General features: G+C 44.2%; 1 protein-coding gene across 2 annotated transcripts; it reads left to right on the top strand.

Moving 5' to 3' along the window:
- The first annotated feature begins 59954 nt into the window (after positions 1–59954).
- On the top strand, positions 59955–263926 carry EGFLAM (EGF like, fibronectin type III and laminin G domains). Of its 2 annotated transcripts, none has more exons than XM_047766743.1 (23): positions 59955–60364; positions 131731–131840; positions 133145–133228; positions 136378–136404; positions 146721–146838; positions 148111–148246; positions 166958–167124; positions 202446–202561; positions 203134–203452; positions 204130–204230; positions 205718–205818; positions 208111–208255; positions 211228–211417; positions 221697–221822; positions 222922–223165; positions 227002–227113; positions 231425–231541; positions 234494–234674; positions 242778–242856; positions 246348–246491; positions 255812–255895; positions 261627–261730; positions 262746–263926. In XM_047766743.1, the coding sequence occupies exons 1-23, from the start codon at positions 60268–60270 to the stop codon at positions 262898–262900; spliced, it is 3057 nt and encodes a 1018-aa protein (XP_047622699.1). In that variant the 5' UTR covers positions 59955–60267; the 3' UTR covers positions 262901–263926. The 2 variants fall into 2 exon arrangements, with proteins under 2 accessions (XP_047622699.1, XP_047622690.1); XM_047766734.1 differs by having other exon boundaries at positions 202443–202561.
- Positions 263927–288358: the final 24432 nt, after the last annotated feature.

Here is a 288358-nt window from a genome sequence, read left to right as displayed (position 1 = left end):
CAAGTCTTTGTGTTTATTATCATGGAAATTGTGATGTAGCGTGGATGCCCATGAAATGTCATCCTAAACAGATGCAAAAGCACATTTTAATTCGTTTATAACTAAGTTAGTGTAAAATGCTTGCCATAATTAATCAGGGTATTTTTCCACTATAGAACATTGCATGCAAGAGGAGTCTTACTTTTTTTAAGTTCAGCCGTTTTGGATTATCTATGTTCAAATAGAAATCTGAAGTCATTTTTTGGTTGGATATAGAAAGATGAAGGTGACCATGTCTGATGCTGTTGTAATTGGACAGCTTGGCCTGAAAAACTGTATTTCATCAGGGACTAGAATTTGGGGGAACCTGGCTTTTTCATAAGCCTCAACCCAGGGAACCCTAAGACAAGGTGATCCAGTATGTCTTCATGGTGACAGAGAGCTGGAAAGGAAAAGAGGGAAAGGGATCCCCACCTGCCACCACAGAAACCTAATCCTGGAAGCTGTGTCCTAGAATTGCCCAGATAAAGTCCTGGTAACAGGTGGAAGACCTGAGGAATGGTGATGTCTGGAGGTTGGGTTTTCAGCCCCCAGATGGAGAATCATTAGCCCTGGTAGCTCTTAACGTGGCTATTTGAAGTTTCCTTCCTTGAGAAAGTTAAGCAAGTTACACACACACTGCACATCAGTCACACCAACAGCGAATCCTTCATTGATTAGAATTCATCTGCAGATGTGATAAATTTCATTTGAGTAATAAAAAAAGAAAAAGAAAAAACAAAAGAATTCATCTGTGTATATTTTTCGCCCCCTGCCAACCAACACACCTTGCTCATATCAGGGTGGTAGATCATAAGAAAGCTGCAGATAGGGGAGTTCCCATTGTGGCCCAGCAGTAACAACCCCGACTAGTATCCATGAGGACGGGGGTTCAACCCCTGCCCTCGCTCAGTGGGTTAAGGATCCAGCGTTGGCATGAGCTATGGTATAGGTTGCAGAAGCGGCTCAGATCCCATGTTGCCGTGGCTATGATGTAGGATGGCAGCTACAGCTCCATCCAATTCGACCCCTAGCCTGGGAACTTCCATATGCCACAGGTGCAGTCCTAAAAAGAAAAAAAAAAGTAGAAAAATAAAACTGCTGATAGGAAGAGTCAGGAGAGCAGACCTACTTTCAGGACACACTCAGGCTCTGTACTTACTCAGCCCCACCCATAGGTCATGCCTAGAGGGTGAGGACGATGTCCCATCACGTCCCATCCCTGGGTAACCTTTCTCGCTCACATCCATACCTTCAAGTCATCATCTCAACATGGGCCACTTGCAATTAATTCCCTTTCCCTACTGCTGCCTCTGTCCTGGGACCCCCCAGGCTCCCCTATCAACATGCCTAAAGCAGACTCATGCATCCTGTTTCTAGACGTGACTTCCTCCCCTTGACGTCTTGATTTCCTTGATCTGCATCACCACTCTCCCTGTGCCCCAAGCCGGAAACTCTTCCACCTTGCCTCGTGCTCCTGTCCCAGCCACTGAGACGTGCCGATACCTCTTACTTCTGTCTTCTTTTTACTGCATCCCATCCTTGCTACCCAATGGCATGGGGCAGGGGATGAGCATGAGTTTCAGAGTCAGACGTGAGTTTAAACCTCCGCTCTGTTGTTTCATATATGTATGACTGTGGGCTTTCCTTTAAATTGTGGACTTTTCCTTAATGTGTTTGAGCCTCATCTGTGAAATGGAAGATTGATGGGATGAGAGAGGCTAAATATCTGGCATGTTGCATGGTCTCAGTGTATGTTCTTTCTCTTTCCTTCTATTCAGGTCTTCTTGTTTCTCACCAGGGCTAACTTAACAGCCTCCTAATTAGCCTTTGCTCCTGTGCTTTTAATCATAAGTATGGATTCCATACTCACGATTTGGAATCGTGGGCCCTAGGCTGATCACTAGGAAGAGAAACATTAAACAATCCCACAGGGCCCTCCTCCTATGAGGTTTTCAGTCCAACAGGGAAAGTTAAATTCTCTCCTCCCAGTCATTCCTTCATATGCTTCTGCCCCATGAATGTTGCAAAAGCACAGATCACACACGTCAAATTCCCTACTCTAGACTCAATGGCTCCCCATTTCCCATCTCATGAGATGTAGATTCTTTTGCCTACAGCCAGGCAATTATTATTATCATTATTATCACTATATATAAATATATAATTAAGAAGGGCCTCACCTCCTCCTGCAGCCTAATTTCCTCACCCCCACGCACCCTCCTTTCTTGTCCAAGCAGACCTACTCACCAGTTGTCTTTTGAAAAATGACTGATTATTGTAATGCTCTTCCTGTTCAGAGAGCCCCATGGCTGTGGGTCTTGGTGAGAGGCAGAACCGTCTTCACACACAAGGGGGAGCAGAGAGTTCTTTTTCCCAATCCATGGATACTGGGAGGTAGGCCAATGACCAAGGCTCAAGCAGTCCAACCCCCACCCCACCCCCCAGGATTCTGAATTCTGATTTGAGGGAGTGACATGGTAACAGATGAAACACTTAAAGGTTTTCCCTGAAAAGATCTTAAGGAAGAGACTGTTTAAAGGGGTAAGGGCAGGGTTGAGGAGGTTAAGAAAACCAACAAGACATGATGAAGTCCTTCAACCCCCAGAAGGATCAAACACCCTTGGGGTGCACTTCTGAAGACAAATCTAGATAAAACCTTATGCCTCCTCCTCACTTAAAAAACATGGCACTTTTCTAATTTTAATCAGCAAAAAATGTGAAGAATCACATAAGAATGTATTCTCAGATTGTCTGACCAGGGAGGGAAGGACATAATTTTAACCTGTGACTTTAATTCATGCATCTGGAAGTGATCCTAGTTGTTAGCTTGGTTAATAGTCCGAAGCTGCTAAATGATAGCAAGATGCGATAAATTTGGAGTTCTTGTTGGGCTCAGTGGGTTGAAAACCCAACACAGTGTCCATGAGGATGCAGGTTCGATCCCTGACCTCATTCATTGGGTTAAGGATCCAGTGTTGCTGCAGGCTGCTTTGTAGATTGCAGATATGGCTCAGATCCTGCTGCCTGGGCTGTGGCATAAGCCTGCAGCAGCAGCTCCAGTTCATCTCCTAGGCTGGGAACTTCTACATGCTGCAGGTGCAGCCCAAAAAATAAAAAATAAAGAAAAATTAAAATTAAAAAAAGGAGTTCCCACTGTGGTGCAATGGGATAGGTGGCATCCTGGGAACGCTGGGATACAGGTTCCATCCCAGGCTGGCACAGTGGGTTGGGGATCTGACATTATCACAGCTGAGGCTTGGATCTGATTTCTGGGCCAGGAATTCCATATACCTTAGGGCAGCCAAAAAAGAAAAAGAACTAAAAATTAAAAAAAAAAACTAAGGAGTTCCCATCATGGCTCAGTGGTTAATGAATCCGACTAACCATGAGGTTGCGGGTTCGATCCCTGGCCTCACTCAGTGGGTTAAGGATCCAGCATTGCTGTGAGTTGTGGTGTCAGTCGCAGACACGGCTCGGATTTGGTGTTGCTGTGGCTCTGGTGTAGGCCGGTGGCTACAGCTCTGATTAGACCCCTAGCCTGGGAACCTCCATATGCCGCACGAGTGTCCCTAGAAAAGAGCAAAAGACACACACAAAAAAAAAAATTTAAGATGAGATAAATTCCTTAGTATAATGTAGAAAAAGACCTGGAGAGATGGGAATGTTTGATCAGAACCCATCCTCTGTGTTTCTGGAGAGGCCCCAGTAACAACGCTCTTTGCCAAGGCCTTTGGAAATAACACAGGAGAGGAGACCTGCCATCTCTTAACAGTGCCTATCGTCTGGGAATGCGAGTGGCAGGGTCTACGATTGAAATGGGTCTCCTGATTTCAGTGGGGTTGGAGAGGCAGTCAGAGAGGGTAGTGGGGGGCGAGGGGGCAGAGGAGAAGCACTTAGCAGACAGAGACAAAGGGGGTGTGTTTACCATGATAAGCACAAGAGTTGACTTGTAATAGGAATGATGGAAGGGGCATTTGGGGCAGAAGTTAATTGCTCCTGAAGTTCCATGCATATATGGATTATCACAGCCCTGCTTGCTTTGCATGACTGAAAATAACTTCAGGGTGAGAGTCTGTGGATTGGCCCCTTCGGGGTAATATAAACATGTGGCCAGGGAGGAGCAGCATGGGAACCCCACTGCCCTCTAAGCTCCCAGCTCCTGTCAGGGAACCAGAGGCCTGAGGTTGGTGGAAGGCAGCACTACTTCGACACAGGCAGATAATTAGACACCAGAGAGGCATCTGGGGCCTCCTGTGCCTGACCACCGCCTGCCCCTCAGCAAAGCCAATGTGTCCCAGTTATTGGGAAAGAACAGCTGGGATAAATGAAGTTGAAGATTTTAACTGGTCATGGGGAAAATACATTTTTTTTTCTTTTTCTCAACTTCATATGTTTGCGTCCAACTAAAATGATCTATTTCATGGCAGAATTGAGACTTCAGACCTATAAACACTGAAGTGATAGTATGTCCTGCTGATTCCGGAATTACCCATTTAGGATGCAGTAATACTCCCCATAAGCAGAGGGGACTTGGGCCTGGGAAGAGTTCACTTCTTTCAGATTCAACCCATTAGTTTTCAAAGAATTATAGCTCCGCAGGTTAAGATCCAGCATTGTCAGTGCTGGGGCTCTGGTTTCAGCTGTGGCGTAGGTTCAATCCCCTGCCCAGGAACTTCCACATGCCACTGTGTGGCCAAAAAAAAAAAAAGAATTATGGTCTAAGAGAACTTAGGCCACAGTCCTAGAGATCTCCTTACTAGTGATGAAAAAGGAATTTCCAGGAGTTCCTGTTGTGGCTCAGCAGTAACGAACCTGACGAGTGTCCATGACGACACAAGTTCGATCCCTGGTCTCATTCAGTGGGTTAAGGATCCAGCATTGCTGTGAGCTGTGGCATAGGTTGCAAACGCGGCTGCTGTGGCTGTGGTGTAGGCCGGCAGCTGCAGCTCTGATTCAACCGCTAGCCTAGGAACTTCCATATGCTGCAGGTGTGGCCCTAAAAAAAAACAAAACAAAAAAGGAATTTTCAAAGACAGTTTACAAGGGACAACCCTGCTGTTGGGCAGAGTAGTGAATGAGATACTCTGCTTGAGTAAGTATTCAGTACCCTGACAACTCGGAAAATGTTGTCCTACTGGAGACCTGGTGGTCAAGCAAAAATCCCTGACTCAGCTAACAACTTGAATTATTTGGATAAACGAAACTGAAGACATCTCTCTTGGGTCCTGATGCCTAATTCAAAAGTTATTAAAAAGTCATCAAATTTAATGACATGACTAATTTCCAGATCTTGTGACCTTGGGTCTGACTCGAGCTAAACCACTGGTGGAAAGTAATGACAGGACAGTACGTGAAGAAGTTGGGTGCCCTGAGGAAGGACTCTGCAATAGCATCTCAAGGATACAGTATATGGTTTTTCCGCTTAGTTTTCCAAAGATGCCTGAAGACCATTTACCAGGGTAACTGGGTCCTGGGGAAAGATCTTATTTTGATGCTGACTCTAAGCTAACAAATTCTTAGAGATTGTGGAGGCCATGTGATGAGTGATATTTTGTCTAAATCCACCTCAAACATAGCTTAGTGGGATCCCGAGCATATCCTAGTTATTTCACCAGCCCCTGGGCGTATAGTTCAAATAAGTATTTGATCAGAAGAATCTCAGTCTGTGGAATAAGATACTTCATGGTAAGAAGGACCCAAAGAAGACCCAAAGAATGCTACCAAAATGACAAAAAAAAAAAAAAGTAATATAACATTCCTGAGTTGGGGGAGGGAGGTATTTATATAAATTAGTGCTACTTGAAAGGTACAGGGGTGATGATTCTCCAAAACAAGGATAGTAATAGTATTTACCTTAAAGGAGTTAATACACATGCATGGAAAATTATAAACACTCAATAAAACTTAGCTGCTACATCCACAATTATTAATAATTATCAATCCTATTTTAACTCCACATGGGGGTGTGCAGAAGACCAAGGATCCTGAAGAATTACTATAGGTTGTAATCAGGTAGTCATAGGACTGGAGGGTGCACATTAGTAGGGATTTTAGAATTTAGGTAAGAGAATGAAAAATAAAATCTCCCTGGGAGTTCCCATTATGGCGCAGCAGAAACGAACCCAACTGGTATCCATGAGGTTTCCAGTTCAATCCCTGGCCTTGCTCAGTGGGTCAGGGATCAGGCGTTGCCATGAGCTGTGGTGTAGGTTGCAGATGTGGCTCAGATCCCCTGTTGCTGTGGCTGTGGTGTAGGCCAGCAGCTGTAGCTCCGATTCGACCCCTAGCCTGGGACTTTCCATGTGCTGTGAGTGTGGCCTTAAAAAGCAAAAGAGAAAGAAAAGAAAAAGAAAAAACAAACTCTCCCCAAGAAAAGAGCTTTCCACCTCAAATTCCCTTGGAGGTTCAATGATCTCCAGGTGACTGCTGAGGATACCAGACCCAGAAGACATGTTCCTCCTTCCATGGATGAAAGCTGCGCATGGAGTATTTCCCTCCGAGAGGAACCCAGAAACAAGATGAGTGACTCCTACATCTTGGCCACTGAGAAAATACTCACAGGGGAAAGGGTAGGAAAGACTGAGCCCAGTCTCACCACAAACCCCAACCCCAGCACAATGCCCTACAATCAGGACGGAACCCCAACTCCCAGCTTCTCCCTGAGGAGGCAAATTGTTTGGACCACACATCTCTGGGGCCCCAACCATAAGGTTGCCACTCAAGAGACAGGCCTGCACATTACCTGGCTCTGAAAGCCAGTGGGCCTGCATTCACAAGTTCCACAGGGCTGTAGCCAATGGAGAAGTGGTTGCTCATGGGCGAGCCCTCCCCACGGCTATCACTCCAGGGCTCATTGCAGGCAAAAACAGCCCAACTCCTGTGGCCTTCCCTGGAAGGCGTGGGACAGCATACTTTACAAACTGCTGTTGCCTGAAGGACTGGCTTCTAATTAGCATGCATCTAGGTGCTAACTATAATCCTCCAGGGAGCCCAAAAGATCCAGCAGACACTTCCCCCATCTTCTCCCTCTGGCTCTCACTCCAACAATATACCTAAGTCACCAGTATTAATTTTTCCTGTCATGAGACCAACAATGTTCTAGAAAAGGCTGTTCCATCCACCTGGGTCCTAGAGAGAAGATGCCATGAAGCAAGGTTGCAAGAGTCTGTGGAGTGTGAGTGAAAAAGAAAACTTTTGTTGCTTGTTACTGCAGCATTACTTAGCCTATGCTGACTGATTCTCCCTCTTTACCAAGTACCCCATCACCCAGAAGCAGTGTGCTCTATGAAGTGGTCGGATGGCTTAGGAAATATGCAGTGACAGTGTCAGCTTGGTGTACTCTCCTCCAGGTGGAGAATACAGTCAAAACCAATGTGGGTATTATGCCATTTTTCCTCCCCATAACATGGTTAGAGAACTGAGGAGCAGATGTAGAACCCAGCTACAAAATTTTGCCCCCCTCTCCAAAGCTCCAGCCCCTGTTGCTGTAGAGGTTTTTACAGGCAGAAGAAGAGTACTTCCCACCTGGGAAGCCCAAAATAGCCACATGGAACTGGAAGCTGAGTCTGCCACCTGGCCATTTTGGGCTCCACACCCCCCTGGATGAACAGACCCTTGGCAGCTTTGGTCTGATTGGGTCCTACCAGGGGGTACTGACTGGACATTAGAAAGTGAAGAAGGGAGAGGGTAAACTTGTTCGGTTTCTAGGTGCTGGAGGTATATTTCCAGCAGATAGTAAGAGACACCTCTAAGCTCTGGTGTCCTTTGACAGGTGTAGCATAGAGGCACGGTCCTGGTCCCTACAATGGAGCTTGGTGCCCTCTCAGTCCCCAAACTAGCCACACAGTGCCCCCTTGGCAAACCAGCTTTGTCACATGGTGCTTCTCAGCTCTGATGTCCCAGCACCAGCTGTAGGGCCCTGTGTTCTGAGACTGTTCCAGGTGGCAGCCCCTCTGCAGTGGTCCTGATCATTGGGAGGCGCCCCAGCAGCACCAGGGTTTGAGCCCTTGGCTGTGGGTGAAACCACCTCCTCTTCTTAGTTTCTGCAGCCATAGGGATGGAAACTTCCTTCAGCTACAATTCCCTGCCTTGTCTGGTCTTTCTGTTTTTGCTCTTCTGGTCTGTTGCGTTTTTGTAAACAATTCCCTGAATTAAATCCTCTAGTTAGAAATGTTTACCTTGGTGTCTGTTTTCCAGATTGGACCTTGAATGATACTCTATCCATTTTAAAAAGCACATCTCCTAAGTCATCTCCTCCCTGAAGTCTTATCTGATCTCCCATCCAGAAGTAGTCTATTATCTATTTGAAATTATTTAATGCTTTTTGAATGTCTTTGGACACTTGTAATTTTCCATCTTGTGTAAAATTCACTTATTTTATCCAGCCCGATTTCAACTGGCTTGTGAACACATTGGGAGCAGTCACAAAATTGCCATTGTTGTTTTGTTTCCTGCACCACTAGCTTAGGACCACGGACTCGGTTGATGGTCTGAGAAAATAACTGTTGATTTGACTTGCTCTTCCAACTGGGATGTTCGGTCATCAAGATTCCATTGCCTTGGCTTTGCTGTCATAGCTGTCCTCAGAGCAGCGATTACATTGGAGGGGTTAAAAAAAAAATAACTGTGTGGGAGTTTCCGTTGTGGCTCAGCGGAAACAAATCTAATATCCATGAGGACGCAGGTTCGATCCTTGGCCTCGCTCAGTGGCTTAAGGATCTGGCTACAGCTCTGATTCGACCCCTAGCCTGGGAACCTCCATATGCTGCAGTGTGGCCCTAAAAAGACAAAAAAAAAAATTAAAATTAAAAAAATAAATAACTGTGGTTAAGTGGCAGAAAAAAATTCTACCCATCATTCCCCAAACTAAAATGAAAGTATTTGTTCACTCTGTGTCCTGCCTCATACTCAGTCATTCACACAGTTAAAGCAGTGCTAGCCGCAACCGTTATCTCATCTCATTTAAGCCTCGCGTTGATGATGAAAAATAGGAATTAAACCCTCACTCACACACACACAGTCCTAAAAGGCAGAGTTTGGGCTCCTACCCAGGCCTTCTTTCTCCCAAGTCCAGAATTCTTCTTTCGCCTTTTGTTTGAAGGTAGGATTCTGGCAAGCCGAGGATTGTATTTCTCGCAGTCTTTTCTCCCTGCTAATAAATGCCGTTAGACCTTCAGAGTTACAAAGGTACAAAATAATGATTATTTGTGATGCCTTTTTCCTATGAAATAAAGGGGGAAATGACCATTTCATTCCCCTGTCTTAGGGAAGGTGGACAGTCATGTTCTCAATTTCACAGTTCATTGCTCGAATACTTATTCGATTAGCACTGGTTTAGAAACTCACGACGGAACCTCCCCATAGCGTGGCAGTGGCTTTTTGATTGCTTTGCAGAATTGCACTGCCTGTCCTCGCACGTCTGCGACCAAGGTTTAGCGAGTTAAAACTGAACTGCTGCAGGCAGAAATTGAATCCCATCCAGGCACGGCTCAAGTTATTACTTTTTCCCAACTCTTTATTATTTGGTTTTCTCATGCGTGCCCCCTTGTTGTCTCAGGGGCTGATGTTCTAGGAGCAAATCTCCTTTCTCAGAGCAACATATGGGTCCTGGTAGAGAGGGAAGGCTCATTCCATCACTAGCCCTCTGTTGGCCCCCAACCCTCTGAAAATATAACCCCAGTAAGAGCATCTTGAGTTGGGCTGGAAAAGACTTGCTCTGTGGCCAGCTGTGTCAAGCGCTACTTGGAAGGGTTCCAGCAATGTCCAGGCTTAAGTGTCATCCCCTACACCTCACCCTTCTCTTACCCTGTAGGCCATGCCTAAATTCCACCACCAAGAAGTCATTTTTCCCTTTCCATCTAATTTTTGGATCCGTGTTCCTGAGAAATTTAACACGTTGACTCTGCTTATCTGATCAGACCCAACCCCTTTATCCGATCTGACACTTTGGGTTCTGGAACCTGAGCCACTTCTCAACCACCAGCCTGATGTGGGCCATGTACTTGGAATACTGCCTGGTGTGTAGCATGTCCTTAAACAAGGGTGGTTAGTACCATCGAGGTTATTCTTACTACTATTATGAGATTTGTTTTGTTGCCCAGAGCAGCAGATCAGGATGGACAATATTTATTGAACACATCCTATCCTAGGTCTTGGTCTAGTCACTGACTTGGCTATTTAATCATTGCCACCACTCTATGAAATAGGTACTAATATTTGCCTCATTTTAAGGATGAGGAAATGGAGACAGAGACTGAATGCGCCTTTCCCGAAGTGAAAGGGCTGGAAGGGGGCAAACCCAAAATTCAACTGCTGGCACACATTAGAGGACAAGAAGTGAAAGGAGAGGTTGCAAGATGATTCTAACAAACACCTGCTTCTAGGAGGGCTGGGCGGTAAAGCCTACTTGAAAAAACTCTTAAAGGGAGTTTGTCTAGAGGAAAGGAAACATGTTTTTTTTGTTTTGTTTTGGTTTTTTGATCTTTTTGCCTTTTCTAGGGTCGCAACCACGGCATATAGAGGTTCCCAGGCTAGGGGTCGAATTGGAGCCGTAGCCACTGGCCTACGCCAGAGCCACAGCAACGCGGGATCCGAGCCGTGTCTGCAACCTACACCACAGCTCACGGCAATGCCAGATCCTTAACCCATTGAGTGAGGCCAAGGATCAAACCTGCAACCTCATGGTTCCTAGTCAGATTCGTTAACCATTGCACCACAACGGGAACACCAAAAGAAACATGTTAAGGCTGGTGTCACTGAAGAATACAATGGGCTTTCTTTCTCACCCAAACTTTCAGAATGGGCACATGATATCTGAAAGGGCCTGGACATAGAGCACGTCAAGGCAGAAGATGCACTGGGAAGACAGTCCTCAGGCTTCCTTTGTTCCTAGCAGACTATGAGGTGGTAACGCCCCAGCAATGTGTGCAGGTTTATGCACAATTTTTGGCTTTGACCTCTATCTCTCCTCCTGCCCTCAGCCTAGACACTGGAAATTAAATGAATCATGTTATGTCTTTGGACCAAATAACTCTGGAGGGCATTGTTCTAGAGGCCCCAGTGGACTATCTCAAGGGGATCTTGACCTTCCCATGCTCCCTGCAGGATATCTGTGGGCACAGGCAGCAGACCTACGTCTCCACTCTGAGAGCTGGGAGGCTCCATGACAGAAAAACAGGAGTGAGGGAAAGGACAGAGATAGGACTGTGCAGACCTAGATCTTGCAAACACAGTTCAGATGTGGTTGAGACGAATGTAGTCATGCCCCCTCCCTCGATTTCCAGCATGGCCAATGCAGGCTTGACTCCCAGACGCTGCCTGCAGGAGTCCAGCCAACCATGGGTCCTGAGTGGGACGGAGCCTGGGCTGCCAACCGGCGACGTGGCTGGTGGAGCGAAATCAGTAACTATCTCTCTGGTGACCCGTCTGGCTGTCGTTTCTCCTTTTGTCCTCTTTCTCTGCTCTCCTGTCCCTCCTCTCCTCTTCTCGTCACCTTCCATCTCAGCTGTCACTTGCCAGTGTCAACTGGGTCGCAGTGAGGGCCCACGTCGCCACGTGGTAACCCACAAAGTTCCAAGAGTACATCTCAAGGCAGGGAAATGGCAACTGTCTAAAATGCACCACAGCATGGAGCTCCCATCGTGGCTCAGTGGTTAATAAGTCCGACTAGGCACCATGAGGTTGCAGGTTCGATCCCTGGCCTTGCTCCGTGGGTTAAGGATCCTAAGGATCCGACATTGCCATGAGCTGTGGTGTAGTTTGCAGATGTGGCTCGGATCCCACATTGCTGTGGCTGTGGTATAGGCCGATTCGACCCCTAGCCTGGGAACCTCCATATGCCGCGGGAGCAGCCCTATAAAAGCCAAAAAGCCAAAAAAAAAAATTACCACAGCATGAAATACGAAAGCACCTGAAATTAGTGAAATGGACTCCAGAAATTTAGTTGTGCTGCTGTTTTGTGCATTTTGTATGTCGAAATAAGTGTATGTCCCTGTTAGCATTAAGTAGTAAGGTAGCATTAAGCAGTGAAGAGACCAAATCCACTCCTCTCCCATCCCCCACTGCCTGCATTTTCCAGGGAAAAATCTCTGTCCCTTTCCTGTCTGGACTTCCAGTCTAGTTTTCCCATCTCCCTCCTGCTCTTATCTGCCCCCTCCCTTCTTTCTTTCCTGTGTTCTTTCCATATCCTCATAGTCTCACTTTGCTGCTCCTCTCCATCTCATCTGTCTTAAAACTGCTAGGTGAGAGTTCCCTGGCGGCCGAGTGGCTTAGGGATCCAGCATTGTCACTGCATGGGTTCAGTCCCTGGCCCAGGAACTTCCACATGCCCCAGGCACGACCAGAAAAAAAAAAAATGCTATGTGATGACAAATGACAGTGACAAAACAAAAATCTGAGTAAAAGTGACTTCCTCCCTTCTCCTAACTCTATTTTTTCCCAGAGAGTTGGAATATGCATGGAAACATTTTTCTTTTCCCACCAGGCTTGTAACATTTTTAGTTAGAAATGGTTCCAGGCTATGGCAAAGCTTTGATAAGCAGAAGCGATTCACTGGGTCCCTCAATTATCTAAACATTTTGCGGTGCCCTATTTTTAGGAGAAAGGTAGATGACAAGAAAGCAAGCATCTCAAATTTTGAAAGGATACTCCTGCATAGTAGCCTATTGCCACAAAAATACTGTATAACAAAGAACTCCAAAGCTCAGTGCCATGGATTATCATTGAATCACTGTGAGCCCGCTGCAGGCTGGCTGATCCAGGCGGGGCTGGGCTGGGCTCCAAGCTGCAGGCTGGTTCTGGTTCTTTTCTGTGCGTGTCTCCTCATCCTTGAATCCGTGGAGTGCTTGGAACAGGTTCTTCTCATGGAAAGGACAGAAGTCCAACTGGCCAAGCACAATTCATGCCTCTGTTTTGCATCATTTCTTCTAACACCCCACTGGGCAAAGAACGTCCCTTGGCCAAGCCCAATGTTAAGGGGTCAGGAAGGGTATTTTGCTTCCTATAGTAGGAACAGCAAAGTCACCTGGTAAAGGGTAGGGATGAAGAAGTGGGGCCATTGAATTCCAGCTACCGCTCCTGGGACTCCTTTAAGCTGTGGCCCTTAAAGCAATGAAGAGCCAGGACTTGGATGAAATCTTCACTTTGATAACTGCTGGGGGTGTAAGGAGCTCTCCCCAGGCAGAGGCAGCGGGATGTGAAGGAAAGGGCACAGGAGCGGCCAACAGCCTTGAGACACCAGTGACCACTCCTCACGTCTCACAAAGGATCACTTTCCAACTCTATCCACCTCCTTTTGTAACCTTCAGGCTGTCACTTGCCTAGTTAGGGCCTCTGGTTTTCATCTCACAGGGGAGAGAGAACAGAACTGCTTGACCTCTGGGTTCCCTTCAGACTTAGAAGGAGTTTACGTTTTTTGACCCCCCCAAAAAAAGTTAAAACCACCTTTATTTCCCTTGCCTCTCTCTCCCAAAACTATATTCAACCCAACTTTCTGCCTCCTCCACTCCTGAAGCCAAGCCAGCTTGGTGTCCTGAAGGGAATCACATAGCAAGTTTGGCCAGCACACCTCAACTTTAATGATGAAAGCTTCCAATCAGCTCTTACTGCTACTGGGCAGTTGTTCTATAATCTCCTCAAAATGCACTTTCCGAACTTCTCTCTCCTCACATTTCCAGTATTGCTTCCTTGCCTCCTGGTCATTGGATGACCTTCCTCTATAACTTCCTAGACAATATAGATGCAATTAAAAACCCCTTCATTTTCCCTCCAGTTTCACCAGTGGACCAACAGGTGTATTCACTTGCCCATGGCCGACAGAAGCAACCACAGCTCAGAGAGTGAAGGTCACGTAACCCGAGGAAGAAATAAACCTTTGTGTTCTGTTTGCCACTGAGATTTTGGAGTTACTTGTTAGTGCAGGAGAACCTAGTGAAAGCTGACTAATACATGCTTCCTTGTACATGATCAGACTAATACCTACAATGAAAGTGACTTTGTCATCGAAAGACCCCATGATCTAGAGTTAAAAGACCTCCATTCAAAATCTAGATCTGACATTGGATTTGTTACCTTAGATTATCCCCATTTTCCAGATGTAGAACTTAAGGCCTTTCTATACTAAGTAATCTGGCCATGATCACAGAACAAACAAGAGTAGACACAGGATGTTTGTTGAAGCCGAAACTATTGAACTTAGCAAGGGTTTCAACCTTACAGTTAGAAAAAGAAGCCCCCAAAATGGGGACTTATAAACTCAAACCCACACACTTTAGAAATTTAATATTTTTAAGATTCATTGTTCATAATTAGCTTACCTAACGCAACAGCATTGTGCATAAATGAGAACCATGTTACCTTTGGTTGTTTCTAGTTTTTACTACGTTTTCTTGCTTTGAGCCACTAGAGGGAGCCCAAGGCCAACAAGCTCTAACTAGCTGCCCGTTTGGTTCTAAGTCATTTTGCACACAATTTGGCCAGATATTTTGGCCCTTTCACGATAGGCCTCACACCTGGCTCACACCACAGGTCCCAAGCTGAAAGAACCGATCAACATCCAGCCATCGGATTCCAGACATCTGGATACCAAAGCCAATACTGGACTATATTTGGTTTTTTTTTTTTTCCCATACATTGGTTAACATTTTTCCAAACCAAATAAATTCACCTTGGAAAACTCAATGTAGAAATTTCAGAGGTCCCCAACCCAGAAATGACATGCCTGTCTCTGGCCAAGATATAGTATTACAAATGTCACCATTTAATGCAATAAAACATATATTATAATGTACTCTTTCAAATTTATTATTAAAAGTCCCACTAGGCTACTCAAGCTTGCCCCATGGGGCAGCTGTGGGCAAAACCTGGGAGCTTATTTGAGATGCAGGATTTCAGGATCTGCTCTGAACCCACTGGATCGGAATCTGTATTTGCAAAAGTTTCCCCAGGTGATTTGAGGAATAACAGTTCCAGATTGTGAAGCACACAAGGACCACTAGCCTATCTGTGGTCTTCCTATAAATTAAAAAAAAAAAACCAAACAAACAAACAAAAAAAAAAGTGCCTCCCTGCAGGCCGATGCACCTGTAAACTTCCGAGCACAGCAGGAATCAGCGCCCACTCGCGTGTGTGACCAGGGGCTCTTGTTCTGGGGTTTAATCTGCACATTACACAGTGACCTTGATGATTGATTTACTGATGGTCATATTCTGTCCTCTCTCTGTTTTCCCTCTTTCCTTCCCACCTCCCCCCCATCCCCATGGTAGAGATCCCAAAGTTCCACCATCATGTACATATATATTTATTTAACCAGAACTCAACAGCTTACCCTGCAAAGGCATCTGTGAAAAGCACTTTCAGTGTTCAGCTCCTTGGAATATTGATGTCACACCCATTAGCCCTGGTAATTAACAGCTGGTTTAAATTCTGAATCCTGGGATAAACACACACCCACTTACCAACTCACACTGCAAAAAGGATGAGAAGAATTGATTATGCATCTATCTCTTCCCTCCCATGTTCGCATCAACCCAACACAATGTGCACATTTCTTTAAATGCTTTGGGATCTTGTTCCACAAATAACAAAATATTCCTGATGGACTCGGCTTGAATTCTCATCCTATCCTTCCTAAGCCTTTTCTGTCTGATGCCCAGCATCTGAGGAATAAGATAAGTTTTCCTGGAAAGCCCTGGCCTGGCTCATTTTCTTCTTGGGTCAGTCCAGGGGCAGTGACCTCCTTGGTTTCAGGTGCCACCAACAGAGCTAAGTATTACCTAAAAGAGGAGTTATGGAAGTTGCCGTAGTGGCTCAGTGGTTAACAAGCCTGACTAGGAACCATGAGGTTGCAGGATCAATCCCTGGCCTTGCTCAGTGGGTTAAAGAGCTGGCATTGCCGTGAGCTATGGTGTAGGTCACAGATGCAGCTCGGATCCCGCGTTGCTGTGGCTCTGGTGTAGGCTGGCGGCTCTGGCACTGATTCGACCCCTAGCCTGGGAACCTCCATATGCCACGGGAGCGGCCCTAGAAATGGCAAAAAGACAAAAAAAAAAAAAAAGAAGAGTTATGGAGGGTAAAATAGGATCCAGAAGAGCACAGGTGAAGAGGCATAGCTAGATGGGGAAGGGGGGGGGGGTGAAGTAAGGAGATAGGAGGAAGAGTGAGGAAAAATGAGAGAAAGTGTGCTGGTGGTACAAGCTAATAGTAATTACAACTAATCATAAGAATAATCGTCCCCATCTCCTGCAGAATTAAAACTAGGACGCATAACCTGTCCTCTTTCGCATTTCCCCAGATTCTTCATTTTTTTCTCCCACGGTGCCCGGGAATTCCAGTATTGCTGTGGCCACGCCCACCTCTCCTGGGTCTGGGAGCCCCGCCAGCAGGCTCTTGCTTCGGGGATTTTGCATTCATCTTATCTGTGTTGAAAAAAAAGCTTCCCCACCTGGCACACTTCCTCCCTTCTAAAGCACGCCCCCCCAAGATCTCGCCTCAGGCCGCCCCTACCGAAAACTTTACACCTCCCCCACCCACCCTTAGTCCTGTCTGATTTTCCTCTTCAGCCTGCTGACATCTTTCATATCTGTTTCTTTCTCGGACTTGCTGGGCCAGAATGGGAATTGCGGGCGAGCGGGGGACTTTGTTGTGCTCGAGATGGAGCCTCCAGCACCGAGGACAGTGGCGGATGCACAGTCGGGGCAGTAAACCTCTGCGCAGGTGAGCAGAGGCCTTCCTGCTGCCCGGCCCTCCTCTAAGGGCGCTCCGCTGACCAACCTGCACAGGTAGGTAGGCTTTGTACTGCAGAGGAAGCCGAGGAACAGAGAGGTGAGGTAACCTGCCCCAAATTTCTTTGTATGGATTCTTCCCTGACTTTCCATTAACCAGTCTTTCTCCAGTAAAGAATAAAGGTAGACAGACTACAGCTCCCTGGCCAAGTCCAGCCCACCACCTGTCTTCATAAAAAAAGTTTTAGCAGAACACAGCGTCTGCCTTCTTTTTGCATATTGTCTGTGGCCACTTTTGTGCTAAAATGGCAGGTGACAGAGGCCATGTGGCCCAAAATACTCTCTGACTCTTTACAGAAAGAGGTTGTGGCCCCTAGTTCTTGAAGGCAACCCATCATGAAAACAAAGCTCACCTCCTGGTCATCTAATTGAACGTGGTGGTTCAATAACTGTGGTGGATGGTGTCTTTTTTAAGGCATTCAAATGAGTTGAGGGAAAAGAACTCCTATCTTGGATTTAATAAATATGCGTCATCATCTCTGTTCTGTTCCTAATTAGCTGTGTGATCTTAAGTCATCATTTCATGTTCCTAGACCAGTTTTCCCACAGGTAACAACAATGCTAATAGTAATAATAACTCTTGCTAAATACCAGGCTCTGTTCTTGGCATTTTACTGTAAAATAATTGTGTTAGATACTCAGAGTTAATTGCTGGACTTTTGCAAATATTCTGACTCCATCATCCCAGACACATGGTAGAAGTGTATTTCCATACCCACTGGGCAATATGTGTGACCATGAACTTGCTTTGGTGAATAAAATGTTAGAGGAAGGAGCACATGCAACTTCTGATCAAAATTTAATAGCCTGTGCGTACATTGCTTCATTCTCGAACCTCATCTTTCTCTTACCATGGTCAACAGAAACCTTTCAAGAAGTGGATACTGGGGAGTTCCCGTTGTGACTCAGTGGAAACGAACCTGACTAGGAACCATGAGGTTGCTGGTTTGGTCCCTGGCCTTGCTCAGTGAGTTAAAGATCCGGCATTGCCGTGAGCTGTGGTGTAGGTCACAGATGCGGCTCGGATCCCTCGTTGCTGTGGCTCTGGCATAGGCCGGCGGCTACAGTTCCAATTAGACCCCTAGCCTGGGAACCTCCATATGACATGGGTGCAGCCCTCAAAAAAGACAAAAGTGGATATTGGGAGTTCCTGTTGTGGCTCAGTGGGGTTAAGAAATGTACTTGTATCCATAAGGATGCAGGTTTGATCCCCAGCCTTGATCAGTGTGTTAAGGATCCAGCATTGCCGTGAGCTGCAGTGCAGCTTGGATATGGCTTGGCTGTAGCTGTGGCTGTGGCTGTGGTGTAGGCTGGTGGCTGCAGCTCTGATTCAGTCTCTAGCCTGGGGACTTCCATATGCCAAAAGTGTGGCCCTAAAAAGAAAAAAAAAAAGTGGATGTTTTTCAGCGGGGCCTCAGAGTGTGGGCAATGCAGAGCAGAACACCGTTTTTTGTTTTGGGGGTTTTTATTAAGCCAGGGAGATATGGGGCTGTTTGTTATTGAAGTACCAGCTAGCCTATCCTAACTCATAATGTAGCCATTAAAGTTCTCATCAAATTCTTGAGTCTTAAAAACAAAACTCCTTCCTCCTCAGGGGTAGGGTCTTTATTGTTTTTGTCATGGGAAGATGGCTTCTCCCTGTGCTGTGGAAAAGAAGTGACAGAGGTGCAGGGGAGGGGGACAAGAGACAGGAAAGGGACAAGTTCTCTTTGAATGAAAACGGTAGAATTCAGATTGCCTTGTTGTTTTTCCAGTTATCGTTTCAGGTGATCTTATGCCCAAATATCTGCTCCTGTGACCACTTAAAAATTCTATCACTGCTCATTCCTTGGGTAAGACAGTACCAGCTCTTATTAGAAGGTACATATGCAAATGCATGCAGGTGCGTTGTTTTAGGAGGGGTAGAGAGCTAAGCTATTAGCAACCACAGTAAAAACAAACAAACAAACAAAAAAAAATGTGCATTAAGTTTTATTCCCTGGAAGGTAAATGAATGATGGCTAAGAGAGATTTTGAAAAGGAGTGCAGATTTTGAAAAGGAGTGCAGAATTTTGAAATGGACATCTCTTGCAAATAGAGAACCCAAAGCAGACAGGGTTCAAGGTCTCTGAGGTTGAGGGTGGACTGAAAGAGAAAGAGGAGGATGTAGAGGGAACAGACAGGAATGCTAAACAAACACAACTTTAAGTGTTAGTCAGACCTAGGACTGGTATGAGTTTGAAGTTTAAGAGAGTTAAAGAGAGGTTGAGCATTTTGTAGTTTTTGTCAATTCAGTTTGAAAGAGTCAACTTAGCACTAAAAAAGGTGGGGGGGGGGATACCGACAGATATTTGACTTGTAAGCATGTTGTATCGTCTCCATATGCCATTTTTTTCCCTTCCCATTTTTTGTGAGAATTCTTTCAGGTTGCATGCTTCAGTTTATAGTGCGGGACATCTGATGGATACAAAGTCCTCTGGCTTATATTGGTAAACTTGGACCACATTTGGGCATTGGGTGGAGTCTTTTTTTTTACAAGTCAGAGGGGTTTTGTACTGCTCTAGAACAGGCAACTCTTTTGAGATGAGCCTAATGTGTAGCTGGCCTTTTGTGTGACCGGCAAAGCCAAAGCCAAATGGCAGCCACATTAAAGGGCCTGGTGTCTAAGCAGCCAATGAGCCACATGACTGTGTGAGCCACTGCCCCAACCCCTGACAACAAGACCAATTTGCATTGGGCCAACCCTGGGCTGGCCCACCATCCTCCTCTGAGAATGTTGGCCACTAGGTCCCGTGTTGCACGACTCCCAAAGGACTATCCACGCTTGTCAAGGGCAGCGTGGGTGCTCTTCAGACACAACACAGTGTGAGTCTTGTACAATGTGGTGACCATCTTTATCCCTAACCTCCTGTGTGCATGTCTCCTCCCAGATGCCGGGGAGATTGGTAAGCTCTGACAAGCCATGGGCCAAGTTTCCAAGGCCACTTCTTCAGGGTCAAGGCAGGAGGGAATGGGGTCTCTCAAGAAGCTACTGGGGTAGGAAAAGATGGAGCATGACCTTGAACTAACGTTGTGCAGAGGAGGCAAAGGTGGGTCTCAGACTAGAATGGGATGAGGGGCTTTGGAAATTGCAGGAGAGCAAAGACGGAGAGGAGGGGACCCTTTTGGGAAAAGTCTCAAGAGCCAAGACACTATATTTCAAGCTACCCAAATGAGCAGTACATATGGTTAACACTTCAGGAATTTAGAGGAATGAGAAGGCTTTGTGGGCTAAATGATGTTATTTCTTCCAGTGTTCTTTAAAAAAATTTTAACTTTGTGTATATATTGCTTTTATAATCAGAGAAAGCAATAGCTATTTCTTTTCAACAAAACTGATGTGTGTTGAAAAAAGAGGTGGCAACATAATACACACTACACACTATTACTTCATTATTAATTATTTACATTGATTTATAATAATGACAGTAATTATTCATACACATGATTATATGGTAATTATAATTTTAAAATGATTATTAAATTAATAATTAAAATAATGTATACTAATTATTGAGAATGCTAAGAATGAATGCGCATTAGCATTAGCTACAGCATGGGATGCATTCATCTTTTTCCAGTGAAGGTATTTCTGGCATCTGCACCATCAGGACATGTGAGCTTCTTGCTTCCAAAAGTTTGTCATGTCATTTTAGCATTCGTGCTTGGTATATCCAACCCCTTAGTCATTATTAGCTGAACTAAAAAGTACAGTTTTGATATCCAGTAAACCTCTGGTTTGAGGCAGGTTACTATGGACATTTGTTTCCCTGACCCACCAGTGTTACTTTGATGTGCTCTCATTTGAGATCCAGAGACCTAAATGCTACCCAGGTTTCTAAGCTGACAACCTTTGCAACATCCAGTATATCTATTTTGACAGGTGAACTTTCAAATTAACAAGATGTCATCTTAGTTGTTTGAACTCATAATATATCTCATAGCAAAAGGAGGAAGCCACATCATGCCTGAAGCCCCGGGAAGGTGGAATTTTTAGCTCACATTATTCTCTAGTAGGAACAGGATTTCTTTATATTATTATACGTATGAAAATATGAGGAAAATCTACATTTCACATCATTTCTTCCTACGTTTTCCCCAACTTCCTTTCTCCTCAGTTTCTAGAATCACATAATTACAGATGCTCTGTAAAGTGCATAGGGATATAGTTTATAGGAAAGATGTCTTATAAATGAAAAAATTAAATGAACAAAATATTTTTGATTCATTCACACTGACAGTGATTTCATGGAGCACCATGAGGCAGGAAAACCGCGCTTAGTTTCCTGATAGTAACTTTCTAAATTTGGAGGTAAAAGGAAATGTGCGTTCATTCAACGTATTCATAGATGAGAAAGTTGATACCTACATAAGTCAAAAGTTTCACTAAAGGTCATGCAGGCAGGGGAAGAGTCAAGCTCAAAACCCTGGTCTCTTAGTTCCAGCTAAGTGCTTCAGTAGATTACATTGCCTTGCTACTCAGCAAGGCTTTGAGTCCATGCCAACTCTCTCTTCCACTAAGATGTACTTCACTGAAACATGAGAATTTGAGGACCACCTTGACATAAACCTTAACAGACATAGGCTTCCAAGCTCTATAAGTTGTATAAAGAGCTTTGGAAAAAGAAATGCCATTCTGCTGGCTAAACCCACATGATGAAAAAAATCAGAAAGAATTATGAAAAAATGAAGACACTGGGTTTTAAGAAACACTGATATCAAAACTTTGACTTATGCTCATGAATGTTTCTAAGCAAATTTTTCACGCTCTCAATTCTACCTCTTCATAGACTGAAATGTTCAAAAGTTGGATTCCATTTCAAAGTTAAAATTCCATTATGGCGAAGTATAAGATCTGAGTTGACTCTTGTTTTAGCATGACCCAAGTTTCTGATCCATGCCAACTTTTTCATTTTTTTCTCTCTTTTTTTTTGTGCATTCATGATGGCTTCTTTTCCCCTTGAAGTTTAACTCCATAAGATATCCTCTATAGCTCTTCTACTTGCCACAGTCTAAAAATTCTCCAATCAAATAGTCCCGCCTAGCACAATACCTCCTCTCAGAAAGCTGAAAACATAGACATGGAGCAAACAAAGTGCAGCTGTGTTGAAGTTGTTTAATAACCCACCAGTGTACAGCCCACCAATGAGAGGGGCAGAGGACAGGGGCGGGGTGGAAAGACAGGCATAGATGTGTAAAGAAAGAGCAACAATTTTTGACTGCAGAAACAAAGTTAAAGAGGTTTTTTTTTTTCTCCTAAAAGATACTTGAGTTAAGAATACAAAGTGTGATCTAATATAAGGCTCCAGCATCCGTACTGTCCCAAAAGAGAAAACTGTCTTATCTGGTAAAGTTAAGCAGATGGATGTCTGTTGCCATGGAGATTTTTAGTTGCATAGGGAGAAGCTTTCTGGGAGTCTCTCTGACATTCTGGGGTGTCCACTCTAGGTGGGTCAGAGTGTCTGTCAGCCATATACGACACAAGGAGTCAATTCCTTTGGCCAGAGAGTCTGAACATCCTTGAAATTGGCTGCACATCATCAGGAAGCTAATTCTTTAGTGGCCAAGAAAAAAAAGGGGGGGGAATCTTGTTTGGGGGCAGGGGAATATGGAGCCAGCTGGTAAAAATGGCCTGAAGCTAAGGAAGAAAGTACTTTACAATAAGCCATTGATGATGAAGAATTTCAGAGATGAAGCGGGGAAGATATTAATGGAAACCATGGATGGGTTGTGAGACAAAGACAAATGAGATTGTATCAAGTGCCCCCAATGTGTAGTGTTCTGGCTTTTCATCCTTCAGCCTCCGTGGAAATGTATGCTTCCCAACTTGCATGTGCAAATCAGTTAAATGTCAGAAAAAGATGTATTCTCTCTCCCGTTGAGTTCTATGGAGCACTAGGTGGAGGGGTGTTTTGATGTCAAACTGTTACCTTTCCTTTGGTAAGATTCACTTGCTGAACAGGACAAAAGCCTTAAAATACTGTTGAATAATGTTTAGAGGGTAAAAAAATGAATTCTTAGAGGTTTTACTAGTCACTTATGTTCTATATTAAGGAAACTTGAATCTTTATTTTGCCTTCATCACTAGAATATCTTTCCACTTTATTTGATGAGCTTTGTCAAGGTAACTCACAGATATTCATAACCCATTTGCTGATTTCATATTTCTGAGCCAGTTTCAATTTTATAGACCAGTTAGTTTTACTTACCATCTGTCTCAGTATAATTCTCATATATTCGAGTGTGTATGTACCCACTGAACCTGCTAAACTGGATTCTTGGGCCCCAACATGGGAGATTCTGATACAGGAGGTGTGGGACCCAGGGAGTGCATTGCGACAAAGGCTCCAGGAGATTCTGATTCTGATGCAGTTGATTCACCAGGATCACTTTGAGAAACTTGCCTGGCCTCATCCCCTTCTAGCTGCTGTCCTATTCTGCATGTCCTGCCCTCCCTCTCTTTCCTGCTGCCAGACAGACTTCTTTAGGATTCACATCTAAGGGAAACCCAAGAGCCCCAAACTTTCTTAAAGTCCATCACATCTGTCATCAGCACCCAACTACTTGCCCAATCATTCCACCTACAACTCTTCCATCCTTTGGAATTAGTCTCTAATTCCACCTGCTCTAGAATGTCCTCCAGAATCAGGCAAAGTGAGAAAGAGATCAGGAATATTTTCTCTTTAGACTAATTATAGACATCTCTTTAGTCCTTTGGTCCCTCAGCTACAAAATGAAAGAGTTGGACAAGATCAGTGCTTCTCACACTTGCTCAGGAGGCACAGCAGCACCCCTGAGTCTTTGTATACTGTAGACTATAGAACTGTTCATTCCAGGAGCAATTTTACTAAAAGAAAACTTGGCAATGCAATATAAAATCACAACCATGACAACACAAGTAGCAGATTATCTTTCCCAAAGACGTCCACACCATTCCCGTATATTTTTCTTATAATGTGACGGATACTTCCTTCACTGAGAGGTGGGCTCTTTTCACTTCCCCTTGAATCTGGGCAGAAATTTGTGGCTTCTCTGATCCACAGAGTTCAGTGGAAATGATACTTTGTGAGCTCAAGTGCATTCAAAAGAAGAATACACTTCTACCTAGCACTCCCTTCGTCAGCGTACTTGCTTGTGACCCAGCCTCCATATGACAGGGAAGATCAGCTATAACATGAGACAATCTTTCTGCCATTAAGGAAGCCGTGTCACCCAGATGTCATGGCTGGATTAAGGGATGGAGAAGTTTTGCTGGACCAGCCTTAGAACAACTTGTTATCATCCATATCTGTGCTGCTGAGCTTTGGAGTTTTCCAATTACATCTCCTTAGAGATTTTCTATGGTGAGCCTGATCATCATAATAAGGAGTCTTGATTTTATTCTAAGTGCACTGGGAAACTGTTGGAGGGTTTTGAGAAAAGGCAGGATATATCTGTTTTAAAGGGATGATTCTGACAGGTTCATGAAGAATGGTTGTGTAGAAAAACATGGAATCAGGGAGGCCTGTAGGAGGTCATTGTAGGAAAAAAATTGTGGTGATGTGGACAAAGGCGGCAACAGTAGTGATAAAGATGAGTGAATGGGAGTTCCCATCGTGGCACGGCGGAAATGAATCCAACTAGGAACCGTGAGGTTGTGGGTTCGACCCCTGGCCTTGCTTGGTGGATTAAGGATCTGGTGTTGCCGTGAGCTGTGGTGTGGGTGCAGACATGGCTCAGATCCCGAGTTGCTATGGCTGTGGCGTAGGCCGGCAGCTGTAGTTCCAACTGGACCCCTAGCCTAGAAATCTCCATGTGCCGCAGGCGCGGCCCTAAAAAAGAAAAAAAAAAGTGAATGGATTTGGGATATGCTTTGAAAGGAGAATTGACAGGATGTCCCAGTGGTTTTGTCATGGGAAGTGGTTAAAAAAATCAAGGTTTTTTGTTTTGTTTTGTTTTTTGCTTTTCAGGGCTGCATGTGCAGCATGCAGAAATTCTGAGGCTAGGGGTCAAATCGGAACTGCAGCTGACGGCCTACACCTCAGCCACAGCAATGCTAGAGCTGACCTATACCACAGCTCATGGTAATGCCGGATCCTTAACCCACTGAGCAAAGCCAGGGATCAAACCCACATCCTCATGGATGCTAGTTGGGTTTATAACCCGCTGAGCCACAATGAGAACTCTCAGGGTTCTTTTAAGCTTTTTGACTTGACTACACTGTTGGAAAATAGAGCCATGGACTGAGACGCTGACATTGGAGGGAAAGGTACCTTTGGGCTAAGGAGATGCAGAAATCAATAGTCCTCTTTTGAGTGACTATTAGTCATCTGTGGAGATAGATCAAGTCCGAAGAAGGAGACGCATGTGGATTTGAGAAGCAAGCTTGAGGCTAGAAATGTAAATAAAGATGTCATCAACACATTGATGTTATTTAAAGCCACAGGGCTGGATGGGATCAGAGAGAGAAGGGCAGTTAGGAAAACCAGGTGGGTAGAGGCAAAGCCCTGGACAGTCTCTGTCTGGAGAACTGTAGAGAAAGGAGATAAAGCTGGCAAAGGAGGCTGAGAAGGAGATGCCATTGACAGAGGAGAACCAGGAGGGGTCAGCACGTTTACGTGTGCTCACAGCATGCCGATGAGCGTAGATGAATAGGCGGAAATGCAGAGGAGGAAAGAAAGAACCACAGAAGCAAGGGCCTTGAGAAGATGAGGGAGGAGAGATTCAGAGAACAAACGAGGGCTGGTCTTTCACAGGAACAGGGAAACCTTTGGGACCGTCCAGATGGGGCCCAGATCATACATGCACAGAGGCTGCAGGCTGGAAGATCTGATGTAGGAAGAGGAGCGTGCTTGGCCTGAGTCCCTTGCTCTAAACCCACTTGTCTGTTTATTTGATCATCCCATGGAAAACCTGTTTGTGAAAGTCAGCTGGTCCGGGAGGGTTGGAAGTTCCATTTGGCGTCACTCAACGTGTTTGACGGCAGAGTTGAAGAGCTCAGAGCAAAGATGACAAACGGTGAGGTAGATAATGCTTATCTTTAGAAATCCTCCCTCCCCCACGTCCTTCACCTGGTCTTCCACCTCCTCAAAGTACCTTAGTAACTTTGTTCCACCTTCTCAAAGTACCTTAGTAACTCAGGTCACAAACAAAGCACCAGATAAACTTTTCTATACCGAGCTGTAAGGGCTTAAGCGTCACCCTCCCCAGGACTCTTTGCCTTTTTAAAGGAAGTACTGGGAAAAGAGAAGACAGTTCCCAATACAAATTCCCAGTGGAGGAAATGCAGGCATGGAGAAGATTTGAGGTTGGGGGTGGGGGGAAGTAGAGACTTTCAACTCTCAAATCCCAGTGGAGACAACAGTCACCAGTCATCAACAATTACAGGACTGAGAAACAAAACATCAACCACATCACTGTATACAAACCTGATTACTGCTCACGGATGCTTTCTGTTTTATCTTTCGAGGTATTTACTGTGACAGACTGTGAAAAATCATGGTGAGGGAAGGCAAAAATGGAAGGAGGAGGAAGGGGAGGAAAAAACATGAGGGAAGGAATGAGAGAGAAGGGAGGAAGGAAAGAAAGTGTGTTGTTTGGTGTAGTTCATGGCTCTGTAATAATATCTCTCTAACAATCCATTTGCATATTTAGCAGAAACTCTAGTTGGGATGTCCAAGCATTGGGATTATAAAATAATCTAGAGCAAAATGGACTTTTTTTTTTTTTGGCCACACCAGCAGCATGCGGAAATTCCTGGGCTAGGGGTCAAACCCATGCCTTAAGAGTCACCCCAGCAACCATAACAACACCACAAGAGAACTCCAAAATGGACTTTTTATTAAAGTTGGTTTGGTGATCACTGTCAGTCACTGCTCTTATCTTTAAGCACAAAGTATAAAATTTCAGTTAAACCATTTATGCATGTGTTATCAGAGTAAAGGAAAGAAATATAGCTTGGCTTTTTCATAATAAGGAGAAAAGCAGAATAAATCTAAAAACAACAACAGTAATGGTAATGGCCTTAGGAGCAGCAGTTCTACTGGGCATCTAGTAAGTGCCCAGCACCGTGTTAGGTAATTGATATATGGTCCCATTTCATTATTCTCTTTTCATCTTGTTGATATTTTAAAAACCCATATGTTCATAAAATAAGTAGCTGTAGAGTTTGCAAACTTTGAAAGATCAGGAGTAAGGGGCCCTAGAAACCTGCAAAGGTCAAGGGAAGGACAGTGACCTTTACAGTAGGATTTGTCAAATTCAAAGAATGTATTCCCTGTGTTGATTTCAGCCTCATCTGTCCCTTCCCCATCCAGGTCAAAGGAAACAATACCTACAGCCTGCCTGTGCTTTTTCATCTCAGGTCTTGATCTCTGACTATTTCCCAGACTCTCCACGGATGACGAGTGCTGTGGAATGAAAACCTACCCTTACTGCAGAAACTTTTCACTCAACACAAACCCACGCCTGGTCCCCTCACATTAGCCAACAGCTGACACTGAGAACTATGCAAGTTTGCGTAGCAGACAGAAGCAGGCAGCATCTGAGTCACACTAAGCTTGCATTTGGATCTCATTTCTGCTATTTATTAGCTGTGTAGCCTTGAGCAAGTTCCTTAGCCTTTCTGATGCCCCATTTCCTCATTACTAGAGTAAGGAAATACTGGCTTTTTTTTTTTTTTTGGCTTTTTAGGGCTGCAGCCACAGCATATGGAAGTCCTCAGGCTAGGGGTTGAATCAGAGCCACCGCCACAGCAATGCGGGATCCGAGCTGTGTCTGCAACCTACCCCACAGCTCATGGCGATGCCGGATCCCTGACTCACTGAGCAAGGCCAGGGATCGAACCTGCATCCTCATGGATATTAGTCAGGTTCACTACCGACACACCACCACAAGAAATCCAACCCTGGCCTTCGTGTAAGGATCAAATCAGAGAGTGTATGAGCATACATAATTTGTAAATGAAAAAGGGATATTGAAGGACATGGGCCAGCAAGGAAAAAAAAGGGGACAGAGGAAGTTCTCATTGTGGCTCAGTGGGTTAAGAACCCAACATAGTCTCCATGAGGATATGGGTTCAATCCCTGGCCTCGCTCAGTGGGTTAAGGATTCAGTGTGGCTGCAAGCTACGGCATAGGTTGCAGATGTGGATTAGATCCAGTGTTGCTGTAGTGTAGGCTGGCAGCTACAGTTCTGATTTGACCTCTAGCCTGGGAACTTCCATGTGCTACAGATGCGGCCGTAAAAAGAAAAGAAAAAAGCCGGTGGGGATGGGGGAGAAGAGAGAGAGGGAGAAAGAAAGAGAAAAAAGAAGAGAGGAGGAGGAGGAGGGAGAGGAAGAGAAGGAAAGAGAAAAGTACTTTGTAGACTGGAAATTATTTTGCACATATGGAAAACATTTGTTTACTGACTATAATGATGAATCAATTTCAATGAAAATAATTGTATTAAATAGCTAGCAGTTCTCTCTCTCTCCTTCATCCCCAGTAGTTTCCAATATCTGCCCCACTAAATCTTTTATAAAGAGATAAAATCTCAGGTTACAGCGTCACCTTCTTGGGGCAATCCTGATGAAGGGAAGAAGAAAACAGTACGAAGGTTTTGGATAATTCAAAAGCTCAACAATCAGCCCCTGAATACTTGAGTGCTGGCTGCTTCTGCAGCTTTGCTTCAGCTAGTGAGAGAGCCAGCCAGTCTGGTGGACACACAACAAGGCATTGTGCACCCCCCCACACACCCTTGCCTGGCCCCAAACACACACATTTGACCTTGACCTAAACTTTGCCAAGTCCAGAACAGTCTGGTCTGCATTGGGTGCAGCATGCTTTGTATGTGCTTATTGTATACACTTCATACATGTTTAAAATGTAAGTCTGCCATGCTTTCTAATGACTGAAGGGAAAATGAGGCTACCTGTCTGCAAACATCACTTACCTCAAGCAGAATTAAGAAAATAGTTCTACTTGGGAGTTCTCATTGTGGCGCAGTGGTTAACGAATCCGACTAGGAACCATGAGGTTGCGGGTTCGGTCCCTGCCCTTGCTCAGTGGGTTAAGGATCTGGCATTGCTGTGAGCTGTGGTGTGGGTTGCAGACACAGCTCGGATCCCTCGTTGCTGTGGCTGTGGCATAGGCCAGTGGCTACAGCCCTGATTCGACCCCTAGCCTGGGAACCTCCACATGCCACAGGAAGCGGCCCTAGAAAAGGCAAAAAGGCAAAAAAAGAAAAAAGAAAATAGTTCCACTTGATTTCCTGAAAAAAATGTCAGTAGAATGATTTTTAGGCTATGAATGTAGTAACCATCAATAGTATCATAATCAAGTGAAATCTAAGATACATTGCATTTATTATAAATCTTTCATTATAAATTAAATATATAATAAACCTAATTGTCAGTATCTCCTATAGATTTAGAAAATAAATCTATAAATTAAGTGTAATCTAGATTTTCTTGGAGTTTGTTTTGCTGTCATGAATTCTGAGTAAAAGTGGGTATTTCAACTCCCATAAGAATCAGTTAAAAAAAAAAAAGTTCTCCAATTTGAAGAAATTTTTTAAAAAAATAAATAACTTTATGTTTAAGAATTACAGAAAAAAAAAAACCTCTCCAGTTTTTGTATTATTCTGCACACTATGGCAATGGAATAAATAATCCTATCAATCAATGCTTGTGCTATGAAGGCTGTGATTTCTTTTACTCTGCAGCAGAAACCACGTGTCGGGGGCTCATTAGTACTGGGCAGATGTCGATACTGTTTCAGAAGAGCACGGGCCTGGAGAACTGAATGCTTTCTGAGAATAAATGGGGTCAGCAGCCACCACATACATTTCCAAATCTTTTGCCTTTCTCCTTAGTCTGGGAATGGAGTGAGGTGGTTTTCCCAGAGGTCACGCTATCGCCTTCCTTATTCCACAAGAGGTAGGAACTCAGCCCTGGGCTGGAAGTGAAGCCAGAGCAGACACTTGAATGGCTCCAAATAGCACATGAGGCTGAGGGCTGGTGCTGTCCAGTGAACTTGGCCCCCATCGTGGGGGGCTCCATCACTGCCTCACTCCCTGTTAATTCTGATTTGTCAGGTTACGGGAGAGGCATCACCTCTGGAAACAGGAAAGGCAAACACTCGGATTGATGTGCAGCAGTCTACCTCTGGTGCACGTGGGAACGGGGATTACTGCTGGGGAGCAGGAAGGGACCGGACTCGGGGTCTACTTGAAATGGAGTGAGTGTATTTACTGTGAAATGAAGTCCCCAGGGTTTTGATGCTGGCTAAATGGAGACTGAAATCCTAACACCCGAGGCAGACACCCCTTCTTGATGTCTTGGCCCTGCTGTATCCACAAATATTTCTGAGATCAGAATCATGCTCTGTCCATGAATTAGCCTATAGAGAATTACGAAACATTCAGAATATAAAAGAGTCAATGACACACACACACACACACACACACACACACACACACACACACATTCTTTCATTGTGAGAATGAGAAGAGAGACCTTCAGATTTGGTCTCCCAAACAGCTCAACACTGGTTCATGCTGTTGGGACCTCACATGTTATTTCTTTGAAACCATCAGGCCTTGCCCATCAGGTCAAACCGCAGGGCATGGCAGGAGCATCAAAGGGAGACCTCGGCCATGCAAAGAGGGGCCAAGGACAACAGTGAACAAGTATGGATCAAAAGGCTGAAACTTCATCCTGGGGTTCAGATTCTAAACACTGGCTTCTTGGCATCTAAATTATCAACATTGGGTAAATTCTTTTTAAAAAATCACTCATATATTGGAGTTCCCGCTGTGACTCAGGGTAACAAACACCACTAGTATCTGTGAGGATGCAAGTTCAATCCCAGGCCCTTGCCCAGTGAGTTAAGGATCCTGCATTGCTGTGCACTGTGGTGTAGGTCACAGATGTGGCTCAGATCTGGTGTTGCTGTGGCAGTGGCGTGGTTGGCAGCTGCAGCTCCGATTCAACCACTAGTCTAGGAACTTCCACATGACATGGGTGTGGCCCTAAAAAAATATGGATGGATAGATATAATTATTTTCCTAAAAAAATCAAAGTATCTAGAAAATAGGCTTGCTGTTTATAGAAGAGTGTTTCCTCTCTGAAGTGTGTGATAAGCACCACTTGAGGACATTCTTCCATTCTCTGCAATCATGAAGTCTCCGATGGCAGAGATGGCATGGTCTTTCCCCCAAAAATTTTCATTTTCCTCCTGGGTACTCAGCTGGGTTGCGTGACTCAGCCTCCTGTGCAGTGAGGTGTGGTCACAAGACTGAGTTCAATAGGACGTGGGCAGAAGTGATGTTTGCTGGCACTAACTACCACCCCAAAACCTGGTCCATAAAACCTTCTTTGCAGGGTCCCTCCCTTCCTGGTCACTGGCTGGAAGCGAAGGAGCCGAGGAAGATGGGGGACTTTAACCTAGAGTCCTTAGACCCCAAAAAGGTCTATGGACAAATTGAGGAGAATTGAGAAGTTGAATTGGGGGGAAAATATGCATCTTTATTTTCTCCAGCTAACTGAAATTTAATATTTTCTTTAACTATGAATGAAGCCATAGTAAAATTAATAGAATCTATGACTTTGTCACCAGTAGAAATGACAGGTATTTTCATATAACATTACAGTGGGTGATGAGATTCCAAAATGCTGTGTGATCATCACCACTGTGACATTATGGCAGTTCTTATTATAACAAATGCATGTATCACCATTTCTCAAATACTCTGATAACTATATTTCAATATTACTGATTTGCAACCTCAAGTCATTCATTGTACGTATTTAAAAATATGATCTTAAAAATATTATTCTGGTAGCCAAGACATGGAAACAACCTGAATGTCCATCAACAGATGAATGGATTAAGAAGATGTTGCATGCATACACAATGGAATACTACTCAGCCATAAAAGAGAATGAGGAGTTCCCGTCATGGCTCAGTGGTTAACGAACCTGACTAGTATCCATGAGGACTTGGGTTCAATCCCTGGCCTTGCTCAGTGTGTTGAGGATCTGGTGTTGCCGTGAGCTGTGGTGTAGGTTGCAGACGTGGCTCAGATCCCACGCTGCTGTGGCTGTGGTGTAGGCTGGCAGCTACAGCTCTGATTGGACCCTTGGCCTGGCAACTTCCTTATGCAACAGGAGACAAAAAATAAAAATAAAAAATACGGCCCAAATTAACCTATCTTTCAGATCAGAAACAGACTCACACACTTAGAGACCAGATTTGTGATTACCAAGGGGGATGGCGGAGAGAGTGGGATGGACTGGGAGTTTGGGGTTAGTAGATGCAAACTATTCCATTTAGAATGGATAAGCAATGAGGTCCTCCTGTATAGCACAGGGAACGATATCCAATCTCTTGTGATAGAACATGATGAAAGATAATATGAGAAAACGAATGTGTAGATATGTATGGCTAGGTCACTTTGCTGTGCAGCAGAAATTGACGCAACACTATAAATCAATTATCTTTTAATAAAAAGGAAAACTTTTTAGATATTATTTTGGGATTGGTCCTTAAGCTTCACCAGACTGCCAAGTGGATCCATGACACAGAAAAGTCCGAGTTCCTGCCTTGGGGGTGGTGGGACCACCAGATAGAAGGATCCTGGGGTCCTGAATGACTGTTTGGAAGAGACCCCTCCTCTCTCCCTCCTCCCTTGCTCATTCTCCCAATTCACATTAACCCATGAGGCGAGAGGGAAATAAACTGTTGTTAATCTACTACTAATTCACTCTCATAGGAAGGTAAGGAAGGAGGAAGTTAACATTTGTGTTGATGTTATTCTGAAACTTGGCTTGCCAAGTCTCACTGGCAGACATCCCACTGCTGATCTTTGACCTCTGACCTTTGCGATGCTCCACGAGAGGCCCTGGGATGAAGCAGAATGAAAGCACCTCACTCCCCAACATCCTCAGACTGAGTTCTTCCTTGGCTGTATCCAAGTTTAGCCTAGGAAGGGGCACAGTGTGGCTGCTGTGGTTGCTCATGAAAGTGGCAGGAAGTAGCATCTGCCTACACACACCACAGCTGTGTGAAAAAAACAGCTGACCAGCTTTTTAACCAGGAGGCTTAATGCAGTGAGTCATGGAGCCCTCCATAGCACTCGGTCATGTTCCTTTCAAAATTGGTATTTCTTTCACTGCAGAAGCCATTACTTTAAAAAAAAAAAAAAGTATTTGTGTTTTAAGTTGGTCTTAAAACCAAAAAATTCTGATGTGGTCATCAAATTTGGTAATTTAATGAGTTAAGAGATTGTGATTATCAGAGGCCAAGCATGTGCTTCTTGTTATGAGTTTAGCTGAAAATGGCTTTTCCTTTCCTTTTCTTTTCCTGATTTAACAGAATGTTTTTCCACGATCTATTTTAATGGGCTCCTAATGATGCTCTGAGTATTTACTTGTACATTGTTGGATAACAATGGGTTTATAAGCTTCATGAGTTTGATGATTAAAGAAATTCAAACCAAAATCACCTCTGTAATATGTGCAATTCTTTTTTAACCTCAATATACTTGTCAGTAGTTAATGCATCAATTATCATTTGGACTTTTAGCCATTTACACAGGCATATGGGCAAACAAAATACGATAACTACATTCCTAGGTTCCCAACAGTTAAGCTTCAAGGAAGTGTTTGACACACTTGGACAATAAATTGAATTTATTGTTGGAGTAGATAATATAATACATACAGTATCCAAAAAACATTAAAGGTCATCTAGTGAAAAAACAAGTCCTTCCCTCTCCCTTGCCTTCTAGTAACCTAGTTTCTCTAAAAACTATCACTATTACCCATTTCTTTATATCTTTTCAAAAGTATTCTATCTATATTTAAATAAACTTGCATAGATTTATTTTTCCACACAAATGTGGTATACTTAAATACTTTCTTGGAATCTTTCCTTTTTAACCTAACAATATCATCTAGAAGAGCTTTCCATATTAATACATGAAGAACTTTTTCCCGTTCTGTATAGTATTCCATTTTAGGGATGTACCATGCTCTGCTTAATGAATTCCTACCAGCAGATGTTTACGTGGTTTTCAGTCTTTTGCTATTATAATATTGCAATGAGTATATTTGCCCAGTCATGACATTTTGCACATATGAGTGCCTGTCTGTTAACCAAATACCAAGGAGTGGAAGATATGAGGATTTTTATTCAGAGAGACACCGTAAAGGACAACGATTTGTCCTTTAAAATCACCAATGTTGGACCCTTCCACTTAGAAGGAATTCTCCCAAAGAATTCCCATGATGTAAGGAGCCAGTAAGGTGCTTGGCCTCTCTGAGTCTAGTGGAATGGCTAAGTAGATACAAGAGCCTAGACCTAACAACGGTCAATGAAAATGAATTTGCAAGACACAGAGATATCTAGGGGCTTGGGGTGGGAGGTAAGAGAGAAGAGAGATGAAGGGGCTAGTGACATGTAGAATTAAGACCTCCTGGCTAAAGATGAAGGAAATGCATGAGTTAGGGAGGGGCAGCTGCCTGGGAAAGATCATGGTGCAGTTGTGGAGAAGAGGTGAGAGAGAGAGAAAGAGAATAAACATGGAGCTTGGGGTTAGAACACCTGGATTTGCATTCTGGTTCAAACACTAGAGCTGTGTGGTCTTGGACAAATTAAGATAGCAATGGCAATACTCTGGAGTTCCCACTGTGGCTCAGTAGCAAGGATCCCAATTAGTATCCATGAGGATGTGGGTTCAATCCCTGACCTTGATCAGTGAGTTAAGGATCCAGCGTTGCCGTGACCTGTGGTATAGGTCACAGATGAGGATCAGATCCCGTGTTGCTGTGGCTGTGGTGTAGGCCAGCAGGTTTAGCTCCAGTTCCACCCCTAGCCTGAGAATTTCCATATGCCATGGGGTGCAGCCCTTTAAAAAAAAAATAGCAATGCTTTCTTCACAAGGTTGCTGTGGGGGATAGAAAAAGAATACAGGTGAAAATGCTTAGAAAACTGTTTGAACTTAGTAAAAATTATGGAATCTGAATGAATCTACGTTTCAATCTGTTTAGGCACAAAGGAATCCTAACTTCAGAAAGTTCACCAGGACATCAACTCCGTATGAGCCAGGACTGCATCTGGCTTGTGCACTGCTGTGTCCCCTATGATGAGAACTGCAGCCGACACTGAATAGGTGCCCAATGACTATGCATTGAATGAACAAAGTTCAGGCCATCTCTACTCCACTGAGGAAGGAAATGAAAATGCAAAGAGAGAGGCTAATTAAGGCTAAAGATAGAGATTTAAGAGTTATACACTTATAATTATTAGCCCTAACCATTCCTTAGGAGGAAAACTTCACCATGTAGATATTTTGTGAAAATCTGTTGATTACATAAATGAATGAAAGAATGAATGAGCTTTTCAGAGTGCTTTCAGAAAATATTTCGTGAAGTGGATGGGTTCCCCAAACCCTAGAGGAAGAAAAAGATTACTTTTATTTGAAATATTTATATTACAGTGACCTGAACTATTGACAAAATTATTCCGTCTTTTACTTTTTTGTATTTTACCTATTTTTTGACCTATGTTTTTGCTTGGGATAAATTAACATATGTGTTTTTGGCTGCACATTTCTAAAGCCCGTTTTATGTATTGATGTAGTGTATGTCTCCACATGGAAATACACAGATAGGGACGAAATTCCTCAAACTTTCTCGTGGATCTTTGCAAATTTAAATGAGGAAGTTGAAGTAGATGATCTTGAATGCCCCTTTTTGGCCTCAAATTGTGGAATTTTGTCAATAAAAGCCCAAGGGGGGGAGCAGATGCTAAAAAAAGAAGGGGGGAATCCCCGTGGGACAGAAGCCACGTTAAACTTGGGAGATGATAATAAACACCTCGCATTTATAGAGTGTTGACTAAGAGCCAGGCCTTACATACCTTGTTTCACTTAATCCTTACAATCCCTATAAAAGAGGTGTTGGAAATTCTGCCCGGTGTCCAAAAGGAGGAGATTGTTCTAAGCACTTACCAAGATTTGAAGCAGCAAAACTGCCAACAATAACAAGCTTTGTAAAATTGCTGCCTCCAGTCAAAGAATTGCTCCCCCCCACGCTCAGCTGAAAGGGCTGTTAAATCTGGGGGTGGTCTCTCCAGCTACAAAGACTCACAGAGATAATGTCATCTTTGACTCTGAAGGACAGGGTTCTGTGTGGTCATGACTTCATGGAGCAGGGGTTTTTTGCTTGCTTTTTCCCTTTCTCTAGAATCAGTTCTTTCCTTTCTTAGTGAGACTCTTTCTCCCTTCTCATTTCTACTTCTGTCATGAACTGGTCTAAGCCTATGTGGCAGCATAGAATTCTCAGGCTTTCTTTTTTTCATAGCAGGTGTATATCAACAGTCAGAGGTAGATGAGGACTGCAGATCTCCAAGCCCATCACCACGCTACATGTAGTAAGAGCAAGGAGGCTCAGACACAATCTGCTTCCACACAAACACTTATGGACAAACAGGCATCAAAGTACCCCACTCAGTGGCTTCTGGTTCTTGCCCTTTGGGGTGCTCCATTTACTCCCTCTTTAAATGGCACATGTGGGGCAAATGCCATAACATCTTAGAGGCACAATTCAGTTAACCTTGCAGTTGCCATTAGGCAACCCGAATCTTCCAAGCAAGCAGAGGTCTGGGGACTATTTTGGAAATCGACCTTAGGAATCATTTTAATGTGTGAATATATATACACTTTTTTTTTTAGGGCCACACCTGCGGCATATGGAAATTCCCTAGTGGAGCCATGAGGCTGCGGGTTTGATCTCTGTCCTTGCTCGGTGGGTTAAGGATCTGGCATTGCTGTGAGCTGTGGTGTGGGTCGCATTGCTGTAGCTGTGGCATAGGTTGGCAGCGTAGCTCCAGTTGGACCCCTAGCCTAGGAATCTCCATATACCGTGGGTGTAGCCCTAAAAAGTCAAAAAAAAAAAAAAAAAGAAATTCCCTAGTGGAATTGCAGCTGCCAGCCTACACCACAGCCGGTCGAGATCTGAACCACATCTTCGATCTGCATCACAGCTTGCAGCAACACTGCATCCTTAACCCACTGAGCAAGGCCAGGGATCAAACCCTTATCCTCATGGAGACAACGTGGAGTTCTTAACCCATGGAGCCACAATGGGAAACCCGAGATTTACATTCTTAAACTCTGTCCAGGAGTTCCCATTGTGGCTCAGTGCATTAAGGACCTGACTTTGTCCCTGTGAGGATGCAGGTTCAATCCCTGACCTTGCTCAGTGGGTTAAGGATCTTATGTTGCTGCAAGCTGTGGAGAAGTTTTCAGATGCAGCTCAGATACAGTGTTGCTGTGGCTGTGGCATAGGCCACACCTGCAGCTCTGATTCAACCCCTGGCCCAGGAATTTCCATATGCCACAGGTATGGCTGTAAAAAGAAAAAACAAAAAAGCAAATAAAAACAAACCCCTGTCCACTCAAGGACAGGCAGTATTTCTACATTATTCTAGTCTAGCAGCTGGCAAACTTGGTGCAAAGGTCAAATCTGGTCTGTGCCTGTTTTCGTAAATAAAGTTTTATTGGTACACAGCCAAGCCAATTCACTGAGTATGTTTATGACTGATTTTGTGCTACAATGGCAGAGTCGAGTGATCGTGACAGAGATTGTCTGCCAGCAAATCCAAAAATATTTTACCATCTGACCCTTGCCAAAATAAATATAGTTTTCTGTTTTCTGACCCCTGCACTAGCAAACTCACTCACACACACACACACACACACACACACACATATATATATATATTTTGTCTTTTTTGCCATTTCTTGGGCTACTCCCATGGCATATGGAAGTTCCCAGGCTAGGGGTTGAATCAGCCGTAGCTGCTGGCCTACGCCAGAGCCACAGCAACGTGGGATCGGAGCCGTGTCTGCAACCTATACCACAGCTCACAGCAATGCTGGATCCCTAACCCACTGAGCAAGGCCAGGGATCGAACCCACAACCTCAACCTCATGGTTCCTAGTCGGCTTTGTTAACCACTGAGCCACGACAAGAACTCCCAAACTCACATATATTAAGCACCACTATATTCAGCAATGGAAACCCACCTTGCTAATTAGGATAACCTCTGGTATGAATTAGAGATAAATATAGCTGAAATGCTTACAGCACTGCCTCTGGAGTGCAGCCTTCTTATTAGATATGAGATGAAACCCTCAAAATGTTATGTTCTACAAGGCAATAGTAGACTCAGAGTATTTATCAAAACTAACACATATTTCTAGAATATTGTCAATTTGGAAATTTCATAAGTTGCAGTCATCACAAAACTTTTTTTATTGCTTCTCAAATCTCATTTCTGTTAATGATTATGATTAAATATACAGATACTCTCTTACTGATAATGTTATGCCCAGAGTTTGAAAAATATGTTATCTGATTGGATCCCAGTACAATAGCTAAGATAGAGAAGGCTTGTTACTACCCCATTTTACAAAATTAAACACCTAAGGTCTGAAAACACATCTACTTTTCTCAGTTACTGAACTTATGGGTGTTAGAGTGAAGCTTGAATCTCAGGTTTTTCATTTTCCAGATCTTATTGTTTTTTCTCGACACCATGGTAACTTCCCAGGAACAACAATCAATTGATCATTTTGGGGGGAGCAAACGGCAGATTCTAACTTCAGCCCATGGAAATATATTCCATCTTCAGAAAAGAAAGTAACATTCTTAGAAACTTCTTGACCACTTTGCAAACTGACTACCTCCTCTCTCCACATTATTTTATTCTTGAAGTTGTAGAGCCACCATTGGGTTGTAGGATGGGTTACGAGGGGTGGGGAGAAATTTCCCAGAAGAATCGAAGGAAGGAAGGTAAATGCTTAAAAATGGATCTGTTTCATCAGCTACATAAAATGAGCCCCTACAGAGTCAAAGAAGTCTTTAAAGGACCACCCTGACTTAGAAGGCTGTAACTGTAGCACAGTGAAACAAGGCTCCAGGGCTATCACAGACTCAGACATGGAAGAGGAAGAAGCTCATTATTGGGTCAGTGGGTTCACCCACCTCGCCCTACAATGCTGGGTTGTTCTCCCAGCTGTGCCGGACTGCATGTTAAATTCATTTATTATTGATTGCCTGGGGGTTATGAGAGTTGGTGTGGCTTCTCTTCAGCTTTTTCTCCATCACTCTTACCTGTGACTCTGACTCTCAGTTCCCCATCATCTATTCCTCCCCATCCTGTGGAATCTTCTTGGTTGGATTTAAGCCCATAAGTGGTGTTGGTGCATTTTGCCTCTTCTGTCTGCAGATTTTGAGTTGGGGATGGGGGCGCCTCTCCTTCAAGACAGTCCCATCATCTACTTGGGCTCCAGTGGGACAGAGGTCATTACCAAAAATTCTGGGGAAGAAGAAAAATTGGCAGGTACTATATTCAGGAATAAGAATGTTAAGATATGAGCCCAAGAAGGAAGCTAGAGGGCATTTTTCCAGACCCTAGTATGATCATTTGCCAGTGTCTTGGATGACAAGTCATAACCATTTGAATTCTAACAGCCAATGAGTCCCATTGGGACTTTCAAAAACAATTTTAAAGCAACAAAACCAGCAGCGTAAAGAGACAAAAAATGAGTTCAGGTGTGAGTCCAACAGTGGATGGTAAAATAGCAGTCATGTTAAGGGAAGTCCCTGTGTGTGTTGAAAAGACTTTTAGTCTTTCAAAGGTAGCTTCTCATTTCCGAACATCTGGGAATCTTCTTTGTGATTCTCCTAGTTGACTTCTGATGATACGTAGAAATAGTGGTACCAATGTTGGAAACAAGACAAGTCTTTCAAAAGTTTGAGTTTGACATTAAATATTTATGACCCAGCCTAAATAGACAAGTGAGAAAAACATGAAATCTTTAATACTGATTATGGGAGAGAAGACCAATTTCTCTCTTAATGATAATTTACTTTTCACCTAATACTAGTTTTAGGACTAGGTAGTGAATCATTCAGGATGGGTTGTTAACCTGTGGTAACACACAACCTCAAAATCTCAGTGGCTTCAGGCAACCAAGGTCTATTTTTCATCCTTGGGATATTACCCATTGTGAGTTTTGACTTCATTCTGGAACTCAGGATTATGTCACGGTCATTCTATGGAATATGACTGATCACTGTGACAGGGAGAACGAGAGCTTCGGAAGGACTTGAACAAGCAATTAAGTGCTTCAGCACCGAGTAACGTTGGCTCACCACTCATCAGCCAGCACTGGTCACGTGCCCCAGTGCTGTCACCCTGGGCCCAGGAAGTGTAATCCTACCAAGTACCTGACAAGCAGCTGAAAATATTTGTAAAATAGCATTGACCCCCACATGTCATTAAGGTTGACAGGGCAAAAGTTGACCTGGAGTATGTTCAAAATCACACATGCCAAATGCTGACTTTTAAAAAGCAGACACTCATTGTAGCAAGAGGCTCTACCCAGTGGTTCTCTGTGCTTGGAGAGGGAACATGGGATCTCCTGGAAAGTTTGAAAAACACTGATGCCTGGGTCCCATTCCAGAGATTCTATTTTAATTAGTTTGAGGTTCAGTTTGGGCGTCAGAATGTTTTAGAACTCCCTGAAGTGACACTAATGTACACCCGGAGTGGAAAGTCACTGATCTAGTCTAAGCATCAGGGTTTTATGGTGATTTTCAACTTCAATATTATCTGTCTGTCTGTGTGGTCTTAAGTCAATTAACTGCTCTGGGGTCTCTGTTTTATTATCTGTGAAGTTAGGGGTGGAATACAATGACTACTACAGATCCGTCCAGCCTTAACAATCTCTCCTAGACCACTGACTTCTATTTAGAAGGAGTTTCAGAGCTGGAGTTAACATGCAAGTGCAGTTCAAATTACTCTGTAAATTCATCTGGTTAAGCTCCTCAAGCTTCAATAATGGAATAAAGACAATGAATGGAATAAGGAGTCTTTAGCAGGTAAGTAGTTGCATATTTCCACCAAACCAGGAAGTCTGGCCAGACTTGGGGATAAAGTCATGTGAAAAGAACAAGATATGAAGTCAACTTGATCTATTGGCTGTATGTGGACTGAGCGTGAACTTCCTGCTCTCAAATGAAAAAATTGTATGACCTAAGGCTATTCAGATAAAAATAAATTTTAAAAAGCCACTTCCCCCCATTCTTCTCGCTGAAAATGAAAAAGTTAGAGGTTTCACAATTTCTTCACCATGTAATCCTATCTTGGTGCTGTCAGTGTCTTAATAGTGTATTGATTGGCTCACATTGCTGCTATCTTTAAAGAAGCATTATTACTCTGTTGGGCCAAACATAAAAAACTACTTTTAAAGACCTTTTCAAGAGTTTTTTTTTGATTTTTCAAAGACTTCTCTTGGGTGTATTGAACTTCTCTGGCAGCAGGAATTAACTCCACAAGGCTCTTTCTCTATTCCTGACACAGTGAATTCATCTCAAGCCAGCAAGTTATCAATGACTCACAGGAGGGAGAAGATAAGGGGGCCTTGGAGGTAAATTGATGTGCTAATTAGTTACGTGGACACCTGTATTTTTAGGCTCTAAGTGCTACCACTGCATTGGAAGCTCATGATAATTATCGATAGCCACCTTAAATTTGTGAAGTTGACTAGTATTAAGGGGTGGAAAGTGAGGAGAAAAGATGGATTAAAATTAAAACTATTAGTGCGTAAAATAGCATTAAACGGTTTTTCAGTTATCGAAATGCCTGGCAAACTGAAATAAGACAAAATCTTCATTTATAGCACTCCTATATTTATTCAATGCCCGCATCTCTCCTCTTCAGCTATTAAAAAAGCATCAGAATAATTTCTATTGAATGCTTAGAACAATATTTGTTGGTAACACACTAAAACGTTATCACTTTGGGTGATGATATTGCCTTTTTTTCTTCCTTTGGGAATCTCCGTGTTTCACTACTTTTCTCTGTTAAGCACAATTTTTTTTTTTTTTTTGGCTTTTTAGAGCTGCACCCGCAGCATATGGAGGTTCCCAGGCTAGGGGTCTAGTCTAATCGGAGCTGTAGCCACTGGCCTACCCCACAGCCACAGCAATGCCAGATCTGAGCCATGTCTGTGACTTACACCACAGCTCACGGCAACGCCGGATCCTTAACCCACTGAGCGAGGCCAGGGATTGAACCCTAAACTTCATGGTTCCCAGTCGGATTTGTTTCCATTATGCAATGACAGGAATTCTGTAATTTTTTTTAAATTTCACTCCACTGTGTTTTGGGGCAAATTACTTAATCATCCTGAGCCTCATTCTGCACCTCAAAATGAAGATAATAATCATATCTACCTTAAAGAGTTATAGGAAGTGTTAGGTTAAATCATATGAAACAGCTGATACTTGATCATCTTTTGACTTATGGACATGGCACACTGAATTGGTTCAGTGTCGTATGAAACTTCAGCATTGCGCCTGACAAATACGAAGCACTCAGGAAATGCTTGCTCTGAAAGAATGTTAAGGAAATATAGCGAGAACAAATTTAAAAATGGGAAGGACATAATATGCAATTTTTTAAAGTTAGATTTCTGGAGCTATAATTTGCATATAGTACACAGTTCCAGAAAAGCTAACAAACATGTACAATGGGGTAACTGTAGTCAAGATACAGAAAAATTCCATCATATCCCCAAAACGCATCCTGCCTCTTGTAGCCAGCCCCTCCCCCCACAGCCTCGGCACCTGCTGATGTTTTTCTCTCTATATAGTTTTGCCTTTTATGTGAGTTTTCCCTCCTTACTTTAACTACATCAATGTGCCATTTGGTCCTTCCTTTGTGGACACTTTCAGAGGCAGAAGGAAAATCCCCTCCCTCTGGCCAGCCACGAATGAAGTTACTTGAGCAAAGCCCCTTTTAATTTGCTCGGGAAGGTGAAGGATGCTGGGGTTTAATTTGCTTGGAAAGGTGAAGGATGCTGGGGTTCAGGGTGGAGGAGGCAGGACAGGCATCTGTTGAGGCTCTACTTCCAGAGAAGTTCATTCCTCATGAAAGGAGGCAAGAACATGCTCAGCCAGCCCATTTTTGGCTCCTTTTCCTGGGATCCAGAGTTTTGACCTCTGATTTTTTTGTTGATTAAAACATGTACACATGCTTGTCAGAGGTCTCAGGACCTAAGGGTCAATTTAAATTCCATATCTCCAAACAGCGTTTAGCCAAGAACCCTCCTCTGTCTGGTTCTACTTTTAGAAAAGTGCCCAACCTGTGGCTGTAGGCGAAGTCCTTCTTTTCTGGATTCTGGGGTACTTTTAGCAGGATCAAGCTCATGGTCATGCTCTTTGAGGTATTTTTTCTTGCCTTCTTAGCATATCTTCATCATGATGTCACTTGGCTGAATATAATTGCCACAGCATCCAACTGACTGATCTTCATCATCTTGAAAATAAAATGTCACCCCCTTGTTATGAGTCTACAGTGGCTCACCAGATGAAAACTGAATTCCTTTGCCTGGCAAGTAAACCCTTCACAATCTGACCCCATCTGGATTTGAACAGCAACATTATTCAGTTTTGATTTTTCGAGGCTTATAGAACACAGTACCTGCCAAATAGAGAACTTTGGACAACTGCAAGCATAGGTCACTTGTTCCCCAGAAAACAAATTACAACAAATAAATTTTAAAATGTTGGTAATGGAGTTCCGTTGTGGCACAGTGGGTTAAGAATCGGACATAGTGTCCGTGAGAATGTGGGTTTGATCCCTGGCCTCACTCAGTGGGTCAAGGATCCAGCATTGCCGCAAGCTGCAACATAGGTCACAGATGCAGCTTGGATCCCATGTTGCCACGGCTGTGGTGTAGCCCTCAGCTGCAGCCCCGATTGATTTGACCCCTGGCTTGGGAACTTCCGTATGACACAGGTGCAGCCATAAAAAGAAAAAATAAGTCCAAATGCAGCACTTTGAGTTACTGTGGAGGTGCGGGTTTGATCCCCAGCCCAGAACAGTGGGTTAAAGGCATTGTTTCAGCTGTGGCTTAGATTCAATCCCTGGCTGGGAAATTTCCATATGCTGGGGGTGCGGCCATTAAAAACAAATGTTGGTATCAAGGCTGCTTCATGCAGTGGAAAAGTTAAGTGCTCAGACTTGAGAGCCACCCCCCTTTCTTTGGATCCTGACTACCTCCTACTAGCTCTGTGACCTTGGGCCAGTTACTTAAACTCTCTGTGCCTCAGCCTCGTCTGTGAAGCTCAAAGGCTTGTGGTGAAGAAAACGGTAGTTCCTTCATCATGTCATGCTCTCCCAGGATTCTCCACCTTTGTACCTGCTGTTTCTGCCTTTTCAAACACACAGGGAGTCTTCTGGGCAGCTTTATTGAATGGAAGTTGTTGGGATCCCATCTCCTCACGGATCTGAACTCTCTCTGAAGTAGGAATTGCAACCAGAACTTAACGGCTCTTTACTGAGCACCAGTATTTACTGAGTTCTTATTACAGGTAAGGCATTATTCACATTTTACATATATTAATTCATGTATGTCCTTAAAAACTCTATGAGTTAGGTACTGTTATTTCCCCTGCTTACAAATTGGGAAACTGAGCGGATGTAATTTGTCAGACTTCACCTAGCTAGGGAGAGGTTGAGATGGATTCAAAGAATTCATGTTTGTGGAGTTCCCCTTATGGCACAGTGGAAACTAATCCGACTAGTGTCCATGGGGATGCAGGTTCGATCCCTGGCCTCGATCAGTGGATTATGGTTCCGGCATTGCTGTGAACTGTGGTGTAGGTCGCAGGCATGGCTTAGATCCTCTGCTGCTGTGGCTGTGGTATAGGCAGGCAGCTGTAGTTTTGATTTGGTCCCTAGCCTGGGAACCTCCATATGCCACAGGTGTGGCCCTAAAAAGCAAAAAAATAAAAAACTAAATAAAAAAGAATCCATGTTTGTAATCATTGTGCTATATTGAGATGTGGATCAACTAACTAAATAAAAATGATAGTTCAGTGCTTCTTAGATAATTGTGCCCAGGAGTCACCTGGGGACCTTGTGAAAATGCAGATTCTGATTCCATAGGTGTGAAGCAGCACCAAGATTCTGCCTTCCCAACAGGGTCCCAGCCAATGCTGCTGGTCCGTGGACCACACTTTGAGAAACAGAACCTAGACTAGTGATTTGAAGATTTTTTTTTTTTTTTTTGGTCTTAGGGCCCTTTTACACCATTAAATATTATTGAAGACACCAGGGAACTTTTGTTTACATGGGTTATACCTTTTAATATTCACTGTAATAAAAATTAAAACTAAGAAATTAAAAAAATATTTTAAAAATATTGAAACATTACACATTAATATAAATGACATTTTAATTAAAAATGACTATTTTTCAAAATAAAAGTTAGCACAACATTTTAAATCAACTATACTTTGCTAAAAAGAATTAAAAATAAATAAAAAATTTGAAAAATCAGTGAGAAGAATGGCCTTGTTGCACATTTCTGCAAATCTCTTTAACATCCAATTTAATAGAAGAGGGTTGCATGCTCACATCTGCTTCTGAGTTCAGTCTGTGGTGTTATAATGTGACATGCAGCCTCTGAAAAACCCCACCATACTCTCATGAGAGAATTCAAATCAAAAAAGGCAAATGGTGAGTTCCCATTGCAGTTCAGTGGGTTAAGAACCTGACTAGTATCCATGAGGATGCAGATTCGATCCCTTTCTTCACTCAGTGGGTTAAGGATTTTGCATTGCCAAAAGTTGTGGCATAGGTCACAGATGAGGATTGGATCCAGCATTGCTGTGACTGTGGTGTAGGCCTGCAGTTGCGCCTCCCATTCGACCCCTAGCCTGGGAACCTCCACATGCCACAGGTGGGGTCATAAATAGGAAAAAAAAACTACCAAAAACACAAAAAACCCTGTTGCTCTAAACAACTCTTAAGAATACTAGAAAACTCTGAAAATCATTACATTCATTGTGGAATTGGGCTTTTCGTAAAATTTCTGATTTCTAGAATTCTGTGAGGATACTCTTTCTGAATCTAAAAAGTTCCAAGTTTATAGCAGGTCTTCTCAGGTGAGTATTTGAGTAGGCTCCTGGGTTCTTTGGTCTGAGTTCCCCTTTGAGCTCTGAAATGTTTCCTTAGCTCATGCACCTCTCCACTGCATCTGGATCAACCTGACTCCTCCAACTGTATGTCAAAGGACTTATGCTCATTGGCAAATTTGTTCACCATCAGGTCATGGCTCGGGAAGTGGGATCCTGCAAGTTCGAGCCTGCATACTCTCCCTGGAAGAATAGCTCCTCCAGCCTTTATGCTCTCAATTTAGAGAATCATAGAATCTTAGCATGAGCAGGGATCTTCAAGGTCATCTAGACCTTTGTCACTCAAGAGTCAAGGCACAGGTACCAACCTGAGAACTTGTTAGAAATGCAGAATCTCAGGAGCCATTCAGATCTACTGAATCAGAATCTTCCTTCTAACAAGATCCCAAGAGATAAGCATGCATCTTTTTTTAAATTACTCAAAGAATTTATTACATTTATAGTTGTACAATGATTATCACAATCCAATTTCATATCATTTCCATCCCACACCCCCAGGTCTGACAAGTGCTGCTTCAGGCCAGCCCCTCATCAGATGAAGAAATCCTATCTGCAGCATCTCCCCCCGCCCCCCGCCACCAGCTGCCCTCCAGTGCTCATAAGTTTTCACCGTCAGCCTTTGGGACACAGATCGATGATCCTAAATCAATGATTCCCAGCTTTGATCGCACATTAAAATCACTTGGGGAGCTTTTAAAAATCCCAGAGTTGAGGCTTCACCCCTGACGAATAAAAATTGAACCATTGGTATTTTATGACATTCTTTGCCATATTCTAATGTGTAACAAAGTATGGACCACTGGTCAAGAGCTATGCATTTGCATCTTAGGCCATTTAGTTCATTCCTTGCTTTGATTGTCCGTGAAAATGCAAATATCCCCTCAGAAAGGAAAAACTTTATTAATATCTCACTTACACCTTGCCTGGAAATATTTTTTTAAAATCGGTATAATAATTTATGGCAAACTCTTTAATATCATACACTAGGAGGCTTGACAATTCACACAGCCACTCTCCTTTGGCCAGCTCACTTCCAGTCCATCCTCTTGCTTTCACTTTCGTGGTCCTCTGGGGTAAGGGATGAACAGGAAGGCAAGAAGCTCTATAGCTGCCAGGCTAGTGGGCTCCATAGCTGCGCATGGGGTTCCCAGTCTCGTCCTTGGCCTGATATGTCTAAGAGAAATTTTGCTAATGTCATACTCTTGCTGGCCTCAAAAGTGGCTGCTTATTTTTCTCCACTCAATACCCCTCTTGATTAATAAACCCTTTTGCTTGTGATGTGATAGTTTAAAAAACTGACATCTGTAAAATTTTTTTTTGCAAGATTTAAGGAGAATGATTTTGCTGACATCAGCTTTTAAACTATCTAGTTTTATTTTGATAGTAGTGCTTTAGGCTAATTGTTGCTTGGAAATATATAAACTATGTTAAGAGTAATTCTAAACAGACTAAATATGTGATCAAATCAAAGATTTGAGGAGTACGGAGAGAGTGTTAACTTAAAAGGAAATTCAAAATGCTACCCATAGTCATATTAATTTACTATAAATAAAAATATAACATAAAATAGAGTTCCCATTGTGGCACAGCAGAAACAAATCCGATTAGGAATCTTGAGGTTTAGGGTTCAATCCCTTGCCTCGCTCAGTGGGTTAAGGATCTGGCATTGCCGTGAGCTGTAGTGTAGGTTGCAGACGTGACTCAGAGCCTGCATTACTGTGGCTGTGGCGTAGGCCGGCAGCTGTAGCTCCGATCTGACCCCTAACCTGGGAACCTCCATATGCCGCAGGTATAGCCCTAAAAAGTAAATAAATAAATAAATACATACATACATAAAATATATATATAGTATAAAATAAACTCAATAATAAATTTGGAAGCTCTCACATTCTGAGTATCAGTCACATATGAGAATCAAATTTTGGAAATGTGCAGCTTACAAACTTTCCTTTATACATATTTATTTTTAAAACTAATATTATATTATAGTTGAATTAATTGGATATTTGAGGATAAAATACCATTACATCTTCTCCCTCCCATCCCCTGCTTACCTAACCTTCAAATCTGGCTAAACGTCTTCAAGTGTTGTTTAGTCATGAATCTGATCCAATAGACAGATGTATAGATGTATTAGGGTTTTCAAAAGTTGATTCCCATTTCTTTAAACATCCCAGCCAGGAGTCTTTGAGATAACTTGTTATTAAGTTCACTCTGTAGACTAAGCAAGTATTGTAGGAAGAGGGGATTGTGTTTGGGGTGCCTGAAAGATAAGAGAATTTTAGAACATTTCTGCTGTCCATTAAGGAACAAGTGGTTTTGCTTCCCATGAAAATGTGAGTGAGGAAGATGAATATTTCAAGAAGGATATTTTTTCTAAGCATAATTCTTTTCTTCTAATATTATAATACTTGCATTTAGAAATTTTAAATGGAATCTCAATTTTGATACATATGTTCTACTTTTTCACTGTAGAAAACGCTATATTTTTATATTTGAACACATATAAACTGAAATTGAAGCTAACACTTTAGCTTAATTATCTACTCTATTCTCCATTAAAACATTTGGGAAAATCTCCCTGTAGTGACTACTTTCTAAATTTTTTTTTTAATCGTGAAAAAAAATTCCAATCATCCCCTCAAACAAATCTTTTTTTTCTTCTTTTTCTTTATAGGGCCACACTTGTGGCATATAGAAGTTCTCAGGCTAGGGGTTGAATCAGAGCTAGAGCTGCCAGCCTACACCTACACCACAGCCACAGCAACACAGGATCTGAGCCATATCTGCAACCTACGCCACAACTCATGGCAAGTCCAGATCCTTAACCCACTGAACCCAGGTTCTGAACCTGCATCCTCATGGATACTCATCGGGTTCTTTACCTGCTGAGCCACAGTGGGAACTCCCCGCCCCAATGAATATTTTACATGTATTCAGATTTCTTAAACCTGAGTGCACCTATAAAGAGCTACCTATTTGAACTGGCAATTTTGTTTATCTTCTTGACTTGTTAAAATGTTGGAATTTGAAATGGTGTTATCTAACCTGTGAGCAAATTTTGTGGACGTTTGGAACATAGGTGAGAATGTTCTTCCTGTTCTCCGTACTTTCCACTTCTCTTCATTTCTCCCAATTTGTTTCCTTGACTTCAGGGTTTCTGCTTTATCCTAATTTCCTTCCACAATTTCTCTACTGATTGAGAAAGCCCAGGTGTGCACCTGCGTAGGTGGGGATCCACAGGGACACTTTCTTACATATTCAGAACAAGGTCATTCTATTGCTATAGTCTGCTGGTCACCCCTGGTGAAAGTGAATAGCTCATATTGTGTGTTGTTATTATTTTTGTTTCAACTAAACTTCTGATCATAATAGAGCCTGAGACCAAAGAGCAGTTAAAGCCCTCCCTTCTCTTCACCACACAAATGCTTTCTGGACTGCCTTCTTCAGGCATATCAGCATCTTCATATTCTCTGCTTCTTGGGTTTTTCCACCATCTGGACTCAGCAACCACTCTGTATCTATTCCTTTGGCTCAGATACCAGAGTCACAGTAGCATTTCCCAGGATAAACCGCTGGGATCTGGACATCATTGAGGAGGATGTGCCTGGGGCCACCATGTCCAAACATGGATGCAAGAATGTCTGAGCTGGGAAGGATCTTGTACTCCATCCAGTTCAGCCCAGGAAACAAAAGTCAGGCAGCCACTGTGACTCATCCAGGGACATATAATAAGTAATAAACAGAGAAGGAAACAGGGAACATGGAAAGCACACATACTGGATCAATTAAGAGGTGCTAAAGCTAAAAGAAAATATGAATGGGCTGGATGTTCCCAGGAGCAGTGAGAATTGGTGTCCTACCAGTTGTAGGTGTAAACTGCGTGTATCTTTATTTATTTTGATGGCTCAGTATTTTGATTCTTTCCAGGAAGAATCCCTAAGGAGTATATCATTATCTTCTGGGAGATATCTTTCATTGTCCCCAAATTCAAACCTTGATTTTCCATTGTTTCCAGTTTACATTGAAAGTGTCTGGAGCAAAGCTTTATCTTTGGCCTCAAGTCTTCTTTGCCATCCCAGCAATAATCCACTAGTGCTTCTGGACTTTAACTCCAGAGAGGATTTAGCCTGTCTCCGTGATAAACACGAGAGGGATGGAATGGAATAAGGCCAATATTCAGTGAATGTCAAGGGTAGAGTATGGCCAGTGCCCTGGGTTACCCCATCTGATGGGCACAGCCTTTAAAGTAGGTGGTCATCCCATCATACAGGGAGGAAGCCTAGGCCAATGTCTCCCTCATCCTTCACTGTTGATCTTTCTTTATATTGACAATTAACTTCAAAACCTGGATCTAGGCCATCCCCTCTCACCTTTGGGCATTTCCTTTGAAGCTATACTATTCCTCCTTCTTCCCATCATAACTGTCGTCCTTATAGACCACACAACTTCTTCTGCTTCAACTTTTCCTTCTCACACCTCGCCTCCCTGGGGCTGAGTATAAACCCAGTCTCCCCTTGCTCAGCTATTTTCACCTCCTTGACACCTCCCACTTAGTGACATTAGACGATACCTTCAAATCTCCCAGTCCCTGCCTCCTTAACTTCCACTAAGAAACACCCAAATACAAATATAATCATACTCAGATGGAGGAACTGGCTGTTTGCTTCTTTTCACAGGTTTTCTCTTGGCATCAGAAAGTCGGTATGTATTTGCACTGTCATGAAATAACCTGGAAACTGAGCCAGCATTCCTCTGCCTCCTCCGCCCACCTCCCCAGGATGGTCTCCCCTGCCCCTCCCTTCTCACACCTCCCCATTTCCTCTGTCTGGGTGGACTGGATGTGGCCAGCTTGGAAACTGTGAGTCTGCTTCCTACAGCCTTGTCAGTGCACACGTGCATGTGTGCATGCATGCGTGTGTGTGTGTGTGTGTGTGTGTGTGTGTGTTAAATGTTGCATTTTATGTTGTCTGCTTTTTCATTTGTTTCTTTCTTTCTTTCTTTCTTTTTTTGGTAGAGGGGAAAGGCAAGAGATCAATGCTTTCCAACTTCAAAGTTTTTCTAAGAAAAAACCTCTTACAAGTGTTCTTGTTGTTTTTAAGTAATGACATCTGTTTGTCCTAGGGACAGTAAAGAGGTCTTTCCATGGAAGCTGAGACCATAAGCTGTAGGACAAGGGCAGACCACATCTCATCAACACCTTCATTTGATAGAGAAGGAAAAAGGATCTAAAGCTGTCCATTGAATCACTCAAGTCCCCTTGACTGTTTGAAACAGGGCTAGAGCCAGAGGGCAGGGCTCCTGACTGCTAACCCACTGAGATTTTCTTGAGATCATGGTCATTGCACAAGCAAGCCCTGCATTTTTTTAATATATCTTTTTAAAAATTTTAATTTGTTTGGTGTATAGTTGACTTACAATGTATTAATTTCAGGTGTACAGCAAAGTGAATCAGTCATATATATAAATATATCCATTCTCTTTGCCCATATAGGTTATCATGAACTATTGAGTAGATTTTCCTGTGCTGTACAGCAGGGTCTCATCAATCTTCTCCTTTTGAAGGTGCAAGTTGGCTCTCGAAATGGACACCTGTTAATATGCTGAGCAGTAGCCTGTGGCCACTATAGGGCACCTGCATTTTTGTTGTGTTGTGTGTGTTCACAGGTTTCTGGCAACCACACAGCCCTGGAAATCCCCTCCATCTTCAGGGTCTCCCTGCATTTCCAGGAAAATGGTAGCTCTGGCTCCCTTTCTTACATTAAATCTGGCAGCACCAGACAGAACCACATCATCTGTGAGATCTGCTGTTCCTGCCCCCCTCCCCTTTGTGAATGCCTGTCTCAAACTTCTTTTCTTCTTCTAAGATGTCTTGGACTTGCATCTCTTTTCTTGGTTTCTTAGTCCCTGGCATGCCTCCTGTCCCACCAAGTACTCTACCCAGGTTGCCCCATCGTCTTTAAAATGCCCTCATACTTTCTTTTTAGTCCAAATAAAGACATTCCCATGATTAAAAATATAAGCAGCAGGAGTTCCTGTCATGGTGCAGCGGAAACAAATCCGACTAGGAACCATGAGGTTGCGGGTTTGATCCCTGGCCTCTCTCAGTGGGTTAAGGATCCGGCGTTGCCTTGAGCTGGGGTGTAGGTGGCAGACATGGATCGGATCTGGAGTTGCTGTGGCTGTGGCTGTGGTGTAGGCCAGCAGCTGTAGCTCTGATCAGACCCCTAGCCTGGGAACCTCCACATGCATTAGGTGCAGCCCTAAAAATTAAAAAAAAAAATAAAAATAAAATAAAAAATATATAAGCAGTGAAAATACTAATAATGCTAACGTCCCCCCCATTCATCCAGACCTCCCAGTCCCCTTTCCACATTGAATTAACACCTGCACTCTGTTCTGCATCTTGCTTGGTCCACTTTGTTCCTTTTAGGCACATAAAGCCCTGATTGTTTTATTTGTTTGTTTATTTATTTATTTACTTATTTTTGTGGCGTATGGAAGTTCCCAGGCCAGAGGTCAAATGGGAGCTGCAGCTCCCCTGCTGGCCTACACCACAGCCATGGCAATACCAGTTTTGAGCTGCATCTGCAACTACACTGCAGCTTGTGGCGACACTGGATCCTTAACTGACTGAGTGAGGTGAGGGATGGAACCTGCATCCTCACAGACACTATGTTGGGTTTTTAACCTGCTGAGCCACCATGGAAACTCCCGATTGTTTTGTTTTGTTTTGTTTTTAGATGGCTATAGTGCTCCATTATATTCCATAAAGTATTTTACCAGTTTTTCCTCTAGTAATGGATATGTTTATTGCTTCCGGGGTTTTGCTATTACAAACAATCCATTTTCCACATTCTGAACCTTATTGCCACCAATTCTCCCTTTCCAAATCACTATCAAACTTGTATATTCTATCTGGTGTAGACGCCAGAACTGATATCCTAGGTGTCAGCTAAATTAGCTAATAAATCAGTATGTACAAAACAGGCACAGTATTAGTGAGCTCTTCCTTCCTCTGCAAGAAGAATACATCCATTTTAAAAGGGACCAGTTGGGTAAAATTCTTAAAACATCTCTCTTCCACTTCTCTCCAATGCTCTTTGGATTAGAAGGGATGTACGTTACAAACACAAGTCATGCCTTTAACCCATAGGAGTATTTCAAATAGTAGAAATTTCAAGGAAACCAAGAAACCAGTAAGTGAGACACTTGGGGTGAGGGTGGGGGCGGGGCGGGGGGAATGGGTTTTGTTTATGCTCCAAAACGTGTAATGCAGGTTGGCTCTCTGCCCAGCTTATTCCAGGTGAGAAGTACAGTTGCAGTTTTAGCCTTGAACATCAGCTTGGCTGATGCTTGCCGAGGAAAAGACACAGTACAGGGGCTCCATCCTGGAAGCCATAACTCTTCCCTGTGGAGATGCAGCAGCCCAGATCTAAATCAGGAGAGAGCATCTAGCCAAAAAGGCTGTGAGCACTAGCCTACAACATACGCAAAAACCTACTGCAGAGCTAAATGTGGAAGGTAAGCAATGAAGCTTTGAGAAGAGAACATGGGCTAGTATCTTTGTGATCTTGGGGTGAGTACAGATTTCTTAAATAAGACATAAAAAGTTAACCATTAATGAAAAAAATCCATCAATTGTACTAGGGATTTTGTTCATTAAAAGTCATCATCAAGGAGTTCCTGTCATGGCGCAGGGGAAACAAATCCGACTAGGAACCCTGAGGTTGCAGGTTTGATCCCTGGCCTTGCTCAGTGGATTTGGGATCCAGCCTCGTGGTGGACCGTGGTGTAGGTTGCAGACGTGGCTCGGATCCTGCATTGCTGTGGCTGTAGTATACGCTGGCAGCTGTAGCTCCAATTTGACCCCTAGCCTGGGAACTTCCATATGTTGTGAATGTGGCCCTAAAAAAAAAAAAAGAAAGAAAGAAAGTCATCGTTAAGAGAGTTAAAAGACGGAGTAAGAAAAATATTTTAAATATAAATATCCAACTACAACAAAAGGACTCCTAGGACATATCCAGAATATATAAAGAACTTCTACAAATCAACAAGAAATAGTTAGACAATCCAGTAGTAAAATGGGCAAAACACATGGACAGGCCCTTTGCAAAATAGGATATATATAATTGCTAATAAACAAGTGAAAGGTATTGACTTTATAGTTTTCTCAAGGAAACACAAATTAAAATCATAGTGTGATATTATTGCATACTCATCAAAATGACTAAAATGGAAAAGACAAACAATGTCAAGTGTTGGTGAGATTATGGAATGGCTAGACCTCTCATATGCTGTCAGTGGGAGTATAAACTGATATAGCTGCTTTGGAAAACTGCTTGACATCATCTTCTGAATCTAATGCCTACCACATCAGTAATTCTGCCCACAGGGATACATAGTAGTATACATGCTTGTATTTACCAAAGAAACATATTAGAATGATCACATAAGCATTTTAGGTTGTAGCTCTAAATCAGAATCAACCCAAATATCTATCAGTAAGAGAATATAAACAAATTATAATATACATGTGTATATAAATAAATAATACATACATAAATAAAATGGAATGCTATTATATACCAATGAAAAGGAATAACCATGCAACTTGGATAAAAATCTTGAACATAACATTGAGTAAAAAAGGCTAGACATCATAGAAATCACAGAAACTGAATTAAGAAAATATGAAAAAGTAGTGTATGTAAAATGAAAACCTAAGTTGATGTTCCTAGAACTTTTGCTTTTTATTGTACTTGGAATTGTAAATCAAAGAGCAAAATTAAAGATGGTTTACAAAATATTTTTTGAAAGGTTAGATATAAATGATTACACTACTGGATTAAATTACTGGATTCTGTTTATATAAGGTTCAAAACCAGGGAAAATTAATCTAGATGTTAGAAATCAGGAAATGTTTTCCCATTTGGTTGTGGGGTAGATTATGATTACTAATGCTTTTAGGATCTGGCCTTGTTCTGTTTCATGATTTGGGGACATATTCCATGGGTGTATTCATTTTGTGACAATCCATTGCATTATTTTCTTAGGTTTTTTGCATTTTTATACTACATTAAAAAGTTGACATTTCAATATAAGGATGAAGAATTATCAGATTGCCCAACTTAACTATAATACTCCATACTCCAGTCTTTTTTTTTTTTTTTGGCCATGCTTGTGGCATATGGAAGTTTCCAGGACAGGGATGGAACCTGAGCCACAGCAGTGACAATACTAAATCCTTAACTGCTAGGCCAACAGCGAACTCCTTCCCAGACTTTTTGTTGTTGTTGGTCTTTTTGTCTTTTTAGGGCCACACCTGCAGCACATGGAGGTTCCCAAGCTAGGGGTCCAATCGGAACTGTAGCCTCCAGCCTATGCCACAGCCAAGGCAATGGGGGATCCCAGCCATATCTTCGACCTACACTGCAGCTCATGGCAATGCTGGATCCCTAACCCACTGAGTTAGGGATTGAGCCTGTGTCCTCATGGATGCTAGTTGGGTTCCCTAACTGCTGAGCCACGACGAGAACTCCCCAGACATTTTTAACTGATTCTGCTAGAAGTGTATGCAAAAGGAATGACAGATTTGGAAATACCAGATGATACACCCGGGTAATTCCAGTTCCGTCCCTGGTGAATCCTATTATGTGTATAAACATGATTTAAGCACTCATGATGCTAATGGCTGTATGTTAGAGTAGCTGATTACACAGTTTATCAATTATAATATAGGGCCTTCCTCTCCTGACACACCAACAGAATACTGCTTGAACTCTGATCTGGTGTTTCCTTTGTTCTGCTTTGTAAAACAGTTGGCTGTGCAACTGTCTTCTCTCAACAAAATTGTGGTCTTCTTGAGTGCACAGACAGTGTTGTCTTTTCTCTCCTATTGTTGTTCTATTCTCAGCACAGAGCCTTGCACATAATGAGATTGCATCTCAATTAATGTTTGTTTCGCATTGAAGATGGAGAGTTTTTACATTTTTGCTGATCCAATTTTAATTAAAAGCGAATGGGAGGTTTGAACTCTCCTTATTCTTCTTCAAAAATATATACACCTAGGGGGGAAGCATGAGGAGGGATTACTGGGGGTGCTGGTCATGTTCTAATTCTTGGTCTGTGTGGTAATTATACACGAGTGCTCTCTTTGCTATAACTCATCGAATGGCACGCTTATTTGTGTATATTTCTTTATATGCTGTCTATTAAAATATATAATATATATGTATATAATATATAGTTCTAGTTTGATAAGACACTGCTGGTGAGGGTTTATGGAAATAGGTTCACATATTTCTTGTGGGAGGATTGCACACAGGCATTGTACAATCTCCTTGGGAGAAAATTTGGCCAAACTATCAAAAGGAAAAGGTGTTACCCTTTGGTTGAGCAGTGGCTAGGCTAGAAATATACCCTATAGTCTATTCTAACATCTGCAAACTGGTATACATTCAAGATTATTCACTGCAATGATGTTTATAATAATAAAATTGGAAACAACAGAAGGAAGAGCAAATAGATTGTTGCACATCATACAACAGAATTTTATTCAGCAGTTAGTAATAGGGAGGCAGATCTGTACCTGCTGATTTGAAAGGATCCTCAGGTTCCAAAGCCTGCACAAGATGCTGTTTGTGTTAAGTATATGTATATATATTTGTTTGTATGTTCACAGAATAGCTCTAGAAGGATACACAAGAAAATAATAATAGCCATTGTTTCTGAGACAGAAAGGGGTGAAAGGAAACTTAATTCTTTCACTATACACTCTGCTTGATGCACATTTCAAATTTTATATGTACATATAACTTACTCAAAAATTAATTAAACCCAAAGCTGCTTCTTTGCTGCTCTTTTCCCGCTCTAATTTAGGGACTTCCTAAATATTCTATAATTGGTAAATTTGCCTTTACTTTCTTCTAACAGCCTCCAAATCCACCCCGTGGAGGCAAGGTCATACTCTTCTTCCCTGATATTGAGCAAAGCAGGCAGGTCACTCTTATGCTGGTGACCTTATTAATTGAGTTTAGATCTCAAGTGACTTCGAACAGATTTTTTTTTAAATGAAACAATCAAAGCCTCTTTGCCCTCTTTAGTTCCCCTCCTCCCCAAAGGCAGGAAGACAGTGAAAGACAAGTGTTCCGTTTGTCTTTAATCAGATTTACAAGTGCAATCAGATTTACAAGTGCCCTAAACTGGTTGTCAAACTGGAAGAAGAGAGAACCTTGGGGGATGTGATCTGACTAGTGAAGGAAGGGAATAAACAAGGAATAAGTCCTGTCTAACGTGTGCCCTAGATTTGTAACAAGCAGAGGGCAAGAAGTAAGGTTTTATCTCAATGGCCTGAGGATCAAGAGTGCTTGGAGGCACTCAAAAGTAAAACATAACAATTTAATCAAAGGTAATCCTTGCAAAGGAGAAACAAAAGGCCTCTGAAGAAACTAAGCAGCTTCCAAAACGCCCATGGCCCTCTGCAGAGGGTGGGAGGCGGGGTGGGGGCCAGGGCTGAGGAGGTGGTATGGACACATGTTGAGAATATCAGCAAGAAGCCTGAATCTCAGGCTTGCAAAATTCACAATGAACAATTTGTACAGGTTTTTGAAAAGGCACATTCAGAGCAAAAATGGCCTGGATTGGATGGTGCTGTTTTATTAGATAACAAAGAGAATGCAAACCCTGGAATTTAGCAATGATTTCATCCAGCCCCTTCATGGTGCCAAGATACACTATAGGCAGAGCCTTGTATTAAACACGCAGATCTCATGATTCTTGGTGCACTGCTCTAATCTGCTCTCCACCTGTCTTTTTTAAAGTCTGGACTCTGGAATCAGACCACCTGGATTCAGTGGAAGCTTTGTCTCTCAGGAGCTGCATGATTTGGAGCAGGTTACTTAACTTTTACCCACTTCAGTTTCCTCATCTGTTATATGGGGATAATAACAATAACTACCTCGTATGGTTGCTATTGGGATTATATAGTACTTCAAAGAGGGTCTGGTACATGGCAGGAGCTATATAAATGGGAGCCATAACATTAATGTTTATTACTTCTGATTTCTACATCAGGGAGAATCTTTTTTTTTTTTTTTGTCTTTTTGCCATTTCTTGGGCCGCTACCTCGGCATATGGAGGTTCCCACGATAGGGGTCGAATCAGAGCTGTAGCCACGGGCCTACACCAGGGCCACAGCAACATGGGATCCGAGTGCGTCTGCGACCTACACCACAGCTCATGGCAACGCCGGATCCATAACCCACTGAGCAAGGGCAGGGATCGAACCCACAACCTCATGGTTCCTAGTTCGATTCGTTAACCACTGCGCCACGACGGGAACTCCAGGGAGAATCATTTTTAAGTGGGAAAGAGCAGAACCAACCTGGGAAGTATCTTTATGGTAGCAATTGCTTGGCTCCAGGTGCCACTTTAGGTCGGCTATAAGAAATGTCTTTCTCATAAAAAGAGCTATCCGACAAGTTTGGCCTGGTGGTGATGTAGATGTTCCTTGTCACGGGTGGAATTCGGGCCAGGGATGATGAAGGGCAGATTCCTGCGTGGAATGGTGGCAGGGCCTAGATGATGCTAGGGGTCTAGGATTCTGCTACCCTTGAAACTTAGCAGCCTTGAGGGCAGTCACGTTATTGGCTCCCAGACATGAGTTTGTCATCGCTTTGGAAGTGAAAAAGCACGGTCTGTACAACTTTTCCCCTCCAGCTCCATGTAAAAGGACTAGCCCTGGTGTCACATCTAAGACTTCCAAAGACTTCAGTGGGAGTGGATTCTGAATTTCTTTAAGGACAGATGCACATCTGAGAACGCCAACACATAAGGGAGCGCATTTTCAGCTCTGCTAACAAACCAGATCTGGCTCACCACAAACCCTCAAGCCAGGGGATACTTCCTTCCTAAAGGAGGAGCAGAAATCTTATGGGGGGTGGGGAGTGGAGGGAGATACTCGAGTCAACATCGTTTCCTACAGCGCTCTCAAACCCAGGATAACAATGGAGGGCCCAGGACGCCGGGAGCCTCCGCTGCGCGCTAAGGTGAGGACGGGGCGGGGCGGGCGCGAAGTTCCCTCCGTGAGCGGCCGCGGCTCCCTCTGCGGGGTACTTCCTAGGGCCTTTGATCTTTCCCCAGCAATTGGCGAGGGCTGCGTTTTCCTCCAGGTTTTTTCCCTCTTGGTTTATTTATTCTGCGTTCTCTTCTCTCTGGCTTGAAGACCAGCACGCCAATGTGCAACCGGACTTGAGTCCCGGGGTCTCCTCTCTCGCAGCGCCACCTGGAAACCCGACAACAGGCACGTTTTATTGAGTCCTCGGCAGCAAATCCAGAGAAGGGGCCTTTTCCGGGCCAGGAAGCCGATCTGGCCACAGGGATCAATGGCCAGGGCACCTTGTTGGTCTCCAGCCCCAACCCCGTCGGCGTGCGCCCCTTCCCAGCAGGGTCTTCCAGGTCAGCCCGGGGGCTCGAGTTTGCTTCTTCACCCGACGCCAGGTTAACCTGGAGCTTCGTCTCCTCCCTGGAGGGTCTCAAGTTGCTTTCCTGCGTCGGAAGGGCACCCCACTCTCCCGCGCCAGGCCCTAATCTCCTTTGGGCGTTTCCAACAGAGTGGCAGACTTCAGCTCTCAATCTGCGCGCCTTAAATCCCATTTATCTTCTTAGCGCCTAGGTCCCGGCCGGCCCCGCCCCCTCTTCCTCCTGCCCTCCTCCACTAGCAAATCGTAGACCCTTCCCCCTCGCCCTGTTATTCCCCTTCCTCCAAATGCAGTGGTCTGGCTGGGAGCAACCTTTGGAGGTGTTGGGGAAAGTACTCAAGGACGGTGGTAGCGACCTAGAGGGGCGCGGCCAGAGGAGAGTATAGAAGGGGAGGAGGCGGCGCCGCAAGATTTGCGGATCAGGACCAAGACAGAGGGTCCTGGACTCGCAGTCACCTCAATCCTGCCCTGCATCCCTAGTGGTTGAAGTTGGCCCCTCCTAGCGCCCCAATCTAGGTCACCAGCGGGGGAGGGCTGCGCTGGGGGTCACTAGAGAGGTGATGGGCGGGCTCTCTGCCCCAGGGGTAGGCGAAGAGTAAATTGCCTCAGGGCCTGCCCCTCTCACTTCCACTCGATTGTAATTCCATCCCCGGGCCGGTCTAGCCTCCCTCCCTCCCTCGGCCAGCAGGTCCCTCCCCGTCGGCTTCTTCCGCCGCCCCTGCCCCTCCCGCCGGAGAAGCCCGGCCGCTCGCAGCCGGCTTCACTCCCGCACGCTGACCTCCTCCCTCCTTGTTCTCCTCCAACGTTCCTGGTCCAGCTCCCTCAGTCTTTCGCCTTCTACGAGAGTCAGAGGATCCGCAGTGGCCGCTCCCCCCACGTCTCCCAGGAGACGCCCTTTCCCTGTGCGCCCCGGACTTGGTGAAACTTTGCCGGCGCCCGTGGTGAAATGGATTTAATCCCAGGCGTCTTGCTCCAGCTCTTGCTCCTGGTTTCCAGCCTCGGACCCGGCGTGGTGCCGCTCAAAGCAGCTCTCAGAAAACCAGGTAATGCGCGCAGTGCTTCGGGGGACACCAAGCTCGGAGCTCCTAGGTCCCGGTCCATAGCGAGAACGCAGAGCGGCAACTCACCGCTTAACTGGGTTCGTCTCTGCCCAGAGCTGGGAAAAGAGGCGAACCTCGCCTCCCCTCCCAAGCCCAGGCGGTTCCAGGGATATTTGTTTGTTTAAGGAATGATCTATTTTCCAGACACCGTAGAGGTGGAGGGCTCCGTGTTTGACCACAGAGAGCTGGGAGTGGGGGCAGCGATCATGCTGTCTCAATTACAGAGGATTGCAACTGTGCAGGAAAAGTCAAACAGCTCCTCCTGTGTTTCTAAACAGCTTATTGAATTCATATTGTCCAGAGCCTAGTCGTTTCCTGTTAACTGTCTTGAAGATTTGCCTGGTGTACCCTATGCCCATCTCTGGTCCTTCCCACGCACTTTGTAGGAATGTGGCCTCTGCCGTTGGGACCCTCTTCCACTCTAGGGTCGGTTTCTCAAAAAGGAGCGCCCGGGGGCGTTAATTTTTTATCGTGTTTTGGGCTCCAGTCTTTGCTCTGCGATTTAAACAAAGATGTATGGCGTTGTAGGCTATAACAATGGACTGGAGAGAACTTGAAACACAGTAACTTGAATTTCCTCTAGTTACACAGGTGAAAAGTCTTGGTGTGTTTTTGTCGACTTTGGTTTGGCCTGTGTTGTGAGATTGTTGAAAGCAGAACATTCTAAGCAAGAAAAGTTCTAAACATTTGTTTCTCAAATCATGATTTTTATTCTTCTTTGCTGAGACTATATTTAGAATTCAGAAAAATCTGTTTTTTCTTAGTTTACTTTGTAAGCAGGGTTGTCTTATGGGATTAATTATATTTTAAGAACAATGGAAAACAATATAACTTTATTTGAATGCAGTGTGCAAAACTTTGCAGAAAGCGCAGTTTGTCTTCACAAATAATGTTTCTCTAACAGAGACAAACCGGAGGGAATTTATCAGAGGGCAAAGAGAATAATCTTGGCAGGTTCCCATATAGCTGCTTAAATATCTTCACTGCTCAAGGATCTCTCCCTTTGGAAATATGACTTGTTGCCTCTCAGCTCTGGAAGACACCCTTTACCCTTCAAGTTGTATCTGTTATCACCTGTGCCTTACTACCTGCCTTCAGATTTATAGTCATTATCATAATCTGAAGCACACCTAAATTATGAGCTGTTGTATTTCCACTGTTTATTCATTTTGAAGAAAATAGCAGCAGTCCAAAGTGATATTTTATTGCTTCTTTTCCTACATGCACACAGACACACATGTTCAAGGATTTCAGTGAAGGACTTCTTTCTAACTCTCCTCCTTAAAATAACCACACAGTGATCAGTTGCATTCTGTGGGTTTATTCGCATAAAACCAGCTAATCATAATTTTTAAGCCATGCATAGTAATATCTATAGTTCTTAAGCACCATCAGTGTATGTAATGTTCTTTTAAGGATAGATTTCAATTCATGCAAGCAGAGTTGTTTTTTTTTTTGTAAGTATTTCACAAAAGCTTGCTGTATAAAACTCATGCTCATATGGTTCACCATATTTCCTTTCTTATTTTTTGTAGTTCTTCTCCTAAAAATATTTCCTACCTGGTTCATCCAGGGTCTTATTCAGTTCTTCATGCTATGAATATGTAATGTTGGCCTCATTGGTTTTATTTGAAGCATAGATAGAGTTTTCATAGTGGGAACTCTACCTTTTAAATATTTTGGCACATTAAATATCAAATCTGAGGTAGAAGGAGTGTTTGGACTAGGTTCAGCCTAGAAGAGTTTCTCATTACTTTATAATATAATTTTATCCAGACACCAGCTTTCGTGTTGGAAAGCCGCTCAGATTAAAATGACAGCTACTTCATAAACTTCAGGGGGAAAATTTCCTCCTGGGCTCATTTACATCCCTTGGAAAGACTAGTTTTTGATCCGGAAAATTGGTCCAGATTAAAAACGGAATGTGCCCCACTTGGCTCTGATGTGAACAGCCACCAGCTAATTTATAATCTTCCCCAGACACCAGCAAATCCTGCTAGTATCCAGATGGGAGTTTCTTTGTACCTTGTTTCCTCAATAGAAATAGGTTTGTGTGCAGTGCTTTGAAGGTAGCATGGCTACCACCTAAGGCATACTGAAACAGTCCTGTTTTATTTGGATGACCCTGTCTTTCTCCTCACACTCCTAAGCCTACCTTTGACAAATACAGCTTTGTTGGAGAAGCCTTGATTCAAAATCCACCTGAAAATTCCCCATCCTCACCTCTGTGAGAAAAAAAAACAAGTAGCAGCTTCAACTACTGGTCTCATTTGCCTCCACTGTAGGCAGCCTTTCCTTCCACCCCAAAAGAACTACTCCTCTGTCACTGAGCATTAATATAGAAAACTGCATTTGCTGAGACTCATAAGAAATGATAGTTTTCAAGTTAAGTCAAATTAATAATAGTCGTTTAGGAGTTCCTGTTGTGGTGCAGAGGAAGTGAATCTGACTAGGACCCATGAGATTGCAGGTTCGATCCCTGGCCTCACTCAGTGGGTTAAGGATCCGGTGTTGCCGTCACCTGTGGTGTAGGTTGCAGACACCCCTCGGATCTGGCGTTGCTGTGGCTCTGGCGTAGGCCGGTGGCGACAGCTCCGATTCAACCCCTATCCTGGGAACCTCCATATGCCGCGGGTATGGCCCTAAAAAGACAAAAGACCAAAATAAATAAAAAGTCATTTAAATGTATTTCACAAAACAGAAATAGGCTTATAGACACACAAAACAAATTTATGTTTACCAACGGGGGAAAAGGGGGAGGGAGGGATAAATTAGGAGTTTAGGATTAATAGATACACACTACTATACATAAAGCAGATAAACAGCAAGGACCTTTTGTATAGCACAGGAACTATAATTAATACCTTGTAATAATGAATAATGCAAAAGAATCTGAAAAAGAATATATCTGAATCATTCTGCTGTACACCTGAAACTAACACAGCATTGTAAATCAACTTTAAGTTAAAAAAATAAACCAGTAATAATGAACACGAGTTAAGTACTTGCTACCCTGTTCTAAGAACTCGACACATACTGATTCAATCAACCTAACAGGTCTGTGAGATGGGTGCTGCTACTAGTGTGAGGCTGGAGAGGAACTTGTGTCTTAGAGAAGTTAAATATCTCTCCCAGGGTCACACAACTAAGTAATGGGGGGAATGGGAATGTGGGCTCTGATATCCAGGACCAGGAAGGAGTCCACGGCAGCCCAGTTCCAGAGGTGTTCAGCCCTTCAGGGAGGGCATCTTTCTCCTGCATGAACGAGGGAGCTCCCACAGGGCTCCCAAATTCAAGTCACAGACCTGGCAGGAAGGGAAACACCAGAGTTTTATAGCCAGGCTGAGTGTGACCAAGTTAGCCTCAAAAGCTGAGCTGGGTCGAGGACCCAGATCCTCCTGAGTGATCTCCAGCACTTCTCTTACCCAGAGTCTCACCAGGACATGCAGGCAGGACTGTTGTTGTTCTGATGTGGGGCAGGAGGAAGGGAAAAGGAAATCTGCTTATGTGGAGCCACGTGTACTCCCCTAGGCAGGTTGGGAACACCTGGTGCTCGCTTAACTCTCTGGCTCAGAGAGAGGGGCTGGAAGGGAGCTGGAGGGCTCTGCCTTTCCAGCTGCCTGAGGTCCCAGAATCAGTGGTACAAGGTCAGCCCTGGAGGGGCAAGGTTAGCCTTTGAGGGGAGAGGCAAGTCTCTTATCTTTGCCTTTCCACTTTTCCCTCCACATTTCCCTACCTGAAAAGGTGGATCAAATCGAAGCTCTAGGGCAATTCAGAAAGAAAAGACAAAAGCCTGGAGGAGCAGAGCAGAGTTAGCTCAGGGGCAACGTGCCTTGTTCATTGATGCTGGCCAAGACCTGCGTCTCCAGGTGGTTTCTTTCTTTTCTTTTTTCTTTTTGCATTTTAGTGGTGCACCTGCGGCATATGGAGGTTCCCAGGCTAGGGGTCTAATCAGAGTTTCAGCTGCCGGCCTACACTACAGCCACAGCAACTTGGGATCCTTAACCCACTGACCGAGGCCAGGGATTGAACCCTCGACCTCATGGTTCCTAGTTGGATTCGCTTCCTCTGTGCCACTACAGGTGCTCCTCCAGCTGGTTTCTGCTGCTACTAGTGTGAGGCTGAATGGCTAATATCCAGGGGTCATCTGGTTCAGTAACCTCCCCACCTCAGCATCAGGAATAACCTGATATTCACAAGAGACTGGTTATGCCCTTGCTGCAAGCTCTTATCCAAATCCTTTTCCCAAAGCATGTAATTTGGGGTGCTCAGATCTTACGGATGCCGCCCAACTCCCTTTCCAACCAACCCTGCTCCTCCACGAGGCTGATCCAGATTATCATGCTTGAAAACTGGACCACACAAACACCATGGGGGGGGGGTGGCCTGCCTCTCTATCTGTCTATCATCTCTGTGTCATCCATCTGTCTGTCTGTCTATCTATCTCCCCTCCACCTAGCTCCTAGTATCCCATGCAGTTCAGGCACTATAACAGATATATTTCCACCTGATCCTTCCGTCCATCAGCCTTCCTACCTTCCCATTTGTTTCTATGTCACACATAATCCCTATAAACAAGCCCCTGCTTCTTTCTCTTTCCTTTGATTCTCCATGAATTAAAGGGACAGAGAAGTCACAGTGAAGAGTAAATATGCATAATTCTTTCTCATGAAAGAGTGACTTGACCAGAAAGGAACTGAGTGGTGCTTTTTGTTTTTGCTTTTTGTTTCTTATCCTGAGCCCAGGGCTTTAAGAACCTTATAATTCTTTTGGGAGTAGTTGTCTACCTGTTCATGGGTTACTGTAGCTCAGAAGTGGTCCAGTGACCCAGAGATGGATTTCTGGAAAACAGGGACACAGGTGTCTGAGGCAGAGGTGGGATCTCAGCTCCTGCAAGGCTATCCTGGGAAGACCCTGCTTCACCTATTCAGCAAGCAGGACTGTGGTTTCTCCCAATGGACTAAATGAGTGATGTGATATCCTGATTGCAGTAGAGAATCATTTGAGCTGGTCAAGACCCCTGCCACTTGTCACAGCCTGACAAGCTGCAGGTATTTGACATGCACCTGCTTTTTCAGGGCTAGAAGAAAGGAAAAGGTGAGATGCTTCAGAGTTTAAATGGCAGTTCGTAGGGAAAACCCCCCAAACTCACTTTGATTCCATTTGGTGTGGACTGCCGCTTTGAAGAAGGACCCCAGAGTGTGGCTTCAGCCTCCTGAAATGAACTGGAAGACTTTTGCCTCCTTGAGGAACCCCTGATTTCATGGGATGGCGTGGCTGGGCTTGGGGAGCAGGAAGAGAAAGTCAAATCAAAGTGATGCCAGCAGAGGGCGCACTTTCCAGAGCTGACCCAGGCAAGTCGTTCCTGAACTTCCGTGTGAATAAGAATTCTTGGAGTGCCTCCCAGACATCTGGTTTTTTAACCAGAACCTCGGGTCACTTGGTTCGTGTGGTTCACAGTCCACACTGAGGGACAGGACAGAAGAGAACTTGGGCTCCTCCCACTGCCTCCCTTCCCACAGTACCTCCACCGCAGGCACTCGCCAGTACCTAAGGTCTCCACTTCACAACACGCATCTGTATTTTAACCAGAACAACCTAGGGCTCAGACTTTCTGCAGGGTTTTTGAAGCTAGGAGTTGGGACTTGAGGGGTTCTGGAAGCCCCTGAAGGACACAGGAGGGACACCCTGCAGTGGAATCAACAAGAAGCCAGGCGGGACTGTATGTGACCAGCCCCTCAGTCCCATCTCTCCCAGATTCACTCCCCCCCCACCCCACGCAGATTCCTCCTTCAGCCTGGTTTCTCCTGGCTGAGCAGGAAGGCTTGGGTGAAAGTAGTCTGTTCTTCCACAAATTTGGGTTCAAGTTCTGACATTGTTTTCTTTTATTTTTTTTTTTGCTTTTATAATTTTTTTAAAATTTTTTATTACTCAAATGAATTTAATGACATTGTTTTCTTAATTAGTTACATGGTGACATGGGGCTAGTTATATTAGCTCTCTAAGCCTGGGCTTCCTTGTCTGTAAAAATAAGATAAGGAAAAAACCTACCATTTAAGGATTAAATGAGGTAATGCATTTACCAAAACATTAAAAAGGATTAGAAACCTGAAGCTTGAAGGCAATGTTTATGAAATTGGGATGATTTAATCTGGATTGGGGGGGATATGTCTGTTTCTAGGTATCAGAATAATTAACACAGGCACCTATGATTGATAACACGATTTAATTTGTCCTGAGTTGTGCAATTTTTTAGATATATTGACAAATCAGAAAGACTCTGCGGTCAACCACATGCCTTGATTTGGGGTTTGGAAATGTGGCCGTGAGGTTTGTGGTCTTGCTTGAGTGGATTCTTCTGAGAAACAGTAACCCCAAGGGTGATGGACAATTTTTGTCTGGAAATTGTCATGTGGAGGGTTTTGCAGCGTGTGATGGGGAGAGCAGCTGTTCCTGAAAGAGAATTATCCAGACTGACCTGTGACTGGGTGTCCTTGAAAATCTCAGTGAAGCTAAGAAATGGTCAGGTTTTGCTCATTGATTAGATTTGGAGCAATTTATAAGCCACTGCTTATGAAAGAGAAGGATAGAGACGAGGCTCCAGTGGGTTCTTCCTTTTTCTACTAATGATTCTGGCATTTCCACAGCTGTAAAAAAAGAAAAGAAAAGAAAACCCCACTTACCCAAGATAACCCCACCAGCTTATTTTAAGAATCAAAGGAAATAAAGCAGACTAGTGCTTTGAAAGAACTGAAGTGCTACACAACGATAGGATATTATTATCTACCAGTAATCACAGTAATTATTATTACCTTGACCAGCCAAGGATATACTTTCTGCAGCTTTGGTCTCTTTTTCAGTCTCTTCCTCCCCATTCCCCTAAAGACATTTGAAGATTTTTCTTTGTCTGACTCTGCAAATCCTGAGCAAAATCTTAACACTTGTGTTTGCTGACAGGGCACCCAGAACCCCGAATCAAATTTAATGCAATGTTAATGCTATTTATTTTTCTTGGTGCAACAAGTTTATATGAACCAGTTAATGGTTTACATTTTGCAAAAGGAGTTGTATCAGCAGGCAGTTTTCTGTAACATCTGGGCAGTTGGAAACATAATACTTAAATACAACCTGAGTTTAAAGCCTTCCTTGGACAGATGGCTAATTTTATTGATCTAATCTTACACTTACGAATAAGTCCCATGATCCTTTGCTGGTAATTCTTAGAGTGAGCAGAGACATAAATAAACTGCATGATGGCTGTGAATTAGATGCCTGTTTGTAATTTATTTTTTATTTTTTTGTCTTTTGTCTTTTTAGGGCTGCACCCGCTGCATATGGAGGTTCCCAGGCTAGGGGTCAAATTGGAGCTGTAGCCGCCAGCCTACACCACAGCCACAGCCATGCCAGATCTGAGCCATGTCTTCAACCTATACCACAGCTCAAGGCAACGCTGGATCCTTAACCCACTGAGTGGGGCCAGGGATCGAACCTAAAACCACATGGTTCTTAGTCGGATTCATTTCTGCTGCACCATGACGGGAACTCCGAATTTATTTTTTAAATACTTCAGTATAAACAGTCATGGTGTGAATTACTTTAATCTCTAGCCTATGGGTGCTTAAGTAACATTTGATGTAATCCAGGATAGAAGGTACCACTCCAGCATTAGAGTTTACATTTATTTTAATTGATTGTTGACTGTGCATACCAGTGGTTACATATTTTGAACTTCACCTCTGTACTGGCCAGGAATCCACACTCCAGGGCTGATTGGTTACCACTTGAAGAACTTTCCTACAAAGTCCACTCTCAAAGGTGGGTGGGAAAATACTTCAAATGATGTTAACAAAAATCCAGGCTAGAGGGTTTGTTAATTGGCACAAATTGTGTTAGAAATAATGTCTTCATTGGTGAAATAAAGGATTGGCTAGAAAGACTGTCCCTCTATTTTTCCATGGACAAAGAGTAACAATCCAGCAAGCCCGAGAGTGGAACTGCTTTGGTGCTAGGCTGCAACTGAGCTCCATTCAATCCTGAATCTTTCTCACTGAACAGTAGACTCATTTGCCTGGTGCCCTTCGATGATTTGCTTATCCTGCCTGATGTATCTGCCTCGGCAAGTTGCTTGCTGCTGTAACAAACAACTCCACATCTCAGTAGCTTGACATAAAAGTCATTTACACCAAGTCCAAAGTGAATGTTCCTCGTTGGGCAGTTCTCCTGGGTTGTCCTCCTCTGAATGGTGACTGGAAAACCTGAGTCATTCTATTTTTAATAACTCTCTCTTTAAAATGGATCATAGAAGGTAAAGAAAAAGGAGACTTGTGTGGGAGATGTTTATGTACCAGGCCAGAATATGGTCACAGCCCCCTCCCCACCCCCAGCTGTAAGGAGCCTGGGAAATGTAAGTCAGCTGACACCCAGGACGACAATGACCAGAGGTGGTGGTGGATTGTCTCTGATGTAGTGCTTTGGAAATCCTAAAAGGACAAACAAGAATGTTAAAAGAATAAGTTATTTGAGAATTTTTGTGACTTCGTACATATATGGCAGAATTTGGCCTAGAATTTGCTTTCCTTGTAGTGTATAACCTGGTTGAAAAGCAAGATAGGAGTTTCTACTGTGGTTCAGAGGATTAAGAACCCGACATGGTGTCCTTTGATCCCTGGCCTCGCTCAGTAGGTTAAGGATCTGGTGTTGCCATGAGCTGTGCTGTAGGTTGCAGACATAGCTCCAGATTCTGCATTGCTGTGGCTGTGGCATAGGGCCGAAGCTGCAGCTCTGATTCAGCCCCTAGCCCGGGGACTTCCATAGGCAGCCCTAAAAAGAAAAAAAAAAAAAAAAGGAAAAAAAAAGCTGAAAGAAAAGGAAAGGATAGGTACTACTTATATTACTTGTTGGAGACTACCACGATTTAATAAAAGAATCTAAAAGCCAAGTGGTCAAATTGACTTGTATCAGTTTGCAATAATGTCCAAAATTTGGTGTATGTTCTACATGACTATATGCTATTTGTAGCTACATATTTCCTACATTTTACAAAAAAGTAAAATTAACCCATTTAAAAAGTAAAGTAACTATCCAGTGGGTTAAATAGAGTGAGTTTCTAAGGCACATCGACTAGAACTCCAGTTTTTGCCACAGTTTTCTCGAAGCTCCTTCTATTTGTGTCCCATAACAAAAAGGACTATTCATGGTAGAATAATTTATTCAGTGAGAGATGCATCTTAAAATATAAAAATCATTTTTTAGACACCGCAGCCTGCTTTGATGGGGATGAAGATGGTGTGGACTGAGCCCCCCAAAATAAATTGATACATTGTGTTGAACCACTGCACTTTTCAGAGCACTTTCATAGAAATGCTCTCGCGTGATCCTGTACCCCTTCCTCCACTGGGAAGTCAAGAGCAAATGACTTAGCAAAGGAGAAACAGGCTCAGCGAGGACATGAATCCAGGTCGATAACCTCTAGCTCCTGATGCTTCCCATCAATCCAAGGGGTGTTCCTGCAGCTAATGGCCAAGAGCGTGGTTGTTGTGACGTGCCAGAGTCCAGCTCTGCAGCCAGGAAGGGACCTCGCCCCTTTTACTTGCAGAGGCTCCATGTATATCTGGGAGCCTCTGCAGAATGAACTGGTAGTGTGCTCAGTCATGCTTCAGACTGGTTGATGTGTCTTTTGCAAAATATGCGATGACCGAGGGGCTGTTTGCAAAGGGGAAAGAAGCAGCTGTAGTGGCTGGAGGAGTGCTCCAGAATCCTCATGTGTCTCCTATGAAGATCCTTTCGGGGTCTTAGGGACACCCAGGAAACAGCCTGGCTTTGTACTTCCTCCACTGTTCCTCCAAGCTTTCCATTCCTCCACTCTTTAGACATCTTCTTTAGGGAGGTGATATTTGCTAGACCTCCACTGCAGCATTTTCCAAGATTTATCATTCAAGTCTCAAGGTTTTCTGTCTTAAACATCTCTGTGATGCTCTAAGGGTTCCTAGTGGGTGTAGTTCAACAAGCAAACTATTAGGTTAGAAAAAGAAGCCTTCTTTTGACAGCTGTTTTAAAGTAATTGGTAGGCTTTGACCACAACCTGCACACATAATGCACATCCCTGTAGCTTGGAGGAATTGTAACAGGAAGCCAATCAAACAGACTTGGGTTTGAGTCCTAGCTTTAAAAGTTATGACTCCTGATCCCCAATAGAGTACTTAATCTCTTTATGCCTTAGATTTCTATCTGAAATTTAGGACTCATAATACCTACCATGTTGGTTTTATCTGATAAGTCAGTGAAATAGTATAATGACTGGAAGTGCACTAGGGAGATACTCATACATTTGGTACATAATGGGCACTCCAAAGTTGGTCCATTTTAATTAGGTTCATTATAGTCCATGGAGTTTACATAGTAGGAGAGATGGTAGTTTTTCCATATTTACTATAACCCCAAATATTACCAACATTGACCCAAAGTATAATTGAGCTTAGGCTCCCATGAGAATGGAATTGAAAGGAATTTCATTTCTTTAATTTCATATTCTAGACTCTTGGAGTTTGTATCATCAGATGATGATGACTTTTGATGTCTAGATCAGTCATAAAGTTCATGTTATTGATGACAGATCAGGAGTCAGCTTAGAGTTTAATAAAAAAAAAAGAGCTAATATTCATTTTGGGCTTTGAATAAAACCAAGAAGAAAGAATCAAGATCCTGTATGAAGATTATATATAGCTGCAGTAGTAGTGATAGATTTTCATGTATCATCTGTATGGCTCCATACCCAAAGAGAGGTTCTTTGCAGTTAGAGCATTAAGAAAAATTTCCTTAGCTCCGTTCCTCACTGTGGCGTTAAGAGAATAAATATAAAAGATGCTATTTCTATGATAGCTGCTCTCTCCCCATTTTTGAATCAACCATCCTCTCTGCCAGAATAATCCTTCTAAAATGCAGTTCTAATCCTGTCCCTTTTGTGTTTCATATTCTTTTCTGACTCCCTACTGCCTTCCTAACTCAAAAGCTGAGCATCCGAGGTCTATCACAGTATGGTCCCCCCCCTTACTTTTCCTGTCTTCTCACTGAATAGATCATCAGTATTCTAGTGAAGCGTAGACTTCCTCTTTGTTTTCCTGATGCTGAACATGTCCACATGTTGATCTCCCACCCCCTGGAATATCCTTCCCTCTTCTCTGCCCAAAGAAATGCAATGACCATTCCAAGCATGGCTTGGTGGCCCCTCTTCTGTGAGGTCTCCAGGTATCCTCCCAGCCAGAAGCCATTTCTGGCTTGTTTTATGTTTGGGGTGTACCTGGCCCAGGTCCTCTCTTAGATCTGTAGCTTTGGCAAGGAAAGCACTATGTCACCTCTGTGTCCCCCCCCCCCATCGCCTGGTGGAGTGTCTTGCTTGCAGTTTGGCCTTTCCCAGACAGCCATGCAGTGGAAAACGATGGACTCGATCTGGGCAAATACATTTGAACACAGTGTGATTAATTTGATTGGGCTCCCAGCTCCCAAATTCATTCCGTTCCTCCATCACAATACAGAAAAGGTGTCACCTCTCTGTGCCAACATTTTTTTCTCAACCTGAGCAGACATTTGAAAACCCACACTGCCGTATGATTTAGAGAAGGAAATAGCCCAGGAGTCAATCTGCAGCCCTATGTAATTTAAGTCCTACCTCCATGCTGCCAGAGGCTATTGGAGTTGTGGATTTTTAAGGAGCATCTGATTGAGTCCATACTGGGAAATACGCCATTTTTGATCCCGGGGGCAGAGGTAGAGTTTGAAGTAACCTGGGGGTCTGGCTCAGACCTGCCTTTTTGTCATGTTTTGGGAGGATAAGAAGTAAAGGCCACAATGCTGTTTACTCATACATCCAAAGATAGTGGGGGAGGTGGCGTTAAAACAGTCCAGTGCTCAGTCCCCCTCCTTCTTCCATCTGTCTCTGAAACCAAAGGAACATGAGACTTGTGTGGGAATGGCATTGGCAGTGTGATCGAAAGGTCAGGTTGCAGGAGAAGGGATAAAACCCGTCCATCTCTCGTAATGAGATCTGACTGCCAGGTCGGGAGGAAAAACAGTCCTCAAGTTCTTCAACAGTCTCTTCAGTTTTATTGTGCTGACCCTGGCTTGCTTACGGAGATCGATTCTGTCATCCCTGGAAACTAAAGCAGCCAAAAGCTAGAGTGTTTGCAAAGGTTTTTCTGGTCTTTGTTTTCTAAGGACTATCACGCTTTATATATATATAATATATTATGTATAATATATAAATATATAAATAATATATATGAATGTATATGTAAATGCAGCTGGAAAATAAGCCACATTGTAGTAGCAATTAAAAATGAACAAAGTAGGAGTTCCTGTCATGGCTCAGTGGTTAACGAATCCGACTAGGGACCATGAGGTTGCAGGTTCAATCCCTGGCCTTGCTCAGTGACTTAAGGATCCAGCGTTGCCATGAGCTGTGGTGTAGGTCTCAGACTCGGCTCGGATCTGGCGTTGCTGTGGCTGTGGTGTAGGCTGGAGGCTACAGCTCTGATATGACCCCTAGCCTGGGAATCTCCACATGCCGCTGGTGCGGCCCTAAAAAGACAGAAAGACCAAAAAAAAAAAAAAATGAGCAAAGTAGGTGCTCCTGCTGTGCCACAATGGGATTGGTGGTGTCTCTGGAGCGCTGGGATGCAGGTTCGATCCCTGGCACAGCACAGTGCATTAAGGATCTGCCATTGCTGCAGCTGTAGTGATGTAGGTCAAAACTTTGGCTTGGATCTGATCCCTAGCTGGGCAACTCCATATGCCAGGGAGGATGGCCAAAAAGAAAAAAAAAAAGAACAAAGTAAATGAGGGAGTTCCCTTGTAGCTCTGTGGGTTAAGGATCCAGTGTTGTCACTGCTGTGACCTGGATCATTACTGTGATGTGGGTTTGATCCCTGGCCTGGGAGCTTCCATGTGCCGTGGGCACGGCCAAAACAAACAAACAAAAAAAATGAGCAAAGTAAATGACATGATGCTAAAGTATTTAAGGGGAAGTGTCCTGATGTCTGACATTTACTTTGAAATACATCAAAAATCAGATTCACTGATGGAGAGAGGGGTTGGGTGTTGATTCCTGTGCGATGAAGCAGGTGTAATAAAATGTTCCTGGTAGCATCCGTGTGGTGATTATACACATGTTCATCTAAAACTCTTGCACTTTTCTATGCTGTTTGGTTATTTTCATAATAAACTGACAGAAAGGGGTGAAATAAGTATTAAGGAAACAAAAGAAATGGCTACGTTGTTTATCCCACAAAGAGTGAGGATCTAGCGTATTCTGCTCTGCCCCCAGATTGCGGTGGGTTTTCTACTCTCGTCCTGCTCCTCCCTCCATATTTACCCGCTGCCCTGCTCCTTGCTCCCTGGGGCTGGCCTGGCTGTGTCACCCAGACAGCATCGCCCTTTGGCTTTTCTGGGGTTCAGCTGATGGGAGGCATGAGAAGGGGATCAGAGAAGAGCAGGGGAGAGACTCTGTTGTACTTTATCCCTGGTTCCTCCCTGCTTTGGTCCTGCTCTTCCGGCAGCAGCTGCGTGTCTCTAAAACCACATGGCCCTCCACGGCTTCCAGCTCCAGCTGGCTCCGTATTTTTCTCCACTTGCATCTTCTGCCCTGGTGCTGGTCTCTGGGTGCATCCCTACCCCTAATTGTTCCTCAAAGCTGTTCACACTCCTGTAAATAGTCTTTTTTTTTTTTTTTAAACCTAGGATTGCCACATTTTTTTTTTAATTTATTAAAGTGTCGTTGATTTACAGTGTTGTGCCAATTTCTGCTGGACAGCAAAGTGACCTAGTTGTACATATAAAATATGGAACGCTTCACAAATTTGCACATCAGGCCATGCTGATCTTCTTCTCTGTATCGTTCCAAAGTTAGTACATGTGGTGCCAAATTGAGCGCTGTAGGTAGGCTTTTCATTACAATATTTTAAAATTAAGTAAATTCTTCTTCCTGCGGGGACCCTAATTGCTACCCTTGGTACCACTGCTTTGTGATAAATGCTCTGTTTTTACTATTTTCCTCCTTAGGTGTAACCATGAGGTTTTGATTAGTGTTTAGCTTGCATTCAGAACCCTCTGAGGATCAGGTCTGATTTAGCCTAAGGATGCCTGCTGTAAATCACAGAGGAGCTATTAGAGCAATAGAAACCTTGATCTTTTGAGAATGGGCCCAGATCTGCTGGCTTCTTGGCTAAGAGCACATTGAGCTTGACCTATCCATTGCTGTGTGGTGTTGAGAAATGATTGCAGTCATTCCAGGACTCTTAATAGAAATTCTAGGAACTCAGAAGTTTCTGGAACACATATGAAATGAATGGAAGATAATTCTTCATCTCTTGAGAGAGTCACCGTGAACCCTAACTTACCTCTTGTAACTCCAGGGAATTTGACCTCAAGGGACCACATCAAACTAGGGCTTTCTCCCACTTCCGTTAGGTTTGTGGCTGGTTTTGATGCCAGTGGTATTTTTTCAACTCTGTTCTGATTTCTTCGCTATAAATATCTTGTATCCAGTATTCTCCTGATCTGTAGAGTTGAAAATGCTTAGTATTCAAACTTTAAAGAATTCATTAGGTTACATCCATGGCCATTACTTGGATTGCCCAGTAACAGACCATAGGATAAGGATTTGATTTTTCTTCTTTTTTTTAAATTACTCAATGAATTTATTACATTTGTAGTTGTACAATCATCATCACAATCCAATTTTATAGGATTTCCATCCCACAACCCCAGTGCATCCCCCAACCCCCCAAACTGTCTCCTTTGGAGACCATAAGTTTTTCAAAGTCTGTGAGTCAGTATCTGTTGTGCAGAGAAGTTCAGTCTGTCCTTTTTTTCAGATCCCACATGTCAGTGAAAGCATTTGATGTTGGTGTCTCATTGTATAACTGACTTCACTTAGCATGATAATTTCTAGGTCCATCCATGTTGCTAATCATGCCGGTATTTCGTTCCTTTTTATGGCTGAGTAATAGTCCATTGTGTATATGTACCACATCTTCTTGATCCACGCCTCTGTCGATGGACATTTAGGTTGTTTCCATGTCTTGGCTATTGATAATAGTGCTGCAATGAACATTGGAGTACATGTGTCTTTGCAAGTCATGGTTTTCTCTGGATAGATGCCCAGGAGTGGGATTGAAGGATTTGATTTAAAGTGGTTTATTTGAGGAGTTCCCGTCGTGGCGCAGTGGTTAACGAATCCAACTAGAAACCATGAGGTTGCGGGTTCGATCCCTGCCCTTGCTCAGTGGGTTAACGATCTGGCGTTGCCTTGAGATGTGGTGTAGACTGCAGACGCAGCTCGGATCCCGCATTGCTGTGGCTGTGGCGTAGGCTGGCAGCTACAGCTCCGATTAGACCCCTAGCCTGGGAACCTCCATATGCTGTGGGAGCGGCCCAAGAAATGACAAAAAGACAAAAAAAAATAAATAAATAAAAAAATAAAGTGGTTTATTTGAAAAGTAAAACAAAGCCAAGCAAAACAGAACAACATGGATAAGTGAGACAGGGAGTCCACTGAGAAGACAGATAGTGAAGGTTTTCTCATCAGACAGGTTACTCTGTGGATGATGAGAGCTTAGACTCATGGAAGAGTCTAACTTTAGGAAATGATGTGGAACACGTGGCTCAGGGTTATCCTATTTAAGGGCCAGAGAACTGGGGTGTTTACATCAATTCTGTCCTTCTCCAGGGGAGGGCGGCTTCCAGGGTGGGTCTTAATCCCCTAGCACCTCCTGCCTGTCAGGCTTATGGGCAGAGCAGTTTTCTCTGTCTTCTGAGAAACCTCTTAAGCCAAGAGTTGTAGAGGTTAGTAGCTGGAAGTGGGCTGGCCAACATTGAAGGGTGAAGCCTGAGGGATTATGGTGGCTACTAACAGTTCTTCGCACCCATAACTGACTACTTTTATTTGGAAATGCAAGACTGAATGTCACTTACCATTTTGATGGACAACTTCCCTCCCCCCAAGGAGTTTATATATCATGAAAAGAAGGAATGTTTAAAAACACCAAGGAAGCCTCTTTCTTAGTCTCAACCTATATCAAGATTTTTGGGGGTGGGGCGGGACTTTTTCTATTGCAGTACAAAATAAAGACTTTTGATTGAACCAGTTCTCCAGTTGGAGATATTCAGGAAGGGTGACTGCTTGGGTTTTATTTATTTATTTATTTTTAAATTTTTTTTTATTTTTTTTGTCTTTTTTTGCTATTTCTTTGGGCCGCTCCCTTGGCATATGGAGGTTCCCAGGCTAGGGGTTGAATCGGAGCTGTAGCCACTGGCCTACGCCAGAGCCACAGCAACGCAGGATCCGAGCCACATCTGCAACCTACACCACAGCTCACGGCAACGCCGGATCGTTAACTCACTGAGCAAGGGCAGGGACCGAACCCGCAACCTCGTGGTTCCTAGTCGGATTCGTTAACCAGTGCACCACGATGGGAACTCCTGCTTGGGTTTTAGATTCAAGACCACCATCAGCACTGACCCTCTCAACCCCACTCCCCCCAAAAGCTTTATTTGTTAGTGCTAATTAGAAGGCCAATAGAAATTGCAGTCTTCATGGCTTAAGGTTATGCTTTGTTGTTTAGAACTTGAGTTCAGGCTGTTGATTATTACAACAGGGAAGAACCCACTTTTACATGTAAAGGCATGACCTCACAAAGCAGTAATGAGAGCTAACATTTACATAGTGCTTTGCTATGTGCCAGGCACTGGTAGTAACTGCACAGCCTCCTAAGGCTGGCATCACAGAATCCTAGAATTTTAGCACTAGAAGGGACCTGAGGGGTAACTGTGTAACCCTGTACAGTCTAGAGAAGTTAAGTCACTTACCTAAGGTCATGCATCTAATTAGTTAGGAGGATCAACATTAAGACCCAAGTCTTCTGACCACCCAACCTAGTGCTCTGTCAGCTAGACCCACCACCTCTGTGATCCTAGGGGAAAGTAGAGACTCATATTCTGTTTTCATTGACCATCTCCTTTTGAATTTGGTCTTGCTTATGTGTTTAGAGGTAATGAACCCTCAGCTCAGGGTCCTGTGACAGTGCCATGCCTGGAGAAACAAATGACCTGTGCAAAGGCAGCCCAAGCTACCATCTCTGCTCCTCATGGTTTGCTCCAAAATACAGGGTCTGTGAGAAGCACCATCTTTTAAGCCACAGAGATCCACAGGTAGACAGACGGGGGTGGGGGGGTATCAGGGCAGAGAAAAGAGTACATTTGTAGAGCATCAGAATTCCCTTCTGAAATGATCTCCACAGCATTAAATGAATCCTTCCAGGAGGCACCCTTGAAGGGGAAATTGAGGGGAAATTTGTGTCATAAGACTGTGTCAGTGGCTTAGTTAATCACTTGGCTTGCTTCTCTTTGTTGGGGATAACCTTGAGAAATTAATCCACTATGGCAGAGTTCCAGAACATTTAAAAAAAAAAAACCCACAATTATACTCATACCTTGTAGAGTAGTGCCTTGTACAGAATTGATCCTTTAGAGCAGAGGTTAGCAATCTTTTTCTAAAAAGGGCCAGATGGTAAATGTTCTTATTTTGTTTTTTTTTATTGGGTCTATATTGCAACTATTCAGCTCTGCCATGGCAAAGCAAAAATAGCCATAGGCAATATGTAAGTAGGCAATGTTTCGATAGGACGGTGTTTCAATAAAACTTTATTACAAAACAGGCTGAGGGCCACATTTTGCTGGAACCCTAGTCAGCCTAAGCTTTCAGATAATATACTTCAGCAGGCCTGCTGCTTTCTTTTGTTTGCTCCCTCTGTGGTGTCTGTATTCATTATTTACATAATTGATATCCTTTTTTTCCTGTTGAAAGTTTGTCTTGTCCTGGCAAATAGCTTGACCAGTTCCCAAGTTCCAACAAGGAATTTTAGAGCAAGTCCAGGGGAGTTAGGCTTAGATAAATGTCAAGTTATCACTCAAGGTCTCCACTTGATGTAGATAGTGGGCCATATATGACTATGTCTAAAATACACACACATAGAAAGCATTATAGACCTGACCATATCCTAGAAGCCCCATTCTGCTCATATTTTAATATAATGACAGTAGAGGGTTCCCCCTTTGGCTCAGCAGGTTAAGAATCCGATTAGTATCCTCAAGGATGCAGATTTGATCCCTGGCCTCACTCAGTGGGTTAAGGATCCAGTGTTTCTGTGGCTGTGGTGTAGGCTAGCAGCTGCAATTCAACCCCTAGTCTGGGAACTTTCATATGCCACAGGCATGGCCCTAAAAAGCAAAGCTAAATAAATAAATAAAGTAGGGAGTTCCCATCGTGGCACAGTGGTTAACAAATCCGACTAGGAACCATGAGGTTGCGGGTTCAATTCCTGGCCTTGCTCAGTGGGTTAAGGATCCAGCGTTTCCGTGAGCTGTGGTGTAGGTTGCAGACGCAGCTCGGATCCTGCATAGCTGTGGCTGTGGTGTAGGCTGGCAGCTACAGCTCCGATTAGACCCCTAGCCTGGGAACCTCCATAGGTTGTGGGAGCGGCCCAAGAAATGGCAAAAAGACAAAAAAATAAATAAATAAATTAAGTAATGACAATGGGTCTGTTTTAAAGGAAAAATAAGACTCAGTTGTCATCAAGACTGTCGTATCATTGCAGTAGAAACTCTCCTCTCCACTTTAATTTGGATTGGTCAGTTAATTAAAAGAGTCAGTTAAGGGGACAATTTAAGTATAGATACATTTTATTTTCAGTTGAGAGATAGCAGTGGAGGGTTTATTTGACAATGCTGGGATGTAGGTGTAATGCTTCTTTTTTTAATCCTGGGCCCACTGATGGGAATTCTTTTTTTGTTGTTGTTTTTTAAATATAACATCTTTTTATTATCAGAGACAGTATCTACAGTGATAAATAATAAAATAAAGAAAATTAACATTTATTTGAATCTAGAAAAAAAAAATGGTTGTCTGATTACATATAGTATATGGATGTCTTCCAAACAAGTTGAAGACATCCATATACTATGGGGAAATTCTTGATCATCCTTCAAGTATAAATGCCCTGCCACAGGAGGGTGTTATCTGAGTGCAGAAACCTCCCAGAATTTTCAGAGTTGCTGCAGTTGTTGCTTAGAAAACCCCTTTATTGAGTCAACCTAGTCAAGTTATTTTTATAGAAACAACTTTTTCTTGTGTTTGTATTTCATTCTTTACAGAATGAAAGATCGTGTCATTAAAATAACAACTGGGAACAACACAGCTGACCCTTGGTAAGCAAACCATCAACTGTGAGGGGAATGGATGACCAAGGGCCATACAGAGAGAGGAGCCTGCTGACCCAAGCCTTGCAGGGACACTGGTAGCGGTCACCTTGAGTACACTTTAGAAGGAATGGAGGATGGTGTTAATACAGGAAATAAGTAGACTTTCTTTTTCTCCCAGTGCTTTAAAAACTTGTTTTATTTGGGTTTGTTACAAGTTTCCTGCCCTCTTTTTCAGACTCCTGTTTTGCACAGGTGATTTCTTCACAGTAGACCATACACGGGCTTCTGCCAAACCCTGATGAAATTGTCCACTAATTTTGCCTTGGTGGAGTTCAAATGGATGAAATGCCTTCCAGTTGTCCATGAACCTGTGTCTTCTGTAATGACATCTGTACATTAAAAAAAAAAAAAAAGATTAGTAAACTATGTCAGAATTTTTAAAAACTTAAATGTTCATCCAGTTTTGCTGCATGCCAACTATTCTTTCAAGTGCTTAGAAATAATATACTTTTATTCCTTTTAACATCCCTTAGATGTAGGTCTTATCCTGGGACCATTTTGCAGATGAAGAGACTGAGGCAGAAAGTTGAGTGGCAGAGCTGGGCTTTGAGCAAGGCAGGCTGGGCTTTCTTCTTAGCCATTTCTTTCTGTCTCTCCAGGGCTGAGGTTGACCTGCAAAGATGGGTTGACCCCAGTGAGTACTCTGACACCGAAATCTTTTACATCTTACAGTTCACTCCAGTAAGCACCCCCCAGGCGGTATCATGAGGTCTCCGCCTGGGGGGTGTACAGCAAGTACAACTTCCCAAGTCTCCAGTTCCTCAAGGAAGACATGCTTGTCTTGGTGGCCGTGGTAGACTTCTAGTCCAAAGGAGATCTTTCCAGGGCATGAGCAGCCTGGAAGAGGTGTTGATCAAACCTCTTTAATCCTCAGCTATGGACCCTGAAACACCAGCATACTTAGCTTTTATAGATATGAAATTGCCATTAGAAAGCAGTATCACTGCACTGAGTATCTGAGTTCAGGGTACTTTGCTATAGCGCCAGCTTGCTACACTTTCCCCAAATTATAAAATTATGAGCAGACGTCACTCCTGAATAGTGACTTGGTGCCTATGAAATGATGACAGCACACGAATATGCTCAGACAGTTGTGTCTGAACTAAACACCCTGGGAAGGAGTAGAGCCCAGCAGGCCTGGCCAGAGCCTACCACAGAGATCCAGCAAAGTAAGGCCTCCGCCAATGTATTAAGTGGTTTTTGCTGCCTTCAGACAAGAATTATGTATGGAGACAACAATAGAAATATAGGAGACTGAGATTGTGAGGTTGATAGTTCTTATGTATCTGATGCTTCAGAGTCTGACGTATCAGACAAAACTCTTGTCTATATCTATTGCTATTATATCTGTATCTATATCTATATATAGTCTATATCTAATTGCATTGCTATCGGTGACAGATTTTGGAATCAGAGCTGTTTTACAGTCCTGCCTCTTAGACTTTGGGTCCAGTTCCTTAATTTTTTGGAACTTCTTTTTGTTTTTTTCCCACATATGAAATGAGGATAAATCCTTTCTTTTTGGAGTTTCATGCATTAAATCCTATAATGTCTATGATGTGCCTAGCACAGAGCCTAGTTTGCATTCGGTTCAATGATTCTATTTATGCGGAGAGTCACGGGAGCGGCAGGACCTGACCCACATCTTCCGACTCTTACTTAGATCGGTCGCCTTTGCCCTTTATCACACATTCTCTGGAGGCAGGTACGTGTCTCTTTAACAAACTGTAAGGCAAAGGAACCATCTAGTCAGAATGGACACCTAACTGATCAGAAGAAAATGGATCAGTGCTCTCAGTTAAGTCACAGAAGTGAGTATCATTCGTGCCCTGAGTAGGGCAGGGGTGGGAGTAGGGCAGAAAGCAATGACAAATAGACATGCTTTTGCTAATCACTTATTTATGATTTCGTATTCATTATTTATTCAGCAATTATTTATTTAGCAAGGACCATATACCAGGTATTGTGCTACCTGCTGGGAATAAAAGTGAATAAGAAATATAATCATTTCTCTAAAACTCATTAATGCTCTGCAAAATTCCAAAGGTATAATGATTCTTGTTGGAAATAGAAATTACTTAGTTTGTAATTTAACTATATTAGATTTAAATCATCTGATCACAGATTACAGAACTAATTATAAAGCTGAAAGGTACATTATGAACTGCGTTTTCAGTGTAATTTCTTAATATAGACCTTTATTAATGTATTTTTATATAAATGGAAATTCAGTGCATGGGTTAGATGGTCTGCAGATTTAAAAAGAAGCTTTTAAAGATAAAAAGCCTTAAATATACGGTGAGGCTGTTTTATTGTATTACTCCATTTTCTTGACATCTTCTAGCACTTTTAATATAATTAGTTAAATAGCTGTAACTTCTGGGGTTATGAAAGATTAGAAAATGAAAAAAACATATTGCTGGGAATGAAAGCACCTCCACTTTGATATTATTTATTATTCATAGTATTATTTTCATCTTCTGGTCAAAGAGAAAGCCCTCATTTTGCAATGGTATTTTAACTAGAGAAACTAAATAATTTCATAAAATTTAATAATTGCAAAGAGTCTGAGGGAGCAGTCCACATCTAAGGTTGAGAGTGGGGTTTTGAGTTCCTGAGATGTTGGTCCACAAGTTGAGGAAATATAGGGCTCCCATCATTTCTTAGAAGTGGTATTTGTTTCATTACATAATGAAGCTTAGGACAGCCTACAATGTAATTTTTCTTGTGGTAAAACGCTCTCAGACTGGAAGAAGGAAAAAGATGCCAAGTGTTTGCTTTATTTTCCTTACAAGTTATATAACTCAGTTGTCTAGACAATATCAAATTAACCGCATTGTTGAGCAACCCTTCCTCTGGTTTTGTAGACCAGATATGTGTCATTTCTTCAACATTGTCCCAGTTTGGGGGTTGGAAGAGTACTGGCTTATAAGGCAAGGACCTTAATACAGGGTATTCCATCATTTTATGTGATAATTGATTCCGTTATCACCACACATTTTTATGAGGAAAATACTAGGGAAACCCTGTGGCTGATCCCGTTATTAACCCCCAATTCCTTTCCTCGTTTGGGAGGGGGCATAGAAAGTCCTCTTTTGATGGTATGAGGTAGAACATCCTTAAACTCATGTCTTATATCAAACCAGCCTCTTTAAGATAGACTCGTCCTTTAGACTTGCCTTTTTCTTTCAAGATATCATGTTCCTTCCAGTTTTCCAAGCTTGAATCCATAGAGTCATCTTTAAGTCCTTTTCTCCCCTACTTGCTGATTCTTCATCCTTGGAAATTCCTCTTTTATTTCCCTCTCTCCCACATTCCAGTTTCTAGATCTTATCTCAAACTCTTTTTACTCGAGGTTTGCAATAAACCCCTAGCTAACTTGCTTTCTGTCATTCTGCTTAATTCCCCTTTGAATCAGTCAGGGTCAGCTAGGTTATGCTACAGTAACAATCAGAAAAATCTCCGTGGCCTTAAGCCACAAAATTTACCTTTGGTTTATGTTACGTGCTCATCATAGATGCTAGGGGTTGATTTTCACAGCATCTTTAGTCAGTGACCCAAGCTCCACTCTTCAGAATTTCATCAGTTTTCCAAGAAGGGGGTGCTGGATGGTCTCACACTGACAATTAAGTGTTCTGTCACAGAAGTGAGACACTAACTTCTACTCACAGTCATGCAGAAATGTGGGGTCCTTTTTGTGTGCTTGCAACAAGTGGAGAAATGGACATTGGGGAGCATGAGGAGGCTACGGTGTTCTATCCCAGAGTGAAGGCCAGAATCCTCCGTTAAAGACCAGGTTCTCCAACGAAGGCCACTGGAGTCTCCTCAAACCTCTCCTTTACTTAAAATCTTTATTGGTTCCCCCCCATCTCTAACATGTATTGAATAAACAGTATTTCTTAAGCCCTTGCTATGTCAGGTAACCTGCTACATTTTTTAATCCATTATCTTAGCTGTCTCTCCCAACAACTCTTCAAGGTAGGCGTTATTATCCCCAGATGACACATGAAGAAATGGAGGCTTAAAGAATGTCCCAGTTTGGGTTTCTCCAAAATCAGACCATGTGGCAAGGACTTGGATACTGGGAAGCCCAGTGGGGGGGGGGGTGATAACAGCAAAACAGGAGTGTCATGGGACAGTGGGATTATAGGATAATGAGTGGGTTCCCACAGTGGGGGCAGCCGCAGATCCTCTGAGATACTGCAGAACAGAGCTCTCCACTGTGGGCCAAGGGACTAGGCTTGTTTCCCACTAACTCCTATCTGCCATTGTTTGAGAGTTGCTCTTGAGATGGTAAGTTCCCTGGCGCCTTTGCCCTGCCCTGCCCTGCCCACAGCCAACCACATGGGCCCTCCTGCAGAGGCAAGCCAGCTGTCAGTCTTCTGGAACAGTGTTGATTACCTGAGGGAATATCACCATTGGCAGCTTCTGCTACAGAGAGATGGAATTACTTGCCTGAGGAATACAGTGAATAAGATTTAAACCCAAATGCTCTTGTTCCTGAACCTACTGTCCGCATCGACCTCTCGGTACTTACTAACCAGCCCTGGAGATGGGTCTGGGCTCCACACAACACGAATCACCGGCCATTCTTCAAACCATCTTGTCCTTTTTCTTTCTAGTCCTGTGTTTGTACCATTTCTTCTGCTAGGAGTTCTCTTTGCTCTGTGCTTCCTGTTTAACTGTTACCCCTGTTCTCTGTTTAACTCATTCAGTGCCTTCTCCATGAACCCTTATTTGATTATCCAAAGTTCTCCCTCTCATCTCTCAACCCTACCATAATCAGTAGGGTTACACTCTTTTAGCCCCTTCCTGTCCTCTCTTGCATGGCCAAGATGCATGGACAGGTCTTTCTCTGGATTAGACTATAGGCTCATGAGGCTGTGAAAATTTTTTTTGCCACATCTGCTGCATTCGTAAGTTCCCAGGCCAGGGATGGAAGCTGCTCCATAGCAGTGACAACCCTGGATCCTTAACCCACTGAGCCATCAGGAAACTCTGATATTTTATTCAGTCTCTTCAAATGCTGGGTGGAATAAGGCAGATAATATGACCGTACAGTAATATGACAGTACACGTGCACACATCCATATGCACATTCATTTCACTTCAGTTCAGTTTGACTGGCTTTGCCAAACACCACACTGAAATCTGAATTTTGGGGGGAGGTGGTTTTCTGCTTTTCTGCTTAATGTGCCACCATGAGCATCTCTACTCACCTGATGTCTGACGTCTGTGTTGCCACTTGCAGTGTCCCCTCCTGAGAAGTTCAGGAAGAGGAGTTGCCTGATGAAGGCAGGGCAGTTTCCAGCAGCCTATGGCAGGGTCCCCGGAGCTGTCATGTCTGGGAGATGCATACCTGTCCTTATTCCCATTTGGAATGGCAGTGGAATGAAGATGTTTTGTCTATTCAGGTGACACGGCCAGGAGCATGCAGTTGACCTTCAAGGGACACACCGTATCACCACAAACCATATGCCAAGGGCTCCTCATGATTAGGCAGCCACCAAAAGCTTCAGTTTTGTGTGACTCAGAACTAGGAAGAGGAGGCGACTCAAGTATCTTCACCGTCACTCTTTGTGGTGTGGCCTGAAGGAGGAAATTCCCTGGTGGCCTCGTGGTTAGGACTCAGAGCTCTCACTGCTGGGGCTTGGATTCAATCCCCAATCTGGGATCTGAGATCCCACATGGAGCTGTTGCATGTTGAGGCCAGAAAACAAACAAAAAAGCAAACAAACCCCAAAAGCAAAAAAAACCAAGGAGACACCTTCGTGTTACTGAAGACTGGCTTTCAGGTTTCCATGGCAGCCCAGGGCTCTATGACCGGAAGTAACAGCAGAGTCAATGGCCTTGGTCTCATGCACAGGGTCCCTGTCCTTGGTTGTACATCGTGAGGTTTCCTCACATGGCAACCCCAACCCCTCCATTTAGTTTGGTTTTTGGTCTTTTGTTTGTTTGTTTTTTGTCATTTTAGGGCCACACCTGCGGCATGTGGAGGTTCCCAGGCTAAGGGTCTAATCGGAGCTGTAGCTGCGGGCCTACACCAGAGCCACAGCAATGCCAGATCTGAGCCGAGTCTGCGACCTACACCACAGCTCACAGCAACGCCAGATCCTTAACCCTCTGAACGAGGCCAGGGACTGAACCCGCAACCTCATGGTTCCTAGTCGGATTTGTTAACTACTGTGCCACAATGGGAACTCCTGCCATTTAGTTTTGAAATGCTAAGCCCAAAGAGAAACTTTGGCAACTGGTGGAAATTCATTCTAAACAAAGATGGGTGACCTTGCCCATCTTTTTTAACTCCCCACAAGTGTAGAAACAGATTATCTTCTTAGTCAAATCCTTTTTGAAAAAATTATATCTAATAACTCACCTTAACAGTTTCCTGCACAACAAATTCTTAAGTTAGTTACATGATGCACCAAAAAAAAAAAAAGAAGGCACTTTCTTTTATCCGTTTTAAATGGGTTGCCTTTCGATTTCATTGACTGCTCCTTTATTCTTAAAGGGCTATGGCTTTGAAGAATGGCTTTGTCATATTTCATGTAACTATCTCCATGGCCTAAATAAAAGTATAAGAAAAACATTGAAAAAAAAAGAAAAATCAGTTTCTTAGTTGTGAATTTCTCTTGCAAGAGCAGATAACCTAAAAGTTTGCTTTTATCTTTCTGATTCAGAAATCTGTCGCACTTATAAGTCACTCATGTCCTCTTATTTGCTGATGGACACTCACTAGGTACCCCGAGTCAAAGAGTTAATGATTATCCCTATATCAAAATCATATAAAGATTACAGGTACGCAGAGGGGCCAGTGCTCACAGGTACATGTATAGGCAATTCGAGTCTGCTTTGCAAAGGTATGTGTTGCTATTAGGAGAATTTTCTATGTACATGTATAAGTACACTGGCCGGGGCTGGGAGGGCTGGCAGTGATTAATCAAGGAGAACTTTCTGGAGGAGTCGAGGTCTCTGTCAGTGTTAGCAGAAACGGACATAATTCTATAGTGGGTCATATAAGCATTTATTATTATTATTATATATTATTATATTATTGGTGAAATACTTGATATTTCTATGGAGAACCATTAACAATTGTAAAAAAAAAAAAAATCAATTCTTGCTCTCTATCTATTCCTTTCTCCATGAGGTTTGTCCTTGTGAAATACTGCTCTGTCCTGTTTTCTTTGTTTTTAGGTGGCAGCTTTTATTTCTGCCTTTAAGGCTCTGATTCCATATGTTTTTCATTTCTACTCAGAGGAGTTTGAACTGCTCCTCCCTGAGAACTTCTAGTCTAATTAAACTTTAAAATTTTTTATTTATTTTTATTTATTTATTTTTTTGTCTTTTGTCTTTTTAGGGCCACACCCATGGCATATGGAGGTTCCCAGGCTAGGGGTCTAATCAGAACTACAGCTGCTGGCCTATGCCACAGCCACAGCAATGCCAGATCCTTAACCCATTGAGTGAGGCCAGGGATCGAACCCACAACCTCATGGTTCCTAGTTGGATTCATTTCCACTGTGTCATGACAGGAACTCCTTTATTTTTGACCTTTTAGTTTGTTTAGTGTTCCAAAGTATGAAGACCCTTTGCTTTCTAATCTGGGCTGTGTTGCTGTTGTCCTCATATGTGCTGTGGTGGGAAGAATATGAGATCTGGAAACAGAAGACCTGGGTTTGACCTGGGTTTGAGTCTCAGTCTCTGCTGTGTGACTTTAGACAAGGCCTTCAACCTCTCTGAACTTCTGTCTCCTTGTTCACAAAATAAATATGGAGAACAATACATATTGCCCCCAGAATAACAGTAAGGATTAAGTTTAGTCATATGTCTGATATAAATTTTAAATGTATTAAATGATTAGTGCTGTAATTGTACGGGACTTGGCTGCCAAGAATTTCCTCCTTAGTGTCTTCTTCCATTCCTGAAACACTTTAATTGTAAACAGTTATCCACACTGTAAGCGTATTTTTCCTTAGCAGTTACCCTTTACCAGTCCCCAAAGGTGGAAACTTTTATGTGTGGTTCCTCAAGATATTAATGGTGGAGTTATAGGTTTTATGGGTTTATTTCCTATTATCAGTGCATTATATCAGAATTGCACAATGGAGTTCCCGTTGGGTTCTAGTGAGGACCCGGCTAGTTTCCATGAGGATTCAGGTTCCATCCCTGGCCTCGCTCAGTGGCGCAGTGGGTTAAGGAGCTGCCTTACCATGAGCTGCCATGTAGGTCACAGACAAGGCTCAGATCCTGAGTTGCTGTGGCTGTGGCGTAGTCTGCCTGCTGCAGCTCCGATTTGACCCCTAGCCTGGGAACATCCCTAATCCAAAGGTGTGGCCCTAAAAAGAAAAAAAAAAAAAAGAAAGAATTGTACAAGAAGTCAGCGTTATTCTTGAAAGTCTTTATTATTATTATTATCATTCATCAAATAGAGTATATGTGCTTTGACGTCTACACATGTGACTCTCCTTTAGGGAGCTATTTGCAGGAAAAGTATTTCTCTTCAAACATTCTGTGGGGTTGATACTCACCCTGGGAGATGCCAGGGAAAGTAGATTCCAGAATCCCATCTCAAGCTCACTCCAGGTGCTCACTCATTAAGCACCCTTTATATTGATGTTTCTTTCTTTTCGTTTTCTTTATTATGCCATCTGTCAGCTATTACTGGATAGCAAACCACTCCAAAACTCAGTGATTTATGAGCTATCATTTATTCTCACTCCTATCTCTGCAGGTTGGCTGCACCCAGCTGGGCAGTGCTCTTTCAAGGTACAGGTTCTTCTGGGCTTGACTTCTTGTAGCAGGTTAGGCTCAGGTCTGCCCCACATACGTCTTATTTCTATTCTGAGAACCCAGACTGAAGGGACTGTCATGGCAGTGACAGAGGCACGAGAGGCAAACCCAAATGCACAGAACATACCAAACGTCTTATGGCATCATGCCTGCTAACATCTCATTGGTCAAAATAAGTAACATTGCTAAGCTTAAAGACAAGAAGTGGGGAAATAGATATACCCTGATGGCCATGAAGCCAAAGCAAAGCACATGGCCATGCCCAGTTCAAAGGGACAAGGATGTATACTCTTTCCATGCTGGAGTGCGGGGAGGATAAATGTTTTTTGTGAATAATTTAATTGTTCTAGTTCCATGTGTGTAAGTTGAATTCCTATAAATAAAACGCATATGTAAAGGGCTTTATTTTATTCTTTTTATGGCTGAGTAGTATTCCATTGTATATGTACCACATCTTATTAATCCATTCATCTGTTGATAGACATTTAGGTTGTTTCCATGTCTTGGCTATTGTGAATAGTGCTGCAGTGAATATAGGGATGCATGTATCTTTTTCAATGAAAGCTTTGTCTGGGTATGTGCCCAGGAATGGGATTGCTGGATCGTATGGCTACTCTATATTTAGTTTTCTGAGGTACCTCCATGCTGTTTTTCATAGTGGTTGTACCAACTTATGTTCCCACCAACAGTGCAGGGGGGTTCCCTTTTCTCCATACCCTCTCCAGCATTTGTTATTTGTAGACTTACTAATGATGGCCATTCTGACTGGTGAGGAGAGGTGGTACCTCACTGTAGTTTTGATTTGCATTTCTCTGATAATTAGTGATATTGAACATTTTTTCATGTGCCTATTGGCCATCCTTATGTCTTCTTTGGAGAAATGTCTATTTAGGTCTAATGCCCAATTTTCAATTGGGTTGGGTTTTTTTTTTGTTTGTTTTGTTTTTTTGCTGTGGATTCGTATGGGTTGTTTGTATATTTTGGAGATTGCACTAAGTGGAGTGAGTCAGAAAGAGAAAGACAAATACCATATGATATCACTTATATCTGGAATCTAATGTACGACACAAATGAACCTATGTGTAGAAAAGAAACAAACTCATGGACATGGAGAACAGACTTGTGGTTGCCAAGGGGGAGGGGGAGGGAGTGGGATGGACTGGGAGTTTAGAGTTAATGGATGCAAACTATTGCATTTGGAGTAGATAAGCAATGAGATCCACTGTGTAGCACAGGGAACTATATCCAGTCACTTGTGATGGAACATGATGGAGGATAATGTGAAAAAAAAAATGTATCTGTGTATAACTGGGTTACTTTGCTGTACAGCAGAAATTGACAGAACATTGTAAATCAACTATAATAAAAATGAAAAAAAGGAAACATAATGAGATTATATGGCTGGCAGGCACCTTACAGGGAAGTTAGTAAATATCTAGTCAATAAATGAATAAATATTTGTTGAGTGAATGAATTTAAAAAATGCACATGTATATTGAGACTCTACAGTATAAATATAGAAGGTCTAATGTCCCTTTACAGTGGCCAGCCTGATGCATAGAAGATGGTTTCCCATTTCCACTGTTAAAAAATATAAGAAAGGCTGCAGGTTTTACAGGTCTGTCTTGGGTCTAGCTATAATTCTACCATTCCAATCCCTTTCAAGGAAGTATATCTACCTTGACATGTTAAAAATCAAATCATTCTTAAACTTTCATATTTTAGGTATGATTCATCATTAATTGCTCTCAGTAAAGCTCATATTGATGGCAGCATACCATGACTAAGAACCAAGCTAGGAGTTCCCATTGTGGCTCAGGGGGTTAAGAACCTGATGTAGTTTCCATGAGGATGTGGATTTGATCCCTGGCCTCACCCAGTGGGTTAAGGATCCAGCGTTACCGCCAGCTGCGGTGTAGGTCACCGATGTGGCTCAGAACCAGTGTTGCTGTGGCTCTGGTGTAGGCCTTCAGCTATAGCTCCGATTCGACCCCTAGCCTGGGAACTTTATGCTGCAAGTACAGTCGTTAAAAACAAAACAAAACAAAGCAAACGAACAAACAAAACCCCACAGCTAGATTCCACTAACCATTAACCATGATACCTGGATAGCTGATTACAGAATGAGGCCCATGGAACATTGTAGGGATCTGGGCTCTTTTGATAAACTTTTTATTAGTTTGTGCTTGAAAAGAAAAGCATGTTTGTGGTAATAATTGAAACAGAGAGAGGATCATGTTTGATCTTTGAATAAATAGGTATTTTAATATAACGTATTTGAAAAAAATATGTCTAATGGGAGTTCCCATTGTGGCTCAGTGGTAATGAACCTGACCAATATCCATGAGGACATGGGTTCAACCCCTGGCCTTGCTCAGTGGGTTAAGGATATGGAGTTGCCATGAGCTGTGGTGTAGGTCACAGACAAGGCTCGGATCTGGCATTGCTGGCTGTAGCATAGGCCGGCAGCTGCATCTCCAGTTGGTGTGGCCCTAAATAGACAAAAAAAAAAAAAGTCTGATGAATAAGGTACCGATGGACAAACTATCAAATAGGTTTGACCAAATATGTCATCCTTTCTCTTCTTCCATTTGCGTGTTAGAAGAGTTCCAATATTTCACATGGAAAAAGTTAGAAAAGAATCCATGGCAAATATGAATTTAGTTGATTTTTTAAAACTTTAGTCTGAAACTGAGAGGTGGATCCCGATTTGAACTGTATAACTGATAGAACTGTATTCCTTTCTCCTACCCAAAGTGCACCTAGGCAATAAATACGATTATGGTGATAGTTATCATACAACTAGTAAAAGCTCCCTTCTGAATTTCTAGTAGGAAAAAATGCCTATGTAAAGGAGAATGTATTCCATTGCCAAGCTAACCTCCTTTTTCAGTTGATAGTGGGTTGAAACACCATAGTTTTATACTTCACCATTGTGAAGGCCAGGATCACAGTATAGGTAGTACAATTAGTAATTCCGAAATAGAGAGGAATACTTGGTGTGTATTTGGGGTTAATGCAGTTTAAATCAGAAGCAAGCCCATGAATAATTGTTAAGACACTTTAGGGAGTTTACCATTTCTACTTCTAGTTATACCCGACACTCCTGGCCATGAAATTCTTTCTTTCTTTCTTTTAGGGTCCCAGTTGCGGCATATGGAAGTTCCCAGGCTAGGGGTCAAATCAGAGCTGCAGCTGCCAGCCTGTGCCACAGCCATAGCAATGCCAGATCTGAGCCTTGTCTGTGACCTATACTGCACCTTTTGGCAATGCCATTGAGCAGGGCCAGGGATCGAACCCATATCCTCATGGTTTGTTTCTGTTGAGCCACACCAGGAACTCCTGGACATGCAATCATTTAAAAGTGATGGGTGGGTAAGAAAATAGTGTCTGTAGGGTGTTGATAGAATCGGGTTAAAGCGAAGAATGGTCTCCATCCAGTTCCTTTTTAGGAGAAGCCAAGGCAGAAAGATAAAAAGAAAATCTCTCAATTCTTAATTGCTTTAACTATTCTAAACCAAGCTAAAGAATTGTCCTACAGGAGGCAGGTTTTAATTTTGGATGATGGCGGTGATGATGGCGATGAGAGAATCAACTTACCGAAAATGTACCCTCGTAAATTAAATAGTTCCAATACAGGTCAGTTTAACTTCAGTTTAACTCTAAAGGCCATTTCATCTAGATTTAGCAGCCTCACAGTGTACTGGGCTGCATCTTACTTAAAGAGAGTGGCATCTTTCTTACAAAAGAATTCCAGTTAATAAATGTCAAAGGAATGAGAGAAATAGAAAATCATTATTAGTCAAATACTGCAGTAATAATGAATCCAGGTAGGCTCCATCAATAGACTCTTCAAAAGTTTGAAGAGAAGCAGGATAACTCCTAATAACAAAGTATCTCCCTCCTTAAAGATATTGATTAATTGCAAAAGGAAAATAGTAACTTTACAGTGGAAAAAGTTGGCACCATACCCAAATGAACAAGATTAATTAACATCACATATCGACATAAGACATATCGACATTCTCTACCTCTCGATAGGAGGCATTAAGAAAAGACTTGCTTCTGTGCAATTCTTGCCCAAAGTGTATAACTTCAGTCTGACCATGAAAAAACATCACAAAGCCAAACTGAGGGATATTCTACAGAAGCTGACCAATATTCTTCAAATGTGTCAAAGTCACAGCAGACAAGGAAAGATTTAGGAATTGTTGCCGGTTTGGAGGAGAATAAGGAGATAGGACAACTTAACACAATATTGGATTGGATCCTAAAACAGAAAAGGACATGTGTGGACAAAAGGGCAAAGTTTGAATAAAGGCTACAGTTTAGTTATTGAACTGACATTAATTTCCTGGATTGTACCCCTTGTGCTAAGGTTATAGAAGATGTTGATATTAGGAGAAGCTTGGTGAAGGGTTTTCAGGAACTCTGTACTATTTAGCAAATTTTCTGTAACTCTAAAATTAAATAAATACAATGTTTAGAACAATAAAGATAATGCCATATGTTCAGTTAACAGTCTAAGGATCTTTTTTTTTTGTGGTGGGGGGGGAGTGCCCACCTGTGGCATATGGAAGTTCCTAGGCTAGGTATTGAATGGGAGCTGCAGCTGCTGACTTACACCACAGCCACAGCCACTCCAGATCTGAGCCACATCTGTGACCTATACCACAGATCCCTGTAATGCCAGATCCTTAACCCACTGAGCAAGGCCAGGGATTGAACCTGAATTGTCATGGATACTAGTCAGGTTCATTACTGCTGACCCACAATGGGAATTCCGAGTCTGGGGTTCTTGTTGTATTATTAAAGAGTTATCCTTTTACCAAGGAAAGACCTTCATCGTCTATTATTTACTTGTTCAGAAACAGAAATTCCAAGGATTTTTAAAATATCTCGTCTCTTGGCAATGAACTTCAAATTACCCAATTTTGTTTTAGCATTAAATCATCAGGTAATTTATTCCTTTTGACTTTGCCCTGTGAATTTTGGACTCTTTTTCAAAACTTGGCTATATGAACTGTAAATCACATCAGAAATGGAAGGAAGCCTTTTAAGGAACACTTCTGTCCTACCCCAAATTTTCTTGGGTCTCTGAGGTCTCTCCTGCCTTAATAGTCATTCCCTGGGGTTTAAAGTCACTTCTCAAGCAAAAGAGCCAGTGAGAACCATTCATTAGTAAGTGAGATTAGTACTCCAGGGCTGTGTGTATTGTTCCTGGGCACCAGGAGGTGTTCCAATAACTTCTGGGCACTGGAAGCCTCAGACCAAAGAGTCAGAGCTCTATCTGGGCACCCCCCTGCCCCGGGTGTCAGGTAGAGAGAAGCAGCCAAGGAGGAGACAGCCTGCAGGTGATATCCACTCTCCATCAGTGTCCAAAGGCAATGTTTGTTCAGTGATTTCAGTCTGGATCCAGTGCCATTCAGCCTAAATCCCCACTGCATGTAAATGACACCGCTGGAAGAATGGTCTCAAGAAAACTTAAGTCATTGAGGGCTTATGAAGATTCAGGCAGAAAACATCTCCAGTCTTGATAAGGTAGATTATAGAGGAGGTGTTTTTGCTGAGAGAAGGAGCCAGGCGATTTTCTAACATGCTTTACCTAAGAATCTTCTCTGGTGGTGCGTCTGTCTTTGATGTTTTCTTCGTTCAGACATCGGCATTATTTAAAGGCTTCGGTTTTAACTGACTGTGGCTCCAGCTGTATCTGGACACTGTCTGAGTTATCTTTGGAGATAACTTCCCAGCTACTCTCTTCCAGGGCTCTCTGATTAGGAGAGATGTAAAACATCTCAGCTCTTTTAAAAAGAAGCCCTCCTCCAACACTGTTAGTAGAAATGTAAATTGACAAAGACACTATGGAAAACAGTATGGAGGTTCCTTAAAAACTTAAAATAGAGTTACCATATGATCCAGCCTTCCTACTCCTGGGCATATATCTGGATAAAATTATTATTTAAAAAGATATATGCACCTCTTATGTTTAGAGCAGCACTATTCACAATAACCAAGACAACAAAACAATCTGTAGCCATCTACAGATGAATGGATAAAGAAGATGTGGTACATATATACAATGGAATACTACTCAGCCGTAAAGAGAATAACATAATGTCATTTGTAGCAACACGGATGGACCTAGAAGTTATTGTCCTAAGTGCAATAAGTCAGAAAGAGAAAGACAAATACAATGTAATATCACTTATATGTGGAATCTAAAGTATGACACAGATGAACTTATCTACAAAACAGAAACAGACTCATAGATGTAGAGAACAGGCTTGTGATTGCCAAGGGGGAGGGATAATGGGGGAGGGATGGGTTGGGAGTATGGGATTAGCAGATGCAAACTACTATATACAGAATGGATAAACAACAATATAGCACAAGGTACTGTATTCAATATCCTGTAATAAATCATAATGGAAAAGAATATGGAAATGAATATGTGTACACACATATATGACTGAATCACTTTGCCGTACAACAGAGATTAACACAACATTGTAAATCAATTATACTTCAAAAAAATAAATTAAAAAAAATCCATATCAGCTCCTTGTATTTCTCTGTTGCTCCTTTGTAAGGCAGCACCCTATAGATAACTCACTTTCTCAATCCTAGTGAGTCCACACCTTCCCAAGACCCTGGCTTTGGATGATTTCTGGGGCTATCAAACACTTACAGAAGCTCTTGTGTTGGGTTTTAAGTACTTTAAGACATTAGGTACTCCACTATATAGCTATTTGAATGCCTGTGAATATGAAAGTTAATATTTCTATTATTCAAATTATAAATATGAAACCTACATGTATTTTTACCAAATATTAATCAAAATTATTAAATGTTTATTATAGATTAAACATTGTTTTCAGTACCTCACACTAGCTAATTTAACCCTTATACAAGCCTGGATAGAGGTACAATATTTATCCCCATTTGATAGTTGAGAAAACGGAGGCACAGACAGGAAATTGCCCTTAGTCATTATAGCTGGTGAATGATTGAGGCAGGTTGTGCATCCAGGCCCGCACGGCCCAGGGGTTGTGTTCTGGGTCACGACAGTGGACTGCCCCTGAGGGGCTCTGGCTTGTGTTCAGCAACACAAAAGATGAGTGCAAGCCAGACTGTGGTTCTTCAAATGCCCATTACCATGAAAAAAAAAATAATAACCCACAGAAAACTCACAACTTTTTCTATAGTGTTCCCTTGTCTACTTGTTTTTCTTGATATATAAAGCATCCGTGTACTATGTGTCTTACATAAAGAAGCTTACCTAAACCCCAGTGAGTTGGAACAGAATTCCAGATACCATGGCAAGACATGTGTGTGAAGCTTAGCTATGGCCAGTTCTCCTAACCAGGTGATAGACAGGATTCACTTGACATGTATTTATTGAACATATGTTATGTGCTGGGTACTGTTTGAGGTGCAGGAGATGCCTTAAAGAACAAATGAAGACACTGACCTCTGCTGTCATGGAGCTTCTATTCTAGAGGGAAGAGAGAGACAATAAGTAAATACATAGATGGATACTAGCAGTGCCATAGAAAAACTAGAGATACTGCAGAGCCAGGAGGATATGAGGGACTAGGCAGGAACAAATAGGAGCTGTGATCTTAAATAGGGTGGTCAGGTTGGTCTCACGGAAAAGATCAAAAGACTCCAAGGAGGCCAGGGAGTTAGCAAGATAAAGAACAGCCAGTAAAAATGTCCTAAGATGGGAGTGTGCCCAACAGCTCCCAGGAGCATTGGGGAGGCCAGAGCAGCTGGAGCTGAGTGCTGAGAGGTAGGAGGACATGGCTATAGTCAGGGGTCAGATCAGGCAAGAGCTCCAGTGTCAACATGCTGCGTAAATGAGGAGCTACTACAGGGTTTTGGACAGAGGGAAAACCTGGTTGGATTCTCTTTGTAAAATAACACTCTGGCTGCTGTGTGGAGACTAGATATGTGACAGTTAAACTAGCAACAGGGAAACCTGTTAGGAGGCCATTGCAGTAATCCAGGAGGGAGAAGGTGGTGACTCAGCCTGGGGTGTGGCAGCAGAGGTGGTGAGGAGTGCTGGAGTTGGGGCTTTAGTTTGAAGATAAAGCCAAGAGGATTTTCTGATGCATGGGATGTGGGTGTGAGTAAAAAAGAGGAGGCAAGAATGATGCCAAGATTTTTAGCCTGAGCAACTGGAAGGAAAGACTTCACATCAATTTGGATGAAGAAGACTATGGGTGGAGCGGGTTTGATGGTGGTTGGCAGACAAGGAGTTCTCTTTTGGGTGTGTTACGTTCCACATGCTTGATAGACATCCACGTGCCAGGAAAGCAGTTGAATGTGAGTCTGGAATTCAGAGGAGAGGTTGAGGGCCAAACAGTGGTATTTAAAGCCAAGTGTGGAAGAGATCAGCAAGAAATGGAATGCAGGTACTAAAACATGAAGAAATCAGAGAAATAAGGAGGACCCAACAGAAGATGCTGAGAGGGAGTGAGGTGAAACCAAGAGGAAGCTAGGAAAGGGTGGTGGCCTGGAGGCCAAGTGAGTGAAGTGTGTCAGGAGGACAAGAGATCAGCTGGCAAACTCTGCTGAAGGTCAGATGAGGTGGGACAGGGAACTGACCATTGGCCTTGGCAGAGATTGAGGACACTGGTGACTTTGAAGAAAGGCACTTCAGTGGCAGGGTAAGGGGAAGTCCTGACTGAGGTGGGCTTAAGGGGAGTGAGTATGGACCGCTCTTTTGGGGGAATGGTGTTAGCAAGGAAGGAAAAATGGATGATAGTTACCAGAAAAAATTGAGTCAGGAGAATTTTTTTTAAGATGGGAGAAATAACAGTAAGTTTAATTGGCTTATAGCTCAAATCCTTTAAATAGCATTATGACATCTAGAGTTCACATATATTACTGCTGGTGTCATGTGGGGATTGGAATTGGGGGAGGATGGAACAAGATGGAAATGATAATGGGAAGGGAGAGAGCGAGCTGAGGATTGACACTTGCTAAATTCTGTGAGTTTGGGGAGAACTGGTTTCCAGCAGTGTCTATGTCAACCCAGTGTCTTCTGCTGGGCAAGTTGTCCGGTCCCTGGTGTGCAGTTGATGTCAGTCTTCCCAGACTCTCCTGACAGTCCCAATGGTGCAGCTTAATCCTGTAATAGAGAGAGAGCACTCTCAACTAGATGTATAGACTTCAAAAGATATACCTGAATTCCAAAGCCAGGATTCCTCTTAGATGGTAGTGATGGACCTGGCATAGACTAGGGAGTCAGGCAAGCTAACATTCCAGTCTCAGCTGGACCCTCCCCTGCTGTGTGTACTTGGACACAGCTCTGCACCTTCATTTTCTTTTCTGTATTATGGGAAGAATAGTAATGACCACCTTATAAGTTGATTAAAAAAATTTAACGAAAGAATAAATATGCCTGGGAATTCCTGTCATGGCGCAGTGGTTAACGAATCCGACTAGGAACCATGAGGTTGTGGGTTCAATCCCTGGCCTTGCTCAGTGGGTTAAGGATCCGGCATTGCCGTGAGCTGTGGTGTAGGTTGCAGACGCAGCTCGGATCCTGCATTGTTGTGGCTCTGGCGTAGGCTGGCAGCTACAGCTCTGATTCGACCTCTAGCCTGGGAACCTCCTTATGCTGTGGAAAGCGGCCCTAGAAAAGGAAAAAAAAAAGACAAAGACTAAGTATGACCATAAATGTTGGCACACAAAAAAGAGCCAATAAATTAATTTCCTGCTCCCTTCTAAAATATGAATTAATTATATTTCCATTCCTTAGGTTCATTTTCTCCCAGCAATTCAGAGGTACTTCTTCACTCAGACTCTTGAAATTTCAGACTCTATTTCTTTAAGAGATTTGCTTTTGGATTGTCTGAGAATCAAAAAAAAAAAGCCTTCTCTCTCTGTCTCTATGTTCAAATAACTAAAATGGACTGTATGGATTTTTCAAAAGCTTTGCTCACACCTGGTAAGAGACAAAGCCTCAGTTATTTCCACTCCAGGGTAATTTTCTGATCAGGAAAATTATGCCTAAAGAGAGAATTCATGAGTAATCTCTACTCTTGCTATCCCCTAGCTGTCCTCATGCCCCAGTAGCCCACATTCAACGGTGAGCTCTCTGTAGACTCTTAGAATCCCAAGGTTTGGCAGGAATCATCTCAGAAGCACAGTTGTTCATGAGGAAAGATCAGGGGAGGGTTTTCATTCCCATTTCATAGAGGAAGTAAGAAGAACACTAGCAAGTTGTGGATTTGCAGAAAACATACCCGTTGTCCTTGAGATTTACCCAGAACACTTCTGGGATATCTTTAAAAGACTTCTTAAAGAGAAAAACACTTCCCACATCTAATTGCCCTTCTCAGTCTGCTGTCGTATTCTCATTAATCTTCAGTCAGTGAGCAGGTAAGGGGAGGAGGCAGCTGAGCAGTGGCCTGAAGAGTGCTAGGGAAGTAAAAATTTCACTGGAAATATAAGACGAAGGCAATTGTAGTTATCAGAACAGCTCTCACAGAGAGAACTTTATAATTGGGAAGCTTCATTTTGATAAAGACACTTTGGGATGGGGTGGATGGGGAAAACCCTCAAGGAGAATTCTTACCAACAAAAGAATTCTTGAAATACCCTTTAAGGAGAAGGGTTCATTTATCCACAGGGCTTCTAAGTTTTGCTGACTGAGCTATGCAAGTTTGGGGCCAGAGCTTAATTGCTGGGAAGACAGCTGAAGCCAAAGCCTATGGATCACTCACTCCTCTTCATCCCTCCTCCCCAACCCCTCAGGCAGTGAACAGCTTGTCCTAAATAAGTGTTGATCATAAACGTAAAGTTTGAGCTTCTGCTCAAATGTTGGGAGCAATGAGTAGAGGTTAAACACACAACACAGCTACTTTTACTCCTACTCAAAGGCCTACTAAGATGATTGCAAAAGGATTTAAAGGCTCATCAGAACTGGAATAGGGACAACATTCACAAAATTCTTGAAGCTGAAACATATATAGAAGAGTAATAAATGACTTAGTAGACTTAAGAAACTCGAATCCTAGTAAGGAAAGTAGAAAACCTACCAAATTTACAACTTGAAATCTCCTGAATTCTCAGAGGTTGGTAGCACCAGGTACTCCTGAAAGTGGGAGGTAAAGAGGAAGCTAAAATAAAGAAGACTGACTGGAAGTGTGATTAAGAAGTAGTTGGAGTCCCAGATCTCTTTTTAATACCTGCACCTGGCAATTCCAACCTCTTTCCTTCCCAGAAGACTTGTAAAGCAAAAGTTCTGTGGACTGGGGCCACTCATCACACTTGAGATGGGCACCATATACAAAAGTGTATGTACAGGACGCTGAGACCTCATAGTCTTCTTCCTTATGCAGCTCCCATATTTTTGGCAGACAGACTTCCTCCTTTAGGTAGAATATTGGAGGATCCTTCTCTGGGATTTAACTAGACTAAAAGGAAGGAATTAATGAAAACTCTTGAAACAGCCATAGTAAAGTTCATAGTCAAAAAGTCGCACTAACACACAAAGTTTACTATGAGCTTTGAATTTCTGAACATTTAAATATGGGCAGATAATCAGGGCTTCCCAGGCATCTAAAAAATGCCTCTATCATGGAAGATAGAAACAAAAATTACAAAAACAGAAATAAGCAACTTGGAAGAAATAGAGATTGTGAGAAGACAATGTAAAAGATACTCATCGAAGAATTATTCACCCAGATCCCTAAAGAGATAAGATGTTGCAGCCATGAAACATGAGCAGGATAGTACATATAAAAGGAAATAATAAGGAGAGGGCAAAAAGAGCTCTGGGATGTTAATAATATGATAGCAGAAATCAGAAATTCACTATAAGGCGGATTAAAAAGAGAAATCTTTTGGAAAGTAACAGAGATGGCAAAAAGGAAGCAAAAAAAAAAAAAAAATAGTGCCCTGTCCAGGACATCAAATATACAAATAGCAGGCATTCTACAAAGGAAGGACGGGGGTGGGGGGGGGGGAACAGCAAAAAACCAGAGGAGATGTTACAAATGAAGTAGTTTAGAAATATTTCCCAGAACTGAAGGACATGAATTTATAGATCAAAAAGGCCTATATACACAATGGATGGAAATAGACCCAAACCAGGGAGTGACGAGAAAATGATACAAAAAATTCCAGGGCAGAAAAACAAAAGCACAGAAAAATTCAAGGCTTAGAATAGATTGGGACTTCAGCAATACTGACAGCAAGAAGACTGTGGAGCAATTACTTCACAAACTTCTGAAGGAAAATGATTTCTAACTCAGAATTCCATACCCAGCTAAATGATAAATACTTACTAGATGAAGAGGACAACCAGTCCAAACTAGAACAGGTCAGGAGGCTCTGGATAATATTTCTTCAGCAAAATAAAATTGATAAAGTATCCGACATGTCTTACTGTCTTGAGATTTAAAAGACTGTTGTTTGGAGCTCCCACTGGTACAACGGGATTGGTGGTGATTTGGGAGTGCTGAGATGCAGGTTCAATCCCTGGCCCAGCAGAGTATGTTAAGGATCTGGTGTTACCGCAGCTTCATATTAGGTCTTGACTGTGGCTCAGATCTGATACCTGGTCTAGGAGCTGCATGTGCCATGGGGTGGCCAAAAAATGAAAATAAATAAAATAGGAGTTCCCATTGTGGTGCGCAGAAACGAATCTGACTAGGAACTATGAGGTTGTGGGTTCGATCCCTGGCCTCGCTTAGTGGGTTAAGGATCTGGCATTGCCATGAGATGTGGTGTAGGTTGCAGATGTGGCTTGGATCTGGCGTGGCTGTGGTGTAGGCTGGTGGCTACAGCTCAGATTTGACCCCTAGCCTGGGAACCTCCATATGCTGCGGGTGTGGCCCTCAAAAGCAAAAAAGAAAAGAAAAGAAAAGACTGTTGAGTTAAGTACTAACAAACAAACAAACAAACAAAACAACCTACTAACAGTAAAAATTGTGCATTTCTCCAGAGAATCCAAATGAGGGATATTGAAACACTAGGTTTTCTTATATAAGACTTTCACACTGTGACCCTAGAAAGGTTTCCTTCACCAAGGCAGTGAGGAAAACATTCATTAGGTGAGCCCTGGCATCCTTGAAGGGCTCTTATGTGTAAGCCAGAAATGACAGTGGGAACTGCTGCCATCAAACCAGGCCCTTGAATTCAGGGATGATGGGATTTCAGGGCTACAGGAGCCAAGAAGCAGTACTTAGTCACAGAGACTTGATGGGCGAGATTATCATAACTGACAGCAAGCCGAGCAGTCGTCAGAACTGTCTTCCTACTTGCAGAGATCTTGGTGTTGGCTAGTTCATCATGGCCATAGATGGGAGCCTACTAAATTATTAACTTGATTTGTTAAAGTCTAGGTTTCATGAACAGACATCTTATTCGAATCACCACAATTTTTTTTTTTTTTTTGAAAAATAGTCTTGCTTAGAAGGGGCACCAAATTATTATTCAATCCACAAGTCTAAGTTCAACATTCAGTCACTTGGTAGTATCTGTTCTAAGACAAAGGGACCCAGCAAAGCATACATTTTAGGCCCAGTGGCTGCTTGGTTTAGGCTGACATTCTGGTTGTTTGTGGCTTGGCTTCTGGGCTCACAGGGAAACTATAGCTCCTCCCCAACATTGGCTATTAAGTTCATTGTTTTATATTTAGGGTCACTTCACTGAATTACAGTTGGTGCTATTGTTGCTGTTCTGTAATTTATATTCTTTTTGCTTTCATGTAACTCTAATTTTATTTATTCTGTTTATATATGCACTGAAGTTATGCTGCTGAGCATATCACATTTCTCAGACTAGTGGGAAAAGTCACCTTGTGCTGGTCAGTTGACATTGGCAACCCCCAATGAACCATGCCTCCCTGTGAATATTCATGCACTTCTACTGCCCTCTCCTAGAACCTAGGCTGGCCCTATGATTTGCTTTGACCAGCAAAATGCAGAGAAGTGATGCAGAACCAAAGTTCAGCCAAGAAGTCCTGAAAGCACCTGCTTTTTTGCACTTTGGGGAAACTCAGCTGCATGTAGGAAGTCTCACTGCACCAAGAGCACCATGTAGTAGGGAAGCCCAGTGAAAGTACCACATGAGGGGCTGCGTGTAGGGGAATCAATAAGCCCAGCTGGCAGTGAAAACCAAGAACCAAGACCATCGGTTGCCAAACCCAGCTGAGCTCCCATCCAACAGCAAGACCAGTGAGCCACCATGCGAGTGAGCCAACTTGGCTTCGAGGCCAGGCCAGTTGACACTGGGATGAAGACAAGCATGTCTTAGAGAACCATGAATGAATAACTAGTAAGCTTATTTTAAGCCATCGAGTTTGGAGGTCGCTATTCAGTAACAGATAGCTATATTACTGCTTTTTTTTTTTTGTCTTTTTGCTATTTCTTGGGCCGCTCCCGCGACATATGGAGGTTCCCAGGCTAGGGGTCCAATCGGAGCTGTAGCCACCGGCCTACACCAGAGCCACAGCAACTCGGGATCCGAGCCGCATCTGCAACCTACACCACAGCTCACGGCAACGCCGTATCGTTAACCCACTGAGCAAGGGCAGGGACCGAACCCGCAACCTCATGGTTCCTAGTCGGATTCGTTAACCACTGCGCCACGATGGGAACTCCCTTTTGTTTGTTTTGTCTGTTTTACTTGGCGCCTGATGTAGCCTGTGGATCTGTGTTTTTCTCAAGTAGCTATGAAAAAAAATTGCTAGCTGTAGTTCTTTTTGTTGCTCTTTACATATAATTCTCTTGGCAAAGATCTTTTGTCCAACTAAAGAAAGATCTCCTACTGCTTATATATTCAAGAGAACATATGCCTAAGAGTCTATGAATTCACTAGTCAGAATTTTCTAGTATTTCGGACCGCCAGAGACACACTGCCCTCTGGCTTTATAGCCCAGTCTGGCCTCAAGGCTGGACATGGCCTCCCTTGACTTGGACTGCTCTCTTGACATTTCTCTGGTCTGCTCATACTCTTGGTTCTGTTTGCTCTCAGCTTCTGGGGAAGGTCTACTTCTTCCATCCCCCCAGTTTTGTGTGGGAAAGAATAGTTTTCCAGAAAAAAAAATGTTAGAAAGATGTCTTCTTAGGAATAAACGGATTTCTTCCTCCATGTTCTTTTTAAAGTAGTCCCTTTGAAAAACCTCTCCCTTCTCACAACTGCTAAATAAAAGACAGAAGGGTAGCTTTTATTATATAAAAGTGGCACAACCAACACACTCTTTTGAACATTTGAAAATCACCTGGCCACATGCCAGCCCCTTTTATTCCATCCTCCTCACCACCATTGTGGCCCCTGTCAGCACCCTCACAACTCTCTCTTTTCTCTCGGTAAAGGCTTGACTGGTGCCTTCTGCTCCTAAGACCCTCCACGTGCTGAGAGCTGAGTTGGTCCAAGAGAAAGGAAGCTTGGCAACTGGGTGTGTGGAAAGAGCCCTAGTTTGGGAACCAGATAGATCTGCATCAGGATCCTCACTCTGGCATTTCTCTAGTTGTGTGACCTTAAGGAGGTTACCCAAACTCTCTGGAGTTTCCTTATCTCAAAAGTATCCAATTTTGTTGTTGTTGTTTCTTTTTGCTTTTTAGGGCTGCACCCGCAGTACCTGGAGGTTCCCAGGCCAGGGGTCAAATCAGAGCTGCAGCCACGAGCCTACGCCAGAGCCACAGCAACCCCAGATCTGAGCCATATCTGCGACCTACACCACAGCTCATGGCAACACCAGGTCCCCAACCCACTGAACGAAGCCAGGGATTGAACTCACATCCTCATGGATCCTAGTCAGATTTGTTGACCACTGAGCCATGAAGGGAACTCCAAAACTATCCTATTTAGTGCTTACTTTATAGAGCTTCTCTGAGGTTTAAAAGTAAATTGTGTTAGGAACCCAGAGTGGATGGTTGGTGAAAGGTGGTGATAATGAAGATGGTGGTGATGATTGGCTCTAGAGAAAGAAGTAAGGGCCAGAGAGCTCTTAAATGCTTCTTTCTAGCAGAGGATCAAAGAGGACTGGAGAAGAAGAAAGGATCTGGAAGGAAGAACCAAGATGTGCTGTGGTTTGCATCTCACCCACAGGTCTGCTGTATCTTGTTAAGCAGGTTGGTCAGTGCATGGCCTACTGTACAGTGACTACCTGGGGATCCAAATGCCGTGGTGGCAGCTGGGTGAGATTAAGAACAGTGGTGTGCTGGGGCCAGCTCCTGCCAGCTCCTCAGAGCCAAGTGCTAAATTTTCAGGAATTTTGCCAGCTGTCAAGCACAGCTATTATATCCAATTTAAATTAAATGAACTTAACAATCAAACCTTCAGAACTTATCTCTGTCTCATTATATATGGCACTTTGGATTGTCTCTGTTCTTGAGATTATTTCTATTGAGTACTGGTACTGTGGAAATACTGCATAATGATGTGCTCCTGCAACATCTCTTTCCAAGTCCATGTTTGACAACATTTCATTGGCGACTTAGATTTGGCCACGGTGTGAGTATTTACACTACGGTAGTTGGCAAGCGCTACAAATGAAGGCATTTTTAAAAAAGCTTTAGACAACGTTAAGGTAAGAAATAGGAGTAAAAGCCTTTCATTCTTCTGGAGACCACAGTGTGTTGATTATCCTTAAGCCAGTCACTAACACTAGTTAAAAGAAAAGAAAGGAAGAAGAAGAAAAGAAGGAAGGAAGGGGAAAGAAAGAAAGAAACACAGGGGTGAAAAGCGAGATTTTGCTCCATCCCCAGGAGCCTGAAGTGTAGATTGCTCTGCCCTCTGGCCACCTGACAAGCCCAATGTACCCTGTCCACTGACAAGCCCACCACCACCGATGGGTATATTCAGCAGCGGTGGAGGAACCACTCGGGAAATGTCATTGAAGCCTTGAGTGGAGCACACTGTGTTTGAACCACAGCTGAACCTGCCTGGTGGGTGGCCTGGGGGTGCTCTTTCTCAGCTTTGATCCTCGCTGGCACTTGGTTAATCCTTCTCACTCCTCTGATACAACATGTAAAGGCAATGGACTATCCACTGCAGGACAGAAAATTCATTTCTTTGGGGGCAGCGAAAGTCCAACTTGCCTCTCACCACAATGCATGATGATAAGCTAACACTACACAATGACACCAGGGGCCACCACCACAGCACCAGGCATGGGCTGTGATAGAGCAATGGCTTAAATAAGCCATGATGGGTAATACCAAGTTGATGATACAATTCTGAATCTCAAGGGTCACCAATTGCTTGAGGAATACACAAAGCACAGACACGTGGTGGTACTGCTTCCCAGAACAAAAGAGGGTGATACTTTTCAAGGCCTTAAACAGATCTGGATGACCTTTCACCTATGCTTTTCCAGTTCATAGTTCTCCAGATTCTCTCACAAGCTAATCTTCCCTTCTCTCCACTTATTTAAACCATTGATCTGCTCTGAGGTTGCTTTCTTTAGATTAGCGAAGTGGTTAAGAGCTATGGGCTCTGGGATCAGGCAGAATTTGCCGTCACATACCAGCTGCCCAACTTTGTATCACATTTTCCTCACATGTGAAATGGGGATGATAACACCCACGGCGTGAGATTATTGTGAGGATTTAATTAGGCATATGTATTAGCTCACTGAGTTAAATCACTCAGACCCTGTGTGACACACAGAGCTCAGAAAGTGTCCACTTTATTTTCCTTTGAAGCCATTCCACCCTCCACCGCTGTAAAATTTTAACCTTCCTGACTGCCTCCTTCATACCTTTTGCACCTTCTCTAGGAATCTCTTTGTTTGAATGTTATAACGTAACCACTGAGAAGAGATTAAAAAAAAAAAAGAGGTATCAATTTTTTCCTAATGCCTTAGCATACATATTCAGGCTATTATCATCTCCCTTTCTGGTCTAAATTGGCAGACAGTTTTCAAAGGTAGCACAAGGTTGCAAATGTAGTGACTGACATTGATCTTCCTTAAGGTTTTAATCTCATAGGCATTTTATCTGACATGCCACTATTGCAGCCAGTTTGGCCAGTAACCTCTCCAGCTCACAAAGAGCTGCTCACAGGTGAAAACTGCTGAAGAATGGTCTCAGGAGGCCTCGTGATGGTGCCAGCCCTGGGACACTGCTTCCAGAGGTGCCCAGATGTAGGGATAAGCATCTCCCCTTTGTTCAGTCTCCTTCTCCACCCCCCACCCTCACTCTGCCTGCCCCTTGCCTTTCTCCCGCCTACTTAGAACCATGCAGTGTGGGTGATGGGGAGATGGGAAGGTCACTAATGGCATTGTGTAGGCAGCAGCCAACTGTCCCTTTTTGTTTTCGTATTTTCTGTTTTAATGGAAGCAAGAATGGAAATCAAGACATTTATGAAACATTGTAAAGTGCTTACACTTTTCCTCCCTACCAAGGTCTTGATCAACTCATGAACTTGGAGCAACATTGGCAAGCCTAGAATTGCAAATGCTGAGAAAGGAAAGCAAAAAAGACAGACAAATGGAAGGAAGCAATGACTCTTAAAGGTCTTGGACAATTCACACCCTGAGCAACTGAGAGTGTAGTTTTTTACCTAAGGGAAAGGGGACCACAGAGGGAAAAAGAGAAAAGCATGGGAGCTGTATGTAGTGGTTATTTAAGGCAGCATTGTGTCCAGTGGCCAGGAATAGGGATTTAGGGGTTGGGGGGAGAGGGATACCAGAGTCAGAATGCTCAAGTTCACATATGAGCTCCTTTCTTGCTAGTCTTGTAACCACAGTCACTTAACATACTCAAAGCCTTAGTTTTCTCATCTGTAAAATTGTATCCCTCAGGTTGTTGCAATGAGAAATGCAGTAATCACTGTATAGTTTACAAGAGCTGTCTTTGGAGCCAGTCTGTCTTGGTTCAAACCTTGGCTCCATCATATATTCTCCATCTGTGTGGTTTTGGAGAAGTGGCTTGATCTCTCTGTCTCAGGTTCTTATCTGTAAAATAGGGATCCCAATAAACTTGATGATAGGATATTTGGGGCCAGAGTGTATCTGGCATCTAATGTGTGTGAGATGTTCTTCCGCTGCCTTTAGCTGTACCTGCTTCAGCCTTGATTTTGTAATGCACCCAGTATGGCACCTGACACAGTCCACACTCAGTTATTACCATCAGTTAATTAAGATGCTTATTTTTCTCTCATAAAAGTATACATGGTCTTTAGAGAAAATATAAATATGTGGGAAAGTAGAAAACATTAATCACTTTCAGGCAACTTCAGTGAACTTCAGATGATTTTTTTTCCTCAGGGTTTTCTTTTGCATGACTTAGTGTGTGCATTCATTTCAAGGACTGCCTTGTTTACATAACATCGTAACAGAAGTATTTCCTCCTATTATTATAAATGTCATTTTTATTTACTTTTTTTACAGTTGCACTAGTGGCCTATGGAAGTTCCCGGGCTGGGGGTCATGTCAGAACTGCAGCTGCAACCTATGCCACAGCTTGCAGCAGCGCCAGATCCTTAACCCACTGAGCAAGGCCAGGGGTCGAACCCACATCCTCTCAGAGACAATGTTGGGTTCTTAACCTGCTGAGCCAAAATGGGAGCTCAAAACATCATTTTTTTTTTTGTCTTTTTGCCATTTCTTTGGCCGCTTCCGTGGCATATGGAGGTTCCCAAGGCTAGGGGTCCAATCGGAGCTGTAGCTGCCAGCCTACGCCAGAGCCACAGCAACGCAGGATCCGAGCTGCATCTGTGACCTACACCACAGCTCACAGCAACACCGGATCATCAACCCACTGAGCAAGGGCAGGGATCAAACCTGCAACCCCGTGATTCCTAGTCGGATTCGTTAACCACTGTGCCATGACGGGAACTCCCTAAATATCATTTTTATGTTAGACCATCAGTTATATATGTTACTATAATTAAATTTTTGGGTTTTTTTTTTTTTTTTTTGCCTTTCGTCTTTTTAGGGCCGCACCTGTGTCATATGGAAGTTTCCAGGCTAGGGGTCAAATTGGAGCCACAGCTGCCAGCCTATACTACAGACACAGCAACACCAGATCCAAGCTGTGTCTGCGACCTACACCACAACTCACAGCAACGTGGGATCCTTTAACCCACCGAGCGAGGCCAGGGATGGAACCCATATCCTCATGGATGCTAGTTGGGTTCATTAACAACTGAGCCACAACGGGAACTTCTGAGATTATTTTTTTATGATAGACTACAAGAAGTATAAATACTAGGTTACATTTGTATGTATTTAAGAATCCTCAGACATTGTCCAATGACTTTCTAAAAGCATTATACCGAGTAAACTACAGTCAAAATGTACAAAAATACATCTTTGTAGAACTGGGTTTTACCATTTAGAAAAATTAGTTTCAATTTATAGGTGAGCCACTTACAGTGGCCCTCAGTATTGCTGTAAGTTTTACTTTTGCAACTACTCATGTGTTTTGAATATTTTTCTGTATGTATGTTTTCAAAGTTTATCTTTTTTTCAGCAACTTATCTGTTCATGCTTTTTGTCCATTTTTCTCTATGAACCATAAAATGTTGCCACTGTGTTTTGTATGAGTTTTTTATATATTAAGTAATATTAATCTTTTTTTCTGTCTGTAAATATTTGTCCCCAGGCTGTATTGTAACTTTAGTTGTTGTTCTAACAGAAAAATTGTTTTAAAATATTTGTTGTAGGGAGTTCCTGTTGTGACTCAGAGGTTTATGAACCCAACTAGTATCCATGAGGATATGAGTTCAATCCCTGGCCTTGCTCAGTGGGTTAAGGATCTGGTGTTGCTGTGGCTGTGGTGCAGGCCAGCAGCTGTAGCTTCGATTTGACCCCTAGCCTGGGAACTTCCATATGCCACAAATGTGGCCCTAAAAAAAAAAAAAAAAAACAGTTACATAGCCTGTTTATTTTGAGTATGATTTCTTCTAAATAAATAAATATGCTTGGGTAGATGGGGGTGAATGGGGATAATCTTGTTTTATGGCTTTACAAATGTAAATTTCTCTAATTCTTTAGTCCATCTCAAGTTATGTTAGTGTGTAGTATGAATTAAGGCTAGAAATTGATTTTCTCTTCTAATTTGCCAACCAACTGTACTCATGTCATCCTTTGAATAATTCTTTCATTTCCCATTGATCCAAGATTCCTTTCTTATCATAAATTAAGTTTTTATACATTCCAGGGCTATCTGTTCTGTTCTATTGATCTGCCTGTCCGTTTCTATGCCAATACCATGGTCTTTTAATTATGTTTGAAGGGTATTTTAAGTCCACTATTTTAAGAGAGAACCCTGCAGAGCCAGAACAATTATGTAAATGTGAGGATACGGGCAATAGATACTTATAATGCCTAATAGCTTTGTTTTTCTTGCTGTCTTTGGGCTCTGAACAGGTCACAGAGTAATTGGTATTTGTTGAAAGGAGATACTCAGGGATGCAGATGTCACTAGAAGGCCTCCAGGCACTAGCTCCCCTGCACAGGGCCTAGGTGGGTACCCTTGTCATTTGCCTCTCTGACTCTGCTTTTTCTCTGTTCCATATAAATCCCCACTCCTCCACCACAGGATAGCATCTTTCTTCACCTCTTGATACAATGCTGTTGTTCATCTGTGAAGGTGACTTGTTGAACTCAGGTGGGGCCATGTGACTGGCTCCAGTCAATGAAAGTAGTGACCTGGATCACCACTGAGAAGAAGCTCATGAGTCAGAATATGGTTCACCAGCTCCAGATAAAGTTACTCCAATAGCCTGGGCCCCACAGTAGGGACAGTGTGATTTTGCAGGATGAGTGATAATTATATGCTTGTTGTTGTAAGCCAGTATATTTTGGGGTTTGTTTATTATAGCAGCATGACCTAGCCCATCCTGATTAGTTGCAGGAATCAAAGTAGTTAACAAATGGTATGACACGAGCATGGGCTAATCAAAACAAATACCAGCCAGGGCATGTGGAGGTTCATGCAGCAGGATTGTTAGCCTTGTACTTTATTCAAGTCTTATTGTTCCATCTCTTTAAGGTGACTTTGCATATCTCAAGCTCATTTACTGGGTATTGATTTTCCAACTTAGATTTTATTGTCCTTAGTGATTCCAGCACCGCTTCTCTGTTACCTATGACATGATTTGCTAGACTAGACAATAGACAGCTCTTCATATTTTATTGTTTCAGTTATGTTTTTCTTTTCTCCCCATTCAGATCATAAGTCCTAATAAGCATGGTCAATGTTTATGTCACTTTTGTCCCTTCATAGGCTGTAGTGCCAAATTGGACCTACCTTCCTTCATTCCATGAATATGTGTTCTGTGCATGTTATGTTTCCAAAGTCTATGTGTGACATGCTCCTGTTCGACTTTCTTAATTAATCATGCAACCTTATTGCCCCTCACTAAACAGACCTGCACAGATGGTCTGAAACTAGAAGCCTTAGAGGGGAAGGAGAACATTGACATCATCTGCAACAAGAGGGACTCCTGTAAAATACAGTGATTGAAAGGCTTGGTGTCTGTCTAGCTGACCTGGGTTCCTAGCTGCCACTTGCAGGGTGTGTGACTGGGGCAAGTTATCTTATCTCTCTCATTCTCAGTTTCCTCATCCATGAAAGAGGATTCTTTTTGCAGATTAGATGAGAAAATATGTACAAATTGCTTAAGTGCAGAATCTAGTCCTTAAAGCAGTTACTGTATTTTTGTTTTTATTACTAGTATAGCCCAGATGTCTTTGTTCCCCCCTCCCTGTTCCTTGGTTGGTCTATCAAATTTGGCACCAGGCTCCACGTGTTTCTTATTCCCCAAGGCTCTGGAGTTGTCCTTGGCTCTGTCTGTCTCCATCACCTTGGAATAGCTACTTAGCCTCTCTCATTCTCAAATTCCTCGCCCCCCAAACTAGACAGTAGTCATGCCTCCTGGAGCCATAGAGTTGTTATGAGGATTAATGACTTAATACATCCAAAGCTTATAGAACTGTACCTGACATATATGAGGTGATCAACAAAATTCCACTGTTGTTATTCTCCACTTCCACATTTTTGTCAGTTTAGAATTTTTTTTAATTTTAATTTTTATTTATTTATTTATTTATTTATTTTTGGCTGCTCTCGTGGCATATGGAAGTTCCTGGACTGGGGATCAAACCTACACCTCAACAGCGACCTGGGCTGCTGCAGAGACAATGCCAGATCCTTAACCCACTGCACCACAAGGGAACTCCATGTTCAGCATATTCATTGGTGATTCGGCATCCCCTCCATCTTGCAGTCTTTTTTTTTTGTGTGTGTGTGTGTGTGTGTGTGTGTGTGTGTGTGTGTGTGTGTGTGTGTGTGTGCGTGTGCGTCTTTTTGCCTTTTCTAGGGCCACTTCCCAGGCTAGGGGTCTAATCGGAGCTGTAGCTGCCAGCCTACGCCAGAGCCACAGCAACGCCAGATCTGAGCCACATCTGCAACCTGCACCACAGCTCATGGCAACACTGGATCCTCAACCCACTGAGCAAGGGCAGGGATCGAACCCGCAACCTCATGGTTCCTAGTTGGATTCGTTAACCACTGAGCCACAACGGGAACTCCATCTTGCAGTCTTAATTCCTTACACTCTCTTGCCTTCCAAACCCCACATCCTGCAACATGACCCTCATTTCCTCATGAAGCTCCTTGAGACTTGAAGTCCAGTTCAGCTGCTCCCATTATTTTTCTTTCGGGGAATAACCTTGCCAGATCAGTTTGCCTCCCAACCCCAAATCTGGGGAAATACATTTTTCCCATTTTCTTAGATTACCTTTTAAGTAGCTGCTAGGAAAGGGTGGAGGGTCAGGGCAGACTTGCTGCTTTGGCCCAAAGGCAAAATAAGCAGGATATGATTTTTGCCAGCAGTTACTGCCCATGCAGTAAATCTCAGTTTGTTCCTATCAACATTCCAATGGTTCTTCCATCACGAAATCCGGAAAGTAATTGGAACGTCTGTTTAGGAATCAGAGAGGCCTGAGGTCAAATCCTGGCTTACTCCATTTTCTATGATCTTGACTATGTCAAATAATTGTCTGTCCTCAGTTTCCTCATTCAGAAATAGTGTAATGACATCCACTTTGCAGAGCTGTTGAAAGAATTAAAAAGAGTGACTTACATAATGTTGGGCCAATTGTTTGCAGCCAAGAGTTGCAGAGATCTAGAATCCAGTTTGGGATTGCCTTGTTAATTCAGGAGGGGTTGAAGATGCAACTGCCTGGGGGCAGAAATTCCATCCTCTTTCCAGGCCTTGTGCCTGACTTGGGGGCAGGGTCTGTGTGTGCTAAAAGGGGGAATCTTTTTCCTCATTTCTTAAACATGTTCTATAGGTTTGGAAGTGGTGAAAAGGACTCTTTGTCTTTAATTTTGGTTAGTTTGATTAATAGGTGTCTCAGTGTATTCCTCCTTGGGTTTGTTTTATATGGTACTCGTTGTGCTTCCTGGATATGAGTGAGTGGTTCCTTTCCTATGTTAGGGAAGTTTTCGGCTATTATCTCTTGGAATATTTTTTCTGTCTCCTTCTCTCTCTCTTCTCCTTCTGGCACCCCTATAATATGGATATTGGTGCATTTAATGTTGTCCCAGAGTTCTCTGAGACTCTCTTCATTTCCTTTCAATGTTTTTTCTCTTTTCTGTTCTGCATCCATAATTTCCACTAATCTGTCTTCCACCTTGCTTATTCGTTCTTCTGCCTCCTGTATTCTGCTGTTAGCTGCTTCTAGTGAGTTTTTTATTTCAGTTATTGTATTTTGCATCTCTTCTTGTTTAAATTTTATATCTTGTATCTCTTTGGTCAGTGTTTCCTGTAAGTTATCCATCTTTCCCTCCGGTTTACTTCCGATGTCTTGCATCATCCTCAGCATCAACAATCTAAAGTCTTTTTCCTGGAGGCTAAGAATCTCTTCACCACTTAGCTGATTTTCTGGGGTTTTTCCTTTCTCCCTCATCTGAGTTATATTTCTCTGTCTCTTCCTTTTTATAGGTTTTTGGTGTGGTGACCTTTTTATAGATAATAGAGTTGTAGCCTCTCTTACTTCTGGTGTCTGCCCCCCTTGTGGCTGAAGTCAGTATGGGGGCTTGCTGTAGGCTTCCTGATGCAAGAGACTGATGCCTGCCCACTGGTAGGTGGAGCCAATTCTAATCCCTCTGGTGGGTGGGGCTTAGTCTGTGGATGGGGTTGGAGGCAGCTGTGTGCCTGAGGGGTCTTTAGGGCGCGCCCGTTTACTGAGGGGTGGGGCTGTGATCCCTCCTGTATTGTTGTTTGCCCTGGGGCTTCTCAGCCTGACTACTGGGTGAGGCTGGATTTTCCCAAAATAGCCCCCTCCAGAGAAAGGCAGCTGCTGAATATTCCCCAGAGCTTTGCTTTCCATGTCCTTCCCTCACAACAAGCCACATTCACCCCCTATTTTCCCAGGATGTCCTCCAAGAGCTGCAGTCAGGTTTAACCCAATTCCTGTGGAGACTTTGCTTTGCCCTGGGACCCAGTGGACGTGAAAGTCCGGGCGCACCTTTTAAGAATGGGATCTCCTTTTCCCCCAGTCCTGTGGAGCTCCTGCGCACAAGCCCTGCTGGCCTTTAATGCCAGATGCTTCAGGGGCTCTTTCTCCCAGTGCTGGATCCCCGCAAGTGAGGTTTTGATGTGGGGCTTAGAACTCTCACTCTTGTAGATGAGTCTCTGTGAGCCAGTTAGTTTTCAATCTGTGGACTTCCCACCTGGGAGGTATGGGGTTGTTTATATGGCGAAATCGCCCTCCTACCTCTTGATGTGGCCTCTTCTTTATCTTCTGGAATAGGGTATCTTTTTTAAGGTTTCTGGTCCATTTGGGTGGAGATTGCTCAGTCTTTAGTTGTGAATTTTGTTGTTTCTAGGAGAGAAGTTGAGCTCCAGTCCTTCTATTCCACCATCTTAATCCTGTCTCCTGAAAAGGACTCTTTACAAAATGCGGATGAGTGCCAGCTTGGAGATGGTGGTCAGGAAATGGTAGCCGTTGTCATCCTTAGCAAATTCATACGCCAAAACTATGAACCTAGTGAATTTAAGTTTTCTAGTATTTGGGGAAAAGGGAAGTGATTGGTTTCATTTCCATTTTAAAGGACTGTTAATCTCCATTCCCTGAAGGACCAGATGTTTTAAGCCTTTTGTGATCACGTACAAGCTAATGCAGTGTATGATCCTTAAGCTTCAAGCTCTGCAAACCCAAGAGCCACAGTTGAATTTTTGGCAAGATGCTTCTTGCTGCCACCCTGAAAATTGCAGAGGCCAGATTCTGATCAAACACTAGGTATAGCCTGGGCACCCTGACTGGGTGTGCTGTGCTGCTATATGGTGCAGGACCCCTGCTGGAGGAGGAAACAGGAGAGAAACCCCATCCTTGAAATGAGAAAGAGCCAATGCTGTTCTCACCAGCGTCACTACGGCTGCACGGATGCTGCCAATGGGCAGGGATGGGTGATACCAGCTTTCTGTTGCTGATTTTCAGGGCTTGGCACAGTTGTGCTCCGGGAGGGAGACAGCTTTGCCTGGGAAGGGGCCCCTGCCGGAAAGAAAACGTCTTCTTTCTGGGATTATAGTGAAAAAAAGGAAGGATCTACGTTTTTCTATAGTATTTTATTTTTGGATTCACTTTAGATTTATAGAAGAGTTGTGGTGATGTATGGAGTTTCCATATGTCTTTCACTCAGCTTCCCTGAATGTGAACGTGTTACACGGCTGTGGCACATTTATCAAAGCTAAGATGTTAACACGGTTTCAATGCTATTAGTGAATGAGGAGTCCTTTTTCAAATTCGATCAGCTTTTCACTAATGCCTTTTTCTGTAGCCTGGGATCTAATCCAATGTACCACACTGCATTTTGTGGTCCAGTCTCCTTGGTCTCACCTAATCTGTGACTGATTCTCTATCTTTCTTTGTTTTTAATGACCTTTATGCTTTTGAGGAAGGTTGGTGTATTATTTGGTTGAGTGTCATTTGATTTGGGTTTGTCTTGTATTTTCTAATGATCAGACTAGGGCTGTGCATTTGGGGTAGGAATACCAGAGATATGAGTCATCCTTCATATTCCATCCCATCTGGATGAATGATGCCAACGTGGTTTCTCACTGGTGGTGGTAAGCTTGATCACGTTAACCACATGTTGCCTGCCAGGTCTGTCTCCACAGTAAAGCTACCATTTCTTCCTTTTCATATTCTGTTTATTAGACTTGAATCACTAACTCCAGTCCACACTAAAGGGAGGGGGGGAGAGGTAATTTCCACCTCCTGGAGGTTAAAGAATTTGTGGACACATGTTAAAACCACCACAGTAATTAGTAGTAGGTTTTTGGGTTTTTGTTTTTTTTCTGTCTTTTTGCCTTTCCTAGGGCCGCTCCCGTAGCATATGGAGGTTCCCAGGCTAGGGGTTGAATCAGGGTTGCAGCTGCCGGCCTACACCAGAGCCACAGCAACACAGGATCCGAGTCATGTCTGCAACCTATACCACAGCTCACAGCAACGCCGGATCCTTAACCCACTGAGTGAGGCCAGGGATTGAACCTGTAAGCCCATGGTTCCTAGTTGGATTCATTAACCACTGTGCCATGACAGGAACTCCAGTAATTAGTAGATGGTTTTTTGTTTGTTTGTTTGTTTGTTTTTGTCTTTTTGCTATTTCTTGGGCCGCTCCCGTGGCATATGGAGGTTCCCAGGCTAGGGGTCGAATCAGAGCTGTAGCCACCGGCCTACACCAGAGCCACAGCAATGCGGGATCCGAGCTGTGTCTGCAACCTACACCACAGCTCACAGCAACGCCAGATCGTTAACCCACTGAGCAAGGGCAGGGATCAAACCCGCAACCTCATGGTTCCTAGTCGGATTCGTTAACCACTGCGCCACAACGGGAACTCCAAGTAGATGTTTTTGATGAGATATTTGAGGCTCTGTAAATATTCTCTTTATCAAAGTTTCACCCACTAAAATTTGCTTTCATGGATTTTGCCTGCAGCAGTGATCACTGTAGAGATCTAATGGTGATTCTTTCTTTTCTTATGAGGACCCTTGCCATAGTTACAGTAACCCCAAGAATCCATTCATCTAGCAGTGGGGCCCGGGGGATTACAGGGAGGGCTGCCCTCTGTGAGCACAGGTCATTTTCTCTAAGGTCATCTCAGAGAACCTTAGCCTTTGCAAGGACCTCTGCATGGTTGTGACTTCAGCCCTATGAAGTGGGAAGAATTAATGATAGGAACACATATCACCCTGACCCTTTTCCCATGCCCCTTCCATGCCCTCTTTGGAAAGATGACCCTGTTTCCTGCAGCAGATCTCTCTGCATAGGGGTCTCTGGAATGAAGCTTTCTCTTGAGCCCTCTCACTGGGAATGACCTATAGGTCTCAGCAGGTCTCTGACTTGGAGCAAATAGCCTCTGGTGCCAACCAAGACAGTGGCGAGGAAGTGACTCACTCTCGTCCCCCACGGGTTCTTCTTTCTAGCGATCATTGATATACCTGGGGCACCCAGGAGAGCAAATTCAGGTTTGTGGCTAATTTGGGATGTTAGTAGTTTGATAGAAGGCAGAACCAAGGTCACGGCAGTAGCTCTAGAAGGAAGATGTGGATTTATTTGGCGAGTCATTTAGTTAATCAAGTAGCAAATATTTATGAAGTGCCTGTTACATTCTAGAGACTATTATAAATACGAAGAATAAAGAATGATCACAGTCCCGCCCTCACAGAGCTTACATTCTGTGGGCTATTGGAAGTAGCAGGTGGGTGCGTTGTATTTGGAACATAAGAGAGAAGGAAGAGTTGAAGATGCGCCCAGATTGTTAGACCCTGTGAAACATGAGAGAGGAGATTTAGAGACTGAAGGTGATTTGGGTCTGGTACATTTGGAGTTTGGGGTGTTTATGAGCCATCAAGGCTGAGATACCCAGTTAAATATGCAGAGCTTACTTGAAAAGAGACCTCAGGGAGTTCTGTTGTGGCTCGGAGGGTTATGAAACCAACTAGTATCTGTGAGCATGTAGGTTTGATCCCTGGCCTTGCTCAGTGGGTTAAGGATCTGACACCAGAGCTGCGGTGTAGGTCACAGACATGGCTCAGATCTTGCATTGCTTGCGGCTGTGGCGTAGGCTGGCGGCTATAGCTCCGATTCAACCCCTAGGCTGGGAATTTCCATAAACCATGGGAGTAGCCCTAAAAAAAGACCAAAACAAAGGGAAAGAGACATCGGGCACGTACCTGGGGACACTGTGGGGATGGATGAGTCCACCTGGAGAAATGGGACTCCCAGAGGAGCTCAGCCAGGGCCAACTGTACATCAGCACCACCTGAAGGGTGTCTTCACCCTCCATGCGTCAGTGTCCTTGACCCAGGCTTTGAAATACCCCTTAGGGGCACCCCCCCTAAATTCCCACATTGAGATGTCCTCTAAGGGGCATGTGACCATGTGGAAGCCAACAAAAAGTGTTGAGAGTTACTGATACAAGCTGAGAGGAGGCCAGGGTTCAACTGAAAGCCAGTGCAGCTTCGTGAAAGTCAGAGACATGTGCCAGGTTCTTCAAAGCTGCTGGTTGGGGACTGAACACATCAAAATCTTAGTGTCAGTCTTCACTAGCTCTGTGATCTCACTTAGCTTCTCTGAGTGTTGATTTCCCCATCATTAAAATGAAAGGGTAGGCCACTCCAGTGGGTCTCACACTGTGTTAGGGACCAGCCACATCAGCACCTCCAGGGAACATGTTGGAAATGCAATTTCTTGGAATCCACCCCTCACCTGCTGAAGCAGAAACTCCAGGTGGGGCCTTTTGGGTGATTCGGATGCTCCCAGACATTAGAGAACCGCTGGATTTGAGAAATTTGGAGCTCCTTTCTTTTCTTCCTTGCTTCCTTCCTTCCTTTCTCTTTCTTTCTTTTGTCCTTTTAGGTCTGCACCTGCAGCATTTGGAGGTTCCCAGGCTAGGGGTCCAAATGGAGCTGTAGCCGCTGGCCTACACCAGAGCCACAGACGCGTCTGTGACCTACACCACAGCTCACAGCAATACTGGATCCTTAACCCACTGAGCGAGGCCAGGGATCGAACCTGCATCCTTATGGATGCTAGTCAGATTCGTTTCCACTGCCACAGTGGAAACTCCTGGAGCTCCTTTCTAGTTTAGACCTCTGCTCCATGTTCTTGTCCGGATGCTTTTGTCAAGTTTCACAGTCTAATCTTCTTTGTCCTCCCCTGTGTTAAATGATCTAAAGCATTTAATCATTGTTAATAATGAATCATTGTGAAAGGATTTAAGTGATTTCTGCTTAGGAGGAGGACATGCGTGTGTGTGTGTGTGTATATGTGCCTGTGTGTACAGGCATGTGCACGTGTGTGTGTGTGTGGCAACAGGAGGTTGGCGAATGGAGACTCACAGCCTTCCTGAGCGCTTTCTTGGATGACGTGGTTGGAAGGGAGATCTCACTAGTGACAGCAAAGGGTTACAGTGGATGATCCTGTACACAATAATCATGCAAAAGCTGTTTTTTGCCTTAACCCTCGCTAACACACCTGGAATTAGGGTAGAATTGTACCTACACATCTGTTGTCTAATTGTTACTCTAGAAGGTTGTCAACACTCTGATGCCACCTCCCTCTCCAGCATCCTTCTCCGTTTCTGGCATCTGTGCTCTGTTCAGCTGGCTGACTGATTCTTTTTTTTTTTTAATTAATTAATTTTATTACATTTGTAGGTATACACCAATCATCACAAACAAATTTTATAGCATTTCCATCCCAAACCTCAGTGCATCCCCCCACCTCCCAACCTGTCTCCTTTGGAAACCATAAGTTTTTCAAAGTCTGTGAGTCAGTATCTGTTCTGCAAAGAAGTTCATTGTGTCCTTTTTTTTAAAGTCCACATGTAAGTGATAGCATGAGATGTTGGTGTCTCATTGTCTGACTGACCTCACTTGGCTGACGGATTCTTAACAGGAACTGTGGTTAGAGGCTCTCAGTCTAGAATTCCCTCTGCTGGAAGTCCCCAGCTGGGCTGGAAGGAGTCCTTTGCAAGATCTCTCTCAGCCCAGCTGCACCCCACTTATGAAGCAGTGAGATGTTCCCGCCCCCAGGGCTAGTGCATCCAGCACAAAAGTTCAAATGGACACATACCTACCACCTGTAAAAACTTACAGTTTGTTCATTAAACACACTCTGAGATACATTGTTATCTCTCTGCCCTGGCAAATATACTTTCATAATGGCCTGGAAGACTAGGTTCAAACTGAGATTGCTCAGACACCTTGAATTTGTACTTTGAAAGGGGCGGTATGGACAGAACTGGTCCCCGAGCCCTGGTCTGCTGCTCCTGTTCTTAGTCCCTCTCTCAAGGGTGCTCTGTGCACACACATGGGCGGCCCAGACACCAACCCCAGCTCTGTCCTCTGCCCGTCCTGGCCAACAGCGACCTATTGGTCGCCCCCTCTCTGAGGGTGCATGCATCATCAGCACGGGCCACCCTGAGGACAGACCCAGGGGAGAGACCACTGAGGACCAGGCAACAGGCTCAGGACTATCCACCAGGCAGGGAATCCAGGGTCTTGGGTGCTTAGGGAGTGGTCTGTGATTGGAGGGGCCCCAGGCTCTTATAGGCACATCCTCATGGACTGGGACAGTACTCTATAGCCACGAGGCATGGTGTGGCCAAAAGAGGATGTAACCCAAGTCTTCTAAAACAGGGCCCATGTTGGTCTGGGTCTAATTGTGCCAGGAACTGCTCCCAGTGATTCTCTTTCCTCTTACCTTTAGCGCTCTGTGGATGCTCCTCCTTGTGATACTAGGAGAGCATCATAGAATGTCAGAGTAGGAAGGACATTAGAAATTAGCTAGTCCAGGAGTTCCCTTTGTGACTCAGTGGGTTATGAACCTAACTGATGTCCATGAGGATGCGGGTTCAATCCCTGCCCTTGCTCAGTGGGTTAAGGATCTGGTGTTGCTGTGAGCTGTTGTGTGGGTCATAGACGTGTCTTGCATTCTGAGTTGCTGTGGCTGTGGCCTCGGCTGGCAGCTACAGCTCTGATTGGACCCCTAGCCTGGGAACTTCCACATGTCACAGGTGCAGCCCTAAAAACTAAAAAAAAAAAAAAAAAGAAGAAGAAGAAGAAGAAGAAGAAGTCAGGTAACCCAGCCCATTGGTCAGGAAATGAGTCATTCGAGGTGCTCTGCAAGGGTGGGTTCCGTTCTGGACTTATACTCTGCAGGGGCTGCTTACATTCTGAAATTACACACTGGAATGGGGGATTTCGGAGGAAAGCATGATTGGGATGTGAACCATGAGCCCCTCAACAAAGATAAGCGAGAGGGCTCTGAAAAACACTTTATGCTGCTCCTCAGTGTCTGAGAATTTTTTGAATCCCCAGGTAACTAGAACAAACACTGTTCTGTGTCTTAAACCCACATTTTTACTGTCGCCTTGAAGGCGTCACCTTGAAAGCAGCTCTAGTGGCAGATTCTGATTATATATTCATAGTGCTGCTTTAGTAATAATAGTTGGAGCAAGCTTCAAAAAGATGGAAATGGGTTTTTTTCCTACTCAGACTTTCCTGATTATTTTTAGTTAGTCTGGGCATTTTCCATTTCATCAGTGAAGGTAACTTGGTTCCTTCTGTGAAAATCAAATAACTAAAAAGCTAGCAATGTATTTCTGTCACAGATGATATTTTTGTTTGCATTTTGGAGTGTTTTTATGAATTGGATTACCAAACTAATTGAATCAGAGATGAATTTTGCTCAGGAAGTCGAAGTATTTTATGAAATGAAGTTACCATAAGAAATTGACCTAATCATTCAGAAGTTTCTAATGCAGCAACTTAACACAGTTTTGAAAGCTCGCCAAAGAAATCCCAAGCATACAGCTCCCTTATGACAAAGAAATACACTTTTTATTTATTTATCTCTTAGGAAATGTAGCTTTTGGCTTACAAGAACACAGCTTTAGGACTTGCTGTATCAATGCATCATACTAGTTTTAAAGGCTCCAGTTCTTTAAAACCAGTTTGCTGTTGCATAATATATTTTCCAACATTGTAACCATTGTTGGTTAAATATGAGTGTTATTTTTGTATTTAACAGCTTGAATTTTGTTTAGTCCACATATAAGGGGCATATACTTACTTTTTTTTTTAATATCGAGGAAGCACCAGTATGTTTTTATATCACAATAGATAAAATCTCAGAAGACCTCAGTGGTATAACCATTATTAAAACTGTTTTGTTTCCTTAAGAGTTTTTTGAGCCAGTAGCTTGGGCTTGACTTGCCCTGTCCAAAGATTGGACTTTCTCCTGATGACTCAGAAGTTGTAGGGATGTGAGGAAAGTCTCTTTAGTATCACTCCTAATCTTTCACTCCTCTAGCTGGAAGAGATTTAGAGAAATTCTTTGGCTCACTTGAGTTTGGACCACGCTCTACTGTCCCCTTATCTCTAAAGCCAATACCGGGCCAAGCCAATACCGGGCTGGGTTCTCAGGTGTTTCTGGGTCTGTCACCACCTGCCTGGAATCTGTCTCCAGCCCAGAGGGGGCTCTACTGGGTGCTTTGCTCCTGCCTTCAGCCACCGCCACCCCCCTGCTCATGTATAGTCCAGTAATCATACAATCTCTGTATAAATATTGCGTTTCCTCTGTGAATACAGCTTCAGGCAGCCCCCGTCTGCAGACCTGCCCTTCCTTCAAGGACAATTCAAAAAAACACACATAGAGAAAAACGCTGTGCTCACAATGCAAATGTGTCTTCAGACAAGGCTCTGATGCTTCCTTCCAACCAGATGGGCTTTCGTCCACCCCCTCCTTCTCATAAGTTTTAGAGTCACCGATCCTGTGGCCTTTGACTGCTTTGCAGAAAAAAAAATCCATTTAGTTTATTAACACACACTCTTCAGAAGAGGGTGCAGACTGTGGGAGCTATGGGAGGGAAACTGTATTCCTTAGGGTCTAGAAAGATCAGAGAAACCTGGGTGGGGGGAAATTTTAACAAATGGAAAATAAGTTCCATTACAGGCACAGCTCTGAAAAATTGGTGGTGGGAATTCCCGTTGTGGTTCAGCAGTAACGAATCTGACTAGTATCCATGAGGATGAGGGTTTGATCCCTGGCCTTGCTCAGTGGGTTAAAGATCTGGTGTTGGAGTTCCCGTTGTGGCTTAGTGGAGATGAATCTGACATCCATGAGGATGCAGGTTCAATCCCTGGCCTCACTTAGCAGGTTAAGGATCCAGTGTTGCCATGAGCTGTGGTGTAGGTGGCAGACGTGGCTTGGATCTGGCATTGCTATGGCTGTGGCGTAGGCCGGCAGCTGTAGCTCCGATTCGGCCCCTAGCCTGGAAACTTCCATATGCCATGGGTGCAGCCCTAAAAAGACCAAATAAATAAATAAATTGGTGATGCTGCTCCAGGCTGCTGGATTGAGGAAGATTCTGAGGCCTCCATGATTAGGAGGATTGGACACTCTGTGATCAATTTAATGCCGAGGTTGACTTCTAGGTTTCTGGTGGTCATGGTGGATGGGGATGCTGTTTACCAGGACGGGGAGTCCTGGAGGGGCTCAGGTTAAAGAGAAAGATGAGGAATTCAGTTTTGACGTGTTGAATTCGAGAGGCCCATGTGACATCTGGGTCCGGTTGGCAGTTGGGTACATAGACCTGCACTCTGGAAGAGGGGGCTGGGCTGGGAAATGGACTTGTTGCGGGGGGGGGGGGGGGTACATGCGGTAGTGACTGGAGAGGATGAGAACTCCCAGGAAGAGAGTATGGTGGAGCTAAGAAGAGGAGGTTGGGCAGAACCCCTGAGAACACAAATTTAATCTTTGTTACTCACTGTCTCTGTCTCCTGCCCCATGGATATGATCTTATCAATAGACACTAGACCTCAGTTTCTTCATCTGTTAAATGAGAATAACGTCTTCTACCTCTAATGCATAGTGTGATGAAGATCAATTGATTTCTGGTGAAACATGGTGGATTGAACAAACGTATTTACTACTCATTTTTCTGAAGCCCCAGGAAAATACTTGTAAATTGGGACAAAGAGTTTTGACCAGTAGGACAAAAGGAAACAGATGGAAGATGGCAGTGATGAAGTTTTGTGAAATGATGGAAGTGGTGAAACTGAAATGCCTGTGGACAAGTGGCAATGAATTTATTTTTATTTACTTACTTATTTGATGCCTGCACCCACAGCATATGGAAGTTCCCAGGCCAGGGACTGAATCCAAGCCACAGCTGCATGGCAACTGCGGCAATGCCAAATCCTTTAGCTATATATGCTCTATATAGCATCATACATTAGGTGTTAAATTTTTTTTTCTTCTTTTTTTGTCTGTGCCCTTGGCATGAAAAAGTTCCTGGGCCAGGGATTGAACCTCCACCACAGCAGTTACCCAAGCCACAGCAGTGACGCCGGATCCTTAACCCGATGCACCACTGGGAACTCCTGTGTGTTAGTTATTTTGAGAAAGGAGAAAAAAAATCTTCCAATCAGTATTCAGGAACATGAGAGTGGGTACAGTGAAGGCAGCCTGCTTGGAGCACTGGGCTTCCCCACCAGCTCTAGTTTAGAATCTTCATGGTCATGAGCCCATCTCTCCTCCCCTGCACATTGTTTTTGTTTTTTAGGGCTGCACCTGCAGCATATGAAAGTTCCCAGGCTAGAAGTCAAATCAGAGCTGCAGCTGCTGGCCTACACCACACCCACAGCAATGCCAGGTCCAAGCTGTGTCTTCAGCCTATACTACAGCTCTCAGCAATGCCGGATCTTTGATCCACTGAGCGGGGCCAGGGATCAAATCTGCATCCTCACGGATGCTAGTTGGGTTCGTACCACTGAGCCACAACGGTAGCACATTGTGAGATCTGGCTGGACATAACTGTGACACATAATTTAGGATCAGAACTGCCCTAGAAAACCCAGAACATAGAGAACGAAAAATTGGGGGACATCCCGTTATAGATTATGGCCAGCCACAAAAGCAGGGTGGAGCAAGACAGTGCCTGTTCTGTGACCTTTACAATATCAGGACCCCCATGAACTCTTCATTTGCGGATGATTGACAAGTCTGTGTGGCATTGTTTACTGCAGCAATAGCCTCCTTCCTGGACATCTTCGTTTTGCTATGATAGTTGACTTCTGATACGTATACTGTTTTACACAGGTACATTACCTTTGGCTAAGAGCTAATAAATCTTCGTTATGAAACAACTTTTGGCCTTGCGGTTAAATGGAGAGAGAGACGGCAAACCTGAGACAATGCAGCCTGCCCTCACCTGACTGACCCATGCATTTTGAAGATTTCCTTCAGTTACAAGGGGAGCCTCGTCATACCAGCACCCATACACCACTTGGTCTTTGAATATCAAAATACATTGCAGAGTAATTTTTTCAAATCATGGAAAACAATATAATAACATTCTGCAAAGCTTACCAAAGAGAATAAAACAGGGAGAAAATCATCCTTAATCTCAGCTACCCTAACATAACAACTAGCCTTTTACTCTCGCCTTCCAGTTATTTTACAAATAAGTATTTCGTATGATTCTAATAACAGTATTGATGGCAGTTGGGTAAACTTTTTATGTAACCCCACATCATAATTGTTGTACAGAGTGATATAAACCTAATTATTATTATTATTATTTGGGGAGGGGGCTGTGCCTGCAGCATGTGGATCAAACAGGCAAGGGATCAAACCTGTGCCAGAGCAGAGACCCCGGCCACTTCAGTGACAATGCGATCCTTAACCCACTGTGCCACAAGAGAACTCCAAACCCCATTTTTTAAATAAACTTTTAAGTTTGTTTGTGTTTTTGTTTTTGTTTTGTCTTTTTGTCTTTTTTCTAGGGCCGCACCCACGGCATATGGAGGTTTCCAGGCTAGGGGTCGAATCAAAGCTGTAGCCACCGGCCTACACCACAGCCACAGCAACGCCAGATCCGAGGGGCGTCTGCAACCTACACCACAGATCACGGCAACGCTGGATCCTTAACCCGCTGAGTGAGGCCAGGGATTGAACCCACAACCTCATGGTTCCTAGTTGGATTTGGTAACCACTGAACCACGATGTGAACTCCTTTTTTTTCTTTTTAAATTACTCAATTTTATTGCATTTATAGTTGTACAGTGATGATCATCACAACCCGATTTTATAGCATTTCCATCCCAAACCCCCAGCCCATCTCCCCACCCCCCAACCTGCCTCATTTGGAAAACATAAATTTTTCACTCTGTGAGTCAGTATCTGTTCTGCAAAGAAGTTCATTGTGTCCTTTTTTTTAGATTCCACATGTAAGTGATAGCATGTGATGTTGGTGTCTCATTGTATGACTGACTTCACTTAGCATGATCATTTCTAGGTCCATCCATGTTGCTAAAAATGCCGGTATTTCGTTCCTTTTTATGTGTGAGTAATAGTCCATTATGTATATGTACCACATCTTCTTGATCTACTCCTCTGTTGATGGACATGCAGGTTGTTTCCATGTCTTAGCTATTATATAAAGTGCTGCAATGAACAATGGAGTGCATCTATCTTTTCAAGTCATGGTTTTCTGTGGATAGATGCCCAGGAGTGGGATTGCTGGATCAAATGGTAATTCTATTTTTAGTTTTCTGAGGAATCTCCATACTGTTTTCCATAGTGGTTGCACCAAATTACATTCCCGCCAACAATGTAACAGGGTTCTCTTTTCTCCATACCCTCTCCAGCATTTATTGTTTGCAGACTTTTTGATGAGGGCCATTCTGTGAGGTGGTACCTCATAGTTGTTTTGATTTGCATTTCTCTAATAATGAGTGATGTTGAACATCTTTTCATGTGTTTTTTGGCCATCCGTATGTCTTCTTTGGAGAATTGTCTGTTTAGATCTTCTGCCCATTTTTTGACGGGGTTGTTTGTTTTTTTTGGTATTGAGCTGCAGAAGGTGTTTATAAATTTTGGAGATTACTCCCTTGTCAGTCACTTCGTTTGCATATATTTTCTGCTATTCTGTGGGTTGTCTTTTCATTTTGTTTAGGGTTTCCTTTGCTCTGCAGAAACTTAATTAGGAATAAACTTTTAATTTTGAAATTAGTTTCAATTTATAGAGTTGCAAAGATAATAGAATTCTTGAATACCTCTCACCCAGTTTCTCCTCATGTTAACATCTTATATAACCATGATACATTTGTCAAATCTAAAAAAAATTTAGCTAGTGCTAGTACTAAGTAGTAGAAGTATGATATGATCCAATAAATTATGGGCTGTTTGGATTTTACTTGTTTTCCCACTAATGTCCTTTTCCTGTTCCAGATCCCAAGACACCACAATGTGTTTAGTCAAGTCTCATTTTTAATGTGTGTATACCGGTCCATGCCAGTAATGTGCTGTTATTGACCTAGTCCACTGTTTCTAAATATTTATATTGTCTATGACTTTTCCATGTCACAAGTGATTCTCTCTCTGAAGAACATCTTCATGTGAACAGGCTTCTCTTCTTTAAGACTTTTTTCCTCATGACAGACTGTAATCCCACATCTGAGAGTCCAGGAGAAGGAACGTGCTTGTGACTCTGGATATTGCTGCTCTTTGCCAAATTGTCTTCCAAAATGCCTGTGCTCATTTATACTGCCATAAGTAATTTTTTGAAAGTAGCATATTTATGTACCCCTGTCAGCATTAGTTATACTATCACTTAAATATTTTGGCTAATTTAATTGGTGAAAATGAGATCTCAATTTGAAGAATTTGTATTTATTTGATAACTAGCAAATATGAATATTTTGCCATGTGTGTTTACCAGCTATACTTTCTCTTTTGTGAGTTGTCTGTTTGTATTTTATTTATTAGGGTCTGAATATATTTTTTCTCAATATGTATGAGTTTTATAATAAAGTTACCCCTTGGCCGGTCACTTTGCTGCAAATTATTTCCCCTTTGATCTGTCATTTTGATTTTTTTTCTTTTGTAGTTTTTGAGGAGCATCATGAAGGTTTTATGATGTAGAATCTATCACTTCTCTTTTGATTTCTTTTCTCTACCTCTTTTAGGCTGAGAAAGGTTTATCTTCAAAAAAATCAGATTTTAAAATTCAGTTCATTTCCAGAGTTTGATTTTCCATCTTTAACCATTTGACTCATCTGGGATAGTTTTGGTATTTGGCCCAAATGTCTGACCTGGCCACCTCTCCCTCACCAGCTGCAAATGACCACACCTCCTACATCAGCAGCAGGAGCAGCTGCCTCAGTGGCCCTAGATGAGTAGATGGCACACAGCCCCTTCCCTGTGCTGCCAAAGGCAGAATCCTTGGGGCTTTCCTTCCTCTCATTCACCACCCACATCCACTCAGCCATGGTGCCCTAGTGTTCTATTATGTGGTCCTTCCCCAGACTATGAGGAAGCAAGTGTACCATTTCCTCTGCTTGGGTTGCTTCTCCAGCCCCATTTTACCTCTTTCCTACTAGTCTGTCAGGTGGAGTCAGGGTGTGTCCTTGCCACCAGAGTGTTCCATACTTCTTAAGCTCATTACACCCAGGTGTAATTTCCTGCTCACCTGTTTGCAGTCCCTGTCTCTCTGCATTATTAATGTAGTTTCACCAACTAAGCCAGGGTCTGATAAACATAGGAGCTCAATAAATATTTGTTAGGGCTGTGAAAGATTGAATAAATGAATTAATATAGACATGAAATAGAAGTCACACCCAGCTGTGTCCCAGCAGGAGTTGATTTGAATACCTTCCTAGAGAATATGAACGTTAAAGGCCATAGTTTATTGGAATTCAGGCTTTTTATGGTACCAGGATATCATGGATACTGTGGATTGATTTGTTCACCAACATTCAGTCATGCAAAGACTGGAGAAATAAAAACAACTCCCCAGTTGCCTTGCAGGCAGTCTTCTGGAGGTAATTAGTTTCCAACAATTAGATGCACCCTTGGGACTTATGGAAGCCAGGAGCGGGATGAAGGCCACTTTCTGGCTGCCCTGTCTCCTGCTATCAAAGCAAGAGATATAAAAAGGCCATCAAAACATGAGAACTCATCATTCCAAGTGGTTCACTGTCACTTTTGTGTGTGTCTGGAGGCAGTTGTGGTGGCAGTAATGGCAGGATTGAGTGTGAAGGCAGAGACTTCTTAGTTTTGAATCACCACTATAGCTAGTTAGCTAGTTATCATCTGTCTACCTATTATCTCTTGCCCTCATCTCTTTATGTATCTATAAAATAGAGTAATGGAGACTCCTGAATTCCATTCCTCTGGTCTTTCCACCAATTTCGGAACCACCTTTCTGCTTAAAATACCTAGACTGTTTTCTGTACTGAACCACAGCAGATACACGCGGTAGGACTAGTCCCAGTCATTGACCCAAGTTGCTTGCCTTGATCAGTAGTATTTTTCCCAAAATAAAGAGAGTGTTGCTCTTCCTAAAATGAGATTGTGCCTACTGGTTATTCTACGATTCTGTGAGGGTTCTGTAAGTCATTTCCACTATCTTCCTCCCATTCCCCGCTTCCTTAGTGAGTTTGTTAACACAGGCCTCTACTCAGCATTTAAGCTGGTCAGTAATAAATAATCGTACAGTTGGACCCAAAGGTAAAACTTCACAGGAAAAAATATATGTAAATGATTCATATCTTTAACATATTAAGAGATTTTTTAAATCAGTGAGAAAAAAATTAACCCATATGAAAAATGTCCAAAACACATGAATGGAGGAAGACATATAGCCAAAGAAGATATGAAACTATTCATCTTTTTTTTTCTTATCAATTTAGCAAAAAATTTAAAAGAATACTCAGATCTGATAAAGATGTATTCCTATACCGGGCACTCTTTTCTTTGTTGTTGTTGTTGTTGTTGTTGTTGTTGTTGTTGTTGTTGCTATTTCTTGGGCTGCTCCCGCGGCATATGGAGGTTCCCAGGCTAGGGGTCCAAACGGAGCTGTAGCCACCGGCCTACGCCAGAGCCACAACAACGCGGGATCCGAGCCGCGTCTGCAACCTACACCACAGCTCACGGCAACGCCAGATCGTTAACCCACTGAGCAAGGGCAGGGACCGAACCCGCAACCTCATGGTTCCTAGTTGGATTCGTTAATCACTGCGCCACGACGGGAACTCCGCGGGCATTCTTATATACCTCTGTAAGCTTCTAAGTTGATTCATTCTCTAGATGTAAGTTTGGTTACACTTATAAAGCACTTTAAAATATTCATTTTCTTGGATCAGTTGTTTTCAGCTGGAGTCAGTTTTGGCCCCAGGGGACATGTGTCAGTGTCTAAAGATGGTTTTGTTTTTCACAACTAAGGTTGGGGGGTGATACTAGCATCTAGTGGGTAGAGATCAGGGATGCTTTTTAACACCTTTTGTTTTGGGTGGGGGGAGGGCTGCACCAGAAGCATATGGAGGTTCCCAGGCTAGAGGTCTAATCGGAGCTACAGCTGCTGGCCTATGCCTCAGCCACAGCCATGCCAGATCCTTAACCCACTGAGTGAGGCCAGGGATTGAACCCCCAACCTCATGGTTCCTAGTCGGATTTATTTCCGCTGTGCCACGACGGGAACTCCTGCTTCTTAACATCTTACAGTGCACAGGAGAGCCTGCACAAAAGCTATACAGCCCCAAACATCAGTAGTGGGAGTTGAGAAATTCTGTCTTAGAACATATTAGTAGGTGGAAAATCAAAATAGTCTTCCATTTGTTAGACTATGTGCTCTGAAGAGGACAAACCTAGTTTCTGCCTTCCTGAAGAATTATTTAAAATAACACAATATCGGAGTTCCCGTTGTGGCGCAGTGATTAACGAATCCGACTAGGAACCATGAGGTTGCGGGTTCGGTCCCTGCCCTTGCTCAGTGGGTTAATGATCTGGCGTTGCCGTGAGCTGTGGTGTAGGTTGCAGACGCGGCTCAGATCCTGCGTTGCTGTGGCTCTGGCGTAGGCCGGTGGCTACAGCTCCAGTTTGACCCCTAGCCTGGGAACCTCCATATGCCGCGGGAGCGGCCCAAAGAAATAGCAAAAAGACAAAAAAAAAAACAAACAAAAAAAACCACAATATCGGAAATAAATTGTGTCCAACAGTAGTGAAATGTGATACACTGTAAATTTTAGTCCATGCATTATGTGAAAGAGCTAACAGACATTAAAAATAATTTTTTTTTTGCCTTCTGTCATTTTTTAGGGCCACACCCACGGCATATGGAGTTTCCCAGGCTAGGGGTCAAATCGGCGCTGTAGCCGTGAGCCTACACCACAGCCACAGCAGCGTGGGATCGGAGCCACATCTGCGACCTACACCACAGCTCACGGCAACGCCGGATCCTTAACCCACTGAGCAAGGCTAGGGATCGAACCCGCATCCTCATAGGTACTAGTTGGGTTCTTTAACTGATGAACCACGGCAAGAACTCCAAAAATAATTGTTTCCATCAGTAAATGCATACTGTCAATTTATGTATGTATAATATATGTTAAGTGGAAAAAGATTTAGAATCATGTTTATAAATGTATATATATTTATTATATATATTAACACAATAAATAAAAATTAAAGTGACATATGCATTATATAAATAAAAATATGTACATATGTGAGTATATATATCTTTCAAAAATTTGCATGTAACCAAAAGGAGGTATACTCTATTAAAATGTTGCCAGGACTTATTTCTGAATGATGGAAATTTTCATGTGAACTTTTTCAATTTTGAAATCTGAGTATGTTGTTTTTATAAAGATATAGTTTATTATTTATAACCATAAAATTATTAAAGGTAATGATAGAGCAAAACCTTAGAGATTCCCTAACCCCATTTTACACCAAACCACACTTTTGAAACATTCTGTAATAAGAATATACAAGCCATATAAACACTTATGTCTGTATAACATATCTATAAAACATATGTATATATATATGTTACTGAGTTTAAAAAATAAAATCACTATCTTGCTTTGATATGTTCCAAGCTCCTAGAGTCAAGCCTGGGTGTTTGGTCTCTGCTACTTTGAACCTCCCTTTGCTGGACCTTGAGGTTTTAGGGGTTATGGAAGGGACTGTGGGCCATAGCTGGGCTGATTTCCCTCCCACTGCTGGTTGGGAGGTGATAGCAGAGGTCTCGTGAGGTCAGCTGATGCAGATGTGGCAAACTGGAGAGAGGTCTGCAGTTTTGGCCTGAACATCATCTCTAAGTATGCTCTCCGTCTGTAAGTGCACTCTCTTCTATCTTTCGGAAGTATACTCTAGGGGATGCATGGAGCTTCTAACACCATCTCTTTTGTTTTGGAGCAGGCAAGGTGGGGCCACCTCTCGATATCATACTGGATGCATTGAACTGCACAGCTTTCAGCATCCAGTGGAAAATGCCAAGACATGCTGGGAGCTCCATCATGGGCTATACTGTGAGTACCTGGGCACAGGGGTTTCAGTGGGTGTGTTGGGGTAACCATAACTCCTTTCCTTTTTTTTTGGGGGGGGGGTCTTTTTTAGGGCCACACCCGTGGCATATGGAAAATTCCCAGAATAGGGGTTGAATCAGAGCTGTAGCTGCCAGCCTACGCCACAGCAACTCCAGATCCGACCTACGTCTGCAACCTACGCCACAGCTCACAGCCATGCCAGATCCTTAACCCATGAGTGAGGCCAGGGGGCAAACCTGCATCTTCATTGGTACTAGTCGGGTTCCTTAATGCTGAGCCATGATGGGAACTCCTTCCTTGCCATATTTGCTCCTTCTGTATATGGCTTCCTGACATCACCCCTCCCATGTTAGGCTGTGAAGTGAGAGATGTTTCCCTTTTAAGGGCATTTGTAAGGGCCCCAAAAGGCAGTTGGCTCTATTGTTCAGGGATGGGAAAATATAAACTAAATAGAAGACATGCTTCCTGCTTTCCAATTGCCTGTAGTCACATTTGGAGACCAAAGCAGAAACATGGGAAATAGCAGGGAGCTACTGTGGAATGTTGTCAATAAGGACAAAACATTGTCGCATCTGAGTGAGAGTAGACAGGCAAAGTGGGCGAGGGAACAGAGAAGTCATTCCTACCTGTCAGAGGTTACACATCAGCCTGATTTCCGTTCACTGAAATGTTGTCTTTGAAGAGTGTTTTTAAAAATAAGCCACCTTTTTAAAAAGAAAGAAAAAAACACGTGAGTTCCCCCTGTGGCGCAACAGAATTGAATCTCTGGAGTGCTAGGACACAGGTTCAATCCCTGGCCTGGCACAGTGGGTTAAGAATCCTGTGTTGCTGCCACTGTGGCATAGGTAGCAACTGCAGCTTGCATCTCATCCCTGGCCTGGGAACTCCATGTGCCATGGGGCGGGCAGGAAAAAAAAAAAAAAAAAAAGAGTCAACTCTTACAATTTAAGAGACTTGTGGTAAATATTTGGGAATATCCAGAGAGGGCAAGCCCACCTTTCTCTGGGGCCCCAAGCCCACTCGAGCTGAGCTGTCTGCCAGGATGTAAACCCCTCATAACACCTCAGACCCATCACTCCTTCCCGTCTCACCTTCACCAAGGGAGAGCAGCTGTTTATCATGGCCCTTGTCCTGTTGTCATATTGAAGTAGAGAAATGTTTTTCTGGACTCAGGTACAATCAACTGTGGGAAACTGAAAGATTACCTAAGAAAGCTGTGGTTTGGGGAAAAATACTAGGATGGGGTCCCGCCCTCTCCGTCACACTTTACTCTGCATCTTTCCCAGGTCTTTTACTCTGAGGTCAGTGAAGAGAAAGCCCTGCAGGAGTGGTCCCACACTGTGCCACTGAGCCTGGATGCCCCGACCACTGTGAGTACCTCCATCCTGGTGGCACCCCCAAAAGCGCACCCCCAGCTGGCATGTCCCTGATATTCAGAAGGATTTCTGATTTGGTGTATATATGCGCCGCTGTATGTATAACCATAATAACAACCACTGGCGTTTGTATAGTCCTTTGGAATTTAGAACATCTTTCGTGTCTGTAACCCCATCTCATGCATCCATATCCCCAGAAAGACAGCCGGGTGAGGAAAAGACTAATGGCATAAGCGCTTCCATCCTGGTCTAGCCAACCCCTTTTATCCTGCAGAGAAACAGCCATCTTACAGCTGTTTTTCTCCCCTTTTTTCCTCCATAAAATTCAATTCTGATTTTTTTTGAAATCCCAATAAAGCTTTATAATTAAATATGACACATTCGTATCTTCTCAACTGCCTGGAGACACAATGCAAAAGAAAATGATGCAATTTGAAATGTATATTCAACCGATGCAAGTTGTTTATTTTTCTTCTGCAGCCGGCATCCTGTCCTTCCACTAACCAAGTGTGGGCTCTTCATCTATTTCTTTTCTGTTTCCTGTCAAGTTCTCTTGGGGTGAATTTCTCTGCCTTAGGCATGTTCTTCTTTCTTTTCTTTCACTTGCCTCCTCCTTCCCCACTCTCCTACAATTCTTCTACAGGCTAGAGCCTTTTTAATTGCTCTGCAAGGAGTCGACACCAGTGCCCCGAGTACCCTAGCCGTAACGGTAGTGGTGGTGGAGTTGGTGTTTGTAGCTCCCATTTAGTAATTGCCTGCTGGGCTGGTGCACCTAGAAACTTGCTTGTCATCTGTGATGAGTACCTGTCACTTATTAAGAGTCTATTACCTGCCAGGCACTGTCCCTCATGCTTTATATATGTTTTTCCATTTAATCTTCACAACTATCCTGTGACCTCATTTAACTGACAAGGATGCTGAGACTCAGGGAGGTGAAGTAACAGTTGACTGTAAACCCAGGACAGACTGGATTCTGCACTCTGCTCTGGCTATTTTTACCAAAGCTCTCATGACTCGAAAAGAAGAGCTGCACATCCTCAGCTTGTCTGTATTTTGAACGCCACACATGTATTCTCAGCCTTTTGCTTAAGCACCCCTCATGTGCCTCAGTGGTCCTCAGTCCCAGCCTCTATGCTTTTACTCTATCCAAAGAGGGGGACATTGGCTTGGCCCCATGACGCCATTCCTGGTAGAGGTTCCATCTCCGCTTGACATCACTGGAACTTTCCACTAGCCCCTGGACCTCACCAAGGGGCTGGCACCATCCCCAGCAGTGTCCCTCAGCTGCCCAGCCTCCTGTCCTGCAGGGAGTGTGGGTCACAGCTCACACTAGAGCAGCCTTGGCAGAAAGGGCACAGTGCTGGTGACAGGGGTCGTGGAATCCGCACAGCGCCTTTGAGATCAAGGTCCTGCCCCGTCACATGACCAGGGGCCTGACACGCTGACATCTCTGGGAAGGGCCAGAACAGTGCAAACAGAAAGCAGAGGCCCAGGCTGGGCAGCCCCCATGGGCTTCCAGACCACCTTCCTCCACTTACAGGTTGGGTAACTTTGGCCAAAGCTACTTAAACTGCCAAAGCTTCAACTTTCTCCCATGTAAGGGGTATGATAATTATGGTCTTGTGAGCCGCACATAAAATTATTCATGTAGGAAGTTCCCATTAAGGCTCAGCGATCACAAATCTCACTTGTATCCGTGGGGATGCATGTTCAATCCCTGGCCTTGCTCAGTGGGTTAAGGATCCAGTGTTGCTGTGAGCTGTGTTGTAGGTTGTAGATGTGGCTCAGAGCCTGCACTGCTATAGCTGTGGTGTAGGCTGGAAGCTATAGCTCTGATTTGACCCCTGGCCTGGGAACCTCCATGTGCCACAGGTATGGCCCTAAAAAAAAAAAAAAAAAAATTGTACACATAAAAAAGCATTTGGTAAAATGTAAAGAAGCTGTGTATATGTTAGGTGTTACTCCTCGAAGATCAGTGCCTTTATGTTAAATATATTCTCTCCATTAATTACACCAAGCTACTAGAATATGCTACCAAATTATGCCATCATTTGATTACCTCGCTGATTTCAACAAACCTTCGTAGTTGCTGCTGTCTGCTCAGCACAAGATAACCCATGGTCGCTGTTCCTGGGCAACTTTTGGTCTTCCTGGGCAAACTGTGTTCACACTGATAAAACAGTTAGAGACCAAATGCCAATTACAGGCCACTTCATAGACAGACTAAGGTTTTTGAAGATGGGGAGACTGGTGTAGGAATGAGTGGGCAAGGGGTAAAATTTGAGGCTGAGAGTTGAAGCAGGGGCAGTTTCTGAAAAGGCAGAGAGGGAGGGGAATTCTTTTGACCCAAAGGAATGAATGTGCGCACGCGCTTGTGTGTGTGTGTGTGTGTGTACATGCGCGTGTACATGTGTGTTTGGGCGGGGGTGGGAGGAGGTGCAGAACACACAGGGGAGAGAGCAAATGATGACTAGACATAAAGGCGGTGAGCCACAAAGAGGGGAGGGGAGGGATCTGGTGTAGCAGAGTAGGCTCTGCATTCAGACGACTCACGTTCTATTCCTAGATGACAACCACCCAGTTGGGGAACCTTACTGGGTCTCAGGTCCTGTATTGAAAAAACAGATTTGAATAGACCCTATGGGAGGAGCATACCTGTGGTTCCCAGCCTGTGTGCCACGGTGCTCTAGGCTCTGCAGGAAACTCTCAGGGGCCTCGTGGAATATTTGAACTTTTCATGGGAAACAGCAACCTCTGTGTCAAATCTTGGGCATAGAGCTATTGAATAAATGGAACTAGGTGTTTCTTTTGGATGAGAGGTTCCACAAAGGTATTACTGAGATGCTAATGGTGCTGTGAACGGAGAAAATTTGGGGATCTCTGTGCCTTATCACATCATCCTATAGCATAAGGATGCTGTGGGTGTTAGACAAGGTTTGGGGGGGGCGGTGGTAGAGCCCCCAGCACCATACCTGGCCCACAGTAAGAGCTGAGCGAGCGCTCAAGAGGATTCACGTTGCCAAGGTGTGTGTCTGCTGCCTTAGGCTGTACCTGGCGGAAGGGCACCTACTCTGCGGGTTCATTTTCGTTTCTGCAAGCTTCCCTTTCATTTTCATACTGTTTTGTTTTTTTCTCCTCTCCAGGGACGATTGGATCATCAGGTGATTTTTGTAAGTATGCTTTAGAAAAGTGCACCCCTTGCCCCAGCCCAGGACTCAGGAGGTCTCTTTTCATCAAAATGTTGATTTTCCTGCCTCCCGCTCATACTGACTAAAGCCCACGGAGCTGGCTTGGTTCTGATCGAAGCAGGGATGGTGGACCATACCAGGTGAATTTTTAATCATTGAGAAGGAAACTGCTTTTATCTCACTTGGCAGAGTAAGGTGAAGAACACTATTTTTAAAGGTTGAAGTCATTGAAGCTCTGTTCCAAGCCCAGGTGGAAAAGATTGAAAAGGAGAGAAAATATTTATACTAGCGAGCACTACTGTGGGGGGAGCTCCCCCACTCCCCCCCCCCTTTTCTTTTTTCTTTCCTCACTTTTTTTTTTTGAAACAATTCCAGACCTTCTTAGTGAGGCAGGACCAGGTTACCTAAGCTGGTTGATTGACTTTCTGGATTGAATGCCAACCAGAGATTGGGTTGACACATGGCTCATCTGAGTCCAGCGAAGAAATGGCCAAAATAACCTGGCAGATTATGTGGAATGTTCTGATGTAGTCTTTGATAATCTGCCGATAGAAAGGCTTCTGATTGGGTTTGCGTTTGACACTTAGCCTTTGCTTAGAAGAACAACCTGCAGGTTTCATCGTGGGAAAATCAATAATAAAACATATCAGGACTGTTTGGTACATTTTTAGAGTTAGAAATAGAAATGGATATTTATTTTATTTTTTTAGGTCATCATTTCCTTTTAATTGAATGGTAGTGGAATGAGGAATAGTTTCCATTGGAATTAGCAAGATTTTCCTAGATTTTATGAAAAAATAGGAAGTAATGCTTTAATGTAATGTAAAATCTTTACAGAAATGTGATGAATTTTTTTTTTTTGTCTTTTTGCTATTTCTTGGGCCGCTCCTGCGGCATATGGAGGTTCCCAGGCTAGGGGTCGAATCGGAGCCGTAGCCACCGGCCTACGCCAGAGCCACAGCAACGCGGGATCCGAGCCGCATCTGCAACCTACACCACAGCTCACGACAACGCCGGATCGTTAACCCACTGAGCAAGGGCAGGGACGGAACCCGCAACCTCATGGTTCCTAGTGGGATTCGTTAACCACTGCGCCACGATGGGGACTCCTTTTTTTTTAATTTTTTTTTTAATTTTATTTTCCTACTGTACAGCAAGGGGATCAAGTTAAGAAATGGATATTTAAACTGGTGGTCTCCACACTTTTGGATCAGGCATATCCTTGGTGAAGAAATGTTTGAACATGTACCAGTATATGTATATTTATGTATTTATTAATTTTACATATGCTGCTCTACTAATACATTATGCACATTAGAAAATCCCACAGAATTTTAAAGGCGGAGGAAACATAGAAACAGAAAGTTCTTCTGTTTTCTTCTGACATCCAATAGATTGTCTGGGCCATCTAGCCCCACCACCCTGCTTTGGAGGCCACTGGTCTGGCTGACCCAGAAGAGTGATTCTTTTTGACTCTTATCCAAGGTCAGAGAGAGAAAACAGCCAGGAATTGTGAGGTTTGCATCTAGTCCCAGTTCTGTCCCTAGAGCAAGAGGAACCTGTTTGGCCAAGTCACTGAACTCCTGTGAGGCACTTTTTGACTATAAAATGAAGGGGCTGATTGTAATGGTTCTCAACTGGTGCTCCCCTTGTTCCCTATGGGCATATGCAGATATGTGTGGGTATTTGAGTGAACAAGCTTCAGGGATACTGACTCTCCTGCAATATGCAAGGTAGACCCATACGAGGAAGATTTGTCCAGCCCCAAAGCCAATGCTCCCCCTCTTGCAAAACCCCGGATGATATTCTCTAACTTTCCATGACCACTCAGGGAATGGAAATGCCTCCAACGCCTCCCTCCACTCTGGCCTGCATGGCCTTCCTTAGGACCTTTGGGAGAAGTCTGTTTGGAAGATGTTCCTTTTCTGTTTCCCTGTGCCTTCTATCTAACAATGCTAAACATTCCCAACTTTGACTAAGGCAACTAAGACCCAGCCTTGACTTGTAGCATCAACTGTGAAGTTGAATCCAAGGTTACTAGCTACCAGTGAAGGGTATTTTAGAAGAATTACAGAATTTCTACATTGAAACTTTGGCCCAGAGAAGTTTAAATGGCATCCCCAAGACCACACACCTACTGGGCTCCAGAGTGTGGTTCTGCACAGCTACTATGGCTCCTAGTCCAGTGCTCTCTCCCCCTTCATGCCTCCCCTCAGCTCTGCTCACTGAATTCTAACCCCAGCCCACCTCACCCCTGCCCCAACCCCATATAGGAGCTGAATGTCAAGACTAGTGAACAAGACACCGTCCAGCTTCATTTCTGGAAACAATGGCCGACCTGGGTTTCCAGCAGTAGGAATAAAGTAAGGTGTAGAAGCGGGTAAAGGTGAGGTCTGATTCAAAGTCAGAGATTTAAGTTCAGAACCTTACAACACGGTTTCATCATCACAAGGTGAACAGGGATTCAGTTAAGAATAGCCCCGTCTTTGCAGAGGCTCCTCAGCTATCCAGGTTGTTTTAGTGCATCAGGTCAAGTACTAATTAGGATGAAAGTTTAGAAGTCCCCAAACTCAAAGTAACAGTGATCCTAATAAGATATGCATTCATGTTTCCCCCATGTAACCATGTAGATATAACCACTTTAAGGTGCTTTTGGTGGCTTCCCTGTGCCAGGATTCTTCCATTGTTCTGCCAGCCCTTTTGGCCTGCCTCACCAGGGTCCCAAATAGCTCACTGCCACATCCACATTCTAGCCAATAGATGAGGAAAAGAGGAAAGCGAACACATCACTTACTATTAAGGGATAGTTCAGAAATTTCCCTCAGCATTTTTGCTTGCATCCTGTTGGACGGAATGTAGTCACATGGACCCACACAGATGCAAGGCATTCTGGGAAATGTAGTCTTTGAGTGGCCATGGGCCAACTGAAATATACAGGGACCTATTAGAAGAAAGGAGAGAATGGCTGCTAGAGGACCAAGAATCATTCTTATCACAGACCATGAATGGAGGGAATGTGTCTGTAGACACAGAAGAGGCAGTTGGACATCTGAAAAACAAGGTGCCAGCCTGAGACTTAGATGTGCTCTGTCTGGGAATCAGGCAATTGAATGCATGTTGTGCATTTCATGAGGGAAACCAGACCCACTGTTGCTCCTGAGAGTAGTAGTTCTATAAACTCTTTGGGTCCAGTTTCATCGTCCGTAAAATGGGGACAAGACTGACTTCTCAGGGCTGTTGCGAGAATTAAATGTGGCATGGGTGTGCAAGGGTTTTATAAATTCCAAAGTAGAGTGTAAATGCAAAGTATTGTTTGGTGATACAATCATAAGATGAAAGTTTGGTGTTTCTGGTGGTCTGTGAGGGAGGCAAGCGTCCTGGGGAATAGCTCACTTGGTTGTAAAGTGGTTTGAGCTTTCTTCTCGGGCTCAATGAACTAACTAGCTAGCCTTCCTTTTTTCTTCTATAGATATGAATTCTCTGATCATATAACAGCCACCGGTCTTGTTAAAAGACAAAGAAGGCAACTTTTGGGAGGGGTTTTGTATTTCGGAAAGGGATAGATAAATACAAAGTAGGGTTATTTTGCAGCAATGCACCTAGGTTTGCTCTCCCCACCAAAAAAAAAAAAAAAAATTATGGGAGGGGCCAAAGAAGACTGGAATTCACTTGGGCCTCTACTCCAAGAAAGCAATTTCTCTTACTTTGCTTATCACCATCTTGTGCAGAAAGACATCCAAGAGAGATATGTATTTTGGCTTGTTTTCAGACTTCCACAAGGCAACAAAACACTTTGTTTTTCTACTTTGAAAAGCCTGTATTTAGCACTTTATCTAGTTTGATGCAAGGCTGAAGTAGTGGCCATCAGACATTTAAGGACAGAAATACAAAAATTTGTGGAATTGTGCAGCATTTTACTAAAGAATTTGAGGGTTCTCACAAGTCACACTATTCTGAGGGATTTCATTTGGGAGGCGTGATGTCAGAGGAAAAAGTGACAGTTAGATCATTGAATCCAGCCCCTCTTTTTTTTCCCTCTTTTCTTTTTATGGCTGCACCTATGACCTAGGGATGTTCCCAGGCTAGGGGTCCAATTGGAACTGCAGCTTCCAGCCTACACCACGGCCACAGCCACACTGGATCTATCCCAGCCGCATCTGTAACCTATGCCACAGCTTGTGGCAACACTCTCTCCATTACCCACTGAGCCAGGCCAGGGATTGAACCCGCATCCTTATGGAGACTATGTCAGGTTCTTAACCTGCTGAGCCACACAGGGAGCTCCCCAATCCCTCTCTTTATGACCCCATTTGCTCAGTCCCCTTGACTCCCTTATGCTAACCTACCAGCCCCTCAGCTCAGGAGAAGAAGAAATAGTTAGCTTCCCAGAGGGTGACCCTCTACCCCTTGGAATATCCCTGGGCTAAAGTGATCTTCCATATGTAACAAAAAGTTTAGTTATTTTTTAATCTACCTCAAGAACTTCATTGATCACTTTTAAGTTTCTGATATATAAATTTCGATATTTTATAGATAAAATAATCCAGTCTTCAGTGTTCAGGATAAGTATTTCTTGTTGACTTAAATATTACTTAATTTTTTCATATATGTATTATTCATTTAGTCCCTGGGAATTCCTATTGTGGCTCAGCAGTAACGATCCCAACTAGTATCCATGAGGACCCGGGTTCGATCGCTGGCCTCACTCAGTGGGTTAAGGATCCGGTGTTGCTGTGAGTGGTGGTATAGATTTCAGATGCGGCTTGGATGTGGCATTGATTTAGCCCCTGGCCTGGGAACTTCCATATGCCATAGTTGCAACCCTAAAAAAAAAAAAAGAAAGAAAAAGAAAGAACTTGGTCCCTGGAGTCTATCCCACCTTGCCACTTAACACGTAAATTACCTTGAGCAAATCATTAACTTCAGAGGTTGAATTTTCTCCTCTGTAAGCACAAATAAAAGTGATACCTACCTCATAGGACTGAGGAAGAATTAAATCAGGGCTGTATGTTCCTGGAACAGAGGAAACAATAAATGGTTATTAATGGTAGTTGTATTCGGTATTGACTTATAGCTAATATCTGCAATAATCCATGAAACCACATCACCACCGCCATACTTTATGCTGCTTAATGACTTCACAAGAGGAAAGAATCCTAAAGCAAAGGCCTGTGAGAGCATTGGATGGATTCGAAAGTGTTTTTCTGCTGCCACCAGAAAAGCCTGGGAGTGGCAGTTGGGAGAGGGGTAATACACCCGCTACTTCCAGCCTCTTAACCACCCAACTTGACATGAAACCAGGGGACAGATGGTAGACCTAGGATGCACAGATGCAGAGAATTAGACCGGGGTAAGGGGCAAGGGTCAGGGAGCTGTGAAAGCAGGTCCATCTGTTCAGCCAAGACCCCTTGTGCAGTTACATGTAGGATGGAACCAGGGGAGAGAGGAAGGAAGGAAAGCTAGGAGACAGACACCTTCTTGGAGGCTGGAGAAATAGCTCAGGCAAGGAGTCAAGGGAAGTGGAAGAAGGGGCAGGTCTGAAGAAGATGTGGAAGTGGCTGAGGGGGAGGTGGGGAAGAGGAAATCAGCCTTGTTTATGGGATGATGAACTCCACATCTGGGACAGAGATACAGATGCTGTTCATCAAGTAGGAGGGGTCAGGAGGAGAAGCTGGTTCATGATGAGGCTCTCTGTTTATATCAGACATCTTGGCTTGATTTCTTTCTTTCATTCGTTCCCTGGTTCATCTAATCATTCATCCAAAAGCATTGTGTGAGCATTTGCTACATGTCTGATAATGCTATGCTAAGCTTCTGGATGCCAGAGGAATAAGAACTTGCTTCCTGTTCTCGAGTGGGTGGGAAGAAGGTGACCAATAAACAGACAATTACAGTAAAAGGTGAGTGTTGCTGTGATCGAGGGACACCAAGGAAGCATCGAGGCGGGCGCCTAACCAGAGTGGGGGCTGCAGGTCAGAGGCATGATGTAATGTCTCAGCTGAACTGAGTCATGAAGGATGAGCAGGGTGATCCAGGCAGGAGTGGGGAGAAGGGCATTTCATGTAGAGGGGGCAGCAGGTTCAAAGGCCCAGAGGCAAGGAATTGAATGGCATAAATTTGAGCCCTGCCAAGTCCTTAAGTATGACTGGAATGTAGATTGCAGGAAAGGGAGGTGGCACGAGACGATGCTGGAAGGATAAACAGGGGGACGCAAAGATGCTATTGTAAGGGGCAAGGGACACGATCAGATTTGGGGTTTTCCAAGATAACTCAGCAGTGGAGTCCAGATTGGACGTGTAGGAGGTATTGGTGGCCAGGAGAGTCAGAGCCGTTGTTATTATGAGGACTTCGACTTGAATGGCTGTGAGGATAAAAATGACATAAACAGATTCAAGTGTTATGAAAGAGTATTGATGGAATGATGGTTAGGGAAGAGGGGTGAACACAAAGAGGAAAAAGCCCAGAATTTCTGGTTTGGGTGATGAGAGAGAACACACAAGGTGAAGCACTTTTTTGGTTCTGTTTTTGGTAGTTGAAGGAGGCATGATTAGTTGAGTTTTGGTTATGCCGAACTCGAGGTGCATGGTAGTTGTTGGGTAGAGAAGTTCAAGAAGCAGCCACAAACCCATGTCTGGAGATGAAGAGACAGGTTAGAGCTGGAGATGGTGGGAGCTGTCACATGAAGATGCCAGAAGCTAAGAGAATAGTCGACGAACCCACCTAGTCAAGGCTACAGAGTAAGGGAAGATGGTGAGGGGTGAACTTCTGGGACAGACCAACACCTAAGGAGCCAGCAGAGAATGGGGAGTGGGTGGAGGATTGGGGGAAGGAACAATAAGAGAAATAGAAAGGGACCAAGGAGGAGCAGTCTCCGTTTCTAAGGGAACCAAGAGATTTAAGAAGCAAGGGGGGAGGGATAAATTAGGACTTTGGGGTTAACATATACATGCTACTATATATAACATCGATAACCAACAAGGACCTACTGTATACACAGGGAGCTCTACTCAATATTTTATTTTATTTTATTTTTGTCTTTTTGCTATTTCTTGGGCTGCTCCCGCGGCATATGGAGGTTCCCAGGCTAGGGGTCCAATCGGAGCTGTAGCCACTGGCCTACGCCAGAGCCACCGCAACGTGGGATCCGAGCCGCGTCTGCAACCTACACCACAGCTCACAGCAACGTGGCATCGTTAACCCACTGAGCAAGGGCAGGGACCGAACCCGCAACCTCATGGTTCCTAGTCGGATTCGTTAACCACTGTGCCACAAAGGGAACTCCTACTCAATATTTTATAATAACCTCTAAGAAGGAAAAAAAGAAAAACTCTGAAAGGAATCTGTACATGTTACTGAATTGCTGTGTGGTACACCTGAAACTAACACAACATTGTCAATCAACTGTACATCAGTTTAAAAACAAAAAGAGGAAGAAGTAAGAGTGAGCAACAGGATGGAAAGCTGCAAACAGTCAAGTAAAGATGGAGCTATTTCCATTGGGTTGACTGCAGCGTGATTGTGATGACTTTCATAAGAACATCTCAATTGTGGGTAGTGAGGAGAGGCTGCAGGAGCAGGCAGAGTGAATAGGAGCAAAGGAAGTGGAGACGACGTCTTCCAGAAGGGGGTCTCTGTGCTGTGGAGGCAGGGGCGCATGCGCAGTGGGGGCATTATTGATTGTTTTTTAAGCTGAGGGTGACTTGAGCACAGGAAAGACTTACAGAAGAATCAGGTAGATAAGGATGAGGATGGAGGACAGGAGAAAGAGAGAGGATGGGGAACAGATGGCATTCAGAGGCCAGGAGGGGAGCCATGCTCTAAACCAGTGGTTCACAAACCTGGCTGCCCACATCAGCATCCCCTGGAGAGCTTTAGACAAACTGAGGTGTGGACCCTTCCCCCCAGAGATGCTGATGTAAGTGGTCTGGGGTGGAGTCTGGGCGTTGGTATTATTGTCAATCTTCAGAGGATTCTAATACGCTTTCATTGTTACAGTATTCGATAATTATTGCTTGAATCCTTTTAAAAGGTTTTGTTGACCAGTGGATTAGTTCTCCTCAGCAACAGAGCATGTTTAATCATTTGCTGAGGATGTTGTGAAGAAATGCAAGACAGGAGCCCTGCTCTCAAGTGGCTTGCAATCCCATAGGAGAAATAGAAATAATTTGTAATATATGTCAGTGCTAAATTAGTTGTGCAATACCTGCTAGGGAAAGATCAGGTCCAGTGTCACAGGGAAGATTTGGGCCTCAGAGAGGAGGTGAAACCTAAATAAGCAGGGACAAGGAGGGCTTTCACATACCTAAGGCAATACTCATTACAACCCTGTTTCTCAAGGACATCCTTGGTATCAGCTACTTTATGTACACTATCCCAAATATTATAATGATGCCAGATAGTTCTATATCATCCCCATTTTATAGACAAAGAAAAACTGAGGCTCAGGCAATTTAATACCGGGGCTGCAAGTGGCCAAGTCAGGATTCAAGCCCAGGACTGATTTTTTTTTTTTTTAATGTTTGAAGTATAGTTGATTTACAATGTTGTGTTAGTTTCTGCTGTATAGCAAAGTAATTCAGTTACACATATACACATATCCATTCCCATATGAGTTATCCTAGGGTAGAGTTCCTAGTGCTATACGGCAGGTCCCTGTTGACTTTCCATTCTATATACCATTGTGTGCAAATGCCATCCCAATCCTTCTCTCCCCCAACCTGCTCTTCCCCTTTTATAACCATAGGTTTGTTTTCAAAATCTGTGAGTTTGCTTCTGTTTTGTAAATAAGTTTATTTGTATCATTTTTTAAGATGCCTCATATAAGTATTATCATATGGTCTTTGTCTTTCTCTATCTGACTTCACTTAGTATGATAATTTCTAGGTCCATCCATGTTGCTACAAATGGCATTGTTTCATTCCTTTTTATGGCTGACTAATACTCCATTGTATATAAAGCCCAGAACTGATTGATTCCAAAGACGGTATCCTTTCCACCACAGTGTCCTGGGAGTGATGAGACCTAGGCTCCCACTTACTATTTAACACTGTAGCCTCAAGATGGAGCAGTCCTCTTCAGCTGGGGCTTTCTGGTCGGGACCTTTATGCAGGTGAAGTTCACACACACACATCCATCATCAGTCCTATGGTTCCAGCAGCAGCAACACTTGGGAACTTCTTAGGACTGGAAATTATCAGGCCCCTTCCCAGATTTACTGAATCAGAAACGTTGGGGGCCAGGCTCAGCAGTTTGTTTCAGGAAGCCTTCCTGGTGATTCTGATAAAATTTAAAATTTGGAAATCAGGAGTTCCCATGGTGGCTTAGCAGAAACGAATCTGACTAGCGTCCATGAGGATGCAAGTTCCATCCCTGGCCTCACTCAGTGGGTTAAGGATCTGGCATTACCAAGAGCTGTGGTGTAGGTTGCAGACGAGGCTCGGATCTGACATGGCTGCGGTGCAGGCCAGTGGCTGCAGCTCCGATTCTTCCCCTAGCCTGGGAACCTCCACGTGCTGCAGATTCGGCCCTAAAAAGACAAAATGAATGAATGAATGAATGAATGAATGAATAAAATAAAATTTGGAAATCAGGATTTCCCATGGTGGCTTTGCAGAAACGAATCTGACTGGCGTCCGTGAGGATGCAAGTTCCATCCCTGGCCTTGTTCAGTGGGTAAAGGGATCTGGTGTTGCTGTGAACTGTGGTGTAGGTTGCAGATGAGGCTCGTATCTGACATGGCTGTGGCTATGGCTGTGGCGCAGGCCAGCAGCTATAGCTCCAATTCGACCTGCAGCCTGGGAACCTCCATATGCCACAGGTGCAGCCTGAAAAAGACCATAAATAAATAAATAAATGTTGGAAATCAAAGTTTGAGTCTCTATGGATATAAATCAAGACCTCAGTTTGCTGTTGTGGTTAGTCCCCAAGGATCTTGATGTGTAAATGGAAAGAAAGAGCTGGAGGAGTTCAGCCCTAGAAAAGATTGTCAGCTGAATTTCAGCAGCCTGGTACTCTGATCAAAGAACTCAGATGTTAAGAGCAACATCTGATATGGTGAATGAGTCCCAATTTTAGGGCAGTGTATCGATTACAATGAAGGGGTAAGTCTCTAGTCTTGGGAAATATGTCCTGGTGCTTTCCTCTTTGCAAATTAAAAAATGTGATCAATCCTAGAAGAAGCAAGACAATCTCCTAAGCAATTCTGCAGGGGCCTCGAGATGCAACCCTCATGTAAATTGTCTGGTTTGCCTCAAAAGCACTTCTGACTCTTGACACATTTCCTGTTTGGTCCTGGACAGGAGGAAGTGATTGGAAATTTGAAACCAGGCACTGAATACCGAGTGAGTGTGGCAGCTTTCAGCCAGATGGGCAAAGGGCGGCTTAGCTTGCCTCAGCGTGTTACCACTTTGCCCCAAGGTAAAATGCGTTTAACTCATTAGTACTAGGAAAGTGATGGGTGTTATTCATTCTTTCCTTTATTCCACATATATCATTGAGGACCTGCTAGGTACCAGGCACTGTGCTAGGCTCTGGGAGTTCAATAGTGAACCCAAACAAGCAGTCTCTGCCCTCTCAGAACGTAGCGGGGTGAGTCAAGACATTATCTAATTCATGTGCAGCCACAGATAGTGATAAGCGCTTCCTGTGTTGCTGTACGATTTTGCCTGTAAGATCAGATGTAGGAATGTGGTAAAGATTCTCTGAGGAGATGTCTGGGTGGAGAGCTGATGAGTAAGTGGGCAATAAGAAGGTGAGGAAGGGGAGTGGGAGAAGAGATTGTATAGGCAGCCGGGGGGATCCGACAAAGGCTCATTGAGGTGGCGGCTGCCATGGACACTGGGGACAGAGGTGTCTGGAAGACATCATTGCTCACAGGAGCTCATTGTGGAGGGAGAGGCAAGTGGTAGGCAAGCAGCTGCAGTGCACCTGAGGTCTGCCTGGCTGGCTCTGGTGCACTCAGAGGGATCGCTCCCTCCATCCCAAGACTCAGGGAGGGTTTCAGGAAGAATTGTATCTTTGGCTTGGAGTTTGAAAACTGCGTTAGGATTTTGCTAGGAAGAAAAGGCAGGGAAAAAATGCTTCTGGCCAAAGCAATAATGTAAAGACAGGTTGGAAGATGTGAGAGTCTGGGTATGAAATAATGACAGTAGTTCCCTTCAGATGGGGTCATCTTACATCTTTACACAGATATCCTGCCATTGTCTGTACTCTGATGATGGGAGGAGGTGGGGAGACAAACACACACACGCGAGAATTGAAAGCTAAGCGACAGTAAGGCTAAGCGTTTAATTTGCCTTGTAGGTAAATATCAATTCCAACATGCAAACAGAGATGAAAGGTTGTTAGGAAGTGGGACGTGATTGAACGTTTTAAAGGGTACACATCAGTGTGCATCCCAGGGTCAGTGATCCGGATATAAATTCTTTGGGTTTCCAGCCAAGGGTGCTTGGGGAGGGAGAGAAGCCCAGCTCTCATTGACTCAAACCTTACATGAATCCAGTTGTGATTATTTGTGCGTGTTTATTTTGTTCAGGTTTTGAGACTGTTCTGCACAGAAATGTTTAGGCTATAGAAAGAACACTTGTTTATATATTTTATACACACACACACACACACACACACACACATATAAAACCTCTCCAGCAGCAAAGACCAGAGCCAACTGTAGTTATTTGCTATCCTGCCTAGATTCCTGCCTGCCACCAGCAGCACCCCAGCAGCCGCATGTCACTGTTGTTTCTGATTCCGAGGTGGCCCTATCTTGGAAACCTGGAGAAAGTGAAGGAAGCTCCCCTATTCAGTACTATTCTGTGGAATTCATCAGGTAAGTTTGTGGGTCACATTCTAAAGCCAACAGTATTGACCTCAGGTATTCAAGCATGAAAGAAGTCTCTACTGCGTGCGTATTTAGGAGATGGCAAAGGCTTGGAGACCTGTGTTTGTATTCTGCCTTGGGCCAGCACCTGTCCCCACTCCCCTTTGGTGGTGGGTCATCTGGTAAACCTGTCCATCCTCATCTTACCTTTTCCCCATTTCCTTGTCACAGTCAGACTTTCCTAGGCTCTGAAAACTCCCAAGGCACTGCTGCGCACAAGCCTGCCTGCCTTTCAAACTTGAAACTTGCTTCCCTGGCTTTGAAACATTATATTCGAAGTAAATATTTGATGGTGACTTTTCTCAAGGGAGGGGAAAAAAAATACTTTAAAAACCAGTATGATTCACTGTTTCTTTTGCGTCCATACTGCCGCCGGGCAGTTGTCTTGGTTGGATTTCAGCTTTTTTCTCTCCTCTACTCCTCCAGTTCTTGTTTCCAGCTTATCAGAGGGTAGGAGAGTGATTAGTTCTTAGAAGTTCTTCTAAGAATTTACAGATGTAAAAACATGGATTCTTAAAAAAAAAAAAGGGTTTCTCAATGCCGCTGTGTAACTTTAAGCAAAAACAAAAACCAACCAACCAAACAAAAAAACCCAACCACCTGAACAATAAGCAAAAGTAATTCCCAATCTAGGACCTTTCCTGTGAACTCTAGTTGCAGCTGAATTTTGAATTGAAGCACCTAGCTGATGAAAACAATGTTTGTGGAGTTAGTGTTCTCTACATTAAAGGCGGTAGGGTTTGTCTGAGGCCAATCGCCTCATGGATTCATAAAGAGACTTGTTCAGCATCTCATTCCTGAGGCTCTCTGAAGCTGGGACGAAGGGTTCTGCCAAGATTTGATTAGCTCTGCTTCTGTTTCTTGACTTCCTAGCCTATTCCTTGGTCGTAGAAAGCAGATATTTGTTTCTTCAGAGAAGTACTGCACTGAGTCTCTTTAATGCTTGCTTACAGAGCTTGTTTCAGGCAGGACTTTATTGAATTGCAAGTGGCAGATGCTTAAAGGAAGATAAGGCCATGATATATTTGCCCTCATGACTGGAAACTCCAGTGGCAAATCGAAATTCAAGGAAGACTAGCTCTGAGTCACATCCACAGTCTGTCTCCAGCCCTCTCTCTGTTATTCTCCCTTTTTACTGGCTTCATTTTCAAGCATGTTTTGTGTGTGGTGGCAATATGGCCACCAGGCACTGACGGCTTGGTATCTATGCTTAGCTTCCCAACAGAAAGAGGGGCTTTTTCTCAGCGGACCCATTAGAATCTCAGTATTCATTCTCATAGGCCAGGCTTCATTCTCTGAGCGAATCACGGTGGCCAAGGAGAAGAGTACACTGATTGGCCAGGCACTTGTCATATTCTAAGCTCTGGAACTAAGGATGGCTGCATCAGACCTTGAAGAACACAGATTGAGGGTTCAAGAGGGCTGGTTCCTCAAAGGAAAGTTGTGGTGACATTAATGGAAGAGAGAGGCACAGATTGTGGGAAAATTAAAAAAGAAATGAATAAAAGATGCCCACTGCAAAGCACCAGACCAGTGCTCTTCATTGAAGATAATCTACAGTCTAACTGTTGGAGAGATTTGGTAGGCAACGCCTGGGACGTGTCTGGAGTAGAAAAGATTCTAAGCCTGGTTCTAAGAGTAATTAAACATAGAACAATGGAAAGTCCTAAAACTTCAGCTTTTTCATTTGTTAAACTTGGAGTGAAATTTAACATTTCTCATTGACTTGTCTAACACCAGCAAAGCAAAGCATGATACTTTAAAATTGTGAAAAATGTTCAGTTTTTCATAGTAGCCTAGCAGATCATTTGTATAACCCCAACAATGATGATGGTTATCATTTACTATTTTGTACTAAAATATGTAGTTTTATTTTATTTATTTATTTATTTTTGTTTTTTATTTTTGCTTTTTAGGGCCACGTCTGTGGCATATGGAAGTTCCCAGGCTAGGGGTCGAACTGGAGCTACAGCTGCTGGCCTATACCACAGCCACAGCCATGCCAGATCCAAGCCATGTCTGTGACCTACACCACAGCTCATGGCATTGCTGGATCCTTTAACCCCCTGAGCAAGGCCAGGGATCAAACCCCCATCCTCATGAATACTACTCGGATTTGTTTCTGCTGTGCCACAATGGGAACTCCCAAAATATGTATTTTTAAAACTTAAGTCTGGAATATTGGTAGAAGGTGGAAATTGCAGTTTCTTAACCTTTGTGCACCACTGAAAGTAGATGAAAGGGATCTGTTGGATTTAAAACTAGAAGAACTAGAAGGGAGAGCCTGCTGTCTCTTTTACTGCCAGAAGGGAGCGCTGTACAAGTTACTTTCCATCCTCAAGACTCAGTGCCTCTCATAGTTTGAGGTTCCCCAAAGAAGAGCATTTTACAAGGACTTGGGTGCAAGTAGTTTATTTTATTTGCAAGCAAGAATGAGAAAGAAAGGAGAGGAAAGAAAGACAGATGACTGTGTGCTACTCATGGCATCTCTACAGGCAATGGCACTTCCGTGGGTGCTTGATTGCATGGAGATCTCTCTGGAGCACGCAGAATTCCTCTCGAGTTTGCCTATCAAAAAGACACAGCCATTTATTTACACACTGACTTCTGTCCTCTTTTTGTTGTTTGATGGTTCCCCCAGGGGTATGACAGCAGGTCCTAGGATGGACGGAGTGAGGTAAGCACAGCGTGTGCTTGAGGTTCAAGGCTGGCCTTGCAAGGCAAGGTGGGCTCATGTGAAACTCCACATCACAGCTGCTGCTGAAATCAGAAATGGGACAAGGCGCCCAGAGGCATTGACTGCAATGTCCTTATCTGCCAAATACGGGTGATAACTTCTGCCAACCTAAGAGTGCATTGGTAGGAGGATCAAGTGAAATCACAAGTGAGAGAGCTTTGTAGATATCAAAAAAACTATACTAGTTAAAGGTGCACGTGTGTGTTTTTATATATATATATGTGTGTGTGTGTGTGTGTGTATATATATATATATATATATATATATATATATATATACATTTACTAATTATAATCCAACAAAAAGGAGTTTCTGTTGTGGCTCAGTGAGTTAAGGATCTGATGTAGTTTCTCTGAGGATGTGGGTTCAATCCCTGGCCTTGATCAGTGCGTTATGGATCTGGCATTGCCTCAGGCTGTAGCATAGGTCACAGATACAGCTTGGTTCCTATGTTGCTGTGGCTGTGGCATAGGCTGGCAGCTGCAGCTGCAATTCAACCCCTAGCCCAGGAAATTCCATGTGCCCCAGGTGTGGCCATAAAAAGGGAAAAAAAAATTAGAATTCTTCTCCAACAAAAATACATCTTAACATTCAGAACTACCTCTAACATTTGAGGGGCTCAGGCCCCAAATTCTTGTGTATAAACATTTGGCAGATACCATTCTAACAAAAGTGTATACCATTCTTACAAACAGTTAAGTATTTTAAAAATCTGTTTATCTTAACAAATATACTTTTACAATGTCCTAGAAAACTAGCTTCAAATTTAGAACTCTTGGATCTCTCAGTGTTCCAAATGGAACATGGTAGAATGGGGAAAACCAGCTCCTGGTTCCAGCCCTTGTACTAGGAATTCTGCTTCTGTTATCACTTCCAGAATATGTACCCTTGGTCAAGTTAGTTTATCTCAGGACTCCCATTTCCTCATGTAGAATATCAAGCTCATGCCACCCTCACTGCAGACTTGTTGCTCATAGTTCTTCATAAAGTGTTTATACATAGTAGACATTCAGTATCTGTTTGTTTCTTTCCCCCCATAGCACTGTTTCCCTTTTACAAAGAAAGAAATTGAGGTCAATGGCTTCAGTTTCTTTGCCAAGGTAAAATGATACATTAGGGACAGAAATAAACTTAGAACTGAAGTCTCCTGACTTCCAGCCCAGAGCTTTTTCCAAAACTCCACCTCCCCTTCATGCCTGTGGTCCACCTTCAGAGATAGAAGCATGGACTCAGCCTGCCCAGAGACCTGCTGGCCGAGGAAATGGGTAGCCTCACTTTAGGCTGCTGGTGGCTGTTATTCTAAAAAGAGAGCTCTCCTAGCTTGTCATGGCATTTCATGGCTGGCTGCAAAAATAAATCCCCACAGGTATTTGTAAACATCTCAGAGTCTACCCCATTTCAGTTGAGAGCCCAAGGGTGTGTGTTTAGAGAGAACTTTCCTGGGCTCTAAATCAGAAACTGCAGTTAGTGTGAAAAACTTTGAGGGGGTCGTCAGTTATCTATTTTTCCCAGAGAGGTCTGTTTAATGTTTAACTCTTTGCCCAGATACCTCCTGTGGACAGAAACACCTGTGACAGGTCTCTGTGTGAACCCAAAGTTTCTCTTTAGATCCAAGAGGCAGGCCAAGGCTAGGAAATTATAGAAATCAGTGATGATCCCCAGATTTCACCCATCATACTGGGAAGTTCTTGCCTGAGTTCCATCACTGGGAGATGAGATTCCAGTTCTCTGTCTTGGTGGGCACTTATACGTCGGTTGCTCTTCTTGGTCAATGAGGATTATGATAGCAAAGACATTGTTAGGAAGTAGTCTAAAAACACTTGTATGGACATATTTAACTGGCTAATAAGAGATTAACCTGAAAAATTATACTAGACCTGGGTATGGGGTACTGACTGCTTATTTGCTAGTTTTTTTTTTTTTGGCTTTTTTCGTTTTTTAGTTTTTTTTTTTTTTTTTTTTTTTTTTTTGTCTATTTGCTGTTTCTTGGGCCGCTCCTGTGGCATATGGAGGTTCCCAGGCTAGGGGTCGAATCGGAGCTGTAGCCACCGGCCTACGCCAGAGCCACAGCAATGCAGGATCCGAGCCGCATCTGCAGCCTACACCACAGCTCATGGCAACGCCGGATAGTTAACCCACTGAGCAAGGGCAGGGACCAAACCCGCAACCTCATGGTTCCTAGTCGGATTCATTAACCACTGCACCACGACGGGAACTCCTTATTTGCTAGTTTTTATTATATTTCAGGTGCACATTCCATGTGTTTCTTTTATTTCATTTTATTTATTTATTTTGTCTTTATGCCATTTCTTGGGCCTCTCCCTCAGCATATGGAGGTTCCCAGACTAGGGGTCCAGTCAGAGCTGTAGCTTCCAGCCTACACCAGAGCCACAGCAATGCGGGATCCGAGCCACATCTGCAACCTACACCACAGCTCACGGCAAGGTCGGATCCTTAACCCACTGAGCTAGGCCAGGGATCGAACCTGCAACCTCTTGGTTCCTAGTCGGATTCATTAACCACTGAGCTACGACGGGAACTCCCATTCCACGTGTTTATGATGCTCTCATGGGTTCATGGGCTTAGAACCAAGCAAATTTTTGTTCCTCATCCAGCTTCTACCAGCCATACACAAGGATACCCGTGGGGTGAGCACCTTGAGGGGGTGTTCTTGGTGATTGCATCAGAGGGGTGGCTTGGTCTCTGGCTCAGCCAGGATGAGGCTTTTTGATGACAGTAATCTTCATAATCGCTCCCAAAGTTAGCCTGGGGGCTATTCATCCGCTTCCTTATTTACAATAGACTTTAAATTTTTAATCAGCATAGAAAAGGCTTGAAGAGGCAAATTCTAAGCCTGCAGGCTGTAACATATTTTGCAATGTTTTTGAAACTTTTTCCTCCTGCTTTTCTAAAACAGAAAAACCATGCGTTTGAGGTGAAGAATATTTTATTTCTAAAGTGATATGGAACATGTCTTTGTGGGCAGCAATCTTAGTGTTCATTAAAATAAGAACCAAGCATAAATATAGCTACCTATGTTTTGAAATATTTCGGTTATAAATATCTAAGACACATTCCTCCTTCTGCCTAAGAATTTCCCCAGGGTAAGTGCTTTTCTCATAAGTGAAAAATATATACTTTGGTGACAGTGAAAACCCAAAGGCCTGGAAAAATATCCTTTACCTCTGATGTTCCATTTGAGGTGCCATGTTCCATATATGTTATCTCGCAGCTTGGTTGAAGGTGAAATAGCTTTCATTTAACTTGCCTAGAGTTTTTTTTTTTTTTCTTGGTTTTTTTCTTGTTTTTTTTTTGTTTGTTTGTTTTTTGGCCCCCTCAGGTCATATGAAAGTTCCCAGGCTAGGGGTCAAATCAGAGCTACAGCTGCCACAGCCACAGCAATGCAGGATCCAAGCCACATTTGCAACCTACACCACAGCTCACGGCAACAGTGGATCCCTAGCTCACTGAGTGGGGTCAGGCATAGAACCTGCATCCTCATGGATACTAGTCGGATTTATTTCCTCTGTGCTACAACAGGAACTCCTGCCTATGGTTTTTTTTGAAAGTGTAACCTGATTGGTTAAAATTGCTTCAGAGCTTTGCATTGTTGGAAAGGGCAGATTAAAGCTTTCGCTGGTTATTTTCAGTAAAAAGTGCATCACTGGCCCATTTTTGGGCACATGTGGAAGTTCAGACTATTTCTGTGTATGTTTTAGGGTCAAGAAATGTTGATCTCTCTATCTCGGCCTGAGACATTATACCAATAAATGGAAAAGAGCAATGCTTCCTCTCTTTTCCCTTTCACACCTCTCTGCCTAAATAATTCCTTGGTCCTCTGCAGATGCCTTCTGTAATAAGACTTGCAAAATTCCTCTTCACGCAGAGCTGCTTTTAAGCTGATTGCAGTGTCTACATATCAGTTTTACTTGAGAATCTCAAGGTCATGCACACCTGGATGGGCTTTTAAAATTATTTTACAAATTGGTATTTTTGTCAAAAGGCGTCTGTCTTCCCATCCCATCATAAACTTCCTCAGTCTACAAATAACGAATGCATTTAATTAGTTTCCTCCTAGGAAGTGACCCTGCAAATGCTGTTACTGAAATGCAGATCAAGTCTGGGATTCAAAGAGGAAGCTGAATGGATTATGGATTTTCCTTGAATAGTTTTAAGGGATGATGTGATTTGACAGGGTCACAGGCTGTGAAAGTTAAAGTTTTTCATTCAAGATCGAGGCTTACAGTCCAATGAATGGTATCATCTCTCGGGTTTAAGTTTGTCCAAATGTGGAATCGGAAGACACAGCTCTGAGCTGACTAATCCGGGGGACAAGTGGCTTGATTCCAGTTCTAAGCTCCCTTATGTATGAAATAAAGCTGTACGGTTTGACCTCTAAAATCTGGTGACTGATTTTCTGCTCTCATGACAAAGGTGAGGCAGTATGCATGCTTTACTTCCCAGGCTGTGGACCTAGCTCCCTGGTCCAACCCTTGCCTCCACCACTCTTAAACAGTCTTAGTTGATTCTCTGTGCCTTAGACGGAAGAATGGCAATAACAATTTACTTACCTCGTAGAGTTATTATGAGATTGAACAAGTTTATGCACATGAAATGTACAGAACAGTGCCTGGCACACAGTAGGTTCTCAAGCAATGCAGCTATTCCTGTTAAGGCTTTTGTGATGAGTCTTTTGTGCTTTCCTTTAGAGCCATGTTCTTTCTTGGCTAGAGGTCTGTTCTCTGCCAGGTTAATTCTACTTCTTTACCTAGCTAAGTCTTGTTCACCTTTCAGGACCCCTGCTTAAGTGCCACTTCCTCCAGGAAGCCTTCTCTGAACCCATGCCCCCTCCTCAGACTAAGTTAGGTATACCTGCAATATTTACTTGCAGCACTTGGCACACTTGTAGTTAATCACTTGTTCAAGTTCTGTCTTCGTTACCAGGACATGAGGGCAGTGTCTTGACCTGTTCCCTCTGTGGAATATGTGTAAATACCATGTGTCAAATGGGTGCTGGTGGATACGTGCACACAGGCAGTCAGGGGATGGAATCTAGAGAAAAACAATAGCTCCTTGCACCTTGCACGAGATCCTTAACCTAAGCTTATTTCCCTTGGCTATAAAGTAGGGATGATAATAGTGGTTGCCTTGGGAAGGTTGTAAACATAAATAGATGTCTGTACAGTACTCAGAAGAGTAGCCTATGGAGGATTTTGTTTTGTTTTGTTTTTGGTTGCACCTGCAGCATGTGGAAGTTCCTGAGCCAGAGATCCAACCTCAGCCACAGCTATGACCTATACAGCAGCTGCAGCAATGTCTTAACCTATTGTGCCAGGCTGGGGATTAAACCCACACCTCTGCAGCAACCTGAGTCACTGTAGTTAGATCCTTAACCCTGTGTGCCATATCAGAAACTCTGGAATTTTTTTTTTTTTTTTTTTTGGCTTTTTAGGGCCACACTTGCAGCATATGGCAGTTCCCAGGCTAGGGGTTGAATCAGACCTGCAGCTGCTGGCCACACCCACACCCACACAGGATCCGAGCTGTATCTGCAACCTACACAACAGCTCACAGCAATGCCGGATCCTTAACCCACTGAGCGAGGCCAGGGATCCAACCCGAGTCCTTGTGGATACTAGTCAGGTTTGTTATCGCTGAGCCAGATGGAAACCCCGAAGATTTTTTTTTTTAATGTCTATTCTTTCCCTTACCCTGAGCTACATGGCAATGTATTGCCTTATTAGTCACAGGAGAGTCAATGAATCCTTTACCACTAATCTCCGGGGCCACAGCAGTAACCACCATCCTTCCTTACCAACTGCAGAATTAAAAGCCAGGCAAAACCCAATATAGATCTGCATGCATGTTCCTTTTCCCTACTGCAACCCAAAGTTATTTATTGCCTTTATTTCCTCATCATAAAAGGGATATTGCTATGAGGTAAAGCTCCAAATAACACCTCATGTATAAGACGAACTTGAAAGCTCCCATTGTGATTTTATTTCATATTGATAACTTGTGTTTTGGAGCTCTCCATAACATGCAAGTGAATTGCCAAATGTTTTCATAGCAATTTACTAGAATTTATAGTAATAATCAGGCAAATGGATGCCCTGTTTAACAGTGATGTAGCCCTGTGTTGGTTTTCCTGCCCTCCAAAGTATAGAGCTTAATATAAAGAACTATATACAATTAATTAATTTGGAGGGCGAACCTTTCTTTTCGAGAAAATCTTTAGGAAGTTGTGCTGTTTAAGAATGTGCCTTCTGAGAGTTCTGGTTGTGGTGCAGCAGAAATGAACCTGCTAACAACCGTGAGGATTTGGGTTTGATCCTTGACCTTGCTCAGTGGGTTGGGGATCCAGTGTTGCTGTGAGCTGTGGTATAGGTCACAGACCAGGCTCAGGTCCTGTGTTGCTGTGATTGTGGGATTGTGGTGTAGGCTGGCAGCTACAGCTCTGATTCGACCCCTAGCCTGGGAACGTCGATATGCTGCAGATGTGGCCCTAAAAAAAAAAAAAAAAATGGTAAAAGAAAAATGTGCCTTCCTTGCCACCAACAATAGAAGTAGAAAACAGTATGAGTGGGCTTGTTGGATGTCAGCTGACATTTCATGTTAATGAGTGAAAAATTCCTTTTTGTCACCTTCAGTTTCTAAATTAAGAATCTCAGAACCACCTTCTGGACTGGTGCCTCCTCCCAGAAGTTCTGGTAGCCATCTCGTTCCTCCACTCAGGCATAAATGGAAGGGCGATTCTGATTGTTTTTGTAGAAGTTTGACCTACAGTTCTACAAATTGATCCCTTACAGCTTCCATCCCTCCTACTGTGAGCTTTCCTGATATAATCCCTGGTCAGATTGATGGGAGCTGACACAAATTGAATTCTTGTTTACCGGCGTTGGGAGCCATTTGTAAGCGGTAAATGAAAGTGTGCTCTCCAGTTACCCCGCCAGGGACAAATTGCCAGCTGAGTTTATCATTACCCCATTATATCCATCTGTTTGTCATTTGGTTCGGTCAAATGAATTCATAAAGAAAGAAGGCTGAGAGCTGAAGGTCAAATAATAGGTCTTTTTTTTTTTTTTTTTTAACTGTGACTGCTTAGTGGTGTTGGACTTTCCTCTGCAATTCATTCCAGTGTAGAGCAAATCTTGCATAAAAGCGAGTCTGTAACATGGAGAGAGACTTGGAGGCTTTTCCGAGCCTGAAGTTTTCTTTTACTCTTGTTGCGATCACCCCGGATAATCTGTGGAATCACATGTCTTTCCTACTTAAGCCACAGTCTGCAGATCCCCTGGGGGTTCATGGATAGAAGCCAAAGGGTCCCTGAACTTTGGTTGGACAAAAATTACATTCTTAGTTGTATACACTGAAATTGAAGGTTTTCTTCAAATATGAATGTAATCAAATAACCACAGTGGCATTAGCAATTCCTGTGACTTGGTCTCCGATAGAATCATAGATATGTGTTTATCCCATTATAGTTATCACCTATACCTCAAGATACCATTTATGCTTATCACTACTATGAAATGATTGTAGCTATTAAATCCATTGCAAGATATGGTTACTTAATGTGTTAGTGACAAAGTATATATATATCATAATGTTTTATTGTTTTGGAGACAGTATTCAGTGTAACTCGTTTCCTTTGTTGACCTATGCATTTTATATTAGGCATTTAAAAATATTAATCTGAGAAGGGATTCAGGCTTCTACAGAATGTCAGAGTGGCAAAACAAGATTCAAGACGGTTGTCTGAGACGAGGAGTAGCAGACTTTTTCTACAGGGTCAGGTGGTAAATATTTTGTGCTTTGCCAGCCACATGGTCTCTGTATTTAACTATTGAACTCTGCCACTGTAGCAGGAAAGCTGCCATAGGCAGTACCTAAACAAAAGGGTGTAGTTGTGTTCCAATAAAACTTTATTTACAAAAACGAGCAGACAGCTGAAATTTGCCACCTCTTGGTGTAGGGCATTGTGTTATTCCTAATCAAATTCTGAAGATAGTTCAACTGAGCTCAATTCACCCTTTATTAGATACTTACTACGTGCATACATTCATCCAAATGTGTACATATTGAGTATCTTCCATGTGCAAAGCATGTGCAAGAGATTTGGGAGCAAATTGGCTATTGCCCCTGCTTGGGTAGTCCAGTGGAGAAGGCGGACAAGCAGAGAGTCCAAAGCAGTGAGTGTTGCAGGCAGGGGTGGGGACCAGGGGCCTTGAGGAACAGATCCTTGACATCTGATCCAGTTTTGAAGGAGTCTGGAAAGGCTTCTTGCAGGAGCTAAAGAGGACACATCAAGATAACCAGGCAGAAGGGAAGAGAGGAAGCAGCATGAAAAGGCTTAGGCCAGAAGAAGCTACTTGAGCAGTGGCTTGGAGGTTTAAAAAAAGAAAAAAAAAAGTTCCTGGAATTGCTTAGAAGCCTGGAGCTTTGTGTGGCTGGAGATAAGGCTGGGTAGGAATGCAAAGGTTGGGCAGGAAAGGTATTATAAGGGCGCTCAGGTTTGTTCTGAAGGGAATAGGGCGCTAGGGGAATTGTCTAGCAGGAAAGGGACTGATAGTATCTGCCTTTTGAAAGACTGTGCAGCCATTCCAAGGACCACAGAGATAAATAAGACAATCAGCATGTTAATGAGCTCACAGCCTAGTAGGGAAGGCAGAAATACAAACTTACATTAAAACGTGATATATCCAGTGAAATAGTAGAATCAGACTTAAGGGATGGGGGAGTCCAGAGAAGAGTCAATTTTGTCTCTGAAAGGATGCTTAGAAGGAATAATATAAAGGGGAATATTGAAGGAAGGTGCTTCCAAATAACTCAGGATCCTTCAGAAGCCATTAAGGCATGGAATGGTCCCATATTGAGGGAAGGAGAACAGGCATACCTCTGGTTGTGCTGCAATTAGGCTTTTGGTGCACTTGGTCTCAGCCCCATAAAGTGGCCGCCACTGTCAAAGCCATCCTGGATGTTCTGTGGATCCCCTAGAGGGCTGTTTCTGCTCCAACAAATCCCACTCTTAACAGTATTTTCTCAGCAGAATTTAACCATTCCTAGCCCAGTTTCCTAGTTAATGTCTATAACATGCTTGAACTTCACTCCTCACCTCAGCTTGAACTTTCCACAAAAGAAAGTCTCAACCTGTGGGTTGTGACACATTAGAAGGCATTGAAATTCAGCTGAGAGGGTCCTGACCAATAGCTTTTCAAAAACAAAATGGAACAGGAATTCCTGTTGTGGTGCAATGAAAATCAATCCGACTAGTAACCATGAGGATATGGGTTCGATCCCTGGCCTCGCTCAGTGGGTTAAGGATCCAGTGTTGCTGTGAGCTGTGGTGTAGATCACAGATGCGGCTCAGATCTGGTGTTGCTGTGGCTGTGGTGTAGGCTGGCAGCTGCAGTTCTGATTTGACCCCTAGCCTGGGAACTTCCATATGCCGCAGGTATGGCCCTAAAAAGAAGAAAAAAAAATCAAAATAGAGCAGAAAAGAAAAATATCAGAGGTTATCACACATAACATAAATAAGAATTATTTTGTGAAACTTGTTTCAATTCCTGGGTGGGTGGAGTGTTTAAGGCTTATGATACTGTGTCACCTGCAAACAGAGACAATTTAACTTCCTCCTTTCCAATTTGGATGGGCTTTTATTTATTTTTCTTGTGTGATTGCCTTGGCTAGGACTTCTAGTACTACTTTGTATAGAAGGTGGTCAGAGAGGGTACCTGTGTTCACCCTTTTTCCTGCCCTTAGGGGGGAAAAAAAAACAAAAAAAAAAACCTATTGAGTATGTTAGCTGTGGGCTTGCCATCTACGGCCTTTATTATTTTGAGGTAAATTCCTTCTATACCTAATTTGCTGAGAATTTTTATCATGAAGGGATGCAGAATTTTGTCAAATGTTTTTTCTTCATTTATTAAGATACCCTTCTATTTTTTATCCTTCATTCTGTTAATGTGGTGTATTAGATTTATTGCTTTGCTTATGTTGAACCATTCTTGCATCCAGGGATAAAATCTACTTGATCATGTGAGATTATTTTAATGTGCTGCTGAATTTGGTTTGCTAGTATTTTTCTATTTCTGTAAAAAGTAACATTAGAATTTTAATAGGGATTGCATTGAATATATACATTGCTTTGGGTAATGTAGACATTTTAGTCATACCTGTAATATAGCAGTTGCAATTTCTACCTACGGTTTTTCAAGCTAAAAATTTAAAGTTACATGCCAAGTTATCTGACTGCAAAATCCTTAGAGAATTTTATCTTCTTCTTTTCACTCTTTTACAGTTGTGTTGCTTTCACTTAGTTCAAAGGCAATTCTGCTTTAGTAGTTTAGCTTAACTAAGTCTTTCAAAACTATTTAACATAGCTATCACTTAATATTTTTTACTCATATTCACTAGTTTATATAACATTGCATTAAATAACATAATTATAACAAACACAAAAGTTATAAATAAACTTGGAAATAACCACAACCACAACTAACTTTTATTTATTTATTTATTTTTTAGGGCCGCACCTGTGTCATATGGAAGTTCCCAGGCTAGGGGTCGAATAGGAACTGCAGCCACTGGCCTACACCACAGCCACAGCAATGCCAGATCCTAGCTGGGTTTGCAACCTACACCACAGCTCACAACAGTGCCGGATAGTTAACCCACTGAGGGAGGCCAGGTGTCAAACTAGCATCCTTATGTATACTAGTTGTCTTCGTTACTGCTGAGACACAACAGGAACTCCCTAAACACAACTAACTCTTGATAAGCCAGGTATTGAAATTAGTAGGAACAAATGAAGATGATTAGTTAGTCTGACAAATTGGTAAAGTAGAGGTTGATAAGGAAAGCTTTGACTATATGTGATATGCAGAGAAGTGGGATATATCCATTGATGTACTTATGGCTAATGTTTTTATATGTTTTACCCATATTTTATGTAGATTAATTGATCACTCATATTAGGAACCCATTTATCTACTCTCTTTGGATATCTCACACTATATTTTACATGTAGTTGCTGCTAAATTTATTCGTATCGTGGGAGTTCCCATCGTGGCGTAGTGGTTAACGAATCTGACTAGGAACCATGAGGTTGTGGGTTCCATCCCTGGCCTTGCTCAGTGGGTTAAGGATCTGGCGTTGCCGTGAGCTGTGGTGTAGGTCACAGACGCAGCTCGGATCCCACATTACTATGGCTCTGGTGTAGGCTGGCATCTACAGCTCCATTTAGACCCCTAGCCTGGGAACCTCCATATGCTGTGGGAACAGCCCTAGAAAAGGCAAAAAGACAAAAAAAAAAAAATTACTCATTGTACATAGAGATAATGCTGCACCCATCTCCACTCAGAGATGCTCTATTCCTTTTCAGTGATCAAAATCCCAATATATTAGAAACCTAACTTAGTTCTTCCTGGTCTCATATACTTTCCCCAGAATACCAGTTCACACTGACCCATTCAAATACAGCTCTTGAAATATGTGGCTTTGCACTGACTTCCTACTGGTCCTTAGACGTATTATCTGCCAATTAGGTTATAAACTCCCTGAGAATGGAACTGTGCTTATAGTTCCTTGGAGCCTCCTAGAATATAACTTCTGTGATGGATGCATGGTTGATAATCATTAATCACTTGCCAACTGAGTAGTCCAAGGCAGCCACCTGCTGGGTTTGATGGTACCAGGAAAAATGATTGTCCACTAAGGGTAGAGTTGGCAATAGACAAAGTGGTTGAAATGCCACATGAAAGGGAATAAAATAGAAAAATGTACCACCCAATGGTTTTATAACTTTGGATAAATTATTTTTCCTCAGTATCCACATGTCTAGAATGAGACAGTGGACTAGACAGTAAGTCAAAAATTTTGGGATCATGCTTTTATCTTTGAGAACCTGATAAGAAGCTGAGGACAGTTTACTTTGGAAAATAAAATGATGTTCACACATAAAATCTTGCATGTAATTTCTGAGTGCCTTTAGACACTTGGACCAAATGATCTGTAAGTTTCCTGATAACCAGACTGGATGCTAACATTGCCAATGGTAGTGCTTTTTCCCACCAAAATGAACCAGGGAGTGAGTGTTGATCACTCGAATCAGCTAACTGGGTTTCGAATGGCCACTGCAGACTCAGTTGTATCTGTCCCATCTGAACTGACCCACCCAACCACCTTCCAGAGGGGGTCCTACTGAGATACAAGATGCCCTGCAGGTGGCTGCCCATCTTAACCATCTTTCTTCCTCCCCCCCCCCCCCCCGCCCCGCCATTTCTTCCCCCTCCGAGCCTTTTCCTTATTGTGGAAATTGGCAGTCTGGTGTTGCTATGGTGATCTGACTGGTAACTTTATAGTTCAGATAAAATGCTTTTCTTTGGTGGAAAAAGATAAAGCTATTGTTTGAGGGTGATCTAAGACAATACTTTTGCCTGATTCTCTCTCTCTCTCAACCTCACCTTTGCACTCTGGTACCCCAAGAGACATTTAAATGCAAAACCTATGACAAAATGAGAGGCAGAATGTTAAAGGTTTTGAACTGGTTTTCAATCTTCATGAGCTTTCCTCTCTCACCATATGCAATGAAATTGAATGTTAATGATGTCAGTCTCTTATTCACTGAAAATATAGTTTTCTTTCTTGCATTAAATGAACAAATGCAAGGTAATCTTTTTGGTAGGAGGGGGAAGCTATAATTTTTATGCGAAGATTGTTGCAGATGTTGGCAGGTAGCCCTGGGTAGACAATGGCACATTCTGAGAGCAGTTACAGGTCCTTTCCTCTATAAATGCCACATGGGAATTAGCAAAGGATGATAGGAGAGTTTTATCTAAAGATCACATCTTTTCTGGCTTTACTGTAGGTATCCTCTGCAGCTTTCCTCTGTGAAGTGCTTTTTGTTCTAATTTGAGTTTGCAAATGTGTTTCCTTCCACTCACGGAGGTTTTCTCTTTGATGACAGAGTTAGTTTACATGACAAGTCCATCTTTAGGGAAAAGATACCCAGAAAGAGAAATGAGCCTCCCTTCCTCCAGGGGACATGCCCTATGACCTCTCCTTCTGCAAACACATGAATTCTTGTGAGATATGGGCCCCATAAACTCCTCATCAGCATGGTGAGCCACAGAAGCATCTTTTACTTAGGCTTAGGGACTTAGGGACTCCATCTGGCTTTCAACAATTCTTGCTAATGAAAAACTAGGAGAGCACAAATTAGAGAAATCCATGTACAATCCAGCCATCATCTCCTTTTAGCAAAGAGAGTCTTTATTTCCTTGTCTATTAAGTTGTTCATAAAGGACAAACACCCATCTTTTTTGCTTCTTTAAATATCTGTGAGCAGGTGTTTAACAATAGAAAAACCGAGAGGTTCACTGAAGAGCAAACTAAAAGATGGAGAATAACCCCCCCCATGAGCACCTCAAATTTTCATTTGACATCAAGGATCTTCTTTTTTTTTTCCCCCCGCTGAACAGCAGGGGGACCAAGTTACACTTACATGTATACATTTTTTTTTCTACCCATTGTTCTGTTGCAATATAATATATAGACATAGTTCTCAATGCTACACAGCAGGCTCTCATTGTAAATCCATTCCAAGAGCAATAGTTTGCAAAGGATCTTCTTAATTTAACCTTCCCCGACCAACCCAAGTTGGTCTCACCATTTATCAGCTGTGGGACCTCAGGCAAGTTACTTATACATTCTGTGCCTTAATTTCCTATTCAAAGAAAGAAGGGTTTTTCATATTAGTATCTACTGTTTAGGGTAATTGTGAGAAGTAAATGAGTTAAAGTTTTAGAACAATGCTTGATACTTCACAAGGACTTGACAAATGATAGCTATTATTGCTTGTTAACATAGAAGCTCCACTCCAGTTATGCCTTTTGCACTGTGCACCCCTCTTCCCCACCATGCACAAATATTCCCAAATTTCATTTAGTAATTCTTCTTCTTCTTTTTTTTTTTTTTTTTGGCCACACCCATGCATGCAGAAATTCCTAGGCCAGGGATCAAACCTGTGTCACAGCAGTGACCCAAGCAATAGCAGTGGTAATACCAAATCCTTAACCAATGGGCCACCAAGGAACTCCCATTTTGCAGTTCTTATTATCTGGAAAGCTTACCTTTTTCCCTCCAACCAGGAAGTCCACACAGAACAGCACTATCCAATAGAAGATGCAAGCCTATAAGAAAATTTAAATTATGGTTTCTTTTGGCTGCACCCAGGGCATCAGGCCAGAGATCGAACTCTCACCACAGCAGTGACAATATTGGATCCTTAACTGCTAGCCTACCAGAGAAGTCTGAAATTTTAAGTTTTTTCATAGAGGCATTTAAAAGGTAATAAAAACAGGAGTTCCTATTGTGGCTCAGTGATAATGAACCCAACTAGTATCCATGATGACTTGGGTTAAGGATCCCACATTGCTGTGAGCTGCAATGGAAGTCACAGATGAGGCTTGGAGTTGGCATGGCTGTGGCTGTGGTGTAGGCCGGCAGCTGCAGCTCCCATTCGACCCCTAACCTGGGAACTTCTGTATGCTGCAGGTGCAGCCCTAAAAAGCAAATCCAAAATATTATCATTTCAACATGTAATCAATATAAATATTATTAATGAGATGTTTTATACCTAAAAAAGCCATTGTACACTCTACATGTACAGCACATCCCAGTCAGACAAGCCACATTTCAAGCACTGACTAGCCCTCTGGGCCAGTGCCAATGCATTGGAGCTCACAGGCACAGAGGGAGCAGGTGGCCCAGGGTAGCCTGCCAGCTCTGGGAGGTGGGCACGTCCCTCACATAATGGCTAATCTGTGCTGAGCCTTTACAGCGTGAGGCCAGGCATGGTACTGAGACGATGTCACACATTTCTCTTTTATGATGGCCCTTTCAAGTAGGTGCTTTTTTTTTTTTTTTTTTGTCCTTTTTATCTAGGGCCGCACCCGCAGCATACGGAGGTTCCCAGGTCTAATCGGAGCTATAGCCACTGGCCTACGCCACAGCCACAGCAACTCGGGATCCGAGCCACATCTGCGACCTACAACGCAGCTCACGGCAACACCGGATCCTTAGCCCACAGAGCGAGGCCAGCAATCAAACCCGCAACCTCATGGTTCCTAGTCGGATTCGTTAACCACTGAGCCACAACGGGAACTCCTAAGTAGGTGCTTTTGTCACCCCATTTTACAGATGAGGAGCTAGAGACCCGAAGCAGTGAGATAGCAGCTAGTAAGCAGTAGATGCAGGGTTCAAATGGTTCATTCCAGCTCCAGAGTTGGTTTCTTACCCCCTCCCTGTATGTTGCCCCACAGATGGAAGCTCTAAGTCAACTTCTGCACTTTTCATGCAGTTCTCGGAAGGACATGGGAACATTTGGCAAGTTGGCTCAGTTGAACGGTTTTTGTGAAGAGTAAGAATGGCCATGAACAGCATCTTCTTGGGTTTTCTCATGGCAGTTCATGCAATTAGTCACCCTATAAAATTTATATTTGTTTATTTTGTGACCAGATTGTGAATAGATAGAATCTGTGCTCCCTTGACCTCTGGGAATGGGGACTGTCAGGGGAAGGCTTGTTTATGAAACATCTGGAAGGCAGAGTCCTTGAGACTGAATTCCTACATGGGGATCTTTTCACCGCAGTCAAGGCCATGCAAGGAGAAGCATGTGATCCTTAAACAGTGCTTAAAACTGGCCCTAAAAATGATCTACTCGCTTTTATTGGCAAGGACTTAAAAATTATGACCTGTGATTTAAAATCAGGATGACTTTTAGATAGGAAATGTTCATTCATTTTTATAAGTATTGCTCCCAGGGTTCTAATGCTGTTAGTTTACACAGCCAGCAAGCTTGCCTTCCCTCAGCTATGCCTGAACTCCTGTGTCTGTTCTGTTTTGTTTTTTAATCAATAAAGGCCAGATTTGGACAGGAGTTGGACCTTAATCCAAGAGCGGATCCAGATGGATTCCATGGTTATCAAGGGCCTCGATCCGGATACCAACTACCAGTTTACCGTGAGGGCCGTGAATCCCCACGGCTCCAGCCCCCGCAGCCAGCCCAGCGACACCATCCACACCACCCGTGAGTACTGCGGCCCTTTGGCCATACAGGCAGAAAGACAGATGTTTCTGGTTTGCTCAGGTTGCCCCAGGAGGATCCACTTGACCGGGTGTCTGTAGCGCCCTGCAGGAGGGCGGCGTGGAGTGGGGCTGTCCTCAGCCTTTCCTGCAGTGGTTTTCCCAGCGCTTTGGAAGTCAGAGGCGCTCAACAGGGACAGGCTGTTTCTATGCGCAGAAGGTCATCGGATTTATTTTTGCATTATCCTTGGGGAGTCGGAGGTCTGTTTTCTTCCATGAGCGCAGAACAGACCACATACCAAGATGATACGAAGCCTGCTCCCCACCCCCTTCTCATCTTTTGAGGGGAAAAAAAAAAAAAAAAGCATTTAGCTTCGAGTCATGGGAGAAAAAATACTGCTCCCAGACCCTACGGGGTTAATCTGCACCTGCAAATCAAGGCTGCCCAAGTAGAACCAGCCCCTCCGATGGACGATGGACGGTGTGGGAGTCAGAGCTGCTGGCACGCTGATGTGTAGCTGGGGGTCCAGCCCAGGGCCTAGACTCCTGTCTGTCATAGGGCCTCTCTGGGGGCTGTGGGCCAGTCCATCAAATAACCTGGGGGTTTTCTGAAACGTCAGATTCTGCTTATGGTCTGAGGTTTAAAGAGCTCCCACATGACTAAAAAACCACTGAAAAGCTCCCTCATGTCTTAGACTACCTTGTAAATCTGGCTTTGAAATCTTTGCCTTCTGGAAGCGAGCGATACATTTACATAAACCTGGAACCCTGTGTAGTGGGAAGATCTCAGAACACAACTGTTGGTATTTTTTTTGTTAGAAGACTGTAATCTATTCAATTTTGCTGGTAAAATCTTCCAGCCTTACTGTCATCCCTGGTCCTCTTTATCTGGGAAAGGAGCTCTCAGAAAAGAAGCCCACCGAACACTGTCAGAGGCTGGCCTGGGGCCGGCGCAAGGCCCTCTTCCCCTGTTCCCATTGGTTCGTTGATCTGAATAAACTCCTCCCCTCTCCTCACACTCCATCTGCACAGCTGACCTCTGTGCCCACCTGCTGCTTCTAGGCGGGGCGATTCAAGTTCCCCAAGTCCTAGGAATTTTGGTTCTTCTGCAAACAACCCTTGCCCAAACCTTGAATCTTAGGAGATATGGGGATGTGTGTGGCCACACCACACACACACACACACACACACACACACACACACATCGTGTCATAGGGCGCATGTGTGCCCTATGACACGATCACCCAGCAGTTGTTTCCACTGCTCTTCTTTAGAATTTGGAAGCGAAAACTCCCCAGGCATGTGGCAAGGGATACAACTCCTTCTATCTATAGGAAATGTTAATGGTTTTATTTCGGATCGAAGAAGGGCCTCCCTCCACGCCTGCTGGATGACATGGACACTGTAATCTCTGTTTCCCCTTTGTGACGCATGGCCACATCCTGGGGCGACCGTGGCTGAGGCAGACTCAGGATCTGACTGTATTGGGAAAACGCGTCATTTGTCTTTTTGTCTCATAAGCTGAGCAGCATTGGGGTTGCCCACCCATCCAACCCCAACAGCGAATTCCTCTGCTCCCATTTCGTGAGCTGTCCTGGGCTCGGCGCTTTCCTTCTTTCTCTCACTGTTTCCTTCTCCACAGACGAGGGAGTAGAAGAAAAATGAGCTAGAACAACCCAGCTGGCCCCGGACATGGGTGTGGAGACTGGGCTCAGGGAGGAGTGAAGGGAGGGCTGTCTCTTGAACTTTTTCGTTTTAAACAGAACCATGAGTCTGGTCCTGGAATTTCTGATCCTTGTTTCCCCATCCGTGGATGCCAGCTTTGTGAATTAAGTGGGCTGAGGTGTGTGAAGGCGCTTTAGGAATATGTGATATTTCATTACCAGGGGTCACTCCTGTAAAGTACAGTTTTATCATTTCAAAGGAATTGTGTGCAGAAGTGGCTGATTCAGTGAAGACTCTCAATTATGAAATATTCTTTCTTTTCTTTCTTTCTTTCTTTTTTTTTTTTTCGGTCTTTTTGTCTTTTCTAGGGCTTCACCAGAGGCATATGGAGGTTCCCAGGCTAGGGGTCGAATTGGAGCTGTAGCCGCCGACCTACACCACAGCCACAGCAACGTGGGATCCGAGCTGTGTCTGTGACCTACCACAGCTCAGGGCAACACCGGATCCTTAAGCCACTGAGCGAGGCCAGGGATCGAACCCGCAACCTCATGGTTCCTAGTTGGATTCGTTAACCACTGAGCCAGGATGGGAACTCCCTGAAATATTCTTAAAGAAATACAATTTAACTTCTTTTACACGGATACAGTCACGCAGATCAAGATAACAGAAATAGAATTTATTAGGAGGCCTGTTTCTTGGATATTTAAGAGTGGGCTGTATTTGGTATTTCCATTGTGATTTTTTTTTTTTTAAAGAATGTCTCTTTTATTATACACTTACATAATGTTTATATAGATTTTCTTCCTTCCCTTTTTTGGGGGAGAGGGGATGCACCTGAGATGCAGAAGTTCCCGGGCCAGGAGTCAAACCTGGGCCACAGTAGTGAGATAAGCCACAGCAGTGACAACACCAGGTCCTTAACCTGCTACGCCACCAGGGAACTCCCTTCCATTGTGATTTTTTTTATCATGGTCATTTCTGATGTGTTCTGGCACATTCACACTTCTTGTTCTGCTGTCTGTCTAGGCTATTATTTTACTTCCCAAACCCATTTTTCCATATGTAAAAATGCCTAATTACCAAATAGCCCTTCTTGGAATTAGAGCTACCATGGGGGAAGTTTCCTATGAGCTGGCACCCTCTTGAGCAGTTACTTACGAGACTCCATATTAATCTTTGCGAAAACCCTGTGCCCAAGGAATAGTATTCCTTTTTTTTTTTTTTTGTCTTTTTGCCTTTTCTAGGGCCGCTCCCGTGGCAGCATATGCAGGTTCCCAGGCTAGGGGTTGAATCGGAGCTGCAGCAGCCGGCCTACGCCAGAGCCACAGCAATGGAGGGATCTGAGACGCGTCTGCAACCTATACCACAGCTCACCGCAACACCAGATCCTTAACCCACTGAGCAAGGCCAGGGATCGAACCTGCAACCTCATGGTTCCTAGTCAGATTCGTTAACCACTGAGCCACGACGGGAACTCTAGTATTCCTTTTTAGAGAGTTTTTAAAAATTGAGTCTTTGAAAGGTCACATATTTTGCCAAGATAATACTTGTAAAGGCAGGATCCGAACTCCAGTTTGGCCGATTGCCAGGCCACTTCCCTGGGTGAGATCCATATTAAGGAAGGTTCTTATTCTAGTCCAAAGTAGCACGAGAAAGGTAACATCAGCCATTAAATAAGGACAGGGGACAGTCCTAGTTGAGTCTGTGGACTAAGGGAGCTCTGATAGCACAGAACAAACCTATAGGAATTTTTTTTTTCTTTTAAAACCTGTTTTGTTCGTACAAGAACAAGAATAAAACATACATATAGGCCTGAAATCCTACTAGTAAGCATTAGTATGGCCCTGGTAGTTTTTAGCCACCAGCCCTTGTAATTGGTCAGACCCAAGCCAAGAAGTTGTTGACTTTTTTTTTGACTTTTTTTTTAAATTTTATTGGAGTATAGTGGACTTACAATGTTGTGTGAGTTTCAGGTGTACAGCAAAGTGAATCAGTTATGTGTATACATATATCCATTCTTCCAAAAAGATGAACACTTTTGATGAACATACACAACTCTCAATCTTTGGTGCTATATTGACAGATACAGAGGACGATTAGATTCTAATCTTTACGAAACACATACTGTACGGTCAACGTAAGAAAAGTTCTCTGTCAAAGTGTTTATTTATTTATTTACTTTTTAGGGCCACACCTGCAGCATGTGGATGTTCCCAGGCTTAGGGGTCACATCAGAGCTGCAGCTTCCGGCCTACACCACAGCCACAGCCACACTGGATCCTTAACCCGCTGAACGAGGCCAAGGATCGAACCTGCATCCTCATGGACACTAGTCGTGTTCGTTACTGCTGAGCCACAAGGGGAGCTCCCTAACTTTAAAAATTTTATTGGCGTATAGTTGCCTTACAACATTGTGTTAGTTTCAAAGTGTTCTTTTAAATGTTTTTTTCTCATTTTTTTCAAAGTTTTACCGAGGAGTGTACATGTATAAATGGAATCACTTTGTTGTTGTACTGCAGAAACTGTCACGATATTGTAAACCACCATCAAGACGTTGTTGAATATTTTGAACATTCACATCCTGAAGGAGTTTGCGAGGCAAGTGTTCCCACAGGTTGGGCTTCCCTTTCTCCCAGCTCCCACTCCTCCCCACCTCTAGGCCCTACCCTCGTGGAGGTTCTTTTGGTTCACGTCCACTTTGCTGCCTGAACAAGGAACCTCAGAACGGAGTTCAAGGTGACTACCAAGTGCAGGGGTCCCCGTGGGAACCCTTAGATCCCATCTGGGACATCACCAGTGGTTGGGCTCCTCTGTCACCTGTTTTAGGCCTGCATCTACCTCCTTTCAGTAAAATATAAAACACATCATCGCTGGTAACTCACAAAGCATGGACCTCCCCTGGATCTCTTAGTGCCTGACCCTGTTGGCAGCTCAGTTGCTTCGCTGGGGTGGTTGGCAAACATTGGGTGCTCGTGTCTGTAGATTCTGGAAGGCAGGGCCCACTGTTTTCCTTAATTGGTGCTCAGCCTGGGTGAGGACGGGTGAAGGTTTGGATGGCTTCACCGGAGCATGGTGAGGTGCACTCAAGGTCCCCATCTCTGCTTAGCTCCACAAAGACACAAGTAGAAGGGGCAGGAAAAATTAAGATGTTTTAGTGTCCACATCCTCTAATTTCAGACCTTGATTAAGAAACATGCCACCCTGCATTGACTCCCTTCATCTCTGGAGAGATTTTCCACCCATGTCAGCCCCTATTCTGTTCCTTGAAGAACATACAAGGAAGACAAAGATCATGATTCCTTATACTTGACCACATCCCATTGAACTTGTTTCCTTTGAGAATGAAATGCCAAGGAGTTCCCATTGTGGCTCAGTGGTTAATGAATCTGACTAGCATCCATGGGGACGCAGGTTCGATCCCTGGCCCTGCTCAGTGGGTTAAGGATCCAGCATTGCCAGTGAGCTGTGGTGTAGGTTGCAGATGCGGCTTGGATCCTGTGTTGCTGTGGCTGTGTCATAGGGCAGCAGCTACAGCTCCAATTCAACCCCTAGCCAGGGAATTTACATATGCCGTTGGTGTGGCCCTAAAAAGCCAAAAAAAAAAAAAAGAATGAAATGCCAACAGTATTATAATTTGCCTATTATTCCATGGCATATTTTTTGCCCTGTGATTGACGTTATAAATCAGCCACTCAGAACAGGGGGCTTCTGGAGCCTTAGGAACAGGTGTGGACAGGTGTCTTTGTAGTAAGACATGTATCTGCCCCAGCTGGTGGTCACTTATTCTCTGGGATCCCAGCTTAGCTTGATCAAGAAGTATGGGACAGGTAATAAAGGACATGACCTGTAAATAAGAGAAAAGGCAGAAGTCAGAAAGTCATGTATTTTCTTTCTTTTTCCCAAAGACAAATGGAATGAAGTGAAAAATCAGTCGCATGTGTGACCAGCTCTAGGCTTATATAACCTTCCCTAAGAACTCTGTCCTACCACCCTAAGCCATTTAATTTCTCATCTTCTAGCCTCATGATATAGGCACTTAAGGTTTTCACTGAAGTGAAATTGGTATCCTCAGGGCAGTCCTCGATAGAAGGTATTCTTTTATTCCCAGCAAAAGTCATTTTGCTCTTTTCTGACTCGGTGCTTTTGCACCTGTTAGACGTCTCCTCTGCCTGGCACTCTCTCTCCCAGATTGTGCCATATCCCATGACTGCCCCCCTTTCTTCTGTCACATCCTCAGATAGACTCCCCTAAACTCTGCCCACTGTTACCTCAGCCCACTCCCTTTTTCCTCTATGGCCCTTTCACTGCCTGAAAAGATCTAATTATTGGTCTTTGCCTCCAGAATAAGCTCCATGCTGGAGTTGGAATGACTCTTCAAGATTGTGCTCCCATCACCCTGTACAAAGTAGGCTGTCAATAAATATTGATTGGGTACCTGAATGGCAGTGTGTTTTCACAAGCCAAAAGCCCATAACTACGATGGAGGCTGGATAGCTTTCCACTGCTCCTGTCTGGAAAGTTCAAAGAGAAGACAGGAAGAGAAAGTTGGTCTAGAAACCCATCAGACCAAAAGTATGTTCCCCATTGGCAAGGTTCAGAGGCAAAGTCAAGCATCCAGAATTGGAATGAGACCCAAATAAGAAAATAGTAAAGGGAAGGAGTTCCCGTTGTGGCTCAGTGGTTTAGGAACCCAACTAGTATCCATGAGGGTGAAGTTCCATCCCTGGCCTTGCTCAGTGGGTTAAGGATGTGGCGTTGCCACAAGCTGCAGTGTAGGTCACAGATGCAGCTTGGATCTGCTGTTGCTGTGGCTGTGGTGTAGGCTGGCAGCTGTGGCTCCAATTTGACCGCTAGCCTGGGAACTTCCATATGCCGCAGGTATGGCCCTAAAAAGAAAATTAAAATAGAGATTACAGGCTATTGGAAAGGCTTCAGAATACATTTACTAGTCATGCGTTACCAGAAGGTCCTTAGAAAATGCTAAAGTGAAAAAGTGAGGGAAGGAAGGAAGGGACGAAGTTTAAGTTCAAGGCCGTAAGGATGGAAAAGAGGCCTATGAGAAGCAATTTCAGTGATCGAAAGATTGGCTAATAAAGCGAATGAGGAAGGGAGAGGCATTTTGCAGCTCTTTCAAATGCAGCCCTCACTTCTCTTCTGTGTTCTTTCTGGATCATTAGAATATGCTTTAACATTTCAATGCTGAATTAGAGTACATTTTCTCTCCAGTCCTCATACGATTGCGGTCTCAGATCCTCAGAGCCTGAACAGGGAGGAGGGAGAGATGCTTGGTTTGGGTTTGGTTTTCGCCACACTCTTCACATCAATCAGGTTTCTACAATAAACCTACTTCCACGATGCCCTTCACCTCCCCCGCCACCCCATCCCACTTTGCCCGTCTCGGCCGTCCTGCTCTCTTAGACATTGCTCTGTCCAGCTGTTGTGAATCTATTTATGTTCTTAGTCACACAAGTGTCTGTGTGTGAATCTGGCTTTTGCCCAGTTTTGCTCTGAGATTTGGGCCCTTGTGTTTAATTGCCTGACTGTCTCTCCAGAGACCAGCTCGCATGCCTGGGAACATGTGCTCATATATGTAGCCACGGAATAGTTTTCCCCTATCCCCAGTCACAGTGCCCTGGATTAGCAGCAGCAGTGAGCAGAGAGGAAGCAAATGGGGACAGAAGGCAGCTGCTTCCCTCGGGGTGGGAGAAGCATTCAAGAAGGTACTGGAAGGAGTTCCCGTCGTGGCGCAGTGGTTAAGGAATCAGACTAGGAACCATGAGGTTGCGGGTTTGTTCCCTGGCCTTGCTCAGTGGGTTAAGGATCCAGTGTTGCCGTGAGCTGTGGTGTAGGTTGAAGACTCGGCTCGGATCCCACATTGCTGTGGCTCTGGCATAGGCCAGTGGCTACAGCTCCGACTGGACCCCTAGCCTGGGAACCTCCATATGCCATGGGAGCAGCCCCAGAAAAAGGCAAGAAAAGACAAAAAAAAAAAAAGAGAGAGAGAGAGAAGGTATTGGAAGGAGTTCCCATCGTGGCGCAGTGGAAAGGAATCCAACTAGGAACCATGAGGTTGCAGGTTCAATCCCTGGCCTTGCCCAGTGGGTTAAGGATCCGGTGCTGCTGTGAGCTGTGGTGTACGTCACAGATGTGGCTCAGGTCCTGTGTTGCTATGGCTGTGGTGTAGGCCAGTGGCTACAGCTCCAATTCAGCCCCTAGCCTGGGAACCTCCATATACCGCTAGTGTGGCCCTAAAACAAACAAACAAACAAACAAAAAAAACCACGGAAGGTCCTGGAAGTAGCTTTCTCCAAAATTCATCACTCTCAAGCACATTCCATACAGCCTGCTGCCTCCTTTGGTCACTGTCTATGAAAAGTCCTCCCTGCCCCCCAAACACTGTCCCTTTGAACAGAGCAGAATCTGGCAGCCATGTTTACATCTGAGGTCCAGGAGAACTGACTTCTTATTACCTTATTGTAAGACCTTCCTGGGAAAGTCACTTAATACCTCTGGACCTCTGTGTCCTCATCTCTAAAATGGGTACAGTATTGTCTGAGGCAGGTACTGTTTTCTACTTCTCAACATTATTTGGAGGAAATGCATATGAAACAGAGCCTATGACATCTGCCGACTTTTCAAGATGAAGAAGAGGTGGGTACTTATTTCTTCCACCCTTAACTGTTGAAGGATGGCGTGAGCGACTTGGGTGACCGCCAGCTGGTCTATTACTTTTTCTTTATGGCTCTCAGCCCTGAGCTGTGCTCTTGGGACTTGTGGTCATTGAAATGTCAGATTTCAGAAACAAAGGGCCAAGAGCAAAAACTTCCCTTAATGGAAGAATAGGAAAAGCCACACGGATTAGGTCAAGTAGAATCGTGAGGGTGGGTTTTAGTTCGTTGGTTGGTTAGTCTTGAAAGGTTGTAGCTTTAGAAGACATCAGAGAGTTAACACTGTAAGGCACAATGAACAATGTACACTAACAATATCATTTCATAATTTTCACCACTCAGGCACATCCTGGATTCAGGCAAAGAGAAAGGAAGGAAGGAAGGGAAGGAAGAAAGAAAGAAATCAAGAGGGAGGGAGGAAGGAAGTGAGGAAGGGAGACCCCACAGAGTTATAATAATGTACTTCTCGTTTTCATTTATTTAATTCTTAATCTTCCAAAAGTTAACCATTTACTTGACAGGGATCAGCAACTTTTTCTATAAAGGGCAAGATAATAACTATTTGGGGACTCCCAGGTCACCTTCTGATGTAATGTGAAAGTAGCCATAGACAGTAAATAATACGCGTGACTACATTCCAATAAAACTTTATCAGCGGACAGTTTATCAGTGGAAATTCAATTATAGTGAATTTCATATAATTTCCATGTGTCACAATGGATTATTCCTTTTTTTAACCTTTTTTCATCCACTTAAGAATGTAAAAGTCCATAACTTGTGACCTGTTAAAAATGAGTAAAGGGAGTTCCCGTCGCGGCTCAGTGGTTAATGAATCCGACTAGGAACCATGAGGTTGTGGGTTCGATTCCTGGCCTTGCTCAGTGGGTTAAGGATCCGGCGTTGCCATGAGCTGTGGTGTGGGTCGCAGACTCGGCTCGGATCTGGCGTTAGTGTGGCTGTGGTGTAGGCCGGCGGCTACAGCTCTGATTAGACCCCTAGCCTGGGAACCTCCATATGCTGCGGGAGCAGCCCTAGAAAAGGCAAAAAGACCAAAAAAAAAAAAAAAGAGTAAAGACAATTGAGACGATACAGACACACTAACATCTCATGAAGTAGACGGTCTCCATTCTCAAAGGTAGGACTGCAGAATGGTGCAGGAGGCAGGAAGCCTTTACAGGGTAAAGAATGAGGAACAAAGAGGAAAGGAGAAAGTGAATAGGGAAGAATAAAATAAGGATAGTGCTCAGAGTTGGCTTGGTGGTTGTGGATCCACTGATCCATTTTCCATCCACTGCTCTGCTCTAAAGCAAATATCAGGATAATGTGAGTCAATGTTTTGTTTTCCCAGTGCCTATAAAAGTTATGTTTATACTAAATTGTAATCTATTAAGTATGCAAAGGCACTATCTCGAAAAAAACAATTTACATACCTTAATTAAAAAATAATTTATTGCTGGAGTTCCCATCGCGGCTCAGTGGAAACGAATCTGACTAGTATCCATGAAGATGCAGGTTCAACCCCTGGCCTCGCTCAGTGGGTTAAGGATCTGGCATTGCTGTGAGCTGCGGTGTAGGTCACAGATGTGGCTCGGATCTGGCTTTGCTGTGGCTGTGGTGTAGGCCGGCAGCTATAGCTCCAATTTGACCCCTAGCCTGGGAAGCTCCATGTGCCTCAGGTGCAGCCCTAAAAAGACAGAAATTAAAAAAAAAATTTAAATAAAAATACTTTATTGGTAACATGCTAACCATCGTCTGAGCCTTTAGTGAATCATAATCCTTCTGGTGGTGGAGGGTCTTGCCTTGATGTTGATGGCTGCTGACTGATCAGGGACATGGTTGCTGAGGGCTGGGGTGGATGCAGCAATTTATTAACACAAGGTAACAATGAGATTTGCAGCATTGATTGACTTCCTTTCACGGTTGATTTCTCTGGAGCATACAATGCTATATGATAGCATTTTACGCACAGTAGAACTTCTTTCAAAATTGAAGTCAGTCTTCTCAAACCCTCCTGCTACTTTATCAGCTAAGTTTATGTAATATTTTAAATTCTTTGCCATCATTTCAACAATTTTCACAGCATCTTTACCAGGAGTAGATTCCATCTGAAGAAATCCCTTTCTTTCCTCATCCATAAAAAGTAACTTGTCATCTATTAAAGCTTTATAATGAGATGGCGGCAATTCAGACTCTAATTCACATCTTTAGGCTCCACTTCTTTTTTTTTTTTGTAATATACATTCTTTCCCCACATTATCCTCCATCATGTTCCATCACAAGTGACTAGATATAGTTCCCAGTGCTATACAGCAGGATCTCATTGCTTATCCACTCCAAATGCAATAGTTTGCATCTATTAACCCCAGATTCCCAATCCATCCCGCTCCCTTCACCTCGCACCTGGCAACCACAAGTCTGTTCTCCAAGTCCAGGAGTTTTAGGCTCCACTTCTAATTCTAATCCACTTGCTATTTCCACCACATCAGCACTTCCACCTCCTCCACTGAAGTCATGAACCCCTCAAAGTCATCCATGAGAGTTGGAACCAACTTCTTCCAGACTTCTGTGAATGTTGATATTTTGACCTCTTCCCCCAAACCACAAATGTTCTTAGTGGCATCTAGGATACTGAATCCTTTCCAGAAGGCTTTCAGTTTACTTTGCCCAGATCCATCAGAGGAATCACTATCTATGGCAGCCATAGCCTTACAACATGTATTTCTTAAATAATAGGACTTGAAAGTCAAAATTTATTCCTTGATCCATGGACTGAAGAATGGATGTTGTGTTATCAGGCATGAAAACAACATGAATCTCATTGTACATCTTCATTAGGGCTGTTGGGTGACCAGATGCCTTGCTAATGAGCAGTAATATTTGAAAGGAATCTCTCTTTTTTTTTTTCCTGAAAAGTAGGCCTCAAAAGTGGGCTTAAAATATTCAGCAAACCATGTTGTCAACAGATGTGCTGTCCTCCAGGCTTTGTTGTTCCATTTGAAAGCACAGGCAGAGTAGATTTAGCTTTTTTTTTTTTTTTTGTCTTTTTGCCATTTCTTGGGCCGCTCCCGTGGCATATGGAAGTTCCCAGGCTAGGGGGTCCAGTCGGAGCTGTAGCCCACCAGCCTATGCCAGAGCCACAGCAACTCGGGATCTGAGCCACGTCTGCGAACTACACCACAGCTCATGGCAACGCTGGATCCTTAACTCGCTGAGCAAGGCCAGGGATCAAACCCGCAACCTCATGGTTCCTAGTCGGATTCCTTAACCACTGCGCCACGAGGGGAGATCCTAGCATAATTCTTAAGGGCCCTAACATTTCCTAAATGGTAGATGAGCATCGGCTTCAACGTCAAGTCACCAGCTGCATTAGACCCTAACAAGAGAGTCAGCCTGTCCTTTGAAGCCAGGCATTGACGTCTCCTCTCTAGCTATGAACGTCCTCAATGGCTTCCTCCAGTGTAAGGCTGTTTCATCGACCTTGAATATCTGTTGTATAGTATAGCCACCTCCACTGATGATCTTAGCTAGACCTTGTGGATAACCTGCTGCAGCTTCTACATCAGCACTTGCCGCTTCACCTTGCCCTTTGAAGTTATGGAGACAGCTTCTTTCCTTCAACCTCATGAACCAACCTCTGCTAGCTTCAGACTTTTTTTCTGTAGCTTCCTTACATTTCTCAACCATGTTCCGGATTAGGCTTTGGTTTAAGGCAATGTCGCGGTTGGTTTGATTTCTATCCAGACCGCTAACATTTTCTCCGTATCAACAGTAAGGCTGTTTTGCTTTATCATTTGTATATTCACTGGAATAGCACTTTTCATTTCCTTCAAGGACTTTCCCTTTGGGTCACAGTGGGCTACCTGTTTGGCCCAAAAGGCCTAGCTCTTGGCTCATCTCAGCTTTCAAGTTGCCTTCCTCACGAAGCTTAATCATTTCTAGCTTTTGATTTAAAGTGAGAGATGTGTGACTCTTCCTTTGACTTGAACACTTAGAAGCCACTGCAGGGTTATTAACTGACCTTAATAACTCCATTGCTGTGGAGTCTCAGGGAATAGGGAGGCTGGAGGAGAGGGGGAGAGACAGGGAGACAGCTGGTCAGTGGAGCACGCAGAGCCCAGGACACCTGTCAATTAAGTTTTCTGTGTTATGTGGGGTCAGTTTATGACACCCCAAGACAATTACAGTAGTGACATCAATGATTACTCCCATTGATCACCACAAGTGTAATGAGAAAATTTTAAATATTGCAAGAATTACTAGAAGGTGGCAGACATTCGAAATGAGCAAATGCTGTTGGAAAATGGACCCAGTAGACTTGCCTGACACCGAGTTGCCACAAACCTTCAATGTGTACAAAGCACAATATCTGCAAAATGTGATAAAGGGAAACCTAATAAAACAAGGTGTGCCTGTAGGCTATATTTTGGTCAAGAGGGACATTTTCAGGGACATGAAAGTTACCTAAGTTTTGGTTTGCTTTGCTAAGGTGGCCCTCCTGGCAGAAAGGGCTCCATCTTGGACCTAGAAATTTATTTCGACGATACAGAAACAGGTGGTGGTCCAGATCTGGCCTGTTTGCTGACTTCTGTAGTATACTACTGCTGGGGTTTTTCCCCGGAATTTTAGGAGGTTCTCCAGGAGGTTTGGGGAAATCCTCTCCTTGGTAGCAATTTCGTCAAAATTGGAAGGAATCAATTAGCGCCTTCTAAGGAAATTGTTCTCTTGATAGAAATCCCTGCAATTTAATTTTCACATGGACGTTCTGAAATAAGTAAGAGACCTGGAGAGCCGGCTGTGTAACTGCCTTGGGACCCTTCTGTGCTCTTCTCCCCAGAGACAGAAACAGAGGGAGGGAGGGAGGGAGAGAGAGGTGGGGGGTAGGGGAGAGAGAAAGCCGCTTTGCTTGGCATCACTCCAGGAGCCTGGGATAGGCGTATAAATTGGTGAGCTTCATGGATTTGTAAATCTTTGGAATGCGAGATGAAAAAGCGAACAGGAGGAAGAAGAAATCATTTGTTTCACTCCTAGCCTGGACAAATCTGCATTTTAAATGTGCAGTTTGTGCAGAAACATAACTTTAAGTGGGGTTTTACATCCAGGTGCCCTCCTGGTAATCGCTCTATTGATGTGCTCATGCTGCAATGCCTGTAAATCTGAGTAACACTCATTTGTGCCACTTTATTGGTTCTAAAGGGAATGATTCATTTGCTGCTTAAATACCTGTTACCTGCTAATTGCTCTCCTGAGGCCTTCGTAATCCTTCATTACCATACTTTACTTATAATCAGTGCACCGATATTTCACCTCCTCTGGCCAGATAGGGAAGAAAGCCCAAGACAGATGATAAGAAAACACAATTTTCCAAAGAAAAAGCACTCGTGGTGCTCTAGTTTCAACTGTGCTGTCTATTCAGTCAGCTGGTGTTTTGCAGCCACACAGTGAGCCAATATATATGCTTGATTCCATTCTGTCTCAGTGGGTTTTTAAGTGAGTAATGCCCAAATGTATTTAACTCTTTTTCTTTTCGTTTCCTTCTATTTCCTTATTTTTCATTTTTGTTCTCTTCTCTTTATACTTATCATCTCAGGGTTAATCTGTTATATTCTTTGGAGTCCTCCTTTTTTTTTTTTTTTTTCGTTTTTGGAGTACTTCTTGCTTTGCCACAATTTTCCACTGGGATCTTTTCTTCACATCTAAATCCCTGAATCACATAGGTGGTTTGGCCCAGAGAAGGGGGTGTGCAAAATCAGCTTGACCCAATCAGTGACAGACATAGGGGAGTGTGACACAGCTCAGTCCGACGGATCTCATCTGATTATGCAACCAAATGAGAAACAAATAAGTAAGAAGGAACCAAGGGAGAAAAGATGGTTTGGTTTTTTTTGTTTTTGTTTTTGTTTTTGTTCTTTAAAGGATCTCAAGTGTTATCAGGCTCCCAGCAGGAAACAGAGGCACGGGCAATTAGGTAATTTGAAGTGAGGTTGGCAAAGGAACAGTCTGGAAAAGTTTGGATGGGTGGATATGAAGAAACCGAGAGGAAAGAGTAACCAGCTTCTGGGGACAGACAGGGAGGCCGATCCGGTTAGCGCTGTGACCTTCACACACCTGTCGCATGACAACCTCCTGGGGTGGAAGTCAAAGAACAAATACTCTGATGCCTGCCTTTGCTCCCTCCTTCACTCTACTCCTGGGGCATCTGGACTAGAAGCCAGACAGCTCTGCCTCCCAGGTCCAGGGCAGAGGTGGGCGGGGGCCAGAGGGAAAGGATGGGCTACAACCAGTACGAGTATCACCTGACCTAATACGAGAATAGTACCTTTGCATGGAATGCACAAATATGGATAATTTTTTGGTCTTTCAGTCTTAGACAGCACAGACCTTATCTCATTTGTCTTTGCCTGGGTAGCTTATTTCCTTGAACACAGGAAATACTGAGGTCTCACGGTCAATAGTCATTTACTGAGGGTTTGTAAACTCATGGAGCTGGAAAGCACCACCCCCTCATTCAGCTCATGCCAGAGCTGAGGCCCAGGATGTCTCAGCAGCCTCTCAAGGTCACTGGGTGGCAGGTCCTGGGCAAGCACCCAGTTTGACGATTACCTTGTTTGCAGCTGAATTCCTTATGCTAGTGGGATTCCTGTTTCCTAAAGAATCCATTTCCTGACTTATTTTACAATATATCCATTTATTTTTTCAAACAGATACTTCATGCCTGCTGCGTGCCAGGCACTGTTTCAGAGCAGAGATCAAAAAGCATCCTGACCTCACAGACCTTAAGTTCTAGTCAGGGCAGCCGCAGGTGAACAGATGCATTAATAATGTAGATGCATGTCAGGTGGTGAAAGGGCCATGGAGGAAAACAGAACAGGGAAGCGCACGGGCAGTCAGCCTCCTGAGAGGGTGACCTTTGAGTCAGAAGGTCAGGGTGAAGTCTCTGGCTAGACATACCCGGGTTGATTGGTTTGTCTATCATCCATCCAGTTGTCTGGGGGGAAAGTGCTTCTGGTAGATGCTGGGGCATCCTGGGGTGTTTGTGGAAGAGCAGAGGTGACAGTGTGGCCAGGTGAGGGGATGTGAGGGAGAAGAGAAGGGGATGAGGCCTGAGAGAAAGAGGTTGGAGTTGGTGGAAGCTAATTAACCTTGGAGGCTATCAGAGGCCACTGGACTTTGCTGTTCTCAGAAAGAGATGGGAGGACTGAGTGGTGGGGGCAGGGTGGGCTTGCCCAGAGGAGCCAAAAGACCTTACTTAGGTCTCAGCAAAATCACCCTCCCTGGTGTGTGACAAGAGGATGGTAGCTGGGCAAGGGCGAGGACAGCAAGACCCATGGAAGGAAACCATTGCAATAACCCTCAAGCAGAAATGGCATTTCTATTGTCTCTAAATGGTAAAAGCAATCCGTACTTATTACTGTAAAAAAAAAGCAACAACATATAAAAATGTAAAAAGCAAGAGGAAAATGATCTCTCATCTCAGCATCCAGACATAACCACTATTAACATTTTGATACATAATTGTTAAAATTTTTTTAAAATCCAGTATGAGGAGTTCCCATTGTGGCTCAGCAGGTTAAGGACCTGATGTTATCCCTGGGAGGATGCAGGTTCAATCTCTGGCCTCCCTCAGTTGGTTAAGGATCCAGCATTGCTGTGGCTGTGGCATAGGCCTAAACAGCTACAGCTCCGATTTGACCCATAGCCCAGGAACTTCCATATGCCTCAGGTGTGACACTAAAAAAAAATAATAAATAAATAAATAAATATCCATTATGAGATCATAGTAATTAGCTTATTTCTGAGGCATAAAATACTATACACATCTTTAAATACAGACCTACATTATTAATTTTAATGACTGCAGTATATATACATATATCATTGTAAATCTCTACCACATTGAACTCATTCTTTATTGATGGACAATTAGATTGTTTCACTATTATGTAAAAATTGGGCCACTTAATAGTTTTCTTACTTATCTTTTGGCTTGTCCAGGTTAGTATTTATCCCTTTGGTATGTCTGTGGGGGAGGAGGGGTCAAGACTGTTAGCTCTCTCTCTCTCATGTTTATCGATGGATAGACTAATATAAATTCATAAATGGATAGCATTTGAAGCCCAACTCTCTTCCTGCTATTGTTAAATGTTTTGACAGATCCCACCCATACTAAAGCATGGTGTTGATACACACTTTTGAGACAGAAATCTTAAAAAAAAATCCTCTGCTATAAGGTTGAAACTATTTTTTTTCTTTTTATGGCCACCTACGGCATATAGAAGTTCCCAGGCTAGAGGACGAATCAGACCTGCAGCTTCCGGCATATACCACAGCCACGGCAATGCCAGATCCGAGCCACATCTGCCACCTATGCTGCAGCTTTGCGGCAATTCCAGATCCTTAACTCACAAAGTGAGACGAGAGATCAAACCCACATCCTCATGGATACCATACGGGTTCGTAACCCACTGAGCCACAATGGGAACTCCAGGATGAAATCATTTTTGAAGCTTAGATCTCATATTGGAAGTTGGTGGTTCTAGCTTCCTGTTCTATCTTTCATGAAGACCCATTAGTGTTGCCATCTAACGCCAACCATGCCATCTACCATACTCAAAAGTGTAATTGTGTATCCATTATGGCCCAGTGAAATGTTTCTCCCATCAGTAATTTTTTTTTTTGGGGGGGGGGGGCAGGGATCAAACCCGTGCCATAGCAGCAATCCAAGCCACTGCCGTGACAACACTGATCCTTAACCCGCTAAACCAAGAGATAACTCTCTCCCTTCAGTACCCTTTGTCACATGGCTATGGGGTGATTCCAGAGAGCCATAGATTCTGAGGATCATAGACATAAGGGAATGACCAACAACTGGCCCTCAGGAGGAAGGACAGAGACTGAGCCCCAGCTGGTAGTTCACAAGTCACCCAGCAGATGGCAATAGTTCACAGCCTTTCAGAGCCCAGAGAGCCCTTTAGAATCCATTTGGAGTTGCTTGAGGTGTTGAGGACAAAAGAGAAGTTCCATTCTATTGATGATTGACTTCTTCCACGGTTAACTAGTCCCACCAAATGGAAGATGGCAGTTAATTTTAGATTTTACAGAAACTGAAATCTCTCCAGTGATCTGAGACCTTTATAGCATCTTACTTATAATCAATGCTGAACCTTAATGGTAAAAAGAACTGATGCAATACATTTCTCTCTAAAACAAAATGAAATAAAGGACTGTCAAATTCAGAAAGAGGTAGAACAGTGAAAAATAGAAGAGTGAGAGATAAGAAAAGCTACAGACAACTGGGAGTTAAAGTCAGGCCTTTTTGGATTGGTTTTGCGTCACCACTGGTAATGAGTTTACATTAATTTGGAAAATGTCTTCGTGATGCTCAAGAAAGTAAAGAATTTAGTGTCTGAGTCTACCATGATTATTTCATTTGCTTAACATTCATTTACCATTTCATTTGAAAAATGTGCATTTAATGTCTGTAACCTGCCAGGAAGTATCTGGGTGCTGGGGTCCTAGCAGTAAGTAAGATAGGCATTTCCTGTCCTTATGGAAATGTGGGAGAATCAGTCCCAGTAAGTAAGTAGGTAATAAAATAAGTATTAATTATATTATCTTATGTAAGTAATGTCTTTAATGATAATGTTAAGAGGAAAAGAGAAGGGGTGAGAGGGCATAGAGGATTCAGGAGCTGCTGTTTGGGTCAGGCTATCAAGGAAGGCGTCCCTTCAAGAGAGATCTGAGCAGAGTCCTTCTTTGTGGCGGAAGCAGCAAGTGCAAAGGTCCTGGGGTGAGGACAGGCTTGGGATAGTCTGCAGGCAGAAAGGAACATGGTCAGTGAGACGAATGATAATAAGGTCAGAAAGGTAGCCAGAGGCCAGGGTTAGATCATACCCAATCTTGCAGGTTCTGGTGAGGACTTTGGGTTTTCTTCTAAGTTAGATGCAAAGATCTTGAAGTATTTGAGCAGCAGAATTTTAAACAGGATCACTATGGCTACAGTGTGGGGAAATCAGCAGAAAGAAGGGAGACTGATAGGCAATTTTATATTGCTCACAGGAGAATACGTATAAAACGAGAAGGTAGAAAAGCCAGCCAAAAGCACAGAATTTGAAACCAGCAGATAGTATTGGAGCTAGACTTCCAGTATTTTTTGATAAGGAACTGAAATATCCCTGGGCTATGTGACTAGTTCTAGGTCACAGTTAGTTATCATAGTGTTAGATTCATTGGACTCTCTGTCCAGTGCTCCTGGCATTTCCTCCTCTTTGTGTAGAGACTCCACCTGCAGGCATGGTTGGGCCCTTCCGTATAAGAGCAGGTCACTTCTGGCACAATTTCTCACCCATCTCCTGAATGCATGTAGCTCCTTCCTAGAGCAGGAAGACTATTCCTTCTGTGGTCCCAACAGGGGACCTTCCACATGAGTTTCCTGAGATGCTTCTTCCATTGCAAGGTCCTACTTCTTTCAGCTAGAAGTCCTGGGATTCTTTCTGTGCTCTTGGCACTTCCAAGAACACTTGCTGACCCTGAATACTTGCTGTGTTCATGCACACGCTTGAAATCCTGAGGCGAGATCACTGGCACTCTGTGCAGTCCGACAGGGGTGCAGAGGGATTTGGCTGTAAACCTGATGGAGATTAAGAAACTGGGGATCAGTGGTCCCAGATCTTCTGTGGCAGTGGGCTCCCATGGAATCTTCGCTTCAGATCTGTCTGATGCATTTCCTAAAGTCTGCCTGAATGCCCTCCATTATATTGGGTACCGTGGGGTACGGGGTACAGTTCTCAACTAAGGGTGATTATGCCCCCTATGGGACACTTGGCAGAGGCGTCGGGAGACATTTTTGGCTGCTTCAGCTGGGGGGAAGGTGCTCTGTCATCTTATGGGGAGAGGCCAGGGAGGCTGCCAAACACCCTATAATACACAGAACCCCACTCTCAGTGCACACACACACACCCCAAAAAGTGATCCAGCCCCAAATGTCAGTAGAAACCCAACTATTGAGGCTGAGAAACCTAACTACAGCACAAACATAAAATTAGAAAATCTAAGCCCTGCTCAAAATAAAACAGCAGTCGGGCTGGAAAATTAACCAACATTCAAAAAATCAACTAGGATGAAGAATTTTTCTCAAAACATTTTGGGACTGCAGGCCACAGAAAGAATCTACAGTTTGCCCTGCTCCCCTCCCCAGTGCACACAAAACATATCTAGAAATACATGGGTGTGCGTGCAAATGCCTCACAGAGCAATACTCCTGCTAAAATCAGAGCTTTATATTTTTATACCATTTGGTTCCATTTTTAAAAAAATGTTGTCGGGCTCCAGTGAGTTATTTTTACTCTCTGCTAATGGGTTTGAAATGTGCAGCTTGAATAATACTGAGTCAGATACGTAAGGAAATTGAATAGAGTTTCATATAAATGACATATTAACACTGACATGTTAGTATAGAGCCATAGAATCCATAGGGTGGATTCTGTATGGAAGTAATCAAAAGGATCCATCACTAATTTCAGAGATAGTTGTTCTTTGACACACCCTTTTCAAAGAGAATTGGAGCCAGTCCTTGCCTTCCAGGGTTCAGGATACAGTCCGGGGAACAGACGTGACATGCAGCACACAAATATGCTTTACAGCACAGCAAAGAGGGAGTGGATCAGGGAGCTGGCAGGTGGGTTGGCAAAGGTTCCACAGCGAGGTGACATTGGGCATGGCTGTAAGGGTTGAGGAGGATTTCCTCAAAGGGACAGAGGATGAGGAACAGGAGAATCCAGCAGAAGTTTTCCTGGGTTGAGTGATGAGCAATATTTAAGCATGTGCTGGAGGCCAAAAGGTTTCAAGGGGTGCAGAGGCAGAAAGTAAACCCCTTGCGCCCCCTGCTGGGCTAATGTAAAACCACCTCCATGAGCCTGTTCCTGTCCTGCTCCCCCTTGTTCACAGATAAAGGCCATGCTTCTTAGCCCAACATCTGATATCTTCCACAGTCTAGCCCCCGACAACCTGTCTGCCTTATTGCTCCTGACTTCATAGCATCAGCCCTACCTCTCCACCCCACCCCAGCAGATGGATCCCAGCTACACCCACTCCCCCAGGGGGCTGTTTGTCCTGTTACCTCCTCCTTTTCTGAGCCCTCAGCCGACTTCAGCTAGGTGGTATTTTCTCAAGATGTAGGTTTCAAACTCCTGAAGAAATTTTTGCTTTAGAAAATTCTCCATGACACCTCCAGTGGATGATGCCATTCAGACAGGATTTCTCAGCCTTGGTATTTCAGGATATTCTCTTTGATGGGGGCTTCTGTGCTTGGAAACCCTCATCGGCACCTGTGGCTTCTCCTCTCTCTGCCTCTGGGTTTAAACAGTATGCCACAGTAGCTATTGAACATGAGACAAAATTACTCTTGCTTCTCGTGTACTTTGATTTCTTGGGCACAGCTAATATCATGGCCCAGAGAGAGGCTGGCTTGCTCCCGACACAGACTCGGCAGAACATTTGGTTAATTGTTGGGAATTTCCGCTCTGGTGCAACAGAGTCAGCAGCGCCTCTGGAGCACTGGGATGCAGGGTCAATCCCCAGCCTGGCACAGTGGGTTAGGGATCCAGCATTGCTTCAGGATAAGTCAGCTAATTGTTGGGCAGAACTGTGGGTCAGAGTGAGGACCAAACCCTTTCCTGATTTAAGACAGGCTCTACTATGACAATATTCACGAAGCAGGAGTTGTTTTCATTCTAACAGGACGATGATGGGACCCTCTCTAGCTTAGTGATCACCAAAGGTCTCTTCTACAGTATGGGTGTCTTCTAGGGCCATGCAAGCTTTGGGACTGTGAGCTTACCCAAGACACTCGGATGTGCTTTTCTGTTTTTTTTTCTTCCAGTTGTATTGAGATAGAGTCATGTAAGTTTAAAATGTACAGATACCTCATGAAAAGATTATCACAATAAGTTTAGTGAAACACCCATCATCTCATCTAGATATAAAATAAGAACTTAAAGAAATAGACTCACAAATACAGAGAAAAGCTAGTAGTTATCAAAAGTATCTTTATTCTTTCTAGTTCAGACACTCTCGCTGAAGATAGGAGAACTTCTTTGTCTTTTCCCTTCCCCCTTTGTCTTTACTAAGCCAGACATAATCTGGATTAATCACCTTCAGGACTATGTGTTTCAACATCACATCCCCCTCCCCCACCTTTGGCCACCCCCGTGTCATGTGGAAGTTCCCAGGCCGTGCCACAGTTTTGCACCACAGCTGCAGTAAGGGCACAACCTTAACCCACTGTGCCCACGTGAATACATGAACTTCAGCATCATGTCTTTCTCCACTTGCCCAGCTGCTTGTCCTCGGAGATCACCATTTCGATTCCTAAAGTTTTTCTTTATCCTATAGAAATTCTGTCAGTTTATGTCTAGTTGTAGATCTTTTGATGCCAGTGGAAATAATTAGCCCTCTCAGAATATCTTCTCCCAATTTTTTGCAGCTCAGACAAGGTATATTTTTATGTTTTTGATTCTGGTGAATACCAAGGAAACACCCATAATCCCTCAGCTTGGACTTTTTGCTCTATATCTGTATCCATATCTATTATTTTCTCTCTTTTTTTTTTTTGTTTGTTTGTTTCTTCGTTTGTTTTACCTCTGACATTTTTCTCAGCGTGCTGGGAGAATTCTTCATGTTTATCTCCCAATCGCTGGTTCAACTTTCAACAGTATCAATTTTATTTCTTACCCACCCTAGATGCAGATTTTCAGTCTCCTAATAAAATTCAGGCTTTGTTACATTGCTCCAAATTTGTTCTTCAGAGTAATTTTACCAGAGTTCCCATTGTGGCTCAACGGAAAGGAATCTGACTAGTATCCAAGAGGATGCAGGTTCAATCCTTGGCCTCGCTCAGTGGGTTAAGGATCCGGCGTCGCTGTGAGCTGTGGTGTAGGTTGCAGACGCAGCTCGGCTCTGTTGTTGCTGTGGTGTAGGCTGGCAACTACAGCTCTGATTCGACCCCTAGCCTGGGAAACTCCATATGCCGCAGGTGTAGCCCTAAAATGTAGACCAAAAAAAAAAAAGTAATTGTACCTGTCTTCACTCCCACTGGCAATGTGTTCAAAACTTTTCTTGCTGTATGTCCTTGTGACACTTGATATTATCAGGTTTTTATAGCTTTATTAGTCAGCCTATGACTGTTTATATATTTTGCCTATTTTATTGAAATATATACATATAAATTAATTATATACATAGTGTATAATTACATGTAAATAATATTAATAAGCTTCAATATAGATATCGAAATACTAATCCTGAATCAGAAATGTGTTGCAGATACCTTCTACTAGTCTGTGTTACCCTTCACTTAGAATATCAATGTTGGGAATTCCTGTCGTGGCGCAGTGATTAACGAATCCAACTAGGAACCATGAGGTTGCGGGTTTGGTCCCTGCCCTTGCTCAGTGGGTTAACGATCCGGCGTTGCCGTGAGCTGTGGTGTAGGTTGCAAACACGGCTCGGATCCCGAGTTGCTGTGGCTCTGGCGTAGGCCAGTGGCTACAGCTCCAGTTCGACCCCTAGCCTGGAAACCTCCATATGCCGCGGGAGCGGCCCAAAGAGATAGCAAAAAGACAAAAAAAAAAAAAAAAAAAAAGTAGAATATCGCATGTTGAATACCAGTATTTTTTCGATGTAGTTAAATATCTCAATTTTCTCTATAATTTCCTGAATTTTTAAAAAATTGCTTCCTCGGAGTTCCCGTCATGGCACAGCAGAAACGATTCCAACTAGGAACCATGAGGTTTCGGGTTTGATCCCTGGCCTCGCTCAGTAGGTTAAGGATCCGGCATTGCTGTGAGCTGTGGTGTAGGTTGCAGACGTGGCTTATATCCTGTGTTGCTGTGGCTGTGATGTAGGCTGGTGGCTGCAGCTCTGACTGGACCCCTAGCCTGGGAACCTCCATATGCTGTGGGTGTGGCCCTGAAAAAAAAATTGCTTCCTCTTTCCAAGAGCATTTCAAGGATTTCCCCAAATCCTCTATTTTATGCTAAAAGTTTGAAAATTCTCCATTTCATATTTAGGATCTTAATGTATCTGGAATTTAGTTTTAGGTATGAAAAAGTTGGAGCCTAATTTGGTATTTTTTTTTCCAAACAGATAACCACTTGCCCCAGCACCAATTATTTAATTGTTCATCTTTATTCCTATCGATTCACAACAGCGTCTTTCTCATGTATCAGATCTCCATACATCTGTGAATCTGTTTTCTGGGTCCTAAAGTCTTTCTTTATCCCTATGTCAATACCACACTGTCTTAGTTTCTGCAGCTCTATAAAGTCATGATATCTGGTAGGTATTTCTACTCCACTGTGTTCTTCAAAATTGTCTGGTCTGTCTTGACCCTTTGCTCTTCATTATAAATTTTAGAAGCAGTTTTTCAATTCAGCGAAAAACGTTGTTGGGATTTTAAAAATCAGGATTATGTTGAATTTTAAAAATCAGAGTTATGTAAAATGTATAAAACGCTTTTGGAGGAATACGTATCTCTGGACATGGAATCATCCAGTTCATTGCTGTTATATCTCACCCATTTATTTGGATTTTTTTCTAAAGACTTTTAGCAGATTTTTATTATTTTTTTTCCATAAAGGTCCTTCATGGCTTTCATTAGATAGATCCCCAAGGCTTTTAGATTTAGAAGTCTGTTTTAAGTTTTTTTTCAATCTGTGGGATTTTCTTTTCTTTTTTTATAGTTACAATTTGAAGATCATGCACATTTCCCATGTACTTTTGTAAAAAACGTGCATTCTCTTATTTTAGTGTCTATGGTTCTACATATGTGCATCTGACCAAGCTTTTCTAATATCATTGTTCAGATCTTCTAAATTGTCAGCTGGATATAGCTATTACTGAGATAGATACATTAAACTTTTTCACATATATCTCCAGTTTAGAATCATTTTATATTCCTGGTGATACCTCTCATCATTACTTAATAACTATTTTTATCATTAATAGTATTTCATTTTTCCCTTAAAATTTATACTGCCCAATAATTAGATCTACTAGCTTTATTTTAGCTATTGCTTGTAACATCTACTACTTTTTTTTTTTTGTCTTTTTTGTTGTTGTTATTTCTTGGGCCGCTCCCGCGGCATATGGAGGTTCCCAGGCTAGGGGTTGAATCGGAGCTGCAGCCACCGGCCTACGCCAGAGCCACAGCAACTCGGGATCCGAGCCGCGTTTGCAACCTACACCACAGCTCACGGCAACGCCGGATCATTAACCCACTGAGCAAGGGCAGGGACCGAAGCCGCAACCTCATGGTTCCTAGTCGGATTCGTTAACCACTGCGCCACGACGGGAACTCCACATCTACTACTTTTTAAAAAGTTTTTCATCTCTGTTTCTTATGTTGTGGGTACTTTTGGGAAACAACATGTAGCTTAACTTTTATTATTTATTTATTTATTTATAGCTGATTTACAGTGTTCTGTCAGTTTTCTACTGTACAGCATGGTGACCCAGTTACACATACATGTGTACGTTAGCTTAACTTTTTAAATTCCAGTCTGACAAGCACTGTGTTTAAATGGCAGGTTTATTACATTCGGTTATTATAGTTGTTGAATATTTATTTCTACCACCTTACTTTGTACTATTTACTCTGTTTTTTCCATTTTCTTGGAGAGGGATTTTTATCTTTGTTCCTTTCCTACTTTCTGTTGAATTGACTACATCTTCTTAGTCCTCTTTCTTCTCTCTTGGGATGAAATTACATATTCTTTCATTTACTACCCATAAATTAACTTCCAAACTTTTATGGTCTAAAGTTAATCAATATCTATTCCCCTCATCAGAAACAATAAAAGGACTTTTTTTGTCTTCCTTCTTGTCTTACATTTGCTTTCCCTTTCTCTTTTTTTCATTTTTAAAATGTTATTGATGTATAGTTGATTTACATTGTTGTGCTTATTTCTGCTGTGCAGCAGAGTGACTCAGTTATACATGAACACACAGCCATTCTTTTTCAAATTCTTTTCCCACATAGATTATCACAGAACATTGGGTAGAGTTCCCTGTGCTATACAGCAGGTCCTCATTGGCCAGTCATTCCGTATACCTCAGTGTGCATGTGCCAGTCCCAAACCCCCAGTCCATCCCTCCCCGACCTATCCCCTTTGGTAACCATAAGTTAGTTTTCAAAATCTTTGAGTCTGTTTCTGTTCTGCAAATAAGTTCATTTGTACCCCCTTTTTAGATCCCACATATAAGTGATATCACATGCTGTTTGTCATTCTCTGTCTGACTTATTTCATTTAGTATGATAACTTCTAAGTCCATCAGTGCTGCTGCAAAGGGCAGTATAGAAAACTGCTAGAGCTCATCAATGACTTCATTAAAGATGCAGGATACAGAATTAATACGCAGAAATCTTGCATTTCTATATACTCAGTGATTAAGGAAACAATCCCATTTACCATTGCATCAAAAGGAATAAAATATCTAGGAATAAATCTACTTAAGGAGGCAAAAGTCCTGTACTCTGAAAACTATAAAACACTGTTGAAAGAAATCAAAGATGACATAAACACATGTTACTTTTCAACGTTTTTGTCATTTCACCTTGTTTAATAGGCACAGGTTTGGGCTTTTTTCTTTTCTTTTTTTTTCTTTTTTACAGATACAGTTGTTTGGATTTATCCATGAAGTTCCTCTGCCCACTACTCTTTGCATCTTACTCTTTCCTTTTTCTTGTAGTATACTTCTCAGTAAATCCTTGAAATGCTGTTAGGGACCAACTGCCTTGGGCTCTCTCTTTTGCTTTGCTTTTACTTTTGAACAGTCATTTAATCAAACATAGAATTTTGTGGTGGTAATTATTTTCTCCTAGCACCTTTTCTCAGAGGAGAAAAAAGGGATGATAGAGTGGAAGGCAAAAATATTTGCCCATCAGAATACCTACAGGGGAACTGAATTGCAGTTGAGGCCCAACTGTGAAGCCACTTTAAGGAGCACAGAAAACCAGACACTGGAGCTCAGTCTCACTGAAGCATCAGTCAGCCTGCCCTGCAATTGTAGGTGTATGTGGACTGTGAGCCACTGGCGAGCTGCATCTCCTCTCAGGCTTTCCATTGTACCTCCTGTTGCCACGTGTGAGATCTGAACCAAGCCCTTACTTGTACTAGGTCAACTGGAGATCACACTATGCATGTCCAGTTTTTGTTTGCTACCCCCAGTCTCCCATGTGATCCATCTTTCACTCTGCTTTTCCAGCTCATTCTCATCAGCCTACAAACATGTATTCCATACTCACGGAAAAGACTTCCTTGACCCCCATAGCCCCTCCACCTCCCATCTCAATTCAAGGCTTTCCTCAGGCTAGAGTTATTGTGTTGTCTATGTTTACTGTTACAACTTTTTGCCCAACCTCCTATTAATTTTTCACCTCACTCCAGTCTGCTTCCAGTCCCAACCACTGAGATGCAGAGCACCAAGGATCTCCATATTTCCAAACACAAATTCTTCCTGTGAACATAGAATACACCATGACCTTTCTAGTAATAATGTTTACATGATAATGCATGTTTTTGATACATCTGGCTATTTTCTTAGGACGGATTCCTAATAGCAGAATTACAAGTCAAATAACTTAAACCCTTGATATCTACTGTTAAATTATCCTGCAGAAGGAGACCCGGGGTGGGGAGCAGGGTGGGGCGAGAAAGAGAAGCTCTTTCTTTAAGCCCCATTATTCTCCTGACCCCATGGACAATGGTTTTCTACTTTTTTTTTTTTTTTTTGTCTTTTTGCCATTTCTTGGGCCACTCCCACGGCATATGGAGGTTCCCAGGCTAGGGGTTGAATCGGAGCTGCAGCTGCTGGCCTACACCACAGCCACAGCAACGCGGGATCCGAGCCGCCTCTGTAACCTACACCACAGCTCACGGCAACGCTGGATCCTCAACCCACTGAGCAGGGCCAGAGACCGAACCCGCAACCTCAAGGTTCCTAGTTGGATTCGTTAACCACTGATCCACGACAGGAACTCCCAATAGTTTTCTACTGTTAATACTATTAGCTGGGAATTACCAGTAAACTCCCAGCAAAAATGACTGATTAGACCCTTAGAGTATCACCATTGACCAGATTAAAGCTGAGATCTTTCAACAAATATTTCTTTTGCTTTTATTGTGTGCAGAACCCCTTGTTAAGAAGTTTTGACTCTTACAGAGAACATTCACTCATTCTCTTATCTAAAAAAATATGTATTGAGTGTCTGCTGTGTACATAACACTGCCAGCCACTAGTTCAGCTGCTTAGAAATGTTTTACTTGCCTGTGTAAATTGTACACCTCCCACTCCACCTCAAGTCCTGAGGTATCCCCACAGAATGTTGTCAGTAAATTATTACTCATTATTCTCTGAAGTTGCAAAGATTCCACACCTGAAATTTTCAGCACACCATGATGAAAGCATGGCCCTCCGTTGTCCTGCTGTGTTCACAGCCACCTCCCAAATTATGTTTGCCTAGGTATCCCCTCTATCAGCAGGTAGTAGAAAAACAGGTGCCTAACACCTTGATTTCTGGCCATCTGTTTAGCTTTCCACAGTCCCATTATCTGTATAAGGAGAGACTCCAAGGGAGAAGGATACAGTGGCTTGTGGTTGGTTGACTGGTTTATACTCTCTTCAAAAGAAAACACTCCACAGGGGTTATGCACAGTTGTCCCCTCATCTGTGTGTGCAGGCATAAAACTAAAAAAGGAGTCGAGGAAGCTTGGAGGTGAAGGCTCTAGAAGGTGAAGGCTCTAGAAGGTGACGGCTCTGCCTGCGGTGCCCTTCTTGGGCTCTAGTCAAATAAGAGTTTCATGAAGCATGATGAACAGAAAAGAACAAATATACCTGCGTATGGTTGGGTTTTTTTTAGACCCACTGTCTCTCAGTAATCCCACCCATGTCATCATAGAAACATACCCTTGGATTAGTTAGGTTGGCTCAGGTTGGAGAAAAAGAATCAGGCAGATTATTTCTGGGAAAGGGAGGAGCAAAGGAAACCATTCAGCCTCCTCGAAGACCCTCTGAGTCCCTGTGTTGCCTAGGCTGCTAGGGTTTTGAGTATGCCCAGTCAATAACACATCCTCGCTTTGTCCATTTTCTGAACCAGTTCAGAAAGAAGACAGCACACTCTGAAGATAAAGAATTGAAAGCCATCCTTATTTGTGCTAAAGGCTGAGTCAGAGAACATAGCTCACTCTAAGCACAAACTCCCTTTTGCAAATCCCCTTTTGTCCAGTCCAGGCGGTGGAACCTGCTTGAGGCAAAGTTTGGGATCATACTTGCTTTGCACTTGTCGAGGTGGAGAGCAAAGGTGAGAGGGACTGAATTTGTCCCCAGTTCCTCCTCCCTACTCCAGGTCCTTTGATAGATGAGCTTCACTCAGTTCAGAAATATGGACCAAATGCTTCTCTTCATCATCTCAGTTTATGTCTCTCCCTCTCTAGGGAGGAGAAAAGGTTGGACGAGCATCCAGCAGTATTTTCAGAAACTCTTCTTATGATGCAGCTTCAGGAGTGGAGAATAAGTGTTCCTCTCTCATCGTTGCTAAGAGCTGAAAGAGAAGGGACCCAAATACAACCTGGTCCTTATAAATGAAGATGAGTTCTGATAAATGATAGGTCGCATCTTCTAGGAGGCTTATAACATTGAACACAAAGCTGCAATTCCCAAGGCATGTAACTTCCTTGCTGAACTTTTTTTTCTTTTCTTTTTCATCTACATAAGTGAAATCCCCTAGTTGTTTCTTTTTCAAATTTCACTTGGAGTAACAGATCCCTGCAGTATGTCTAAATCAAAGGCATAAACTTTAAGGCCACAGAATGTTAGTGCCAGCCAGTCATCAAATCCAATCCCATTCCTTATTTTATTAGAAACATGGTACCCGGGGAGATGAAATGACTCATCCAAGGTCATACAGTATTTGTGTCAATCTCCTATCCAGTCATTGGTTTCCATGAGCAGGGGTATTTCCAACTATTCCATGTTGAAACATCAGAGGAACTTACTATTTATAGAAAACTGGTGATGCCTCTATAAAAACAAGCATACAGGTTTTTAAAAATAAAAATCATCCCTTAATAGAAATTTGCCTTTTGCGTATTAGTTTTTCTTACAGCAGAATAACCCTTGTACTTGTTTTGCATTCCGTCAGTGGTTTGACTTTTGTAGTTCTAAATAAATGACTTCTTTGTAATGTTCTCTTTTCCTAATTAGCAAAGTGCCAAGTAGAGAGAGATAAGTTATGCACTTTAATCACAATAGCCTCAGGCTACTGGGAGATTTCTTGTCATGGCTTGGACCGTACATTCTGTGCTCACTTAGAAACAGCATTGGTAGAATCTTCAGGGAAGCCATGGATTTGAGAGCTAAGGTATTCAGGCCACCAGGAGACAAGAGCAGGGAGCTTCATTCCAGAAGTCTTCATGTCATACTGTGCCTGGTCCTCTCTGAGCTCATTTCCTTCCTATTTAAAAAAAAAGAAGGGAGATGGCTATTAACCTGGATGGTTATGAGAGGCTGAGAGAGAAGCTGTGGAGAGTATTGGAGTGCAGCATTGGGAATCCAGAATTCTAGATCAGCTCTGCCGCTAATGAGCCCTCTCTCTGGGCAAGTGTCATGGTCTCTTTGAACCTCAGTTTACTCCTCTGTAAGATGGACCTATGGTGTTAGCTGATATCTGAGGTCGTTCTATAAAAGTCTGGATGTCTTTGACTCTAAGTCTTTGTAATTCCATATTCTCTTCCCACCCTTATATCATGCCCTTTGTTTCCCTGTACTGAGAAGTAACCTCTGGCTTCAAGGAGATGTTATATACAGTGCCCAACAGAAGCAATGATTATAAAGACCAAAAAACTTTATCCATTGAACATGTGCCTTATTTTACTTCTCAATATGCGCAGAGAACCAGGAGTCATTTCCATTCTGATCATGGTACCATTTCATACCTGCAGAAATGCATTCCTGGCCCTTTCCTCCAAGAATTTCCTTCAAGATAGATATGCTAGGGTGGGTTAAGGGCCAGGATGAGAACTGAGCTACCTACACACCAACCCTTGGCTTCCCTATATCCTTCTGGCTGAAATGAAGTATCTTAGACACTTGGTATCAAAACATCTATGTGTTAAAGTATTCTGGATATTGAACTAGGGGTCATATAGTCTGGTTCTGATCCTGAGTCTTCCATCAATGAGATGCGTGACCTTGGTTTTAAGTCATTTCTCTTCTATGGCTTGAGTTTCCACATTTATGAAATGGGAAGTTTGGACCAAACGGTGTCTCAGGTCTTTTCCAATTCTATACTTCTGGTTCTGAGTTAGGGAAAGAGACAGGAAATGTCTTTGGATTTGGGGGCAGAGTCTCACCGTAGAAGGATTCATCCCCAGTATTCTGTCACCTAAGCAAGCCTGGCCATCTGGGCCAGGATGGGACAGAAACAAGTCCCCCTATACTGAAGCACTGGGGGAGTGTTTCCCCTGCCTGGTGGAGGTCGTGGCTTTCAATGAATATGTGAAGTGTTAGTTAAATGGAGGATGGAGAGAGGGGTGTCAAGAAGTCTAAAATATAGTTCCCGCCTTCAAAGGCATTCACAGTTGAGTTGGGAAACACAGGGGTAGCATTCCAAGGCCAGGAGTCCAGAAAGTGCAAGTCCATCTTAAATATCCATTGATTGATTTCATCAAACTATGGAAGCTTATTCTGAGCTCATGATTAGGGGCATATATTTTTTTTGGGGGGGGGGAATCATCCCATCCAGGAGGAGATGGAGGAATATCCCAGATCTTGGCTTCTCCACCTTTTCTGAAATCGCCATTTTTTTTTTCCTCAGAAGAGTCTGGTGTTGTCTTTTTAAAAGGTCACTTGGTGGTCTTTTGATTATATACATTCATCTCTGTATCCACAAATGCATGCAGTTGGAAGGGTGAGTAGACCATATATAAAGATATAAGAGAGGGGAAAAGAGGATGATGTGGAGAAGAACATTAACCAAAATCCTGGAGTAAGAAAACACAAGATGTTTTTATAAGACAACTGGTAGACCAGCTTGTCCATTGATGCTTTGGAAGAGGGGGAAACGAAGAGTCAAAATTACAACTTGGAGTCAGCTTAAAAGTGACATGATGTAATCAGAAAAGAGGCCAAGGATAAATCTAGGTCTGTTGTTTACTGTCTGCATGTCTTTGAGCAAGTGATTTAATCTTTCTCAGTTTATACCTCCACATGGTAAAATCGGTATACTCAAACCAGTTTCACAGGATTTGTGAAGATTAATAGAAACAATATTTGAAAAGCTCCTGGCACAGTGAAAAGTATCAATAAATGTTAATTTTCTAAATGCCAGGCTCTTCCTCCCTCCACAGTGACTTCTCCTACAGGCACTGGGAGAGCAGCCACGAGACAGACTTGGCTTTGAGTTAGACTCAGCCAGTCACAAAATCTTTGAACTTGGTCAAACCACTTAACTTCCCTGACTTCAGCTGTCTTCTGTACAAAATGAAATTTAACACACTTACCTTTCAGGATTATTGTACAGTTTAGAAATGTGTGATGGGAAGCACACAACAGTACCTGTCAATAGGGAAGAGGCAGTAGGTGTCAATAAATAATGGTGATGGGAAAGGGGATTCTTGAATTCTTGACCAGGGAGCCTTGGCATCTATCTTGTAGGCAGTGGGAGTCTTTGAAGATTTTCTTTCTCCAGATAGGGTATTATGCGATGAAATGCAAGAATCTTGACATTGATGAGAATAGTATAAGAATGGCTAGAATGTGCAGAGGGCAAGGGTGAACACCTTGGAGGTACAGAGACCTATCTACTGAAGATAAAACCCAGCTCTCCTCATGCATGTACTACATAATTCCTTTATTACCTAAAGAATTCCTTCTTCTGAAATTTAACAAATCTGAAAATATGAGCGATACAGAGATAGAATGGAGAGGGAGAAAAGGCAAGAAGAGATGCAGAAAAAGAGAGAGAGAGGCAGAGGAAGAGGTAGATACAGAGAGATGAGGTTGGGGAAGCTGTCTTCAGAGACCTCTAGGCTTTTTGTGTGAAGACCTCTGGCACACAGCTGTGCTGGCTGGAGGCAGGTGGCTGAAGAGAATTTATATCCGAGTGTAAATCTGGCATCAACAGGCTTGAATTTTCAGCTGGCATGTGGGCTATTTTAAGTAAAACTGGGGGATTGGTGCGGAGGTGGTAAGATCACCACCTCTCTTGTGTTAGCCCACTTCCACCACGATGTGCCTGACACCTGAGAACAGATCCTGGCCCGCTGTCTGTGGATCACCTGCTGACCACGTTTCCCTCTTCCTGGTCCAGGAGATGTCTTGTCAGCAGCATGCCCATTGAGCAAACTTCCCACACCCTGTCTTTGTCATTTCCTTCACTTCACGTTCAATCTGCTTGCTATTTTGCTCATGGAGGGTGAGTTTGCTTTTGTGAGACAGGTGTTTGGCGTAGCTCATTCTGAAAGCAGAATTATCTTTAAGTTCAATTTATGGTTTTTTAATGTCATTTTCTTTACTTTTTAAACTAATCACCCAGTAACTAATGGGCATCAGCCACCTACAAAAGTCAGTTTCTGTTGCCAGAATTGTTACAGTTTTAAAGCCTGGTGCCTCGTGTGCTTGTGTCTACTCAGACCCACCAGGAGGAAATGGGGGCACTGTGGAGCCTGGGGGTAGGGCTTCTTGTGTCCAGCCTGAGTCAGGACTGCTGTGGATCAGTAGACTTTGTGGATGACAACTGAATAAAAATATTAATCTGACCATCCCCCAAAGAACAATACCCTGTATTGTCCCCTCTGAGTTTTCTCAGCTTACCTTCCAGTCCTGAAAGCTCCCGTTGTTTTGCTAACATGGATGAAAATAGTTGACCCCTCAGATGCCACACAGGGCCCCTTTTTCGCTGGATGTGGGAGTGTTTGCTCTAGTATAGTGTCTCTTTCTTATTGAAAAACTTTTAATGAAATATTTCGGATAGCAAATATATATATACATATATTTATGCTTTTATACATATTATTTTTATGCTTTTATGTAACAAAAAAATAATACAAACACTCTATTCAGAAACAGTGGAGGAGTTCCCGTCGTGGCGCAGTGGTTGACGAATCCAACTAGGAACCATGAGGTTGCGGGTTCGGTCCCTGGCCTTGCTCAGTGGGTTAACGATCCGGCGTTGCCGTGAGCTGTGGTGTAGGTTGCAGACGCGGCTCGGATCCCGCGTTGCTGTGGCTCTGGCGTAGGCCAGTGGCTACAGCTCCGATTCAACCCCTAGCCTGGGAACCTCCATATGCCGTGGGAGCGGCCCAAGAAATAGCAACAACAAAAAAGACAAAAGACAAAAAAAAAAGAAAAGAAAAGAAAAGAAATAGTGGAGCCCAGCATCTGTCTTAAGAAATAGAGTGTTTTAGAGTCCTTTCAGAGGCCCTTGCATGTTATGCCTCGTGCACATCCCTCTTCTAACCTTACCCAGGTATTTTTTGTCATCACTTTACTTAAAAGTTTAAGTATATAGTCAGGCCTTATCGATCCATGGTTGGTTGAAGCTGCTGATGTAGAATCTTTGGATGCAGAATCCACAGATACCAAGGACCATTTTATGTAAGGAACATCAGCATCTCAGATTTTTTTTTTTTTTTTTAGTGGTTGCTCCTGTGGCATATGGAAATTCCTGAGCCAGGGATAAAATCAGAGCCACATCTGCAAACTACACCACAGCTCGTGGCAACACCAGATTCTTAACCCACTGAGCAAGGCCAGGGATCCAACCCGCATCCTCAAGGACATTATGTAGGGTTCTTAACCTGCTGAGCCTCAATGGGAACTCTGTCATGGCTCTTTTTATTTGCCGGGCTGGGGGGGGTGCGGTTCCTGTAACCAAAACCATGTGTGGGATACCAAGGGACTAGGGACTGTATCCTTAAATAATATATAGTTTTCCTTGCTGTTGACTTTTATATAAATGGCATCAAACTGAACAGGCGCCTTTGCAAGTTGCATTTTTTGTGCATAAAATCATGTGAGATTAAATCACATTGATACATTAAATACCCATTCATTCATTTCCCCTATTCCGTAGTATTCCATTCCATAGATAAACTAGAATTCATTTATTCATTCTCTGTTGATGGATATTTGGGGTGTTACTACTTTTATAAATAAAAAATTTGGCGGGTTTTTTTTTTTTTTTTTACTGTTAGAAATTCAGATGCTATGAATATGTTATGCACACGTCTTCTGGTACACACATAGAAGAATTTCTCCAGTTTTTGTAAGTTGGGGTGAGATTGCTGAGTCATAAGTTATGAACACTTTCTACTTTATTAAATATTCCCAAGTGTTCTGCAGAGTGGATGTACCAGTTTACACATCTAACAGTTAGGGTCTGAGTCTCCCTTGACCCCCATCCTTGGTAATATTTTTTTTATTTCCCAACTTGGCTGTTTGCCGATCTGGTCGCTATAAAATGACAGTTCTTTCTGGGTTTAATGGGCATTTCCTTGACTGCTTATGAGATGAAATGTTCTTTGAATTTTTTTGCTCGTGCTGCTTCCTCTTCTGCTTTTTTACTTGTTTGTTTGGGCTGCACCTGCGGCATATGGAGGTCCCAGGCTAGGGGTTAAATTGGAGCTGTGGCTGCTGGCCTATGCCACAGGCAACGACAGATCTGAGCCTCATCTGTTACCTACACCACAGTTTCCGGCAATGCCAGATCCTTAACCCACTGAGCGAGGCCAGGGATCAAACCTGTGTCCTCATGGATGCTAGTCAGATTCGTTTCCGCTGTGCCACAGCAGGAGCTCCCTGCTTCCTCTTCTGTTTTGAATCCCTGTGTGTTTCCTATACGTCTCCATTCACTGAGCACAGCTCTGTATGTGGCTAAATTAGGAATGAAAAGGGAGCCAAGGCCTATGTTGACACACTGTGCTGCTTTTCTCAGAAGGCCCTGAGGAGTCAGGAAGTGGGCGCTATGGACCCCATTACATGACCGACACAGAAGGCGGTGAGGATGGTGACGGATTTGAAGACGACTTAGATTTGGATATTTCCTTTGAGGAGGTAACAAACAGTACTGCTTTTAAAACCTTGGTGTTTTGTTTTCTTGTTGAACAAGGCAATTTGGTCAATGGACAACAAACATTTTCCTTAACACTTAATTAAATTGGCTCCTTTGCTTTTAACACTTATCTACTTCCTCTGACTATTAGGCTCCCAGTGATCACAAATTAATAGTAACTCAGCACCAGCCATGCTGATGTTCTGTAGTTAGCCCTTGCCTGCTGACTTCACAGTCTGGCAAAAACATTATTTAGTCCATTTACATAAGGGAATAAACAATTCCTTGACAAAGGAATGCATTTGGTGATGTCGTAATAACGATAAGTCATGTGATATCAGCTTTAGCGCTGACTTTCTGAGTAATACAGGGCAAGGTGCCTAAAATCCTTGAGCCTCAAGTTCTTTAACCATAAATTTCGATCAATAGTATCTGCTCCCTCTGCATCCCAGGCTTTGGGGAAGTATCAAAAAAATGACCATGTTTTCAAGTATTGGGCATCAGCTAGAAGTAAGGCAGGCTCGTTACTGTGCTCTGTGTTAATCCTGAATTTCTTTTCCTTCTCTGTCTTTAGGTTAAACCGCTTCCTGCTATCAAAGAAAGGAATAAGAACTTTTTGGTAGAATCCAAGATGGCGCCTAGATCAAACCCAATGACCATTTCCAGGCTTGTCCCCCCTACCCCGGCATCTCTGCCTATGACTACGGTGGTTCCCCAGCCCACCCCAGTGGAGAGGAAGGGGAAGACTGGTGTGGCTCTGATACCCAGGCTCTTTGACATGTCTTGTGATGAGACTCTCTGCTCTGCTGACAGCTTCTGTGTCAATGACTACACCTGGGGGGGCTCTCGATGCCACTGCAACCTGGGTAAAGGTGGTGAGAGCTGCTCAGAAGGTAGGCTCTTGGTGTGTGTGTGTGTTGGGGGGAGGATGGAACATGCTGATGAATTGGTCACACTGGGCGCCAGAGGACAGTTTTGCAGTCCACACATGGTTCCTACAAGCCCTTTTTCTAAGATAAGCCCCTTCTTCCCATTTTAGTCATTACATTAGCTCCTTAGCTCTACAGGGCAAACATGAGGCAACTCCCATTGCTTCTCGTTAGATAGCAGCACTATGTCTATATGTGCCAAACATGTCATCCTTTTGGAGCAATTAATAAATCATCCTGATGGCACCCTGGGGTGGGCTTTACTTTTCTCACACCTCTGCTGAAAAAAATGCAGCAGAAACATGTGCATAAATGTTAAGGAAAATAATTGAGTCAACTTCTATTACACGCAGGGACAGCTGGAAAGCAGCTGTCAGTGGCCTTAAGGCCATTGATTTCTTTTGAAGGTGGCAAGTAGCAATCTCCAAAGATGCAGTTTCTCTCTAAGAAATCCAGAAGCTCCAAGTCCTCAGGAATGAGAATCCTAGGGGTAAAGAGTAGAGAAAAGAAGATGGTAAGCTAGGCTTAACAGACTTCCAGTTTTTACTTAATGACATCCAGGCAATGGTGTGTATTGATTTTGTTGCATTTGAAGAAGTAAGGAAAGAGTGTTCTTTTGTTTTGTCCTTTTCTCTTTTCAGATATTGTTATACAGTATCCTCAGTTCTTTGGCCACTCCTATGTAACCTTTGAACCTCTGAAGAACTCTTATCAGGCATTTCAAATTACTCTTGAATTTAGGGTAAGAAGAATTAATTGTTTGATGAGAGCCTATTGGAGACCTTAACACAGCAGTGGGGCTCCATCAAAGGGAGGAGGAGGGGAGAGGAAGCAGGGGGGCAAACCCATTCACAGGGTAGTGAGAACAGTGGGCACATTTACACACTCAAGGGTGCCAGCAAGGGGAGAGTGGGTTGGGTTCTGCATATTACTGAGCTAGGGAAACAGCTGGCCTGAAGGTTCCCAGGGAGAATGTTTGTGTCCCTGCCATGTTGCTCATGTCAGCTGGAAAAAAAAAAAAAAATACACCACCTAAAAGTTGAAAATAGTATTTGGCAGATTTGCTGAGGACTTAAGGCTGATAGTTCTGAGGGACTAACTCCCCCGCTTTAAATCCTCAGCAAGTTAACACTCATAATAGGGACTCTTCCCAGACAGGGTTTCAGAAGCCATAAATGCACTCTTCATCCCCAAATACCTTTTAAACAGAGCCCACACAACCTTCATTATTATTACTATAACTGAACAAATAGAAAATCCGGGAGTTCTCATCATGGCTCAGTGGTTAATGAATCCAACTAGGAACCCTGAGGACACGGGTTCGATCCCTGGCCTCGCTCAGTGAGTTAAGGATCCGGTGTTGCTGTGAGCTGTGGTGTAGGTCGAAACACGCCTTGGATCTCATGTTGCTGTGGCTGTGGTGTAGGCCAGTGGCTACAGCTCCAATTACACCCCTAGCCTGGGAACCTACATGTGCCGTGGGTGCGACCCTAGAAAAAGACAAAAGAAAAAAAGAAAAGAAAAAAATCTGATATATGAAACCTTGGCATACAGTAAGGGTCCAATAAGTGCTAAGTGATCGGAATTAGCTGCAAGTCAGAATTCAGTGCTTTCAGCTTAAAGTGATCCTTTTGGGTATCTCGGATGATGGAAAAAGGTTTGGAATATGGAAACAAGTCCCCTTTGAGGTCATGGTCAACATGTTGAGGGTCCAAAAGATGATCTATCCCAGTCTAGGATGGTCAATCTGGGTGAAAACCAAACTGGTCTATCAGCTGGGCTGTTTGTATTGTCATGTTCTCCTCAAGGAAGCGAAGAAACAAGTGTGCATGGGAAGTAAAACAAATCAAGGAAAAAGTAGAATGATCATTGGTGAGACTAGAATTTGATGAACCTGCGAACAGTCCCTGTGTGACCATGGTCTTTGTGCTCACAGTTTCCCCTGAGGCTCTGCTGGTGGGTCCACAAAGCCAAGGAAAGAGTGGGTCAGACAGGGCGGTCTTCTCTCATGTCACTGCCAAATTCCTCGAACGCTGTTTATCTGCTGCCCTTTGTTTATTGAAAATGAATCGGGACTGGCTACCTGGGAATTAATGGGAATCCACATGCTTGTAAATAGGACCACCCAACAGTGGAGATGCTCAGGTTTCATATTCATGAGTGTTTCCAGGTGGTGCTTTATGGAAGAGGAGGTGTTCATTGTGTGCGTGGCTTTTGTTTGTATAACAGGCAGAGGCGGAGGATGGCTTACTGCTCTACTGCGGGGAGAATGAGCACGGGAGGGGAGATTTCATGGCCCTGGCCATCATCCGGCGTTCACTCCAGTTCAGGTAACTCCTCCCCAAAACCCCTAGGATTTTGACTGCTGGTCTACGTGATGTTTTCTTTTTTGCAGTGTGAATAAAATCTCTATAGGATGGATTCCTGTAAATAAAGGAATAGTGTGTATTAGATGAGCATGGACCAGTTTACTAAATACTGGAGTATCAGGATTGCAGGATAACCTCTGATATTTAAGTCTCAGAACCTTGCAACCATTCATTCATTCAACAGAAAATGTTCCTGAGCCCTTGAGGTGTTCTTGGCACGGCTGTAGTGCCTGCTGTAGCATCAGTGAGCCAAAGCAACCGAGTCCCTTCTCTCCTGGAGCTCCAGTGGATGCAATGGGAAGAGGGCTGGAACCTCCTCCTTGTCCCCTGTAGATACAGCTGACAGCCATGGAGAGCAGAGAGGAGTCCACAGTCCTCTACGGGTTCCCAGAGGCTCGGATCCCATCTTCGTCTTCCTTTGGGGCCGTGGCGAACTGTTTGACTTAATTCCTCTGCCCTAACATACCTTGGAAGCCATCTTGGGGGTGTGTGTGTGTGTGTGTGTGTGTGTGTGGTTTTCTGGAGGCAGAGTTTTGTGGACACATTTTCACCATCCTCCTGGTGGTGTACACAGCGCTATTTAAGAATGACCAGTGGGGATCAACCTTGTGCTTCTCCATGGTGTACTGGTTAAGACCCTGATGGCACCATTCCCCCTGCCTGACCTTCAGCAAGTGACTTAGCCTATCCCAGCCTGCATTTCCTCCCAAGGCCATTGTGAGAATTAAATGCCTTAACATATCAAAGTGCTTAGAGCAGAGCAGAGCGTGACCTATGACAAGCACTCTGCAAGTATCAATCGTTACTGTCTTTTGATTATTTCAGCACAAAAATTACTTTTGGTTAAGTTTGATAAGGCTGTCGAGCATCCCACATAGGGCAGAAAATGCCATTCCTCCCATACCCCACCTCCCCCATCCCACCCTCACCCCCACTGCCATCCTTTGCTAAATGCTTTGATTGATGGGAGACTAAGGTTAGCCAGCAGGATCTGGGGCTGTGGCCCTAACCTGATGGGGCTTTAATAACACTTGGAGGGCCTGAGAGACTCCCACTAGCCCTGATGGTCACTTGCTGGTGGTAAATAACCCAACTCTGCAGCTCCTACCACATGATTCTGATATCCCCCCTCTAGGTGAGCCTGTTCTGCAAAGCCTCTTGATCCCATTCCACACCCCTGAGGATCAGGAGACAATGGGAGGCTGTGAGAAGTGGGTTGCAGCTAGGGAAAGCCCTCATAAGGACAGCACCAGCCATGCTTCCTTCTCCCCTCGGTCTCAGGACCTATGGGGAGGTGGCATGGTGGCTGCTTGGTAGTTGCCTGGAAAGGATCAGAATTCTAGATGTCAGGCATAGTGACCACTGGGCACCCTGGGCCATGCAGAGGTCGGGGAAAAAAAAAAGAATAACGCAACTGTCTGAGAATGCCTGTCCTCCACCCACACCCCCCTGAGCCAAGCTTCCCATGGAAACCACACCTGCACTCGGGCCCAGCTGAACACAGATGGCAGTGCTGGCCAGCTTGCCAAAATGAGTGTGAAAACCTTTTTTTTTTTACACCATTTTATTAATATCACTGAGCCTGTCATTTGGGAGTTGTGGGAAGTCCCCAGAGAAATCCTTGGAAGCAGAATGACTCAAGCTGTAATTCTCTGCACCTTGAGTCCGTGTTTAGCATCTGGTCATCACTGAGATGGAGAGGGAAGATCTTAGCTGCCCAGGATTCTCCAAGATGCAGAGAAAATCAGATTAAAGAAGGTCTCCCAGGGAAGGGTTCTATGGGCAGATGAAAGACAACTAGGTTGGTGTCATCCCAGGGAGGAGGCACCTAGTTTTTCCAGGTGTACATTTTAACAGCTCTTGATATTTGCAAAGCCGACTGAACGGACTGGCTCTGAAAGAAGCCATTGCCCTGGTGACAAGGTGCCTGCTCATGGTGAACGGGTTGATCAAAGAACCTTCCTAGGAGTTCCCGCTGTGGCTCAGCAAATTAAGAACCCGACCTTGTGTCTATGAGGATGCAGATTTGATCCTGGCTTTGCTCAGTGGGTTAAGGATCCGACGTTGCTGCAAGCTTACAGTGTAGGTCACAAAGGCAGTTCGGATCTGGTGTCACTGTGGCTGTGGTGTCGTCCGGCAGCTGCAGGTCTAATTTTGACCTCTAGCCTGGGAACTTCTATATGCTGCAGGCGTGGCTATAAAGAGAGAGAGAGAAAAAAGAACCCTCCACCCTTTCCTTTTCTCCCCCCACAGGTTTAACTGTGGAACTGGAGTTGCCATCATCACGAGTGAGACCAAAATCAAACTAGGGGCTTGGCATACCGTTACGCTCTACAGAGATGGGCTGAATGGGCTGTTGCAGCTGAACAATGGTACCCCAGTGACAGGCCAGTCCCAGGTGAGTGTGGGCCTCACTCCCTCCCCACCCACCCAGCACCCCCAGCAAGCATTCTGGGAGGGTCCCATTGCAGAGAGCTGGCGGCCCTGGCAGATGGGCTGTTTTTCATGGAGAACCCATGCAACCTGGTCTTTCCATTCAAGGTGGGGCTTCAGGGCAGGCATCTAGCCCACACTGACAGAAGAAGAGGATGGAATTTGCCAGCATCGTGCTCTTGGGTGCATGGGGACAGGCAACAGGTCTCTTTCTATAAGGACATCAAAGCCACGGGTGGAGGAAGGCCCGTCTTAGAAGAATAGAAGCCATTATTAGTGCCAAGCACAAAGCTTGCTTTTAAGGCCGGGGTGTTGCAATCTTGTGGCTTTAGAAAATCATCCCGAAAGGTTCACTTGGTTCAAAATGCAGGAATAATCCATTCATCCACCTTTTTTGGGGGCCATGATTATAGGAAGTGGTAAAACAATTTCACCGTTGGACCACTCAGCAAATCACCTAGGTATTCACGTATTTGTCATGCTCTGAGCAATTTTAGGACTGTGTTTAGAATAAATAGTTTGGATTAGCAACCTGCCAAGGAACCGAGCCTGTAATTATAATCAGGCAGGTGTCTGTATTCTCTGAGGAAAAATGTAGCAAGAAAGTCTTTGTGTGTATGTGTGTATGGCTTTTCCCTTGCCTGGGCTCTTCACTGTTTTGCTGACAAGACATTTTATATAAAGGGTCATGACTTGCTGTTTTAAAAGAAAGAATAGAAAAAATAAATCTCATTCATTTGGACCCTGATGGCTCCAAAGGAACAAGAATCCAAATATGGCAAGTGAGCGTGAATGCGGGAACATCACTTACGCATATATGCATATATTTCTAAGGAAGGAAAAGACAGGAAATATGCACTGCAGAGTCACATAAATGCCAGAACAATAGGCCTAATATGATTAGAATTAAATTTGATAGGATAAAGAAGATTTGAACTTGAGTCCAAATGTTAGCATGCATACAGGATGGAGAAGCTGTAGCAGAAGGAACGTGAAAAATGTCTTATGGTTTAAAATAAGGGAATTCAGTAAAAGTTAATAAATAGGGCCTTGTGGTAACAACAAGCTAAAGAAGTTATAGGTTGCATTAATAGAGGCATAGCATCTAGAAAAAAATGGAGGTAATAATCTCTGGTGCTTACGTAGTGCTCTAACAGTGGCTCTAATCCTAGAAGAGGATTGCATTTGGAGTCTATGATGTTAACAAATATGAGAATTAATTGCAAGAAACATAATTTTATGGATACTCAGGGCAACATCTTCCTCTCTGCTACCAGGTTTACTAAGCAAGTTGCCTAAGTAGGACCACAGATGTGGAATGTTTAATAAAGTGTCTTGGGAGATAGTGACTTTGTCTTATGTAGGAGTTCCCCCAAAACAAACCTGAGATAAGGAATCCTCTGCAAATGATGCATTAAGGAAATGCTCTCATAGGAAACCTGTAATAGAGGGGATTAAGATGGACAGGAATGGGGCACAACTCAACAAGAGTAAAGTCTCAGGCAGAGTTCATCAGGGTCTTGCTTCAGCATAATCCCACCAGGGAGCCCCAGCGTGTATGTTGTACCTGGAATTATTCCAGCACCAATCAAGGGAGCTGGACTTTCACACTTAAGCACCCATTAAAAACTGTTAAGTGCTCTTCCGGGGAGGGGGGGATGCAAACTCTAGGGCACCACCAATTCTTTGAAAAGGCAGGCAAAGCAAGTTCCAGGGGCTGAAAGGCAACCCTCATCCAAGGGAGATAAAGGCCAGGCTCGAAGACTCTTTCTTGGGATGTTGTGAAGGGAGCCTCAGAGGAATCATTCACCCCCATGATGTACTTAATGCTCGGGAAAAGGAAAGGGATTGAGCTGTCAGGCTCCTGCTGTGGTCCTGGATCAGGGAACACGGCCAGAGGGGTGAAGATGAGATCCAGACGCAGTGCATTCTGAGGATCTTGATGAAATAAGCCAACAGGGGACTCAGTTCATCTAAGAAAAGCTGTGTGCCAGTGACTAGCAAATGATTAATCCTTAAAATCCACTGTGAGTACTTCAAAGCTGCCTATCTCATATTTAATATGCTGTTTACAAATGGTTCTTATCTGTTCCTTAGTAAAGATAAAGCAATGATTAGATGTTTTACCATTTGATAACAAAAGCATAAAGGATAAAGATTACATTTCAGTGGCTTACATTCTGGACATTTTATAACTTCCGGCAGCATGCCTTTCCCCACCCACTTTAATCCAAATGAATGAGGTATTTCTGTGATAAAAAAACAAATAACCAAGGGCACCTTAATTTTGTCCCACCAAATGTTCAGCTCTGTATTTTGTAACCTCGAAACCTGCAATCCATATTGTGGTCTAGTCTAAGATTGGAAATGTCCCTACCTCGCTGTAATAACACTAGAAATAAATTGGGTCCATGAGCAAATTTCAAAATATTTTGCAACTCAGTCTTGGCAATTTCCCTGTCCCTCACAAATGCCTCTTGCAGGATATAGTATAATGGTGACGAGGATGGTAAAAGGGTCAATGTTAGCCCACGTATACACAAAATGAGTATTATCACCTTTTGAGACACAGCATAGTCCTATGACCCATCCAAGATACACAGTAAATTGGTGTCAGGAGTGGAAAGAGAAAGGTTTTTTTTGGACGCCCGGCATAGTACCCTGCCTGTTGGGTTGCTCTTGGCTCTGACCTGCCTTCCCTTCCCTTCTAGGCATTCCAAAATCATCCTTTCTTGAAACCCAGCCCTCTGAGAAGCTGAGTTTCCTATGGTTAACTGTGGGTTTCATTTTCCAGTAGGACAGTGACGTAAAGAAAAGTACGGATGGAAGAAAACACTGGGGCTATAAACAGCATCTTACCCATGTCCCTCATGAAACTCTGTTGTGTTTTAGCTTTTGACTTTGTGTAGTGAGTTAAGGTTTCCGTCTTTCTTAAAGGGCCAGTACAGTAAAATTACCTTCCGGACTCCTCTTTATGTTGGTGGGGCTCCCAGTGTTTACTGGTTGGTGAGAGCAACAGGGACAAACCGAGGCTTTCAAGGCTGTGTACAGTCGCTCACTGTTAATGGGAAGAGAATGGACTTGAGGCCCTGGCCCCTGGGGAAAGCGCTCAGCGGGGCCGATGTGGGTAAGTGGTCGCTGGGCAGGTGGGGTGCCCTTGTGGGATTGCCTTTCTGGGTTGGACCGGGGAGGGGAGCAGCTTCATGGGCCATAACCCTGGGCTGAGCTTCAGGAAGGAGGTGGTTCTAAGGGGTCAGGTTGGGGCTCTGCAGACATGATGACCTTGAATCTGAACACCAGGACATGGTAAATAACTCTTAAGCATGCCCCAAACCCTTGGCTGGGTCCTGCTGCCATCCTGGCCTCTTCATGAAACGTGGCCTGGACTCATCCGATGAGGCAACAGCAAGTCAGCCTTTCCACCCTTCGTCACCCAAGTCCAGTGGAAAAAGCAACACAATCATGTAGAAGGATCTTTCATCTACTCTCTGCTTTTAAAGGAAGTGGTCACATTCGAACTCTTGACCACTGCCAGACGTGTGCTTGGAAGTCCTCTCATTTATTCCTTACACTCACTCTTGGGGACGGCGGGGGGCCGGGGGCCGGGGGGGGAATTATCATCATACTTATTTACACATGAAGACAGGGGGACTTGTAAAAGTTGAAGAACTTATCCCAAATGGGTCAGAACTAGGATTATGGGGCTTTTTTTTCTTTGTTTCTATTTTACTTTTTTTAAAAATAAGACTTTGTTTTTGAATAGTTTAAGATTCACAGTGAAATTAAGGGGAAGGAACAGAGATTTCCCCTATCCCCTCCTCCCTCACACATACCTAGGACACCGCCCCCCAACACACACACACACACACACACACACACACACACACACGCACACACACAGTTATCAACATCCCCCACCAGAAGAGAATCAGAGAGAGAATGGATATGCGTCTGTGTATGACTGGGTCACTTTGGTGTATAGCAGAAATTATCACAACCTTGTAAATTAACTATACTTCAGTAAAACTTAAAAATAAATAAACAAACCCATCCCCCACCAGAGGGGACATTTCTTATAACTGATGAGCCTATTAACACATCATAATCACCCCAGATCCATAGTTCACATACGGAGTATTTTCACTGCCCTAAAAATCCTCTGTATTCTGCCTGTTCATCTCTCTACTCCCTCCATTCCCAAGTCCTTTTTTTTTTTTTTTAAGGGGCTATACCCACGGCATATGGAAGTTCCCAGGCTAGGGGTCAATCCAAGCTGCAGCTGCTGGCCTATGCCACAGCCACAGCAACGCCAGATCCTTAACCCACTAAGTGAGGTCAGGGATCGAATCCATGTCTTCATGGATACTAGTTGGGTTTTTAACCCACTGAGCCACTATGGGGACTCCCCCACTGATCTTTTTATGGGCTTTATATTTTTTCCTTTTCCAAAATGTCATATGGTTGGAATCATACATTATGTAGCCTTCATAGATTAGCTTCTTTCAGTTAGTTATATGTGTCTTAAGTTTCCTCCATGCCTTTTCATGGCTTGAGAGCTCATTTCTTTTTAGCACTGAATGATATTCCACTGTCTGGGTGTACCACAATTTCTTTGTTCACTTACCGAAGGACATCTTGGCTGCTTCCAAATTTTGTCAATTATGAATAAAGATGCTAGAAATATCCATGTGTAGGTTTGAGGGTAGACATAAGTTCTCAACTCTCTTGGGTAAATAAATGCCAGAGAGTGTGATTGCTGGGTCAGATGGCACGAGTATGTTCAGTTTTGTAAGAAACAACCAAAGTGTATTCCAGAGTGACGGTACCATTGTGCATTCCCACCATGAGTGCATGCAAGTTCCTGTTGCTCTGCATCCTTATTGGCATTTGAAGCTGTCAGGCTTCCGTATTTCGGCCATTCGAATAGGTGTGTAGTGGTACCTTATTGAAATTTGCATTTCCTTAATGACATATGATATGGAGCATTTTTTCACATGTTTATTTACCATGTGTATATCTTTGGTGAAGTGTCTGTTAAGGTCTTTGGCCCATTTTTTAATTAGCTTGTCTCTTTTCTTATTATTGAGTTCTACAAGTTCCTTATATATTTTGGATGACAGTCTTCTATCAGATGTGTCTTTTGAAATTTTTTATTTTCCATCTGTGGCTTGTCTTCTCTTTTTCTTGGCATTGTCTTTCACAGGGCAGAAGTTTTTAATTTTAATGAAGTCCAAGTTATCATTTATTTCTTTCATGGATCATGCCTTTGCTGTTGTATCTAAAAAGTCATCACCTCACCCAAGTCATCTGGGTTTTCACCTATGTTATCTTCTGGGAGTTTTATGTTTACATTTAGGTCTGTGATCCCTTTTGAGTTAATTCTTATGCAAGATGTAAGCTGTATGCCTAGATTCATTTTTTTGTGTGTGGATGCCCCGTTGTTCCATCACCATTTGTTAAAAAGACCAGGATTGTTTTTAAAGCAATGAGGACATTTTATGGAGTTCCCGTTGTGACTCAGCAGGTTCTGAACCTGACTAGTACGCATGAGGATGCGGATTTGATCCCTGGCCTTGCCCAGTGGGTTAAGGATCTAGCTTTGCCAGGAGCTGTGGTGTAGGTCACAGAAGCGGCTTGAATCTGGTGTGGCTGTGGCTGTGGTGTAGGCTCCAATTTGACCCCCAGCCTGGGAATTTCCATATGCCACAGATGTGGCCCTAAAAAAGCAAAACATAAAAAAATACAATAAAAAAAGCAGTAAGGACATTTATTCCATTACCAAAGGCAGCAGGTAGATAATTCTAAGGTTGGTTAATTCAGTGACTATTTTAGTCAGTCAGGGCTGCCATAAAAAAATACCAACGACTGAGTGGTTTAAACAACAGAAATTTATTTTCTCACAGTTCTGGAGACTAGAAATCCAAGATCAAAGTGTTGGCAGGTTTGGTTTCTCTGGAGGCTTCTCTCCTTGGCTTGGAGACGGCCACCTCCTCCCTGTGTCCTCACATGGCCTGTTGTCTGTGCTTGAACCCCTGCTGGCTCTCCCTCTTCTCAAAAGGACATGAGTCAGACTAGATTAGACCCCCCCCCTCACATGACCTCATTTAATCGTAATTACCTCCTCACAGGACCCAACTCCAAATACAGTCCCATTGGGAGTTAGGACTTCAACCTTTGAGGTTTGGGAGGACACACTTCAGTCCCTAACAACGACTCGGTAATGTTAGCACTCTAGGTTGGTATCTCTGTGGTTCTCTTGCTTCTCACCCGTAATCCCAAGATGGTGCCGCAACTCTGAGCATCACATCCTCATACAACATTGTTTTGTGGGAAGAAATGGCAAGGCCCTCTTTTGGGTTCCTTTTTTCCTCCATCTTCGAGACGTTATTTTTGAAAGAATGCATGGTAAACGCCAGGTTCCCACTCCCTAGATTCTACCCTTCACATTTGGCTGCATTTCCTTATCACATACGATACTATCTCTCCCTCTCTCCATTCCTGGATCAAAGCTTGGATTTGGGACTCCAGGGACCGTTTTGTTTCTTTGTTTTGTAGCTAATATTAGTTGAGCAGCTACTACATGTAGCCACCATTTTGAACTACTTTAATCTTCTGAAATTCCTACAGCGTGGGTGCTATGATTAGTCTTAGTGTTTACAGATGAGAGTTGGTGGTACAGAATAGTTAAGTAACTTGCCTGAGGTCACACAGCTAGTAAGTGGTAGAGCTGATAAGCTGTGATCTCAGGGATTCTGGCTCCAGTGTCTGCCCCCAAGCACATTTGCCTCATCAGTCTCCTGAATTGGCTTCAAATTGCTTCCTTCTAGCTTTCTCACTCCCAAAGGTGATACCATTGTTGAAACTACAGAAGATGGGGTTTACTTGAAAGGAAAAGATTACTCTCCACCTGTTATTCCCTCTGTTACTTTTTCCTCAGTTGATCATTTAATCAAAGCAAACAACCAACAGTAATGACTATAACTATTACAAGGCACGTCCTGGGGCAGGACAATGTCTCCAAAATCCCTCTTCTTGAATATCTGTGATGATTCAGGATGGAAGAACCAGCAGGCCCATCAGAAACCCCCTGAGGTGTTGAAGAGTTCAGACTCTGAGGTTGTCTGGATTTGACAGATCCATTAACTTCACTGGGACTCAGTGTCCCCATCTGTAAATAGTAACTGCCTCATAAGGTTATTTTGGCTACCTGAGTTGTGGTTCCTATAGAATACTGAGAATAAAGCCTTGCACATAGCAAATCTATTATAAATATTTCCTGTTAATATGATTATTAGTATTCTGACTCCGCCATCCACAGGGCATGAGTTTTTTCTTCTCTCTTCATTGAACTAAGAGGAAAACAGCCCTCAGGACAGATCTGGGAGTCTCGAGGCTGCAGTGACCTCTGATAGGTAGTTAAGAGGTTGCAAAATTGAGCAGCGGCTGGTATCTGATGGTGTTTTAAATTCTGATGTGGAAAAATGTCAACTAGCATCTCCATTGAGCAGATGAACCAGGAGGGCCCAGCTTGCTGGCTCGCTTTCCCTGGTGGCAGCTATTGCGTTATTCCATTGCTCTCTATGACCTTAATGGCAGGCATTGGTCACATAGCCTTTTTTAAAATTTCTTCCCATTTTTCCCTCTGGGGTATGAGAACAGGGTTGGCTCTCCTTCACCCAACATGTTTGCTTTCTTTTGAGTGAGTCCACGTGAAGTTCAGGTTCCTCTAAGTTAAATGCAGTCTCAGTATGGGGAAGACTGGGCCCTTTGCAAACAGTGATGAATTTCTGTGGAGATACAGGCTTCCAGAATAGGGTAAGGACAGTCCTTGCATCCCAGCTCCTCCCTTTGATCTCTACCTTGGCATTACCGTTACCGTCTTCAGCCACAGCTGTTTCACTGTCCCACCTCCCCACTCCCACTAAACCTTTTTCCAGGGGGTCTTTCATTACTCAACCCCTCCCACCTCATCTCCTTCATTAGATTATTTCCGGCTATTGGACTCTCTCCGAACTCACATTTGAGAATACTCAGCAATCTCAGCAAATTGTTGCATTCTCTGGCCCAGCCTTTTCTTTTATTATTTCCGCCCCAATTCTCAAACCTAAACCACCACCACTCATTTTTTCTAGTGCCATCTTGGGTGCTATAGACCCAACCTACCAAGTTATTAGAAACAAGAGGTCTGCAGTGGCTACGAGTCTCACCATGGCTTTTCACTCTTACTTTCTGCTACTCAGTAAATACTTATTTAACTTCCTGCTTAATGCTGGTCACAACACTGGGTCCCGGAGATAAAGTAATGAACAAGACCGACAGACAGGATCCCAGCTCATCCCTCATGTACCTGCTACAAGGAGAGGCCAAATTAATCAAATAATCATCTCAGAAATAAATGAGTACGGTTTCCAAGTAAGTGTTACAAAGGGGAGGTAATGGGGAGTTCCTGTTGTGGTTCAGTGGAAACGAACCTGACTGGTATCCATGAGGACACAGGTTCAATCCCTGGCCTTGCTCAGTAGGTTAAGGGATCTGGCATTGCCGTGAGCTGTGGTGTAGGTTGCAACACGGCTCGAATCTCCAGTTGCTGTGGCTGTGGCCTAGGTTGGCGGCTACAACTCCGACTGGACCCCTAGCCTGGGACCTTCCATATGCTGCAGGTGTGGCCCTAAAAACACAAAACCAAAGGGGGGGGGGTGATAGTGCAACACTAGAAAAATAGGGGGATTTATGGGCCGAGGGTCAGGAAAAGCATTTCTGAGCATGAATGTGAAATTGAGATCCGAAGCAAGAGTAGGGCTTAGAAAGCAGAGACGAGAGAGAAGTGCATTCCGGGCAGAGGAAATGGCTTGTCCCAATGGGAGTGTAAGGGGAAGGCAGGTTCCATGAACTAGTTTGTGTTTTGAAAAGATCCCTCTGACTACAGCGGCTCATAAGACAATATCTTCGGCTTTGGTGGGGGGGCATGTCGATCAGGTGAGAGGCTATGCAATAGTTCATTTTAAAGACGATGGTGGTTTGATCCAGGGTGATAGGGGTGGCAGATGTGACAGATCTTTAGGAGCGGAAATAGAGAAGCCTCATCATGGGGCTGAATGGGGGGACAAGCAGCAGGGAGATGGCTCATTGTCCACGGTCCTAGTATCTTCCACTCCACCTTCTCTTCCCTCTTTGGGAGCCTGATTTCTCTCCTGCCGCTCACTTCATTATCTTGTATAGACCGACACAAACACGGGTCTGTAGTGGGTGTCATGTCAATAGAAGATATTTGGTTTATTGATGATGAGGTCCTGCTCGTTCCCTATAAATACGATCTTACACCTCCTTCTTCCAACTCTCGGAGGTGAAAGTTTTCCTTCTCCCTAAAACTAACCTATCATCTATGCTCTGCACCCATCCTTCCCTCCATTCCTGGGATTTTGCTGGCAAGATTGTCTCTTCCCAATAACCCCAGGGTTCTGACGCCTTTGTGTGCCATTGACCCTGTTGGCAGTCTGGGAAGTCCACGGACCTCTTCTCAGAAGGATGTTTTCAAATGCAGACGGTATACATCATAGGAAAGAATTATTTTGAAATAAAGCTATATAATGAAGTTTCATTTTAATAGTAATGTGTATTCTTCTTTACATTAAAGAACGGGATCCTTTCATGGTAGGTGCAACAACTACCATGTTTCCAAAGTAGCGATGGGCATAAATGGTATTTTGAGATTTCTGTAACAAAGGGAAAGTGATTCACCCCATTCTCAGGTCCACTGGGCATAAATCATGAGAACTGCCAATACTGGCGGTTCATGACCTACATTATTAATTGAAGGAACGACTCAAGTTTGTTAGAGATCATGGAATATAAAGATGAATGTGTTTCCCATCAAAGTTCAGGGACCCCCTACTCTAGCCTATTCACCTCTGCTCCAGCTTCAACCAGAGCCCTGTTTGCGGGATCCTGGACCCTTCCAATTTGGGAACCCTGGGAACCTCTTTCCTCTCTTTCAAGACCTGACTCCAGCTCCCCTCCGGCCCCCTGTCTGAACCTCCTGTGTTGGGGTTCTGCCTTCCACTGCTGTCCTGAAGCTGTGAGTGGTGCTGTCTTTGCCCACCCCTCCTGGAGCTCTCAGCAGTACTAACTTGACTTCCCTCTTTGCTCCTGCTCCTCCCTGAGCTTCTGGGAGCCCACCCTGTCTGGTGGTCCTTTGTCTGTTTTCCCTTTGCCTTCTCTGCCAGCTGCTCAACCCTCAGTGGTTCCCTGGGGATTCCAAGGGCCCTTCCATCCCACCCTCTTTCAAAGAGCCCAGAACCCATCTTTCTTTCTTTCTTTCTTTTCTTTTTTTTTTTTTTTTTTGGTCTTTTTGCCCTTTCTTGGGCCGCTCCCTCGGCATATGGAGGTTCCCAGGCTAGGGGTCGAATTGGAGCTATAGCTGCCAGCCTACACCAGAGCCACAGCAACAAGGGATTTGAGCTGCATCTTTGATCTACACCACAGCTCACGGCAACACTGGATCCTTAACCCACTGAGTGAGGCCAGGGATCAAACCTGCAGCTTCATGGTTCCCAGTCGGATTCGTTAACCGCTGAGCCACAACGGGAACTCCAAAGAGCCCATCTTTCTTGCTGTCAGGGTCCCCCACCCCCACCGCCCTGCTGCTGCTGCCCCTCCCACCCTCACCTGTGTGCAGGAGCCCCTCCTGCCATGGGGATCAGCAGTGGACATTTCCACCATCCCCTTACGCTTAAGTTGAACAAAAGCCAACTTCTCCTCTGTTCCTCAGGAACCAAGTCCTGTTCCGAGCGTCCCTCATTTCTTTCCTCCTGCACTCTCCTTTCAGACTTCCCAGCTAGAAGCCTGGAGATTATGCTAGAGTATCCTTGACCTTCAATCTCTAGAGTGAACTGCCTACCCCTTGCCCTTTATCTCTTCTCGTTTTTTTTTTTTTGGTCTTTTTGGTCTTTTTGTCTTTTCTAGGGCCTCAACCTTGGCATGTGAAGGTTCCCAGGCTAAGGGTCTAATCAGAGCTGTAGCCTCAAAGCCTATACCAGAGCCACAGCAACACCAGATCCAAGCCGCATCTGTGACCTATACCACAGCTCATGGCAACACCGGATCCTTAATACACTGAGCGAGGCCAGGGATTGAACCCACAACTTCATGGTTCCTAGTCGGATTTGTTCGCAATGCGCCACAATGGGAACTCCTCTCTCTCTCTCTCTCTCTCTTTTTTTTTTTTTAATGGCTGCACTATGGCATATAGAAGTCCCCAGGCCGGGGATTGCATCTGAGCCATAGCTGCAACCTACACCACAGCTGTAACAATGCCATGTCCTTTAACCCACTGCACCCAGCCAGGGATTGAACTCATGATTCCTTAGCAGCCTGAGCTGCTACAGATTCTTAACCCACTGTACCAGGGTAGAAACTCCTGTATTGTATCTCTCTGATTGTTCACTTTCTCTCTCTTTCCTCTGCTCTCACTGTCTCCAGCCCATTTTCTTCCCCATAGGATTTCTCTCCTCTTTCCCATCCCCATAACTCACAATCTATCTTGCGTACTGTATGTAGCCAGCACACTCTTGCTGAAACACTGCTTTCATCAAGTAAATAATTCTGGCTGGTTTTCAAGCCTCCACCCCCTCCTCCTACTTATACCAAAGAGTTGCAAAGCAAATTTGTAAAATAATTTCTTCCATGTGTCTCTAAAATGACCCAAGGACCCCACATCTTCCTGTGGGACTAGCCCTTCTCTGAGAAAGACTCGCCCACAGAAGGTGGTGGAATGTGGGTACTTGTGAGAGGATGGCTCTCTAAAGCCAAGTCAGCCTCTGTGTGGAGGCTTGAGTGCTGGCCATGTTCTCAGGACTGTGGCTAGGGAAAGAAAAAAAAAAAGACCACCGATCACTTCTGCTTGAACTTCCAGTGGCCCCCAGCTGGAATTCACAGAGGCCAGCCCACCCGGCTGGAGGGCAAGCCATATGGAAGGGCTGTAATTAAATTCTGTTATCAGCTCTTGAAATCCATCTCCTCTCCTGGGTATGCAGTGTGCCCAGCCCTTACCCCTCCTCCGAGGAGGCTTTTACAAAAAAAAAAAAAGACTGGATCAGTTCAACCAACACAGATGATTGATGGGAGAGGATAAGAGACTTACTCTGCAGAGGTGATACAATCAGGCCGGCAGGCTACTTCCTCTCACGGGAGGCAGCTCCTGGCTTGGAGACCATGGAGTGTAGACCTGGATCCCTCGTGACTCGGTCAGAGATGCACCCCCTTCGCCTCCACCCCTCACCTCTGTAGTGCTGGGCCTGTTTGTGGCCAAGCTGTTTTATTTATTAGACACAAGGAGAAAAGGAAGAGCCAAAATGCAGCAGAAAAGCAGCCCAGCAAAAGTCACTCTGTTTGTTTTCACTTCGTCTGGTGACCTGCACTTGAAAATGACTATGTGTCCCTGTACGGGTCTATCTAATTTGTGTTTAGTAAAGAGAACTAACCCACATACTGTTGAGCCTTTCAGCACTTTTTACTTCTGGTCACCTTCCTGTCATGAGATTGTATCTTTAAGCTTCGAAATAGGGATTCTGGGAGTTCCCTTCATGGCTCAGTGGTTAACGAATCCAACTAGGATCCATGAGGATCTAGGGCTTGATTCCTGGCCTCGCTCAGTGGGTTAAGGATCCAGCATTGCCGTGAGCTGTGGTGTAGATCAAAGATGTGGCTCAGATCCCGTGTTGCTGTGGCTGTGGTGTAGGCTGGCAGCTATAGCTCCGATTCAACCCCTAGCCTGGGAACCTCCATAAGCCGAGGGTGCAGCCCTAAACAGCAAAAAAAAAAAAAAAAAAAAAAAAGGAACCCTTCCCCACCCTCCCTTCTCCTGCTAAGGTGTTAGGGAGCCCTCCCCCCCGTCCTTCTCTAATTCAGACAGAGTAGACAATCAAGGTCAAGGCCAGCTAATCAGCTTAGACTTGGCCCCTCAACTGCTTCTTTGCTTATCTTGCTTGCCTCAACTTTCAACCATCAAGGTGGGTAGCACTTAGGCAATTGGGGCCACACAAATGAGAATGCTTTTAACATAAACACTCTGCTGATATTGGAGGGATTGACACACACTCTTGTGGGGGAAACAGTGAGATGAATTAGAGCAGAAACAACGCCGTCATCCCTGTCAGGGTTCCTAAAATTGCCTGGTAATTTATTATTGGATTTACTGTGTCCACCGTGTTTTAAAGCTTCCCTGTGGCTCTCCATAAAGAATAAGGCGAAATCGAGTTTAAATGAAGGGCTGGTGCAACTGATCCTGAAAGCTTTGCAGTTGTGCAGAGGAGCAAATCCATATGGGTGGGGCGTGAGCTGTTGGGTGTGGTCAGTCTTGCCCTGGTTCACATGCCCTGGCTTTGTGGTTCTCCTTGTTCTGTATTTAGGGGAATGCAGCAGTGGGATCTGTGATGAAGCCTCCTGCATTAATGGTGGCACCTGCACGGCCAGCAAAGCCGACACCTACATCTGCCTCTGTCCCCTGGGATTTAGAGGTCGGCACTGTGAAGATGGTGAGAAAGAAACAAGTTGATGGCGCTGTCTGCATTGTTAATTCTTGTTGAGGTCATTTTTCATCAATGTACTTTGAGCAAGGTCCCATAGATTTTGATGGGATTAACATTGCTTTGTTGGGAGGGATGGGAGGATCTTTGTATTTATTTATTTTTTACCAGGTTGGAGCATCTTCAGGTAGTGATGAACTAGCCAAAGACAAGTTCATTTTAAGATGTTCTTGGGCCAGGCTTTGGTGGGCTCCTCCTGACCCTCCCATAACTTTGGGGAACTCTGTGTAGTTTGTATCAGAATTTGAAGCATTCACAGCTCATGTTCCTTAGACTATCTGACAGTTTCAGAGAAGATGTTGGAGAGGTATACACAGTAATATTAACAAAACAGTGCTATTTCTTTTTCATTGTACTTTTCTGCTGAATTGTTCCACCTCTCACTACAGTATATATTGATTATATATTATGAGTGTATATACTTACATATGTATATATACATGTAAATACATATGTACATACCAACACACACGTAAGAATAGAAACTTTTAAACATTTAAAAGATTTTGGAAAACCAAGCAGGGTTGACCACATTTTAACTTTTCTACCAGTGATTCAGTTTTGGCCCTAAGACACCATCCTGGGGAAATGTTTTTCTCACACTGTATAATCTCAAATCTCTGGTCACCTAGACAAGGGCATTGTGAGTCAGAACAAGCCAAAGCTGTTGTGTATCATCTTCATATTTTCAAAGCATAACATAATAAAGGTTGGTCCTTGCTCACATCCCTGCAGGTCAGGGTGGGAGAGGCTGGCTCTGCTCCACACAGTCATTCAGGGATTCAGGTGCCTGTCTTCTAGTGGCTCTGTTAGGGCTTCGGAATCCTCCACTGATTCCTACATCCAGCCAGCTGGTGAGGAAGAGCGAGTGGACAGAGGGACGCTTCAGAGGCTAGACCCAGAATGCTGTGGACTGCTCCACGGTTCCCCTGGCCAGAACTCAGTGACACCACCCACCTACCTTCAGAGCAGCTGAGAGGTAGAGCTTAGCTCTGACCAGGGAGGAAAAGAACATGAGGGATTTCTAACCACGTGCTTGGTTTTTCAGCTTTTACCTTGACCATTCCTCAGTTCAGAGAGTCTCTGAGGTCCTACGCTGCCACACCCTGGCCGCTGGAGCCCCGCCATTACCTTTCATTCATGGAGTTTGAGATGACATTTCGGCCAGACTCAGAGGATGGCGTCCTCCTGTACAGCTATGACACGGGCAGCAAAGACTTCCTGTCCATCACCATGGCGGGGGGCCATGTGGAATTCCGCTTTGACTGTGGCTCTGGGACAGGTGTGCTCAGGTAAGGGCTGAGACCGTCAGGGGATCCCTCCCCTCAAAAGCCAAACAACAGTCACTTTGGGGAAAGACAAATTGGTCATCTACCAGTTGGCTCTCTTTCTGTCTTCTGTACACAGTTATCTTTTCGGAAGCCTGTCCTCATTCCTACAGATGACATGCTTCCTAGAGACAATGCTCTCCTTCTGGCAAGGTTTCCTTTTCTCAGGTGACTCCCCAGCAGGTAGTGACTCTCTGGAAAACTGGGCTGGCTTCAGATGGGGGTAAACCATCTTCCATTCACCTGAGATCACGCAACCCAATCAACAGAAACTTGATAAATTGTCCATCAGCCCCTTGCTCAGAGTGTCACTTGGTGGGTACTTGGCCAATATATGACAGCTAATAAAAAAAGTCCTAATAGAAATTTAATGTACAGAAATGTCCTTGGTGACCCCACTTTATTTTTTTTATTTTATTTTTTTTGTCCTTTTGCCTTTCCTAGGGCCGCTCCTACAGCATATGGAGGTTCCCAGACTAGGGGTCTAATCAGAGCTGTAGCCACTGGCCTACACCACAGCCACAGCAACGTGGGATCTGAGCCGTGTCTTCGACCTACACCACAGCTCACCACCACGCCGGATCCTTAACCCACTGAGCAAGGCCAGGGATCGAACCTGCAGCCTCATGGTTCCTAGTCGGATTCGTTAACCACTGAGCCACGATGGGAACCCCAACCCCACTTTAAACTTTAACCTTCCTCTTGCATTATTTCTTAGGTGGTAATTAGTTATTTAGCGTGGCTCTTTCTGTTATCCATAGATAGAAACTGACAGCCAATCATGGGCACTTGCAAAGACCCTTCCCTACCACTGTGCTCGGGAGGGCTGTGTGATGGCTGGTTTCAATAGCATGAAGTTTCAATAGTTTACAAGTTTCTCAAGTGCTTGCTGGTGTCTGCAGACTTGGTTCTGGGTCGTCAAAAATGCCTCCTGATCTCTAGTTGGTGCTCTTCATCGATTCAGCAGATCCATGGTTCCTGCACAGTGTGGCAGGATCTCTGTGAATCCCTCAGAGCCTGCAGTTGGGAGACGCAGATGTTTTTCTTAGTTGTTAATGTCTCCTTCTGCTTACCGTGTTCTAACCGTGGTAGTTTTTACCTTGGAGCCGGAGGCCTGCTCATCTAACGCAGACCTGCTTCTTTCCTCCATTTGGTGATTTCTACTCTTTTTGAAACTCACTGGCGTGTTTTGTTCCATGGCGCCCTGCAGCAGGAAATCAGTTAGTCTTTGTTGTTGTTTTAAAGGAAATTGTCGGCAGTCGTCGACTGTATTCAATCACAATGCATATTGCTGGACTGTCACTTCTAGAAAGTGTTTGTTGGTGAGATGTTGCAACAAGGCGTTGCCCTTAATTGCTGATCATTTTTCATGGCTGCTGGGAAATACTTGCTGCCTTAGGTTTCAACAATTTTTTTTTTTTTTGTCTTTTTAGGGCTGCACCTGCAGCACATGGAAGTTCCCAGCTAGGGGTCAAATCAGAGCTATAGCTGCCTGCCTACACCACAGCCACAGCAATGCCAGATCCGAGCCACCGCAGCTCATGGCAACACCAGATCCTTAGCCCACTGAACGAGACCAGGGATCAAACCTGCTTCCTCACTGATGCTAGTCAGGTTTGTAACCCACTGAGCCGCAACGGGAACTTATGGTTTCAGCAGTTCTTAAAAAAGGACAGTTCATTTTTGTCCTTAAGGCTGAAATTCCTACACAGCAGTGATGCCTCCCTTGAGGGATGGGCAAACATTTTTGTACCTTTGGTTAGGCAAGACCATCCTCTGTCTTGAGACAACTTTGGTGGGTATTTCATTGATTCAGTTTACATATGATTACGCAAAACAGTCTGAGCACTTCACTTAGAACCATTTGTCAAGTTGAAAAGGGAAGACACCTTATCCTTTCAAATGGCCTCCTCCTGAATAAGAAATGATCAGGAAGGGCCAGGGAAGGTTGGGGCTCGTCCGCTCTCCTCCTGCACAGACTGCCCCCTGCCCCCTGTCCCTCTGCTGTGGCGGCCCCAGCTGTGGGGTCACAGACACGTGGAACCTTAGAAATCCAGCCTTTCTCTCTTTCATAATTCTGTGCCCATTTTGGACAAGAGGTATTTAAAAAAAAACTTTTTTTAAGACATAAGTTATTGCTTCCCAGCCTGTCAAGAAAGGCCCCTGGAAAAAAGAATTCTTGAGCATTAGGTATGATAAATAGAAGCAAGAGCTCAGAGTTTCTCAGGGACTCTGTTCCCCTGTGTCATCCCCTCTCCAGGGTAAGTGACAGCAGCCTTCATGGTTAGTGTTTCTGATGGCCCTTTGGAAGATATTTATTTTGAAAACCATTTCAAAGACCTCCCGCTTCCTTGAGACAATTCAGTGAAAGACTGAATGACAGGAAATTGTGGGATCAGCCAAGTCATTTTACATTTAGGAAAAAAGGATAAGGTGGACTGATTTATGATGAACTTGATTCAAAACTCGAGACAATTGAAATGAGCTCATGATGGCCGTGATCAATATCACTGTGCTGAGGGAGGCAGCGTATCGACAGGGAATGACCTCTGCAGGACAAGAACAGGCTCGGGTGCCCTTAGTTATTACGGAGATGGGCTGCTGAAAGAGCTTTATTGCATATTGATTGAGCCAAGGTGATTAAATTCTAATTGCTAAGGACAAATCACAAAAGCATTTGCCAGAGCAAAAAAACCAAGTGAGGGGGTGGAGACCTTTCAATAATTGTGCCCCTTGGTATTCCTGATGGGTTTCTAAAGATGATCCAGGACGAAAAAATAATTGGGAGGTTCCGTGAAGGCCAGGAACTATGTATAATTGTTAGAAACACACTATAAATACATCATTAGATTCTTTTTGCACACCTGGCTTTAAAATGTAAGGTGTAAAACTCCTATCAATATCATTTAAACGCCAAATGTTTTAGTCTTGCATTAATAATTAAATTTTTTAAAGCACCTTTAGTCCTTTTCACAATATCAGATAATATAGAATCTGTCCCCTTGATTATTTTATTATAAAAAATTTCAAACATAAAGAAAAGTTGAGGAGTTCCCATTGTGGCTCAGTGGTTAACGAATCCGACTAGGAACCACGAGGTTGCGGGTTCGATCCTTGGCCTCACTCAGTGGGTTGGGGATCCAGCGTTGCCGTGAGCTCGGATCCCGAGTTGCTATGGCTCTGGCATAGGCCAGCGGCTACAGCTCCGATTCAACACCTAGCCTATGAACCTCCATACGCCATGGGAGCGGCCTAAGAAAATGGTAAAAAAAAAAAAAAAAATTGAAAGACTTGCACAGGAAACACCCTTTTACCCACCACTTCTGGTCTACAGTTAATGTTTTGCTCTGTTTGCCTGTTTGATCACCTTATATTCCCCCATCCCTCCATCCCTCCATCCATCTTATTTTTTTATGTATTTCAAGGGATGCTGCAGACATCAGTGCATCAAAGAATCTGTTTTACATCATAGACCATTTAATTTTCTCATCTTCCAAGCTTGTGGGTAACTCTGATCATGTTTTACCCTCATGTCACCACTCTTCTTGCAAACCAGGCTAATCTTACCCACATTTCAGGCTTGTTGTAAGAAGTAAAGTGATACATGCGGCACTCCTCCTGTGAAAGGGTCCAATCAGTGGAGCGAGCACTGCTGTGTTTACTAAGGAGGAGTGACGCTTTTCTCTTTGCTGAACACAGTGAGGTGCCTAAAGTTGGCGCATTTCATCAGAGCTGGGTTTCGGGACATTATCCATGATGCCAGCCCTGCTAACCCACGCTCAGTTTCCTTCCTTCAACAGGAGTGAAGAGCCCCTCAGCCTCGGCCACTGGCACGACCTGCATGTGTCTCGAACAGCGAGGAACGGCATCTTACAGGTGGATAAGCAGAAGGTAGTGGAGGGGATGGCGGAGGTAAGAAGGACATCGCCTCCTGATGGCGGGTGTGAGCGGAGTTGCTATCGCCTTCCTGCTTGGAGGCTAAGGCAGCAACAGAATGGTTGTACACCTGGGCTCCAGGGCCAGTCGGCCTGGGCTAAAGCCGAGTTCCCCACTGGGCGAGTTATGTACCTTTGCTATTCCTCAACTGAGCGGGGATGGTAATAGAGGCCTCACAGAGTGGTTGTAGGGATGAAGTGAGCTACCAGTGCAGCATTTAGATAATTGCCTCTCACCTCCTCACCTCCCTGCCATTGTTCATGTCACCACATGAGGAAGGTCAGAACACAAGTCCAAGGTAGGGCCCGTGATGGAGGAGGTTCGTGAGTTTCACACATCTGACAAGAGCACAGACTCTGCAGCCAGCCTCCTGGGGTTCTGTCTAGCTCTTTCCTTACCAGTAGTGTCAACCCGGACCAGTAGCTTGACCTTCAAGTTGGTGTCTTTGCATCTAAAAAATGGGGATAATAGTGTGAATCATAGTGTCGCTTAATTGTGAGAATTAGAATCACTGTATTTATGAAGGACCACAGAACCTGGCATATGGTCAGCGCTGTGTGGCTTAACGAACTGTTAATAGGGTACTGTCATGACCTCAAGAGCTCAGAATTTCCACTCAGGCTTATCACTTCCGTCCATGGTTTTATTTCCAAGGTCGCTATGCTGTAGGTCGCAGATGTGGCTCAGACCTGGCATTGCTGTGGCTGTGGCGTAGGCCGGCAGCTGTAGCTCCGATTAGACCCCTAGCCTGGGAACCGCCATATGCCATGGGTGTGGCCTTAAAAAGCAAAAAAGGGGCGGGGGGTGCGTAGAATGGAAGTCCTGCTGGTACAAACCAGAAAATCACAGCTGACTTTAGTGCAACAAAGGATTAGAAGCTCTCAAGTGCAGATCTGACGTATATCGACTTAGTAACAGAAATGCAAAAAAAAGCATCATATCTCTCTGGACCTTAGGTACCAACATCTGTAAAGTAGTAATAAAAGCTTAGGGTGGGTGTGTTTGTAAACAGCAGGGTTAAGGCCTTTGATTACAAATAAGATATTCCGCAGGACGCAGTATTTACTGTGTGATCCTACAGTGAAGAGGCGGCACAGTAGTAAACCACCCCTCCTCAGGTTCTGTTACAGCCAGAGCAGGGAATGAGGAGTAGACAGTGTAGTGGAGCCAGTGTCGTCCCTTTTGGCTTCAAGAACAGATGGAGATGCAAACTATTGCCTTTGGAATGGATAAGCAATGAGATCCTGCTGTGTAGCACTGGGAACTATGTCTAGTCACTTAGTATGGAGCATGATAACATGAGAAAAAAGAATGTATACATATACGTGTGACTGGGTCACCTTGCTGTGCGGTAGAAAATTGATAGAACACTAAACTAGCTATAATGGAAAAAATAAAAATCATTATAAATTAAAAAAAAAAAAAAACAGATGGAGCTGAGGATGGAGCTGACTGGAGGACAGCCCACCTGGAAAGCCATGTAAACAGGCAGGAGGGAAGGCATGACTACTCGGGGTGCATTGGAGGGTGCTTCTTGCCAGGCCACCCTGAGATGGGGCAGGAGGGCCCCAGCTTTGATCTCAGTGAGTCGAACCTTCATCGGAGCTCCCTCAAGGGGTTTCTGCCCCCCCTACCCCCAACTCCAGCATTCCATGCCATGTTCAGAGGTGTGGCTGCCAGGGGCGGTAGCCTTAGAGATGGGTAGGGACAGAGATCAGAGGACAGTGCTGGGGGCTAACCCAGCCCCTCAGGCTCCAGATTACACCAGATTGCTCAGCCAGCTGCACTGAGAAATACCAGCCGCTCAGGTTGAGCCGAGCCATGCAGACTCCGAGGTGGGGTGGTGTTTCTGAGGGTTTCAGGAAACCCTGACCAGGAGCTTTGCTCAGTTTTCCCAACCACTTCCAGCTAAACCAAAGTGGCAGATCCAAGCCTGGAGCGCCTCATTTTGGAACAATTCCCCCCACCCTGTTGCTATTTGCTTCTCCCCTGTGGTTCCTCATGGGTGTGACCTCTGCAGCCCTGCCTCTGGTCCACAGGAGGAGGAGGGTGGCGGGGGAGGACTTGGATGAGCAGCTCAAAGGAACAAGCTCTCACCCCAATGAGACCCCACCCAGTTCACTGGATACAACCAAGTGACTCAGAGTTTCTTCCGAACAGCCTGCTTCTTGGAAATCCCTTAGACCCTGCTGCCTTCCTCCTTCCCGTCTATTAATTTATTTTCATGACAAGGTGGAGATGGGTGCCTGTGGGTGTGCACTGGCAGCTCCTGCCTGCTTCTCTGTTCCAGCGGGGCCACGAGAATTCCCAAAAGCCCTTATTCGATGACCCCCCTCCTCCTGGTAGTGAAGTAATAAGAACCCTCAAAGCTGCCTGAAGGTTACTGGTGGAAGGCAATTCCATCTGTCTCATCCAAGACCTCTCTGCAGCCACCTCGATGGACCCAGCACTGGGAGCACCCCCCAGAGGGAGCATCCTTCTCTCTGCTCCCCTGTCTCCCCTTCTCTGGTCCAAGCGGACCCCAAATCCATTTTCCTCCCTCTGGCCAGTGATAGTCCTAAATTACAGACCTGACTCTTCCTCTCCTGCTTAAAACTCATTGCTTTTGGGGTAAAGTACAAATGTCTATCCATGTATGATCTGGACCCTCTTTGCCTCTGCCTCGTACCTACATGTCCAAGCCCTGGGTCCATCTAGGTTCGATAGTTCTAGCTCTTCCTAGTCCACCCTTATGTATGTCTGGGGTAGAGAATGAGACGCCCCCTCCCGGCCAGGTCACCCATAGGCACCCCGACACACCTCACAGGGCTAACCCACTGGCCCATTTACTTGTCTGCATCCCCCCAGTGTAAGCATCTGGAGGGCAGAGACCTGCTGTTTCTGATTTACTGCTGTTTGTGCAGCACTTAGTACCCAGGACGCAGTCGATGCCCAATAATATTTGTTAAATAGTTGAAAGCTGTTACTGTTTGTATTTCTTTTAACTGTAAATCAAAGGAAACAATAACTTGTGTTACCCAAAGTATGTGTATCCCCAGAGATGTCAGATTGTAATTTATCTCTGTATGGTATCTTTAGACACTTTAACCTTTTGCTTGAGACTCATGTTTGGCAGTTCCCCTTGTGGCTTAGTGGGTTAAGAATCAGACTAGTATCCATGAGATTTCAGGTTCAATCCCTGGCCTCACTCAGTAGGTTCAGGATCCAGAGTTGCTGCAAGCTGCTGTGTAGATTGCAGATGCTGCTCTGATCATCCCTCATGGCTGTGGCTGTGGCTGTGGTGTACGTACGCCAGCAGCTGCAGCTCCGATTCAGCCCTAGCCCAGGAAATTTGATATGCCGCATGTGCGGCCCTAAAAAGAAAAAAAAAAAAAGACTCATGTTTGAAGGGGATTAGATGTTAAATATCACACACAGCTTGTCATCTGGCCCAGCTATTGGCATTTAGGCTGTTGAAATGACCAGAAGCAGGGGGGAGACTTTTCAGATTGACAATGGGGATTTCTCCAAGAACCTGGAAACATTTCTCTGCCCTTTGGATTTAATAATAAGGAACGCCTCCCACCTACCATGCTTTCCCTTTCTCTGGGCCTAAAGACATTCTGTCTTTACCCATCAGTGAACATTACAATAGCTATACCATACTGGAATGCTGATCATGCATCCAGCTCTGGGCAAAGTGCTATATCAGTGGGATCTCAGCCACTAGAACAGGCTAGACTGTGCTGTAGTCAGGCACACAGAAGCTCCAAACAGCGGCAGCTTATAATAAGGGTTTATGTCTCACTCACATTACATGTCCATCAGTGGTCAGCTGCCAGCTTTAGTCTGAGACCCAGGCTGAAGGAAGAGGGGGCCGGGGAGGACGGCAAAGTGAACCACTCCTGGCTCTGAAAGTCTCTGCCCAAAAATGAGTCACTTCTCTTCCACTCATGTTTTATTGACCAAAGCAAGTTACCTGGCCCCACTTGAGATGGACAGGTTAAGAGGCAATCTGCCTGCAGGGGGAGGAGTTCTGGGGATGGAGCGGTCTACCGCACTCACTTCCTTCTTATAGATGATGTAACTGAGTCTCGGAAATGTCATGAGATGGACTGGCCGTCAGACAGGTGGTAAGGAGCCATGCAAAACAATGCAAAGGTCAAGCCGATGTGGAGCCAAATTGTCGCAATGAGTCTTAAAACTGTCTTTGCCATTTGTTTCCTAACAGGGAACCAAAGATACCTTTGATCGTCTTAACCATCTTTTCTGAAGTTATGCTCTGCTTCATTTTTAATCTCTTGGCAGGGAGGCTTCACCCAGATTAAGTGCAACTCGGACATTTTCATTGGTGGGGTACCCAATTACGACGATGTGAAGAAGAACTCAGGTGTCTTCAAGCCGTTTAGTGGGAGCATCCAGAAGGTACAGGCTTCCCTTCCTCCTGTGTATTGTGTGACCTTGACGATGGAATTGAGAACTGTGATCAGTGCAACCTACTGCACCCGAAAGCAAATCTTGAGAGAATCTTAACTTTTTTTTTTTTTTTTTCCAATTTAGGGCTGAATCTGCAGCATATGGAAGTTCCCAGGCTAGGGGTCAAATTGGAGCTGCAGCTGAAAGACAAGCCACAGCCACACCAGATCCGAGCCACATCTGTGTCCTACACCACAGCTCGTGGCAACGTCAGACCCTTAACCCACTGAGCAAGGCCGGGTATTGAACCCGCATCCTCACGAGTACTAGTTGGGTTCTTAATCCGCTGAGCCACAATGGGAACCCTGAGAAAGTCTTAACATTTTTAAGATTATATTTTTTAATGCTCATAGCATCGCTTTCCAAGCCTGCTGTTTTATAACATCTGCCCTGGGTCTATGCCCAGCAGACCTTCCATGAATACAACTCAGTGAAGATGCTTTTTTTTTGTCTTGATAGGGCTGTGCCTTGGCATGTGGAAGTTCCCAGGCTAGGAGTCTAATTGGAACTGTAGCAGCCGGCCTATACCATAGCCACAGCACGCTGGATCTTTAACCCACTGAGCGAGCTCAGGGATCGAACCTGGGTCCTTATAGATACTAGTCGGGTTTCTTAATCACTGAGCTACAGTGGGAACTCCCTGAAGATGCATTTTTTTATAACAAATCCACTAAAAGTTCCTGGGATTGGGCGGGGGGCGGGGAGCAGGAACTGGCACCAGGTGGCTGCAGACACCTCTACAAAAGGAACGGAAATGAATGGAGTCTCCTAGTGACTCTTGCTTCTCTTTGGGGTCACTTGATTTTTGCTCAAGGCCAGAACCAACTGTACTCCTGCCTCCACCCCACCCCCACCCCCACGATTTAGCAGTTGTTCATCAGTCATGCAACCAAACTCTTAAGAACATAAATTTAGGAGGTCATGGCTCAGCAGTTAATGAGCCTGACTAGTATCCATGACGACATGGGTTTGATAGATTTAAGAGTCTTTCCAGGAGTTCCTCTCATGGCGCAGTGGTTAACGAATCCCACTAGGAACAATGAGGATTTGGGTTCCATCCCTGGCCTCGCTCAGTGGGTTAAGGATCCGGCATTGCCATGAGCTGTCGTGTAGGTCACAGACACGGCTCAGATCCCGCATTGCTGTGGCTGTGGTGTAGGCCGGTGGTTACAGCTCCAATTAGACCCCTCGCCTGGGAACCTCCGTATATCATGGGTGTGGGCCTAAAAAAGACCAAAAAAAAAAAAGAGTGTTTCCATAGCAGTTTCAAAAAAAGCCCACTCAGTTAGTAAGAGACAGAGCGCTGACCTCATTCATATCTCTCTCTTATTCCTTCTCTTGCTGCCCATGGTCTCTCCAGTCATGAGGATATGCTCTGTCTGCATCAGACACGTAGGCTGACTCACAAACACAGATTCCCAGAGCCACTGCTCACTGGGGGAAAGGGATCTGAAGAAAAGCCCATCCGGTTCCTGGATGTTGGCGCCATCTTGTTTCCCTTTAGCAGCCAGTGGTGGAATGTAAGCCCCGATCCTTCTCAGACCTGAGGTGAAGTGGGGACGAGCTAAGGGGATGGAGGGACAGTGAGAGAAGGTCCTGTCACAATTTGCACATTGAGCCTCTAGGAAGGGTCCCTGGGCTGTCCTTCTCTGTATCCCCATGTGGGTCCCAGAAAGGGGTCTAGCCAGTGTTTCCTCACTCTGGTCGGCTTCCCTTTGTGGCCGAACGGTGACGTCAGTGACACCTTGGTTCAGACCCTTGGCCCCTGTGAGTGGGATCTGCCATGTTTCATCACAGGTTTGAAATTCTCACTTAGGAAGAAAGCCAAGATGCCAAGAGGTTCACCTGCCTTCTCACATGTCAGGCTTTGCCCCCTTTTCACATGGCACACACAAGCCTTTCCTCCTCCCTTCCTGGAAAGCCCCCCTCCCCTCCCAGGGACCCCGTCATGGGCTGTGCCCTGTCCTGCAGTGGATGGCACCCTTCTTGGCTTGGTCAGGTAAACGGCTCCGTCTCACAGTCCTTTACTTGCAGCAGGAAGAGGGGGAGATTGTGGAAAGATCCTGGCTCTTCTCTGGTAGCTTCTGAGATTCAGGTCTGGGGAAAAGTTGTCTCCCAGCTCTCCCGACACTCTCCCGCAAGCAGGCCAACCTGAAAGTGCCATTGCTAACCTCTAAGGACCCCCGGCACGGTGGAGGGTCCCTGAGGAGAAGTTCTCTCTGTCTCTGAGGTCTGCAAAGCCTGCAAGACATGAGAGCACCAACAGCTCAGGGCCAGTGCACACTCCAGTCCCTAGTGGAGGCCCAGCAGCCTCTCCCTATAATTCATCAGTTTCACCAAAGCCCCAGTGCAGGGAAGTGGGGTGAGAGCAAAGAAGTCTCTCTCTCTCTCTTTTTTTTTTAACTTTTTTCCCCCCTTACAACAGGCACTTTTATTTTTATTTTTTGTTTATGTTTTGGCTGCCCTGCAACATACATAGAGAGTTTCCAGGCTGGGGCAGGGGGTGGGGAGGGGGGGTGGGGATTGAACCAGCATCCCATTGCTCCAAGAGGCCCCTGATCCCGTTGCACCACGGTGGGAATTCCGAAGGACTCTCTTGTCCTGGTGAACACCACAGCAGTGCTAAGAATGTGACCTGCGTGGCCAGGTCTTCCGGAACCAGAGGAAGTTGTTTATATAGTCTTGTAAAGGATGCAGAGTCTCCCAAGCACCAAATGTAATCACTTCCCTTCCTGCATTGTTTACAAGACTATAAAAGCAACTGCAAGACTTTCTCTCGTTTTTTTTTTTTTGAAAGCTTCCTCACTAAACATGGTTCGGGTTGGGGTGTCAAGGGAAGTTGTCGAAGACCTCAAAGACAGTTTCCAAATTCCTGAATAGTTTCACATTTTCTCTCCTAAGATCATCCTGAATGACCGGACCATCCACGTGAAGCATGACTTTACCTGGGGAGTGAATGTGGAGAATGCAGCTCACCCCTGCGTGGGGTCTCCCTGTGCCCATGGGGGCAGCTGCCGGCCCAGAAAGGAGGGCTATGAGTGTGACTGTCCCTTGGGCTTCGAGGGGCTACACTGCCAGAAAGGTATGAGGGGGGCTCAGGCACTGTTTCCGGGAGCAGAGGGAATGGACAGACTATTTTGGCTGGAGTGGGGGGGTGCGGGAGATGCCACTTTTTTTTTTTTTTTTTTTAATACCCGCACCTGTGGAATATGGAAGTTCCCAGGCTAGGGGTCAAATTGGACCTGCAGCTGCTGGCCTACACCACAGCCACAGCAACAATGGATCTGAGCCACAGCTATGCTGCAGCTTGCAGCAATGCTGGATTCTTATACCACTGAGCAAGGCCAGGGATCGAACCTGCATCCTCATGGATACTAGTCAGATTTATTTCCACTCTGCTGCAACTGGAACTCCTTGCCTACATATTTTTGACTCCTACTTATGAATGCTAGAAAGAGAAATCTTGCCAAATATGGCAAACTATGGACTGTACATTCACTGCTCCAAACTAAAATATGAACCACCCATTAGAATGCTATTCTTCATGCTATGTTTCCTCTGTGCCTCAGTTTCCCCCTCTGTAAAATGGAAATAATAACAGCAGTATCGCCTAACATAGAGAATTGTAGAGTAGATTAATGAGGCAATGCACATTCCTTAGATGAGGGGTGAGGCAGTATGGATTCCTTAGAAGAATACCTGGAAGGTACTCAACCAATCCTGTTATTATTCTTGGTGAGAAAGATAAAATCCACCAGGAGGTGCTGTGAGCTACTCGGCTTCCAGCCTGCCCTTGTCTGAAAGTAGAGCAGTCCCAGCCTTGCTAAACTGAGCTTTCCACACCTGCTTAAGGGGTTTATTTCCAGGATCCTGATTTTTTATCAGAAGTAGGGCTTAGAGGAAAACTCTAAACCGCAGGTAGTATTTCAGTATATGGGATAATGGAAAATGTTGTTTTGCAGCAGTATTGGAAAATCTGAAAGATGCCAATTTGCCAGTTGGAAGAGTAAGTGGTATTATATGGAAAGGAATGTTGAAAGCTGCATGGCAAATCATTTGAAATTTATGAATTGACATAGTGCACTTTAGTGATGCACTAGTGTGTGATCCCCCAAGAGGAATGGATCCGTTTGTGAATGATCCTGTTTATAACTCTAAAAAGCAAATTCCTTTTCAGCTCTTAGCATATGCTTGGAGAGATTTAGTTCAATGTGTCCCATTCATTCAGAAAATTGGATCTGGATTTCACACATCAGAGTTGGAATCTCCTGGGTCCCCCATTTTACCACAGGCAAATTCAAGCTTGCTCCTGCCTTAAACACTAACACACTCTCAGATCACGTCCAGGCTTAAAGGAACATTTAGCTCTGGGAATTAAAGGAGGAAGAGAAGGACAGTTTGTGATCTTGTTAACCCTCGTTTCCTGTTACAGGATATTAGACTACAGATATCAAGTGCTCACATGTATAGTTTTGTAATTCTAGATGCAGGTTTAATGAGAAACAAATTTCCCCCGAATGAAGATTGAGGTCGCTGGTGAGGGCTTGGGCCTCCTGGCATGAGCCAGGTGGCAGACAGGGGGCTCTGAGGGGCATCTAGGCATCTTTTTTGCAACATCCTGGGCTAGAGCCAAGATGAAAACCCAAACAGACCATCAGCTGTCCTCCAGATGTATCAGTATATTTCCATGTTTGAAGTAAAGATAGTGTTTCTGGCCAAAAGGCAACTGTTGCCAATCCTAGGAGGATTTGTATATAGGAGGCGCGGCCTGTATCACATAATTTCCTCTCCAGTTGGGTGACCTGAGAGGATTCATGGGACTCTGGGTGCAGGTTAGCACTGATAAGGACAATTTTTCCAGGCCCCAGCAGACACACAGAGGTGCACAGTTACTGTGCAGACTGCTGTAACACCGGGATGACCATCTAGTCTTGGGTAAGGATTGGAAGAAAGGGGGAGGGAGATGGGCAGCTACATGGTTCCAGAGAGATGCAGAGCAGTCTAAATGTTGGGTATATTCTTAGTGGGAAAGACAAAGAATGGTTAAAAACCATCTTGGTTGTCAAAGAGAACCCTGTCTCTCCAGCAAGGGGATTCTTATAGCCACATATATTTAAAGGTTTGATTTTTTTCCCTTCCCTGATGAACGGGTCCTGCTTCAAAAGCAAGAACGTGTTCCTAGTGCCCCCATGGAAGTTAAACCAGCCCTTTTTCAGCGATCGCACCTAGCACCAGGCCTCAGTCAATCTGCACCAAGGGCCACCTTGTCCATTAGGAAATTGGCTTGGGGGATCCTCAGTGAGTCTGGTTTTCTCTGGCCTCCTCAGAGGGGGGTTGTGGGAGGCAGGCAAGTTCCATGCACTTGTTCTCCCGTCTTGGTATCCAGAAACTCAGGCAGATCCTGAAGCCGTTCCAGGCTCCCAGACCATCAGACCATGGCGGTAGTTTCGAGACCTGCCTCCTGCCCTTCATCTCTGTGAATCAGAGGCAGGAGCAGAGCCTGAGCCCAGATGAAAGTGGGCACCAGGCTTGACTGAGCTGCAGATAAGTGAGCCTCAGGGTTCTCGCTGTGGCACAGTGGCAGTGGGTTAAGGATCCAACCCGGTTTGGGTCTCTGCAGAGATAAGGGTTCAATTCCTGGCCAGGCACAGTGGGTTAAAGGATCTGGTGTGCTGCAACTGTCACGTAGTTTGTAGCTGTGACTCAGATTCAGTTCCTCGTGTGGAAATTTCCATATGCCGTGGGTGTAGCCATTAAAGAAAGAAAGAAAGAAAGAAGGAAACTCTCTTTCCCAGCCTGGGGCAGGAGTGGCCCAGAGGCTCATCTGATTCCCAGCCATGACCTCAGTCAGGTATCAGCAAAAATCAAGGCTTGGTAGTCCCCTCTCCTGCTGTTTGGGGCTCCTACTTTTAACAGCCTTCTTCCATTTCAAATCCCAGCACCCCTTCCTTCACCCCAATAATTGAGTCCCCCTTCTTATCTCAGCAGCAGGGTGTCAGAAAGCCTCCCTCCCCCAAAAGATACTTCCCACCCTTGGAGGTTTTTTTTTCATCATTCTCTCTACTCTTATCCAAATGTACCCACCTTGCATCCCAGCCCTTCAGAGCTCTTATATCTAAATGGTTACTAACGAGATAAAGCAGAATTTACAAAGCGCATGTAAAAAGTTTAGTTCTGAGGAATATGATTGGATGTTTTGTGCTCATGCAGACAGAGAGACAACATGCATTCACATATGCAAAATGGGAAGGGGGTTTTGGGGTCAATTAAGTCTGGGTAATCCTGGGTGAACAAACTGCTCTCTCTTTTCTGCGGGACTTCTCAGAGCCTTTTCTGTGCTCCGAGTGTCCAAGACAAGGGTGCAGGATGCAGCTGTTCCCTCCTGGAGTTCCCACAACCAAAAGCAGACAGCCCACTTGGGAAAGAAGTCTGAGCCTTGGTCCTTCCTTCCCTTCCCTGCATTACTGAGTTGACTCGGACCTTGCAGAACCCCTGCAGACCACTAGATGGCGGTGTCTCTCTGTAGCGAGTGAAGCTGTTCCACACTCACCACTGACACAGAATGCCCCTGGCTTAGGTCACACTTTGCACAGCCCTCAGAGATCGGAACCTGCCTGATCTCTACTGCTCAACCATGTTGTATTTACTAAATAAACATTGTACTGCTGGGTCTGATTTGGGTGATTGTTGGTGGAGGAGGGGGTTGTGTGTGTTCCAGTGCATTAAAAAAAAAAAAAAATAGCTTCAGTAAATAGGGGCTGCAGGGAGTTCCCGTCGTGGCGCAGTGGTTAAGGAATCCGACTAGGAACCATGAGGTTGCGGGTTCGGTCCCTGCACTTGCTCAGTGGGTTAACGATCCGGCGTTGCCATGAGCTGTGGTGTAGGTTGCAGACGCGGCTTGGATCCCACGTTGCTGTGGCTCTGGCGTAGGCCGGTGGCTACAGCTCCGATTCAACCCCTAGCCTGGGAACCTCCATATGCCGCGGGAGCAGCCCAAGAAATAGCAACAACAACAACAACAACAACAAAAATAGGGGCTGCAGTTTAAAAAAACTCAATATGAAAAAGCATAAATGAATAAAACGTAGAAATTGTGCCTACTCTAGGAGAGTTCTTTTCTTGGGAGGGTGTCATTAAAATTCAGAGGCATTCAGCCTAGATGTCAATCTTCAGATAGTCGAAGGCTAGTAGTGTAGAAAAAGATGTTTTTGCGGTTGTCCTATTGGTAGCTGCAGAGTCAGTTTCATGTAACCAAGACGTCTGCACCAAGTAGAGCTGTCCAGCAAGGGAAGGTGCTGCCCCGTGGGCCAGTGAGCTGTCCCCCCAACAGCACCCCCCGCCACCACCCTCGCCGTGGAAAGCGTTCTCTGGGGTTGGGTGGCCATCGCTCAGGATGTTGTTGAGAGGAGTCCTGGTTGCGGGGAAAGCTAGATTACAACACCCTCAGGTCTTCCTTCACTGGTCCTGGGGCTGTATGAAGGAGCCAACACTTTCCTTTCAACTCTTTACAGTCCGTGGGGAATTTCAAGTCCCTCCAGTGGCAAATTTGCTTTGCCTGGCTTCCAGGCGGCTACTCTTTGGGGGTATCATTTGTGTCACCAGATGGCACAAGCTTTTAGGTCTAAATGTGAAGAAACACCAAAACATTTTTTGATGAGTGCTTTTGCCACAGGAAAAAAAAAAAAAAAAAGATGATGCAGAAGAAATTAGATATAAAGGATCAGGAAAAAATAGTCTTTTTTAAAACATATAAACAGGAGTTGCTGTTGTGGTGTAGCAGAAACAAATCCGACTAGGAACCATGAGATTATGGGTTCAATCCCTGGCCTCGCTCAGTGGGTTAAGGATCCAGCAGTGCCACGAGCTATGCTGTAGGTCACAGACACGGCTCGGATCCTGTGTTGCTGTGGCTGTGACGTAGGCTGGCAGCTGTAGCTCTGATTATGCCTTTAGCATGGGCACCTCCATATGCTGCCAGTCTGGCACCAAAAAGCGAAAAAAATAAATAAATAAATAAAATATATAAACAAACCTCAAAGGGCCAGAAGGGGTTAGATGGTCATTTCTAGCTGTGATGTTTTAGGACGGAATTAATATTTATCCACATATACTGTCGACACTGAGTACATTCTCACCATTTTTGTATTCAGTGGCATCATTTCTGGAGAGTTCTCTTGTTCCTTTGTGGATCACAAAAGGACCAGGGCTCTGGAATCTTGCCAAGGGGGTGGGGTGGGAATGAGGGTGATATTTTCCACCACGGGGAGAAAAGAAGCAGCTGGCTGGCTTATCATGCCTTTTTCGCCTGCAGCCTAGAGCCAAGAAAAGTAATGGTCAATGACAAGGTAAGTAACTCTTTAGCAAGGAAACCAGGTTTCGATTGAATGAGGATCAGCAGGTGAAGGTCAGGGAAGCCTCAAGAGGTGTAAGGCGATTTCTTATACACATGTTCCGAGTCCACCACCACCCACACCCCCATGATTAGGCTGGGTCTGAAGGGACTTAGTGACAACCAGGTTGAGAAAAGATTTCCAGTGGTTCCTGTTGGGCATCAGATTCACGTTGCCTAAGAGGCATGTGAATTCCTGCAGGGCTTTCGTGAGGGCAGCAAGGCTGGTTTCCAGAGATCTGCAACCAAAGTAATTGGGATTTTACAATGACTGTGAAATTCTGACTTTGCCTATTCTGTTTCATGCTGGCACCCGGCAGAGTGTGGGAACTACTGTCTCAATAGTAAGTACAGTGAGTCCTCTGAGAAAGTGTGACGGTGCCCTGGGCCCGTGCCAGGGGTAGGCTCTGGCCAGGCTGTGGCCACAGTGCAGGCCAGCCACCTGCAGAGGGTAACTGGGGTAGGCCGTGCGCGACTCGGACACACCTGCCAGGGTGGTGAGTGTCCTCCTTCCAAAGGCTCCGACTGTGGGAACATACTTGTCTTCCAGCTGGACCTCGGGAGGCACTGAGCTCCTGAGCTGGGGGGCTTAGCAGCAGCAGGACGGGCCTCCCACATACCCCTTTGAGGGTCCGTGTGCAGAGTATGTCGGGGCCAATTCAAGGGGTCAAGGGGAGCGATGACTATTGGCCACAGGCCCACATCCATGGCCAATGACGGGGGGGTGGGGGGGGGGCGCGCTGCTTGAGGCTGAGCCAAACCCAGCAGGGGTACCAGGTTGCATTTGGCTCTGGGAATGACTGTTGCTCCTCTCCCTCTTAGAGCCAACGGTCTGCAGGTTCAGGCCTGGCAGCACAGCTAAGCGCTCCCTTGCTTCCTGCATTTTCACACTCTCACTTCTCGTCCTTCTTCTGGCTCATTTCTGTTTCTGCTCCTCTGGGTCCTCCCTCCTGGTCTCACCCTTTCCGCCCCCTCTGCTTCCCCTGCCCAGGCTACCATCCACCGGCTCTTCTCTCTTTTCACTGGGTCTCCTCCTTTGCTTCCCTGGTATTTTCTTTTCTCCTTTTCCGGTGTCTCCTTAATTGGAGCTACAGCTGCTGGCCTGCGCCACAGCCACAGCAACGCCAGATCCAGATCCGAGCCACATCTGCGAACTGCACCACAGCTCACAGCAATACCAGATCCTTAACCCCCTGAGCAGGGCCAGGAATCGAACCCACAACCTCAGGGTTCCTGGTCAGATTCGTTTCCGCTGCACCACAGCGGGAACGCCGCTTCTTCCTCCTATTCACTTTAACCAGAGGGCGACAAGTGGGATGGGCCAGAATTTAAACTGCCCGAGCCTTTCACTTCTGTCTCTAAGAGACCTTCTGGCCCAGCGGGCCCTTGTCCTGGCCTCTGCCTCTTCAGAGGACAATAAAGCAATTTCTTGTATAGATACCTCAGAAATTGTCTTTTAAATTTTTACCTCTCTTCCTCTGCTTTTCTTTTTTTTCTTTTTTTCTCCCTTTCTTTCTTTTTCTTTTTTATGAAGTTTGCAAACATGCTGTGTGTGACCTGCCCACATAGAAACTTATACTTGGGGGCCCAGTGTCATTAGGTTTTGTGGTGTGCTGTTATCTATTCTTTCTTTCTTTCTTCCTAATGTTCAGAAGTTAAATTTAAACTCTCTGGTCATCCATAGTGTCCACAATCACACATTTTTCTTTCCTGGGAGTGGAGTCCTTAGTTCAGTGTCTGCTTTGCACCAACCACATATTTATAGTTTTGTGAAACTATAACTGATTTTCTCAGCTGGCTTATTTGCTCTCGTTTTACACATTTCTTTGAACATGAAGTTCATTCTACCTTAATTTCTTTATACTCCCATTTCTGGGTCTTTCAAAAGAGAAAAGAGATATTGCTGTTACGTCTTTAGAAGAAATGCCCTGAATTATCCCTAATTTGTGACACCAAACACAACTGCTTAACCTATTCTTTTGCTAACTGTGTGAAAGAGGGTGATTCCTCAAGAAAACGAAGTGACGAGAGGTTGGGAGGAAGGAAACACGCTTGTAAAATATTAGAAAGTAAAAAGTGGGCTGAGGGCCAGAAGTGAGGAGGGAGGGCCAGACTGGTTCGTGGTCTGTTGTGCTCTGAGCTGCGTGAGCTTGGGCAAATCCTTGGTGGTTGTGTGCCTCACTTTCCTCTTCTATAAAATGGGGACAACCACCCCTCCCTTCCCCCATGCCCCCCGCTTCTTCAGGTGATTGCGATGAAAAGCTTGTGACATTTGACATGGGAAGGTGGCTTGCAAAAAAAGTCAAAACCTCGTCCCTCTTATTTCACCAGCATCTGAGGTCATGGCTAAAGGGATTCTGGGCCAGATTGGCTTCAAATAAAGAAATCCTGTGGGGAGTTTGCTGGGGGATTGTTTTCTCTGCCTCCCTAGAGAACATACACAGTTATTCCCCAGCTGCTCCCCACGTGACCCAAGACCTGCTCTTTGGCTTCCAGGAATTGCTGGGCATGGTTCAGGTTTCAGCATATTGCAAGGCCTTTTGGTAATGCTGAGGCCAGTAGCAGTGGCAGCCAGCCCCAGGGAGGGGACAACGGGGAGACGCCAACTCCAGGCCTTCAGGTCCCGCAGCCCCGAACCAGGCCAAGTGCGTGTGCTGCCAAGAGGAAGGGGCTGACAAGCTGATGAATGTCCTGTTTCCAGGAGCTGGCTTTCTTTGTGTTTTCCTGCCACAGGGTTGAGGGCTGGGGTCAAGAGAACTACAGACCATGTAACCTCCGTTTTCTCTTCTGTCTCAGCCATCACAGAAGCCATTGAGATCCCGCAGTTTATCGGCCGCAGTTACCTGACGTATGACAACCCAGACATCCTCAAGAGGTAATAAGCTTCCACCAGCATCTTCCTTATCTCCTGGGGGTGGGGGGGGGAGGGTGTCGATTTCTCAATCTCTTCCTCAAAGCTGTTCCTTATCTTGCATGCCAGAAGATAATTCTCCAAGAAGGCACGAGAATTTAGCCACAGTCCCAGGGGAAAAGAACACACAAAATAAACATAGAAACTAGAACAAAACAACACACACGAAAAAAAATAAAATAAAATAAACAAGCTCAAAAATGCAGCCTTTCAAACAAGCGCCTGACAAACAACTCATACCCTTTCTGGTCAAAGGGCATGGAGAGAAGAGCGTACCCAGACCCGGGATCGCTACCCTTCAGGCTTTGAGAAGCAGTGAGAACTTGATGCTCCAGAAGGCAGGGTTACATGCACTTGCTTCCCCAGCAGGCAGTCAGCTTCCTGCTGTGCTATGGCCAGGGTGTGCCTGGAACCAGTTGCAGAAGGGTTCTGGTGCGCCCTTCGCCGGATAGACAGCTCCAAGTCCATGTCCCACTTCACGTTTTCATCAGCAAGGTCCACTGTCCTCTTCAGGCTCTTACCAGTTCGGTGAGGGGCTCCTTAGCTCTCTTCATGTGGAGCATGGCCCAAGGAGATGCCCGAGTCACAGCTGTGGCTCTTTTTTCTTTCCTTTCTGACTGCACCCATGGCATATGGAAGTTCCTGGGCCAGGGATCGAATCCAAGCAGCAGCTATGACTTACGCCACAGCTGTGGCCACCCCGGACCCTTAGCCCCATGCTCCAGGCTGGGGATTGAACTTGAGCCCCTGCGGAGACAATGCTGGATCCTTAACCTGCTGCTTTACAGTGGAAACTCCACAGATGTGGCTTTTAATTGCTGGTGGCAGAAGCTCCAGCCCCACTCCGAGTCTAAGCTCCTGGTTTGGAATAGCCAACTTACACGACAAGAGAAAAATGGACTCTAGGCAGAATCTTCAATCCAGTGAGGCTCCTCTTTGGCGCTTTTACTTTGACCTTTTCTCTTCCTTCTCCTTCCCCCAGCTCTTTGTTGTTGATAGCCTGCCACCCCGCACCCACACCATGGTTCTAAGATTTTTTCCATCCCCTTTAGGTTGCTCGCATTTTCACAGACCAAGGCACTTTAAGCCAAAAAAGTATCCAGTTCTTAGGGTGGAATCTGGTGGCTTTTCAAGGAACAAAAGTGGTTGAGAGACATTATCCTGGGCACTGGATGTCCCTCTGAACACATGCCAGACAGACAGGGCTTTGTTTCTCTAATCCCACGTGGCATTTACCAAGGTTATCTTTTATTTATGTATGTATGTATGTGTGTATGTATTTATTTGTCTTTTTGCCATTTCTTGGGCAGCTCCTGTGGCATATGGAAGTTCCCAGGCTAGGGGTCGAATTGGAGCTGTAGCCGCTGGCCTACACCACAGCCACAGCAATGCTGCATCCGACTGCGTCTGCAACCTACACCACAGCCCACGGCACCACCGAATCCTTAACCCACTGAGCAAGGAGGCCAGGGATCAAACCCACAACCTTATGGTTCCTAGTCGGATTTGTTAACCACTGAGCCATGACGTGAACTCCCGTATCGAGGTTATCTTGCATGGGCTTTAGGCAAAGTGGTTTCCCAGCTGAGAAACCCTCTTCCTTCTTCAGCCTTTTCTCCTCAGAGATAAAAAGGCATTCAGTCCTCAGAAAACAGGAAGTGCGAACAGGGCCCAAGTCTCCATCCCCCTCATGCTTCGTGAGAGGCAGCGGGTGATCTGGGGGAATAGAGGGGTTTGGTGAAAATAAGAGGTGCCAGGCCCCAAAGCAGAACAGCTCAATGGTACCTGTGTGCATATATGTAGGTGCATGTATGTATGCATGTGTGTGAACTTACAGGTAAAAGTCAAGTTCAGGGTCTGTTTCAGTTGGATGTCATTAGCTACAAGTAACAGAAAACTCAGCTCAAAATGCCTTAGATATGAAGGGTATTTATTATTTCCTATAACAAGCTGTCCACACTTAGACTGGATCCAGGATGATGGATTCAGAGATTAGCTGTATCATCAAAGTCTCATCTTTCTTCCTTGTTGTCCTCGGCATATTTTCCAAAGGTTATGCCCTTTGTGGTTATAAAACAGCTGTTCATAAGATGCTCATTAAATGGTTATAAATCATGGCAATACTAGTACAAGTAAAAAAACTTTGTTTTCATATGACTCTTTTAAGAGGAGAGGAATCTTTCCTAGAATCCTTTGATAAATTTCCTCATCTCATTGGACAACAGTGGTCATGTGCCCACCCCTAAACCAATCACGCAAGAGAAATGGAACCATCATGATCGGCTTGTACCAATTAATGTATCCAAGGCATGTGAGAGAAGGAAGGAACCTTAAATAAAAGTTGGGGAAAGCAGATCTCTAGGGAATGGTTCCAGGGCTGGATAGAGAAGTCAGCCTCATGGACCCTACTCCTTCTCACGCACACTCTGAGACCTTGCATGGGGAGGGCAAACTCCATCTCTTCCTGTCTCAATCAGACTCTGGGTTGCCTTAGCCAGAAGTCCCCTCCACTGTTCACTACGGAATGCACTCTACAGCTCCACGGTCAGGTTCATGAGACAGACGGGGAATGGCACATGGGGCAGGAAAATAGAGACTTTTCCAGGAGTGCCAGCTTTGTAGCAATATTAAGGTATATTTTCTCCTATCTCATCTTTTATTTAAGGACCCCATGGTTGCTTTTCTCCCTACATACAGATGAAACACTGGTCACTTACTAGTGAAACTAGATCTCTGAACCAGTCTAGTCCTAAGAATTGATAAGAACACCCCAAGAATTGATAGGGACACAGAAGCACGTGATCCTATCCCCAGGCCTGGCTGTAGGGCTGGGACCTGACATTCCTGAGCTCCTGTCCCTTCCTCTCGGTTTCTGGTTCCTGCCTCTGCCTCTGTTCCAACACCTCTCAAGATCATTATCCCATCAAGGCATCTTCTTTGTCTGACACTCTGCCCTCTGTCCAGTCACTCCTCTTCTGCTCTCAAGGACAGTCATCTCCAGAGAGGGCCTCCCACAGCCATGATTGTAGCCCAAAACATCTGCCAACTTGAACCTCTTGGTAATTAAGGAGACTATTTCTTTTTGAGGAATAGGGAACACTCTCCCAAGGACCCTTGAGTGATAGGACAGGAAAGAAGGAAGACTGAGGTGTGTCCTCAGGGTGCAGGCTGGGACCATGGCATTGGCGAGAGTCTGGCTAATCTGTGACTGGTCACATGCCCTCCCATGGGGTTTCAGCACATGTGGGGAGAGAGACACCACTGCCCAGTGATAGTTCAGACTTTTAGACCCATTGCGTGACTCAGGGTGATGATGCCTCTTATAATCTCCTGGTGGTAAGTGTCAGAAATGTCAGATTATTCCTTATAATTGGCAGACAAAATCAGGATTACTCAGGAACAGATGCTTGTGGAGACTGATTGATTTGCTGCAACTATTTGTGTATTTTCTCCAGGGTTTCGGGATCGAGATCAAATGCATTCATGAGGTTTAAGACAACTGCCAAAGATGGCCTATTGATGTGGAGGGGAGACAGCCCCATGAGACCCAACAGCGACTTCATTTCCTTGGGCCTTCGGGATGGAGCCCTGGTGTTCAGGTAACCCCTCCACCGGCTGCCTTCAGCATCATGTGGCTGTTTTTCTCAGACATTGTTGATCAAGCCAAGGAGAGGGTTGCAGAGGGAGCCAGGACACTGTCTGCTAGGATTAACTGTTGCCTAAAGCTCTGGGTTTATCTAGGCTCCTGGTGTTTCTTCCCAGCATCCATCTATAGGACAGCAGTTGGCCAACATTGACGGCCTGGCAGCCAAATCTGCCCCCCGCCACCCAGTTTTGTAAATGAAGTTTTACTGGAATACCGCCATGCTCATTCATTTATGTATTGTCTATGACTGCTTTCGTGCTTCAGGGATATACTTGAGTAGTTTCAATGAGACTGTATGGCAACAGCTAAAATATTTATTACCTGGCCCTGTGGAGAACAATTTTATGACCCCTGTTCTAGTATGTTACTACCATATATCGTCCCCTGACCCTCACAAATTGGAAAGTAGTAGAAAGAAGACTTTGATAATGCCAAGCATGAACACGGCCCAGTGCTCCCTGGCTCTGGCAGATCTGAAGACCTAAAGTCAGAGACCTGCCATTATATTCTGACTCTGCTCCCCACTAGCTATGGAGCCTTGGGAAGGAGAATGCCTGCCTATTTTCCGATCTCCCACTGCAAAGAACAAAGCACAAATGCATCTCTCAAGAGAGCAACCCTGGAGTTCCTGTTGTGGCACAGTGGAAATGAATCTGACTCGTATCCATGACGATGTGGGCTTGAGCCCTGGCCTCGTTCAGGGGGTCAGGGATCCAGCATTGCCATGAGCTGTAGTGTAGGTCGCAGACACAGCTCAGATCCTGTGTGGCTGTGGCTGTGGCACAGGCCAGCAGCTACAGCTCCCATTTGACCCCTATCCTGGGAACTTCCATATAACACAACTATGGCCCTGAAAAAAAAAAGAGAGCAACCACCATTTGGATTTTTGCAAGTGATTTTTGGATGATAACGGATAAGACACCTTCAGAAGATCTGACATCTTTTGAGTTTAGACTGTTCTCAGCCTTGTCAGATAGGTAACTGTGAAGTAGCTGCAGGATTACCTGGACAACTTCTTTCCACCCAGAGCTGGTGGATGGAAGCAGGATTCCCAAGAGGCAGGGACCAGCTGTGTGACATGAAAAAGCTTCTGTAGAGATTTTGATGTCACAGTCTGACCTGAGGTTAAAAATAGCTCAGCGGTTTAAGAATTTGACTAGTATCCATGAGGACCTGGGTTTGATCCCTCGCTCAGTGGGTTAAGGATCTGGCGTTGCTGCAAGATTCCATGTAGGTCACAGATGTGGCTTGGATCCTGCACTGCTCTGTGGCTGTGGCATTGGCCTGCACCTGCAGCTCCGATTTCGATCCCTGGCACAGGAACTTCCATGTGCCACAGGTGCGTCCCTTAAAAAAAAAAAAAAAAAAAAAAAAAGAAAGAAAGAAAAAGAAAGAGTTTGTCTAGCCATTGATTCTCAGAGCGTGGTTCCTGGACCAACAGCATCAGCATCACTGGGACCTTGTTAAAAATACAAATTTTCGGGCCCCACCCTGATCTACTGAACCAGAAGAGCTCTAGGGTGGGATCCAGCAATCTGGTAACTGTTTCTGCAGCTGAATCTGATACCAGCTAATGTTTGAAAGCCCCACTCGCTCTCTGGAGCATTTGCCCACGCACCCCCCCCCGGGGGGGGGGCAAGAATTTCTCTGGCTTTGCCTTCTTTAATCTCCCCTCTGGTGACTAGCACAAGTGTTCACTAAATAATATAGAATGAATTGGAATTGAAATAGACCAAGGCGAGGTAACGGAACTACGGAGAAGATGAGGGCTTAATTCCGGGGCATCAGTGGGTCGTGAACTGGGACTGCTGACAGCCAGGATAGAATAATGTAAGCTTTTGCAATTTTTTTTTTTTGGTCTTTTTTTTGAAATTTCTTGGGCTGCTCCCGCGGCATATGGAGGTTCCCAGGCTAGGGGTCTAATCGGAGCTGTAGCCACCGGCCTATGCCACAGCCACAGCAACACCGGATCAGAGCCGCCATCTGCGACCTACACCACAGCTCATGGCAACGCTGGATCCTTAACCCTCTGAGCAAGGGCAGGGAACGAACCCTCAACCTCATGGTTCCTAGTCGGATTCATTAACCACTGCGCCACAACGGGAACTCCTAAGCCTTTGCAATTAAAAAAAAAATTTTTTTTTTTATTGAAGTGTAGTTGATTTACAATGTTGTACCAATTTCTGCTGTACAGCAAAGTGACCAGTCATATATGACTGTGTGTGTATATATATGTGTATATATATATATATATATATATATATATATATATATATACACACACACACACCACACACATTCTTTTTCTCTTATTATCTTCCATCATGGTCTATCCGAAGAGACTGGATATGGTTCCCTGTGCTGTACAGTAGGACCTCATTGGGCATTGAGGGAGGAAATGTCCCTTGTCCAACATCACACTTGCCCCTACACAGCAGAACATGCTCAGCGATGCAACCCTATGTTTGTTGGGGACTTCTGAGTGTGACTGAAAGCTAGAGGCTGCCAGAGAGAGCAGTTTTCACCCCCTCCCAGCTCCCCCCTGGCCCCAGAGGTCAAATGCTGCGCTCTTCACACCCCAGTTTCAGGCTGGCTGCCTCAAAGCCATTTTCTCGTGGTTTTCCTGTGGTTAACCTCGCCAAGGCCTCAAGTACTTGATTGTGCCCAGAAGAGGGAACTGAAACAGTAGCTCAGCCGAGGGTGGGAGGCCCAACTTCCCCCCTAAACCGCCAGCGAAAAGCCGGACACAGAAACTCGATCTACTCTGGGCCACCCCGCAGCCCCCTCCCGCTCTCACACCCAGGCCGGCCGGACTCCCACGCCCCATGGGCTCCCTTCTGACAACGCCACTCCATCCCAACATATTTCTTTTGTTAGCACCTCTTTCTCAGGTGTCTGAAAATTGGCTCCGTGTTTTTCTTTGAAGCCTGGAGTCTGGCGGTGTCCTGTGTCCCGGGTGCAGGGCTCAGCCCCCGCGGCGGAGGCAGACATCCGCACTCATCCCCGGGCCCGGAGCCCAGCATTGCCACTTTGCTGCATTTCCTTCCTCTGGGCAGTTATTTCCCCACCTCATTTGCCCAACCCAGAAGGAGGGAGGCATCAGGGAGGCTGGGCACAGAGAGGAATTCGAGTGTGGTCCGTGGTTTGAAATCGTCATCGTAGAGAGAGTCAGCCGCGGGGCTTGTATCAGAGATTCTGGTGGAGGAGGACCCGGTGGGCGCCAGAATTCCATTGGAAGCAATCAGGCACCAGGCCTTGAGAAAAAGCGGCCAAAGTGGTCAAAAGGGGCTTCAGGGTCAGACATGCCGAATTCCCATGGCCACGGGATTTCCTGCAAAGTTACCCATCCTCTGTAAAAGGAACAGGCTAGTCATGAGAACTGAATGAGTTAATTCATGTACGGGACTTAGTGCAGCGCCTGACATATCTGGTTATTAGAGATCACAGCGATCAAAGTTACTGTCTTTGATCAAGTGTTTTCTATTTTCTAAAACTCAGATCTCTAGGAGTTTCCACTGTGGTGCAACAGGATGGGCATTGTCTTGGAAGCACTGGGACACTGGTTCAATCCCCTGGTCAGCACAGTGGGTAAAGGATCTGGCATTGTGGCCGCTGTGGCTTAGGTCCCAATTGCAGCTTGGATCTGATCCCTGGCCTGGGAACTGCACAGGCCGTGAGGCGGCCAAAAATGAAAATACATAAATACTCAGATCTCTGATATATATATATTATATGTATATATAAGGAACTTGACTCAAAATATCTGCTATCTAAAATTTAGCTAAAGAGACAAACAAAATTTAGCCATTATTATGATTTTCCTTTTTCGGGCCATACTGCAGCATATGGAAGTTCCTAGGCTAGGGGTCGAATCAGAGCTACAGCTGCCAGCCTACACCACAGCCACAGGAACTCGGGATCTGAGCCATGTCTGCGGCCTACACCACAGCTCACAGCAACACCAGATCCTTAACCCACTGATCGAGGCCAGGGATCAAACCCGAGATCTCATGGTTCTAGTCAGGTTCATTACCACTGAACCATGATGGGAACTCCTAAACTTTAGCTATTATTATTGTTATTGTTGTTATTATTTTAAATAAGGCCCTACCCTCAATCAACTTAACATCAGGAACCTAGGGAGTGAACGGTTTATTAGGCAGATGAATCATTTTTGAGGTTTTGGCATTTGATCCAGGTCCAAAGCAATTAGTAGGCAATCTAAGATAATACAGTATAGTCTCAACTTTTTTGACTTTCTTTCTTCACCTAAATACTTGCCCTTTTGCTAATTTAGTGCCAAAAGCGCTTCTGCTAGAGAGTAAGGAAGAGTGATAGAATTGCTTTAAAAAAAATTATGGTTTGGGTGCAAGATTAAGTAAAAGAAATAGAAAGTGCTCAGCTAAGACTGTGGGGGTTTTTTGGTTGCTTTTGTTTGTTTTATGATTATATATGGGTCACAAAATCAAGTGTGCAAAACTCATTTTACTGGCTATCTTTCCCACTAATTTCCGTGTGACCTTGATAACATCTTCACGTGTCAGAGTAAAGGAAGCAGTCTGATTAGCAGAGTACACTTTGCTGTACTTCAAGGGAGGCACAACCAAGTATAAGTACCACCGTGTGGAGGCAGTCAAGTGGCGTTTGGGAAGCCTTACCTGATGGCATTTCTTGGTGGTCCACCTTGGTGCTCAGCCTCTAGCCTTTCGTGCACACCAAGTTGAGTGGGTAAACTCGGATCAGGATAACCAATTCATGCTAACCAGACTCATAAGACACTGATGGAGAAACCAGGCATACCTTTATTTTGTTCATTTCTTCTTCATTCACATTTTAACCTTTTAAAATTGAGTTATAACTAAGTGAAGTAAGTCAGAGAAAGACAAATATATAGTATCACTTATTTGCGGAATCCAAAAAAATGATACAAATGAACTTATAAAGCAGAAACAGATGCACAGACTTCAAAAACAAGCTCATGATTACCAGTGGGGAGCGGAGGAGGAATAAATTAGTAGGAGTTTGGGATTAACAGATACACCCCACTGTATATAAAATAGATAACCATCAAGGTCCTATCGTACAGCACAGAAAACTATATTCAATAGCTTTTAATAATCCACAGTGGAAAAGGATCTGACAAAGAATATAGATATATCTGAGTCTATCTATTTACCTATTTATATCTGAATTTCTTTGCTTATACCTGAAACTAATACAATGTTGTAAATCAACTATACTATTTTAAGAATTGAGGTATCACTTACATAAAGTGCACAAATAGTAGGTGTACAGCTCAATACACTTGTTAATATGTAAATGCCTGTGTAACTACCACCCAGAACAGGATATAGAAAATGTCCCCCACCCAGGAAGACTCCCTCATGCCCTCTCCCAATAAAGGCAACCACTCTTCCTGGGTCATTTGTTATTGTTTAAAAGAAAGAGGAATTCCAGGCTGAGGTATCAGGCATCTGGGGAAGCAGGAGAGGTAATTTGAAGGGTCTGCAATCGGGGTGGGGTGGGGGTGGGGGGGGACGGTGAGTCAGGCTAGATGTGCCATCTGAGCCACCCCTCCACCTGCAGTGGTGGCTGGATTCCTCTGCTGGATTCAATATTCTCTCCCTTGAGTAGAGTCTGGCTCTTTGCAGGAACAGGCATGTTATCAGACTGGAGCCATAATCCTTTATCCAACACAAGTGGAATGGTTTCCATTACATGGATTACAATCATATTTGGGAGTTCCCATTGTGGCATAGCGGAAATGAATCCACCTGTATCCATGAGGAGGTGGGTTGGATCCTTGCGCTGCTCAGGGCATGGGAGATCCGGCATTGCCATGAGCTGTGGTCTAGGTCACAGACGTGGCTCAGATCCCTAATTGCTGTGGCCATGGTGTAGGCTGGCCACTGCAGCTCTGCTTCGACACCTAGCCTGGGAACTGCCATATGCTATAGGTGCAGCCCTAAAAAGCATAAAGTAAAATAAAATAAAATATTTAAAAATAGGAGTTCCCATCGTGGCCCAGTGGAAATGAATCCAACTGGGAACCATGAGGTTGCAGGTTCAATCCCTGGCCTTGCTCCGTGGGTTAAGGATCTGGAGTTGCCATAAGCTGTGGTGTAGGTTGCAGATGTAGCTTAGATCCTGAGTTGCTGTGGCTGTGGCATACGTAGGCCGGCGGCTACAGCTCTGACTGGCCCCCTAGCCTGAGAACCTCCATATGCCACAGGTGCAGCCCTAAAATGACAAAAGAAAAAATATGTATACAATCACATTGCCGTCCAGTGTTCACTACAGCTAGACGCAAGTCACCGTGATTCTGCGACCTGGGTGTTCCCAAATGTTTCGTTAAATATTTACAGCCTGTTGATTTACTCTCACACATGACTACTCTTCCAGGAGAGGCTTGACCAGTTTAACTCTTAGTGGCAACTTTTTCCTACTGCTAGTTCCTCCTGGTGTGTTGTCAGCACTGTACACGTGCTGCATTAAGTACTGCACATATTTGGGATGGTTTGACTACTTGTTTTGCTTTTACTATGTGCTGTGCTCTTTACATATGTGATCTTACTGGCTGTTCCCTAAGATCCTCCCATTTCACAGATGGGAAAATTTAGGCTCAGGGAAATGAAGCAAATTGCCCAAGCTCACAGAGCTGGTAATTGACGGCTGGGATTCGAGGCAGATCCTTCTGATCCAAGTGCCTAGGTCCTTTCCATCACCCTGTGCTTCTTCTCCTAAAAGCCCACGTAGTAATTCCCCTAAGTTTCTGCCAACCAGCTCTCAGCCCTGCTCTATATTCATTCGTTTCTTCGACAAGCATTTAGCCACTAAATAATGAAGCTGAAAATTCTACCTCTGGGTTGCTTCATACAAGAAGATGCTTGATGTGGGAAGATGCATTAAGAAACAGTGGATTTTTCCAGGTCAGAGCCACAGCTTTGTCTCATAGTTTATCAAGTCTCCCGGGGTTCTATTCTTGGTTCAGTGTCAATGGGCTGTGTGACTTCTTTGAGGCCCCGTTACTAAAGAAAGGACCCCTAGTGCTTTCCCCAGGGGAAGGCAAAGCTTTCTATTCTTACTCTTTTCTCAGACCTAAGTACATGCAAGAGCTCAGGGACCAGTCCACATCTCCTCTCAGTATTCCTATGTCTTGGCCTGTGAGCTACAGGGGAGACAAGATGAGGAGAGGGTTGTCTGGGTGGAACACATTTTCCTTCAAAAGCATGATCACAGAGGCTTCATTAGATTATCAAGGGGAGGTCTAGGCAGTTGGCCCAGTGCCCAGCCTGGAATAGCCACTCACTAAATATTTGTTGTATTGAATTAAGGTAGAATAATTGAATGAACACTGGCCTGAGAGGGATAACATATGCATGTCTTCTGATACCCTTAGCATATCAAGGTATCTGGCAACTGAAATGGAAAATAGAAAGCTACCGAGTGGATCCGCTGTCCGAGTAAAACGTGGCGCCACAGTGGCGGTGGCAGGTTGACAGATAAGACCTCCAGTTCAAGTCCTACATATTGGCTTTGGGATCTTAGGCAAATTCCCTTCATCTCTTTGGGGTTCAGCCATGATTTTTTTTTTCTTTTTTTTGAAAGGTAAAAACACATGTATTAGCTTCTGAGGACTACCATCCCCAGTGACCACAGATTGGGTGACTTAAAACCATAGAAATGTGTTCTCCCACAGGTCTGAGGCTAGAGGTCCAACCTGGAGGTGCTGGCAGGGTTGGTTCCTCCTGGGACCTCCACTGGGGGATCTCTTCTGTGATGCTTTCCTAGGTTCTGGTGGTTGTTGGCCAGCCTTGGTATTCCTTGGCTTATAGATGCATCACCCCAGTCTTTGCCCCATCTTCACGTGGGGTTCTTCTCCATCTGTCTCTACCTCTGTGTCCACATTTCCTCTCTCCCTAAGGACACCAGTCCTGTTGGCTTCGGGGCTTCCCTAACCACGTATGACATCATCTTAACTAATTACATATGCAAAGACCCTGTTTCCAAATAATGGTACATTTTGAGTTCTTTTTTTTTTTTTTTGGTCTTTTTAGGGCCGCACCCACAGCATATGGAGGTTCCCGGGCTAGGGGTCTAATTGGAGCTATAGCTGCCGGCCTATGCCAGAGCTACAGCAACTCCAGATGCGAGCTGCATCTGCGACCTACACAACAGCTCACAGCAATGCTGGATCCTTAACCCACTGAGCAAGGCCAGGGATGGAACCTGCAAGCTCATGGTTCCTAGTCGGATTTGTTTCCACTGCGCCACGACGGGAACTCCTACATTTTGAGTTTCTGAGAGGACATTAATTTTGGGAGGACAATATTCAACCTAGTACAACACATTACAAATGGTAAAGAAAGTATATGCATATATATATATATATATATATATATATATATATGACTCTTTTCTGTGCAGCAGAAATTTGCAGAGCATTGTAAATCAACTATAATTTAAAAAAATGATAAAGCCCTTCTTGTTCCTTATGCCATAATACTGTATGTGGGACCTAAAATAAATCAGCCTCGAGGACATTATGCTAAGTGAAAAAAAACACACAAAGCTCACAAAGAGACAAACACTGTACGACCTTACTTAACGCAATACCTAGGGTGGTCACATTCATGGAATAAAAAGTAAAATGGGAGTCCCCCTCATGGCTTAGTGGAAACGAATCTGACTAGAATTCATGAGTATGCGGGTTCGATCCTTGGCTTCACTCAGTTAAGGGTTAAGGATCTGGCATTGCCACAAGCTGTAGTGTAGGTCGCAGACATGGCTTAGATCTGGTGTTGCTGTGGCTGTGGTGTAGACTGGCAGCTATAGCTCCAATTCAACTCCTAGCCTGGAAAACCTCTATATGCCATGGTTGGGGCCCTAAGTAGACCAAAAAAAAATGATAATAAAATGGTGGTTGCCAGGGGTGGTGGCGTGGCAGGGAGAGGGAAACGGGGAATTGTTGTTTAATGGGTACAGAGCTTTACAAGATACAAAAGTTCTGGAATTGGTTGCACAGCAGTTAGAATATACTGAACATGACTGAACTGTACACTTAAAAAATGGTTAAGGTAGGACATTTTACCACAATTAAAAATTTTTCAAAAAAGTTGTGACCATTCACATCCTTATTTGGGAACCTCATGTCTCTATAACATTGTTTTATTTTGTGTTAAGGAAAGTACATTCTGAACTACTAAGAACTTTCACAGTGAACATCATTTGTGAGTGATCCTATCTCTGTTTGTTCTTCTCCAATGCCTTTAGCTATAACCTGGGCAGTGGTGTGGCATCCATCATGGTGAACGGCTCATTCAACGATGGCCGGTGGCACCGAGTCAAGGCTGTTCGGTGAGTACCTGCCACAGCGTGAGACAGAGCTGATGGGATGTGCTCCCCCATCCTTTTGGTCCTGCTCCCTGTTTCCCAGCCTTGTCTGGTGTCCAGAATCCCTGATCCAGGTCGTTAGGGCAACTTGGTACCAACTCCCACCTCTGCCCAACACTGGCAGGCCAGAGAGGCTGAACTCCCTAACTCAGCTCAGTGGGTGAAGAACTGGCTATATCCATGAGGACTCAGGTTTGATCCCTGGCCCTGCTCAGTGGGTTAAGGCTCCTGCGTTGCCATGAGCTGTGGGGTAGGTCACAGACATGGCTCGAGTCCTGCTTAGCTTGGCTGTGGCATAGGCCAGGAGCTGTAGCTCCGATTCTACTCCTGGCCTGGGAACTTCCATATGCCATGGATGTGGCCCTAAAAAGCGGAAGAAAAAAAAGAAAAAAGCTTTCATTGCTTTCCCAGGCAAAGGAAGCCACAGCAGGCTAATACCTTAAAGACCGTGCCCTTCTCTGCAGGAAGAAATGCAGGGAGTTTTATAGTCCAAAAGGAGAAAACAGGGTTTCAGATAAGAATCAGGATTGGTGGGGACATGCATTCTTCTTTCTTTGGGGAAACCTTAGCCATTGAAGCTGGTGTCAGGAGATCTCAGAGTGATCCTGGTGTGGTCTTCTGGGTTATTGCTTAGAGTAAAAGTACTTGTGAAAAGAGCATATAGATCAGAGATTAGAACAAACTAGGAATGTTCTTAAAAAATATCATGTGCTAATAATCTTTAACCCACAGGTAATTGTGCTCAGGGTGTCTAATCTTTAGCTTACGGGGGATTGTGTTATGGTTCCGTCAAATGAGGGAGACGCACAAGGAAAAGTTTGGAGCTGTTCAATTTTAAAGTATTCATTTCTGGAGTTCCCTTCGTGGCTCAACAGAAATGAATCCAACTGGGAACCATGAAGTTGCAGGTTCGATCCCTGGCCTTGCTCAGTGGGTTAAGGATCCGGAGTTGCCGTGAGTTGTGGTGTAGGTTGCAGATGTGGCTCAGATCTAGCATTGCTGTGGCTGTGGTGTAGGCCAGTGGCTACAGCTCCTATTTGACCCCTAGCCTGGGAACCTCAATATGCTGCAGGTGCAGCCCTAAAAAAAAATAAAAATAAAAAAATAATAAAGTATTCATTTCTAAAAGAAGCATAAGGAATATAACTTTTCTCTTAGGTGTATAAGATGCCTACATCATTATTTGTCTCCGTTGAGAGGGAACCAGGATCCGTCCCCATGGCTGCACGATTGTTGCTTGGCTCTTCCTCCCTTGTCTTTGCATCCTCCCCTTCCCTCATCAGCAACTGTCTGACCCTGTCCCTTGGAACTTAGGGAAGATCATGGAGGCTGAATGAGGCCTGTTTCCTAAAAATAAGAAATGGGGGGCCCGGAGAGGGTTTTGTGCCCGGAAGCCTCACAGAGCCCTGCTCAGTTATAGTTTCCTACTCAACTCACATAGGGCTATGATGGCAGTAGCTTTGCTGGACCTCATTCTCCTGTCCACTCTGCCTGTCTTTGATGCTCAAAGGTTGTGTCAGGATACGGAGCCAGATCTCTGCCCATCAGCTTCCTGAGTGGCTTTGAGGGCTCTTGAGAGACAGTGATTTTGATGAAGGCCTAACCCTGACTTGTTAGAAAGTAAACGTCTTACCATAGTGAATATTTACAGGAGTGATCTCAAATGTAAGTTAAATGTTCATAATTCAACTCAATTCCAAGATTCTTCAGACCCTGGCTTCTAAGTTCTTCATTTCTCTCTTCCTCCTCTTTAAAAGGGCTCACTCGGAAACATCCAAAGGAATACGAAATGCTTGACCACATGTGATTCCTCTAACCCCATCCTGGGGGCATCAGGGAATTCAATGTCCATGAAAAGAAAGGGTCTCGATAAAACATGCAGACACTGTGGAAGGATTTTTAGCCCCCCCAAATTGTTATAGTTTGATTATGTGCATCACACACTGATTGGGATTCCAGGCAGTTCCTAGACATCCAAGGAAACAGATGTGAAGGGACTTTCCCAAGACTATACAACTCTTTGTGGGCTGAGCCAAGATTAGAATCCTAGATGAAAGCTCTTTTCATCCTGCCCCATGGTGCAGTGCAGCCCACCCCCTCAAGAATTTCAGATGTTTGGAGGGATAAGACAGGGAGTGCTCCACCCTAGAAACTGCAGATGTCACAGCATTAAGCTTGGCGCCATGAAGATGGCTTAGTGGACTTGGGTCTTATTACTGTCTCTCCAAGTGGGTCTTTGATTGCAGTGAGGGCTGAACAGAAGGAACTGAGATCGGGAACTGGATAGATGGGAGGATCCAAGCAGATATTGCGAGTTATGTTCCAGAGAACCAGACCGACCTAGAAGGGATGGTACAGCAGATCTAAGCAGGAAGTGGGTCAAAGCCATGGATATCAACTGTGGCAGGAAGCATTGAAGGGATACCTGAATTCTCTGCCAAAGGCTCCAGGGTCAGAGACAGAGGAACTGATGAAGAGGAAATCTCCAGGTGGGGGTGGCCTTTGCCTTATACCTCATCTTGCTCTGAATAATTCTAGTCTTGCAGAATTATTATTAATTATTTAATGATTATTATTAATTATTATTAAATATTATAATTAATCCTAGCAGAAAAGGGAAAATCTTCATTTATTAAGCATCTTCTGGATGCCAGGTATTTCACATACTTTATCTCAGTTAATATTCTCAGGAGCTGGGGTTTTATACGCTTCCTTTTATGGATGAAAATGATGATAATATTGAAAAAAATAGCAACACACTCTTCTACCACTCTGTATGGAGCAGGTAGGTATCAAACACCACGCTCTGTGCTTGGCACCATAATTTCTGATCTTGACGGTAGCTTTCGAAGATAGGCGTAGTTATTTCCATTTCCGATGAGGATGCTGACATTGCACAAGGTCACTCGTTGGGTCATCTACTACTATCAGCCATGTGCTATTCCAGACACATGAGATGCATCATCGAATAGTACCCACATCCCTACCCTGAGGGTCTTGTATTCTAGTGAGAGGCCATAGACAAGAAGTAATGAACATAATGAGGAAGTCCATTACTTAATATGTACATTAGTAAGTACAGTAGCACTTGGCAAGTATATTACCTACACTTACTATGTTAGAAGATGATACCATGTTTTGTCGTGTTGTTTTTTCAAATCTAAGATGCCATTGATTAGAGACAGATCCTCATTTCGGAGATGTAAACAATGAAAAAGTCTTAGAACTGATCAAATACAGTGGGAGAATGGACTTTTTTAGAGGAATGAGAAAAAAAAGTCAGAGCAGGCAAGGCATTGCCCATCACAGCCTTCAGGTATGAGATTCGAAAAAAGCATGTCCAAGATGGGGAGGCAGGGTGGGCTCAATGGTGATGACAGAGGAGGAGAAATACCCTCTAAAGCTAGTTGCTAGAAGAGTTGCTATGAGAAGCGAGGTGGAGGCAAGTAGATTTCTATCATTGCACACACACCCCTTAACAAAAGGCGGTAGAGCCAAGAAACTTTGGAAGGTGAATGAGAGGCTGAAAGCAGAAAGATTGACTTAAAAATGTTACCTAAGTTTTCTGGAGGAGCTAGACCCCAAGCCCCTTCTCTACTGCATGTAGCTAGCACACTGCCCTTTCCCGATCTGTGAAAAGACGGTACAAGTCAGTTTTCTGGAGAATGAGAAATACGTGTCTCTGGAATGGGAGACAGAAGGTAGAACTAAATACTGGATGGTTCCATACTAGTCCAGTATTCACTAATACTGGGAGGAGTTCCTGTTGTGGCACAGCAGGAAACAAATCCAACTAGTTATCCATAAGGATGCTGATTCTATCCCTGGCCTCTCTCCGTGAGTTGGGGATCTGGCGTTGCTGTGAGCTGTGGTGTAGGCTGGCAGCTGCAGCTCTGATTCGACCCCTAGCCTGGGGACTGCTGTATGCCTTGGGTGTGGCCCTAAAAAGCAAAAAAATTAATCAAGTAATTAATACTGGGAACTACATGACAGTTCTGTGTTGAATATCTTTTTTTTTTTTTTTGCTTTTTAGGGCCTCATGCATAGCATATGGAAGTTCCCAGGCTAGGAGTTGAATCGGAGCTACAGCTGCCAGCCAGTACCACAGCTCATGGCAATGCCAGATCCTTAACCCACCAAGCAAGGCCAGAGATGGAACCTGTATCCTCATGGATGCTAGTCAGGTTCGTTACCGCTGAGCCGTGACAGGAACTACCTCTGTGTTGAGTATTAAGAGTCCCGTAATTCTTCCCCCATTGAGTTCCAGAATGCTGTAGGCCTATACCCTACAGTAAGAAGAGTAGACAATCCGGCTATTACCCAAGGAAATGAATAGGCCAGATCACAGCACAGTCAACAAAAGCCATCCTGCACACAGGGCTTCCAGTCTGCTTCTTAGTGCTCAACACTTAACTATGAAGAGAGAGATGGGGGTCAGGAGGCATTTGAAAAAAGTTTCCAGTATGAAAGCTGGATATCAGAACAAATAGACATAATAAAGCACCTTGGAGGAAACGGAGACTATGAATGAAAAAATGATGTGGATTCCCTGGGGGCTCAGTAGGTTAGGGCTTTGGCATTGTCACTGCTGTGGCTTGGTCACTACTGTGGTGTGGGTTTGATCCCTGGCTTGGGAACTTCCACACACAAAAAATGATGAAAACGTTAATGTCATTGGTGAGATACAAGAGGCTATTAACCCAAGAAAGGAGTTCCTGTCATGGCGCCGTGGAAACAAATCTGACTAGGAACCGTGAGGTTGTGGGTCTGATCCCTGGCCTCGCTCAGTGGGTCGGGGATCCAGCATTGCCGTGAGCTGGGGTGTACGTCGCAGATGCAGCTTGGATCCTGTGTTGCTGTGGCTGTGGTGTAGGCCGGCAGCTGTAGTTCTGATTCGACCCCTCGCCTGGGAACCTCCATATGCTATGGGTGCAGCTCTAAAAAGCAAAAAAAAAGAACTCTTCACTATAAAAAAGGAACATTAAAAGACCAGTAAAGAACTTGGTTTTAAAAAAAAAAAAAGTGTGGCTGGTTTTTGGAAACCACCTTAACTCTGTGGATCCTTCAGAAACTAAGCCATTCTTTGCCCTCCCCTGGAATGGTCTTCTACCTGCAAAGATGGCTGCACTGGCTTCCCCTGGGCTTAAAACAACATCCACACTCGCCATGTACCTCCAGGTCACCACTACTCATCCCCTTAAAGTCCTTTCTGGTTCCTTCTCGTGTTCAGGGTAAATTCTGACAAAGCCCCTTTTGCGCCTCCCCAGGGGCTGCTGGCTTCATCTTTTGCTACTCTGTTCCCACCTCCAGAATTCTCTAAGCTCTGTCTTGTCTTTTCTGTCTTTGCCGTTGCCACTTCCTGTTTGCGTTCACCTCCTTCACCTGACAGACCCAGCCCTCAAACCTCATCTCAGACAGAATCTTTCCTGAGGCGCTTTTTCTGGCCTCTCCCCCGCCTGTAGAATTCCACGGCACCCAGGCGTCCTTCTGCGATAGTGTGTATGACACTGTGTTGTCCTTTGCAGTATGACTTTTTGTTTGCCTCGGGATTTTGGTGGTTCTTTTTCTGATTAGTGTGTTTCGTCTTTTCCTCCAGCATTTAGTATAGAGCCAGGTGCATAGGAAGGACGTTAGGATATTATTACTGAAATGAATGAATAATTGAATGAAGCTCCCAAACTGGTGGCTTTTACAGGGATGGCCAATCTGGAAAGATAACTGTGGATGACTATGGGGCCAGAACGGGCAAGTCACCTGGCATGATGAGGCAGCTCAACATCAATGGAGCTCTGTATGTGGGTAAGTGACCTTGGCATTTGACCAACCCTGAATTATTCCAATGCTCTTTCTTGTTAGTCCTCCTTTTGTCATGCGGGGTCTTCCCGAAGCTGTGCACTTCACTGATTAGTCAGATATTTGGAAATCAGGAAGGTCTCCAGAGAGTCCATTCTTCCACTTTTTGAACTTCTGACTCATGGCTGAGGGGACAGGATGCACTCAGATGCGTTTGTGCTGTGGACTGACCCGCCAGGAAAAACCCTGCTATTCTTGTTTATAGCACAGGAACCTGCTAAATATAGCTCCTCTAGTTCTCCTTAAGGAAGGAGGGTCTGTCACTCTGGCCCCTGTCAAAACTAGAATGAGTGGTATTTTTGGAAATAGCTTAGAACCCACTCGTGCAGACACGTAAACATCAAAAGATAACCTCTATCCACATGATATTTCCCAAAAGTGAACTTACTTGAGAGGACTCAGCGTCAGTGTATTTCTTTTGGTTTAAGGTGACATCACCTCTTCCCACATACTACATTGTGTTGACATTGTACAACCTTCTTTCAAAATGTACCAGGCTCCTTTTTTTTGGAGAAGGAAGTGTTTATTATCATTTGTAGCAAAGCAGCAGCTCCCTGAATAGGAAAGTTGGGGAAGTTTTAAGCTAAGGGTACATGCATATTCATGAGGGGGCTTGAGTGGAGGAGAATTCGGCATGGAATTGGGGTGAAGGTGGACAGAGTCCAAGCTTCAGTTGATTGAAGTCAGGAAGGTCAGCCTCATCATCTTACCTGGTTTTAAGGGGACGACGAGGGTAGAAATTGCGTAGGAGGTGGGACTTACAGGCTCTCGTCTCTAGTGGATCCAAGTCAGCTGGTTCCTTCCAGGATCATTATAAACTGGACAGATGCCGTGTACTGAGTTCTAGGTACCGCAGTCTCATGCTATCAGCCAAGGGGCACCTGGGTCTGTAGGCACTCAAGCATCCTCAAGAGACATCCTCCTCTTTGGCTCACGCCATCTCCCTCTTGCTTCCTGGCAGGTGGAATGAAGGAAATTGCCCTGCACACTAATAGGCAGTACATGCGAGGCCTCGTGGGCTGCATTTCTCATTTCACCCTGTCCACTGATTACCACATTGCCCTTGTGGAAGACGCCGTGGATGGGAAAAACATCAATACTTGCGGAGCCAAGTAACACCAGCTGGCCTTGCCCGAGGGACTGAGCCTTCTATCCTGAGAATCCCGGGGGGGCCCGAGACTGCCTGACGCCACACACAGAGGCACGGGGACCAGGTGTATTTCCTCTCAGCAAGGAGCAAGTACACCCTGATGAGAAACGAGGACCGAGACAGGAGCCCCTGTGTGGCCTTTCCTGCTGACACTCCGTGGGCCAAACCCAACGGAATGCTCTGTGTAGGAAGCATCAGTTGCCTGTGGAGTGGCTGCCAGAGATCACACGTCAAGGCGAATTTCACAGCCTGTCTGCTCTAGCTCAGTGACTGTGTTGTGATTCATAGTTCGTTTAAAAAAAAAAAAAAAACAACAGAGAGGGAGACCCAAAGGGCAGTATTAAAATACTTCTCTCCTCTCCTGACTCATGACACTCTTACTGACAGCAGAATGACTGTGTGACCTTGAACCTGGAATTTCTCACCTTGGCCCATGGATTACTACACTTAACCCCTTCCCGTCCTCACTGACTGGTTCAGCGTGCTCTGACTATGAAAATAAGGATGAAGGGAGACTAGAGATATAGAGATAGAATCATAATTATAAAGCTGCCCCCCACACCCCCATGTAGAGTTTACCTTTAATGCGAAATCCCTACTTTTTATAATGCAAATCTAAGAAAATGGGCACCAGGATTTTGTAGCTGTCCTTTTCTATGTGTATATTTTTATAGCTACAGATTGTCTGCACAGTATACTTTTGCAAGTTCGGGTGGACAACCTTGAACTCTTTGCACCCTTCCTAAGAATTTTCTCCCACAGGAGACTCCTGTGGGCCCTTTGTGGCATCAGAGGAGTGGGGTGGGCACCCTGGGGAGCTGCCCCTTCTCTCTCCGTAAATGATGATGGCTCAAGAAGGTGGATATGAAACTTCTTCCAAAATAAGCAGATGAAAAGGCACAGGTGTGAGCTGAGGTGGGTCACTGTCGTTTGGGTTTTAAGAGTGGGGGTCTGCAGTAACTTGAATAAAGGAGACGAGGAAGGCTCCAGGACGTTCATTTGGTCATTTGTTCCTCTGTGGATGGGTTACTGATCCCTCCCGAGGCTGTGTCCAGAAATGGACCCCAAAACAGTTGCGGTTCCTCAGGCTGCACTGGGGGTGCCCTCAGCCTGGCCTGGGCATCTGGGCACAAAGCAGAGAAGTGGGGGCTGCTTCCTTCTGAGCTACAGCTCATGGCAACGCCAGGTCCTTAACCCACTGAGCAAGGCCAGGAGTCGAACCTGTGTCCTCATGGATGCCTCCTTCTGAGCCATGGCTGTGCTACTCATGCCCCTGGGGACAGCTGGCTCAATGGTGCATCCCATGACAGGACTGCTAAAGGGAGGAGGGGAGGTGAATGTGGCCACCAAAGAGGAGGGAAATATAGTCCAACTCACGCAAGGGCCTGTAGAGCCCATATGACTCTGCTCCTGCTTGTGTAGCATGTGCTCAACAAAGACTTGGAGCTTTGTGCCAACTACAATTTCAGGCACATTAAAAATTCCATAGGAGTTCCTGCTGTGGTGCAGTGGGTTAAGGTCCCATGAGAGTCTCTGGCAATGCAGGCTCAATCCCTGGCCTCGCTCAATGGGTTAAGGATCCAGCATTGCATGCCACAACTGTGGCATAGGTCAAAAATGTGACTCAGATCCCCAGTTGCCGTGGCTGTGGCGTCACCCTGCAGCTGCTGCTCCAATTCAACCCCTAGCCGGGGAACTTCCATATGCTGCAGGTACGGCCGTAAAAAGTCCAAAAAAAAAAAAAAGGTGGAGGGGGGAGTTCTACAGGAGTTCCCACTGTGGTGCAGTGGATTGAGCGTCTGACTCCAGCGGCTTGGGGCACTGCAGAGGTATGAGTTTGGTCCCCCACCTGACACAGTGGGTTGGGGGATCCAACATTGTTGCAGCTACAGCGCAGGTTGCAGGTACAGCTGGGATTTGATCTCTAGCCCAGGAACTTTCATGTGCTGAGGGTGTTGCTATTTAAAAAAAAAAAAATACATTCAAGATAAATTAACCAGAGACATTAGTCTTTTTTACTTTTTTAAATTAAAAAAAAAAATTTTGTATTTTTAGGGTCGCACTCACGGCACATGGAGATTCCCAGGCCAGGAGTCAGACCGGAGCTGCAGCTGCCTGCCTACACCACAGCCACAGCAATGCAAGATCTGAGCCTCATCTTCGACCTACGCTACAGCTCATGGCAACGCCAGGTCCTTAACCCACTGAGCAAGGCCAGGAGTCGAACCTGTGTCCTCATGGATGCTAGTTGGATTCATTTCCACTGAGCCACAACGGGCACTCCAAGACATTCGTCTTGAGCTTCAGCCTTCTGCCTCCTGGCTTTGAGGACCTTTGATGACCAGGATCCTTCCCACCAGACCAATAAAGGTAATAACAACAACAACAACAGGAAATCCCCTCGCCTACACATGTCACCTTGTGAGTGCAGAGGGGAGAAAACCACATGGTAGAAAGTGGGTTTTACCACCTCCCCACCACCCTCACCTCCACACAGCTTCCTTGGAGACATCTAGGGCCAGTGCTTCCCAAGATATAATAGAGTTGCTTTCGCAACTCCAAGGGATTCACATTTTGAATTAATTGCCTCCAGCCAAAAAAAAAGAAGGCATGGTGATTTAAGCAAAATATCCAGCTGAGCTGAAGCCAGTAGAGTTGGGCTGTGGATGAGCTGTCATTCCCTGCAAGTGTTAGCCAGAGGAAAATGCGAGAAAGGGGTGGGTGGGGGGAGTGGAGCTTGGAGCTGCTGAGGGTTCAAAACACCTTCCCGGGGGTGGGAGAGGAGGGGGTGCAAAAGGGACTGGAGGGGGACAGGTGACATGAGGTGGAGTCAGGGCAGTAAAGATGCTGTGGATGAGAGGGCAGCAGCATAGGGCAGCTGGTCACATGGGAGGCTCAGGGTAGGAGAACAGAGTAAGAGACAGCATAGCCCAAGGTGGGGGTGAGTGAGCTCTTGGACTCTCTCAGTGGCCAAAAATCAGGAGATGCAACTTAGAGCAGAGGAAGTTGGGAGGATATAATCCTTGTCCTGAAGCTGAGGGATCAGACCTGGGTTCAGATGGGCAGAAGAGCTAGCCTGGCGTTGTGGTCCCCCTGACCCCACCCGCCACCTCCATTTCCTCTGTGAATGTATCTGCTATCTATTGCCGCAATAGTGCTACATGACAAATGACCACAAAACCTCAGTGGCACACCACAAGACATGCTGCCTGCTTACATGCCTTGAGTGGTCAGCTGGGCAGCTCTGCTGATCCTGACTGGGCTTCACTAGGTGGCTCTGGCCTCAGCAGGACTTGTTCACACATATAGAGTGGCTCGCTTAGCGTGGCCATGGCCGGGATGGTGAGGTGACTTGGGTCTGCTCTAGCCTCCTCCTGGGACCAGCGAGCCAGCCTGATGTGCCCTTTGCATGACCACAGGGGAGGCTGAGGGCCCTGGAATCGAGGTCTAAGGCCTTTTCTAGCCTAGGTTTGGAAGTGCCTTGTGTCACTTCTGCTACATCCTATCAATCGGAGTCCATACATTCAAGAGATGAAGAAAGAAACGCCACCTCCATCATGAATTACAGGTCGCCTGGCGCAGGGCCTGGGGTACAGAGGAGGTGGAAAATCAGGGCCATCAGTGCAGTCAAAGCCCCACAGCAAGTCCTGCACTGTTGAGGGCGGGGCTGTGAGAGGAGGAGGGAGTCCGTGGCTGTGGTGTGTCCGTAGGACCCTTGGAGCTGGGAGGGGGCCTGTGAGGTTGCGATGACAGGCCCAGCCCGGGGTTGCAGCTTCGGCTCTCCCAGCCCTGCCTACTGCACTCCCGTTTTTCCATTTTTCTGTTCTCCGGCCTGTGGCCTGATACTTGTAGGCCATGTTGTTGTGCGGAGGAAGGACTGGCGGGGGGACAGGATCTGTGTCATGGCTTTTGGGCAGCAGCTCTGCGGAGAAGGCCAGCTGGGCTCTTGGCTAGATGGAGAGGTTTGAGGAGCAGCCAGGGAGCGGGGAGTTGAAGGCAGCCCCTGATGGCTCAGGAAGGATATCATGAAGCATAGGTTCCTGAAAAGCTTTTGTTCCACAGTCAGGAGCTGAGAAAATTCCCCAGAACTTCCCGTGTGTTCTTGAAGCAAGGACGGCTGGGGTGGGGTCAGAGAAGGGAACGTTCCTGCTTTTCCAGCTAAACCTGACTTTGACACCATGCATTTCCTCTAAGCCCAGCTTTGGGATCTCTCTCACGAAGGTTTGTGGGCTCTCTTTGGTCCCCAGGCTGCCCCAGAACCCGGGAAGCGGCAGCTCGGGCAACCCTGCCCTCAGGCGCCACTCTGAGCAGCTGTGCTGCTCTCCCGCCCTCTTGTTTGCCTTCAGCCTCCCCTGTGGTCATGCAAAGGGCACATCAGGCTGGCTCGCTGGTCCCAGGAGGAGGCTAGAGCAGACCCAAGTCACCTCACCATCCCGGCCATGGCCACGCTAAGCGAGCCACTCTATATGTGTGAACAAGTCCTGCTGAGGCCAGAGCCACCTAGTGAAGCCCAGTCAGGATCAGCAGAGCTGCCCAGCTGACCACTCAAATTGCCTTCAATTTCCAAGCCTGGTCCTGCCCCGTCTCCAGGCCCCTTGGACACAAACAGGCCCTCTGGTTTCTACACACGAAGGGCCCTGGTTTCAGAGGCTTCCCTTCCCACGTCCCTCCTCTCCTTCCCGCCAACCCACCTCTGCTCCTCTCCCGCTTGCAAGGAGCTGCCTCCTCTCCAAGTGGGAGGAAGGATCTCGGAAACGTGCCCGGAGCTGGCAGGCCCAGTGCTTTCCATTTGAAGGAAATGCTGCATTTTTCACCTTTCACCCAGAAAAATATGGTTCTCAGCAAGCTTGTTTGTAGCGCTGAGAGTTCCCAAAGGAAGGATAATAGGGAGTTGGGGAGGGGGGTGCTCACGGCCCCTCGCAGGGCCCTGAGGGCCAGTCCCCTGCCCCCGAGGCCGAGCTTCCCGGGGAGGGAGGCACAGGGGCAGCCTGCAACGGCCCAGCTGCTGGGGAAAATGAAGGCGGAGAATTCCAGCTCCACGTGGAAAGCTGAGTCATCCTTTAGGAGACCAAGCATTGGCTGTTTCACGTTCCCTTCTTGGCCTCTCCAGGAACACACAGTGGCTGCCCTTGAAGGTGGAGGTGGGGGTAGGCTGGTGCCGGTCCCTTAATGGAGAAGGGTTCTTTTGGCTTATCTTGTCAAAAGCAGGGAAGAAGTGCACCAGGCCTGCCATCCAGAAGAAGCCCACCAAAAAAGAAAATACAAACCAACAAACCAAAAAAGGAGTTCCTGCTGTGGCGCAACGGGATCACTGTCTTGGGAGCACTGGGACGCAGGTTCCATCCCCGCACAGTGGGTGAAGGATCTTCCGTTGCTGCAGCTGTTGCTTAGGTTGCAGCTGTGGCTCAGACCTGATCCCTGATGATATGGTCAGGGAACTCCTTATACCCCAGGGGCAGCCAAAAAACAAACAGAAGGAGCCCAGAAGTTCCTGTTGTGGCTCGGTGGTAACGAATGCAACTAGTACCCATGAGGACTCGGATTTGTTCCCTGGCCCTGCTCAGTGGGTTAAGGATCTGGCGTTGCCCTGAACTTTGATGTAGGTCTAAGATGTGGCTTGGATCCCGCATTGTTGTTGCTATGGTGTAGGCCAGCAGCTGTGGCTCCGATTCAACCCCTAGCCTGGGAACTTCCACATGCCACGCATGCAGCCCTAAAAAGCAAAACAAAAGCAAAAACAAAAGCTGAAGGAGCCCAGAGGGGAGAGGGCTGCCAGCAGGGAGTCAACATCGAAATCCAGAAAAAGGAATTTGGGCTGCTTCTGCCCACTCCACCATAGTTATATCACCAAATGGAGGAGGAGAGTCATTCAGCAGCATCGGAAGTGGCTTTTTCTATAGCACACATGAAACAGACAAGGGCAATATAAGCAGCCCTGCCTAGGTCATAGCATTTGAGGCTGAAGGCATTTAAGCCAGGGGTCTTCGTCCAAGTGACAGGCTGTCCTTAGGAAGTCCCAGCTGATAGGTGGTGCTATTCAGGCAGCAAAATGACTAATCCAGTTCAACAGCCGGGTCTGGCTTCTGAGAGAGACCCTATGAGTAATTGCACTTCAAACTCATGTTCAAAGAATGTTCACATATTTGATCTCAACAACAGCCCTCCTTTGATGATGGCAGGAGCAGATGGCAAGGCCAGTCTGACTTGGGAGGACGGAGGCTGGCCGGAAAGGCCAAGAGACTTGCCTGTGGTCCCACCACGAGGACACAACATGGTGCTTCACTAGGGAACTTTCTGCCCCTTACCCGACCTTCAGTCAGATGCAGCGGCCCATGGACCCCAGGCTTGTTCCGTGGCATTCTGGGGCTCCCTGAGGTGAGCTGTCATTGGCCGGGGAGTCTTGTGGGTGAGGGGATTTGGGCAGAGACCAGTCCCCCTCGTGTCTGCTTGCCAGGCTCATCACAGCTCCAATCTGCCTTCTTCCAAAGCTCTCCTATCACGAGGACTCTGGCTTGAACAAATCTGAAAGCAGAGACCAGAGCTGCTCCCTTGGGTGGGATGCAGGGGCCCCCTCACCCCACTCGCAATGAAGTCTGGGCTTGAAGTCTTTTCCTTCTGGCCTTGGCCTTCTCCTCCATGAATACCCTCCAGTGCTCAGGGGAGTAGCTACAAGCTAAGTCTGAGCACCGGTGTGCTCCCCTGGGCCTCCGCCTGGCCTGCAAGAGCAGGGCGGGCAGTGGGGAGCTCTCTGCCCCTCCTCCTCCCCTTGCGAAGATGGCTTTGTCCTAGAAAGTGCATGGTTTCCAGGAGTTCACGCCTTTTCCTAGAAAGAGGTGAGAGGAGCTCTATGTCTCAGCATTTGGGATGAGTTGGCTGCCTTTCTCTTTGTCTTTCTGAGTCTCTCTGACTTGCTCAAGATCCAGAGGTTTACCAAACACCGTGAGGTCTTCAAACATGTGGTATGTGCCCCCCCCGACCCCCTGCCATGTTCCAGCTGCCCACCTCCAGCAAAGGGCCTGACCTGGGGCTAAGGGGGGGCTGCACCTCCACCTTGGCTGAAGGAGGACTTGGATAGGAACATCTGTGAGAAGGAAGGCCAAGGAAGTGCAAGGAATTTGTTCATCTACACTCATTCAGAAACAGAAGTAACAGGCAACAGGCCAGGGACTTAGCTGTGGGAAGCCCTGTTCGGAAGTTGGCTGAAGGAAAGCAGAGACAGAGTAAAGGGACTCAGACCAACGGGGCTGTGGAGGATGGGAGCTGGGGTTCCAAGCCCTGCTGCATGGTGACCTCTCAGCTCTGGCTGCAGGCATCTGAGTCCTCACGGAACTTAGGGTTCAAAGAGCAACTGTGGGAGTTCCCATTGTGGCACAGTAGAAATGAATCTGAATAGGAACCCTGAAGTTGTGGGTTCGATCCCTGGCCTTTGCTCAGGGGGTTAGGGATCTGGCCTTGCCATGAGCTGTGGTGTGGGTTGCAAATGTGGCTCAGATCTGGCGTGGCTTTTGCTGTGGCTGTGGTGTAGGCAGGCAGCTGTGGCTCAGATCCAGCCCCAAGACTGGGAACCTCCGTATGCCATGGGGGCGGCCCTGGAAGGCAAAGAAGAAAAAAAAAAAGCAACTGTGGGGGGGGGGGGAGTGTGGGGGGGTATGAAGGGCAGGGCACTGTCAAGTAGAGCAGAAGATGTGCCTTTAGTTGTCCAGAGTGCATTTTCACCTCAGCAATAAAATCAGCTGGTTGATGTCCTGGTCCAGTCCCTCAGACAGCGCTTGGGAGGTAAAATGACTTGCCCAGGTTTGAGGCCTTATTCCCTGTCAGAGGAGTGCTCTGGCTGGGAAGCCTGAAGCTCCTGGAGTTGGATGGGAGGCTTGGGGGTTGTTAGAATGGAGGGTGGGAACGCAAAATGGTTTTTCGGGTGCTTCTCACAGCATTGCTGAAGCAGGCACTCACTTTATGCCAAACCAGATAGTGAAGGTTCTCTTTCTTCCTGAGGGCTGTGGGGTCAGTGGAGGTTCAAGGCCCTCTCCCAAGCCCACTGGGTTTCAAAGTCAACAGGAGAGCTCCTTACTGAAAGGCCTGGTCTCTCTTGTAAGAACTATCCTGATTAGGTTAGACCCACCCTGGGTGGCATCCCTTTTTATTAATGCAAAGTCAGCTGACTCAGGCTGGGCCACACTCCAGGGCATGGGATTGTACCAGGAGTGTGCACCCAGGGCCAAGAGTCTCAGGGGGCATCTTAGACTCTAGCTCCTCCACCACTCTTCAATCCTGACTCCCAGTCGATAAATTCACCAAAGACCAGCTTTGTTTGTTTCTTTTTTAGTTTACTTTTACTTTATTATTTATTTATTTGTTTTTTGGTCTTTTTGCCATTTTCTTGCTAGGGATTTAATCAGAGCTCTAGCCGCCAGCCTACACCAGAGCCACAGCAACATGGGATCTGAGCTGAGTCTGCGACCTACACCACAGGTCAAGGCAACGCCGGATCCTTAACCCATTGAGCAAGGCCAGGGATCGAACCTGCAACCTCATGGTTCCTAGTCAGATTCGTTAACCACTGAGCCACGACGGGAACTCCTAGCTTTGTTTCTTTCAAGTGTACTTTATGTACTGTCCACTTAAAAAAAACCACAACCTGGAAGTTGAGAGTTAAGTTTTCCTTGGGGCAAAATTAGGACTAAGCCTGGTGGAGAGCATCTCAGGTAGCCTCTGAGGCAGTCAGGTGGCGGCAGGCGGGAAGGGGGGGGAGGGGGGGAGGGCAAGCTAGGATATAAGAGTTTAAAAACAAAGGGCAGGGAGCAGGAACAAAAGAGGTCTGGGCTCTCTGAAATCATTCCTTTTGATATGCACCTCCGATACAGGGCCAGTATCCTGAGTTTTTACAGCCTCTATGACTCAGGGGCTCTCACCCTTGGAGGTGATTGCATTCACAAATCAGATGACCTGTGACATTCTTTGTTTTATCCTAAACTAGAGACCGGGCTGAAATACCACCCAAGGAGGAAAAGGAGGAACATCAGGATGTGATAAAGGGGAGGGGGAGGGGCCTGCAGCCAGGCACATATTTTACCAAAGTTGGTGGCTCATCTGAAGGTGACTACCAGTCACGGGGAGCAGACATCACCATGAAGGATTTTAGGGTTTTTCTAGATATGAGGCGATGCAAGAATTGGGCACTTAAAATCTTCTAAAAATATCTGACTATCTGTTGGAGAATGGCTTGAATCGTCAGTGTCGGAAAATGAGACACATGAACATGGGGAGATCTCGACAAGGCTCTTTACTTCTGCAGAAGGGCGCGGGTACTCCAAAAAGCACGTGCAAAGAAGAAAAGACCCTCCCTATTTATCCCCGACACAGGTGATGTACTGTCCCCTTCCCATTGGTCAGGTCAGGGCACACGTTCTTCCTGGTTGGCTAATTGAAACAAACTGTTGCTGGGAGAAGAGGTGACAAGCAGGGGGCCGCAGGAGAGTGTTTCAGCCAAAACCAAAGCAAAATGGAGTAGCCAAGATGTCCTTTGATAGAAAAGACATTGTGTTACTTTCCACATATCTGAAAACTTCATCTTCCAGTTTTCCCAGAGCACAGAGTGCCTCACTCCCAGTGTTCACCCTGAGCTCTGCCCAGGAAGTGCTGTGGGTCAGCAGCTGCAGTGGCTCATGATTAAATCCATGTAGAGGCTGACGGCAAGTGCCAACCTTCAGTTCACAGCAACTTGCATCACATCCCATCTAACGAATGAGCCTTACTCTCCACCCCCACCCCCCCCTGCCCGATCCCCGTAAGTCAAGGCAGGACCCCTGGGTAAAACAGCTCCTGTTCCCAGAGAGCATAATAATCTTTCAAAATCTCTCCTTATAGAAATAAATATTTCAAGTCCTGTTTCCTCTGGGTGCTGGAACCCCTCATTAATGACTAGGGGCCCAGCAAGGGGTTCTCATCATGGCGCAGTTGATAGGGATGGAGTAGGCACAGGTGGTTATAGAAGTCCCAGTAAAGGATCAGAGAGAGGGGAATCTAGGGGATGGTGGGAGATCACTGCAAGTTAATAAATTGCTCAAAAAAGCAATCAGAACAAGGCAGGCTTGCTGGACTAGTGGAGGTTGGAAAATTGCCTCAGGCCATTGGGTGGGGGATGGGATGAAGTCTGCATTCAGATTCGGACCACGGGCAGGAGTTTGAGGACAGAACTTCAGCTGATTTGAATAAGCACCGAGACCAGATACCAAGGAGGAGCTACTACTCGAAGAAACAGGAAGAGGCGGTCTTTTCCAATCCCCACTCCCCTTGGATAATAAAACTGAGAGCCTCCTGGCCTACCTGCTTGCATCTCTCACAAGCTTCCTATCCAAATAAGTCTATTTCTTGCCTATCACTTTGTCATTGGCTGAATTCCTTCTGCGCAGAGGCATAAAGAACCTGAACCTCAATAAGTCCAGACACCAACGGGTGAGTGATTCTAATTTAATTCTGTGGGTTCAAGTTCCAGTCTGGATTTTGGCTGGATTCAAGTCCTGGCGCGTGGGTTCAAGTCCCAGTTCATTTTCTGGCTAGGTTCAGGCAGTTAGTGCTGTCAGTTTCACAGCAGAAATGAACACGACTAGCATCCACGAGGATGAGGGTTCAATCCCCGGCCTTGCTCAATGGGTTAAGGATCCAGCATTGCCCTGAACTGTGGTGTAGGTCGCAGAAGCGGCTCAGATTCCCTAGTTGCCGTGGCTGTGGTGTAGGCCAGCAGCTGTAGCTTAGATTCTACCCCTAGCTTGGGAACTTCCATGTTCCATGAGCTGCAGGTGCGGCCATAAAAAGTAAAAAAAAAAAAAAAAAAAAAAAAAAAGAGCCCAGCACGGAGTTCCATTGATGATAGGGTGCCCTCGGACTGTTCCTGGAGGTTAGATTCTTGTCTCATCGCAGAAAGAATTAAAAAACGAGATGGAAATGAGAAAGAAAATTGAGGATTTATTTAAGCGAGAAATACACCTTTTAAGGAGAGGTGGGCAAAGAGGCGAGCAGCTGCTGTGCGTTTTTTGGCACACTGGTTATATGGGGCATCTAATTGTATGGGCGGGATATTCACTGGCAAGGTGAATTTTCATCCCAGTTTCACCTTCCTGAAGGGAGGAGGGATTTTTGTCCTTATGTTGGGGAAGAGTGACTCTGGCTCAGATTGTCAGTGTCGGAAAATAAGACACATGAACACAGGGAGATCTCAACAAGGCTCTTTTCTTCTGCAGAAGGGCGCGAGTGCCCAAAAAGCACACACAAAAGATGGAAGACCCCCCTTATTTATCCCCAACGTGGGTGGTATACCTGTCCCCTTCCCATTGGTCAGGTCAGGGCGCACATTCTTCTCGGTTGGCTAATTTGAAACAAATTGTTCCTGGGAAAAGGAAATAGGGGGATGAAGAAGGGATGTCTCAGATGAAGCAGGAACAAAATGGAGTAGCCAAGACTTCCTTTGATAGAAAAGACATATGTTAATTCTCACAATTATTTGGCTTTATCAGAAGTGTCATGGTGTTGGTGTTTGATGGGTACTTCTTATCTGCATAGCTAATTTTATTACAATTTTGTTATAATGAGGGCCTAATGAGCAACAGGTTACACCTGGATGTTGGAGACTCATGCCCTTTTCCAGTGTTCTTTGCACCCAGGGCATTTATCACCCCAAAAGCTGTGGTTTCCTATCAGTCTGGAGGTTCTGGCTCTTCTTTGTTTACCCATGGACCCTGCTGTTTGCATGATGTGTGGTTTCCTGCAATCTGGCCCAGTGCCCCCCTTCTCTGCTCAGGCCTATCTGCCAGCTGTAACAGGACCAAGGAAGCGGAGCCAGGCAGCTGCCATTTCCAGTGGCTGCTCAGCATAAATCCTGAGCAGCCCCCAGCCTGAGCTCCTTCTGGCCACCCCATCATCTTAAAGGAAATGGCATGTAAGCAGTAAGGCTCTGGATTGGGTCAAAATCACCAAGTGGTGAAGCTGGTGGTGAAAGCCACATTTTATATGTAGGAAAGGTGGTTTGGGAGTTCTCAAGTGCCCTGTGCCAATGGCACCTGGTGTGAATTCAAGTGTTGCTTCTTAGTCCCAAAGAAATCAGTGCCAAACAGCTTCACTTGAACTTTTAAAGTCATCTGTAAATAAAAAGTGTGAACAGTAAAATGTCTAGAATGCTGAATTTAAAGAAGTCATCCATACATAGGAATTTTATATATCCATGAAAGAATAATACCATTTAAATATTCTATTGATATGCAAGGAATTTCAAAATGTTACATAAAATAATCAAGTTCCAAAACAGAATGTCCAATATAACCCTTTTACATATATGCATACATATATGTACACATACATGAAAATATGTATAAATATATATACATAACACATTCATATAAAGAAAATGAAAGGGTAAAAATTAACATGTCAAAAATAGCTAATTCTGCATAAGAAGATTGAATGTTTTTTTTTTCTTTTTCCTTCTGTTCTCTGTTTTTTTTGTTTTGTTTTGTTTTGTTTTTTTAGGGCTGCACCTGCTACATATGGAAGTTCCCAGGGTAGGGGGTCACATTAGAGCTGCAGCTGCCAGCCTACACCACAGCCACAACAACATCAGGTCCTTAACACACTGGATAAGCCAAGAATCAAACCTGCATCCTCATGGATACTAATTGGGTTTGTAACCTGCTGAGCCACAACGGGAACTCCTCTAGTTTTTCTTCAGTGAGGCTGTACTAGTGATTGTTTTGTCCATTCAGAAGACCATTTCCTTTCTTTTGAGGGACTCATCCTCTTCCACCTCTAACCCTGTGGTACTTGTGAAAGTGGCCTTTGAATAGAGCCTCCGTTGGGCCAAAGGACTGGACTAGGGGTGGGCAGGTGACACAGGCCAGGCCAACCAGAGTCCTTGCTGGAAGCTGGAAGGGCACCCCCTGCGGAGTGTAAAGCTGTAAACTTGGAGAAGCCTGGAATCATGGGGTTCTGCTCTTTGGGGACGTCTGGCCTGAGAGTTTTGGGGAAAGAGCTCTGTGTCAGTTCTGGATGGCCTAGGAGGCTATAGCCCAGTGCAGCCTTTGGCAAGTACCAGGGCTTATCTACCCACAAAGTGAATGCCTGGGAGGCAGGTTAAGGATTGTTGCCTTGAGAAGCAGATATACCGTGGGGGAAGAAAGGTGGGGATAGGACTCTTATGTCTTGCAAATGGTCACTTTGAATCCTGTAGAGGACTTGAGGCAGAGTAAAATACATTTCATAGCAGGAGGAGGTGGGAGATGGGCAGAGGGTGGGAGAAGGGCTCTAACTGTGGTCACTTCAGTTAAAGCCCATTTATCTCCAACTGCTCTCCTCACAGAGATAAGAGGATGAGGGCAAATTTCCTTTGAGGGAGAATAAAGGGTAGCTGCATTCAATGAATACTGGAGCATCTACCTTGAACAGAATCTTTCCCAGCTGACCGGGGAAGCCTCCTTTCTCTCCCGAGGCAGGCTAGCTCCATGAGGCCTCTCCTGTCTTTCTGTCCTTAGAGAATATTCTATATGTGGGCCATCCCTCTGTAAGATAACATTTCTAATGTTAGATAATATTTCCCTGGGAAATACTAGATAGAAACACATCAAACCGTTTTCTTTCAAGGCACAATTATTTAAAGAGTATCAAGCACTGATTATGTCACAGATGTACACTAAGCTCTGTGGATGCAGCAGCCACTGTGCTGTTGTTCAATGCCTGTTATCCATTGAAGCCCTGTGCTGGGACATAGAGAGGTGGGGATGCTGGGAAGGCATCGGGCTCCTGGGATGCTGGACAGACTTAATGAGCAGCACTGCTTAAAACGAGACCTGGAAGAAGTTACCCAAGTGAAGAAAGGTGAGGACCACAGAATCCGGCCCATGGGAAGAGATCCTCTGTGTCACCTAGCAGTTCTCCTGCTGGCTAACTGCCCTCTGGGTACCTGAGGGATGTCACTAAGGTGCATCTATGCCAGTCTGAAAGCATTTATACCTTTAAGATGCTGGTCAGAAAGTCTGAGGTGCTCCTGAGGTTTCTCAAGGGACAGAGGTGCATATAAAAACCCGACATCTGTTCTGTTGGGAGCGTTATGTATGCTATCTGGAATCTCCACAACTAGGCAAAGGTAGGTTATCCAGACCCATAGTCAGAGCTGGGGAGAATGGGATGAGAAGTGGAGGAAGTTCTCAGAGGTTGCCCAGGTAGTAAGTGGTGGTGAAAGTGGCTGGGATCCAGGGCTGTGCAGCTCACACAAAGCAGCTGCTGCCCTGGGCTTGACATCTGCAATAGCCACCACAGGAAAGGAAAGGAACCACAAATGGTCACTGAGAAAATCAAGACTCCAGGTATGTCTCTGAGGGGTGTGTGTCGTCTGAGTCGGTCCTAGATCTGGGCAATCTGGAACTAAAAGGGGTCATGTGTTCTCAATGCTCTGCTTCCTGACTCTTGCATTAATGGAAAGAAGGTATGCGTGAGGGTGGTAAGCAAGTCCTCTGGTGCCAGGAGGAGAACCAGACTGTCCCTGACTGGGAAGACTGTGTCTGAGTGAATTCCCAACTCTTCTCGGCCCTGATCAAGCTGGCTGGGTCAGGGGAGGCAGAAGATTCAAATGTGAGCTGAGATTTGAAATTCTTTCTTAGCTTTCAAACATTTACAAGCTATCATGAACTCCACACATGGCAGCTGTACTCATTTTAACATGATTTCCACTTAACAGTATTTTTAATAGCATTTTTTATTACTCAATTACATGTATAGTTGTACCACAATCATCACAACTCAATTTTATAGCATTTCCATCCCAAACCCGCAGTGCATCTTCCCACCCCCCAAACTGTCTCCTTTGGAAACCATAAGTTTTTCAAAGTCTTTGAGTCATATCTGTTCTTCAAAGAAGTTCATTGTGTCCTTTTTTTAGATTCCACATGTAAGTGATAGCATCTGATGTTGGTGTCTCACTGTCTGACTGACTTAGCATGGTAATTTCTAGGTCTATCCATGTTGTTGCAAATGCCGTTATTTCTTCCCTTTTAATGGCTGAGTAATATTCCATTGTGTATATGTACCACATCTTCTTAATCCACTCCTCTGTCAATGGACATTTAGGTTGCTTCCATGTCTTGACTAGTGTATACAGTGCTGCAATGAAAATTGGTTTTCTGTGGATAGATGCCCAGGAGTGGGATTGCTGGATCAAATGGTAATTCTATTTTTAGTTTTCTGAGGAATCTCCATATTGTTTTCCACAGTGGTTACACCAATTTACATTTCCACCAACAGTGTGTGAGGGTTCCCTTTTCTCCACACCCTCTCTAGCCTTTATTGTTTGTAGACTTTTTGATGATGGCCATCCTGGCTGGTGTAAAGTGGTACCTCATAGTGGTTTTTATTTGCATTTCTCTAATAATTAGTGATGCTGAATATAATTTCATGTGTTTTTTTGTCCATCTGTATGTGTTCTTTGGAGAATTGTCTGTTTATATCTTCTGCCCATTTTTTTTTGTCTTTTGTCCTTTTAGGTCTGCACTTGAAGCATATAGAGGTTCCCAGGCTAGGGGTCTAATCAGAGCTATAGCTTCCAGCCTATGCCAGAGCCACAGCAACCCCAGATCCGAGCTGTGTCTGTGACCTACACCACAGCTCATAGCAATGCCAGATCCTTAACCCAGTGAGTGAGGCTGGGGATCGAACCCGCAACGTCATGGTTCCTAGTTGGATTCATTTCCGCTATGCCATGGTGGGAACTCCGTTTCTGCCCATTTTTTGATGGGGTTGTTTGTTTTTTTGGTATTGAGCTGCAGAGGTGTTTATAAATTTTGGAGGTTAATCCCTTTTCAGCCTCTTCATTTGCAAGTATTTTCTCCCATTCTGTGGGCTTTTTTTTGGTTTGTTTAGGGTTTCCTTTGCTGTGCAGAAACTTTTAAGTCTCATTTGTTTGTTTTCATTTTTATTGTCATTACTCTAGTGGATGTAAGAAGATGTTGCTGTGGTTTCAGTGTTCGGCCTATGCTTTCCTCTAAGAGTTTTATAGTATCTGGTCTTATATTTATGTCTTTAATCCATTTTGAGTTTATTTTTGTGTGTGGTGTTAGGAAGTGTTCTAATTTCATTCTTATCCATGTGGCTGTCCAGTTTTACCAGTACCACTTATTGAAGCAGCTGTCTCTTCTCCATTGTACGTACTTGCCTCCTTTGTCATAGATTAGTTGGCTTTCGGTGTGTGGGTTTAGTTCTGGGAAACAGGGCTTTCTATCCTGTTTCCCAGATCTATATTTCTGTCTTTGTGCCAGTACAATACAGTTTTGGTTACTGTAGCTTTGTAGTATAGTCTGAAGTCAGGGAGCCTGATTCCTTCAGCTCCATTTTTCTTTCTCAGGATGGCTTTGGCTATTCCAGGTCTTTTGTGCTTCCAAACAACTTTAAAATAGTTTGTTCTAGTTCTGTGAAAAATGTACTTGGTAATTTGATAGTGATTGCATTGAATTTGTAGATTGCCTTGGGTAATATAGTCATTTTGATGATATTGATCTTCCAATCCAAGAGTATGGTATGTCTTTCATCTGTTTATGTCATCTTTGATTTCTTTCATCAGCATCTTACAGTTTTCAGAGTACAGATCTTTTGTCTCTTTAGGTAGGTTTATTCGTAAGTATTTTATTCTTTTGGATGCAATGGTAAATGGGATTATTTCCCTAATTTCTCTTTCTGATCTTTCATTGTTAGTATATAGAAATGCTGTTGATTTCTATATATTAATTTTGTGTCCTGCAACTTTGCCAAATTCAGTGATGAGCTCTAACAGTTTTCTGGTAGAATCTTTAGGATTCTCTAGGTACAGTACCATGTCATCTGCAAATAGTGATAGTTTTACTTCTTCCTGTCTAATATGGATTCCTTTTATTTCTTTTCCTTCTCTGATTGCTGTGGCCAGGACTTCCAAAACTATGTTGAATAATAGTGGCGAGAGCAGAAATACTTGTCTTGTTCTTAATCTTAGCAGGAAATCTTTTTTTTTTTTTTGTCCTTTTTGCTATTTCTTGGGCTGCTCCCATGGCATATGGAGATTCCCAGGCTAGGGGTCGAATCAGAGCTGTAGCCACCAGCCTATGCCGGAGCCATAGCAACGCTGGATCCGAGCTGTGTCTGCAACCTACACCACAGCTCACGGCAGCACCGGATTGTTAACCCACTGAGCAAGGGCAGGGACCAAACCCGCAGCCTCATGGTTCCTAGTCAGATTCGTTAACCACTGTGCCACGACGGGAACTCCCTTAGCAGGAATTTTTTCAGCTGTTCACCATTGAGAATAATGTTAGCTGTGGGTTTGTCATATATGGCCTTCATTATGTTGAGGTAGGTTCCCTCTGTGCCCACTTTCTGAAGGGCTTTTTATCAGAAATGGGTATTGGATTTTGTCAAAGGCTTTTTCTGCATCTATTGAGAGGATCATATGGTTTTTATTCTTCAGTTTGTTAATGTGGTGTATCACACTGATGGATTTGCGGATATTGAAGAACCCTTGCATCCCTGGGATAAATCCCACTTGATCATGATGTACAATCCTTTTAATGTATTGTTGGATTCAGTTTGCTAGTATTTTGTTTAGGATTTTTGCATCTATGTTCACTAGTGAAGTTTCTGTTTTTTGTGGTATCTTTGTCTGGTTTTGATATCAGGGTGATGGTGGCCTCATAGAATGAGTTTGGGAGTGTTCCTTCCTCTGCAATTTTTTGGAATAGTTTCAGAAGGTTAGGTGTTAGCTCTTCTCTAAATGTTTGGTAGAATGTGCCTGTGAAGCTATCTGGTCCTAGACTTTGGTTTTTGGAAGTTTTTTTAGTCAGTTTCAATTTCAGTACTTATGATTGGTCTGTTCATCTTTCCTATTTCATCTTAGTTTAGTCTTGGAAGATTGTACTTTTCTAAGAATTTGTCCATTTCTTCTGGGTTTTCCATTTTTTGGGCATATAGTTACATGTCATAGTCTCTTTATGACCCTTTGTATTTCTGTGATGTCCACTGTAACTTCTTTTTCATTTCTAATTTTACTGATTTGAGTCCTCTCTTTTTCTTTGTATTTTTTTTTTTTTGTCTTTTTGCCATTTCTTGGGCCGCTCCCATGGCATATGGAGGTTCCCAGGCTAGGGGTCTAATCAGAGATGTAGCTGCCAGCCTACGCCAGAGCCACAGCAACGTGGGATCCGAGCCGCGTCTGCAACCTACACCACAGCTCATGGCAACGCCGGATCGTTAACCCACTGAGCAAGGGCAGGGATCGAACCCGCAACCTCATGGTTCCTAATCGGATTTGTTAACCACTGTTCCACGATGGGAACTCCCTCTCTTTTTCTTGCTGTGTCTGGCTAAGTGTTTTTAAATTTTGTTGATCTTCTCAAAAAGTTTCATTGATCTTTTAGTTTCATTGATCTTTTCTATGGTTTCTTTTGTTTCTATTTCATTTATTTCAGCTCTGATCTTTATGATTTCTTTCCTTCTATTAACTTTAGGTCTTGTCCTCTCTCGAGCTGCTTGAGATGTAAAGTTAGGTTGTTTGAGCTTTTTCTTGTTTCCTGAGGTATGCTTGTATTGCTTTACCCTTCTCTCTTAGAACTACTTTTGCTACATCCCAGAGTTTTTGGAGTGTTGTACCTTTGTTGTCATTTGCTTCTAGGTATTTTTAAATTTCCTCTTTGATTTCTTCAGGGATCCGCTTGATTTGTGGCCCAGAATGTGATCAATCCTAGAGAATGTTCAGTGTGCACTGGAGAAGAATATGTATTCTGCTGATTTTGGATGGAATGTTCTAGATATATTAAGTCCACATGGTTTAATGCTTCATTTAGGGCCTGTGTTTCCTTGTTGATTTTCCATCTGGATGATCTGTCCATTGCTCTAAGGGGGTGTCAAAGTCCCCTACTATTATTTTGTTATTGCCAATTTTTCCTTTTAAGGTTGTTAGCAGTTGTCATATATTGAGGTGATCCTATGTTGGGTGCATATATATTTACAATTGTTATATCTTCTTCTTGGATTGATCCTTTGATCATTATGTAATGTCCTTCTTTGTCTCTTATAATATTCTTTATTTATTTATTTTTTAGCTTTTTAGGACTGCACTCGTGGAATGTGGAGGTTCCCAGACTAGGGGTCCAATTGGAGTTATAGCTGCAGGCCATAGCCAGAGCCACATGGGGTCTGAGCCACATCTGTGACCTATACCACAGCTCACGGCAATGCCGCCAGATCCTTAACCCACTGAGTGAGACCAGGGACTAAACCCGAAACCTCATGGTTCCTAGTCGGATTTGTTTCTACTGCACCATAACAGGAACTCCATTATTCTTTAAGGTCTTATTTTTCTCATATGTGTATTGCTACTACAGCTTGTTTTTGATTCCCATTTGCATGGAATATTTTCTTCCCTCCTCTCATTTTCAATTTGTATGTGTCCCTAGAAGTGAAATGGCAACATATACATGGATCTTGTCAGCCAGTCTATGTCTTTTGGTTGGGGTGTTTAGTTCACTTACATTTAAGGTAATTATTGATATGTATGTTCTTATTGCTATTTTATTTACTGCTTTGGATTTGTTTTTGTTGCTCTTTTTTCTTCCCTTGTTCTCTCCTCTTGTGGTTTGATGACTATCTTTAGTGTTGTATTTGAGTTGATTTTTCTTATTTGTGTGTCTATCAATTGTAGATTTTTAGTTTGCAGTTATCCTGAAGTTTTGATATAGAGTGTGTGTGTGTGTGTGTGTGTGTGTGTGTGTGTGTATCTATACATGAGATTGCTTTAAGTTGTTGATCTTTTAATTGCTAGTGCATCTCCAGTGTCCTGCATTTGTACTCTCCTCATGATTTCTGATTTTGGTAGCATATTTGTGTGTGGATGATTTCCTACCTTTACTGTATATATGCCTTTACTGGTGAGCTTTGTCATTTGTGGTATTTTTGTTTCTAGTTGTGGACTTTTCTTTTCTGCCTAGAGACATTCCTTTATTATTTGTTCTAAAGCTGGTTTAGTGTTGCTGAATTTTCTTATTTGTAAAGCTTTTGATTTCTCCTTCAAATCTGAATGAGAGCCTTGATGAATAAAGTAATCTTGGTTAGAGGTTTTTCGCTTTCATCTTGTTAAGTATATCATGCCCCTCCCTTCTGACCTGCAGAGCTGCTGCGGAAAAATCTGCCAATAACCTTATCAGGGTTCCCTTGTACATTACTTCTTTTCCCTAGCTGCTCTCAATATTTGCTTGTTGTCTTTAATTTTGGTCAGTTTGATTAACATGTGTCTTGGGGTGTTCCTCCTTAGGTTTATTTTATTAGGTTTATTTTATATGGTACTTGTGCTTCCTGGTTTTGAGGGAGTGGTTCCTTTCCCATGTTAGGGAAGTTTTTGGCTATTATCTCTTGGAATATTTTTCTTTGTCCCCTTCTCTCTTCTCCTTTTGGCATCCCTATAATACGTATGTGGGTGCATTTAACATTCTCCCAGAGTTCTCTTAGAGTGTCATTTATTTTCAATCTTTTTTCTTTCTGTTCTGCATCAGTGATTTCCACTAATCTGTCCTCCACCTCGCTTATTCGTTCTTCTGCCTCCTGTATTCTGCTGTTGGTTGCTTCTAATGAATTTTTTTTTTCAGATATTATTTTTTGCATCTCTGCTTGCTTAAGTTTTAAATATTGTATTTCTTAGCTCAAAAATCTTTGCTGTAAATTATCAACATTTGCCTCCAGTTTATTTACAATATCTTGCATCACCTTCACCATCATCAAAGTCTTTTTCCTAGAGACTGATAATCTCCAGGTCACTTAGCTGTTTTTTTTTTTTTTTTTTCTTGCTCCCATATCTGAGTTATAGTTCTCTGCCTTTTCATTTTTATAGGTTTTTGGTGTGGTCTCCTCTTTGCAAACAATAGAGTTGTAGCCTCTCTTCTGATGTCTGCTGCCCTTGTGGCTGAAGTTGGTATGGGGGCTTGCTGTAGGCTTCCTGATAGGAGGAACTGCCTACTGGTGGGTGGTGCTTTGTTTCTGGATGAGATTAGAAGTGGCTGTGTGCCTGCGGGGTCTTTAGGCAGCCTATTTACTGATGGGTGGGGCTGTGATCCCACCTGGATTATTGTTTGGCCTGGGGCCTCTCAGCACTGATAGATGGGGCTAGACTTTACCAAAATGTCCACCTCCAGAGGAACACACAGCAGATGAATATTCCCAAGAGCTTGGCTTCCAATGCCCTTCCCCCACAACAGGCCACAGTCACCCCCTGTTTTCCTAGGAGATCCTCCAAAAACTGCAGTCAAATCCGACCCAGATTCCCATGGAGTTTCTGCTTTGCCCTGGGACCCAGCGCACACAAAAGCCTATGTGCACCTTTCAGGAAAGGGGTCTCTGATTCCCCCAGTCCCAGGGAGCTCCCATGCATAAACCCCACTGGCCTTCAATGCCAGATGTTCTGGGGTCTCTTTCTCCCAATGCCAGATCCCCACGGTGGGGACCTGACGTGGGGCTCAGAACTCTCACTCCTGTAGGTGAGTTTCTGTGATAGTTACTTTCCAGTCTGTAGGCTTCCCACCTGGCAGGCATGGGGTTGCTTCTATCACGTAATCACTCCCCCTACCTCTTGATGTGGACTCCTCTTTGTCTTCTGGAGTAGGATATCTTTTTGAAAGTTTCCAGTCCATTTGGTTGAAGGCTGTTCAGCATTTGGTTGTAATTTTATTGTTTTTATGAGAGAAGGTGAGCTCCAGTCCTTCTATTCTGTCATCTTAATCCCCTAGGATTGTCCACTTAACATCTTTTTTTAAATCAAAATCACCCTCAAAACTTTCGTTTCTTTAATCTGCAAGTAATCACTCTGGGATAAAATCATCTTGGGTTTAATCCCAAATTAGTTCAAGACATATCCTCTTACTTCAACTTTGCAGGTTCTCATAGACTGAATAAGGACTTTTAATTCAATTCTACTATTAGTCCTTCTGGGGGAAGGGTAATGGATCAAATTTATAGGCCATTCAAAACTGATTCTTACACAGGTCTTTTGTAATGAACTTGAGTTTGGAAGCTAACATTTTAGTGTGATGTTGGACACTATAGATTTAAAAAAAAAGGATTATTCATACACCTCTATTTTTCTTTCCCCTACTAATTACATCATCCCTCTCTTTTTGTCCCTAAGTCCCCGGGGTTGATGGTGCTACACATTTTGGCTCAAGAACTTACCATCTAGGAAACTAGTAATACACTAAGGTCTCCCTGAAGACAGACCACATGTATGAGATCTTCTGGTACTTAAAATACTAACGTGTTTTACAATCAATTGAAAATTGATCTTCAGTTTCTTCAGGTCAAACATAGGCCCATCCATAATGTATCAGTTGTTACTCAAAATATATAATATATCTGTAGGCTACACAAGACTAAAGATTTAATTTCTCCATTCATGAACTTTTGCGATTACTTCAAACTTTAAAATCACTGAGGTTTTCTGCAATTAATGACTATATTCCCAAATTCAATAACTGGATAATAAAATTGATATATTTCTAGGAGTTCCCGTCGTGGCGCAGTGCTTAACGAATCCGACTAGGAACCATGAGGTTGAGGGTTCGGTCCCTGCCCTTGCTCAGTGGGTTAACGATCCAGCAGTGCCATGAGCTGTGGTGTAGTTTGCAGACGCGGCTTGGATCCCGCGTTGCTGTGGCTCTGGCCTGGGCCAGTGGCTACAGCTCCGATTCGACCCCTAGCCTGGGAACCTCCATATGCTGCGGGAGTGGCCCAAGAAATAGCAAAAAGACAAAATAAAATAAAATAAAATTGGTATATTTCTAGAATCTCAAGAAATGTTTAGGTTACCCTCAGAGGAAATGAATTAAACATCTTACTGTAAGGTATTTAGTATCTGTTTTATAATGCTGAATCTCCACTATTTGATTATTTTTTATGGTAACATCTCTGGTAGATTTAATGGAACATATGGAAGATTATATCAATGGTATAGCAATATATTGACATATTAAAAACTTAGTCATAACCCTGTGTGATTTGCTTCATTACCCTGTTATTCTTACAAGACAGAACCAAAAACACTAACAATGAAGCAGAAGCCACTTTTCCTAAGAGCTTAAAATAGGAAAAAGAAAACCCAAATAATGACCGTCTGTCAGTGTAAGTTGTAAGAAAATATATTTATTTTTTCCATGACAATACTATGATAAAATCGTTAAATACATGCATGTTTTAAAAACAAACATAAGTAACATCTTTAGAATTAACAGCCAGCATACTAGTTTTACACTTAAGGTATCTTAGTAATAGGTTATTTATATTCTATATTCTTGCTATAACCATGTTTCCCAAAAGTTATGGAAACTAAATTCTGAAATTATATAATGATATAAAATGTTCAAATTTTCCTTTCGAACAGCAACATCACCTCCAAATTTTCAAAAGGCAGAAAATACTTCAGTTGTCATCTCTGTTAAGTGGAGTTTGTTTAATCCATATTAAACTCAGAATTCTGTGAATCAGACTGAATCACATAAATATACTGTAATCTCTAGTTTGCTTCCTGCATAAGTATATTTAAATGTTTCCTGATACATGATTTTAGGTACACAACATCACAACTGATCATTTAGGTTAAAAAAGAAAAGTTTGTAGTGGCAACATTTCAAGAAATGAAAAAGGAAACAGTTTTGGATCTCAGTTTTGGATCTGCAGTTTCTCCCTACCTTTCAGCTACATTTGCATACAATTGACTAAACAAAAATTAGTAAACAGTTACTTAGTATTTATAAAAAAAAACTGAAAATATTTTAACATATAACATCCCCTTTAAAAAAACAATCTACAAACCTTATAAAAGACAAAAACTTGTATCTGTTCACAGTATGTGCATTTTGTAAACAGTAATTCACTATAATGCAATTTTGAAAGTAAAAAATGGTAATTTCTTAGCATTATAAGGACCTCTGACTTGCGGCTGGCTAATGAAAGAGAAGAAAAGGTAACATACTCCTACTAGGAAAGCTTAGTGTTTTAAAATGATGTTACCTTTGGACATACCTTAAGTTAGTATTATCTCAAATTTAGGATGCCTCTCTATCCAGGTCAATCTTTTTTAAGCAATTCTGAATAGAAATGTAATTAAGAAGATGCCTTGCTCCTTTTGGAGAAAATAATAGTCTAAAACATATCCCAGGGTATCAAATAATACCTACCCTTCCACAACAGTGAATGATATCAGGTTTCTTCCTGTGTGTACTGTATTCATAATGTACTCACATTTTCCTGAAACATGTTGGAAGAAAAAATTAAATAGAAGGATATATCATAAATAATGGGGAAAAGTGCTGGAAAATCAAACTGGAGACAGTATTTGAAAAACATTTTTATGAAAATCATTATTCAGTATTGTTTTCTATTATCAGTTACAAAAATACTAAGGTTAAACCTAACAATTTAACTTGTCCATGTTTAAGGAAAATTCTCTACCTAGAAATCTTCTAATCTTTTATAATATACCACTGGAATGCTTAGGAAGAAGAGTAAATAAGTTTAGAAATTGAAAGCCACCCATTTAAAATGGAGTATCTAAAAGAAAACACATTTTATTTTCTTGCTTTTCAGGGCTGTGCCCACAGCACATAGAAGTCTGGCTGGGGGTAGAACCAGAGCGATAGCTGCCAGCCTACATCACAGCAACACCCCCGACCCACTAAGTGAGGCCAGGGATCAAACCTGCATCCTCATGGATACTAGTTGGATTCATTTCTGCTGCACCATAACAAGAACTCCCAGGAAAGCACATTTTAAATGTATAAAGAATGCAATACATTTAAGGGAACCATTCAATCAGGTACACAAAGTAGTTTGGTCATATGGGTAGCATAAGATCTATGTTAGGATTTTTTGTTTATTTTGCAGTTCTGACTGGCTACTGCAAAGGCAATCTTAGAAGATACACATGTAGGGAGTTCCGTTGTGGTGCAGCGGAAACGAATCCTACTAGAAACCATGAGGTTGCGGGTAAAATCTCTGGCCTTGCTCAGTGGGTTAAGGATCTGGCGTTGCCATGAACTGTGGAGTAGGTCACAGACACAGCTCAGATCCTGCATTGCTGTGGCTGTAGTGTAGGCCAGCAGCTGTAGCTCTGATTGGACCCCTAGCCTGGGAACTTCCAAGTGCCCTAAAAAGCAAAAACAAACAAACAAACAAACAAAAAATATATATATGGGTGTGTGTGTGTGCAATAAAAATCAATTCCATAAAAATCAATTCCTCATCATTTAAACATTCATTTTTTTCCCCCACTCAAATCTCTTAGTTTTTAGGGTATTCAGTTATAGCAACCAAAAAGTAATACAACTTATTACCTTTTTGTATTTGGTTAATAGTCAATCAGTTATAGTTTACTTATGTAAGAGATT

The sequence above is a fragment of the Phacochoerus africanus genome, chromosome 1 (genome assembly GCF_016906955.1).
Source record: "Phacochoerus africanus isolate WHEZ1 chromosome 1, ROS_Pafr_v1, whole genome shotgun sequence".
In the NCBI taxonomy this organism is placed as follows: Eukaryota; Metazoa; Chordata; class Mammalia; order Artiodactyla; family Suidae; genus Phacochoerus; species Phacochoerus africanus.
Note: the sequence above shows the minus strand (reverse complement) of the source record. Positions and strands in the feature narration are given on the sequence as shown.

Coding starts and splice junctions, on each gene's coding strand:
- EGFLAM (XM_047766734.1), top strand. CDS start 60,268: ATGGATTTAATCCCAGGCGTCTTGCTCCAGCTCTTGCTCCTGGTTTCC. Junction 148,247..166,957: donor TATTCTGTGGAATTCATCAG/GTAAGTTTGTGG, acceptor TAATCAATAAAG/GCCAGATTTGGACAGGAGTT. Junction 202,562..203,133: donor TGGATATTTCCTTTGAGGAG/GTAACAAACAGT, acceptor CTCTGTCTTTAG/GTTAAACCGCTTCCTGCTAT.